General features: G+C 40.3%; 6 protein-coding genes across 13 annotated transcripts; all 6 read right to left on the reverse strand.

Moving 5' to 3' along the window:
- Positions 1-769: 769 nt before the first annotated feature.
- Positions 770-1,369, reverse strand: fgfbp1a (fibroblast growth factor binding protein 1a). The gene is given in 3 exon segments (XM_040120555.1): positions 770-1,008; positions 1,011-1,234; positions 1,236-1,369. Coding segments are annotated over 3 exon segments (597 nt in total).
- Positions 1,370-4,441: 3,072 nt separating this feature from the next.
- On the reverse strand, positions 4,442-5,638 carry fgfbp2a (fibroblast growth factor binding protein 2a). Its single transcript, XM_040120556.1, is given in 4 exon segments — positions 4,442-4,639; positions 4,641-4,961; positions 4,963-5,062; positions 5,571-5,638. Coding segments are annotated over 4 exon segments (687 nt in total).
- An 11,747-nt stretch (positions 5,639-17,385) lies between these two features.
- Positions 17,386-22,476, reverse strand: prom1a (prominin 1a). Its single transcript, XM_040120557.1, has 8 exons — positions 22,456-22,476; positions 21,522-21,593; positions 21,130-21,222; positions 18,918-18,971; positions 18,749-18,829; positions 18,598-18,666; positions 17,964-18,053; positions 17,386-17,505 (listed from the first exon to the last, which is right to left on the reverse strand). Exons 1-8 carry the CDS (start codon positions 22,474-22,476, stop codon positions 17,386-17,388), a joined length of 600 nt encoding a protein of 199 aa, XP_039976491.1.
- A 77,456-nt stretch (positions 22,477-99,932) lies between these two features.
- tapt1a (transmembrane anterior posterior transformation 1a) lies at positions 99,933-132,748 on the reverse strand. Its single transcript, XM_040119780.1, has 14 exons — positions 132,534-132,748; positions 129,262-129,392; positions 126,699-126,817; positions 122,325-122,487; positions 120,954-121,089; positions 120,105-120,202; positions 119,744-119,813; positions 117,480-117,560; positions 114,445-114,554; positions 114,240-114,299; positions 114,048-114,116; positions 113,836-113,912; positions 112,144-112,313; positions 99,933-101,936 (listed from the first exon to the last, which is right to left on the reverse strand). Exons 1-14 carry the CDS (start codon positions 132,721-132,723, stop codon positions 101,626-101,628), a joined length of 1,785 nt encoding a protein of 594 aa, XP_039975714.1. The 5' UTR covers positions 132,724-132,748; the 3' UTR covers positions 99,933-101,625.
- A 2,814-nt stretch (positions 132,749-135,562) lies between these two features.
- Positions 135,563-227,998, reverse strand: ldb2a (LIM domain binding 2a). 7 transcript variants are annotated; one of them, XM_040119984.1, is made up of 9 exons: positions 227,754-227,998; positions 204,187-204,289; positions 168,550-168,722; positions 159,459-159,581; positions 153,528-153,611; positions 148,265-148,388; positions 146,129-146,182; positions 145,171-145,301; positions 135,563-137,567 (listed from the first exon to the last, which is right to left on the reverse strand). In XM_040119984.1, the coding sequence occupies exons 1-9, from the start codon at positions 227,883-227,885 to the stop codon at positions 137,337-137,339; spliced, it is 1,155 nt and encodes a 384-aa protein (XP_039975918.1). In that variant the 5' UTR covers positions 227,886-227,998; the 3' UTR covers positions 135,563-137,336. The 7 variants fall into 7 exon arrangements, with proteins under 7 accessions (XP_039975918.1, XP_039975917.1, XP_039975916.1 ...); XM_040119983.1 differs by having other exon boundaries at positions 145,165-145,301; XM_040119982.1 differs by having other exon boundaries at positions 145,171-145,313.
- Positions 227,999-261,532: 33,534 nt separating this feature from the next.
- qdpra (quinoid dihydropteridine reductase a) lies at positions 261,533-276,212 on the reverse strand. Of its 2 annotated transcripts, XM_040119916.1 has the most exons (8): positions 276,024-276,212; positions 275,812-275,904; positions 274,239-274,335; positions 273,396-273,536; positions 269,883-269,991; positions 266,320-266,403; positions 262,590-262,717; positions 261,533-261,866 (listed from the first exon to the last, which is right to left on the reverse strand). In XM_040119916.1, the coding sequence occupies exons 1-7, from the start codon at positions 276,105-276,107 to the stop codon at positions 262,618-262,620; spliced, it is 708 nt and encodes a 235-aa protein (XP_039975850.1). In that variant the 5' UTR covers positions 276,108-276,212; the 3' UTR covers positions 261,533-261,866; positions 262,590-262,617. The 2 variants fall into 2 exon arrangements, with proteins under 2 accessions (XP_039975850.1, XP_039975849.1); XM_040119915.1 differs by having other exon boundaries at positions 261,533-262,717; positions 276,024-276,211.
- Positions 276,213-278,065: the final 1,853 nt, after the last annotated feature.

Consider the following 278,065-nt stretch of genomic DNA (forward strand, 5'->3'; position numbering starts at 1 on the left):
CTGACAGTGCTATAGTTTCACCAGTTACTGGGTACGGCTCTTTAACACTTATTTGCCGACTGAATGTGTCTGAATATGTCAATGTAAATGAATTTCATTCTTTTTTAAAACATAACCATAACGGAGCATTATGCCTCTGAAATCCCTGCTGCTGCTTTACTCGGATAGTGCAAATTGCACGTGTGAGGTTTTTACGCTTTCACACTGCGAATGTGGATTCAGAGGCTCGTCCTTGCCGAAGTATGCAGGCCGAAGCTTCTAAAGATCACACTCCCTCTGGTTAAACCACTGTGTCATTTACCCGCCGTGCTCACACGTCTAATCTTCCAGCAAATACCTTAGCGTTTTAGAACGAGCATGGGAGAGGTGGGATGGAAAACGAATGCCTTAAAATGAAATTACATGAGGAAACATAACAGAAAGGGGACGGGCTGCCTGTGCTTTAGTTGTGTGTGTGTCTGCTTGTAAGAGAAAACAATGAGTTTTATTCAAAGCTTATGACTCATTAATGTTTTGCGCTGGTGCTGTACTTTCTTAAAAAGCAAGTTATCACCCCACTGAATCTCAAATGGAAAAATCATAGAGCAACGTTAAAAAAAACATAGATAGGAGAAGTATTTATTGAGCAGTAGAAGCCCAGTTGACAATGGGGAGAATTTCTTCAAAAGTGTGCACTCTACGTAAAATAGAGCTTTTCTTCGGGAACACGTTAACTTTTTACTAAGGAACACGCATCTATGGAGTCTATACTAAGACGAATGTTGGTGTCTCAGCCCTCATAATCCTGCACCACAGTAAAAAAGAACACGCCAAAGCTCGACCAGGAGTCGTTACAGTGCTCCTCTGCCAGCCTCCTGTTGCCATCTAGACAGGATTTGACAGCTCTGGCTGCAGGGGGTGGAGTGGGGGACCGGGGCAGGGCGGTCTTCCTCCGTGCATTAGGGAGACTGAAATGAGCGTCACTGGCAGCTCTTTTGCACACAGAGGAATCCGTGCCACTCTCCTTGGTGCCCTGGCGATTTGCTTCCAGTAAAGTTTGACATTAGGGGCATACTGGGGACAGAGGGATGGCTTGGCAGCATATGGACAGCTAAAGCTCCTGTCCCCCTTCTTGCAAGTGACATTGAGGATGAAGAGATCCTCACCTGTCGTAGCCCAGGTACACTCAGACTTGTCTTCGGTGAGCACTTTTCCCTTAATGGGCCGCGCCGAGACAGATTTGGGTCGGCGGCCCCGACCTGTCCTTGCGTTGTCCTCTGTCCACCCCTCGTCCCCTTCGTCCATGACCCTTCTGACAGCTGCCCATCATCAGCTGATGGGAGATACAAGCCAGAACCAGAGGGATGGTGATATTAGTGAAGAAAGCCATGAAACCAGCAGAAAAGAAGCTGCAAGAGGATCAATTAGGATTTAGGTATCTGACCTCTAATCCCCTTCATTTCCCTTCTAAGGAAGAATCATTATAATCCCCCATTAAACCAATGTTTTTAGACGGAAACAACCGGTTTTCTTACGGAAAAATTATTGAGAAACGGTAGGCTTAAGATACCGACTGTGGAACAAAAAGGCACGGCAAGTTTTTTTGTATTTTTTTAGTCTCAAGGCAATTAAGAGTCTTTCACATAAGAAAAGATATAAATAATATTTGGATTTCAGAAGAATGAATTAGAATAGAAGATAAATATAAGCTAGAAAGTAATAAATCAGAAGGAACTGAGGAATAAAAGTTACAGTGCAACAAGACGTGTGAATAAATAGGCCCAAAGTTTTAATCCCTGATTTGAGAGAGAGCCCAGGACAGAATAATCAGAGTAAAGGGTGACGTGAATATGATGATAGAAAGTAAAAAATTACATTCCTACTATACAACTACAGTAAGTACAGACACACATCCTATAGTAACAAAACAGGGATATAACAGGAAAACCGTGAGAAAAATTTAATTAGAAAAGTACCATATATGGGTAGTGGAAGAACTATTCAGATCCTTCACGTAAGTAAAAGTTGAAATACAGTAGTTAGATAACAATCCATTACAAGTAAACGTCCCGCATTCATAATGTTACCTAAGTAAAAGTACAAAAGTATTATCAGCAAAATATACTCAAAGTATCAAAGGTTTTCATTATGCAGAAACACCCCTTTCAGAGTCCCATATTGGTTAAGCTGTAATGGATTGTATTGTTGGATATACCCTTTAATGTTGTAACCTGTCAACGTGTGGTCAATTTGATGTACTTTATACTCAACTGGTTAGTTTAACAGAAAAGCGCTGTATCCTTTTTTTTATAAATTCCTCATATGGTTTTGCATGTAAAATCTTAATCTGAAAGGCAATTCGAAATGAAAGCTGTCAAAAAAATTTAAGTTCAATATTCAACATTTCTCTAGTGGAGTAGAAGTATAAAGTAGCATAAAATAAAAAGTACTCAAGGAAAGTACAAGTACCTCGAAGGGGGCACTCAAGTGTACGAGTACCTGAGCGAATGTGTTTGTTACTCTCTTCCATTACCACACAGGACAAATTACTGTAGGATTATTACTGAAACATTAAGGTGACGTATTATAAAGAAGGCAGTGAAGTAAGTGAAGCAGCCACTACACACACACACACACACACACACACACACACGCACACACACACACACACACACACACATACTACAAGCCCTAATACTACGCTAACACCAAAGTTGGTAGTAATCAGGTGACATTACAGAGTGACTTACCTGAACCTTTCAGAGTAAACTTCACTTTGAAGTCCTAACACCCGAGTCTCCTTTTCCTGCAGCTAGTGCAGAATCAGCTCTCCCCTTCTCACACACACACACACACACACACACACACACACACACACACACACACAAAATGCATGACTGAAGGGCTTAAAATGTTTGTTGAGTTCAGATTAGTGCACCAATGACTGGGTAGCCTTTTAGGGGACGTTTGAGTGAGATAACTGACTGTGAAATAATTCTTTAAAATTCTAATTAAGTTTGAAAAGACAGAAGCTTGTAACACGTGAAATCTTAATCTGCGTAACAAACAGCACAGTGAAATAATTTCACTTAAAAAACGAAAACAGGAAAACTCTTCCTCACCGTTTCAAGCACTTTGACAACCTATTTCTCTCCTACTCAGCTCTTAGTCAAACATGATTTCAATTTAGGTAAAGGGCTTCATACTTAAAACATGTGTTTCTGTATAACGTTTTGAATGCTTAGCAGATTTGTGTTGAAATATCAGGACTGAAAGTAAACTATTGTGGCAGATTGCGCTGCCTGCTGCGGTAAGTCCCATCTGCTTTAGGATAAGTTTTGAGGCATTTATTTTACAGAAATGCAAATAAGTCTGGGTCTTTTTAAATGTCTTCGCTGGACCATCTGGTAGTACAGCGTGTCAAAAGTAAAATGACTTGAAATATCTTGAAAGAAGCCAGATGTCTCTGCAGGAGAAAATCACCGACTGACTGAACTTGGAAGTTTCCGAAACTAAAGCAACAGGGACACCTAAAGGTCAAATACAGTAAACCAGGTGATTTATGAATAATATACATAGAAATCATTTTCAAACTTGCTGCCATTTTGCAATCAAATTTTCACCAGATTTAATAATTATAAATGTTTATGACTATTGCAGTTATTTCTCATTGGGAGAGATCAATAAATGGAAACTGATCAGCAGACAAAAATTTAGAATAATGTTCATTTATTTAATAAAAACATTTTCACATTCATTATATCTGCTTGTCAAATACAGAAATCAGTACAGAAATCATTGCTGTTTTAGACCAAAATTAAAACCCCGATCTTTCCCAACAATGTCTTTCTCGGGGTAATATTAAGGGACGCAAGTGAATTATTAGACAAGTAAACAAACATAAATACAAATAGGTGACACCAATGGATTGTATGTCCGGCCTGGTCCCTGTATTTGTGAAAATGCTCCGTCTGCAGAAGTGAAATTAGTACTTGTGCCATTTCATATATGTGGTTCCTGCAAAATGTTCGTTCTTACATAATCAAGTCAGGTAGGGAGGTTCTTCCAGCTGGGATCTGTCAAAAGGATGTTTGACCGAGTATTTCGGAGCAGCCCGGCTCTCAGTGGATGATGGTGCACGCCAGTCTCAGTGAGGAAGGTTTGTTAGAAAGTCGCTGCAGTACCATCCCTTCCCCTGAAGAGTGTGCTACAGTTCCACTGCGGTTTCCCTCCAAGGGGCCGCCGCAGTCCCACATCAGAGGGTTACCCTGTTCAGAATTGTAAATCTGTGGCTGTAGCACAAAGTCTCGAGTAAAGAAAAGAATAAAAAGTTTTTTGCAAATGAATGCCGGAGGCAAACTTGATTCAAATAACCCTCATTCCACCACAGTACTCTTGGATTTGTCATAAAACAACATAATGAATGCTGCGTATTATTAAAGAGGGCGAGTATCTTTCTTGTTTAATTTCGAAACAACCCAATGACATAGGAGCAGATGCCTTGAAGTGACCTCCAACAGTGCTGCCGAGCCGTCCTCTTGGCCTTGCTCTCCCCGGGTGCTGTCAGTGGTTGTGGACTGGCTTTCTGTGTGGCCTTTACGCTCGGTGGGACTCGAATGGATTTCCCGGAAGCCTGCCCCACAGAATCCGGCCTGGCTGGGTGCGGGTCGAGGTTGAGGTCTCGCAGGCCTCGCTGCTGGCCTCGCTGCTGTCCTAGAGGAAGCCTCTGGCCATGACCGGGAGAAGGAAGCAGACGAAAAGACCATCTGAGAGTCGTCAGCTGCCCTCCTGCACGTGGGAGGTTTGAGCTGCCTTGGTGCCTGGCAGGCATTCTTGAGCTTTCTGAGGCCCCACGTTATCTGAACACAGTAGTGTCGAGGGTTTTTGTTGTAGGAGCGGCAGGTGTAAGGCTTCCCCACGTACTCACACCGGTAGGAGCGCTTGCCGCTCTGGCATGAAAGCCTCGGCCTGGTGTATTCCCCCGCGACCGGTGATGATCATGGTGCACAACTCATCAGCCTTGGTGTTGAATTCAATGGGATCGTCCCAGATGCTTTGGAGGAGAGTGGAACTGCGCCCCCTGCTATTTATTGGCCAACAGGGAATTCAGGATGCCAAAAAAACAAAAAAAAAACAGTCAGGCTAAAAGAAACTTGCTGTTCAGGGGGAGGAGAACCGCGACATCAGTTCGAGCTCTCTGAAGAAAGCGATGTCAAACCAGCTGAGATGTTGACAGTGATGCTCATGTTAACCAAGGTGTTATGTAAAAAGTGAACATACTGTCACAGAAGAAGAAGCTCCCAAAGAAGTCAATTATGTCAATTGCACCTCACAGAGCATTTTCTAGTTTGACGCACTTTTGTTGCCAGCGGGTGTATGTAATCATGCAAAGCGTACCTCTCGGTAATTATCCTATGTTTTCCCAGTGTATCTGAATTAAAAAGAAATGCGGCTGAAAAGGGCGTGAGAATATACTTAGGTAAGCGAGCCCCCTGAAGCCCTCATGTCCCCGCTAGTTTTAAAAGGCAGTCGGAGCTCACAACAGTGCAGTGTAACCTGCCATTTCCCTCCAAACATAAACACGATCAGACCGCTCGGCCACAAAGAAACGTGAGTAGAAGGCACTCCCACATGACGGACCAAGTTCAGCGTGGTGCATGGTAATTATTTGCTGAGGAAATTAAGAAATAACAAGATATGCCTATATTAGACCTGGCTGTGAGCATGGCTGTCGGGCCTGAGCGGGCCAGGCAGTGTGGGGTGGGGTCGGATATGCCTTTATGTCTTTAGTGGCTTTATTTCCGGGCCCATGAAAAATGTCCCATTGTGAGTGATGCGGGGCCAAGAGTCAACACATCCAAAAGAGATTAGCTTTACTAAGTGGAGTGAGAAGACATGGTAGGATCTTTGAAATTATTATTATTATTATTATTATTATTATTAGTAGTAGTAGTAGTATTAGTATTATTAGTATTATTATTATTTTATTTTACAAAACACTGTTTTCTATGGGCATTCGATAGCCACTACATTTAGAGATATTCAATCATGAGTTTTATGTTCATCCAGTCACAGTTTTCGGATGAAGAGGGAACGGAAGCTCTTCAGTTGCAGTCCCATCCTTTGCTAAACACCAAATTAGCACTGCTTCATATTAAAATCTTCACTCCCCTGCCCCCCTGAGTGTTTACGTTCCCCTGAGATTGCAGCACATTCACCGGCACACTTTGTGCGATGTAAGTATCTCCTCGCACAAATGAAAGTCCGTATGCTGCCCACTGCTGTGCATGAAATTAAATCCAGTACGGCTTTATCTTCCCTATGCAGTAATTATGTGCAGCTGCATGCAACATAGCATAGCCCAGGAAATAACAAAAAGATCAAAAGATCAAGTTAAATTAAAAATAAAGGACAACACACATCTAAAAGCTAATAACTGTGTGTATGTTAAGCTCCAATAAGAAACAGATTAATATCTGTCATGAGGGAAATTCACCCGCTGAGAGCCAGAAAACAGCTTTATGCAATTTAATTTGTACTACTGGTTTTTTCCTAAAGCCCCTTCAAAGACCTCTATAGCACTGGAGTTCCTGCCACTTTTGTTATCGTTTGGCTCTGCCCATCAAGCTAAAGATGGATTGTCCATTCTGCAATGTACAACTTGTGCAGAACTCGGTGGACAAAGTTGTGAAAATCTCCGAAACACCCGATTCAACGCAGTGTTTGAGGTGTAAGTGAACGCAGTAGAAAAGACATCTTCTCCGAATCACTGTTTCTGTTTTTGACTAGATGTGGTCTCATCTGAGTCTCATACAAGCCCGTTCGGGAGTAGCAATGAGTCGGCACGTGGTCTTGCTGGCGGTGTTTATTCACATACTGTTTGGTGCCTGGGAAAACCTCAGGACGGAGCCTATGGAAGAAAGATAATCACATCCTATTGAAAATAGCGGAGCAGTAACACAACCCGGTGGGCTCTGGCCAGAAGTGGCCGCATCACATACGAATGTGTAGACTTGTGTTGAAGTCTTAAGATACGCTATGAGTAAGACGTCTCATGTCATGTGTCAATTCGTTTGAAATAACCTCACAAACAACAAAGTACCTTCGCTTTCAGTAGCATAGCAGATACAAGTTCTCTGGCTCTCTCTGCATAAAAGCACACATTTTAATTGTTATAATTTCCCTTTCATGCTAGCTGTTACTGCGTGCTCGCTGCTTTTTTTTTTTTTTTTTTTTTGCCTTACCGCAAATGATAAAACCCTTTAATTTCTTCTCCTTTGGATTTAACAAAAAAAGCATGTTACCCAAAAATGCACTGCCTGTCCTAAACGCTACCATTTTCATAATGACAGAAACATATTAGGCATTCCTAGAAAGGCACTAAAAATGTAAACAACACTGAAAGGGAATACAGTGAAATGACAACAAGCTGAAGTCCAAAGTTTATTCACAATTTATACACTCTTTCTTTTTCACCACCACATAAAAAGTTCTCCTTCAGCGACTCCGTCGGTGCCCAACTATGGGGCGCCCCAGTTCAAACCAGTTACCACTGTATCTGTCCTGCCAGCGTCCATCCAGGGTTTTGATACACGACGTCTAGCTTAAGCACGGAGCAAAATCCAACCCCCTTTTCTCTCCAGATGCTAGCAGACAAGAAAACCAATGATAGTCCTGTCAAAGTGTGCGCACAGCTGCTTCAGAAATATCCATCTTAACAGGAAACTGGGAACTGCAATGAAACTGTTTCATCCAGAAGGTGAAGTATTTCTTTATACTGCATATGTGTACTACTACTATGAAATACTATATACAGTATACTGCATGTAGTAATGTGAATTACTTTAAGCGGATAAAAAAAAAAAAGTGAGCAGTAAGCTAACATCTGGGTATGACAAACATTTTATGAGTTGCGTGGTGAAAAATCGTCTTCTTATAGCCAATGGGCAGGTATATATAATATGTTTAATTATGTGTGTATTAAATACGAAACCCATGGGCCATGTCTTTTCACCAGATTAGTTCTAGTTTGTAATGTCCATGTGATGTAAGTTAAAATGGTCATGGGGTTCAGTGCTAATCAGGGTTAGCGTTGGGGTTCAGTGCTAATCGGCTGATTTTTACGCTAGCGGATCAAATAACAAGAATCAGATTCGTCTCAAAAGCCTGTTAGCACCTTCTTAAAAATCATCGAACGAAGAGAGGAGTTATCTCACGTGGCTAACAGTTTTTCACAGGCTTCAACCTAGAATCAGGTATTTATCACGGTAAATTCTTACATTTGGGTAGTTAGGTTAGTTAGGCTTTTATCCTGCTGTCGCACTGTTGGCGTATTCACTGGTGAGACACCTAAAATCCAAACTTTCAGTGTTAAGATGGATATCATTTTTTCACACTGTGCATCAACACCATCGGCCGTGTAGACCATAAAGCATTCTTCTGTGTTTCTACCGTTTGATTGACAGCGCTTCCCTGTCCCATGAATGGATTGTCTAATTTTTCACCATCATCACTACGCTGAGAGCAGCTGCGAGACTAACCTGTTAAACATGGAGGCGAGGTGGATGGGATAACTGGGTCGGCTTGCCCGATGTGTAGTTCTGGATTTCAGCACATTTCTCAGCCGACAGCCATATCAAGCAATACAAAAACAAAAACAAAAAAAATTAAAAGAAAAAAAAATAGCTCTTGAATACATTCATTTGTTCCATAGTTTTAAATGTATCCATAGCTACTGTGGGGTTTTAAGAAGCAGAAAAAAAATAAGCATATAACTGATAGACCACTGAAGACCTGAGACCTACAGTAAAAAAAAAAAAAAAAAGAAAGAGAAAAAAAAGAGGATTTGGCTTGAGAAAGTAATTCTCCACTTTAAAAGCATTACCACTACGAAAGCAAGAAAGATCTCAGTAAAAATGTCATGTTAGTGAACTCAACCTGATAACTTGTTTTGTTAGTCAATCCATCACATAGGGAACAATCTAAAAGACTGACACTGTTGTCATAGTACGTGATATATATATATATATATATAAGCAGTTATGCTCTGAGTTTATTGTGCGATTTAAAGGGAAAATCCACCCGAAACACTTAACACTGTTGCAAAAACACTATTTGGTGATGTAGCTTAGCTTGTAGCTTTCAATCATTTTTTTTTGTTTGGTGGTGTAGGCTATTATTGGAGAATGATTAATGGCCAAACTTTAATGACTGGATGTTGAGGGTCAGATATTTCTGCAACAGATAATACAATCTTTTTTTTTTTTTTTTTTAAGAAGTCAATAAAATAAAGAGCAGCTTTCATGGTAGTGTTTGGCCCACTCAGAGGGTCACAGAATATATCTAAGTGATCCCAAGTTGATTAACCGGACAGGAAAGAAAAAGTAAAAACATATCTCTGTTGCACAGAGTAAAATATGAATAATATATTGTTGTCTGAGTTCCCTAGTCTTTGTGATTTTTCTTACACTGGATGTATTTTTTTTTTAAGTTTTCAGGTGTCAAAAACTATTCAAACAAATCCATCTGTGCAGGGCAAATCACTCTTTGGTTAAACTTTATCTCTGCTCATTAACATATCAAGTTCAACGCGTGAGGAGGGGCCGCAACTATAAATTGCTTCATTTTAAGGGGGAACTAGACAAAAAAAACTTGGGAATCACTGATTTGGTGTCAACATTTTGATCAATATTCTAAAGATTAGCAATTGCTAAAAAGAAACAGACATACTGACATTAGCCTTGGTGGCCAGAATCTATTGCCGCAACAAACCAATCCCTGGGCTGTTTAGAGGCATTCTGGGAAATGTAGGAAATCAACACCTGGCACAAAAGTAGATGACACAGTTTATGGGAAGATTGGTATAAACGTAAAAGTAAAGGGTACATTTTAAACATTACCCCAGAAAATAATTGCATCACAGATTGGTGATTTTTAACAGTGTAAGGGCATCTGATGGTGGATTTTCCCTTTGGTAAAGGAGCATTTATGTCAAAATGCCAGGGTGAAACATACTTCTGAAAGGCAACCAGTCATTTGCAATGCGCTCCAAACCAGCAGAGATGTCAAACTCTGGATGTTTTGTAATATTGTAAACATTTTTAAAAGTCATGCTAAATTTCCTCCATAATAATCCTTAAAATCCACCCGGGATCCACCCGTTTTTTGTATCTTTACCACTTTGTCATTGAGATACCAGACACCCACCAACTCAAACAGGCTGCATTTAAAAAGGATGTGCCACTTTCAACAAAACAGTGCTTTTAAACAAATTCTGCTTCATGTTAATCTGCACCTTTCCTCCTCCCTTTAACAGCTGTTCCTGCTGAATGTCGGTACATCCATTCTAAGTGCAGGAGGGAAACAAAACGTTTCCTATAGCAGCTTGCCACGACCTTCAGGTGACCTTCCAGCCACTGTTTTCTTAAGCACAAACAAGTATATTAAAGTGAACAGGCATCACATTTACTGTCAAGTCCTCTTGCTGAATGTATTTTCAGCCTGGTTTTGTGTCCGAACAACTGTAAACGCAGACACAGTAGTCCTTTTGAAAAATACAGAAAAAGCCTGGCTCAGGTCGAAGCTGAGGGAGAGGTGTTTGATGTCCTGCAGGCAGAGTTTTTTTGGAGGGGGGCAGGGGAAGTTGGAGAGCAGGTAACTGTACTTCAGGCCGGGATGGGCCTGGCTGAGCTGATCGCTGTAGATAAACCTGCAGGGCCTTGTGTGTTTTTCTTCTGTTGAAAAGGAAACCAGCTTTCGTCGACCTTGGTCTGGTCCGAGGGATTGTGAAACATACGGCTTAAAAACAAAACAAAAAAGAACCATTGTTTAGTGAAACCAGAATAAACCCGATGTATTAATGCACTAATCAATCCCCACGTTGAGTCTTGAATTTAAATTTTTTTTTAAAAACAAGGATTTTCATTATCTTGTCAATAAGAATCTGGCCGTTTTCTTCAGTATTGTAATTTACTGCCATGGAAATGCAGAAATGCTACACAAACTAATTTTGCAAACACCTTCCACTTGTGTTAGGGAAAATCTGATTTGTTGACTCATTAGGAGAATAAATAACTTGTTAAAATGGACACCGTAACAACAAGGGCTCTGGACCATTGTATTCATGACTATTGATCCGGGAATCGAAACTCATTCTGCTGTTGGCTTCATTGCAGCAGATTCAAATAAATGGCTACAATCTAATATGTAAACATGTGAGAGGGCAAACTTACTATTTTAGTTCCAGTTTTCGAGGTCACTGGGAAGACAAATATTAGAGAAAAACGAATTAGATGTTTTTAACCATTAAGTAAATCATGCAAGACATAGTGTGTCTCTCTTTTTTTTCTTTTTTTTTTTTTTTCTTTTGAATGACCCAGGAGACTAATGCAGCTCTGGCAAGGTTGTGAAGTAAAAGACATAAGATTGCAGTCAGGGATGCTTTCATGACGGTCCACGGAGGACTTTTCAGAGGCTGCAATGTACTTTTTCCCTCTAAAAAATGCAGTGTTCTTACAATAGTCCCATAAAACCTGCTTTCCTCTGGGAATAATGCATTTCCCTCCAGATATGAAGAGTTAAATTTCAAAATGCTATAAATCATTTTGGAGAAACTGTGACATTATGTAATGTGACTTTCAACATATCAACTGCACAGGATGATGTAACCTACAGTTCTACTTTTTTAAAAAGTAATTTCATTAAGTATGATTTCACCTGTGGATATTAGCATAGTAGTAATGTGTTTGTTTGTTTTTTTGGAACAAAACAAAGGCTCTAGACAACAATAGGCCTTTTTCACACCAGACATTTTTATGGAAAAGCACGGACGGTACTTTTAACAATGGCTCCGCTCTGTTCAGTGTGACAGACAGTGAGCACGAACAATACCAGGGCCCATAAAGTGAAGGAGCTAGAATGGAATTCAGGTATTTTTGACAGTTTTATTATTTGCACCTATGCTTTTTCTACTGCGACATGTCAAAATGTCTTCTATGAAAAAAAAGGCATTTACGCCACGCAGCGTGCAGTTGGGCCAGAGGAGGACCACCTCCAAACAAACTATAAATACCATTAAACAGGGAGTGCACTGAATCGGTGGCCTCTTCTCTTTCACATTTAACACGTATCATTTTCTGTATAGACTTCATTCTGGTTAAAGCATTCAATTTGCACTTTCACGAACTGCAGACCCAACAAAAAGCTATTGCTATAAAAACGCAATTGAGGAAAAGTACCAAGTACGGTGTTTTGCAAAATTATAATTTTAAGGATTCACACTCACTGAGAAGAACTGTTTTAGTACAGGCATGAGATGGTAAGACAGGTTACTGACTGTGTTCCTAATGAGGCCGTTTTTAGAACTAAATTATGTTATTCTCAATTAGCATCAAACAAAGTAGAAAAAAAAAAAAAGGAGTGAGGGGGAACGAGCACATGCAGCCTTTCTCCACCGCAACACGCTGACTAAGTAGTCACAAGTCGTCAGACATAAACCCCATGAAGACATTTATGGCTCGTTAGTGATTCCAAAATTAGCAGTTCTCACCATGATGGTTTTCCTGCAAAGTCACTGTGAGCAGGAAAGCACTAAAACAAGCTGTAAAGAGGTGTTAGAGAGTTAGGTTAGAGGGGTACATAAGAAATACAAAGAGGATTAAAAACGGAGGAGAGATGGCTTGATGACAGCAGACAACAAGATGACGGCTGTGTGAATGAAAGGTGCGAGACTGAAGGGAAGGGGTTAAATAAAACGGCGTTAGAGAGGAACAGGGGTCTGATGCGTGGCTTTTCCAGTACCTTTCGGGAGCCAGAACAAGAACCAGCTCTCTGTCACCAGTCAATGTGCCTCGGAGGAGCCGAGGCCCGCGGGAACCTGTTCATAGTTTCATAGGTAGGGATGCTACCGGCACAGGAACACACACACACACACACACACACACACACACACAGGGCACAACATTAACAGCACAGACAGAGAATTCAACCATCACCTTTTTTGTTAAACCGCTACTTTGCTTCTCTCTTGGCAAAGAGCAGCAGGACGAGCGGATCACAAGGCAGAGAGCAGAACAGCTTCATCAGCATCCTCTAAGGGACTGAGATGGATAAACTGTGTGGTCAGTTATAGGGGCAATAAGCACGTTTCTGAAAGCACCGGAGTTTTAATAGACACACTGCATTTCCACCTGCTGGATTGTTTTAGAGCCAGAAATCCTAAAATACTTGCCTCTGTGATACACGTGTTACCTCATTACGTGTATCCAGCCAACACAGTTTAAAGCAAATGAGAGGAGTTAAGTGTCAGTGTTTCAATAGCTACTGATTGCTGAAAAACATCAATAGAGACCATATAATAGATTACTTAGTGCCCCTTTAAAGTCCTAATTTTTGGACAGTGATCTGTAGGTTCCATTCAAAAACCGTGTATCAATTTCAAGAAAAAAATTAGAAATGCGTTGCACAATTTTTTTTTTTTTTTAGAAAATGACAAATCCATCTTTGAAAATGTTCTGTTTCCAGGTAAAGACGTCAGAATGGCAAACAAATGACTTCTTTTTCCTTTTCAGTCAAAATGTAGATAGTTTCTCTTGGAATAAAATTCCACTCATGCAAAGGACAAGTTCAATAGGTTTAAAAGATGATGTGGAGGATAATTGTGGGAGATCAACTAGTCTTGTCTATAATTTGGCTGTTTTGCTCTCTGCCTATAGCCTCTGTTACAGTAAGTCGGTTGGCCAAATGCAACCCCGCCCAAATGCAACTTAAAAATACATAACATGCAGTTAGATGTTTTGTTTAATTAAGGAGAAAATCAAAGGAGCAGCATTCTCGGCGTCACACCAAAAGTTGACATGCTTGCCTCTCTCTGAACAAAATGATCAGGTGTACATTCAACGGACTTTGGCCGACTCTAAACGAGAGGAAACAGGAAGATTTTTCATTTCACACGACCATCCCCGGTGCGCGCACAGAGCATGCAGTGGGTTAGTTGAATGGCAGATTCCCCAAAAAAACACACGGAAGAAAGGTTGGCAGCAGCACAGACAGAGGTAATGGTAGCAAAAATATCAAGATGGGACGGACTGAGCAAACGATTTACAGCAGTCAACCCCTTGCTCAGTCCTTATGACAGTTTGTTGTCTTGTATCATGCTGTTATGAATATTTATGCCATATGTTGTTGTTTTTTCTTTTTTCAGGAATAGTTCGAAGTTTTGGGAAATACACTTATTAACTTTCCATCTGAGATTGACATGAGAAGATTGACGCCAATCAAATTTTTGTACGTTCAGTACAGAGCTGGAGTCATCTTAATAGGAGGAAGCAGTGGTTTTACCCCTCTAAAGCTCACTAAATAACATGTTTCGTGTTGTATCTTTAATCTGTTCACAAACAGAAATTTAGACTGAGATTCTACAGCCGTTGCTAGTGGCCTCTGCGAGGCCGCACTTAGGCACAGCTGTGCTTTGAGCTAAATGCTAACATCAGCATGCTAACACGCTCACAGTGTGTTAGCATGCTGATATTCAGCAGGTACGTTGTATACCATGTTCATCATATTAGTTTAGTGGGTTATCATGCTAACATTTGCTAATTAGCAGCGAATTCAAAGTGCAGGTGAAGCTGACGGGAATGTCATTAGTTTTGCATGTCTTTTAGTCATGCATCAAAGTATTGGACCAATTAAAAGTTTGGGTGACAGTTTATTTTACAGGTCCACTATTTCCTAATAATTTCTCGAACGTTTCCTGGAAAGAACCGTGTAGTTTGGTACTAATTACAGGAAAAATTAAGACAAAGTTCTGAGACTGTTATTTTAGTTAGTGTAATTAGTTCTGTTGAGTTTATTATTGACTTCCAGATGAAATTTCCCCTTTCTAAACCCCGGAACATTTATTACTCATGAATTTACTACTGGAAACTTTATTCTTTATTTGTGCTGACTTTAGTCTTTGTTTGTAGACACATTTCACATTTTGCATGTTAAACTCACCTGCTATCCTCTGAATTAAAGGCTCAAGGTTGTACTAGCTTAGCGTTTAGAAATAAATGGAGGTGTACCAACTGTTGACTCTCTGTTCCACCTCTAATTGGTACCAAATTATATGGTTCTTTTCAGGAAACTTCTTAGATTATTTTGAAAGAAAAAATGGAATTTCTAGAGCCAGAAAATAATGCTTTATCAAATTTTGTCTTGATGCTGGTAATAGATTAAAAATGAAGGGATCACTGAAGTCATTACAGGTCGTCCTGAGGGAAAATTTCACTAAAAACCCCAAATGTGAACCTCATGATGGAGCTAAAGGAAAAGTCAGAGGATGACCAAAGGCTGTAGGGCTCAACGTCTGGGGATCATGAAAAGAAGATGACAATTTGCGGTTTTAGGGGGAATATTTTTGAGAAACAACAAGAAACCACAGGCATTATACCTAGTTGCTTGCAAAATACAGTACAACTGTTTAATTAGTGATCTTTTAGAGGTGTTGGTGGGCAGATTTTTTTTATCTTGAGACAGAGCCATGATCCGTCCAGCTGTTATCCCCTGCCTTCAGTCTTTATGCTAAACTAAGCTAATCCCCTCCCGGCACGAGCTCCATACTTAATGCACAAATTGGTACCAATCTTCTCATCTTACTCTTGGAATGAAAATAAAAATTCCCAAAAATGTATTCCTTGAAAGCACTTTATGACAAATTCTTTAAAAAAATGATTAAAAGTACCCTTTTGATTTGGCTTTTTCGATACAAGCATTGCAAAAAACATAGTGGATGTTTTGTAACAAAAGCTACCATACCGTGTCAGCTTTTACATTACTATTCAATTTGCTGACCTCCAGATATGTGTACGTTTGTGTGTGTGTGTGTATGTGTTTTTGTGTGTGTGTGTGTGTGTGTGTGTGTGTCTGTCTGTGTGTGCGTGTGTGTTTGTGTGTGCGCGTGCAGTATATCAAATTCCTCAAAGCCATGCAATTGTGTCTGGCTACGTCATTATGCCAGTGAAAAACCCAATTCCCCCAGGCATGCCTTCACTCCCCATCACATGCAGTCAACAGGATTCATATAACGTTTACCTTGTCATCATAGGATTTGGGATACCTTGTGAACGCTCACTATGATAACCATTATTACCAATTTCCATACTGAAAACAAAATATCGTATACAAAAAAAGGGATGAAAATGTGATGCGAGAGACATGGCATGCTGATCAAACTTTTAGAGTAAAAATGCTTTCTTTTTGAGTAGCTAAAACCTTGCAAGAATGTTATGAGATAAACATTTTTTTAATATATAAACCATAGTGTTTTATTTTACACTATAACTTACAAAAAACATGTGGTGTGTAAGATAATGATTGCAAGAGCCCTTAATGAAAGGTAAGGGGCACTTTTCAAAGGTAACACACGACAAGAAGCCACACCATCCACCCATAAGAGCAACTCCAAGCTTAAAAACATAAACCAGCACCAAGAATTTAGTAAACAATTCTATGTACAAGATTAAGAGAAAAGCACAGAGTGATAGAAGTTGAAAAGGAGAGGAGGGTGGTGGGTAAAATGTCTTACGTTTTCATGGGAATTGTCTCAATGCTATAAAGATACACAAAAAAAATGACAAAATATAAATGTTATTGAAGTGTCCAGCAATACAAATTCACCAGAAAGTTGCCTGTAATCCAGCAATGATCACATGGCGAGAGACGCCACTGATGGATTTGAGACACAATGTGGCGACTGCTGTATTTGTGTTAAGCCATGACCAAATGAGTCCAACAAAAGGGAAGAAGAGATATGAACTGGCAAATGCATCAATGTTTCTTTGTAAAGTGCCAAGTGCTTGACAGAGAGAAAATGAGAGCAAAAAATAAAGGATGTGGGAGATGGAAATAGTAGAAATGGTTATCACAAAGTAAAATGCCAAGTCCCAGAAACAGAGGAACTACAAGGAAGAGAAAAGGGGAGAAAAAAAATGAATCCACAATAAACCAGCAGAGCCACTGTGTCAAAAAAGAACCCCTGAAAAGATTATTCATCTTGTACTGAATCTAGAAAAATTTTAAGAAAACTCAAGATCGTCAAATAATATTAAAATCCTTTAAGTGACCGAATTGACAAACTACAAACTAATAGAGGAAATTCTGTCTTATGATTTGCAGGTAAGCTGGCCATCATTTGCAGTGTGCAGGGAAGAGTAGGAAGCTGAGGAAAAATGAAGGTTGTCCTTTTAACCATGTACATCATTAAACTCTCTATTGGAATAACTACAGTACATACAATCCTGAGGAATTACTGGGAAGTGAGTGGGTAGTTATCCAACCAGGGCGCCAGATCATATTCCAAAAACCATAAAAATAAATGCGCTTTATACGTAGTTGAAAAAGAAGCAGCAGAATAACAACAATAACTACTCACTCATCGTAAACATCCTCTGTTTCCATCCTGCGGTAGTACTTGGCCAGTTTCACTGCCAGGATGATGCTGGGGAGCAGGAAGAGAGTGCTGCAGCCCAGGCCCATCCAGAAAGTGTTCTGTTGAAAAAGACAAACTATTAGGCCTGAAATGATTACTCCATTAATCAAGTGATTGAATATAAATCTGCAACTATTTTGATGATCTATTAATCATTCAATCATTTTCGTGCAAAAATGCCAAACAGTCTCTAGTTCTGGCTTAAATTTAATTTAAATTTTAAGGTTTTGCTGCTTTTATTTATCTTTTGTGATAGAAAATTGAACATCTTTGTGTTTGGAGTTTAATGTGGATAAAACAAGCAATTTGAAAGATGTCCATTTGGGTTTTCAGAGATTCCAATGGGTATTTTTCACTGTTGCCTGACATTTTATAGACCAAACGATGAACTTGAACTCACAGTAAATCTGTTGTGATACAGCATCGACCCCCGTCAGCTACGTCCGCCAGCCTTACAAAACACATTCCTACCCATGTTTATATGGAGCATGTTTCCCTATAGCTTCAAAATCATTACCATAGAGTCGACCAAGAAACTGCAAGCTATGATTTCCGCCGTGTCCACCATGTTGCTGAAGGGCTTGCATGGTGCAACCTCCATAGCCAGCTGTAGGAAAGAAGACATAAACAGTGCAGGTCAGCACGCAACAGATTCAGGAACACGAACTGTATGTCAGCAGTGACACCGTCCCTTTACTCTGTATGTCAAAATCTGTTTCTGCTCGCTAACACAAGCCCTGTTATGTTACCATGCTAATTACACTGCATAGATCCCTGTACTGTAACTTCAGGTGTTTGCGGAAAACAACCACAACATTCTGATTGAAATAAAAATGGTGTACTGACAGCTTTATGATCGACAAAACAGCTTCAGGCTACAAACATCTTGTTTTGTTTTGTTTTTTTTCAAATTTTTAATTTGTTTTGAATTCCTTAGGTTAACTACAGCAGAAACCAATGGGCCACGCAGCAAATTCCTCACATTTATAGAGGTTGTAACTGTTATATTTGTCTTCTCTATATTTTACTCCCAAACTTTTATGTAACATGCAAAAAAAAAAAGGTATACTTTGTCAACACTTGGCAACTGAAGTGAAAGTGGGAAACACATGAGCGTCAACAAGTTAACAAATTAATACACAAACACTTACAGATGTTTTGACCCATTCTATGTATTGATGGAAGTAGCCAACTATGGTCGCAGTGTATTTTCCTGTTTCCTGAGGAGGATTAGGACATAGTGTGAGTTACAAGTCAATTAGAAACTACGAATATAAACAAAAAAAGTAATTCCCCAGTTACCCGATTGATTAAATGTGTAGCATTCTGGGAGATGAGATACTGGGCAGCTTCAATGGCATCGAGAACCGCCAAGACTTTGTTCTGCAGAAAAGAAACAATGATTTTGTTGCGGTTTAGTCTAAACCCAACTCTAAATTTCAGATTTCAACTGGAGGACTGGTTTACTTACTGGCAGATCTGAGGCTGTTCTCTCCAGGAACCTCATACTCTGGTTCAATGCACTCTTCAGAAGTAAAAATTAAGAACAGAAATTAACGCCAGCAGTGGTAAAGATTATGGGTCATTTAAACACCGGAAAAAACATACGTCAGTGAGACACAACGGGAGACCAGGAAAGACCAAAACCAACCAACACTTGATGAACAACATTATGCTTTCATTGCAGGCATGCTGAAGAATTTTGTTCCAAAATTAAATATCCACATTGCAAAGAAGAGAAATTATTCACTTACTTTCATGATAAAATTGCTTACAAACTATGCTGTACACAACTGAACACAGTTTTCCCTTGATTTTCCCACCAATGATAGAACAGACAGAGTTGTTACCAAATAAATGACTGAATTATATCAACATTTCTTTTCTTAAATAGGATATTTTGTAGTATTTTGGTACAAAACCCTTCATGTTCAACACCATATATGATCTTTACGTAAATGTAAATACATGAACACACACACAATATCCTACAACGCCATCCAAAATGAGATAGATTTTTTTCAAATTACAATTTGTCAGCATCTCTATAAATGTTCAAAATAATGGATGGGGACACTAAATACACAGGATGGACACATTTCTGCTTACCCTCGCTCTAACATATTTCTTGAAGTTGAAAGAGAAAAAAAACAAAGAAAACATAAAAAGCTGTTGTAAAAGCTTTGTTGGAGCACATCACGTTCTTGTCTGAATTGCTAGTAGCAGTAAAACCTTGGTGTTGTTCAAAAGAATGGCATTGGCTTTGACAGAGAAAGTAAAACTGAATATTTAATTTGTTTTGCACAGACATGACGTGTTTGATGACACATGCCGGAGGATCAAAAGGACTCTGCTTTTGATGATATTAAATGAAACGCTGAAATATATTTTCTCCGTCAACGACAACACCTTTACCTTCAGTTGACATTTGAACAGGGGTAACACATCAGTTACTCCTACCCAGTAGGTTTGGCTTCATCCAATTCCTAACACACTTATATTTGAGAACAACCGTTGACCTGAAGGACCTTTCCTCTGACCATAGATTATCCTGAAGTAAATTAGAGAGCAGACTTTCTTTAAACCAGGTTTAATTGATTTTTTGGCCACTTGAGGGGAGACCCATTATTTGTAAACACAACACTGATATATGATCACCTTTATAAAAGTTGTTAGCATACAGTTGCTTTATTTACTCATCCAGCACATAAAGCAACATTAGCATTAATTTGAAGTCGTGTTTCTGGCCACCTGACGAATATAAGTCCAATATTCACTCTCTTTGAAGCTCTGTTTTGGTCTCCACCAACTCCTGAGGAAAATATCTGGCTCTTTAGGTGGTAAGTGCTCCAGGCATGCCAGGTTTCGAGCAGCCATTTGCTAACTTTATCTGTCCGCAATTTGGTGGTGGGTCAGGCAGAGTATCATATAGTTGGTTTATCAGAGCTTGTTTGCTGAAAACAGTTGCCTGCTGTGGCCAGAAAGTCATTCTGCTGAGAGAACCGTGCAATTCTTGACAGTACTGAGAGTTAACCAAAACAGGCAAGTTGCAGGCCACAACACCAAAAAACAATGAGATGAAAGATGCAAAAATGCTCCATAGAGTTGAGTTGAACTGCAGAGTTGGGGCATAATTCTCTGACTGACCCCCAAGTCAATCATGAGTAAGGGCGAGTATGTCCTGCATTTATTTGCGCTGCAAAAGTAGAACGGGAGCTGGAATATCTCACAACAACAAAAAGCATCCCTCAGCCAAGACACAACATGCCCTTTGGCTGAATTGAATTCTGGTCTTTTGAAGCCAATGCGGTTGAGGAATGTGGCCTACACCTCTTCTGTGCTGACGTTCGGTATGCCTGCCAAAATCTGCTGCAGAATATTAAGTCAGGAAACCTGAAAACTCTTCTTAATGCACAATTCAAGCTGTATTGTGAATGTCACCATGCCAATGTCATGTCATTTCTTCTTTGGCCAGTTGTGCATTGAAAGAAGCACAGTCATGACAACAGAATTAACCAAATGAATGCAAAACACATCAGCCATTGTTTACACATAGTTGTTTAAGTGGTTTAGGGAGGATGTTTTAGGGGATTAAGGGACAAAACCGTTTCAACCAAAAACCAAGAGTCCAGTCAGGCATGAATATGTGGGCTGTAAACAGAGACAGCACAGCGGGGCATTACCATGGCCTGCTCCATGGGGGTGATCTGTTGACTGTGGATCTGTCGCAGAGTGCCGATGTGGCCTTTCAGAGCGGTCTGCAGAGAGCCTCGGGGCTGAAGCAAACAGACAAACACAGCTTTGGTGAAATATCATTCATCGCTGCACTGGAAGAAATTCTGGCTCATACATTACAGTAAACACCAGTGATTTGGTGTCATTCTCTGCTATTGCTTACGTCCATTAAATGGTCATTTTTTTTCATTTTCCTCTGAATTCCAAAAAATATGATTTTCTACTTTCTTATCACGTAAGAATTTCTTTTGGCATTGTAAATGAATACGCAAACCAAATGAAGGTCCCGTGTGGAGTGGATGTTTGTATATCAGCCAGTACGGCACCAAGGTGTCCTTACCATCAGGTCTGTCTGGGCCTCCAGCTCTCTGGCGAATGAGAGCAGGTCCACTGCAGTCACTCCTTTATTCACCTAAAGATAATGACGTATAAAGAGAAAAAATAATGTAAACATTCTGGTGTGAGTAGCAATGTTAGGAGGCAATCAGTTACATTTCTTTTGGTAGTTTTTTAAACTGTTTTTTTTTTTTTTCACACCGTATTCCGTGGTTATTTACCCAAAAAAAAGTTTTTAAAAAGTTGCTGCTTTTATCTTTTGTTAATTGTGTTGCTTCACGTGAGTAAAAAGCAATAGCATCTTGGACCAACCAAAGAATAAAATAATAAAGAAACTTGATATGAAGAAGACTGAGCAGCAGAATTGTATCTATTAAAACCACATCAATTGATATCCCTCCGGCATTTTTTTCAAAAGGAAAAGCTTAAGTACTCCAACAGCACATTTTAATGAGGAGTAAACATTTACGTTTTAAATGGCAAAGTAATAAATGCGTTTTCAACTTACCAAAAAAACCACAGAGTAGAATGAAGTCATTTAAATGATGCCCAAGAACAGATAAGCCTTTTTAGCAGAACAGATCTCAACTGAATCAAGTAAATTAATAGGCTAGTCAGTTATGTTAGTTATATTTTTATTTCTGTGTCGTGCCAAACATCTGGCCCCTCCCGCATGGGATTATAAAAAAAACGCTATTTAACAAAGTATGCATCTGAAACAAGAGCCAAAAAAAACGTTTTAATATAGGAAGTACTTCTGTATTCTTTCAAATAACATATTTAAATAATCCCAAATGAACTGTTCACAGAAAAGCACTGCCACGGATCTACAGTACAGGGCTTTTTCTCTTCTCCCAGGCTTTCTCCAACTAACCGGCTAATTTAAAAGTGACATATGTGAACAGCCAAGTCAGTCTCTGTGCATCATCCATATTTACAAACTCAATACCTGTTTCCATCTCACTTAACAAAGTATTACGCAGTTCCCAGTAAAAAAGGACAATTGATTTCATTTCCTATACGATCCCGACAGTGCATTGAACAATTCCACTTTTCTTCTTGACGTACTGTCCAGGTTTAACAACAATTGGTGAAATACAGGATCTGTGCTTGGCACATAAAGATCTTTTCTTTTTAGATAAATCACACACAACGTCATTCTCGTACCATATTGATTTTTTTTATCATCCTAAATGTACGCGGGTTTGGTTTAGTCTACATATCATCAGTCCTCTGCCCGTTACTTTGAGCAAACACAGATTCTCTGAACTATATAGCTTTATATGTTTCTCTAACTTATGTTATTACCGGGATATATGTGATATTTATTCATCCGTGACATTACTATATTTTCTTGCAAAGAAGTTCGGTGCAACAAACGTTCGTCGGATATAAAAATCTTTATTTCTGACTTGTGGAGACCAGAGAGTGAGCGAGTTGTGTATCAGGACAGGTGATACACTTGAATGGAGCGCTTAAAGCTTTTTTTTTTTTTTTTTTTTTGCAGGAATGAACTCTAAGTGAAGCTGACAGTTAGTGTCGGAAAAGGCAGGTAATGCCAAGTCCCGGCTTGTTCCTACACACTCTTTGCCTTGGCAGGAGTACTTGTGGATAATCGAGCTTCAGCGGTCTTCAGCAGTGCCCGGTGTACTGTGTCATGTCACGGCTGTGTGTTAACTGACAGCGAATGAAGAGGCTGTTTGAGCTGAGCCTTGGGGCACCGAGCTATTCCTGGTAACGTACCATTAAAGTACAACTGTAACACAGTAATATTGGTACATGTATAGAACAATCTATTGTTAATATTTACACCGATCTTTCATAACCAGATGGGTATTTATGGAGCTAACACTAGTAAACTGACGTCATATAGCCACCTAGCTCACACTCTAAGTGGTGCAGTTCACAGTAAAATATCACAAAGGTAAACTGACCATTGTTCTGTGATTTTCACTCAGATCATGTGTGGGTACTGTGTGTAAGTATCTGTATCTGTATGTCCTCGTGTGCTACGTGTTTTTAACACAAAAGGACACATTATCAGACATCCTCCTGTTTGTCCCTTCATGTTTCTGCTCCAGTGTGGTTGTGTGTCCCTGCTTGTCCCTTCGTGTTTGTGTGTTTTCCTGTTCATTCGTGCACATTTTGAGAGTGTCCCCTTCATACTTATGGGTCTGCTCAGTCAGATGTGTCGGTGTACATCTGTTTGTTTGTGTGTGTGTGTGTGTGTTTGTGTGTGTGTGTGTGTGTGTGTTTGACCTCTTCTAGATAGTCGGCATAGTTGATTTCTGACAGCCCTGCCTCAGAGAAATCCAGGAGGTTCTGCTTCCCGTCTGCTTCAAACAGGATTATTCCTCTCAGGTCGATCTTAGCACTCTCCAGCTGACCCACCACATCCTTAGTAAACTGCAAACAAAGAAAGGCACAGCAAAAGGTTTGACTGGAGACCTGGGTTTTTTTTTTTAACACGACTTTATTCTTTCATCTACATATTAAAGCTTGTTTTACTGTTGCTAGGGGCCCTGGATGAACGTTACTTTGTTGTATGTTCCTTTTTTTTTCTTTTTTTTGAAACTAACATCGGAAACATTTGGTACTATGGCTATATAAGCCTCCAACTTCTATTTATGCTATTTAGAAATGCTTGGTTATTATTCACAGTGTAAGTCTGTGTCCAGTAGAGACAGGGAATTACTATAAGTGTACATGAACGTCGTTAACATAATCAAAGGCTTACAGAAATGCAGAAGAAATGTTGGCACTTGGGTGACTAAAAATCTTAAAATGCGGTTTGGATGGAAGTCTACATATCCCACTAGAATGCTTTTTCTTGTTTTGTTTTTTCCAGTTTTTCCTTGTTTCTAATCGTAAATTACAGTCCCCGTTAATGCATTTGTGCACATAATCCTTCCCTTTAATAGGAAGAAAAATAAAGAAAGCGGGATTTCAGTGACAATTAGCCAACGTCTAACTTGAAATAGCCAAAGAGAGAGCAAGAAAATTCTTATTAGGGAAGAATGCAAAACACTGCGGCAGTAAAAAGAATAATTTCTATAAAAGCTACAAGGAGTCAATAACTATGCAGAACTTTGTAAAAATAATGAATTAGTTCTTCATTTTTTGACTGTTCTGACCATAGAGAGACATAGGTTGGCAAATATGATTTCCACGAAGGATGTCTTTAATAGAAACATGTGCTATCACAACCAAAACAGTACCCTGAATTTCTTTTTTTTTTTTTTGTGGCGCTACGAAGAGAACACAACAAAGAAGTTGTCTATAAAGTTGTTCGTTCCTCAGATTACACGTTACTGACACTGTATGTTCGGATGGCTTGGATTTCACATTAAAGTAATAGATGTCCATCATACTAAGTTATTGTCAGAGGCATGAACTCAATCAACTCCAGATAACAGCTGAGCTCCCAAAACTGTATCTTGAATCCAGTGACAGTGTTTTTCAAGCCAAATGCTTTATTGCTAACCCAATGAAAGCTTCTTTTTTTTTTTTTTTGTCAGAAATGATTTTATATCAAAATAAGTTATAAAATTGAATGAATCTGGAGACCGGGGTTGATTTTGTGTAAGTAAAAAAAACCCCAAAAACCTCATTTTCTCAACAGTGAAAATTGGCACCATTTACAGAAAGCCATAAAAGAGTATGTTACTGTAATGTGCAACCAGGGTGTGTGTGTGGGGGGGTGATTATGATTATCAAAGTCATTAGTGGTACATATTTGAATGATTACAATGTACTGCAGTAGATATGCAGGGCGGGACATTGAATTGATGCGTTGTAGGTCTTGAGAAACATCAAGACACGCAGAATCAAACATCCCGCATGAAGACCGCGATAACACAGATGGTAACATGGGCACGTCGTCGCGTCAATTAGTACCAAACAAGGCCTTGGCGCCTAAACTCCAGGACGGAATCCGATTGGTTCGGCGGGAACAGCCAATCCAATCCATTTTAAGGCGCTGGGCGGTCGTCCAGTGACAGTGACGCGGACAGTGACGCACAGCTCACGGAGGCTCTTAAGGTAAGGTACGTTAAAAAAGCCCTCGCGTCCTATTCCGTGCCAAGCACCCAAGTAAACCAAAGTCACTCGGTGGAACCTAATCACGGACACGGTAGGCTTATCGGCACATTCCTGGCGACTCACACTTTCCCAGGATATAATTATCTCCGATTTCCATCGCACACAAAATCGTCCAAAACAAGAAAATGAACTCCCCTTATAACCCCAGAACTTGCCTGAGAATTGACCGGTTTTTAAGTTTTCTTAAGTATCACGAGTAATTTATAGACAGTTGTCCGTACATCCAACGGTAAATAGCACACAGGAACTGCTAATAGTGAATTCGGCGTATTTAGTTTTCCAAAAATGTTTACAAATGTAGGCTAAAGAAAGGGGGGGCTCCAGTTGTAGCCCACGGCATTACAGCAACAGGTTGATGTTACGGCTAGCTAACTGCTACCTGAAAGTGGTGGTGTTGCAGGTATCTGCGTTGTTGTGGGGATAACACGCTGATGTAAAGGGTGACTGTGAGCCAGTAAAGCTGGATTTTGATGTTAACAGGAGTCGGCAACAATGCACAAGTATAATTAGAATTTGTAAACGTTATACACCTACTGGCCACTTCATCGGCTACAACTGTAAAATACAATGCAATCCAGTTCAGCCATAAATTCTGCCTATTATGGAGGCTGTGGTTTACAGGGATGTTGAAATGGACTACGTGATACTGAGGGATGTTTATAATTTTTTCCCCCCACCCCATTTACAAACATAAGGATGGAAGAATATTAGAAAAGACTTTTTAATATAACGCAGTCCAGTATAACACCAGTGCTAACACCTTTTGGAAGGTTCTAACAAAGACATGATAAGCTTTGTAAAGGAGGAGCTGTTGTACTGGATTGCCAGAACAGTGTATATCTGGTATGCAGTTCACCAAAATCAAAAGTTTGCCCTGAAAGTTTGGCCGAGGGAATATGTTGCTGAAATGGTTGGATTCAAATCTTATGATAACATGTTGGCAAAAGAGACACGACAGCACCATCAAGATGAGGCACCTGTTCTGAATGCTAATGACCATCTCAGGAAGAGTAATGTAGGAATTTGAGAATTAGGCCAATATCTTTATTTCACCGTGACCCGATAGAAAATCACATTTTACTATGGGAATAAAATTCATGTCGTTAAAAAGATATGGAATAGACAAGTATTAACAGTGTGAAAAGATTCTGGCAGCAAAGATCCAATGAAACAGTGCTTTTTCCATAATGTTTATAAATTGTTAATTATTGCTTACATACAGATGATAAAATAACGGACCCATAGTTGGTTTTACTGAAATTCTGTCAGGTAGAGTGTCAGACTTTTGGAAACTTGAAACACTTGCAGGCATTAAATGAGGACAAATAACCAATGTGCAGAAACAGACACAGCATGGGACATACTGTATCAGCTGCTGGCTAAAACGAGCCAAGACAGTCTTGCCAGTTGGCAGGGAAGTACTGAATGTCTTAGGCAGGCAGAAGTGGCTGGCTTAGGGTAAAAAAAAAAAAACTTACATCAGTGTAATGTCTCAGGCATTCGCTGAGGTAATTGAAAGCTATCGGCCGTCAGCACACACTTTGGTTTGGCAAGCAAGGAAATCATTAGGTAATGTAAATGAAATTCTGCAGCCAAGGATGGAGATCTCTGGGCACTCCATCACTGTTAACTTATAGAGCGACAAAAACTTGCAAACAGTCGTATTCCATCCTCGGTGTGAGCATGTACTACAGTGCATTGATTTGCTGTATATTAGCTCTCCAGAATAGTATTTTATGAAGATTACTACATAGTATAATTTATAGTGTGAAATTGGAATACTTTCCTAGAAAACAGAGCTAACGTACCAGTACCTCAGTGCTTATTCTCATCATATAATTGCACCAACAGAACAGAAAAATACCTGTAAGTGCATTGTATATGTACTGTATTTGGCTCTGTTGAATTTGTTTGTAACTTATTCTGTATCTTTGATTAGTTAAAGGATAGAACCCCGTCCTAGCTTAATATCCCGTATCCTGTATAGGTTTTAAGCATACGGACGATTAACTATGCGATTTTTTTTTTTTTTTCGCCACACAGATTTAGAGTGTTTTGTAGTGAAACTTACATTTCAGATTTGGTTATTTTTAAAATGTGATATGTCAGCCATATTGGTCAGGTTCCACTGTTCAGTAAAGGAATAAATCAATACAAAGGCGCTCTGAAAGTGTCTACGGCATTTGACAGAATGCTACCAATGGTGTGTCTTGTGTTCACTTACCACTGTAGTGTTCAGGAAAGAGGAGATGTTGAAGATTTTGTCCAGACGCATTGCCAAGTAGATGCCTTTGTTCTCTTTGCAAGTACTAAGAAAGACAAAGACAAACACACAAAAACAAGAAATATGAAAGAAGGAAAAAGGGAAAAGTAAACTTACAAACTTCAGTTATAGTGAAAATATTTGCTGCCACCAAGTGAAATTGACTGGAAGTACATGACACACTGACAAGTTCCCTGATAGAAAACAGCGTAATGTTGCTCAAAAGCCGGGAATATTTGCTAATATCTCCAAGATAAATGTTCCGTGATAATACCATATAGACTTACATAATGTACACAGTATTAGCACTGCTTGCTTTTTAATATATGCAACACTGCTCTATTTGGAAACATAACGAATGCAGGTTTGCCATCCCAGTTACCAAGGACATGCAGCTTCTCACTGGAGGGAAATGATGAAAGCTGATGTAATCACGGAGAAAGAGGCTGAAGAAAAACAGCACAGATAGTGTAGAAAAATTATGCTAATTGGCTACTCAAGGTTAATAGCGACTCTCCCTCTCATTTGCATCCTCAATCAGTGGAAATAAAACATTCATTTACATTCTTGATGCTTGATCAAAGCCTGCACCAAAACAGAAATTTAAGAGGAATGTGGAAAATTGGCATCATCAGGTATTTCTGTAGACTGTAATTGAATAAATGGCTCGTCTTGTCTGCTGCGACGTCCGCTTAGTTTTGTAGCCAAATGTGAACATGAAATATAGAGAGGACAGATGGAGAATAGGCTGTAAGGAGAATAATCCTCACCACAGCGTTGCTTCTGAAAGGTGGCAGACATAACACTGTCACCTGAATACATAAAAATGAGTTTTTCTTTGCCTGTACAAGCTCTCTGCCGTCAGCTCTAGGTCGGAGTCGTTGTACATGTAGCCTGGGATGAAGTTCTTCCACTCTGGGTTGACCAGATATGGGGTGTCCACAACCTGGAGATCCAGAAGAAGGATGTGTGATCAGTCATTCTCATGTGAGGCAAATTTGATCATTCAGGAAATTAAAGAAGACTGAATATAAGACCGGGGTCATTCAAGACCAACCCAGAGACCCCAACGAATCAGCATCCGTGCCACAAATACTCAGAAATAGCTGTGTAAGAGTGAACTGTGGTGTAGCTAAAAGAAGTATGCATGCTCACTACAATATTCCATGAATTACTGCAGTAATGGCTGAAGTAATCCTAACTAATGTTATACATAGTCCCCTTAATACTCTGTTGCTCTTTTTATAGAAGAGAGGCCATTTTGCTCTGCTTATCAGTTTTCTCGTACTGAAATAATGAGAAAGCTAAAAGAGACACATAGTGAGGCTCAGGAGAAAATGCTGCAACAATATCAATTTTAATTGTTCAGTAGTAAAATCGTAATGTTTGATTCTCTCTCATTTCCGATGACTGATATCCCCATAAGCTGAGTGAAATGGCAGAATTTTTCACTTGTTTAAAAACATATATGTTATATAATTTTCTAGTTGTTGTGTTTCCTTTATAAGCTTTATAAACTAGAGGAAAACTTATATTACGGATGGTCCAACTGCAGCCGAATCCAAGCTTCATACAAACAACAGTATGCCACCCACACATGGCAGCAACAGCTATTCTCACAAGCCCACTCAAGGGACACTGACTTGTAAGCAGTAAATAATATAGAGGAGGGACAGTGTCTTAACTTTAACTGTCTGACAGAAGTGCTCATTTAGGGGCTTAGGTATATGGAAACATTTGAGTGAAGTCCATACAGTCCAAGGCACTTTGTATGTATCATACAGAACATAACAAATATGTTCTTTATATCAAATTACTGCCTGAGATATAAATTTAGTTTCTGGAGTTTCTACTTGTAATTTTGGGAGGACTTAACCACTGTATCACTTCTATTCAGGCTCAATGCCTCTTGCCTTGAAGAGCTCTTTGGTGTGGAAGGCCTCACAAACAAGTTTCTCAGTGTTTCCTCCAGTCAGGAATATGATGGTCACCACTCCCATCAGCACCCAGGAGAAGATGAAGCTAAATCCGACGCCGCTGTGGAGAAGAGCAGACAGATCCCCTCAGGTAGAGCCGAGGTACAGAACAACAAGAGATGGAGGTGTAGCAGTAGTGGGATGGGTGGGTCGGAGGTGGCCAAAAGTTTCTGTCGCAGTAAGTCGTGTCAGAGTAATGTAAAATTTAAGGAAGAGGGGGATTAAAAGGAGCAGGAGTAATTACGGGATGACCTTACTTTGGTGGACACACACACACACACACACACAAAAAAAGGAACAGGTTCTTCATGTTGTGCCGATAAGATTTGTATCAATTTGTTCAGGTATTATATTGCATTTGCTTTGTTTGCATAAACTCTTTAACGGAGGCACCTGTAGATCCACTTCACTCTTTCATACTCTGCAGTGTTCTTCATATGTTTCATATGATTACGACTACATGCTGTGGTCTTCTTTACCTTTTTGGAAATACCGTAGTAGTAATACAGTAGTGGCAGTTACAGTTGAAGAAGCAGCTGTTGTTGTAATAGGAGTACAACCTCTTGTTGTGGAAACGCTTTCTTTGTTTTAGATCTTGAAGCTCACTGAGCCTGTCATGTGCATTGTTGACTTACGCCATGAGCATCGTTCCTCCCGTATTGGAGATGCAGCCTCGCGTCGTAGGCGAGGCGTGCTTGTCGTACCCCAGGGTGCCACACAGCAGGCCCAGGTAGTTGAAGGCCAGGACCAGGACTACCATACAGCAAAGAGCGATACAGCCAATCCACCTGTAAGCAGCAGGCAAAGCTAAACGGTTAGAGCTTTCACTGAAGGGCTTAAAATAACACAAATAGGACAAAATGATCCTACACCACAGTTAAAGTGTCCTTGAGCAAGACAGTGGAGTTCCACCTGCTTACTCATTATAAGACAGCACATAAACTAAATGGGGAAAAATATAATATGCAAGGCTTTTAAAACAACTGATATATCATCTAGGGTTTCTCTCCACTGAACTGTTTTAAACTGAATTAATGTAGAAGTGATGTGAATATTTCATAGATGCAAAAAAATATTGGTTCAGGGTTATATGGTATGCATTAATTTTACAGTAGCTTGTGAAAAGAGTCTGGTCAAATCACTATGACACCATGAAGCATTAGACTGTGCCCACATTATAGTATTTACAATGTTTACACTATCTAGTTTCAACATTGTTTCTGGATTTAAAATTTTTTTAACAAACCTTTACAAGTTTTGATTTATACGAGGAAACCTTTTGTAAATATATAGCTTGGATGTTAGGAGGTCAGCATACCTGTAGAAGTCCATTTTGTCAATTTCAGGGTAGTAGTCCTCAATCTTAGCATGGGCGTGGCTGACGAAGATGGTGAAGTTGGACAGAGAACTCTGCACTGGGAATGCCTTGGAAAAGCTGCTGATGTTGTTGCCAATGCTGTCGACCAAATTCTTTACATCTGAGGGAGAGATCAGTCGATTAATCTATTTTTTTTTTCTATACTTTCAATAAATGGTCTGTGTAAAGACCAAGAAGGAAAGAATAAGTAAAGCCAGCAGCTGCACCAGGTAGAACTTCAAATTCAGAAATACGCTCATGTTTAATAGTTTGTCTTGTCTGGCTTTCGATTTTTGGATTAATAGGATACCACAATACATGGAGGAAAGATGTTCAGTGTTATACATTATAAGTTGGTTAGGATTCAAACTTAAAATTGCCCAAATTTTTTTTTGCAAACTCACAGGCAAAAGAAGTAGAAAAGAGACGTGGAGAATGCAAGGAGAGTAAAAAATCCCGGTGATTCATATAAGCAGTTAGTATAATAAAAGACACAGAAGGGATTATTAAATAAACATAGTGGAATTATTTGTGTTTGCTTTCAGAAAAAAAGGGTTTAGAAGTGTTAAATGTCACTTACTCTCCACAACACTTCTGGTCTGTTCAGTCACCATATGTGGTGTGTTGTTCAAAGAGGAATAGCCCTGTGAGAGGAAAAGGGCCGACTGTTAAAACATGGAGTTTCCTGGTTTCTTGGTAGAAAAGGCGACTTAACGAAAGCTGGTAGCAGAAGTTGGGTGATAAACTGCATAACACAACTCCTGCAAATGCCTTGACCTCACAAGCAGACAATGCCAGCAGTGAAAGAGTATCCGTAGGTAAATGGTCCAGGCTCACCCTCTTGACGATAGCGCTGAGGTCCGTTCTCAAAACATCGTTCACCCTTTCTAGCTGAGCGTTCACGCTGGGTAGCTAAAATATAAATAGACAGTGAGACGCCGATAAATACATTTGTGTCCACAGCCTGTAATCTGTATATCAGAATGTGCAGTATTCAGTTTTGTACCCGTGTGAAGTTGGCGCTGATATGCAGCTGGGACAGTGACTGGAGGATGTTGCGACACAGCTGTGCAGTGGTGGCGTCTGACTCCTCGTCATGACAGCCGGGGTCGTTGAGGGTGTGGTTGATACTGGTCCGGACCAGGCTCAGGTTGAAGTTGAGCTTCCCTGTTCCCTCCTGGAGGACCTCCAGAGACACGCTGACGTTCTCCAGGGCCTCCTTGGTTTCTCGCATGGCTGCGTTGAAAGAGAAGAAAAAGAAGACGACTTAGGAATATTTTTATGAAGACCCTTTAGCTCTGTCCTTGCTGACAATATCTGCATACACAGCAAACGGACAGTCCATATAATGTTGCACAAAACGATAGACTCATACAGGGCACACTACTTATTGTAAGGACTAGGCCTGAGCCGAGTATAACATACTGAGTTTCAGGTACAAGCCTCGTTACTTGTGATCGAGGTCTTGACATTTGAAGTGTGTCTATGGTGTGTTCATTTGCTGCTGTGACTCTGTAGCATCAAAAAGGAGACTTTTGACTGCAAACCATCATTGCTTTTGGCAAACATTAACCAAAAAGGAATGCTATGTGCAATGTGAATTTGTGAGCCTCTCCTGTTAAAAATGTTGCTGTTCAGTAACTGACTCTTTCCCCGGCAACTGACTGCATCACAAGTTAACAGCCAGTGTTGTTTAACAGTCACAGAGTAGCCTGCAGCAGACTTTTAAAATTAAACAGGAAAAACAATGCAAAAAACCCTGGCATCCTTGAACATTGGTATAAAAGATGCAAGAGTGTAGCAGAGGAAACAGGGAATTTACTATGACAGAGCTAAATGCTCAGCAGCACAAGAGGGAGTAAAATCACAGATGGAAGCTATGTGCTAAATGCATGAATACCGTATTCACCTCTACTCATCCCCCAGTGGAAAACACAGTGTATTTCTGAAACTACAAATCTTGGTGTTTACCATTCATGCAGTTTTTCTATCCAGTGAAACACTTAATATCTGCAACAGATACTAAGAATCTTTGACGACTCGGCTCAGCCCCAGTGGTAACACAATAGTACACAAACTTTAGGAACACAAACTGTAACCACAGCTGTGTCTGTGGTCAGGCATTTTTCCACCCGAAATATCGACATGCTCTCTGAGAGTTACTTTATTTCTGTTGTGCTACAAGCCTGTATATTCCATGTAGTCTAACATTCACAGCTACAGCTGCACTGTAGTTTCTGGTAAAAACAAACAAACAAAAAAATCAAATAAAGTAACGAGTGGTTACACAAAAGCATAACTATTTATGCTCACTTCACACTGGGGGAACACAATTGGAGTAAAAAGGAAGATATCCAGGTGCGGGTTGATGTTGTGTTGGGGTTTTTGGCAAGATCTGGTGATGCCATTAACTTAAAACTGCACTAGGCAAGATTTTAATATGGAAAAGGAAATCAGTTTAAATGTGAAAATGGAAAAACTCAGATTCATTGTGATTGGCCCACTAAAAAAATCTGGTGGCAGCACTAGCAGAAAACTACTGGGCTTGCTACAGGCCGGAGGTGGTGAATTTGACCTTATGGCAAAATCCCATAAGTCACAAGAAATCGCACTTAACTGATATCACCTCACATCGTTTCTGGATTCATCAGAGACAACCTTCTTCCATTTGTTGTAATCAGGGTGAGAATTTGCGTAGTGCAGTTTTAATACATTAATTGGTTATAACTCAGGGCTCTGATGGCTGTAGGTGCTCAAGGAAGATCACAAGGGAACAAATCACAGGAGCAACACCAGCCTCAAAGTTCACAGGGTCAGGGGGCAAGGGATTGTGGGTCATTGTTACGTTACTGAGTTATTGTTACCTTTGATGGCTCTCTCGATTTTCACTTTACAAAAAGGCATAAACAGAAGATTGGGGGGGAAAAACTGAATGATTACTACAAAGTTTTTATGACATTTAATCACAATTTACAGCTCATATTGTCTCGCTGAACCTGGAGAAAAAAGTAAGCTAGGATTCAATATGCCCCTTAATGGTTTGTGATGCATAATACTTTGCAGTGCAGCCATAGCCTGCATCCAGTAGCTTACAGCCTACAGTGACCACATTATGTCGTAACTGAAAGAGGAAATTAAAAGTACCTCCAGCCATATTGAGCACTCTGTCCAAGCCAGGATGGACCTCCTTATCCAACTGATCATGTATCCTTCCACCCAACAATGGACCTATATCTGTAGAGAAGACGGCATGAGATCAACAGGAAAAAAAGTAAAATAGTGCAAGTCACTCTTTTTATTATGTAACCGCTGCCCTGTTTGCCTCTTCCCAGGTTTTGCTCTTTATCTGTCCATCTGAACTCGAGATCTAATGGATGGCTCTATAATATTATTGTTTATTAGTAGTAGTACAGCTTTCGCAGGTCTTAACTTTCAGGAGAGAAGTGCCTGCAGTGCTAACACGGGAGAAAAGTAGGATGAATACTCAAGTGATCCTCCATAACAGTCACCGCTGCAGCTATCGAGACCTAGTTGTGTCACAAATCTGTCGTGAAAACAACTCATGGAAAGTAGACACAGTAGGTTCAGACAATGAGCATGACAACCAATAGCAAGAACACAGTGGATTGCTTCTGTCTGCTTAATTCACTATCAGAGACAAACAGGAGGTCTACTTACGATTTAGGTCATAGATTACTTTTTTCTTGGCTGTGGCGTATTGGGATATTAGGTAATCGATTTGCTGCAAACAGGAAACACAACAGAGCAGAGCAGTTTTACAAATGGTCGCACACAGAAAATGAGGTTATTAGTCTAATCAAAGACACCAACGGCAGTCTGTAACACACAATTTCAGTGTTATCATGTTTGTCATAATGAAATGGGGAAAATGACAAAATATATGGCAGGACTTTATTAACATATAATGTCTAATAAACTGAGAATTTGAATTAATTGAAATTTTAACTAATACTGTACCTTCATTCATGCTATATCCAAGTTATTTCACTAGCCTAAATTGAACTAGTAGCTATCCTTTTCACATGATTTTAAATCCGGTGCCCATCTTGTTACATAATTTAATTCCTAGGACTCTTACAGAATATTTTCTGATTACATTTGTTTTGACAACACATCCCCTCACTTTGGGCATTCATTAATGCTGTGTTCAAAATAAGGCACACAAAGCAGAGTGGTCGCGCTCTACACAAATGTGCCACAACTCTCTGTCTTACCATTGGAGTATCATTAGCGAAGGTGTGCAAGTCCCTCATGTTGCTGTTGACCAGTCTGCGTATGTTCTTCACCTGAGAGCTCAAGTTCTGGTTGGCGGCGTACGCACACAGCACTCCGATCCTATAATAAAAATACAAACACTGTGACATTTCCGTTACTGAGTGATCTTTCTGCTCCCCCATCAGTCAAGACGGTAGCCCAGGGGTGTGTCTCACAGTGCCAAGTCATAACATGTCATCAACACTAGGGGTCAGTGTGCACCCCCGCATTTACTTTGGCATCTTCTTTGCATCCTCCACAGTTGCCCCTGCAGAGTGAGCAGCAGAGAAAGAAGTACTCACATTTTTTTTTACTTATGTAAAAGTACCACTACAACAGTGTAGAAATACACTGTTAAAAGTAAGAGTCCTGCATTCAAAATGTAAGTATTAGCATCAAAATATACATAAAGTACCAAACCTAAAATTACTCATTATGCAGAATGGCCCACTTCAGCATAATGTATATTATATTATTAGATTATAAAAACATTGATGTATTCATTATACAACTATAATAATACATCATAATTTACTTGTTGATTATATTTTGCATTTTTAATCTGAATCTGCACTAGCTGCAGTATTGTCTGCTACTACTGCCATCAGATGTAGCGGAGTAAAAAGTACAATATTTACCTCTGAAATAAAGTAGCAGTAGAAGTAAAGCACAAGTACCTCAAAATTATACTTGCGTAAATGCATTTAGTAACTTTCCACCACTGAGAATGAGCTTAATTTCCTAGACAACCTGCATTACACAAAACTGTTAATGTAATCACAGTTAGATGTGATCATCAAAACAAAAATGCTTATCCTTTGTCCCTTTTTAAATAAGTGTACATATACAGTTAGGTTGATAAGTATTTGGACAGTGTCTCGATTTTTGTAATTTTGCCTCTGTACACCACCACGCTGGATTTTAAACGAAGTCATCCAGACTAAATGTGAAGTGTAGACTTTCAGCTTTAATTCAAGGGGTTTAATTTTTGCTTTTACCATTTAGGAATTGCAGCCATTTCTTTACATAGTCCCTCATTTTCAGAGGCTGAAAAGTAATTGGACAAACCAACATAATTATAAATATAAGGATTTTTAATACTTTGAAGTCAATTACTGCCTGAAGTCTGGAACCCATGGACATCACCAAATGCCGAGTTTGCTTTACCAGGCCTTTACTGCGGCTGCTTTTAGTTGCTGCATGGCTGGGGGTCTTTCTGCCCTCAGTTTTGTCTTCAGGAAGTGAAAAACATGCTCAATTGGGTTGAAGTCAGGTGACTGACTTGGCCATTGAAGAATATTCCATTTCTTTGCCTCGAGAAGCTCTTGGGTTGCTTTCGCAGCATATTATCCATCTGTACTGCGAAGCACCGTCCTATCAGTTGTGCAGCATTTGGCTGAATCTGACCAGATAGTACAGACCTATACACTTCATCTGAATTCATCCTGCTACTTCAATCAGCAGTCACATCATCAATAAACAGCAGTGACCCAGTTCCTTTGGCAGCCGTACATGTCGATGCCGCAACACTGCCTCCATCATGTTGGACAGATGATGTGGTTTGCTTTGGATCATGAGCCGTTCCTTTCCTTCTCCATACTCTTCTCTTCCCATCATTCCGGTACAGGTTCATCTTGGTTTCATTCGACCAAAGAATCTTGTTCCAGAACTGGGCAGGCTTTTATAGACGTTTTCTGGCAAAGTCTAATCTGGGCTTTCTGTTGTTGAGTGTTACCAGTGGTTTCCACCTTTTGGTAAACCCTCTGTATTTACATCCATGAAGACGTCTCTTGATTGTAGACTTTGACAGAGATAAGCCTCCTCAAGTGTTCTTGACCTGGCTAGATGTTGTTAAGGGGCTTTTCTTAACCATGGAAATAATTCTGCAATCATCCACTTTAGTGGTCTTCGGTGGTCTTCCAGGCCATTTTGTGTTTTTGAGCTCATCCGTGCATTCCTTCTTTTTTAAGAATGTACCACACTATTGATTTGGCCGCTCCTGAAGTTTCTGCCATCCATCTGATTAGGTTTATTGTGGGGGTTTTTTTCAGCCTAACGATGGCCCCCTTCATTTGCATCGACACCCCTTTGGACCGCGGCTACATATGATACATATGTGTGTGTGTGTTCGTGTGTGTGTGTGTGTGTGTGTGTGTGTGTGTGTGTGTGTGTGTGTGTGTGTGTGTGTGTGTGTGTATATACAGTATGCATGGTGTTTCTGAGATAATAAGAGATGAGCTTTAAATCTTTATTATACTTTATTTCCAAGGCAATTTGGAAATGAACTCCTAGAAGGAAATGCAGGTGTATCTAGATTAAGCTCTGAGGCCCTATCTGTATAATCTAAGGTCCCTGGGTTGTAAACATATTCAAATTAAATGCGAAAACACAGAATTGCATAGAGCAGAACATTAAAGTGAGTCTCTTGCATACTTCAAACAGACCTGAGTAGCTCGGTACAAGGCTTTAATTAGCTTGAGCAACATCAAGGGAAAGACGGCCCATAATATTAAGCTCTTTCCATGACTCACTCTCATCCCAGCTGAATTTTATGGTTAGCACCTCACGGCTTGCAACGTGTGTATTAAGTGTGTGAATATATGTTTTTATTGCTGCATGGATCTGTGCAAGTGAGCATAGCTGGGATTGACTGGGTGATTAACTTAAGAATGCTTGGTCCAAAAACCCTCTGTACGATGAATTGTGAGGTATCACAAAAAACTCTGACAGTACAGTTGTGTAACGCCACGAATCTCATTTATGGAAATGCTTCAGTAGAATAAGCAGCTTTATGAATGATGTAAGATGACTCGCAGAAAGGAATAACAAAAGGACTGACTCAGAAGCCACGGGGAAGGTTTAGATCAATGGAGATGAATCAGGGTGTTGTGGCTCACTGTACAATAAGGCAGGGGTCTCTGTATGTGGGCCTGCGTTTCTGTTTAGGTACGCGCAACAACTTGTGGGTGTGTATGTGACTGCAGTGCATGTGCAAAGTGAGGTTACGCTCCATTCATCTTCTTATTGTTAATGCATGAAGAAGGTCGTGTATGTGTGTCTGTGTGAGCGTAGTTCATCTCAGCAGTCCTGTGAGCTGCAGTCGCTGCTGGATTCACAGTCTCATTTAGTGGTTATAATCCTCTTAATCTAGTCTAATCTAACCTGCTTTATCCAACGGACATTTTGTCACATTAGGAATTTCACACCGTTTTTATTACCTGAAAGTACAATATGTTAGACACTTTCTCTTATTTACAATAACAGTACACTTAATAGGTGAATCGGATAAACCCCCACCTCAATAATGTTTACAGTGTAGTTCGCCAATATTGAGTAGAGCCAAGTAGAGCTATTGATTAATCCCTCATTTATTTTTGTCTCGTAATCAATAAAATGGCAAACAGTCCAAACTCCACAGGCATGACAATTCCAATTACATAAAAGTGAGGAAAGCAGCAAATTCTTAAATTTGGCTTGAGGCTGTAACCACTTGAGGCTGTTGGAATTTGGCTTGATAAATTACTTAATCAGTTATCAACATTTCTGTTAATTGATTTTCTTTCAGTTATCAGATGAATTGATTAACCATTTTAGTACTAGTAGAAAAAAAATGTACTGCATACAAAACTGAAATGCTGTATCTCCCAAGGTCTTTTAATTCATGCCAGTATAGCATGAAAATCAATGAGTGGAAACTTACTTCAGATGGCTAACGAGACACCATCAATCTCAGAGCAGCGAGAAGGCTCCGTCATCCTGTTACTGTGCCTTGCTTGGTAATTCATTTGTGAGTTGAGAGTGTTTTTGGAACAACGCTCCAGTGTCCAAGTTTTGAGAGGTGGCTGCTGAAAAGCAGTGGATTGGCAAGTCATGTCTGGAAAGTAATCCCAGAGCACAAAAACAAAATGCGATAATATGGAATTGGTGAAGCAGATTCAAACCCTAGATGCTGGAGCATCTTTGAATGTACACAGGCGGAGTTGGGTCCCTGCTAGAGAATGGTTGGCACATATTTTAAGTGAATGCCATATGCACTTAATAACATAAAACATGCACAATCCGTGGTATGGTCCTAAAAGAACATGTATTTTATAGGGTCACTTGCTGCCTTCAAGAGAAAAATGGTTTTCATCTGTGTGGCATCAAGCTGCGCCGTGTCTCGAGGATTTGTGACGATGTTTGCCATAAATAGTGAGTGGGCTGACAGAGTAAATGCTGTCATCGTATAAGTGGAGCCTTAATGAGAAACTAGACCAAACAACTAGAAGTGGAGCCATCCAGAACCAGGGGAAGATTCAAAATGGACACTTTCACAACAAAAGCCTTTTGTCCAACACTTTCCCCTTTCTCTCTCTCTGTCTCTCTCTCTCTCTCTTACACTGAGCTGTCTGTTTCTCTTTTGCATCCACAAATCTTCGATCACACACCTCACACACCATACCTTCCCTGTCTCTGGTCGTGTGTCTTTATCACCAAAGTCCATATTTTCTTCTGTCTCTCCAGCCCTCTCTCATTTGTCTTCCTGCTCTGACTTGTCTGTTTCATCTGTCTCTTCCACTACACCTCAATTTCTCTGCCTTGCACAGACTTTTCCATTGTTTCCCCCTCTCACTATGCTATCTCTCAAGCTCATGCTTTATTCTCATTTTCCTACAGCACCCTCTCTTCTTTTTTTTTTTCTCTTCTCCTGGCTCCTCTTTTGCCCTCAGTTGCCTCTCTCTTTTCCACCTCCCTCTCTTTTTCTTTGTCCCTCGCTCACTCCCTCTCCCCGCTGGTGTCCAGCAAGGTCACTGGAATCTGAATGCAAACAAAGACTCTTTGAGAAAAACGCCAAGCGGTTTCCATCGAGCTTTATAGTACATAGCTGTCCACCAAAATCATGCTTTTTTTAGTTTGAGTGGTCTTGTTCAGCCGTAGTTTAGATTTGATGTCTGAGAAGTAATTAAACTATATCAGGACATGAAAAAAAAGCAAAGAAGAGAAGAAATACATATTTGTGTTGGAATGCAAAATTATCAAACAAACTCGTGATGACAGGCAAGGCACGCCAGAGCTGGAAAGAAAATACATGAGCGCTGTTTTGCAGGGAATTTATGTGAGTGAGCGTTTGAATCCAGATAACAGGAAACATGCAAAGATGGACTCCCCCTGTGGGCCGATCCCTACCAAAATGTCACCTTCATCCTACCTGAAATTTAATGGTGTCTCAAAAATCTGATACTGTAGAGAAATATGCCAGTCAATTCAGCTGAATAGATTGTTTTGTTTTTTTTTGTTTTTTTTTATAAGCACTTTCCTAAGACTACCTCAAGTATTGTGTGTAAAAAGGACTAATGAATTTTTCATGATGGCAGCGAAGACAACATTTAAGTTAGGAGAATGTGAAGTTCCGACATGAAATACATCAAATATAACTTTTCACAAGCTTACACATACAGACAAATTGAGGGGTTTTCTTTAAAATTCTGTCTCAAAAGTAGAGCTATGACTGTGATAAACTCCCATTGTGCCTCGGGCAGTAACTAAGCATTATTTTCATTACTGATTAATCTGCTGATTATTTTCTTGATTAATTGATTATTCATTTAGTCTTAGTATTAAGTGACATCCTTAAATTGCTTAATTTTTCTAGCCGAAAAACCAAAAATATTTCATTTACTGACATATACGACAAAGAAAAGCCACAAATCCCCACATCTGAGAAGCTAAAACCAGCAGATGTTTGGTATTTTTGCTTTAAATACTTCATTTAATTAACAATCCTTGTTTCCAAATTATTTGATAGTAATTTTCAGGTATCATTTGCTCTTTAAAATGACCACTATCCTTTTCAAAAATGTCACTTATCAATTCAACCGTACGCTTTGTGAAAAAGAGCCACTGGTATGTTGCGCTGTTTTATCACATTTGGTTTTTTATCTCCAACACCTAAACTGACCTACTAACTCAAACTTTTCCAATGGCTGGATGGCCATATGGCTGCTTGTTGATAGTGTGCCTCTTATGGACCACAGGGCACATTTCAAACGCAGCAGGAGGAAGATTTACCTCGAGCAACTTTGAAAAAGGGCTGTAATTCCTGTTTGAGCGAAAGCCAAATGATACATGAAACTCTCCCCCAGGGTGGAAACCCCACAACAGATGAGCAGATGAAGAAGAGCATCGAACTAGTGCAGTGCCCCAGAATCTAGGCCACTAACGGGGGCTGAGTTTTGAATGTTATATGGTCTGGTGGCTCCATAGCTTTTACAAACTCCAACAATGGGCTGCATTCAGCGTGATTGTAGTTGTAGGGCTGGGACAGTCGCCGTTCAGCCCCTCCCTGCTTTCACACTGCTGGAACTGGACCGCTATTATTCTGTCTCTCGATAAACAAAGATAACTGTAGTCACTGTATTAACCCTAAAACAAACAATATTGCTAACGGTTAGCAATATTGCAAACAAAATTAGACCTGTAATGTAGATGGAGTCAAACCAAGCATGTAAAGAGTAAAAGGGAACATTTGTATGTAATACTGAATAACAAAGTCTGGACCACGGTTTTATTCAGAACCTTACATTCACATCTTTGAAACACTGAAATTTCGTTGTATTTTCAGTCATTTTTGTGCCAGTTTGACCTCAGTAACCTGTATAAGTTCGGGAGAACAGACATATTACAACATAGCAGCTTGTTTTGTATGTACTTAGGACAATAAATCAGCTGACTACAGGATCTACTGTACACGCATGAAAAGTGTAGCACCAAACCAGTGTACCCTGACACTTACTGTACTGTATTTCCTACGCACAGCATTTCCTATGTATTTAGAAATAATCGTGTTTCTCAGCAGCCAGTGGCATTACCAGTGGCAATCGCATACATAAGATAAAGTTAAGAGGGTAAAGTGATAGCCAGTAGCCACAATTTTATCCCATTTTAGCCACTTTTTTATTTCATAAAGTCCTAGCAGCTGCTATATTCAATTGAGCCCCTGTTAAATTCAATTTAGCCATCATTTTATTCACTGAAGCTGCTGGTTAGCCTGATTTCAGTCCATTAAACAGCTTTTCCTCTCAAGTAGCTATTGTTATATTCTTTTTATCCACTGTTTTATTTGTCTTCTCAGAGCTTGCCAGGTCACAGTCTGAGCCCGGCTTGGCAGTGCAGCATTGTGTCCTATAAAGAATTTAACCAGACAATGAATACTTAAGCTTTCTGACTCCAGGGCCTTTGCTGTGGGCATGACCACCCAGCAAAGACAGTGCCATTTTGCCCTGTTGTTTTCCCCTCCTCATAAGGACGATGTGTGTTGCTGTTGCTGTTCATTCCATCTGAGGACTGGCTGCAGTAGTTTGGTGGGAGACAACAGACCTTTGCATCCATAGTAAACAGTCCAGAAATGATGTGAATACTAAACGCTGAGCCAAACAGCCTTTAGGGTTCAGGGCTGGCACAGAAGGTCACTGAAATTCAGTAGTATTTTAAAAAGACCAAAAGGTAAAAACCGCCCTCTCAAGTACATGTAATATTGTGATTAATCTGCTCTATCCAGGCCAATGAAGCAGCGTAGAAATAGATTATACTGTGTGTTTTTTTATTTTTTTTGGCATAATCATCAGCTTTACTGATCTCTGGCCGTTTCGCAGCCCTATAAAATGCGATTGTCTGCGACTGACTGACTGAGTGATAAAGTTACACCTTTGGTCAGCCAAATGCCACGTGACTAAGTGCTGAAGTTAAACCATTGGCCGTTGCTCTTTCGAAATGCATTGGCACAAACAGATTCTATTACGTCATCAGGGGGACGTTTACAGGCAGTATTGCCGACTTAGCCCTTTGTTGCTAGATTTACCGACTTGCCATCCCTTATATCGACTTTTTCTTTACAAAAGCACCCAGCAATAAATTTAGTGAATTTTTGGACAAACCTCAGCTACTTTCCGTAGAAGGGTGTCGCCAGTGTTGCCCTTGCGAGTGCGACCTCGAGCTTTCCCTCCACAGGCACAACTCTCTATGCGTCCGATTCAACTGACCGCACGGCAGCTGACACAGACGTGAATGAGCTTCTTACTTTCTCTCTGAGTGATCATTTTACCAGTAAATAGAGCCAAAATAAAAGCACAGCCAGTGTCTATAACTCATGTGTTTGGTGTTTCTGTCAGATGACGTTGCAGTTATAAAATCAGGATTTTAGCAGTGCAGAGCAGCAGCTTGGAAATGGCTTGCAAGTGTCTGCTGGTTAACATGTGGTCTTATGGGCCACGTTTCAGTCTCTATTTAAAACTTGTTCCGCTGTCTCACAATAGAAACAGAAAAACATATAAATGAGAACAGCTTTATTGGGAATTCGGCTGGATTAAATGACTGTATATATGAGCACAGAGAGTAGGAGAGAAGCAAACAGATAAAGGGCGGTCCACCATTATACCAGGTTTTGAAATGTCTTGTTTTTATGATAGTTGCGCAAAGTTTCAGATTTTGGCCTGGAAGATCACTGTTGTCGACCCCTGAAAAGTGTAAATGTTACAGTACCAGCCTCTGTAATTTTTGAAGGAGAGAGTCAGACACAACTTTTTCTTTAAGGACATAAAAATAAACAAACAAATAAAAAGATGTTGATGCTGTAACACATTTGTTCTGATCAGTAAACCATCCCTGGATAGATAAAGGTTATACTAATAATTAACATTTCAAGCAAATATTAACTGTGATTTGAGAGTAAATGTCAGCTGTCCAAAAGAAAACAACTCGTGTTCAGGAATGGATGATGAAAAAATTCAAAGTGCAGGTAATTTACTTTGTAAACAGTAACTTCATAACAACTTCCTGCACTCTATTAAGCCTTGACCAATCAAATTAATCATTTTTAATTTAATCAACTATGATTTGCCTTTAATCACTCAGCTCTCAACTACAAGGACCCTGGAGAAGGACTTTCAGTGCTGATACCAAAGAAAGTTTTAAACCTTAGTCAATTTTTCAGGGGCCCTGGGGCTCTGTTAAGTTAGAGACCAGCTGAATCACAGTGATTGGTTTTAATAATATGGTCCTTTGGCATTGAGTGGCATCAACGTCTGGGCTTTAATGTGCACTGAATTTACAGCACCTGTGCTCAGAATGACTGAACTCAATGTGATCCAAGGAGTTTGTATAAAAGTAATTCCACGGTATACAATTTGCTTATCAAATCATCAATGTGGAGTTTGCGTGGTCCTTTTTACGGGAATCTACGCAGACATGCAAATGAATCAACAGACACCTGAATGGCAACACACATGTATACATGTGATGCAGATCAGTTCATTTGGGCAGACAAGAACAATGCCATTCAGTGGCTTCTCATTCTGTCTTTGTTCTCTTCCAAGTGAACTGTGGTTTGTTAGGGAGAAACAATATATTTTAAACCTCATAGCATGCAGTTTTATGGGGGTAATGGGGTTAACATCTAACATGCGATGTAAATTACCGAGATAGGGCAGAAAAGTCCATCATGCACTTTCTCAGCGGACAAGGTATGTGATTATGTGACTTTAATTTTCAGATCCGGGTTTGTAAATGTCACGCCAATGTGTGCGTTTCAACCAACCCAGTACAAATATGCAACAAGGCCTGTCCTTTCCTATTACAGTTTGGCTGGACTCTCATCAACTGTAAAGATTGCATCCTGTGCAACTGACCTTCTGCCGCCCGCCCATTTTTTCTTTCGCTGCATTTCTGCTTTTGTCTCTTATCTTCCGGTAGCTATCGCTGGCTATATGAAGCAGATAGTAAACTAAAAGTTGCAGGTTCACGTACTGTACCTTACATCGAATTTCTTTAGATTAAAAACATCGGCCCACATTTATGACGAGGCTGAATATTCTGACGCTACCGCATCCACTGCGGATATCGGATTAAGAAGACGATCTCTGGCGCACGGTATGTATGACTTTACATTCAGCTTGCTTGACTTTACATAGCATCGGTTGTTTCTATCGTGAAAGATTACAAGCGCACCAGTGCTTAACTTACCAGTGTGATGATGCACGGTCTTTAGTTTTTTAACATTATTGGCGTTCTTCACGACAGATCACTAAACTAGCAGATTTTTATTTTTCATTGATAAAATAATTTGGAATATACAGTCATTGTCATTGAAAACTGGACTGATCTTGTGCTACGGTGTAGTGTAACTATCTCAAAAACCAAATGAGTCTCCACTGTGCAACTCAGTGTTTTGGATGAAGAAACACTGTATTACCACACGTTTTAAATGCTCCCACTCTGACCAGTTCAGTCATGATATACTCATTTTAAAAACACACATACCAACATATTCTGACCATTCACCAGGTCTGTTAATGCTAATAACATGACGTGCTGATCAAGCCACTGTGTGGGATATGTGATATAATATGCGGATATAACAGCAGAGCACTTCCTTGGAGCTGAGAAGCGGAGGTCTTCAGGGGTCCGAAATTTTTGGAGCCGAATCGAAACGGTCCCTTTGAAAACCTACATGAACCTACCTGACATGCGTAAATTAATTTTCAAAAAAGGGGGAGACCGGTTCAAGGGGGACCCGAGCACAGCCAGACAAGACTCGAGTAGAGCTGAGGATAGTTAGACCTGATCCAAAATGTGGTGGAGCCAAACAGACCCTCACAGAGAGAGAACACCAACACCGACAGCAGCATAATGATGAACAAGCAGCTGTGGTGGAAAAGAGCAGCAACATAATAATAATAATTTCCTAAGAATGACTGTAAACTCATAGAAACTAAGATAATTCATTTATATGCTTCATAGACAAAAAATAAAAAAAATATAAAAAATGTTTCTACCTCCTGTATCAACAATAAAACATTTAGTAGTCAACTGTGTGATGGATAGACAAAAGACAATGTTCTAACCTATTTAATATCTGTCAGTCAAATTTCTAAAAACTGTCATTTAGAGGCTACTGATTTAGCTAAAATAAGCTCCGCTTAATTTCCCCAATCATAACAAATCTGCCGGATTCATTGCATCCATGTCTGATTTGGTTTATTTCCATTTCAAAGACACCATTTGTCGTAATGGGATAAGAAGCGCTAATTTTTGTTCGACTTTTATTTATAGCCTGTTGAACATCCGTCTGACACTTCAGTAGACTCTGCTCAAATCCAAACACGTTTGCTTTCTGAAAAAAAAACAACCCATATTAAAGTATAAAATAAAACTAGAATGAAAACTAACAAATGAACTGTGAAGCTGCCCATTTCTCACTCTCCCTCTCGCCTCAAATAGTTTTCTCCGCAGTGATTGTGACGTACATGAGCAGAGCTGATGGGTCCAGTTTGGTCCAGTTGGGTATTGGACATGTTGACACACAGACTTTGAGACCTGCAGCAGTAAAACAAGACCTTACCGGACTGAGTCAACCCGTTGAGACCGCTACTGAGAAGCGCAAGGTTCATTGTGTATGTGTGGGTATGTACAAGAACATTCCCAATATAGGAAGACACTGTAATTCCCAGAGATTCTACAGAGCAGTGAACAGAAGTACCAGTGGAGAGGTCAGGGTAGCTGTGCAAGACTATCTGACCGTCAGGGCCAGAAAAGTATAAGTCTTATTTTTAAATCACAAGGCTGTTATACACTGGCTGATTTCTGGTAATCGTGGCTGTTAAGGCAGAAAATCTTACTAGCCAGAGTCAAAATTTCCAATCGTTTGGCTGGTGGCAGGATATTCATTCCTGACCCTGCTGACCATAACGTTAAAACATGGTGACAGAAAGAAATGAAAGACAGCTCTATCTGCATTGGAAATTGTGCTATTTTTGGGTTGTAAATCCTCCCAGCCAACCTTCCCTGAGATAGAGAGCACCTCTTAGCTGCAAACCACATCACCGAGCCCTGCAGCTTTGCCTTCTGATATCTTTTCCCTCCCTGGTGCAACAGTGTGCCACACCATCTCTATTCTAACACAGCTGTGTCCAGTAAATTCAAAAGAAAGCCTGACCAAGCTGTGAAAATCAATTAGTATCACTGCGTAGAGCTATGTAGAAGAGTATTTTGTGTTTTGATTTATATTTCGCTCACTACAGGAAGCGGCAGACTACCCAGGATGAGTAAAAGAAATGCAATTAGCGAAAAAATAAAGTGGATTTCGGCTATAAACCAGAAACGAGGGAGAATTACAATGATTAGTAAAAGTGAGGTCTCTCCAGGAGATGTCATAAATTATGGGATGTACATCAAATTTCTCACAACAAACCGCTCCAGTTAATTAGCTTGGCAGTGGTTGGTGTAAAGCTGCCATTGTGTGGTGTCTACGTCCTAGACGGCGAGCATGCATATACTTGAACACTGTGATTTGTGGACAGGGACGGACAGTGAGTGGAGATGAGCTCGGTTCAGTTCGTTAATGGAAACTCGCATATAGAAAAATATAATAAACACAATGACAAAACAAATAACGTGTGTGTGTGTGTGTGTATGTGTATATATCAAAATATATATATGGAAATATAAAACTAAGGCTTCAGGCATAATAGATATGGAAAAGGGGAACAAAGAGATGTTTTTGCAAATTATGAAATAGGAAAAAAAAGTTATTTTACTCCCTTATAAAAAGAAAGCACAGTGTAGTGTATTGGAATGAGAGGCTTCGGTTACATAGCTGCTTCTGTATCTTGTGTACTTGCCTTGCCTATGCCTGGTTCTCGTGCTCACTGAGGTTTCGCGTGGTGTGTGCTTGCCGTGTCGGCTTTGCTCTCATGTTACCTCCTCCTGTACCCGAGCCAGTGACAGAAAAAAAAATGGTCGCAAAAACGTAGGCCGACAGACAGAAATAAATGGAAAGAGGCAAAGGGAAAAAAGTAGAGTAAGAAGAAAAAAGGGGGATAGAGTGAAAGGGTTATGGGCCATTTATGAGTATAAGTTCACTCTAAAAATATCAAGGTTTTTACAGTTAGTTTATGGCTCGGTTACATCTGTACTGACAGAAAACAACGCCAATGGGACTGTTATGTTACAAACTGGTTATGGATCTGCAGTGAAAACAAAATGGCGATTCAGCCTGATGGTCACTTAAGCATATGCACCTATGATTATTGCAGCTTCTCCACGTCTCCAGGAAAATACATTAAAAAACTCTTGAAATTGATAAAACTCAAAAAAAAAAATTGTTCTAACAGAAGCTGAAATTAAAAAAAAAAATAAATAAAAATCTCTTCATGAACTTAATCTTGAAGAAACAACTCATGGAAATACAAAATATGACAGGACAACAAAAAGCAACTACAGAAATTTAAGGATGAGATGAATAAAACCAAAAATGGGACTAGACAGAGCTGAAGAACGCATAACAAGCACAGAGGAGCAGCCACCGTCAGTGTGTCGGTCGGATTACAAAAACCTTGTATCTCCAAAATATGAATAATTCAGGAGCTGAGAGAGCCATGTTTTGAACTGAGTTTCACAGTCAGGACTCAAATCTCAGTGCACAGAAAATTCCTCTGTTGATGTTAAAGTCATTCTAAATCAGTCTCGTAATTTCTGTAGAAATACAGAAAACATTTCAAATGTATCTATTCATATAAAAATGATCTCTCTGTAATTTCTTCACCAAATGTTACAGACTACCAAACTTAATGAAGTTGCCCATAACTGGCCGTTAATGTTTCGTATTTTTAGATTTTATTGGCATAATCAGGTCGTATTTTTTGCGAGTGATTTCCTTTCTCCCGCTGAATCACGTTACTTTCGCTGCTGCTACCCACTCTCCCCAAGGGGCACTGGAGTAAAGTTCCGGTTTCACCTTTTGCTGACCGTAAATGCTCCAAGTCTTGGCTCTGGCACTGGGAAAATGAATCCTCGGCCAGGACCCACCAGTAGCCTGAAACCTAGTGGGCAGGGGACTTCTTCACAGTCATTGTGGCTTCCGTTATGACGGAGTGCCGTTAATGCTCATCACACTATTAATGAATCCCCTAAAAATAGCCCTGCGTGTGATGACTCCCGATGGAGGCTGTCAGCCCCGGAGTGACGTGTGGGTTACAGGAGGCAGAGGATGCGTGAGAGTGTGTTTTTGCTGCGTGTGTGTGTGTCTCTAAGTGGCTAATTGTTCGCTTGTTTTTGTGTGTATATCTGAGAGATTGTGGTCATGTAATTGTGTGAGCATTAACTAAGTGACTGTGAGGTGCTTTGCCACAATTAGTTTTTTCCTCAGAGCTGCAATCAAAAACATAGTTTAGCAAAGTATTAAATGTCAGTTGGGGATTATTTTAAATTATTGAGCGCTATCTGAACTATAACATTGTAGATAGGAAGAATTAAAAGACTCCAAAGTTTCGGAAATGTGCGACGGGTTTATGTAGAAACACGAAAATTGAATGAAGGTCTGGAACTCAATTGAACAACCGCATCGCTGCCTGCTTTACTTAAAGTATACCCAGGTATAATCCCTATCTCGAGAGGCACATTGTGTCTCATGACAGACCATGTATGTGCACGTGAAGAAGTGCATGCGCAGGCAGATGGCATGCCCACATTTATTTGTGTGCAGTACTGTATGCAAGTGTCTGCCTTCAGGCTGCAGCTGCTGAGCTCCTTTCTACGCATATATTTGGGTCACTTTGTTAATGATTCAGCAGAATTCAGCGCTTATATCTCCTGTCACAAAAATAAGAGTGAGAGTACTGCAAGCCTTGCATCATACGAGAGGCTATTTTTCCAAATACCCTTTCTATTAACTGAACTCAAACATACGAACCAACTAATGAAAACAGCGGTAAATACTTTTCGTGGCCCCGGTTGGAAGTCGTAGCTAATTAGGGGGGGTTTTGTTATTTCTTTTGTCATTGTGTATTTACAGATACACTCCTTAATTTGGTGCCAGAGGTTATGTAGAGATGTCACACGATACCACGTCTCAATAGGCAGAGCTGCAATACTGGGTAGATGACAAGAAGTATCTTGGGGGGGTAAGGGCCCGTCAAAATTGATGCATATGACATAATGGACAGTCGGTGGTCCGCGGACCATGAAATGTGGTTGGAGTTTTTTAACATGCATATTTGCTTAGATGTAGTTTAACAAGGTGGGGATAGTATTACATTTGGCACAGCCTGAAAACATATAAACGCCAGGTTCCATTTCAAGGCAGAATTTGTTAGCCTGATCTAAATCACGGGGACTTCTGGTTGTCTGCGGACAGGTGTGAAAAAACATTTAGATTTTACAACGTGTTTCTTTTCTTCTTCTTCTTTCTGAAAAGTTGCGTGTGAAATCTCAAAACGCTGAATTTGTTTACGCCGTCGATTGCACAGCTGCTCTTCACCATTCTAGCAGTGTTTTGATGACGCCCGGACAATGGCCTGCTGACTGTGGGGTCGTTGTGTGCTGGTAACTCAGCAGAGGAGTGACTGTGGCGATTTCCACACACAGTAAAATGCCCTAGGGTTACCCTCTAGTATTCCCATGTTCTATGAGCTAGGACATTTTGGAATTTGGCGACGCTACGACATATTTTGGGAACAGGTACCACAGTTCAGTAGTAAAGTGTTTTGTATTTTTTTAATAAACCATAGTTATATTTTACTTTTGTTTGCACTTTAAAAAAAAAAAAAAAAGATTATTTTCATGGAACTTTTACCTTTATTAGACTGATAGTGAAGTAGTGAAGAATGACAAGAAGATTTGAGAGTGAGATATACAGTTTTGTTTTTTTTCACCAGCCACAGTTGATCCAGGGGTGTTGTGGTTTTAAAGTATGCATCTTAGACCACTTAGCACACCCTCTTGTAGATATCCCAGTTGGCAGATTTGAGTCAGTTTAGCTTTGAGGAGTTTGCCCTCAAATCTGAACTCACTGACTTCATTATCATTAATTGGACCCCATATGATTAGCATGAATTACTAAGCCTGTAGTGTTGGGACCTTTTAGTGTTAATAGTGTTGGACACCCGGTGACTGAAATAGACTGCTGAAGTGCATGTTGAGTAACAGCATGAGGCAGGGGTCTTCCACTTGGCCCGAACAGAGGGAAGGATCTACTGTCTGTCATTTCATCATTACAAATCCATGTGGTGGTTGTGTGGAATCAGAGCTGATTAGTGGAGACTGAAATAGCTCCTGCCGTCCTTTTTATAATGTGCAGTGTGGCTGTACAATAACTGTCAGGCTTAATTTCAGTTTTACTATACAGTTCATGCTCGTATGCATGAGCTAAGCAAAGATATGTTAATGAAAAACAAACACAGTGTAGTGTTGAGAAGCTGTTGTGCCGCAAAACTACCACATCACTGGTGATCACATTCACAAGAAGATTAACAACAGCAACAACAGCAGCAGCAGCAGCAACAGCAGCAACAGCAGCATTAGCAGCAGCAGCAACAACATACAGAAGTTAAATGGATAGTCTTATCCAATCTGTGGATGTGCATCTGATCCCGCATCACTCATATAACCAGGGTTGGGTGATAAAACAATCTCGATAATTATTAAGAAACAAAATTCCCACAGTAACAATGATAAGCCGATGAGTAATTTATGATGAATGTGTCTGTTGTGCATTTGGGTCGACGTAAAAAGGCACAACAGACACACACAACAGATATACACACATTGTTGGAAACACAAGCGCATTGTTGTAAATGTAAAAATAATCGACCGTGAGACTGTAAGTTCCAAACGTCCACACAGATGTGGAAATTTCTGCAAAGAGAGGTCGAACAACATCGGTGATTTGGAAATGGTTCGGATTTCAAAATCTGGATAAACAGCAGAGTGCAGGCGCACTGTGCCGACGAAGACAGGAAACACAACAAACCATCTTGCACCATTTTAGAACGTAACATTACCATCACACCGACTATAAGCCAAAGTCTGCAGCCCCAGACTGCTAGCACTTGCAGCCAAGCTCTCAAACAAGCCTCTTGCGGTAACGTTGGTTCAGACCACAGCAGCAGTCGCTCCTCTCTGCCTTTTCAGTCCTTAATGAGTCTTTTCTGTGGTAGGAACCAGACCAGTAGCTGTTCATGCTTCATCAGTCACATATTTCTACTTTATATAGTTTAATTTTTTATTATGATGTGGCACATACAAGTAAATACAACTGCCAGTACCAGTGTACGATACCAATATGTGTAACATAACATGTTGATGTTTTGGCGTGATCTTTATCTAAAAGCATTGTTACTGTTGAGTCGTACATGTTACACCATGTTAGTTTAAAGTTATTGATTCAAAAATACATGTAAATGACAGTTTCGAACATAACAAACCTTCATTTGATTTATTTAGGTTCAATCCTAAACTGAATATACCCTGTTGAACTCCAAATGAAAAGGTTCCCTGTGCAGTTTTCTTGTAACCAAACAAGTTCTGTCTGGTCACTCTTACACATTGTGTGTATCCTTGAGGTCTAACAAATTAGCTGAATGTGTTTCCTTTCTCATTAACGGTATTAAATCTAAATATTGATCATTATCAGTATCGATCAATATGAACAAGAAAAATACCGTGATTGTGATTTTTGGCCATATTGCCCAGCCCCGCATACAACAACATATCTCTTTATTTTTAGGTCGGATATATCCCCACATCAGCTGATTAGACGAGGGGTGTCTGAACCACTGAACTTGTTTAAAAGGGCATGACTAAATAGAAAACAAACAATAAACACGCAATGTTTGGGTAACTTGCGTTACTGAGGTTCAGTAAAGCCAGAAGAGATGAACTGGCTTCATCTTACAAAGCATAACCACAACAAAGCTGTTAACGCACATTCATTATTAATGCATCATTAGAAAGATTCCAGCTCATCTGTGCCTCTAATTGGCTGCTGCCTGAGCAGGATGCTGGTACACTTCACTGTGATTTTCCACTACTGCCAACATGTTTGTGTTTGTGCAAAGAAACACTTTTGTTTCTTTTCACTAACCCCTTTTCCTGGCATGTGCCCAGATTCATAGCTCTGTAAGAAATCAGTCTAATGTATGTCAGGGGTAATATGAGGATGGAAAATGAATGAAGGCCTGTTAATCAGTTTATACTTATTTAGATTTCCATCTTCATTCACCTAATTTAACCTGGTGAGTGTGTTAATAAAACAGCTGCACTAAACAGAGTGTTACCTTAATCCGGATCTGATTGAATTATTAGTGTTTATGTAGATGCACTGATCCTCACTGCACGTTTTATTGCCGCAAAGCTGAGCCAGATTTTCTGCCCTTTGATACACAGCAATCAAACGGCAGACAGCGGTGACACAGCGAATGAACTCCGCACTGAACTTTACATCTGCTGTGTGTTCAGTAGATTTGATCGCACGTCGACAGCGAGCCGGACCGTGTCACTTATGCAGCACATTTGTAGCCAGAGCAGGGGTGCATGCATTTTCAGCACGACAGGCATCCGTGTGAATCCCTACAGCACTGCTCTAACCCAGTGAACATTACTCATTCACGTTTACAACCACAGCTCCCCTGGGATTCGACCCTGCCACCTTCACAGTAGACGGTGATGCAAGAGTGTAGTTTTCTCATAGTCTTTCTTGCTACAGATGTATTACTTCCCATTTCCACCCAGTCGGCTGTTTGTTATTCTTTCTTTCTTTTTTTTTTTTTTTTTGCTGTCCTGCTCTGATTCTCTCACATAAATACCGTGTAAATTACACGGTAATTACACCGATTCTACCCAGACACCTTGGTAGAGCTTAGTGAGCTACCGATCTGACTCCAGCATGTGAAAGGAGCCTCATGTTTCGGTTAAGTCACTTTATAAACATCATAACCCCGTGCTGCGCAGCTATGACGTGTGAAACAGCTGTCAGACACTGGGCTGGATGATTCGCTGACTCGTAGTGAATCTAGAGATCTCACCTACGAGAGGGACGGTCTGAAAAAAGACCCTGAATACTGATCTTGGTTCTCTTTGTGTTTGTTGAAGAGATGTTATCTCTGGCTGTGAGGTGTGAGGCCGTGGAAGTCGACTGAACAGTGCGTGGATTCTACTTTTTTTAGCACGTGCCTGCCGGATACCTAACGCTACCTAATGTAGCATTTATTTTTAAAAATATGCATAATAATGGCCTCCTTGCAGGTGGTGCGGGCTTTTCTATTTTTGCTCAACTGGTTTGCACGAGCAGGCCCAAAAATTTTTTACATGTGTTATGTTTTAGTTGTTTTGCATTTGCCAAGGAAAATAAGTCCTTGTTCAACAGTTTTATAACTGGGAAACGTGTTTACAATTTAGCCTATAATGTGCTCTTTTCAGAAATGCAGAATGCAGAAAAAATGTATGTTAACCAGATAAATTCTCAGAAGCGCTCTACCTAACATCGGTATTGATCTGATGTGACTGAATGATCAAGAATCGAATCAAATTGATCCTGGACTTTGTGAACCGAGACTGAATTGAACTGGGAGATCGGTGCCCATATCCAGCCCTAGTCTGATTAAAAAAATATTAATTCTCCCAACTCTTGTCCCCTCCTGGTGCTTATTTATTCATTCTGTCCCGATCTCCGTGCCAAAACCACAAACCGGCCTCAGTACCAGAGCATTAACCCACTTTTCTAGCCTCTGGGTTACCAATGCAATGCTGCACGGGCCTGCCGCTTCACCAGCTAGTTGTGAACACTGAGGTCACAGTAAATAAGGGGTTTATCCCCTTTCTTAATCACCACTGTTGGAGCTAATACCAGCCAACTGTTGTCAGTAGTGGTCATGCACTGAGGAAATTCAGATAAAAGTGCTCTCGAGCGAGCAATATAAGGTCAGGAGGCAGAACGTGACATTAATCCTGTGCATTTAAATTTGCAGTCTCTCTCTTTGCCATCCAGTTTTGACAGGTGCATTTAAGTAAATTTAATTAAGAAGGGGAGGGGAAAGCGACCCTATGGGCATTTCATGAATTTTGCTGTTATATTTTCATTTGAGATAAGTGTTATTTGGAGGTAGCTATGAATGTGTCCTACTCTCTGTCACCGGGAAGAGATCGTATATACTGCCACTATTTCCGTAGGGCAGGGTATGCAGACTCAGAAAAAAGTTAAACACTTTCACACGACAGTTACAGGCTGATGTGACATTTCTGGCAGAACAGATAAGTTCATACTGCAGATTGAACCGCGGCCGTGCAGTGCAGTGGGTCGAAAAATAACATTTAAAGCGCCGTTTTGAAGAAAACTGACAGTCTGTGAAAAGGACTTCAACTTGGAAGCTCAGCCGAACTTCTGGAGCTTTAATCAACGCAAAACCCGAGGGAAAAGTATCACAGTCTGTCCCACGGTGCTTAGTTGACGAGGGATCTCTGCTGTTACTCTGCCGGCACCTAATTAAAGGTCCACGCTTTGTAACTTTGGTGTATACACTCTCTTCTATCTCATCTTATTGTCCTCGCCCTTACCTGGGTGTCTTTTACCACTCTCAATCCAATTTGAACACTTTTGGTAAAATACATATCGCCCCTGTCACTCCTCCGTGCCTGGCTGTCAGCTCTGCAGTGGTGATAAAAAGCGGTCTGCGCCTGGGTGTGGTACTCATCCCTCTCCTGCCTGTAATTGCTTCATTAGAGCCTCTGCAGCATCGCTGCCTGGTAGCTCGGGAGATTTAATAAGAGCTCCGAGGACGCTCTCATACTCCTGCGCCTGGGCTGCTAGGATATTGCTGTGTGGAATTTTCTAATATCCGGGCCTCGTTCCAACGAAGACAGAAAGTCAAAGAACATCAAACTAAGTACGTTCCTGGATCCCCTCAGTCGAGCACAAGAAGAAAACGCAGCTCTCCCAAGCCTTTTGTACTGTGGCTACATCCCCAGCGGCTACTGCCTCTTTTACCGCTGAGGCTGTAAAACAGAGAGCGGATTGAGTTTCCCGCGGTCCATTTTCTGAGAGATGAGCCTCAGCGAGATGTGGGACAGCCAGATGATGTAATGGGCTCATACACAGTGCACTGAAAGCTTCACTCCCAACCGTTTTCGGCCTACTCCCATCTACTTTTCCCATCATTTTCCATTATCCTGTGCCGAATCTCATCACATGCGTCACTACTGTTTCTCCCTTCCCAGGATGGTAGCGCTGCAGCATTAAGAAAATGTACCCCAAAAGCACTCCATAGGATAGATGTCCCCCTTTTGATTAAATACCGGGAAGACATTTTTCACTGGCTTTCTTTTATCTTTGACAGGCAGGCACAGGTATACTACCAACTAATTCTTTTTTGGCAGTGTTGCTACCCTATCATAGGATTCCCTGTGATAGAACTGGCTCTTGTGAAAGGTTCAGCAATATTTGGGGACTCGTTTAAGTGGTCTGGATAAATATATGAATCCAAAGCCCAATAAGGACCTCCTCTTACACTTATTACGTTGTTTGGTGCTATAATCTTAATTATTTTTAAGATGCCTGCTTACATGTATAAAAAGTTTTTTTTTTTTTTTGTATCTTTTTTTGTAAACACTGTTTAGCAAGTCTGAAATTGATTGGAACTGAAGCCAGGGATGATTTGAGTTTCTATCAACTGGTATAATTGAAAATAATGGGAAAAAAAATGACCAGTTGGAAATAGCTGGAGGTACTATCTAATAAATTCCTCCATTGCAACAATCAAATAATCAATCAAATGTCGGCAATCTAAGAAATCCGCCTGCTCCAAACAAATTTTTCCATCATTTTTCATCATCTTCCGTCATTTCAGCCACAACCTTCTGAACGTCTCTGCTTCTGTTTTTTTCCCCTTGCCAGGTTGGGGGATTTTCAATTTGAAGAAATTATACCCTGAAAGCAGCCTGTAGGTTATATGTCAGTTGAAAACAACTATCTAAATATAAAGCCTCAATCCTCCCGCTGGGCTGCGGTTGCTGCCGTCTATTTTCTGAGTATCTGCTGTGAAGGAGAGCCAGTGTCAGAAAAAGTGTCCCCGATCACAGTTTGGGTCCATTGATATGATTGTAAATGAGAAGAAACATGAAATAACAACAGGTACAATTTTTACAGTTCCTCGATTAACAGTTAATTACAATTAGTACAGCTTCAACAATTAGCAATCAGGGAACCAATTCTCCTGCTACACTCACTGCATTTCCCGTTGGATAAAAATCATCAGCCACGTGTTCACAATGTGCTTTTAAAATGGGGAAATGACAGCAAGGAGCAGCAACATACTAAACCCTGAGGGCAGATGCAGTCGGTATTATATAAAACGCCAAGGAGAATAGTAAGGTGAACATGCAATCGTGTCACTCAAGGGAACTTTGGAGAGAAGATGCCAACCGTTTGAAACACATGATACTTACTAGTCATGTAAAATCCTTGTACTTGGATAATAAGGCATATTGTGGATATTGTGAGCCACCGGTTATCTTAGATTCATTAGTGTTTTCGGATGTTTGTGGGTAATGATGATAATTAGCATTGCCGCAATAAATGAAAGCTTTAGTGTGAATTCCCTGCAGATTATAAAAGACCAGCGCGGATGATGTGTGTGTGTGTGTGTGTGTGTGTGTCTGTGTGTGAGTGTGTCAGTGAGAAGGACACATAAGATGACCAAAGGAGTATGTATGTGCAGTGTGTGTTTTGATGACCAATGTGCGTGCGTGTGTGTGTGTGTGTGTATGTGTGTGTCTGTGTGTGTAATGACTTCCTTCACCACATGTGTGCTTGCAAGCTGTGTGTGTGTGTAACTGTGTGTGCATGTGTGTGTGTGTCATACTGATGACCAGTGTGGAGAGCTGATTTCCATACTTAACTTGCAGTCTGCGTATGTGTCATTGATGACCACAGCAGGCAGTGGTGCATCTCGCCGCCGCAGTTTTCACAGCAGCGACACATGCAGAAGAAGAGACCAACTACCGGCATCAGGACGGCGAACAGCAGGCCCACCGCCGCGCACACAAGGAAGCCGACCTCGTAGTAAATGGCCTGAGGTCAGCGGGGGGAGGAACGAAAGGACAAAATAAGATGACGAATGAGCATGGAAATGGGATGAAGAGAGCGAGGGGGGCATTAGAGGTGGAAAAAGAAAAAATATGAAATGAAACGAGTAGAAAAAGAGGTGAGGGTTGTTCAGAGAAAACGGGATTGGTATCAGGAGAAGAGAGCAGATGAGTTGGGGGGTGAGGGAGAGAAGAAAGGACAGATTAATAACGAAGTAAAGGAGAAGAAGGGAGGACACACACAAGGAGACAGAGGATCAAATGAGCAAGGAATCTAAAAATATCTGGTAGGATCCCACTGCTGGAAATTCTCTCTCTACTCTTTGTCCAAAAGGGATTTGTTGATAAATAATATACAGTTAGCATAACACTACTCACTGCTAGAAAAATCCTGTCTTTCCAGTTCTTACATGCCACAAGCAAATCAGCTCTTTAACCTTCATTACCGCTTAAGATAAATGCAAGACAATACTGTTCTCACACAGTACACTGCGAGCTGGTTGAAACTCACAGCAAGCAATTCTCGAGCACTGGGAGGATAGCAACACATGAACGACGATGGGGAGAATACTCCCACGGAGTCGGAGCCATCCATGTAGCCCCGCGGTGCAGTCCTTCCCACTCTCACGGAGAGGAAACACTGCGTTTCTGATGGAAAAAACCCGCTTCAGTAGGAATGGACTCCGAGGCGGTTAGCGCGCTGCAGCAGAATTCCATCCGGAGATGCACTTTAAACTAATTACACCTGTGTCAGTGAAGTTCGCTCTTTTTAGTGATTTCATTGCAGGAAAGTGTCTGTCATTTTCACAAAAATGAGGGGGCCTCCTCGGCTGAAAACAAATTGGAAAAAAGGTCGAGGGATGCAAGAGGAATTTAAGAAACCATGAAATAGGTAAAATTATCTCTTGCGGTGGCAGGTTTCTGTCACCTGGTTCGACAAAGTTTTTTAGTGATGTGTTACGGTGTGAAAACCTTACAACTCCAGCTTTACGGCTGAAATTGACGAATTGCAGGGTCCTCCTATAAAGTAACAAATATACCGCTAGCACACCCAGCTAAAACTGATGCAATCTCATATAACAGCCCTTACATCCTATCTTCATGGAGGGTACAACAATGTGTCCATCCCATTTATATCAGTGAGTGTGGACCAAATATTAGGAACACGTCTCAGTATTACACAATACAATTACAGCCTCCAAAAGAGTTGAACCAGCACCTCTCTAAAACCCCTTCAAACTAAAAGTGACCTTTATACCTTCTTCAAGAGAGAATTTATTGCATGGATGTTGGATTACACTGCATTAGTTTTGATTAGATGTAGCTAGTAAGCTGGAAAATTAGTGTAAACAAATAAAACGAAACGAAACCTGACTAGAAAATGCCTCCCAGTCAAGCTTTATTCTTCATTTTCTTTGTTTTTTTCTTTTAATTTCACCCGTAAAACAATATCTGACAGGTTCACATGCACTTACACAGAGGGCAGTTGTGAGGGTTAAACAGTTAGTGTGTGAAGAGAGGTCAGAGAGCTAATCAACCGTGGTGAGGGCCAGTAAGATTAAAACGCATGGACTATGTCAGGAAACTCGGGGGTGAGCGGAGGAATGCTGACAGCCCGGTTGCATTGTTTGAGTTAGGATTTCTTCTTGTCTCTGAGTAGTCGACTATGAAATCTGCACCCCCCCCCCCCATCTCAAAGTCCTGACAATCCTTTACTTTGATTGAGTATACGAAGTATACAAGGTGACTCAACACGATCTCTTACAAATTCCCCCTGATATATTGACATAGTTAAGTTGCCGCGGTTGGCAGGTTCAGCGCTTCCTCCTCCTCCTGTCATGTACCGCAGCGCTGCTGCTTAATCTGCCCCTATCTGAACTGCACTCAGTACAGGCTTTGGAAATTGGCAAAATTGAATAGGGGGTTGGTAATCCCCACACCGTATGTAACTTGTCACAATGAAGTTCAATAGCATCTCATTATAAAAGGATCAAAGCGGTGCTTCTGTCAGTGCTCCTGAATGGACGAACTGGTCTCCCAGCTGATTCACACTAATCTTAATCGCCCCTCATATGTCAACGGCCCTGCCTTCTCCAGGGGACCTGCGGCTTTTGATTTTTAACATGCGGAGAAAGAAGAAACGGCTTCTGAACATGTTGCAGCGAAGCATTCTTCCCCGGTTCATTTGAAAATCTTTGTGCAAACTTTGGGAATCTCCATCTGTGAGTATAATCCAAACTCCAAAAGCTAGTGTCTGGATGAGTGAAGATTCTGGCCGTGTCAGGAACATGATTTAAAAGATTTATGAAAAAAAAAAAAGACCGTCAATCAAACCCTTTCTGACCTTAAAGAATGTCAGGGCCAGTGGGAACAGAGAGGAAAAAAGCAGCGCTGTGAAGATGCAGAACGGCAAAGGAGAGGAGACACTGGACATGTGGAAGTGTATGTGCGTCCCATGTCAGCTAAAAGCACCAATGTCAGCCAAGTTGTTGAGGACACTGTGCAAATCTGAACGCTTGCATTGTCATTCTGCTTCTGGGCTCTGCTTGTTATTGGGTAAATCTTCACAAAAAAGGTCAAAAAATGCTTTATTTTTTCCACCGCCACTCTTCAAGGGCCTGCAGCCCCGACTATTTTTGGACTATAGCTTTATCTTGGCAAGTGCCCAAAAGAAGAGGGTGACTTTCAAAACCGGAACGGACTGAATGACGAGGTGGCAGCATGTCTGAGTGGCCAAGACAGGCATTTCTTTAAACCGAGTCAGATTTGATCAAAGCAGCAGCCGCAGGGCTGCCGAGGTGTCCTCAGGCAAGATGCCGTTACCCCGAACTGCTCATTCACTGTAGGCGAAATGCCTGAGATATATCGGAGCCGCTGTGAATGAATTAATGTTGTGATTCTTTGTGGGTTTTTTTTTTGCTTCCTGCTCTGATTCATCATCCCGGCTCAGATCCTGTTGCTTGAAAGAAACGTGGATTGGGAGTGGCCGCGTATCACCCTCGAGCTGGGAGAGTGACATGATATTCTCGGCGATATTTTTATGATTTTCAGACTAGAAAAAGGATGACTGCAGGCATGCAACGTCACAAACATCTTATCGCACAGTTTGCTCTTTTCTGCACATATTAACTTGTACAGTTAGTACACATCTATATTAAAAGCTCTATATAGCTGTTTTTTTAAGTTTCTTAACCTGTGTATTCTGCGATACCGTTATTTTATTTCTCCTTATGAATTTCTTTGTATTCTTTTAATTATTGTTTTTATATAACAGAAATGCAGCGAGTTGGCAAATCAAGAATGCCATGGCATAGTTTAACCTGTTGATCTGTGTGCACGACAATTAAGTCTTTGACTCTTTGAATGAGCAAGCCTTTGACCACAGCTAGCCTTCAAGCCAGAACGGTCAACAATCAGCAACATTATCGACTGATCTCTCGGTTGAAATAGTCCTTTAAGGTGTGGATTTATTAGGCGGTAACATACAGGGGGGCCGTCAAGGTCAATGCCGAATCCAAAAGCCCACAACCCTTCCACTTTGATATGGGGACTGGGCAGCTGAATTGAAATCAGAAAAAAATGTGGTGGTTTGTTTTTACAAAACGTTGCCGGTAGCAGCTCAGTTAGGCACAGTTAAACGTCGTGCGGGGACAGCGTCCGTCCTTTTTTGTTCTCTAAAGAAAAGTTTGGTGCCACTACTGGGAATTACTTCCTTTGATAAACCAGCCGCAGTCATAAATCTAATCCATTTTAAAAGCTCCACTGCGGAACCCAGAGAACACTGTAGTAATAGTTTATTGACCTGTAAGTTTGCCCGACCCAAAAATAGAACTGATTTCCCTTTTTTTTCAAACCAAATCAAATCGCGGACTTTGTAAGTGTTGGTCGGCTGAATGGAACTTTAGGTATTGTGACTGTAAAATCGCGTATTTATGGAGGAACTGGGAAGCCGACTCTCCCACTTAGTACTAATGAGGAGGCAGCAGGATATACATAGAGAGGTTTGGTTTTGACACATTCCTGAATGATATGTTTGGAGCTTTTTTGGAGGAGAGGTGTTTCTATGAAGCTCTCCGAAGCTTTGCCGGTGCTGCATACTGTGCGTCATTGGTCCGGGTCAGTGTGTGAAGATTTACAGTCGTTGAAGGATTTCTGCCCACATCAGCCCACAAAGATCAAGTTTGTGTGTGTGTGTGTGTGTGTTTTTTCATGTGTGGCTTATACTTGCTTTGATGGCGCACCAGTAATTTTAGAGCAATTCAGTATGAGCACTGGACAGTGTTTATACACGGCTTTACTTTTAAACAGCATCACTGCTAGTCATTACAATCATGAAAATGCAAGGAGCACATAATAGTTTTGAGTATTGATTTCACAAGTTCTGCAGTAGAGGGACAGACTAATGTATACCTCGCCAAACCCATGCTGGTATTTCTTCCATCATGTTTGGTTTGATGTAGCGCTGAGGGTAAAGTGCCGGTTTGTGTTACATGCCCTTCTCCTACCAGGACCACAAGTCCTCAGCAGCCAAGTAGGGAAACGGGGTATTATTTCACTATATGTAAAGTTTCCGCCACACTCAGAAGAGCTAGTGCATTATCCTGATTATAGTAACTAATGATGGCAGAGGAAGATCACTCTCAATGACAAAAAAAAAATCACTTTATTTACGAAAGACAAAGCGTTTTCAGCCTTCATCAGTCTCCTGACACTGATGAAGGTGGGATGTTTTGAATCCCCTGTCGGCTCTCTGTCTAACACGTTGAATTTCATCTCAAAGTACTAACCATGCCTTGGTGATGCAGTCAGCACCGTTCGCTCCGCCACGAAGCTGAAAAGCTCTATGTGAGCTCTCTATATATTTGACCAAGCCAAAGGGTGTATTCCGAGGTGGCTGTTAGGTGGGTGGGGTGGCTGGGTGAAAGTCGTAGGGCTGCACAACTACTCATGCATGCTCCAATAATCAAAATGTGACCAAAAATGTAGCTATGTGTCAGTGTGTAAAGAAATACACGCAGAATTTTAACTGCAGTTGTGCAACCCCACTGACTTGGGACAGGTGGGAGCAGGATGACACAGGGGAAGGGTTTGACTGTAAATCTCAGTGTGCAGACTTTACCTGAAGGGTCAGCACAATGTTCTCTGGCTGAGGGAGGCCAGATCAGAGGAAGAGGGCATGCAGAAGACAAAGGCGACTCGGTGTCAAAGATAGAGCAAAGCCACAAAAACAGAATCATGTGGATGAAATAGAACCAAAAAAAAAAAAAGAGAGAGAAATTAAAGTGTTCAAAACTGGCATGCATATCCACATAGTTGCATACTGGAATACTGCACACAGCACAGACAGACGGTAGACTTCCCCCATAATTGAGAAAAGGTGCATAGTGAACTCAAAATGTATTTTTAGGTCTCAGGGAGAGTCAAAGTGCTTAAAAAAGGCTTTGGATGTCAACGTTGTTCTTTATAAAAACTCACATGATATATCTTTCTCTAAATTCACCGGTTGTGCCAGAAGCAATTACCTTTTTTTTTTTCTGGGGTGCTAATAAAAAGGTGGCCCTGCTTTGGCTTGCAAAAGCTATTAACACCTCGCTCCAGAAAAAAAGTCACGGACTACAGAGTATCTCTAAGGTACGCTTCTTCTGCAATTTATATCATAACTCGCTACATCCAATTACAAAAACAATGTTCTAAGGCAGATGAATAGGCACAGCTAAACAATCATTTTTAACTCACACACACACACACAGAAACACATACACTTACCTTTTGATATTCAATCTGAATGGCTCCAAACTTGTCCTTTGCCAGTTTGACAATGAGATCTGCAACAGCACAGAGGAAACAAACACATGAAGAGATGAGTTGCTGTTGTTTTTTTGTTTTGTTTTGTTTTTCTGCAATGAAAATAACAAGCTTGGTGAATTCCTTTATCCGATAGTTATCTTGTAGCATGATTGTATGCATTTCGAGCACAGCGGGCACCATTTGAAAACAGATCTGCTTCAAAAGTCGGTGTTTTTGTTACGCTCTACCCTTTCATACACGCAGAGTACGCCAACTCTACCCGGTAACATGTAAAGTAGGGTATATTACAGCCTAGTGCCTACGTTGAGATCTTATCACCAAAATAATGGCAGCCCAACCACTAGGTTGTCAACCAAAAATCAAGGAAAGGTAAGACTTTCCAGGGTATTAGTTTGAAAGCGGAAAAGAAACGTTGGTGTTGCTGTGGTTAATGCCAGCAAATCTTATTTTTATGACTTTATTTTACAACTCATTTTATAATAATTGTGGACTTTTATATATTGAGTTTGGTACGAAACTTTCCAAAGCCAACAGCTGCAAACTGCAGGGTATAGTTACTGAGAGACGTCATTTCTGTCAAGCTGAAGCAGCAAGTTGACATTTTGACAAGACGGTGTCAGGAAAATCCAGAGCTACACTGTGACACTGCAGTGTCCCTGGGTTTAGACTGGGGCACGTCTGACAGTGTGAGGATTTATCAGTGGAATGACATCGCATCAGGATCCTGTTGGGGTTGTTGATATCCGGGTTCCTTTTGCATCCCAGAGGGACCTAATAAAGTACCTCAAAACAATGGGGTTGCCTAGGGCTGAAACTAATGATTATTTTTCTTATCATTAGGTCTATAAAATGCCAACCAAAAAAACCAAATGTATTGCTTTGTCGAACTAAAACAGTTCAAAACCCACAGATATCAGTTCCAGGATTGTAAAGATGCTGGAATCAGTGAGTTGTTTGGTATTTTTTGCTTAAAGCCTTTGAAATGATAAAGCTCGGATGTGCAGTCCAAATTTTGGGTGGACTCTCTTGGATATTAGCAGATTGACAGAGGTCACGTCCCTTGGACCCTTGTGGCCTCTCAGATGTGGAAAGTATGAATGGGGGGTGAATCCTATCCCAGCAGGGATTTGGCATGAGGTGAGGAAAACCCCGTGCAGCTTGTTAGCAAGCCATAAGGCTGTGACAATAAAATGAGATGAGAACAATGAGACTCTAGTTTTCATTCTGTGAAAAATATTGAATCCAATCCATGTGCACCTTCATGTGTTTGGACTGACCTCCTGACAACTACAATAAACACAAGCTGTATCTCATAGCCAAGACATGCACGAAATGAGGACAAATAATGGTTGTTCGTAAAGGATAGTTACTGAAATTATAACCCCTCTGTTGGCTAAACAATCATTTTTAACTCACACACACACACAGAAACACATACACTTACCTTTTGATATTCAATCTGAATGGCTCCAAACTTGTCCTTTGCCAGTTTGACAATGAGATCTGCAACAGCACAGAGGAAACAAACACATGAAGAGATGAGTTGCTGTTGTTTTTTTGTTTTGTTTTGTTTTTCTGCAATGAAAATAACAAGCTTGGTGAATTCCTTTATCCGATAGTTATCTTGTAGCATGATTGTATGCATTTCGAGCACAGCGGGCACCATTTGAAAACAGATCTGCTTCAAAAGTCGGTGTTTTTGTTACGCTCTACCCTTTCATACACGCAGAGTACGCCAACTCTACCCGGTAACATGTAAAGTAGGGTATATTACAGCCTAGTGCCTACGTTGAGATCTTAACACCAAAATAATGGCAGCCCAACCACTAGGTTGTCAACCAAAAATCAAGGAAAGGTAAGACTTTCCAGGGTATTAGTTTGAAAGCGGAAAAGAAACGTTGGTGTTGCTGTGGTTAATGCCAGCAAATCTTATTTTTATGACTTTATTTTACAACTCATTTTATAATAATTGTGGACTTTTATATATTGAGTTTGGTACGGAAACTTTCCAAAGCCAACAGCTGCAAACTGCAGGGTATAGTTACTGAGAGACGTCATTTCTGTCAAGCTGAAGCAGCAAGTTGACATTTTTGACAAGACGGTGTCAGGAAAATCCAGAGCTACACTGTGACACTGCAGTGTCCCTGGGTTTAGACTGGGGCACGTCTGACAGTGTGAGGATTTATCAGTGGAATGACATCGCATCAGGATCCTGTTGGGGTTGTTGATATCCGGGTTCCTTTTGCATCCCAGAGGGACCTAATAAAGTACCTCAAAACAATGGGGTTGCCTAGGGCTGAAACTAATGATTATTTTTCTTATCATTAGGTCTATAAAATGCCAACCCAAAAAACCAAATGTATTGCTTTGTCGAACCAAAACAGTTCAAAACCCACAGATATCAATTCCAGGATTGTAAAAGATGCTGGAATCAGTGAGTTGTTTGGTATTTTTTGCTTAAAGCCTTTGAAATGATAAAGCTCGGATGCAGTCCAAATTTTGGGTGGACTCTCTTGGATATTAGCAGATTGACAGAGGTCACGTCCCTTGGACCCTTGTGGCCTCTCAGATGTGGAAAGTATGAATGGGGGGTGAATCCTATCCCAGCAGGGATTTGGCATGAGGTGAGGAAAACCCCGTGCAGCTTGTTAGCAAGCCATAAGGCTGTGACAATAAAATGAGATGAGAACAATGAGACTCTAGTTTTCATTCTGTGAAAAATATTAAATTCAATCCATGTGCACCTTCATGTGTTTGGACTGGCCTCCTGACAATTACTGAACTACAATAAACACAAGCTGTATCTCATAGCCAAGACATGCACGAAATAAGGACAAATAATGGTTGTTCGTAAAGGATAGTTACTGAAATTATAACCCCTCTGTTGGCTTAACAATCATTTTTAACAGTTCGATTCCATTCAATCAAAAAGTCAATTTTTAAATAAAGGAGTCAAGTAGACGTCACGAAACGACCCAACTTCTATCAAATACAGCATGCCGCCTTTCTGTCTCATGTCCACACCTGGAGCGGTGCTGGGTGTAACTCATCGTGCAATGACGACAGAGACGGCAAGTCTTCCCACAGGCAATAGCTTTCCAGAAATGAGATGCAAAAGACACAGGGGCTTTTCCTTGCCCTGCAATGCACTGTTTCTTTTTCGGAAGAAAGAATATATCCCACAGAAGAATTGTTTGATTTATCCCGACTGATCACCCTTGCGTATTACCCAAAGCATGAGATTTGTATTAATGGGAGGGTGCTCCAGGCTTATACTAGTTATTGTGGCTGTTTAGGAAGACAGGAGCTCATCATTCAGGGTGATCATTTCTAATTGCCTTTATTTAAACATTTGTCAATGAAGGATTATTCGACTGCAAGCGCGTTTTATTTCTCAGTCGGTCCTCCCCACGCTTGTGTAGTTCCACACTTTTCCACACCTGATCTGCCGGGTATAACCGCAGGCTAGTACCGGTAGCAGAACCGGAACAGGTGCGGCTCACTGCACGCGCCTTGCTTAACACAAGTCTGGTTGTTACTGTTAGCAAACGGCTGAGGTTTGTGCTGCACTTTTACCGCCAGAATAAAGTCTACTTTATAGGTCAGCCTGCCAACGTATGTATGTCTCCAGCTTCTAGGTCAGTTCTTCCTCCCTAGGATGGCTGACGGCAGTCACTATTGTGTGTTTCGGGTTGAGCTGTAAAGCGATCCAGCCTTTCGGAGAGAAAAAATGAAAGTACAGTGAGCCGAACCCGGCTATCATATTTTCTTGTTGTAGTAGTCCTTTGTGTGTGTCTCAAAGAAGCCCCGACCTTGTGGTGAAAGGTGTGTTGAAGGTCCTTCTGTCCCCACGGGGCGCAGACTGTGGCCAAGGTAAACAAGATCTCCTCATGTGCACGACGAGCCCTCAACAGTGAAGTGCTATGTCAAAATATGAGAAATGATGGTTCAATTCTGTGCAGAGCTCACTGAGAGGCAGAGGCCTGGGTTGGAGGAGATTTGAGCTGCAAGGATTAGTTGATTAATTGATTAGTCAATCGACAGAAAATTCATTGGCAACTATTTTGATAATCGAATAATTGTTTTGGTCATTTTTTAAGTAAAAAAAAGTCAAATATTTGCTGTTTCTAGCTTATAAAATATGATGATTTCATACTTTCTTTAGGACGAGTATTTTCCACTATTGTTGCATTAATCTGATTAATCAAAAATAAACGCTAGATGGACTGCACTTGGCGCTTCTCCGGTCTTAACGACCACTCAAAGAGCTTTACACCACGTGCCACGTTCAGCCACTCACACATTTGGGGCAATTTGACGTTCAGTATCTTGCCCAAGGACACTTCGACACGCGGACTGGAGGAGCTCGGTATCGAACCACCGGCCCCGCTCTACCTCCTGAGCCACAGCCGCCACAAATAAGAGAGATTAACCGATAATGAAAATAATCATTAGTGTCAGCCCTGGAGAGGGTTTCAGCTCCAAAATAAAAGAATTAAAGCACAGAGAGACAGATCAATTTGTATCCCAGTCTTTATAAACGGTGGAAAAAGCATTCTCTCAAAAGACCGAGTCAGCCTGGTCGCTGTCTCCTCTGAATTAAATGCAGCTTAAGGCTGCCACTGCCAACAATTTTCTTGATTCACTGATCGATCCTTTGGTCTATCTATGCTCCCAATTTTGGAGAGCCCAGATCGATGTCTTGAAATTGCTTGTTGTGTCTGAAAAATTGCCCAGAACCCAAAAATGTATTGAGTTTCTTATCGTAGAAGACAAAGAAAAGTCACAAATCCTCACATTGGAGAAGGTGGAGTTAATACATTTAACACTTTTTTGCTTGAAAGATAACGATTAATCATTTGAATAAGTCATCAAAATTGTTGCTTATTAATTTTCTGAGAGTCGATTAATCAATAAATCATCTCTAAATCAAATCTAACTCAAATTAGGCTAGATTTTTTTTCCGGCGTCACAGTTTTGTTCTGGTGCAGGAACCAGTGAGGTGTCGACGTACCACAGTGAAAAGTTGTGGGGAGCAGGTTGGAGTGAATGTCTGGGCGTACAGAACGCAGGACTTCGCCACTGGACTCTGAGGTTTGCCTGTCATCTCGTGCCTCAGTCAGCTGTGAATCTTCAATATGTAATCGAGACCTAACCTTTCTCCAAATTCAACTGAGGGCTATTTGCCAGATGTAAGTGTAACCCCAGTGGCAGTACGATTTCTTCTGAAACATGTTAGTCAGTGCAAATTAGTTTTACTTTAGCCACATGGCCTGCAGCCGTAGAAGGCACCGTTGAAAGCCCAGAACCACTCGCGTTGACCACCTTAAAGTGAAAGCAAAGAGGAGGCTGCCCCTGAAGCCGATCAGAGTGTATGTGTGTGATGAACAGAGAATGAATGAATGAAAAGTAGATTGTGCTCCAACGTCACTTTACCACAGAAACTGAGAAAAAAAAAAAAAAAAAACCTACAAGTTTAACTCAACTGAAGATTTTTCCACCTCTGAGGAATCTGTGTACAGCCAAAACTCGATCCGTGGAAAAATGAACGAATGAAATGATCATGGGGATCCTCAGCCAAGAGGAAAGCGTCAGGAATAAAAAAGGCATTGGGTGGATGGAGGAATGTAAGCGAGAGGAAGGTGAAGGAAAGGACAGAGGAAGATCAAAAACAGAAGGATGAGTGAGGAGAAAAACAAGAGAGGTGAAAGAGAAAAGCACCAAGGAGAAAGGGCTGGACTGAATCCACCCTCCATTTCCAATGTGAGGCGTTTAATCCCTCTCCATGAACGAAAAGCTCACTTGATTCCAGTTTCAACCCGCATAAACTCTTTCCCCTCCACCCTCTTTGCTGGTACTTGTCATTATGAAGGCGCATGGATGTATGTGTCAAGATGCCGTAGCCCCTTGACCTTCACACTGAACTGTACACTGATTTTCCATGGATTATAAACTGCTTTCTCAACGAAATGCGTGTACAATATTGAAAAATGTGAGCGTAACGTAAATGTAAATGCAAAGCAGGAGCCGGCTTCGGTAGCCTCTCAGCTCTGAAACCAAATCGAGGTGGAGCCTTAACAGCAGATTCAGTAGAGCTTTGCAGGGAGCTCAAGATAAAGCTGAACCTGGCGAGGTGGGTTTTTCTAAAGTTTCACTAGAGGGAGGAATCCGGCAGCACTCTATCTCGGTTCAGCTGCTCGGCATCGGATTAGCAGAGGAGGGAGCTGTTTGGACGGCCACGAACAGCGGGGTTTCTCAGGGTGCTGAAGACTTTCCTGGGCCAGAACTATATTCTCGACAGGCTGTTACAATTAATTTTGCTATTGCAGTAGCACATTTGGCTTTGCAAAGTTGGTTTGGTTAATCCTTCTACTGCCCGGTTGTGTACCAGGGCTTGGAGACGGAACATGGACCCAGCTGGCGTGTTGACCAGTCCTGTGTGACTCAGTGTGATTTTGACACCAGGGAGTCTTGTAGACACACTGAGCTGCTTTCGTTTAATCCCAAAGTTTGTACTTGAGAGTAAAAACAGAAACCTTCCTAATTTCTTGCTGAGGGGTTGGAGTGTAAGTCAGGTTCTGGTCGCCTTGAATTCATTTTGGTTATAAATGATTTAAATGGGGACAAGTTGTCTTGGTGGAAAAAATTAATCAAAATGTGTATAGAAAATTCACATTTTAAACCAGAAGTGGATGAATACTGTTCTTCAGTCTCAGTCCTCGCACACAAATTCAAGTTTGACTACAGCTGCCGTTCAACTCCGTAGACATCGCAACGAACTTTACACATACGCCTTTCAAGTTACTATCACTGTACGCTGAAAGTCATGCCATCATTTCTCATATTTACAACCATAACTTTTTAAAAAGAAACACAAACATTAGGAGATGAAACCATTAGCAGGTTAACTAACTGGTCAAATGACAGGCATTAAATGGGCAAGTCTCTAGTTCAAGTCACAAATGGGAGGATTTTGTAAACTGAAAAGATTTTTTTTGTAAACTGAATATGTTTTGATTTTGGACTGTTGCTTGGATAAAAGAAGAAAACTGAAATGAGAAATAGCAACAGGAATTTTTGACATTTTTTTTGACAATTTATAGATCAAACAATTAACTAATTAATCCAGAAAATAAAAAGCAGATTAATCAGTGATGAAAATATTTGTTACTTGCTGCGCTATAAAAATTTTTTTAAAAACACAACTGAAATTGGAGTTGATGGAAGAAATATACAGTGGCAATGTGCTGTATTTGCATACGATGCAACATCCGTAGTCATTTAATACTGTACCATAAGACCTTGTATTTCATTTGTTAATTAAAGAATCACAGGAGGAAAACCATCCCAGCAAACAAACTGCGATATGTGACTGGTAATCCTCCCAGCAGCCCCTCTGGGTGTCCATGGGGAAAGAGGCGATTAGTGCCATGGATTAAATGATTTTACAGAAGTGTTCAAGCCTACGCCTTTAGTGACTGAGCACAATAAACACCAAGTTCATCTGTGCGTTGATTGTCTATAAGGATTTGAGGTTGAAAGGCTCCCGTGTTGGCGAAAAACACACATACGCGGTGATATTAAGCCACACTGCCGTCCCCAGCACATGCTGTGAGCCAGTGCTTATGAAACAAACTACAAAATACAGCTATACGTGATCTTGATTACAGAAACAGCTGAGACCATCTGGAAAAGGGATCGAATTATTTCTCAATGCGGAAACTTTTTCAAGTGCGTCGAGAGCTATCAGATAAACTACACCACAGCAGACTAGTGCGTGGGGAGACACTTTATACGGCAGCTGTGTGTTCTTTGGCACTGTCCTCTAGAGCGACCAGCCTTTAAACGATGGCTTTATGTTTGTTTTGCTTATCTTTGTTCAGCTTGTTATATATGTTTAACTTTACGTTTAACTGTATTGGCGATTTGCTCTCTGCACTCTGTAAGTAAATTGAGAGATACTGCAAATGTCTGCATGTGTAAACGTACTTGGAGGATTAAGTTGATTTAGATTCAGACGGGTGGGATTCAGTGTTCCAGGACATTTAAATAATTAGGTCATATGATTGTTACTGGACACACTCTGACTCTTGCAGTTTTGGGCGTCAGACTTTTTTTTCCCTAGTAAACAAATCATTAGCCAGGGTTGTACACGCATGCAAATCTACCTTCATCAATATTTTCTTGTTTTACACGTCTAAATACCTAATAATTTCACCTTTTGTATAGTATGTAGAGGGTTGGGTACGGGTCTTGGAATGAATTTCAAAACAATACCATTTTTAATACTTTAGGAAATATACATATGCTTTACTATAAACCCCTTTTTTGATCCAACAAATGAAGCCAAAGATCCTAAATATTAAATGTGGTCTAAAAACAAGCCCTCAAAAAATATACAGTCCTGGATGAAATTATTGGCATCCCTGAATTTTAAGTACAGAATTTAAAATATATATTCAGAAACAAATGCAAATTAACCAATTATATATGATCAGAAATATTTTAATAAAATGTCGAAAGCTACTGAACAACAGCAACAACTTAAAAAATGCTTTCATATAGTGAAATAACAAAATACGGACATAAAATATAAGCTCAGCACAATTATTGGCCCCCTTCTGATGAGTTTAAATTAGTTCCTCAAACAAAACAAAAAACAAATAAGACTCACTTGTCCTTAATTTTCAGTGTTCAAATGACCTGAATTAACCAATGTATGATGGTTTTGCTGTCATTAAACGGGGCTGATTGTTTCCACTTTCTTTTTCACAACGGCGAAGACGAGCGCATCAGAAATGTTATTATCAAAAAAACTCAACAATTCCAAAGGCTACAAGGCAATCGCCTAAGATCTTGAAACCCCTGTTTCAACAGTTTGTAATGTTATCAAGAAGTTTCCCAGCCATCGAACCGTTAAGACGCTTCCAGGATGCGGTGCTAAGAAGAAAACTCAGTGAGAGAAATCTGCAGAGGTCGATGCGGATTGTGGAAAAAACCACCACACAAGACATCAAAAGAGCTTCAGGCTGACATGGAGCAATCTGCAGTGGTGGTTTCAGCCTGTACCATATGCCCCACACTAAACCAAAGTAGGGCTCCATGGGCCAAGGCCAACGAGGACACTACTATTGAAAGAAAGGCACGGAAAGGCAAATAATAATGTTTGCAAAAACTTTCATAGATAAGCCACAGTCTTTCTGGGATAGTGTTCTATGGACAGATGAAACCAAAGTAGAGCTCTTTGGGACTGCAGTGCATCAGTTTGTTTATAGGCAATGAAATGAAGCCCCTAAGGAAGAGAACACACCTACCTACAGTAAAACATGGTGGACATTCTATTATCCAGCTGTGGGGCCGCTTTGCCGCCTCTGGTACTGGAGGCACTGACTGTATCAAAGGAACGACGAAATCCGAAGATTACCAAGGCCTTTTAGAGCCAAGTGTGTTACCCAGTCTCAGAAAACTAGGTTTGAGGATAAAGTCTCGGGTCTTTCAGCAGGAAAAACAACCCAAAGCGCACATCCAGCAGGACAAAAGAATGGTTGAAAAAGGAAAAGATGGACTGGCCAGCAATGAGTCCTGACCTAAATCTCATTGTAAACCTTTGGAGAGAGTTGAAACCTGCCATTGGCAAAAAGTACTCATGAAAGTCTTCTTCTTTCTTTTCTTTTCCTTCGGACATTTTGTTAAAATAGTCTGATTATACAAAATTGGTTAATTTGCATTTATTTCTGAAGATATTCCAAATTCTGTACTTAAAATTCAAGGCTGCCAATAATTTAAACCATGACTGTAGTAATCTAAAACTGGCAGAATTTTGACGTAAATAAGGAACTATTCAATCACAGAGTTAGCAAACAATATCACAACTGTGCAGACATTTGATAACAGCTCTCAGTAACACAGACAGTATAAGAAAGTTTTGAGGTCCCAGCCCCATATTTGCTCTCATAATGATTTCTATAAGCAAATACTGTTTTCCAGAGATGAGTGTATCGTATTGAAATGAATATGAATTTAGCACTTTTATAATTTCAGTAGACATTGCATGCATAATAGGTATTGATATGTCTGATTTCAGATTTAATGAAGGTATATGGATTATTACAAAAAAAAAAAAAAAAAGAAGACAGACAGAGAACCTGGGTAGTAGATTCTGGTGTTCCTGCTCTTGTTCAGTGATATTTGTGTTTTTCTAATCTCTCCATTGTTTGGTGGAATTCTTTTACAACTCAGCAGTCAGGCTTTTTCCCCCTTGACAATAGTTTAAACAGTGTGCGATGGGAACAGCGATCCCTCTGTTGTGAGAAGGTCTGCGTAACCCAGAGGACATCCTGTGGTTGTTACTGAAGCAGAGCTGTTGAGATGACTGACCTTTGTAAACGCTGTGCTGAGGCTCAAACAGCATCAACTATAAGGGAATATCAAGTAACATACAGTCTATGAAAAGCCAGTAATCGTGTCCCTTTGGGAGATTCAGGCCTTTTTTCCCCTCAAATTGATGTTGCAAAAAACAGGTCCAGTTGACAGAGAAGCTGCCTGGTGGGGTGAGACAAGTGGTGGAGGGGTAGAGGGCGTAAAGCACTTTCCCACAATAAGACTGAGAAGAAAATACATTTGTACCGAACCTATGATTTATCCTTTTACATCTCTGCCAGTCATCAGAAGGACAAGCAAATGCTCTCGTCTGCCTTTTATTGACAGTATTTTGACTGTGACACTCTCACTGTTCATGTCTGAAACGTTGACACTGTTGCTGTGCTCCAAGTCCCCTCTAGATAAACGCCCCCCGCAGAATTGCAAAAATGTACATGCAAACTGTAAATTTTCACAGGCTGCGCGTTACGCTCCTTCAGATGGTATCTCCATCTTGATTAACCGCTAATGCTGCTGCACTTGAAGACAGCACAACATAATTCATACGTACTACATTATTCTTCCTCGTCAGACCTGGCGCCTGCGTCACCGACAATGCAACCCCAACCACTGACAGTTCGGTTGGGGATTTAAGTGCTTTATGCCGGGAGTGGCTAATGCAGCCCGGAGCCCCCAGCCTCCAGCAGAGATACAGGCGTCTGGTAAGCTCACTGCCCCACACCACTACATTTTTTTTTTCTTCAGAGTATGTGCCGCTCCCTCCGGAGCCACAAAAGGCTTTATACAACTATACAATACTTCGCATGTAGTACTCCCCTATAACTTTGAACAGGCGATGATGATAGATGTACAAATAGATTGATAGATGATAGTTGATGGTTGGATAGTTGGGTGTAAAGAGATAAAGCTGATGTCGTGGAAAACGCGGTCTTCGTGGTGTCAGGACTGGCTGTGCTGCATTTACTGATGGCAGCATGGCTGGCAGAACCTATATGAGCTGCGCAGGGAAAAAAAAAAAAAAACAAGTGGGGAAAAAATAACAATGAACTTGCACCGAAAAGCCACCAGCCGAATCAACAAAACTCAGATATTCCCCCCACTAAGCCCCGGCAGTCGCCTGTGACAATACCCGTTGCTAACGGGCTTATTAAGAAATAAATAAATAAATAGGCATGGCCATGAGATACACTTCCACACCACAAAACTTCATTCAGCGCCGCTCTGCTTGTAAGGCGTATGGTGCAACAAAGAAGATAGCCAGTTGGGTATTTTTACTCGACAGAGGGACGCTGTTGCCAACACTGTGGATTCTCCCTCGCAGAGTTATCTGAGGACACACGCGAACGCGAGGGAGCTTTGTGTTAAGGATTCAATTCAGCAGGAGATGTAACACTAATGCAGACGGGAAACTCTCCTTGGCATTTCAGTCGCTGAAGCGACATAAACGGGATGTTTGCTGCTTCCCCTCAAAGCTGCCATAATCAACTCTTATTATACTAACACTGGATCAAACGACTACGTGTATGTGAAAGCAGTCGCTTGTAGTTACTACCCAGCTCTGCAGGTTCCCCTCAGCTCTAAGGACAGGGTTTTTGCAGGTCTTGAAAAGCACTGAATTCAGGTGCCTCAAAAACGCCTCAAAAAGACCCAACACCAGGTATTAAAAAGTTTTAAATTTCATTTACAAAAGTTTTGAGTATTTTTTTGCTAGCCTGCTGTCGACAGTAAGATTTGTCGACGACTTCATTGGCTGAAACTGTACTGTATCTACTGGATGGGAATATAGGCAACTGTTTGCTAACAAGTTAGCTACGTCAACTTAAATGGTGTGTTTGCAGCTTGTTTCCACTGCCCCCAAGTGGTCAAAAAAATCAGGTACTGCAGGTTTAAAATCGTTCTAGTTCGCTGACCGATACCAACACCGCAGTGAGTGTGCCTAAAGCAAATTTTATGCATTATGTCGTCATGCTAACATCTGTGACTCTGACTCTGTCGGCCAAAATAAATTTTCAAATTTTAATTTTGAGTGACAATTCTGCCGTTTTGATACTTTCATATTGTTTCGCTGATAGGACGTCATGATGCTGTCGAGATGTGATCTGCTACGTTACAAGGGCATTATGAAAGTTTCTTTTGCATAAAAATATAACTAAGTGTAACTCTAATGCTGTGGTTTTACGCATTGGTTCGGCAGGAGAATCGCATAGAAAAAAATATTGTGAATCTTAAAAGAATCATAATGCAACAGGTGCAGCAACCTCTCACAAAAATTATATGGAAAATGATCAGTCTATCACCGAATTCTTGAATTCCAGAATTATTGGAATGAAATTGAAATATCGGCAGTATTTCCAATATTTCCCGTTATTGTTTTTAATTATCTGAATGCAAAAAGAAAAATAATCTTTAAAAATAAGTTTTCACTGGCTAAAGGGCTGCACAAAGGTCACTCAGCCTTTTTACAAAACATAAAGAGGCAACAATGGTTTGTTTGGAATAAACAGAATCATAAACACCCAGAACCAAGAGTAAAAGAAAAGTGCACCACCGAAGGGAAGTCAAACAAGCAGAAATAAACAGAAAAATTAAGCAAAGAACCACCTACACTGTTTGGCAGGTAGAACAGAGTGCAGTGCAAAATCACTGCAGCAGTCAGAGCTCAGCGTCCAGGATGATGGTGACATTAAATACATGAAGAGCTCCCCTCTAATAACAGCATATGTCCTGCCAGTATGTTTTACAGTTGAGGTGTGTTGGTGCACAGGACATCTTCTCACACCTTAGGGAGGTGTCACTGGGCCTCGGCTCTGGGATCTAACACCGTGAATGTCTCGTAACAGAGGGAGCGGAAAGCATTCGAGGACCGTATTCCTCGTTCTTGTTGCCATGCAACAGAAAAGTTTTCGGTATTTTCAGGTAACGTCTTTGGTTGCTTTTGGTTACTGGATCCGTGTTGTGTAGAAAGTTGAAAGTGAAGGCAGACCCCTGTTTTACACCTACGGGGTGCCTCAGCAATACAAACCGAGCTACGGGGCATGTCTCGAGGGGGCTCCATTACAGGAGACTAAAAGTCAGGATTTCTTAGCCTCCACTGAATCGACTTTGACCCCCTTTCACTGACCTTCTGAAGCAGATCAGATAATGACCCTGATCTGACCATATCTAGTTTTTTGTCAGACGTCATGACAAAACTCTGCGTTTCAGCTAGTTAGTTACGGGTTTCATCGTGAACTTTCGTTCGGTCACGGCGGTCTGCCGGCTCTGGTTTTACTGCCACAGCATTTTCTGGCCGCGTGTTACCTTACAAAATAATAAATCCAATCACAGTGAGGTATGGGAACTTGAAATTGGAGAACAGGAAGCACTGGTATTGGATCGGCAGAAGGCAGAAGTGGTCAGATACCCAGGGTTATTGGAATTTTTTTTTTACTTATGAAATACTGGAATGTTTTACTTCTTTATGCCTCTAAAAACTATAACGTTAAGCAGTCTGAGAAGGAAAATCACCCTTCGGTTGATCTAGACCCGACTCACAGACACAAGAAAACGTATGACAGGAGCTCCCAACAGTTTGGAAGCGCAGGTGTCAGTGACTGTAACGAGGCAGATTTTATGGCTCGTCCTTAGAGACGGTGGAAAAATTACACGTGGGCAAACTTCGACCCACAGCTGGTGATCAATATGACGCAAACAACCTGAAATATTAAAATCAGTTGCTACTAAAATTGCTACCACTGCTTAATAACAACGAACAAATGTCGTAGTACCCTAGACTTTCATATAACATCACACTGATTGCTCTTATGGTCATGTGTGTACTATGGAGGTGTTTCTGATAAAGGAGAACAAGTGTGTGTGGGTGTGTTTTTTCTCGGGGGCTGACTGTTCGTATCAGAGCTGACTTCCCATGAGCCTGTTGCAAAAACATCTCCGCTCAAGGTAAACACTCTGTTACCATAGACTCTGTTACTATGGAGGGAGAATTGGCTTTAACTTTGCCCAACCAAACAAGAGGAGGAGAGGACACACACACACACACACACACACACACACACACACACACACACACACACACACACACACACACACACACACACACACACACACACACACACACACACACACACACACACTTAAAAAAACTATAGGGTGGAAAGGAATTTAATTTAAAGCTGTTAATCTCTCGTACCTTGATTTCTTAGTAACAGTGCTCCCACCAATGACATTTACAGAGTTGGTGGGAGAATTAGAGAGTGTGTGCACCTCCCTCTTCGGCATCCACGATGGTGTAACTAATAAAAAAGGTATTAGTTGGTCTAGAGACAACTTAACCCGCCATGACTAAGTTGTCCCTCGCATTTCAGCTAAAAAGAAATTTCCCCGCGGTTTCATTCTCAGTGTCTTTTGTTAGATATTTATGTTAATGCTTCAGACAAGAGGGAGGTTGTGTGAATTTTTCCAACTGTGTACATACAGTAAATGTAAGTGTGTGGGTGTGTGGAGAGCACTTTACTGTGCCCTTGCATGTAAACAGCTGAGTCTCTCCCTTGGCCGCATATACAGCTGGAGTCCCACTGTTCACTTAAATCTGTTTTCGCATAGTGGCCAGATGAGCCCATGAGTAAGACATGCTCCTAGAAAAGAAACATCCACATGTCTCTATCTGCTCAGACGAGCTCACATGCACCGCTACACGCATGTGGAAATGTAGTTTTCTGCGATACACTTGTACTGAAAATACAGGCCGTTGTGCACATTTTCCGTTTTTAATGAACTTGACAGCCTCCCCTCCAGTGGAAATCACATTGATGGGTGGAAATGCATGACAGGCGAGATGCACAAACACGCAGATAAAAATAAATCTGGGTGACATGGCAACAGACGGTAATAAAGCCTGTTATATTGCACAGGGACTCGCTGCAATCTCCTCCACTGATTTAGATAAATGGCAATATGAATCCTGTGTACCGGGGCTCTGAATAATAAACACACACTAGTGTGACATGCCTACAGAGATATGTACAATAATCCGCTGTCTGTCAGTAGCACATTGAATCCTCCTCTATACGCAATTGTCTGTTGTACGTGTATTATACTTGAATAGCAGTGATTAGTATTCTGCAGATGGTTTGTACATAACAGCCCCGGAAAGAACTTAAGCTGTGCAATTTAAAAAAAGTAAAATTACAAAGTTACGCTCTGATCTCTTACATACTGATTTACATTGGCGTTTTTATAGTTTGTGTCAGGCTTCAGTGTGCTGCAGTGCTGAGAGATTTTAAGAAGTGCACCAACTTTTCTGGGGGTGAGCCCGTTAAATCTTGAAAGAATCTGAGATCAACCGGTTTTCACGGGGAAATTATTCAAATGCAATGCTTTCACACTCCTCTATGCTGTGCACCTAACACACCATAGTAAATCTTTATCTCTCAGAGCTTGAGCACCATGCTCAAGTTATTCCATGGACTACATTTAAATTACCTAATGGGCATTTTAGTTGTGGCACTGCTGCTCCTAATATGTTCTTCATACTCCACACAGTTAGGACATTGAAATGAAAGCTGGGCTGCATCCAACAATTACTGTAACTGTGTGAGACAAGACAATCTGAAACTCACACTCACTTTTTGCTAGCTGTGTGGTGGTGAGAAGGTTAAAGGGATTTGAACTTCTCTCCTAAGCTCCCTGTTTTTCATCCCTCACACAGCCACTCCCATCTCTTTTCGTGCGTAAAACCGAGTGAAACACCATGAATGCCTTCGAGGAGGGAATGTTCAGCACTTTGCGCCCTTATCCCCATTTGTGTGATTGGTTTTGATGAGACTGCAAAGAGACTCAGGAGATAAAGCTCTTGGGGAGAGGTCGGGGAAGCAGTCTGATGAAGCGTAGAGGAGGTTTTGATGGTGCGCTCGTCGCCCCGCCTTCGAGTGCGGCCTTTAAGGCCAGGTATAAACGCTGCCTTTAGATTAGGCTGTCCGAGCTAGTTTGTTTCTAGTGTACTGAAGCTTTTATTTTCTTACAACACCCCAGTAAAAGCCAGTTTGACTGGACAGAGGGAAAGGATTTATTTAATTACATGTCAAAGTGAACAATTACAGAAAACCCGCTTCAACCAATTACCTCCACCAAGGAGGTTATTTGATCATCCATGTTTGTTTGGTTGGCTGGTTGGTCGGTGGGTCGGTTGGTTGTTTGTTTGTCAGCCGGATTACACAAAAAGTACTGGACCGATTTGCACCGAACTTGGGGGAGGGATGGTGCATGGCCCAGGGAAGAACCCATAAAATTTAGGGGCACATCCGGATCATTTACTTGAAATTTTAATTTTTTCCTCTGAAGTCTGGTGTATATTGTTTTGCATTGGCCTTGGCGGAGGTATGTGCTCTACGGAGCCCATTTTCTAGTTCATTGTGTGTCGATGTTGTACTACCTGTATGAAAATTATAAGACGCTTACAGAACTGAAGATGAGAGGTACTCTACAACTTCAATCAACCACTGTATATCAAGTGGTCAGAAGGATTGAGAAAGCTGTTTACTAAAATCAAGGGTTCGTTCTACTCTATTGCTCTGTCAACTAAAATTGTGATCTTTTGGCCAAAAGCCTGCTATATTAAACTTTGTGCTAAGTAGGTAAGTGAGAGTTCAGGGACGAAAGGACAAGCAGTCTGCAGTGGAATATAATTGGCATGTTGACCACTGGACAGCCAAGAGGATTGTCTCTGCAGTCTGGCCCAGGTAAACAATATCCCAGATTACCATCAGCTAATCAAGGCTGAAGCTGTGCTGCAAAGGTGACAATGGCGGACAGAAACGGTGACCTACAGAGTCTGGAGACTGACCAGTCAGAGGAAACAATCGAACATCCACCTGCAGACAGTTAACATGCTATTAAAATGTCTGGAGCAGAACTTTCTCAGCAAGACTGCACACTAATGCTGATACACCAGGACTGCCCCCCCCCCCCGGACAATATCCAGAGTTTATAACTTCAGAAAGTAGCCCGGCCAGTTTAAACAAACTCTTTACTTTAATGTGTGAATGTATAAAAATGGCTTGAATTCCTAAACTGTTAATGCAATATTTTTGTTAAACCCCTTGAATTAAAGTCTGCACTTCAATCACATCTTGATGGATTCCTGTCAAATCCATTTTGGTGGTGGACAGATGCAAAATTACGACAATTGTGTCATTGTCTAAACCACGTGGGGTCAATGCTTCTTTCCTTGACTGCAAATATTCAACACACAGCTTGTCACCGAGAGCTTAACTATACACCCTAAAAAGTCCCCTCTGAGTTGTGACACAGCCACGTTCCCATGACACATCCCTTTCACGGGAACTGTCTCTGCGCCGCTGAGTGAAGGCTACAGGGATCTTGTGAAGTGGTGTGACGAGCGGCAGCGAGGCTAAACACCACGCCGGAGAGGAGGGTCGTTTAGCGTAGTCATCCCTGGCGTTGGCAGGTTGACCCCTCAGTGCCAGACATCTGCAATTACAACTCACCATTCCCCCAGAGTCGACTCGTAGCGGGCACCACTGCACCCACCACTGAAGCGGAACAAAGAGACAGAGAATGCATGAATGCATGACCCATTCAGCAGGACTGAGCCGCTCGCCTCGCCTCGCCCTCTCCTCTTCCTGCTTGGCTACCCAGGCCTGACCCAAATATGACGTCCCCGAATGAGACACGGCTTCAGCAGCACCCGGGGAAGTGGCAGCTCTTTCTCCAACACGCTCCCTCTATTTATTTCCCTTTCCTTTTTTTTCTTCTTTCTTGCTTCTTTAAATACGCTGATATATTCTCAGCCTTTCTCGCTCGTGATCTTTTGATTTTCGTCTCTACCTTTTGCGTTCTCTCTGTCTGGCTTTGCCACACTTCTCACCTGCTCCCTGTCAGGTAGCTGGGAGCTTAAGATGATGGTGGCATTATAATATTACCTTGAAATGTCTCAAACGCTCAACTTATCTTAATGCCTTAGCTCTATCTGCCCTTACTTAGTCTGCTAATATGCCAGACTCTAGTGAAGCAAGCTCTCTAAATGAGATGCATCTCTTTCTCCTCTCAGAATCCAGGAGCTGTCTGTTCAGTCTATTGATCTACTTCTTCCCCTTTATACTGTAAAAACACACTCCAGCACTGAGACTCGATGCTTCAGTGGATGGCTTTTCACTTCAGATGTGGAGAGGGTGTCGGGCAGCTCATCGCGTTGGAGTCGTGCTGCGTGTCTTTGATTCAGCAATTTGTATTGTCTTAATAAAAAAATCACCAAAGGTGTATCAATGAAAGACCCAGCTCTAATTATATTATTTTCACATTATCTTTTGGGAACCCCTGACCATGAACTGGTCATAACGTCAGTCCCCCAGGAGCTTCTCCCCACCTCCTTTCCTGTCAGCCCTCTACTGCTGTCTGTCTAATAAAGGCAAAATCCCCAAGAATACTTTTTTAAAAATGTTACTGTTTAATTTGCAAAAACAATTGGCTTATTAGTGAATTGTTGTGTATAAAAATTATTGAGGTTACTCGTAATGCAAATCCAGGCAGATTCATGGGCGGTTAAACACTGAATATCTGGGTGGCAGAGAGCTGAGAGCAAGTGACCTGTCAAACTTTAGCCAATGGACACTTAAACTGTTTTAACAGAGATCTGACCTCCGACCTTTTGATTGTCTCATTACTGAACCTATGTGTAGCGCCGTGTCGCTCATAAACAAAGGTTCAGTGATCCCGTAAACGATAAATGTCTCATAAGCGGTACTGCAGCACATGTACATGGAGACATTAAGCTCAATGGACTCTAATAGCTCAATAAAACTACAATAAATTTAACAAAGTCATTATTTAGGATGAGTTCTCAGTTTGCTGCTGATTTAAATGTCACATAAACTCTCCTCTTAGAAAAGTGAGCCGAAGGGTTTTGAATTTTGGCCACAAAACTAAATGATAAATGCACTTTGCTTAGCTAAAGGTGAGTTAAACTTATATATGCAGAGCTGTTGGTTGTGGGAGCTGAAGGGAATGTTAAACTCGTCCACCACCTTGACTTTCACATCTTTACTTTCCAATCAGGTTCCTTGAGCTTAAGCTCCTGCCTGTCGCCAGCTGTGTCTCCTTCATTATATCAGTTTCTCTTAGCAGGGACACCTGCTCCTCTCTCTTTACCTGAATATGCTCTTATCACGTTGTGTCCATGATACTGTCATCTCCCTGTCAACCAGGTGGTTTTGCAGTTGTCCCTGTTTTATAGTTTGTTCAATTTACAGCATTCTCTTTGTTGCATTTGTCACATTTCTGAATGGTAGAATAATTATTCTAGATTGAAGTGGTTAATTTACAACCGGCCACCTTGTCTGTCTGTCTGAGCCGTCAGAAAGACTAATCCCAGATTTGTGGATCCATTTCAAGAGTAGCAACATGTAGCTGAAGGCTATTTTGAAATCTGTTCACAGGACTTGAGCTGCAGGCAAGGAATTAAATTGCTGTACAATATTGCTTTTTGTATTCTTATTATGCAGCGTGATCTTTTCTCACAAAGCTGGGGCAGCCGCAGCTTAAATGTAAATGAAGCCAGTGTGTGACGAAAGCATTACCAGTTTGAATCTTCGTTTCTATCCAAACAATCATCTGTCGATTCAGTGCCTACACTATAAAATGTCAGAAAACAGTGGAGAACAGGCCATCGCTAATTTCCAGAACCTAACTTTATGTCTTCATATGGCATATTTTGTCAAACCTGCAGTCAAAAACACAGAAGGATTTTCAGTTTACAGCAATATGAAAGAAAAATATGAAATCTCTACGTTTGAGAATCTGGAATCAGAGAATCTTTGGCACCCTTTGGTTCCAGGAGGAAATAAAACAACAAAAAAAAACACCTTTTGCTAGAAATTAAAACTTCCTCACAGGAACTGAATCCAGAGGGCTATAATTAGAGATAAACACCCATCTACCGCCTCATCCTCCATACCGTTTAAGTGAATCAATTTTATACGCAGCAGGGTTGCATATAAAGTCAAAGGAAAGGTTCCTTTTGGATGTAAATCTGCATTAGGCAGCACAAACCGAGGCAACACAGTTGCGTCTGTGTGATTTGAAAATGATTCAACTCGAGCAAAAACCCCACGCATATCCTGAGGATCTGTGCATGTACTTCATAGACACACAAAGACAAGAGGTAAATGAAAGCAGCTAGAGGAAAATAACAGAAAGAACAGGAGTTCTTGATGAGTTGGGGAGTTCTGTGATCAGTCAGTGTGTACGTCGCCAACCACCTACAACAAATGTCTGTACTGCTGTTACAACAGGCTATTGGAGGGGAATAAACATGGACTACGAAAGCCTCTCGCAGAGGTGTAGAAATCTCTGTAACCTTTAGTGCACAGTGCGCTTTTATTCCGAATGCATAGGCCAGTCATTCTTGAATCTCGAATCTGAATCAGCAGCATCGGTTCTAGTAGTCGCTCCACCAACTCTGAATATGTGTAGCTGATGAAAACCTCAACACGGCTGCAGCGACACACTGCCTCTGGCAATCAGCTGGCGATGCGTTGTAGGCGACGTAAGGCCGAGCCCGTTTGTGTCCTGAAGCGTCCCGCTGCCAAGGGCTGCCACCGTCAGTGCGATGACATGACTGCGTGTGACAGCACAACAACACTGCACGGGAACCATAGAAATCACTTTCTGTCATGCAGATGCTACTTCTGTATGACTGGGCCAGGGAACCTTGCAGAGATGCAAAAAAATTACTGAGCGTTTTTTTTTTTTTTATAGCAGGCTGGTTTTCTCAGATTTTATAAATGCAACATATAATATGAATTGACATTATTTGTTTAACCAAAACATTTCAGATTTGTCAAACAGAGAGATCATTATAATGTCTGTTTGGTTCAATGGTTATATAATTAGATTAATATAGTAACTGTCCAGTCTTGCTTTGATGAATCCTCACGCAATCACCTATATTCTTGTTTATAACACATCGAAGCTGTGAAAAGTTTGAAATCTTGAGGACATGAATGCGTCTCTCACATCCTGACATGTTTGTGCTGTGGGCCTCGGGGCAGCTACCTAATCCCACAGGAAAAAAAATGGAAAAGCCGCAACATGATCCCATTTTCTCTGTGAGTGTCAGAATTTGTGGACATCAAGCAGGAAACAAAAAAAATGTTTACTTCCGTTTCCACCAAATTGCTTTTTAGCGAATGTTCGAAACGTTTTAATGTGATGAAGCACAGCTGCTACTTTATTCATTGAGCCTATCGGGGGGGTTTCCAAACCAGGGGGAGTGGTTTAGATTGGTGAAAACTGTGGAGCAGTAATTAGACTACCCAAACACTAGTCCATAGACAGCCCAAGCAGTATTTGTCCTCTGTGATACTTAGAAAAGCACTGTGTCAAACAGTGAAGCTTCCTCTTCCACTTCAACAAGACAACTGTGCTGTTAAAGCAGGTGTGAAGCTGCACCGGGCTCCAGAAAATCACAGGGTCATTCACCGGAAACGTCGATCCTGGTTCAGCGTTTGCCACAGTGCTGTCACAGCAAAAATCATCTGGCAACAGGCTGCGTTGGCCGTTCAAACATGTGCAAATGTCAGGAGAGTGACTCGTAGCGTGGAGCTTGTAGCGGTGCATCAGCTAATTTTACAGTTTACCTGGCAGCTATCAGGAGGGAGGATAGAGAGCGAAGTGAAACCAGAACTTCTGGGTTTTGTTGCCAAAGTAAGAAAACGAGTGTTGGCAGATATTTTGGACAAAACCTAGTGATGATGGTATGATGCATTGCAGTTTCAACGTTTAATAGCAAGTGCTGAAGTGCTGGAGTAAATGCTTAGTTACGGACAATGAGCCCCCGGGACCTCTTTCATTTCTTTGAAAAAGATTGGTGAAAGAAATGCTCAGTGAGAGATAGTATTGTGTTACACAGACTAGTGGGACAGGGTCTAGTGTGGAAGTCGGGTCAGGATTTGGGCTCGCTGTTGCCACCGTGATAACTTTTCAGAGTTGTAAAATACAACCTGACACAAACAGCTATGTAGTCTCTTTTTGTCCCTTGTGTTTTTTGTTTTGTTTCCCCCAGACGGCCGTTGTCGGTCTGAATGCGCTGCTGAAGTGCCGATGCCAGATGTAACAAGCTTCCCACGGACCGACCTCTACCCGGCGAAACGTCAGTGGGTCTAGTGGGTCGCAGCGGGGGTCGGTGTGATCTTTTGACCCTGATGCACCCCGCGCATCTGAACTCCCACTGCGCGGCAGGGATATCCCACTCGGCAAGGCACGCGCGCGCACGCGTCGGTGCTAGGATTTACCGTGAGTTGTTGAAACCTTAATCAGTGATGTTTTGAGAGTGATACAGCTGATGTTTCCTGCCGGTCTTCACACTTCAACGTGTTGTGCTAAATTGACAAGGATCTAGTGGTCACAGTCAGATCAAAACACCTCTGCAGTAAGTTGATCTGTGCAGTGATATATCCCCATTTTTATGCGTGAATACTGAAAAATTAGGCCCTTGGTAATGACAAAAATAGCAAAATAAGACAGCAGCCCCCCATTTATGTAGGTTATTGGTGTATAGACTTGTTTTTGATATTATAAATGGAGAAATAATTCCGATCTTCCAAATGTTATGATTGCAAATTTAAGCCCTTTTGGGGGATCATCACAGCATGTAATGGGAATCTCCACAGATGTGCCCACTGCTGAAGAAATCTAATTAGGAAAACGGATGGAAAAATGCTGAAAAAAAAAAAAAAAAAAAGACTCGTGACTTAGTTTCCTGCCTTCCTTCTAACACTCCCACCTAAAATATTTGTGTTGGAGATGTTAATGCGCAGGGTCATCAACAGACTGGCGCTCACGCACTCAGCATGTTGCTCAAGGACACTTCAGCCGAGCAGATGCTCGCTGTCAGGGGGCTCGGGCCGTGACCTTCCGGTTGAAGAAGCGCTCGTTTAAATCGCTTCACGGCAAAACCGCAGCCTGACAGCGCCCGCGCAACCAACCACTAACCCCAGCGTGCTATTACTGACCCGTGGACGCACTCTGGGTGAAGCGATTCACTTTTTAGCTCCCAAGTTTTTGTCCTGGCTTTCTTGGTTGCAGTCAAATTGAACCTTGGGGAGTCGACTGGTCTTAGCCGTGTTCAGGGTGAAGTCGCCAAAACCAAACTAAAGTGAAATCCTGACAACCCTTTCCCTCATCTGTATGAAAGTGCCCTTTTATTTGGATACGAAGCATCCTCCAGAATGACCGTTTAACTAAGGCTGCAATGCTGGTAAAATGAGCGTTTGTTCGCGCTGATCATCGCGCCGTGGCTGCTACAGCTGACGCTGAAAACATATTCCTTTGGATGCATCCGCTGTCACAGTCGGTGTTTTCATCAGCAAAGGCTCGTGTGAATACTCGCACATCTGTTTCATTGAACAAAACGCGAGACTTGACAAACGCTGAGGCTGAAGACACAGCATCTCATCATTTGTTGACATTCCCACTTTAGCTGTAAAATGCTAAAAGGCTCAGTGTGCAGCATAATCCACTGACAGCGATTTGCCATGCTTGTAATTTGGTTCTTGTTTAGTTTAATAGGCTATAATGAGGTTAATAGGCTTTTTGAATAAATACTAGGCAAAAATTATGATACCATGTTCTAATTTGGAGAACTATGTGAGTGTGAACAATAATAAATGTGATTGTTTTGGATTATTTAATATACCTGAGTTCTGAGTGGAGTTTATTCAGAGGCCGTGTTAAGTTGATTTTACTGGTCACCTGAAAACGGACACCTGATCCTGGCAGAAATCCTGTCCTCCGTTACAAACTGGGGGGGGGGGGCGTTTTGTCACCGTGTCTAGCGGGGAAATCACGCTACCAGGCTAAAAACTGTAGCGTCGCTCTCATACACTGTTTGAACTTTGTTAATCGATCGGAGCCTGATCAGTATTTAGGTATTACCTGCATCGGAGACATGACATCCTGTCCTGTGTTGGGGCTCTGTGCGGGACAGTTTCATCGAACGACGTTGAGAAAAAAACAAAACAAAACACTGTTCATTTGCATTATGGGAAATGTAGGATCCATTCTATTTGAACCTTCTTTTATTTTTGTCTGTTTGTGTTTTTTTACTAAGAGACGACCCTCTCTTTTGCGGGAACACAGTGATCACGCGCGTACACGCATTCGCACCTGGAAGCCACCCAGTGCAACCCCGGTCTGGTGCACCGGCCTCCGAGCAGGTCCCCCCTTGGAATCTACTGGTGGGGCTGTTTCATCCTCCCCACCTCACAAGCCTGCCTCCCTTACCTTCAGGCCAGCACCGCCCTTTGGCGCTTGGCCCAAACCCGGGCTGAGGGATCCATTTTAAGCTCCTTTTATCAAAGTGTCTGTTGCAAGCCTCCCGACTTTGTGACAGTGCACTGCTGACATGTATTTATATTCGACCTTAAATATTTTCTAGCGCTGTTCTGTGTGTAGATTTAGCAGGTGGAGGTTTTTGCCGCTCTGGGAAATGTCAAGTCTCAGCGAACCCTAGGCTGGTACACAGGCCTCCGGGAGACAGGGGGGAAACCAAAGTCAGGAACATGAGAACAAAGACCACCTTTAAGCTAAGCAGCACCCCGATTTCACCTTGATTCTCAAGTATAGTTGAGATTTATCGGCATTTACACCTTAAACAGGTTCACGCTTTGTAAATATTTCCTCCTCAGAAGATGAAAGACATTTAAAAAAAAAACAACAAAAACACAAAATGTCTGCTACTTCATAATTCCACTAAATCTGTGGTGTGCTTCAAGGGGGGCTTCGATCCCTGCTTTGTCCTTGGTTAGAAACCTTTTGAAGTGTTCCTCTTCGGTTTCTTTCATGTCTACGCGTCCTTCGCTGAACACCAAAGCCCCTTCGTGCCTCTCAGCTGGAGAGGAGGGGGGGATCACCCGAGACTCCCTTTTGATGACTGTTAAAACAACAAACATGGGTTGGGATCGTATGACCAGGGCTCTACGACTCCACCTCGCTCCGTGGTATTTCACCTGCGACCACACGGGCACGGTGAGACACACGTGAGCCGGCGAGTGGAACCAGAACGCCGCCATGGCTGCCGGTTCGTTCCCCTGGCAACTGTTACTTTCCTTGAACTGAAGGCAGGTTTCCACCAGGTCTCTCTCGTCTGAATTGGTTTCGTGAGCTGGGGGGGGGTTACAGACGCTAATGAGAAAACGCTCTCCAACGGGGATCTGCTGCACGACCGTGGCTGGCATCGTCTCCGCCGGCCGCCCTGCTCACCCCCGCAGGCGTGAGACGACACCGTTCAAACGGCGGAAGGAGCGTAATGCACCTCGGTTTTCATGAGACAGCATGACAGAAGGAACCAGAGAGGCCTTGAACCGCATCAATATGTTCAGTTTATTGTTTTAAAAAAAAATTAATTTCGTTTGGGCAGAGTAGTGGACGAAAATAAAACCCTTGTAGCTGAAGGTCACCGGCCTCTGGTGCGTATCCACCCACCCCGCAGTCGTGTTTTCCCCCGAACTGTCCTTGAGCAAAACAAACGGCGGAACTTCTTACTCACTCCCGTTTGAGTGGAGCTCAAACGGGGGCGACGTGGAAAATGGCTCAAAACCCAAACTCGCCGCTCCGGAACGAAATACCGGAGTGTGTTACTTGCAGCCCCGCCCGGACACGCGACTCTTTTGCGTAACATGCCAAAAGATTTCCCTCGGCGGTTGTTGAGAGGTCTCGTCAGTGACACAGGTTGCAGCAACCCCCCCGCCCCCCCCAGCGGTGATACCGCTTCCTCTCTCAGACCAGGTATGGAAACCGTGCAGTCACCTGTGTGTGAGCGACAGAAAGCCATCGCTTCCTAAACCCAGCGACGGTACTGCAGCCTGTGCATTGGCATGTAGCATGTGGGTAGGTGTGAGTGTGTGTGTGTGTGTGTGTGTGTGTGTGGGGGGATTCCTGCAGGCTTCCACACTGCAGCAAAGAGCCGTTAAAAAAACAAAAATGCTCGAGGGAATATGTCACTGTTGGCGCGCTTTGCGTGGGTGTCGGTTAGAGACGTTTGTTGCTTCTCTGTCGACAACAACCTACCACGTGCTCGGAGCCCGCGCAGCGCTCGGGCGGCCCCGGGTGCACGGAGAACGAACGTGTGTGGGTTCGACAGCATCGAGAACCCAACGAGACCACAGAGGCGCTTCACGACGCGAAGTGTCACGCGGCGATGGCAGAGGGCACGCGGGCGGGGCCTCCCTGCCATTGATCCAGCGGCGTGATGTTCATCTAGCGGCCGTTCCTCGGATTAGACGCGCGGGTTTTGGCCGTCGGTTGAATTCCGGGTGTGTGGGGACGTTTCACTGAGCGCGTGAGCCCTTCCTCCGCGTGTTTCCGGTGTGATCCCGTGTGCAGCTGATACCGAACTCTGTGCTCGGTGGAATTTAGCGTTTGTGGTGCTTAAACCAACAAAACTCTACTTCAGAACCAGCACAGTCTACATATAGTGTTATTCTGGGTCTTTTTTGTCTTTTTTTCTTATTTTATTTCTTCCCCATTTTCCAAGAGACGCACTGAGGGGAACACTTTACAGTTAAGTCCTGACAAAACCCATTTGTCGTCGGTCTCTGGTGATGCTAAAGCAAAAGGGGGCATATTCGAACGTCTCCTCTGGTTTGTCCAGAAGTCCAAAAAACCGCCAAATACTCAGTCTACAGTGATATAAGACAAGTCTCCTCATTTCAGGGGCTTCAATCTCCAAATACCCCCGACGAATCCATTCGCAAAATGGTCGATTATTTTTTTGCGTGGATTGACTAATTGATCAATCGACTAATCGCGAGACGACGGGAGCAACCCAGGTACACAGCCACGCTCTGATCGGGGATGTTGCGGCTCCCACAGTTGACACCTGAACCCCCTGTCCGGTCCGGTCCTCATCTTGGAAACAGTAGTTTGAGCAAAGAATCCCAGCTCGAGGTCCAATTACCAGCATTTTTTTTTGTTTTTTAATCTTTTGGATGTTTAAGTAATGGTTCATTCAAATAGCCGATTAATCTCCCAGGTCAGTTGTCAGGCAAAAATGCCCAAACTTACGCTGGTTCTAGCCTCTCAAACGCGACTATTCGCTGTGGATTCAGTGTCTGCGGGAATGACTGACTCTGGGTTGAAGAAAGGAAGCCGGCTGAAGACGGCGACCTTTTGCGTCTCGGAGGCCCCGGACGGGCGCCTTCGCTGTTTGTCTGACGTGTCGTAGGCGAAACGGTCGCGGTCGCTTGAAAACCGTCGACCGTGAAAAATGGCAAGTGGCATCAGGGCAGCACCGGACGTCGTGGGGGACCCGGCTGTCAACCGGCTGCCTCTGACCAGAGGAGAGGAAGTTCTCGCAGTGGGACCCGCGCTTTTCATTCCCCTACGCCACGAGGGAGACGCTGCCGCTGTGTCCGCATGGCGTTCGCACCGTGTCTCTGGGCGAACTGGCCTCCCTTCGGAGACTGACGATGAGACTTTTAGAGGGTTTGGCTCCGGGATTCGGTGCTCCGCTCTCGGAGTGTCAGCCGGATGAAGGCCAACGCTGCGTCTCACCGCGGGCTAAACATCCGCCGAATCTCGACGGAGCTCCGCTCTGACATCTGCGCCCCCTCCAGCCACAAACCACCGGAGTGGAAACAACCGCGCAGACCCCCCCCCCCCGCTCGTCTTGGATAGGTTTTTTTCTTTTTTTTAAATGTAACTCCGGGTCCCGTTTTCCGACGAGCCGCCACAGTGCGGAGGGAATTCCTGTAGCATGATGTTACGGACATGACAGGCTCAGCGAAACCCCCAGTGCAACCCCCGCTGCAAACGCGGCCCGGACGCATCAGACCCGAGCCGACGGGATCGCCGGGGATGTGTCGTGCAAAAACACCCACGCGCGCACCGCTGCCGTTATTAGGCAAGACGGCCTTTGCTGATGACATCTAGACCCCCATGAACCCGAAACCTAACGATGACCCCCCCCCCCCCCGGGGCTTTCTCTAGTCAAAGGGAACAGGATGGAAGCTACAAGCCGTTCCAAAGTGTGTGCGAGGCGACAGTTTCCACTCGACTGCCACTCTTAGTCGTGCACCGTTTGGTCGAGGCGCCCGCGCGAGTGAGCGAACGGGAAACTGAAGGGCCGGCAACATATGGCGCAGGGGTTTATGGGATTACCCAATTAACAGGGTGACTCAGAGAGTTGTTAATCTGCAAAATGTTCCGCTGGAGTACGGACGCGGGACTGTGACGCGCGGAGGGGGGGGTCGCGTCTTTTGAGCAACCGCGACCCTATTAAGCGCGCACACCTCGCGTGCGTTAGGTGAAGACAGTCAGGTCTCACTGCGTTAAATGTAGAAGCCACGCGCGCTGAAGCTCTCTGGGTGTCGGACAAAAAACAAAAAAAACAAAAACATACACAAAAAAACTGTGTGTGTGTGTGTGCTTGTGTGTGTGTGAGTGTGTGTGTGTAAGTAAACCGGCCACCGAGCACGTGATGCTGTCGACAAGAGCTTCATTAATTGTAATTATCCTGACGCACAGTGCGCCGCGGGCAGAGACACCGGCTCCGAGGTCGCCGTGAGCTCTGCGCGCAAATCAAAACGCGCGCTGCACCGGGGGGGGGGGCTTGACGCGCGAGCTGGCCGCACATCCGCGACCGGACGTTTTTCGTCAGAAGCGCTAAAGAAAAAACAAAACAAATTACAGATATTTGTGTGCAGGCGCGTTGGGGAAAAAACAAAAAAAGGGGGGGTCAGCTGGGTTTTGAGGGGTCCACGAATACAGTTGATCTGGCTCGTATATTACTCCCGGAACCAACCGGTCTCACAACCACCGACCGAGCAGGATCCACTCTCTTAACATCTGGCAATCACCTACAATACACTCGACAATGTGACGGCGGAGGCATTCCCCCGAAACGCCCGCCGGTCCCCGGGATCCTCGGGGATTTCACGTATCTGTTACGCGGCGGCGTTGGATGGGATTTCTTACCTTGTGGGAAAGCGTTGGGCTGCACCACATACAGAAAAGTGTGCACCATGTGGAACAGAATCCCTATCGGTCCCGGCTCGTAGTGGGCCAGCGTCTCGTAAACTCCCGCAGGCACATAACCGAAATCCAACTTTCCCGGGGGTGGGAGTCTCCGCGGCTCCGTCTCTTGCTGGAGTTCGCCGGACGCCGAGAGCACCGCCAGCAGCAGCAGCAGCAGGAGGATCCCGGTCTTCCTCATCGCGTCCAAACGAGACCCCGACTGCTCGTCAAGACCGGGGTTGGATGGAGATGGAAGTGAGCCGGAGGACGCCTGCTCGGATTCTTATCTTCCTTATCAAAGGGGGAAGGGGCGAGAGGAAATTCACACAAAAAAAAAAAAAAAAAAAAAAAGAGAGGAAGTGTCCAGGTGGAAGGACCGCAGCTTTTTAAGTCCTGCTGCCCGCGGAGAGACTCGCTATGAGCATCGTTCCCCACGGTCTGAGGCTCCCTGACGGACGCAAACCGGGTGATCTTCTTCTCCCCCCCTCCCCTCCCCTCCCCAAGTCTCCGGTCTTCAGTCCCAGCGAGATGAGCGCGCCTGTCGCTGCCGCTCCAGCGTCTGTGCGTCACGGGAGCGGGGCGGGGGGTGCGCGCCGCCGCCGCCGCCCCCGCCGCCGCGCCCGCACAAGGGAGGACTGGAGCAGAGGGAAGCGCTCCTCCTGCCGGGAGAGGAGGATTGGAGTTCAGAGCACAGGGACAGCTTGTATTTCAAAAGTCTGTGCGGTCCGCCAAGAGAGGCACTTATCGCGGTCATCGCCCCCGCTCGGCTGAACCACGTCCAGCCCTGACAAGGGCGCAAAAGAGGTGACAGGTTTACCTGCGCATCAGTGGATTGAACGGGGGTAAAATGACCTCGAACCTCGAGCGGCTCAGAACGGTCCCACACACCGACACATCAGTCAGATATCAACTGCGTAATATATGAAATCAAATCCCACACTATGAGCACTTCTGCTCCTGATACTCTATTATCTTAGCGGGCAGTATGTCTGTAGTCCCGGGGAACCAAACTCAGAACCTTCCGCTGGCCCGCCCACAACGCTCAGTCGAATTTAACGGACTAGTCCTTATAGACAGAGACGCTAACCGGCCCTCGGCCATCCGTCGTCCGCATCCCGGTGCGAAGACGTCGCCGCGGGCTCCGGGGAACTGGGACGGGGACATTTTGTTATTCACTCCCTTTTCTGACCTTTTACAGACAAAACCATCAGTCGTAAAAATAATAACCGGTGGGTTATCCAATCATAAACATAGCGTACGCGCCAGACTTCAGGGGACGGGGATTTATAAGGGAAAACCAATTAGGGCAAGTGTTTTTAAAGACTTTCGTCTGAGTTTCCATCAGGTGGATTTGAATAAGTCTGATGAACTAAAGGGGGACGTCTGCAAGCCAGTTACAGGTGTGGTTACGTTCCAGGAACGATGTTCTGTAGTGAACAAAACACCGCCCCTTCCCGTCTCTCCGTCTAACAGGTGCTCTCTGTGTCCGCAACCTTTGACCCCCCCATCTCCGCCCGGGGGCCGGACAGAGGACGCCTGAGGTGCAGGCCCAGGGGTGCGCTGTGATTGGTGGAGCAGCGATCAGGTAGTTTTTTTTTGTTTTTTTTAAACTTCTGTCTCTCTGCACAATAACGTCCTTGTCCTCTCTCCGGAGTACGTGGGGGCCCCGGATCCTGCAGACAAGGGGGGCTCCTGTTTGGAAACCTTTTGATGGCTGATTCTGAGCGCCTTTCTTCACTGATCACACACACTCTTTAGACCTGCGGGGGGGGGGGACACTCCAGACGTCGACCGAGCGCGGCCCCGGACAGCGTAAAGTCCCCCGGAAAACCATTGTGAAGTGCTGTGCCGGTGACCGGTACGTCCCAGTGAGGTTGGGAAAGGGCCCCTTGTGCCCCCCCCACTTTTTTTAAACATCCAGCCGACAGCAACAGGGGTCAGGGGGGGTGGAGAAGCGAAGCTCGGCTCAGCTGTTTGAACCGGGCGTGTTTTCCTTTCAAACCCCTAAAATAACATTTAAAAAAAATAATAGAAACAAGGTGTCTGTGAGATTTAATGCAGTTTCAAAGTTGAAATATTCACCACAATTTAAATTTCCAAAGCAAAAAGCTGGAAGAAAAAAAAAAAGTCACACGACCGAGATGCTTTCTGAGGTTCTGGTCTCACATCTGGCGAGTCAGGACCCGTCGTTTGTCCAGTACACGTTTTGTTGTCGCCGTGTCCCCACTGGGATCCAGACGTCAGCGCTCCTTAACCACGTGGCTGTTAAAAGAGCATTTTCTGCATCAGAGCTCACACAGCTTGATTTATTTTCTCTGCTTGTTCATTAGTCTTTTGTGTGTGGCCGATATTTTCGCCCCCCCTCCGTGGTTTCTACCCTGACCCTTTTTTGGCTCTCACGCCGGTTTTCTCACACTCGTATCAGAAGTACCGTCTTATCGTCTTAAAACTGTTGAGGCGCTGGACGCGGTCCAGGTACTACTACTACTACTGCTGCTGCTGCCGCCGCCGCCGCCCCTCCTCGACGCGACCTCCCGATGGATGCCGCATGCAGTAGCCGAAGCTCGTCTCGGGCCCTCGGCGGTGTAAGGAGATCAGCCCTCTAAGAACGTCTGCGGCAGATTTACTCCACCTGACCTCACCTCCGCCACAGGCTCTGCCTCGGGGCAGGTGAGGTCACCGGTGGTGTAAACCTCGGCTTACTGGTCGTGGTGGAAGAAAAAAGAAAAAAGAAAGACCTTTCACTGCTGTCTTATCGTTGTAAAGAGCTGTAATCCTGTATTTGACACAGCAGAACATGGAAAGGTTCAGATAGTTTGACAGAACAATCCAACAACTCAAGCTTTTTTCTGGAGCTTTCAGCCGTACCACGTGGTTTTCATCAGCAGATGGATTTTGTGCTGTTGACCTTTAAGCGCAGTAGCTGTGCTGATTTCATTCATGGGACCTTTAGGACGTCTTGTCCACGTTGGCTTAAGAGATCAGCGTGAAAGCCCGTTGCTGACCTTAGAGGAAAATCCCAAACTCAAGGTCCACTTGCTAGGTTTTTGCCTGAGTTTTTAGCTCCAGCACACAGAGCATCTGATACAGCTTAGGATTCACATACTGTACATGATCTACTTTAACCGTTACCAAAAAGCATGTGAATTTATTACATGTCCATATAAAGTTAAATCAGCACCTCTGTAAAACAGCTTCAACGCAAACGGAACATTATAAACGTCACGAAGGGAGGATTTACTGCAGGACGGTTGCATTAGACTGCATTAGTTTTAGCTAGGTGTACCTAATAAACTGACAACTGCGTGCGTTTCACATGTGCTCTTCTGGACTGACGTCAGCACGAAGTCTGAGGCTCCAAATGAACCAGTTTCCAAATAAATCCAGCTTCTAAAAAAAGAGGAGCGACTATAACAGCACGGACACACAAATATGTGGGATATCTTCAAAGGGAAAATGAAAACATGTAGTTCTGCATCATTATTCTTCTGCACATTGTTAATTAAAAACAACACACTTAAGAAACCAACGTTTTATTAATCCAAAAGAGGGCATTTTCATACATTCTCAAGGTAGGAATTAAATGAGGAACCAAACTGATGACACAACAAATCAGGCAGTGTACTGGACCATCGCAGCTCGCATAAGAACACTTTTGCCTCATCGCCACTACCCCAGTTGAGCTCAGCTGGGTCCAGGTGTGGTTCAGCCAGGTACAGACTGGGACCGGTAAGGTTCAGCCAGCCGACAGCGGAGACTTTGAACCCAACCGACCGCAACACGGCCGAGCTCCGGCCAGTGGAGACGGGACATTTGAAAAAAAAACCACACGAAGGACAGAGGATTTCATGTGCAAAAAATATCATATCACAACTGGCAGCTCCAAAAATAGAACTATCTTCCTTATTACAATGGTGATGAACATTATAAAGAGCTTTTTTTTTTTTTTCCTTCAAAACAAATAAATCAATTCTGATATGTGTAAACACAATATACATTTTCCTTCTACTCAAAGTAAACTATGAGGCTCCACTTTACACTGTGGCAACTTTAAATATAATACTGTCATATGGTCGACTTATTAACAGGAGAGAAAAGTACCCTTTGGATTCCCAAAGAAATTGAGAGCGATAGGAAGAGTGCACCAGAAAGAGGGACTGGAACTCAAAGAGAATTGATTGCTAGATAGTTTAAAAATTCACCAGTATACAGTTTGAAACGGTTGCAGTAATTTTCAACCCTAATATTTCTGTCTTGTACAAGTCGAATGTACCTGTTGATATAATTCTGTTAAAAACACTCAGCTTGACGCAAAAAGCTGCTGCTGTGGAAAAACTCAGAAGAAATGCAAAGTGTAACGTAACGGCAGGAACCATAAAGCACCACGTAACACACCATCAACAACTGATCTTAACGAGTTCAGATGAGATTCTCTGACACAGCTGAAATATTCGGCAGGGCTGCAGGAACTTTGTGGCCCGACTTTTTATTTTAGCGACGTGATATATAATGTTAGGAATAACATATATTTTGTATACACTCAATTACAAACATGGGTGACGAATGAAAGGCTGATGATATATAACTGACCTGTCATACAGTATATTGTCTTTCTAGATTTTTCATTGAAGTAAAAGAAAAGTTGAAATCATAACAAATAACTTAACACGATCAAAATGTAAAACACACATGCAAAAAAGGCATTCTGTTGTGGAAATATTGCTTCCATTTTTCTAAGATGTAAACATTCGAACATTACTTGAGAGTTTAATGAGAAACATGACCTGTCGTATTTAAGACAATACGGTCCATCAGTGCAAACGTTCTCCAGACCAAAAGTAATGAAAAATTAAATACGATTTCTCTAAAAAAAAAAATATATCACTCGTTATATCTTAATACCCCCACGACGGATTTTAAACAAGTCATTAAGATCTGACTGAAGTGTAGACTTTCAGCTTTAATTCAAGGCGTTTGACAAAAATACTGCATTAACCGTTTAGAAATTAGAGGCATTTTTTTACATAGTCCCTCATTTTCAGAGGCTGAAAAGTAATTGGACAAACCAACATAATTATAAATATAAGGGTTATTTTCACTACTCGGATGAAAGTCCTGAAGTCTGGAACCCACGGACATCAACAAATGTTGAGTTTCTTTCCTTGAGATGCTTTACCAGGCCTTTACTGCGGCTGCTTTTAGTTGCTGCATGGCTGTGGGTCTTTCTGCGCTCAGTTTTGTCTTCAGGATGTGAAAAACATGCTCAAATGGGTTGAAGTCAGGTGACTGACTTGGCCATTGAAGAATATTCCATTTCTTTGCCTCGAGAAGCTCTTGGGTTGCTTTCGCAGTATCTTATCCATCTGTACTGCGAAGCACCGTCCTATCAGTTGTGCAGAATTTGGCTGAATCTGACCAGATAGTACAGACCTATACACTTCATCTGAATTCATCCTGCTACTTCAATCAGCAGTCACATCATCAATAAACAGCAGTGACCCAGTTCCTTTGGCAGCCGTACATGTCGATGCCGCAACACTGCCTCCATCATGTTGGACAGATGATGTGGTTTGCTTTGGATCATGAGCCGTTCCTTTCCTTCTCCATACTCTTCTCTTCCCATCATTCTGGTACAGGTTCATCTTGGTTTCATTCGTCCAAAGAATCTTGTTCCAGAACTGGGCAGGCTTTTATAGACGTTTTCTGGCAAAGTCTAATCTGGGCTTTCTGTTGTTGAGTGTTACCAGTGGTTTCCACCTTTTGGTAAACCCTCTGTATTTACATCCATGAAGACGTCTCTTGATTGTAGACTTTGACAGAGATAAGCCTCCTCAAGTGTTCTTGACCTGGCTAGATGTTGTCAAGGGGTTTTTCTTAACCATAGAAATAATTCTGCGATCATCCACTTTAGTGGTCTTCGGTGGTCTTCCAGGCCATTTTGTGTTGCAGAGCTTGTCGGTGCATTCCTTCTTTTTTAAGAATGGACCAGACCGTTGATTTGGCCGCTCCTGAAGTTTCTGCCATCCATCTGATTAGGTTTATTGTGGGGTTTTTTTTCAGCCTAACGATGGCCCCCTTCATTTGCATCAACACCTCTTTGGACCGTATGTTGAGAGTTCCCATAAACAGCTACCAAATGCAAAGTCAATACTTGGAATCAACTCCACACCTTTTATCTGCTTCATTTGCCATGATATAACAAGGGAACAGGCCACATCTGGCCATGAAACTGTTTGTCAGTCAATTGTCCAATTACTTTTGAACCTCCTGAGGGACTATGTATACAAATTCCTGTAATTCCTAAACGGTTAATTTGATATTTTGTGAAACCCTTTGAATTAAAACGGAAAGTCTACACTTCAATCAAGTCTTGATGACTTCGTTTCAGATCCATTGTGGTGGTGTCCATGGCAAAATTACGAAAATTGTATAACTGTCCAAATGCTTAAGGACCTAGCTGCATATACATACCTAAGCAAGAAGGAAAATAAGATTATCTTCCGCATCTATCAGTGTTTTTCAGTAGTTTACGGCCCAATTTGCTTCTTTTTTTCTTACTTTTAAAGTGTGAAAGAAATCTTTCTGTAAGCGGCTGGTAGAAGCAGCAGATTTGGTGTCAGCAGTCAGAATTTACCAACATTTGACTGGCAGCTTCTGTAAGTGTTGTACGCTGACTGGTCCTTTGATGAAAGGTCTCTTAGTTGCTGAAGGCGCCCTGTGGGCAGCAAATGACTTTTTATTTGCTGGCTGTGTAAATGAAAAGCTCCACTTTAAAAGTCAGTTTTTAGTCATGTTTGTAACACCATCAGATGATGTTGGAAAGTAAAAAGATGCTTCATTTTAAAATGCACACTAGTCCCACTGAGGTATACACTTCAATCTTCATCTGAACTGAGCTGTTAATTGAACAACCAGCAATGCATAGGCTCTAATTCTTATAGTGTGTGACTGCTTATTTCAGGGTTTCCCAACCTTTTTGGTTTGTGACCCTTTAACACAAACTTGTGTCTGTTTTCACCCCCCATCAGCAGATGTTTACGCACCGATTGTGAACAATTCAGCCTTAAAAGTGAGTTTTTTTGTTTTGTTTTTTTTTTACCGGTTTTTCTGGCTCAGTTAAATAATTTTTAATGAACAAAAAGGTAAAATTATCCAGTGAGTCACAAGAAAACTGGTAAACAATACAGGAAAGTGTAAATAAACATGATTCTGTGTAGCACAAATATGTTTTTCCTGCTTTCACGTCTTGTTGATCACATCGTGACTTGTCAAATTCCTGACCCCTTGTGGGGGACGTGGGGAACCACAGACCTGAAGTCCCTTGTTGAGGGAACCTCTTAGAAGCCTTTCCGCATTATAACTACTTCCAGATCAAAATTTCTAAATTTCTTGGTTGAATTGTTTAATAATCTCATCAAGTCTGATTAGAAGAGTGTTGCTCCAAAAAGAAACCAAAAGTTCGTCTTGTAAATTGGGTTTGGGTTGATGTTAGATGGACAACCAATATTTAAGATAAAGAACCCAAAAACTTGCTTGATCAAGTTTTATGTAGGATAAAGGAAACACTTTGCCATTAAAACGACTCAGGTGTTGGCTTTTATGTAAGAGTTTGGAAGTTTTACTGTTTTCTGGCTGCTGAGCGAACTGAGAAACTTCTCTCCTCGCGCTCATATGGGAAGTGCTTGTGTGCTCACACGTACGCTGGATCACACACTCTCACTCTATATACTGAACCAATCTAACACCTCCACACCCACTGACACATGCCAGTTCATCCTGACAACTGGGCCGCCAAACTCACACTGTCTCTCTCCTGCTGAAGTTTTCTTTGTCAAACTTCTCGACTGCAGGCTTCAACAACAGCAGGATCGTCTCACACTGTGTTCATGTTCACAATAACTTACTGTATTGCCACTGACTTTAATAAATACTCAGCTTTCTGCTGCTGTTGGCCAGGAGAGCGGGGCTGAGAGGCCTTTGCGCTCTCCGTCTTTCCTGAGGGGTTAATCGCTACATCCGCGGCTGCTGCTGGTCAGTCGATGCGGTTACCACAGATTGTGAAACGGTCGATCTCCAGCAGGTCTTTTTTGGGAGTCCTGTGCTTCAGTTCAGAGGCTGCCTCTGCCTCCCCCTCCTCATTTTTGGAGACCGAGGCTGCAGGTTGTTCAGGTTCAGGTGGTGGACTTGGAGGACGGCTTAATGGTGCAGCAGTAGAGGCATCTGTGGGCGGGGGAGGAAACAAGTCAGTCCTGGGAGCAGGCTGGGCTGTCACAGAGGAGGAGGAGGAGGAGGCGGATGATGATGGGCTGCAGGGTGTGGCAGGGATCTCCACTTTGGATTCACCTGTAAAGAGCAGTGGGCAAAAATTAAATGAACAACATATGGATGAGTGAATTTTTGGTTGCTCAACTTATTCACTGGACAGTGTGGTTAATGGGGTCTTAACCCAATGAGTGTGTTTACATGAACACGAGTATCCCAGTTGTGAGGCTTATCCCAGTTTTGATTATATTGAGAATGTACCATTCACCTGGAACACAGAGAAATGTGGTTGTGCATACCCCCGTGTACATGACAAATACTACTATCCCTGTTACTGATTACTACATGCTATTTGCATAGGCACCTCTGATGTTTACAAACACAAACTGGCAGTTTTGAAATTGTTAATCTGACATACCTGTCAAGTGTTAATTTGACTGTGATTATTGGAAATGAAGCAGTTTTGGCTTATAGCAGCCTTAACGCTATATATAGTATAGTGTTTACTGTATTATTTGTATATTAGTATTTTCAACCATGACTTGACTTGTTCCTCTATGTGTTGGTAAACCGGTGTCCTGTAACCTGTCTACTACAGACTTCAGTTGGTCAGCACTTCCATGTTTTCTCCCATCTAAATTACCAAGTATATTTAAGGTTTCCTTACTGAAAGACAAAATTCAGTTTACTCATCGCTCCAAAAGTGAGACCCTTTTGCTGCCGCCATTGTTCGTCTTTCTATTACATCACTTGCCTGAAGATGCGCCTGTGCAGGTAGTTGGCAGCATTCAGAAACCTGGATAAGATGTAGCCTATGCATGCAACAGTGACCTGGTTTCTTTCAGAGTACTCGTAAGGATTAGGACTTATCCGGGTTTCTGAAATCGGAATATGATGTTTACATGTGCAAATACAAAAACAGGATACTTCAAAAACCCGATCATAACCGGGATACTTCCTTCCATGTAAACACACTCAATGTCTACACAGCCCGCTTAGCGAAAGCAGAAAAGTAGCAGAGCGGCAGCAGCTTCGGTCCTCCGTCATCAGCCTCTTTTAAACAGAGATCCCGCTATATTGCCATTAAGAAGACCCCTCATTATTCAAACAGGGATATGACGTGTAACACAACAGTGTCGGCGTCTGCCCCCCCTGTGACTACCTCCGCTGCCGGCTCATTGTCTACACAACAATGCCCCCCCATTCTGTGTTTGTGCCTTTTATAAAGCACGGCGCTGCAGAATAAAGGCGCAACATTCCCACCATGGAACAGGATGTCTACATAGGAAGAGTTCAAGCCCTGTACTGAATGTAGGTCTTAGTAGTAGGAAATAGTTACAGTACCTAGCTCCACCCAACACCACAACCTGTCTTTTTTGCAATTCTTTTCATGTACAGATTACACAAACAAGATGCATCGTGTTAATTAGGGAACTTTCGAGGTGCTGGTAGTTGGCTTTTTGAACTCTTAAGTAAGGAAGGCTAGCTGTTGCCCCGTTTCCACTCTTTATGCTAAACTCGGCTAATGAAGTTTTTGTGTGAGCTCCATACTTAAGATATGAGGCGGTATCAATCTTAGGCCTTACAGCAAATAAACCTATTCAAAAATATGTACTTCTAACTGATGCTCTTTTTAAATGTAATTTATAATACATGAAACTCTAGAAACCCAGTATTAAATTGGATCGGGGCTTTAAACAATGATACTTTGCATTATCTATTAATCTTCTATTAGTTTTTTGATTAATTATTTGTTCTATACAATGTCAAACAACCACAACAACAAAAAGTGTGCTCAGAGCTTGTTGTTCAACCAACAGTCCAAAATCCTGTTCTCTCTCAATTTACAGTGATAGAAAACAGGAGAAAAGCAGCAAATCCTCACATTTGAGCAGCTGGAACCAGCAAATGCTATACGATTTGTTATCAAATAATTTTTATGTCTTATTTTTTGCAGGAATTTTTAAGCCTTTATTACCGTGTAGAGAGTAGAGCGATGACAGAAAATGAATGGAAAAAAGAGAGATGGGGAATGCCAGTGCAACAAAGGTCTCCAGACGAACCTGAACCAGGGACAAGGTTTCAATTTTCAGTTGACTTGTTTCAGCGCTAAACTGGATGTAATCTGCTATTACAACGTAAGAATGAAAAGATAAACGACTCCGCTCCACACATCCGCTTTTATACACTTTGTGGGTTTCATTTTCCTGTCTGCCTCATGGGTCATAAGGACCATCTAATTCCAAAGTGGAGATAAAAGTACTCTTCCACTGCCTGTCTTAGATCTATATTTAGCGGACCACAATCTGACGGTGACTCCTGAATCATCATCTAACATATAGAAGTGTTAGGAAAACAAAAGGAGAAGCGAGAGTGCATGAAAGAAGAATGTATTTTTTATATAATTTAAAACAGGAAGAGAAAGAAGATAGAGCATAGAAGAGGGTGAGGTACTGTCTTCAAACAGCAATATTTAGCCTGTAGCAGGAGTGAAGTTGTTCTGGGTTGAGTGATAGGGAGTGATTCAACCTGCCGGGTCCACTAGTCAGACAACCTTCACCCACCTGACTCCTCACTTTCAAGCACCGCAGAGAGAAAAGACAAGACAAGAGAGAAAACAAAACCTAGTATATAGCCTTTATCTGTTTGCTTCTCTCCTACTTTCTGTGCTCACAGATACGGTATTTTAATACCTCCAAATTCCCAATAAAGCTGTTCTCATTTACATATTTTTCTGTTTCTGTTGTCGGACAACGGAACTAGCAAAGTAGTGACTGAAATGTGGCTAAATAAGACCATATGTTAACCAGCAGTCACTTCCAAGCTGCTGCTCTGCACTGCTAAAATCCTGATTTTAGAAATGCAACGTCGTCTTGCAAAATCACCATACACATAAGTTATAGACAACGGCTGTGCTGTGATTTTGGTTAGATTTACTTGTAAAATAATCATTCAGAGAGAAAGTTAAAAGCCTGGCCTTACAATCGCGGGGCAATACTGGCGACTCTCTTCTACAGAAAGTAGCTAAGGTTTTTCTGCAAAAAGTCGCTAGATTTGTTGCTACATGTTTTTGTGAATCAAAGCTGCAAAAGGGGTGTTAAAAGTCTGTAAATCTAGCAACAAAGGTGCTAAGTTGGCAGCACTGCCTGTAAATGCCCCCTCATTGATGCAAGACAAAACTGTTTGCACCAATTCATTTTGAAAGAGCAACGGCCAATGGGGAAACTCCAACACTTGGTCAGCCGACCAATTGTGCAACTTCAAAACTCAGTTGCACGCATTCGTCTGACCAATGGTGTAACCTATCACTCACTCACACACTCACTCACTCACTTTCATAGGACTGGCCCAACTGTCGTGGTCCAGCCAACAATAAAATGTAGCCAGAAAAGGAAGCTGACACTGAACATACAGCAGCCCAGTTGGTTTCTATCACAATCCACTGCATTATTTTAAGAGAAAACACTGCAAAGCCTTTTTACTTTGAGCACACAAGAGTATATTGCATTAGGAAAATCAACCAAACAGAATAATTCATCATATCAGAGAGAACTGAGCGAAGCAGCGTTGGATATTAACAAGTCTGTCCACAGAGACAACCGCCCAGCCCCGGGCTATCTAGCTGCAACAAACTTCCAGTTCTTACTATAGACATAGCTGAACCGACACTCAACAGTACAGACCCACTGCAACACACCGAGCATATGGAGAGTGTATACAGTACATATGTTTGAGTAAGGCCTTAAAAAGGATTTCAAACATGATAGTGGCCATGAAAACAGATTTCGCAGGCCAACGGAACATTAGAAAATGTGAGGTTTTGATGTGATACAATATTAACTTCGATTCTGCCTAAATAATTCAGTGTTGAATCAACCAAGAATTTATAATACGGTATATGTGTTGATGGAGCGCACACAAATGTCTCACCTTCTCTGTGATTTATTTGTTTGTTTTTTTGCATCGGGTTTATTTGATGATCTTCTTATCCTGGGATCAGACTACATGTTATTTTTTTTCTTTTGAGCTGGTCACCATCACAGATAAATTGTACCGTAGGTCCAGTCCTGAATTGTTGCAATGACTTGTGTGTGGGGCCATGACAAACTACACAACAGACTCTGACCAATCATATCTCACTGATATACAAAGGCAAAGAAGGTGCCAAGGGCCAAGTTCACTGTTCTGCCTAACAACACCAATAAAACCAAACTCAAAAACCAAATTCACAGTGTATAAGGCCAACAGGCCACGGCTTGTACTCCGGCAAGGGTCATTCCTAAAATTCTTCATCTCTTCATGAATGCAAAATTTAGGAAACTAACAAGGGGTGAAAAATCTGAGAAGTAATGTGTGGGAGCATTTTGGATTCTATACCAATGATAGTGAAAGTAAAAAGTGAGGCTGTTTGCTGGCTTTTAAAAATGCACTTGCCTGTTAGTTTGTTATTCAATGCAGCAGAGACATTGAAAATGAATGGAATGATGTCAGCAACATATTTTATGATTGGAATACATGGGTCACTTCTGAATTAATGCAAGAAACTTTCATGTTATTTCTTATTTGTAAGACAGTAATTTTTTGAATGACAATCCTAGCTCACATTGGCAAATTCTAGCAAAGTCTGACATGCTGACATCTTTTTTTTTTGGGATGTCATGAAGCGTCCCAGATGCCATGTTGATTATTTTCCACTATGAAAAACTACACAGGATGAAATGGGAGGCTGTCGTGCCTGATGTTTATTTTTTGTTGTAAACACATCAAATTAAGGAGTTAAAAAAATATCTCTAAGATCAGATAGATTCTATCTGTTGAATGTGCTGAAAAACTAATTCATGCTTTTGTGTCCTCATGCCTTGATTACTGTAATTCTTAATAAGTTTGCCTTAGGAGCGGTAGCTCGTCTTCTAACTAAGACAAAGCGCAGGGAGCACAGTACTCTAGTACTGGTCTCTTTCCATTGGTTACCACTGGTATTTAGAATCAAATATAATATCATAGTTATTACCTCTCAGGCTCTACATTGTAAAGCCCATGAGTCCATCTCTGAATCGTTGTGCCCATATAGAAACCTTTTTTACAAATGCCAACTCAATTGGCATTTGTAACAAATCTCCTCAAGACCCATTTATATTCCCTTGCTTTTTCTTAACTTGCAACTTTTGCATTTTGCATTATTTTATTTGTTTATGTTGTAATATAATTGAATTGCTTTTATTATGTCTGTTTGATGCTTTTTGTTTGTCAAGCAGTTTGTGCCATTTGTTTTGAAAGGTGCTTTGGTGCTGGGGCATTGTAAGGCTGAAAGAAAGTTCTGATTTCCACATTATACTGCCGGTGAAACTGCTCAAATGAATATTTTTATATCAACAATGGATTAAATTACTATTCATAATGTGAAAGTGGTCGCCGGTAGCAGCAAACTCATACAGAATTATCACCCAACTGCAGTTCCTCTCAGCACTACGGAGTGTTACAGCATCTCTCAGCTCATTGTTTTGGTTTTATTCTGTGCAACTACTGTTCTGGTTTAGTTTCAGCGCTCTTGTGAACCTCCTTTCCAGCTGCAGCAGGCAGCCATTTTCAGTGAAAAAAGCTCCGATAAATGATGACCCTATGCTATCTGCCCAGCACCCAACAGCAGACAGAAAGTTAGTGACTAGCTGGTGACCACAAGGGAGCATCTAGCATCTAAAAAACCCCCAGATATTTAAAGCAGAGCTAAAAGGAGAGTAAGTATTGAACTCCAAATAAATTCTAAAGATTCTCCGGTCTGTTGGAGGCAGTAGGCAACTGTTCACTGACACCATATCAATTCTATAAGGTGAAAATATGCCAATGTTGTGTTTTTTGCTTGTTCTGCTGTACCCCAAGCAGTCAAACGAAAACAATTAATTCAAGTTTAATCCTCTTATATAGCAGTGCATTCATCATCAGAAGATCGTTTTCATTCTGAAGTTTAGATTCTTTTTAACAATATGTTTTTTGTTTGGTCACATAATTCTCTATTTATCTGGGTTTTACCATGTACATTTGTAAGAAAACTCCCGTATAGAGTCCTCAAGTATTTACAATACATAAGGCTTAAAAAAAACTTAAAAGTCTCTCACACACACACACACACACACACACACACACACACACACACACACACACACACACACACACACACACACACACACACACACACACACAAATGAGTTCTCCACTTCCTCCCTGGAAGATATGTAAGTTTTAATAAAAGTTAACCACCATATGGCCTGAAATAACTCATTCAAAACCAATCATAACCCATTTCTGCCCTCTGGGCAAAAACATGCAGTATAGACAGATGGCATATCTTAGTATTATGTGAATCCAGACAATTGTAAAGACAAAGACATGCAGATGAACATAATTGTGCAGTCAGTCCACTGGAGCAGCAGGTGATGCTCGAAGCACAGACCAAAGTAGTTTAATGTTAGAAAAGTGAGCATGGTATCTGAGGTCGCTGGTTCAAATCCCAGCAGCTAAATGTGTGGGAGTCAGAAGAGGAACCTCATATCGATTTCCCTCCACCTCAAAGTAGTTATTATTATATATGTTGAAGCATGGTGCCTTAAGCTTGCTGAGAAACCAGATTCATTTGAAACACAAGTGGTGGCAGGAGCTTTGATGTTTGATATGACATGATGCACCATCAGGATCTTTGTCATATTAAAGCTCCTGGCTCAGATCAGCAGGCGGGTCTGTGACACACACGGGAGGAACAGATCTGCAGGGATTTGGCTGTGGATGACAGGGAGATACTGCCACCTCCAAATCTGTGTGTCTGATTGTGTGTGTCCATGACTTTAGGTACAAGGCCTATTTAACAGTTTGCCAAGATTATTTTCATGAATCTTAATAAGGAAATTAATATGTAAATATCTGAATGTAGGAAAGAGGGTTTTATTTTTTGTTGTTTTTTTTGTTTCTATCACCGAAGCGCTCAAACTTCCACAACATCAAGTGTAGGGCTGCAACTAACAACTGTCTTCTTATCAGTTAATCTGCTGATCATTTTCAAGATTAATTTATTAATTGCTTGGTTTACAAATGATAAATGGCTGCTCCAGTAGCATACTGGTTAAGGTGCAAACCACAGAACCACAACGTCCACTATTCAATTCAATTCCATGGACCTTTGTTCCGTGTCATAGCTCTCTATCTCTCTCTCCCTATAGGAAAAAACGCCAAACAATAATCTTAAACAAAACAACAACAAAAAAAACCTGTTGAAAGATGACTTAAATGATTAATTGCATATCAAAATAGTTTCCAATTAAGTTTCTTTCCATTGACTTATTGATTAATCATCAGCATTAATAAATTTAGCAGCAGTGTCTACAAAACAAAGCCGAAGCACCACAACTTTATAGACTAACAATAACAATCACAAGTGCCGCTGGTACAATTTTGGAGGGACAATACATTTTAAACTCCATTTTAGAGTCCAGACAAGTTAAACTCCTTGGCCTGATGGAAGTGCTACAATCCAAGGTCCAAACTATGAAATGTAAAATTCCGTATCTGCCACGTCACCGTAATTTAATGTCACATTCCAGATCAAATGCACACAAGTAATGCCAAAATGATTAGTAGATTAATTGATTACTTGCGTGACAGAAAAGTAATTGCCAACTATGACAACTACAAAATGATTAATCCAGAAAATATTTGGCATATTATCAATTATCAATAATGAAAATAATCATTCGTTGCAACCCTACCCACAAGACTGCATGACACTATACTGTGTTTCAAGCATTATGCGAAGACTGAGCTTTAGGTTAACCATTTTATAGACTCTTTAAAAATTTGCTTTGGTGAGTAGTCACTAAGTACATAAGACAATGTCCAACAAAATGATGTCGGGAACATAGATTTGTGTTCAACTATAGTTGTTTTGGTGGAATCAAACTCAACATCTGACAAGATTTAACCTGATATTTAGAGAGACTTGTCTACTACCAAAAGGTCACAGGTTTGATTTCTGCTCCACCAGACAGGATGTTTCCATCAGTTGCCTGGCGCTGGACACTGAGCTTCTAGCTGCTGACAAATCTGTCTGGGTACAAGTATCAGCTAAACGCCTAAAATGTAAATTAAAGTGTCAGCTAAATGCCTAAAAAGGTTAATATTAACATGATTCGTCTCTTAACCAGGGCAAGTTGTTAAGCCTAGCGTTGCCTTACAAACTACAGGGCATGCAATGGACAAACACAGCATTTGGAAACCAGCATTCAAATAGTGTTAATTATTATTGTTTGATATAAACACCAGCAGTGCTTTGTTTACTTAGTGCATTTCTTTTTGAAGATCACTGTAAGGCATTACTTTTCTATTTAAAACAATATGTTAAAGTGCAAAGAGATAAGAAAAATCAGAAAGGGAGTAGAAGGAAGAGAGCACCATGCAAGATTATTTTTGACCAAGATTAAATCCCAGGACATCTCATTTACTCAATATCTACTCCTGAGAAGCAGAAGGAGGCTTTTTTAGGTTTTTGAGCACTTTTCATGTCACCAAAATAAGATACAACCCAAATGTTACAAATGTGAAATATTTTAAGCCAATGATTTGTGATTAAAAAACTTGTTTGCACTTAAAAATGAAGACATTTGATTGCAAAAATTTTAATAAAACTGCAATATATCTATGCAGCATTTTATTTATTTAGATCCCAAATCAAACTGTTGTGTTCACACTGCATGAGGGTTCCTACAATCTCCCTATCTCCCTACAATATTTCAGGATTAATATAGTAATGAACAGTACAATTTTGTCTAATGTTTCGACAGTTATTGCTGGATGTTTTGGGTGTTAAAAATTGTATTTATTCAAAATAGCTGTTTGGGCGGGTCTATTTGTAGCAGCAAGACATCCCAAGTTTATTAGATTTTAAAAATAAACTAGACATAAAAGCCATGCTTATCATTAGACCACTGACTAGAATAAAGAAGAGGGTATTAACAGAATCCCATGACAAATGCAAATACATTAATATAGAGGCCTGATATTTTGACTTCAATTTTCCATCACTTACTCTGTTTTTGCTTGAATGTAGGAAACCTGATAGTTCCACAAAGTGCCATTAGTGAGAGGGACAGAGAGTTATCAAGCTGAGACGTTTGAATAATTATGTAAAGTGATTGGGAACACTTCCCCCTATAACTGGGTCAAACTGTGTGCACTCCTGTTTCCAAAAAACCTGACTGGATGATAATTTGCTCTCATTTTTGCAATGGACAGATTTTAAATATGATGCCATATTGTAGGCTACATGTCCATGTTTTTTTCACCACTTGGGGGCAGTGATAACGAGCTGTAAACACAACACTGACATATGATCACCTTTAAGTTGACACGGTGTACTACCCGCAAACAACAGCTTATTTACACATCCAGTGGTTAAGGACATTATTCATTTCGAGTCGTTTTTCTGTTCACATGAAAAATGTTAGTCCAATGCGCACTGCTTTTTAGCTCTGTTTTTGGTCATCACCAACTCCTGAAAGGAAATCTTTAGCTGCTAAAAGCTCCACTATTTTCACCAGCTAGTCCCTAACTCAGTTTGCCTTTGGTGCTGAGCAGATAGCGCACAGTGAGTTTTTACAGTTTTTACTCTGAAAGCAACTGCCTGCTGTGGCCGAAAACGGCAATATGAGAGCGGTGGGAGTGAACCAAAACAGTAAAGTTGCGATCAGACAGCTAAACAATAAGCTGAAACCCTCTACACAGCTACGTTAAGCTGAGGGGGGCTGCAGATTCGGATAATAATTCTCCATAGGTTCATCACTACCAGCGACCCCTTTCACACTGTCGATTATAGCCGCTTTATGTATTATTTAATTTGACGGTAAGGACATGAGTGTGTGAGTAAAAGCTATGATTTCAATTCCATTAGAGTTTTTAAAAAGCTATATTTTTATTTCAGCATCAAAGCCAGCCAAGGTGTGACCAAAACATGAAAAATATATAAATGAACTACTGTTTGAAATTAAAATAAAATGCTGCGCTCTATAAATACACTTTGAGGTACTTTAATCTTTGACTTGGACATGGATGTCTACATGTACCCCACCAGTATCTCAGAGTACGTAATCCAGATTTGTAGAATATGAATCCGTGTAAAGACACAGGCTTTAAAACATACATAAATGGCATGTATAAGAATTTTAGTTCTTTAAAAACTCTAGTTTCATTCCATTACTCAGATGAGGCACTGCACAAAGAAGTGATACTAAAGGCGTCAGTGGTTTACCTGAAGGCGTTGGACATCTGGCCTGTTCAGCTTTGCTGGGGGTCTTTGCAGAGGAGGATGGAGTGGTCGTGGGCCTCTCGAACAGTTTGTCCTCCATGTTGGCTCTCTTGACGTAAACACACGACTTCCCCAGGAGCACAATACTGTTCAACACTTTAAGTGTAACCAGCCTACGGAGGAAGAGGGCTGCAGTTAGAGAGTTGCATTTCTGACCAGAAGAATCAAAAACTCTTTCCCCTCCTTCATCTACTCTGGAGTTGCTGCGGTAAACAGCTGAAACTCATTTTCTGGAAAAAAAAAATAATAATAATAGCAAAACTTTGACAAAGAATTACCAGCTCTGATCTACGGCTGCACAGCTAATCGATAATCAGAAAACTGGCAACCTGACAATGTTCTGACAACATGCTTTGATTAAATATAATGATAAAATTAATATATTTTATTTATAGCGCACTCAAAGACAATTAATATTGCGAGGATATACTCAAAATAATGCAGCTGCTTTTTGCAGTTAATGCATTAAAATAAAATTCTCAATTTCCATCCTGCGTTTTGCACATTTTCAGTAATTTGGTTGATTGCTTCAGCACCAAGATATAAAGTTTGGTACATTTGGATCGAAACATATAGTGAATATATATACGTAAAATAATGAGGATTATCATTTTGTCATAACTGAAGAGCTGTTATTCACTGCTGAGATGTGAGTGCTGTCTAGAGCTGGGTTACAGCTATAATGAATCTCCTCTACCATCTGGTTTCAGTCGCCCCGTTCACGTCCCACCGACACCAGGATGTTGATGTGTGCCATCCTTCTGTATTTCTGAACTTTGCTATGAGGCCCAGACTCTGACCCCGTGATGAGAGAGAGACGGACACATTTGGGTCTGTGCACCACCGCTCGCTGTGACAGGGTGTTTCAGACTGAGAGGGTTTCAGCGCGGCTGAATCTTTGTCAAGGCACAGCGTTTTGGTCAAGCCAGAGCTATTTTTAAAATCAGCAGTTGGGGAAGGCCAGAGATGGCACAGAGATGACAACATTGTATTCTTCATCCTGAGGGAAACTCTTCAAGGGTACGAGCCCGATGGGAACCGGCAAATGAGAACGAGCGAGGCTATCGGCAGCTCAGCACAGGGAAAATGTGAGGCCACAGTGTTAATGCTTATGTAACTGTGTAAGTCTTTGATTCTGAATGTGTGTTTATGACAGCGCCTGCATGTGTTAGTGTGCATTCAAAAGACTCTGCAAGCAAGTCAGAGAGAACATGAGTGTCTGTGTTTGTGCGAGATTCTCCGTGCATATTTGACACACTAAAATGAAACAAAAAATTTAAACATTTATATAGTCATTTATCTATGACTAAATGAATACAATGTTGAGATTAAAACATATAAAAATATAGACTTTGATCTGCATTTCAATGGTTTAAGCCTGTGGTTCAATAAGGAAAAGGAGTGAATGACAGCATATTTTATCACCATACAACCAAAATCAGTTTTAGCCTTTAAATCTCCTCAAGCTTCTTTTTTAGTCTGATTAAAATATTTGCAGCATATATTAAGTAAAAATGTCAGTACAACAAGCAAAGTAATATGAAGCTTAAAAGTTCCCTCAATTCTGGATGCTGGGAAGGGCAAATTACGATAAAATCCTGCTGTAACATTGGTAAGACCAAACTTAAGACTTACCCGAGATAAAAGAGGAACACACAAGTGTATGACAGTGCTCCCTGCACCTTCACTGAACTCATCACCACTCGGATAAGCTGTTAAAACATTAAAAAGGAGAATAAATTGAAATTCTGACACTGAAAATGTGATGGAAAAATGTAATTTGAATGATAGTGAGAACTCCTCTGGTATTTAGTTCCTGAATAGCAACAGACTGCATCTCTGCTTACCAGAACAGCCAAAGGCAGAGGGATGAAACCCATCCTCCGGGCCACTGAGTCACTGTAGTCAGTACAAGCCTACACAGTGACAGTCCAGCACAGATTACAGCACTCAACAAAACTGCATTGATTAGGTGTGAAGGCTCAGTGCTATTTATTCAAGTATAATGATTGTGATATGAAAAATAGACAGTTGCTTACATTTTTCTGTCGACTGCTGACGAGATCGAAGGCCAAACTCGCTCTGTATTCACTGTACACCTGGACGGGAGGCAGGACAAATAATGGAGTATGAGAAAAGAAAAAAGCAACAGACCACATACGGTATTATACATGTACTGTGTTTGACAAGTTGCTAAAGGATGAGAGTATTTTAGGAATAATGAACATCAGGTTTGGTCCTTACATCTGCAGTGATGTCGTTGAACTTTGTGATGAAAGCGTGTTTAATAATGTCAACAGCAACTTCAGAGGTGACGACCATAAAGACATCAGGGAACAACACCCACAGGTGGTCTGAAGAAAGAAAGCGCACAAAAAACTCATGGTGTTAACACGAAAATAATTTTTAATTCTGATTTATGCGGAGAGAGTGCACATACTCGGCAAGCCGTCCCTTGATACTGTCTACATTCTGCCCGCAACATATAAGGTTCCAGATACAACCAGTTTACTTCCGTAGGCCCCTGAGGTAAAAGCTACACTAGAGCAGCAGCTGGAGTTAAACAATCTTGGAACCTCAGTTGTAGTTATTTCAGTGTTCACTGCCACATATGTCCCAATCTTCAAGTTTTGCTAATATTAGCAAGTTAAAGAAAGAAGAGTCACAAAATATTTAAAGCTATATTAATATCCACCTGGGGGAAGTGGAAAAAGCTGAAAAAACACTGACTGACTATTACCACTTTAAAGTTGTAACCTGTTAGCAAGCAGTTGCTTATTTATACATCCAACACACAATGCAATGTAAGCATACACGGGGAGTTGTGTTTCTGTCCACCTAACAAATCTAGCTCCAATATTCACTCTCTTTTTAGCCCTCTTTTTCTCTCCACCAACTCCTGAGGGAAATACCTTTGTTGCAGGCTGAAAAAAGCAAAACAATGAGCTGAAAGATGTGTCAAAAAGAAGAACTGTTGAAACTGGTGATGACTCTTCCCAGTTCATCACTTTGAGCAACCGCCGTCGGGCAAGTCCTGTGATCCATTGTTAATACAAACATCTTCCTTAGTGCAGCGTTAAAGCAGCGTCACATGACAAACTGAAAACTGTGTGATGAACATACAGAGAATTATCACCTGAATCTGCAGTTCCCTTCGGCTTTATGCTTTACTGAGCTTTATAGTGAGTTTCAGATCCTTGTTTATCTGTCCACTCCTCAACTTTACTGTGCTGGTTCCTTCTCATTGCTCTCATTGTGTCGTTTTCGGCCGCAGCAGGCAGCTATTTGCTCTAAAGACCCATTGTACACTACCTGCTCAGCAACAAAACAGCCGACAGACGCAGCTGGCGACTAGCCGGTGAACAGAGTAGAACATTTAGACCCAGATATTTTCCTCAGGAGTTGGTAGAGAATAAAAACAGAGATAAAAGAATAGTGAATATTAGATTACATGTGCCAGGTGGCCAGAAAAAAAAGTCCATATGAGTGATAATGTTGCTCCATATCTGCTGGATGTGTAAATAAGCAACTTTTGCTAACAAATTTGCTATGTCAACTTAAAAGTTTGCAAATGAAGCAAACAGGATACACTTGACCACAATTTGGAGTGCCACAGCAAAGGGTATGAATACTTTTGTAAATTAGAGATTTCAGTTTTTTGATTTTTATTAAATTTGCAAAACATTCTAAAAACATGTTGTCACTTTAAGGGTTATTGAATGTAGATTGATGGGCAGAAATGGCGATTTTATCCTTTTAAACTGAAATATACACCAAATCAACACAGTGGTACCAACACAGTGTCTCTACAAAATGCATAATATATACCTATAATTTATAGCATTTTAAATGAAAAAACAAACAAACCCCTGAGATAATATCTAATATTTTACTACAGGCTGCCATACTTGTATACATTTCTTGAATTCTTAATGAGCAAAACAGCTTTGGCTCTCATTTAATCCATTTTAACTATCAAGAAGTGTTTAGTAAGTAATTAGCTGAGAGCAGGTGCTTTGTTTCTGCTGTATACTGTAAACAAAGACGCAGCAGGCAGCTATTTGCTCTAAAGACCCATTGTACACTACCTGCTCAGCAACAAAACAGCCGACAGACGCAGCTGGCGACTAGGCCGGTGAACAGAGTAGAACATTTAGACCCAGATATTTTCCTCAGGAGTTGGTAGAGAATAAAAACAGAGATAAAAGAATAGTGAATATTAGATTACATGTGCCAGGTGGCCAGAAAAAAAAGTCCATATGAGTGATAATGTTGCTCCATATCTGCTGGATGTGTAAATAAGCAACTTTTGCTAACAAATTTGCTATGTCAACTTAAAAGTTTGCAAATAAAGCAAACAGGATACACTTGACCACAATTTGGAGTGCCACAGCAAAGGGTATGAATACTTTTGTAAATTAGAGATTTCAGTTTTTTGATTTTTATTAAATTTGCAAAACATTCTAAAAACATGTCACTTTGTGATTAAGGGTTATTGAATGTAGATTGATGGGCAGAAATGGCGATTTTATCCTTTTAAACTGAAATATACACCAAATCAACACAGTGGTACCAACACAGTGTCTCTACAAAATGCATAATATATACCTATAATTTATAGCATTTTAAATGGAAAAAAAAAAACCCCTGAGATAATATCTAATATTTTACTACAGGCTGCCATACTTGTATACATTTCTTGAATTCTTAATGAGCAAAACAGCTTTGGCTCTCATTTAATCCATTTTAACTATCAAGAAGTGTTTAGTAAGTAATTAGCTGAGAGCAGGTGCTTTGTTTCTGCTGTATACTGTAAACAAAGACGTGCAGGCAGCACGGATGAGGCATTGAAGATAAGTGAGTTACTGGGGACTTGTGATTTGTCTACCTCTTTGGAAACGGAAGGCTGTAGCTCTGCTAGTATTAGAACATCGGTGTTATGATATCAGTTGACAGGCCACGTCAGAAGGAGCTGACTGCTTTCAGAGAGCTGTCACAGAGAAACGCCCAGCTCTCGTCCCTCAGTCTGTTCTGTCTCATTCACTGATGGTTTTTGTAGGACGTAAAAGCTCCCCAAGGTGTTGCAGTGGGTCATCCTAAACAGCAGCAGAGGAGCTGCTCAGCGTACTTGTCTTAATTTTTACACATGACAAGCACCGACCCTTGTGTTAGAATTTAAAATTGTGGCGAACACCTTGGGTAGCCTGATATCTGACATCTGTTTACTGTAATTTTAAAAAATCTATGCCGCTGTAGTTTGATGGAGAACGGATAATTACCTGGGTTCCATGAGAACTGCTCCATATTCCTGAGACAGACGATGAGCAGGAGAACATAGCTGGTGAACCGCTCTTTGATATCTGCAGGATAAAATAATCAAATTAGCAAATTACAGTCTCTCACTCCTGGAACAACCTGGCCAAGAAAATGTGATTAGTAAATAATACATCTGCATTCAGGACACAACTGCACCAGAACTACATTTACCCGCACTTCGTATCCTAATCAGGGTTTCTGCAAAGTTTGTCAAGTTAACTTTAAGACTTTTAAAGATGTTTTTAATGCCACACAGACTGCGATTCAGTGCCTTTGTTACAGTCAAACTGGCCAAAGTATGAAAAGTATGATGGAAAATGATGTAGCGAGGTGTTGATCCACTTCACTACATATTTATCTGTGACAGAGATTGAAACTTCATTCTTGACCTTGGAGACAACAGATGACAAAAACAGCCACCACAAACTCCACTACGCAGCTGTTCTGAAACATTTTATCGTATCACAAGATCTTTGCTCAGCAGATGGAGTTTGAAGAGTTGACACAGAAATGAAGAGATTAAAACTTTCCTTATTGTCAATGTCATCTTGAATTATTTCAATTACAGAGTTAATTTAAAAAAAGATTTCAATGAACTGGGCAATTTAGTCATTCCAATATTTGATTTTAGTCACTTTGAGGATTTGCTGCACGTCTTTGTCTTATGTGACAACAAACTGAATGTCTTTGTGGTTTCAACATTTGGCCAGAAAAAAAATAATTTTTCATTTTCAGATAGATTATACATTGAGAATTGTCCAGCCATATGGCTTTCCCACTTTAATAGTCACTTAAATCTTAACTTAACCACAACGTTAACCATATTATTTTATTCAATATTATTTGATTTCAGTTTATTTCAATTCATCCTTGTCCCACCAATTTGTCTCCAGAGGAAGTTTACTTTTGCAGCGCTAGGACCAAGGGGACAACAGGTCACAGACACACTTATCAGTCAGGAGAGGGGAGGTTTCACTACGGCCTGAACTTGAACAAAGTCCCTGTCAACGATATTGCCATCTGTAGCCATAAACATTGTAGGAATAAAACCACGCTGTGATTTTAAAAGAAAATCCTCAGTTGAACGGGACATCAGTTGTTGCGTGTATGTTTTTCTTCAGAAGAGAGAAAAAAAATTGTGGCGCAATGGGGCCCTTTGGTAGTCGAAGGGCCCTACGCACATTCGTAGTCTATAGCGTGTATAGCAAGACATTGCCCTAGTATGTATTGCATAAAATAAATGTCCATCTAGTGTAATATGAAGACACAGCAGTAAATGGTTAGCATACTATTATCTCCATAGATAATACCATGCTAGTTATGACTAAGCTAAGCTCCACAGACAGCTTTATTAGAAGATGTGACTGAACAGCGAGAGGGAAATGCCAGCTGATTAAGGCTTATTGTGTTCTTCTGTCATTAGAATACAATTAAAGTGACCTCAGTTAAAAACATGCTGCCACTGGGGATATAAGAGGAAATGCACCATATATTTAATCCTATAGCAATGTTGTACTCCTCTTTCAAATCCAAATGAATAGATTAATAAAAAGTTCTGATAAAGGATGACGAATTAAGCCTTACATAGTTCCCTGTTTTGAAGGTTTTCTATTAAAGTTTGGTGCCAAGCATTTTATCGAGAATCAAGTACTGTCAGTCGCACATCTTTCAGACAGAACCTGACAAAAGAAGCTTAGGTTTCGTCATGATGATGAGCTTAAGAGGAGCTTTAAAGGAAGAAAAATTGTTACTTATTAACTTTTCGGTGTGGACATTGTGCCTTGCACTCATTGGATGCTTGGAATGTTACCCATCTATGAAATAGTCATTATTCTAAGATGCTTCTAATAAGTGCATCAGTTAAGCGCTGAAGTATAAAATATAATCTATTATACATCTATAACTAATGTTTTATATATAAAAAAACATTTCAACAGGTAAGTCATAGTTTAGATCTCTATTTGTCTGTGAGACAGCTGCTGACAGATCTGAAGAAGAAGAGATGTACTGTACAAAATGCCCTTGTTTGCAGGACATATTCTTTAGATGAACTGTTCCCTTTTGTATCCTGTCGACAGTGAGACAATCAGTCTCTGTGAATGTTTTTATAGATATTCAATTTTGTAAGTGTAAATTTTATGCAGACTGAGAACATCACAAAAGCGGGAAAAAAACAGAAGAAATGTTTTTCAATTGAAGTAGAAGAATATGACACTGACTAACTTACCACTGTTGGACATTTGGAATAAGTTGTTCCTCTCAAATTTCTTGAACACACTTCCTTTGATCTCTACAAACTGTGTTTGAGAGAGAACAGAAGCAAACAAGAAAGAAATGCAGTTAGCAGGAGTTATAATACAGAAAATACAAACTATAATGTTGCAGCTGCATCTCATCATCAACATGTTAAGTTTAATATTTCTGGGACACATGAAAACAAATAATCTAAGTAAAATTTGGTTTGAGAGTATGCGCATATATTTTATCTGTGCATGACTGAAGCTGCTTAAACTCTCACATCAAGCAGCTTGTTGTGTACTATATCTGCATATACACTGTCAGTGTGTACATTGTGTATGTGTACTGACGTTGTTGGACATCATGATGGTGAGCAAGGACTTGTTGTGGGAGTTGAATGCGACATTGAGGGTGGAGGCTTGGACCATGATGAGGATGGCATGGAGGACTGAGAGACCGCCACTCAGGAAAGCAGCCAACTTTAAAAAGCAAGTTACCACTGAATACCGCTCCAATAAAACCCATTACAAGAAATGTAACTTAACACTTAAACATACAACCTCGTAACCAGAACCAAAAGCTCCTGCGACCATCAACGGTTTTTTTCTTTTGAAATATTCTCGAACAAGACCCTCTGCCCTGCTCATTCACTGAATGTGACTCAGCTAAATGTTTAAAAGGTACAGTATGTAAAGTATAGTAAAGTAATGCTAATACAAAAATCTCTATTCACAAAAAAATCTTTTCTTAATCCTGATTGTAGGAGTGAGACACACAAGTTTAAGAAAACTACGGTGCACTGAACTGACTCTGTTTACACCTGCAGCTCATCATCCTTGCACCACGCCTGAGCAAAAATGAATCAAATTTTGCTTTTTGGTTCCCCTGTTTCTGTGTAGCCAGAAGAACATCAGAACAAAGCTAATAACGGTGTCTTTCAGCCAAGGTATGCTGCACTTAAAAGGCATTATTTATCTACTCCAGTTGTCGAATAAGAGTTCACAAAGCTCAAAAAAGAAACAGTTAGATATGAGCATTGCTCGAGGTTGTAACCGTAGAATCATCTGTCAAAAGTAAAATCCGGAAGTTAGAAACAGGAGGAGATGAACCTCCTTCACTAAAAACCTCCAAACCTTGCTAACTAAGACTCAGACCCCCTATTATTTCGCTATCGAAACGCTATTGAACCAGAAGGATACAGACATAAAAAACGGCCATGAAGAAGTGAGGTATGACTCCTATACTGTCTCTTTTCCGTTCCTTGGGTTCTGTGGCCGTCCAATAGAGAGCATCAAGGATGTCTTGACCAAAGGAGGAGAAGAGACGGTCCGCCACCTGTCAGAGGAAGCCCAGATCATAGATCATAGTAAGTTAATAATACTATGTACTTACATCAAGAGTTTGGTTCATTTCCTCTTTTATCTTACCTATATCCTCTTATTATCATGTTCTCTGCTAGTTGTTCTTTGTCATGACTTTGCTTCCAAAATCTGTATTTATTTGCCATCCTGTTTGCTCTCTTGTGAGATGAGATTTCCCCTTTCATTTACAATTCAGGCATTTAGCTGTTATCTCATCACCTGCCAATTGCACCTACCGCCGATCAATTAAATGTAACATGAAACATTACTGATGTGTTTGACATGTGTTGCACCTCAAATTTTTTTTACATCAAGAATTTACTAAACATGGCCAATATCGGGCTACAACTAACGAATATTTTTATTATGAATGAATCTGCAGATTGTTTTCCCAGTTAGTCAATTAATCATTTGGTGTATAAAATATCAGAAAATAGTGTATAAGAAAAAATGCTAGTACATTTCCCAGACCTTAAGATGGCGTCTTAAAATTGCTTGTCTTGTCTGAGCAACAGTCCAAAATCCAAAGATGTTAAATTTACTATCAGGAATTTGAGAAAATAGCAGCAAATATTCCCATTTGACAGGTTGGAATCACTGAATATCTTTACACTTAAAATGACTACTCGACTAATCGCTTCAGCTACAGCCCAGTTCACAGGTTGATTTACACTTTGCAGCCTTAACAATGAGGCAGCCCCATAGGTGAGCATTATGAAAGTGAACACCAGTGATTCAACCAAGCTAAATTTTGGTCAAAGAACCATGGAACCAGGCACCCAACCACCTGCTTGCTCACCATACATACGTTACCACACCAGCAGAGACAAGTTCACAATGATGTATTTTTGTATTTGGACCATTTAGGTTATATAAAGGTCAGGTGACAAAACCATCAACCAGGTGTCAGATTTATGTTGCTACATAGGTTAAAATCCAAAAATGCGTACTCAGACTGACTGCACAAAACTAGCAACATGCATAAACAGAATCCTAAAAACCCTGTTTACTGTAAACTCAGTCTTAACATCCTCTCACAGTGCAAGGGTTAGCCGCTGTATTATTACACACATCTATTAAGCACAACTGCCATTTTATATTTGATAGATAACAGAATACTTCCTGAAAATGCATCGATATGTTTATTTTATACTGTGTAAAAGTGACACTGTATAAATGTCAGATATTAGTGTGTAAATTGTGAGGTACCTCCAACATGTTGTAGATGATGTAGAGTTTGATGACAGACTGTCCTCTGATCAGGTGGTACATCATGGAGTAATCGACGTAATGCATCATGCAGAAGCACAGCACTAGGATCAGGCCCTTCAGCACGTCACACACCTGCGCTGGCTGCAGCAGCCGCGACCCACTGACCACGAACACACAAAAACATCAACTTATGACATCTATACTGATACTTAAAAGATATTTAAAGCAGAGATTTAAGGTACATTTTTGCATATTTGAATGCAGACTTGCATGCTGACATACACAGTGCAATATATCCATAAGTAACATGCACACAAAATGGTCTGTCATTATATTGTCTTAGTGAACGGTTTTTACAACAAGATGTGACAAATGTACGTAAATGCTGACAGACACACGCATCTTTAAAAAGTAAAAGTATCACCATGATTGCATGAACACATACACATATTTACAACATTAACACCCCAATTTGTCTCAGACTTGGCATCATTAACTTTTCTGGTACACAGTGGGGCCAAAGAAGCCAAGTAAAGAGGGAGTGGACTACCAGACACCCATAGACTACCAGTAAACTAGTACCACTGTTTACTGCCTGTTATAAAGGCTTTGAATGATCTCTGCTATTCATCCAATGCATGAAAACAGTAGGGCAACACATAGAGGGGTAAATGATTCATTTCTGTTCAAAATGAGATAACCGGCATAAAAGGAAAGGCAAGAAGTAGCGATAACACAAAAAACACAATATAAAATATTAAAGGTAGTATCTGTTTTATTCTCAAAGTCATCTCATTTATAAACTTTATCTCCCTTTAATATGTTTCTGCTCTGTTTAAGGCTTCTGCTCTCATAAGATTAAATCTTTGTTCTTATCAACCAAACAGACTGCATAACAAAATTTCATATCTGTTTGAGGGGCTTTCTTCAAAGAAACAGATCTTTTTTTTTTTTTTACCAAAATGAGTACAGCATTTTGGACAGAAATGTTTCAAATGCTGTTGGATGGACAAATAAATGGAAGAAAACACAGGCTACATCGTCTTTTAATGGGTAATAACTTGTTTCAAACATGTGCAGCTTTCACAATTAATGGCAAAGGCAGCTTGGGAGCATGTTAAGAGGAGGCCTGACAAATCCATAGGGCTGGTTATTTAGTATTTACTATGACAGGGATAACTAAGAAGAGCCAGAGCTTATTTTCCATGTCAGCTGTATATGTCTACAACCACCCTGAAGTAGAGCAGTAAAAATATGTTTCATCATCTCACCGCACAGGCTGATTACTCACCAAAATCACTACTTGCTTACCGGCTGATATGACTGTTAAAAAGTGATACAGCCAAATTCCACTGTGTTTTTCTGCTGTTTATTTTACCACACTGCAAAAAACACTTTAATTGCTGTCAGTAACAGCATTTCTCTTAATATTGCCAAAGTTGAACACAACTTTACGAGTACAACTTAACAATTTTCTACTACATCACCATAAACCACATAAACTAGTACCTGACCAACTTACTATTGCACAAGACATGGCAGGACAACAATGAACTAATCTAACATTCATCATTACCTTCATTAATTTTAGCTGCTGTTGATTAATCTTGCATCACAACAACGGAGCTACTCCTCACCCTTTACATTTTTAAAAATATGAGAGAGGTAAAGAAATCATGTTTCACATGAAAGGGGTGGAGGGTGTGGTAGGTGTAGATATCTGAACTTTTTTAGGAGCCGACACCAAGCTGAGAGAAAAAAAAAGGGCCTGAGTTCAGAAAAATGTGTAAATTAACTTAATTAGGTGTCTCACTGTCTTCTGAATCGGTGTGGAGCCAAGCACAGACATGTGAAGAGAGCAGGATGAGATGAACATGTGCGCCATTTTGTCCAAAGCATAAAAGACAAGATTGCCTTCATAACCAAATAATGTTACTGTGAATACAGAGTTACACACTGAAAATGCACTACAATTCATTAAGGACTTATTTCATCCATGTAATGCGCTGATGAGGCAAACCTTGATAAACACATTTAACCCTCATTGTTTTATCTCATACTGTAGCTGTACTTATGACAAAGGAAATGATAAAAATAGAAAAAAATAGGCCATAGGCCAATATGAGGAAGATGCTCCTGTGATATTTAAGATTTCTCCTAGTTTGTTTTCCTAAGGTTATGGCTCCATCCAGTGGTCAGGTCTGAAGTCATTCATGTAGAAGAGCTGGTCAAAAAGCGTCAGTCCTACACATCATCTACTTTTAAATTGTGTTTAAATAAATAAATAAACTTGTGCTATCTGAGGTCAAAGAAGGTAACAGAGTATAGAGAAGTGAATTGGAAGAGGGAACATGACACAGAGTTTAAAAAAACACAGTATAAGATGGGACTGCTGCTGAAATAACGTGAAAAATTATTTTAAAAAACAATAGGACAACAATAGGACATAACAATTACTTTCATTAATCTATTATTTTTTCAATTAACCTATTAATCATTTAGTTTACAAAGTGACAGAAAGTTGTAAAAAATAAAATAAAATAAAATAAAAAGTGCCCATGACAAGCCCGGGTGATGTCTTAAAATGTCTGTTTTGTTTGACTATGAAATTCTAAATATCTTCAAATTTGAGACGTTCGAACTGGAGAATGTTTGACATTTTTGTTTGCTAAATGACTCAACGATCAGTAATCAAAACTGCTGGAGACGGATTTCTGTTGATCGACCAATCGAATAACGGATTCATAGTTTCAGTTCTAATCAAACATATTAACCTTCTTAAAAAAAACGTGTGTCGGTAAATGGTAGCTTTGGTATTCAGATGGTTGAGGTGCTAAAAGAGAGAAACCATACTCCAACAGTATCTTATCCTGAACACATGGCTCTCTGAATGAAGAGCAGCCGCAGCCAGCTGGTGCTCCACAAAGCAGCCCTCACTATCTCTATTCTATAAGCGTTATCTCCATAACACACATGAACATTGTGGTTAAGTGCAGCCAGCTATGTGCTGCATTCCAAGTAGCCATCACTATGTGCCTTTCATACTGTATTAGCCTAATACACAGGATTAAAACTCAGGGCCAGAAAAAAGAAGGGAAAGCTTCATTTCAGATACAAAACCTTGTTAGAGAAGCTGACTGGTGAGCATAAAATAGCCAATTTGCTTCTGTAGAGCAGCTGGGGATTTAAGTTTACCACTTCGTTAGCAATGACTGCAAAGAGATGCCCTTAAACAAGACTGTTCCAGAAAAGCTGCTCAGTGACCAGTATGCGGAGGATCTGATTTAGTAGGCAGCTGTATCGCTCACAAGCAACACAGTGATGAGAATGAGCATGCACTCTCAGCAAACCTTCCCTGGATGAGTTTGAAAAAGAAAAACAAACGCAAAACCAGGACTTATGAGGAACCAACATGGCTGCTTTGCCTTGGAGAATGGCACATGGTGTGGAGTGAGAAGCTGTATATTAACAGACAGAATGGAGATGAAGAGAGACCGGTGAATAAATGTGGAGGCCGGTTCAGGACAGTGATAACATTTATGAAGCCCCGGCAGGCTGGTGGGAGCGTACCTGCTTCTTCTGCAGTAGGGGCATGTGCGTGCCCTGCAGGGGGGAGGAAGGCAAGGGGAGAATCAGACAGATTCAGAGAGGGTGAGGCGGGCAGGAGGAGAGGCAGTGCCCATCAGAAGGGTTTGAGTACAAATGCCTTGTAGCTGCACTGCACCGCTTTTTAGTTCAATATTACATACTTCTTAAAAAATTATTTGTGTGTATTTATACATGTATTTGTGTGTGTGCATCTACAGTATAAATATCTTTATCTTCATTCATATGATGCATATACATTATGTGTCAACTCTGTCTTTGCTTTTATGTAACTGGAAATTCTGGTACGACCGCAACTTTACCATTGTCTACATGCCAAACACAGATGCAGCTGCGACTGAGAGCATTTTAGCAAACACGGGCAAACTGCAGGAGGAATGTGACTGCGTTTAAAACAAGATTATTAGGCATAGTTAGGCACAGATTTATTAGGCATAGTTCAAATGGAATAAAACTCTTTCGTTTGAAAACAAAGATGATAAACTATTTGGATATTCATAACGAGCAGATCAGTTGTTGTAATTGTGCAGCCAACAGGTTTGTACAGATGTCTTTTTATACCTGTAGCTTATGTGCAGCCATGGGATTGTATCCCACATATTTGGAGGTTTATGTTAAGTCTGTAAGTACAGATGTAGACAGATTTTGTGCACATATAATTTATCGTCTTCTTTTATGTGTCTGAGTATGGGTAGGAGTGTGTGTTTGTCTGTGTGTGTGTGTGTGTGTGTGTGTGTGTGCTTGTGTGTGTGCTTTGGCTCTGACCTGAAGCCACAGCATGGTAGGGTGAGGAGGCGGAGCAGGGCCAGCAGCACCCTGAGGGGCAGCAGGGTAAAGACATACAGGAAGGCGTCCACACACAGGAAGAAGCCAAAGATCATCAGCTGGAAAAGTCAAACAGCAACACCTCTAAGTCAAACAATGATTGTCAGTGTGAACGATATGTGGTACACAAAACCCCAGAGTTGAAACGATGATCATCAGTGGGTATAGCCTGTAGACACATTTACTCCTCAACTTGAGAGAGAACAAGTATTTCTCTGTGTCAAGCCAGGGCAAGACCTTGAAATAAAACAAGATAATGAAAAGAATGCAAGAGCATTAGATGGAGAGATAGACTACAGTTTCTTCACATCCAAATACAATTTCTACCTGAAAAAAGCAACTTTTATATTCTTCATGCATATTCTATCTCCTTTCCATCAAAGGAAAAAACAGGTGAAAGCTACTAATCACCACGTGACACTAAAAACTAAAGAGTAGACCTAAACCCAATTAGGTAGCAGACATACCTTCACAGTCTCCCATAAACGGAGAGTCATTGCCTTGTCATTTTAAAAAGTAATATTTCACAAGAAATAAATGTAATCCATCTGTCTTCTTACTCTCACTTCTAACTGGAAAAACATGAAGGCACTGAGGTGAGTAATGGTGGAAGCTGGTGGGAGGGTTTGTCTCTCATTGGTGGATTCTGTGTGACTTTTCTTGGGGCCTTGACAGATACCCATGTAGGTGGTTAGAGTCTGCTTAACATAGTCAAGTCACTGAGGTCTTTTATGTTTACACACATTCCTCCCTTGCCCCCAAGGAGAATCCAAACAGGTAGGAGCTGTGTTGGTATGGGCTTTCCTCTGACAGAGGGTCAACTCAACTCTGAAAACAATCTACCAGGACCAAAAGCCTCATTGTACCGTTTTAATGCATACATTTATTTTAACAACTTAATTCAATAACTCTTCTTAATTGGTTACACGTAAACCTGTTTTTTTAAGACAATGACACACTTAGTTGTCAGTTCATTAGGTACACCTAACTACCTGTGCTGCTGTATAAATTACAGGTCTAGAGCTGCAATAGTTAGTCTATTTATCAATTGGTTGACAGACAATTAATTAGCAACTATTTTGATATTTAAATAATCGATTTAGTCTTTTTCTAAGCAAAAATGCTAAACATTGAGTGTTTCCAGCTTCTCAAATAGGAGGATTTTCTGTGTTGTAAATAATAGTAAACAAAATGTAACATGATTTTTGATTATCAGTTGGACCAAACAAGACATTTGAAGACATCACCTTGGGCTGTTGGGAACTAAAATGAGCATTTTTTGCTATTTTCTGATGGTTTATAGACAAACCAAATAATCAATTAATAGAAAAATTAACTGGCAGATTAAGCAATAGTAAAATTATTCAATAGTCGCAGCCCTAAACAGGTGTTTCTATTATTTTGTCCAACCCATGTCTATCAATGAGGGTAGGTTAAAGAATAGAAACTGCTCTAACCATAGCACAATACAGTTCAACAGCACCACAAAACAGCCTCCAAAATGGCCGTAGAGTTGAATCAACACCTCTCTAAACCTGTTTTGATCAAAAGTTGAACATTGCAACCTTCGTGAAGGGAGGAATTATTGCAAGACTGTTTTATGTGGATGCATTGGTTTTAGTTAGGGGTATCGAAGAAAGTGACAGCTAAAAGTATATCTGCTACTGACAGGTATCACTGTGACGTGAAAAATTTCTTAGAAAGAGAACAGTTCAGATGAATCCACATCTTATGAGTCAACACTGCCACCTGTTGACTCTTGAGAAGAACAACAAAAATACACTGGCGTCAGTCAGTCATGGCAAAATAAAATGTTGTTTTTATATATTATTGTTTGACATAACTCAGTTATTAATACGCTGAGATGTAGTTGAGATTGCAACTAATGATTATTTTAAACTACAGATTAGTCTTTCCATTATTTAAAAAAAAAAAAAAAAAAAAAAAATCCCTTGGCTGATACAGTATAAGGACAAAATAAGGTCAAATACATTGTTTAAAATTTGCATTATATTCTGTTTTAATTTAAAACCCTAACCAGGGACAGGGGCTGTAAATTAGCAGCAGCTACTGTAAATGCTCTGTATATATTACATCTGACGCATGGCTCTTCTGTATTTAACAATGTTTATCTGTACAGTCCCTATTAAATAAACAGTCAATAAATAAGAGATAAATAAATTAAGAAAATAAGCAACTCTTCACTTGTAAAACTTCAACCTGCAAAATCTTTGGTATTTTTACATGTTAAAGGGCAAAGAATGAATTACTTAGAAAAATACTGTAGAGCCGATAAGTTTACTAATCAGGTCATCAGTTCAGTGCAGTGCAGAACATGCAGGGAGACTCTTAAGCTTTCAACTGACTCATTCTGAAGCAGTTATGTGCTGATTTTCGTGGTCTGTAAACACATTCTGTGTGCTGCTGGGAACGACAGCAGACAGATGGAGATAGCTGAAGAGAAAAGGGGTCAGCTGAGATCGGGACTTGTATTATACACTACCTTCTCCAGTTCCTTGGGAATACGCATGCATGTGTAAACTCTCTCTCTGCGCTCGGTGTACTTTGCCTCATTGTGTTCCAGGAAGTATCCTCTGGTGAGCTCTGCGCAAATGAAACGCGTCAAAGACGGATCTGGAACAACACGAGAGAAACAGTGTTACCATAAGGCCATTGTCTGCAACAATTACAACCACGGCTATCAACACAATGAGAGCGCCAACCTTTGGAGAGTAGCACTACAAAATGAAAGAGGAGGAAGCTTCTCTGAATGATAAAAACTGGGGGGTTTGAACGGTATTTTTAGTTCTCTGTTTGATTCAGTGCAACATTAATACATTTTGTAAAAGCTGACCATGTTAAATGAGGTTCTTTGTGAAAATTAAATTATTCAATTGTTTTCACAATAAATTTAAATTCTAGTAAATTGAATATATTTGGGTTTTGCACTGTTGGTTGGACATAATAAGCTTTTTGAAGACGTCACCTCGGATCCTGTTTTTGGAAATTTTACAAACAAAACAACTAAACAATTGACTGAGGAAATAATCAGCAGAATAATCTGTAGTGAAAATACAGTAATCATTATTCGCAGTCCTAAACGGAAAAAATATAGAGGGAAACGTGAATTTTGTTTATGGACCAGTTGCTGGCTTTGTTCAATTGGCTCAGTCTGAGTTTAGCCTTTAGGCCCTCACACTGTCATTAAATTCTTTCCGCTTGACTTCAACCTATGAGAACTACTCAAACATGTCATGCTTCATAAATTGAAGACAAAAATGAGCTCACTGTACATTAAACATCACTTGACATAACAGTGTAATGTTGACTCAACTTGCAACAGTTTTGCTGTTAAAGGTCCAAGTCACACACAGATCTGAAATACGCCGGGGTTTGATGGGGTCGAAAAATATCCCACAGATTCAAGAAAATTCAGCGCAGACAAGCATCTCAGTCAGTTAACCGTCACATAAAGCATGGGCCAATGTGGAGTAATGTATTTCCAGTTCCATTGTACATTTTCCCTCTTGTGCAAATTTGCATCTTATCTTTGCAAGAGTATTTATTATGTCTACTTTATACTGACCAATAATCATTTAGTAGTGTTTGCCTAACATGAGATGTACCCTTTCCTTGTACTTGATTAGCTAAATTCACAATGTGCAAGGGTCAAATAAATTACAGTAACAGGTGACCAAGTTAGAAATTTCATCAATATTTCCACTGCAAACCTTTTTAATCTTATTATATCACACTCTTTATTTTTGATAGTTGTTAGCACACATGGTCTTTGGAATATGGTGATAAAGTTTGACAGCTGAGATTTCCGTGTAATGTAATCTGCGACCAATGAGATTCTATGATGTTATAGGATAAACTACATGTCAAAGGCCAAAGGGTCGACTAGATATTGACAGGTGAGTTATCAATACAGTAGGAGTGCAACTAATTATTATTTTCATTTTTGAATAATCTGCCAATTAATTTTTCCTTGATTTATCGTTTTATCCATGAAATGTCATAAAATAGTGAGAAATGCCTGTTATAACATCCCAGAGCTCAAGGTGGCACATTTCTATGTCTTATTTTAACCCAACTAACAGTCCAAAACTTAACAAAATTCAGTTTATCATCTTATATGACAAAGAGAAACTTAAAATCCTCGCACTGGAGAAGCTGGAACGTTTGGCACAGGCTTGGCCTTTCTGCTTAAACAATACGTTGCAGATTCATTTTTTGCAGATTGACCAATGCAGGGTTTCTGCAGAGTTCCTCAAGTTAATTATAAGACTTTTGAAGAGTTTTTTAGTACCACACAGACTTAAATTTAATAGCTGTCTCACGGTCATACCAAAGTATGAAAAATGTCCTTATTGGTTTTCATTGTTTTTTTTTATTTATTTGTCAGTACAGTACAGATGGATTAATCAATTAAGAAATAACTAATTTATTGAAGGTCCACATATTAATTTTACATAAAATTAGAGAACTGAAACAATAGTAGCTTTATGGCCAAAGGCAGGCTGGAAAAAAAGGGCTTTTGTAAATGAAATGTAAAACCTTTTTAATACCATCAACTGCCTTTTTTGAGGAAAGTGAAATCAGTGTTTAAAAAATGTTTTCAAAAGATCTACAGACACCCTGATATAGATTAATCGACTAATTCTTTCTGCCTTACTATACAGTTTCTCCTAACACTACCTCTTACCCTCTCTATACCTGTTGGGTCAGGTTTTTTTTTTCCCCTTTATGACTCTCAAAACCTGTAACCTTGTCTAGATACTATGGAGGCACCAATTTTGGCGATATCTGGTTACTTAGTGACCGTTTCACGCTCATACAAATGTCCAGCCCACATGCGCTAAAGTCACAACAACTCTTGCAGTGGTGACACATTTGTCAGGCATGAACATGAACATGAACATGAACATAACTTTTTTTTTTTTTTTTTACATTACACTGCAAACAAAGAGCTTTATCTTCGGTCCCAAACTCTAATCAGCCAAACAAAAAGGTTCCCCTCCTGAAACAAGGCTCATGTTTCTTATAAATCATTCACCCAGAAGAACTCGTCAGACATTGGGGACATTTTACTACAGACTATAGCCGTTAAATCATAACATCACCAACAATAAAACATTAAAGATACTTCTCTTCAGTCTCACCTAAGTTGCAGAACAAACACAGTGCTGTCTGTTTCTTTAGCCTACGGTGACGTACCCGGAACGGGGATTAAAGTATGATTAAAAAAAAAAAAAAAAAAACGTCTGCAGTTGCAATACAGTTTGGCTGAAACCCCCAACGGGGCTGAAAATCTTTGATGTAATGATCGATTGTTTCGATGGGAAAAGTTGAATTTTAGGCACCCGTGCAAACTCGCCTCAGTCATTACTAGGGCAGCTAGACAGTGAGGGAGAAGAGCCAGAGCTAGTTTTAAGGACGGACTCTTTAGTGTCAGCCACTTATTCGCTTTTACCGGCAGGGTTTAGTGAGCAACAGACGGATCGTTATTAGTTAGTTGACCAACCTGGGACTGACAGTAAACAACGGGCGTTGACAGTTTTTCCGACTCTTTACGATAAACTATGACGGTTCTGTAACTTATTTAGCCCAAACATGACTGTTGTCCGTAAAGCGCCGTGTTTATGAGGTCGCTGCAGGATTGACGGTGAAGTGCGCCGTGAGAAAAACTAAAGTAAGACGTTAAAGACGCCTGTCGCTTATCAGCTGTAACGGCGGAAACGTCAGTGGCGGCGGCGGGGCCGCGACGGTTACCTGCCGAGAGCTCCCGTTGCTCCCTCCTGACAGCGCTTATGTCGTAAACTCCCAACGTTTCTGGCAGTTCCGGAGTTATACCGATTTTGCCCGACTTGTGCAAGTCCTCCCACGGTCGTTTCTGCCGTTTCTTGAGCCCAATTTCTGCCTCTTTCTCTTCTGACAGCTCGCTCCCCGACAAGTCCGCCATCTTTACTTTGGCCGCCGCGTCGCTTTGTGCGACGTCATCGCATCGTAGGTAAAAAAATAAACAACGTCATAACGATGACCGTTAGCAGGAAGATTCAACGGTTGATTAAAAATATATAAATAAAGATTCAACAGTTTATTAAAATAAATAAATACATAATTAAAGATTTAAAGGTTTATTAAAAATAAATAAATAAAGATTCAACAGTTTACTATAAATAAATAAATGATTAAATACATACATTTTAAAAGTCAGTCAAAAAATTAGCATAAAAAGTCTAAATTTTGAAATTAAAAAGTCAAAATGTTTACATAAAAGGTCACAATTATGTGATACACAGTCAAAATGATGACTTCGAAGTCAAATTATGGGATCAAAAGTCAAAAAGATGAGATAAAAGGCCTAAATTTTGATTTACCAAGTCAAAATTATAAATACGACTATGACTAATTTTTCTTGGGCTACCATATTCTACTCGGCTAAGATATATATTTTAAAGCTGTGAGCGTTAATTCTGCCTTTCGCAGCAGACGCCCTGAGAATGTTCATTTATTTTGGTACCGTTGCTCAAAAACTTCATAAAGCCAAATTTAGTTAGGTAAAACGCCTCATTTCATGGTATTTTCCATAAACAGTAGACTTACGTTTGTTATATTAATTTCTCCATGAATCCAAAAAAAAAAAAAAAAAAAAAGAAATATTTGTAGGTAATTACTTATTTGGTTTAAAATCTTTTTATGAAATGTAATTACCCTGCCCTAAAACTGTGAACTTTTCCTCTGCAAACCTTATACTTTGTCTACAATTGCAACATGGCACAAGGATGAGAGAAAAAATGTACAGTTTCACTAACTCTAGGGTAACAATGACTAAATATGTAATAATAATAGCAACATAGAAAGAGAAAATTCCACATGCATATATAGGTAGAACTGACTAACTCAAAGCCCTAACTAATTTTTGACAAGAGTTGATTGATTATTGCACAAATGGTAAATTAGAAACACATAATATACATGTGAATGTACAGTATACATGTTTATAATATACTGTACCCATATGTACATCATAGTTTTTGTGGTACATATGTTTTACTATTTTCTTTGATTAAAATTTTTTTTAAAACAGCAAAAATAGTAATAACAACAACAGAAACAACAACAATAACAATAGTAATTATAATAACAATGATAATAACTAATACAGTTGTTTGCAGAACATGTATTGAATTTGGCTTTGCAGTGAAACTGAATTGGCCATAACCTTTTAAACCTTTTTTTACAGTATTTCATCATCTTATTTAAATCTGTGTGCTTCCTTGTAGCGTGATGTCCTAGAGATAGAGAAAAGAAAAACACAAGAATCGTAGGAATCACAGAATAATCGAAGGCTTTTGCGCTGCCACGTCTTCCACCTGGTGTCGCCAAAGTTCCATCAAATCGCCCTGGATTGAAAGTCTACCCAACAACAGCGCTGGGGCCCACGTCCACTGAGTTATCTGGAGAACTTTGGGTCCATGCATATGTTCACGTTCCAGGTTTTACTACTTACTCATCTTACTTGCTGGTTGAATCAGGCCCCTACATGTCCAGGGATGAATACAGAGAAGATATATCAAATCCTGGCTAGATCTAACAGATATTTATTATGTCCAGCCTCGACATTTAATGTTCGGAATCCAAAAAATTTTAATTTTAGGCATTGTTATCTGAGATACTCCTGCACCATCAGATATCAGAATAAGATCGACACAATCCTAAAGATATATTGAGATTTTTAACATATCCGTCATGTAGTGATTTCCTACATCTCCCAGAATGCTTTTTAATAGCTTACAAGTTGCAGAGGAGGAGCGTGAACACGTGGCTTGGTTTTTTTTTTTGTTTTGTTTTTTTTAATCAAAAGCCAATGTGAGCAGATATAAATGAACCCAGCGACTGAAACAGTATTTGTTTACTCAGCACATGGCATGACTGTGGCCTTATACTGACACACACAATCTGTCTTGTGGGCGCATTGCATTCTGGTCTATCTAAGTTTCTCTGGGTGTAAAAACCTCTATCTTATTTCCGCCTCTTGTGCAATGGATGATCATTAAATGTCAGCAGAAAAGGGCACCTCTGGAAAAGAAGCCTTTATTATTTTGAGCGACTGACGCCAAAAATATGAAGTTTAGGTTGGGTTTTGCTGAATCATCAGATGCAGGGGGATATTTGGACGTAATCTCCATTAACTTTTTTTTCCACCAGATATCAGTAGGAACAAGAAAAATAGAGTACAAAACAACAATTTCATTTGGGAATGAAACTGTACCTTTCTGGAGATCCACCAACCGCATCTGCTCAAAGATCCCACAGAGAACGGGTAAATTGACCATTTTAGCAAAACTACATTTTCCAATTGACAAAAAAACACCACCACAAGTCTACTTTCTAGCTGTTCTGGAGCTTTCAGCCGTATCGCAAGATCTTCCTCGGAAGTTGTAGACACCCAGTTGTCGTGGAAATGTAGTTTTTTTCGGAACACTTCCATGTACTTTTCGCCCCTGTTGACGAGACAAAATGACAATTTTCATGACAACGGGGCGACTCCATCTGTTGAGGAAAGTGTGGCCGTGTGATATGATCAAAAGCTCTGGAACAGCTACTAAGTAGACCTTATGGCGAGATGTTTTTTGTCAACTTCTGTTTCCAGGGTTAAGAATGAGCTTTCCACTGACTTATCACAGTATTCAGAGTGAATAGTTGATAGTAACTGTTAAAAACAAACAGAAAAAGAGCCGGCCACATGCACACGTGATGCATGTAACCAAACCAAATGTAACTCCTTTGTAAGCACGGTTTATTGGCACACATAATGGTAAAGCATACATACCAGACATCAGATATGACACTGAACACCTCTGCTATATAATGTACAAATGGTGTCTAATAATACTAGGCTCAAACATATTTAGAAATGTGTTAGCTTCCTTACAAATGCACAAATAAATACCCATAAGATCCAATTGTATAAAGACATCCGTCATTGTCTTCTTGATCATTTTCAAACAAAAGTTCAACAAAAGAGATCAGGGATATAGTAACAATTCAATTAAAGATTAAAGAACAATTGTGAACACAAATACAGGGATCTCAAACCATTTCTGTAGGGTGGATGGGATTTTATCTGTGTGTTGTTCTTAAAATGTAAATTTGGTCTCTTCTTATGTCACAGAATATACAAGAAATATGATTGTGTGACTGTGTGTTTGTTTATTAAATTTGTGGCTTTGGTTCTGCACTAGCTAAAGAGGACGGGGAACATTTAGAGTTTGGTTTTGACAGAGGCAAACCAGCATCCATCCAAACCACCCTACAGAAATCTGAACCTCCTGTACAAACCAAAACAGCTGCCATATCCAAACTGGTTTCAGTGGCTGATTTACAGTGGACAAAATAGATTCCACCACTATTTACAGAGCTACAAACCTTGTAACAGTGTTCCCAAACTGATGAACCCAAAAGGAAAATCAAGACTGATGGGTTTTAAAAAGTACATATATCAAACAAAATAAAAATCCTATAAAATCATGCAGGAAAAAGCTTTAGTATCAGTTTGGGAGTAGGTCGTTAAAGGGAAAGAAGTCCAATTTTCCAGGAGGGAAAAACGAAAAGAAAAAAAAAATAAAATAAAATCAACATTAATGCATCAATGTGTCTGCAAAGTTCACATACTGATCGGCAAAATTACAATGTGATTGAAAAGGATTCTGAGAGAAGCAAAAATACCAATAGACTACGAACACAATCAAACTGGTTTGCATGAGATCACAATCTGTGACAACCGCAATAATGTGGAAAAAACAATCTTAGGACATGATTTTCCGTCATTTGAAAGGAGATCATAGTGGTAGAGAACGTTTATTTCCTCTTAATTGGAAATGGAAATAAACAGCAATAGCAGAAACAAACCAACAGACGACTGAATTCTCAATGAAATGCAACTGCCTCAAACAATGTTTCATTTGTTTCCAATGTGGTTAGATGCTCCCATCGGCTCTGTTAGCGGTTTAAAAAAAGACCTTGCCTTCTTCACATTGAGCTTACTTTTTTTTTTTGTTTGTTTTTTAGACATTTTGTTTGTTGTTTTTATTCATCTTCTTTTCTTCCCACTGTCTATTGCCAGTGTGATGACTTGCGACCTGCAGGTCAACCAATCACGGCTGTGGTATTCCACTAGACGAGAGGTGTGTAACTGAGGGTCCGAGGAGGAGAATTTGATCTGGAATTTTCCATTGCGTTCTTGAAAAAAAAAAAAAAAAAAGTCCACGCCTTTCTATTTTTACATTACAGTTGCATACGACTTGTATGCATTTCCTGTCTGTGGATACTGCTCTGCAATGCTGCCAGTTCTCAGTGTTCTCCAAGATGTTACAGTGATTCATAGAAGAAGAAAATATCCAGGACGGACGTATTTTGGCTGGACATGCCAGCGATGAGTTTGCAGACGGGGGGTTCTGATTCAGTACAATGTTATCAGGCGTAGAAGCACGGCCCTCAGGGAAGGGGAGAGGATAAAGTCCAGTCCACACGGATTCAAGAATCTGTTGCTTTCTTCTTCTTCTTTTGTTTTTACTGTGAGGGCTGGGGCGCTGTGCTCTCCGGCTTGCTGTCCTGGGCGGTGGGGGGTTTGCTGCTCCAGGGGGTGTTGTTTCCCAGAGCCGGGGAGCTGTTGAAGTCGTCCTCGTCGTCCAGGCCGTTGGTGGCATCGTACTGCGTGTTCTCCAGACGAGTGATCAGGCGCTCGTCCTCATCCCCGAACTCGCCGCCCATCAGGGTCGGCTCGCCCACCACCATCACGTCCTGGAGGGAGGCAGAGACACGGTGAAAGAAATTTACAAACTGAAAAATAAATAAATAAATAAATAAAAAATACAAGTGTTCTTGTTTGTGGGTACACACGTTTTAAAAGGTCACAACATGTTCAAGCTGTGTCTTTTTTTGTTACACTCACAGTCGTGCTACTGAAAAGCTCACATTTCTGTTCACATACAACATTCTTATGCTACTTGAATGTTGCCTTTAACATACATTAAAGTCACTGCCGTGTATCAGCTTTTCAGGGACAGAAGCAGCATTGCTTTTAGCTAGACCACCTTCAATTTGTAGTTTATCCAGTGGGATTTTGAAGGGGTTTCTCACACTTTAAAGTGTCTTCTTTGTAAGAGTATGCACAAGTAAAATCATTAATATCAGTATAGAAACCTCACTCAGTTCCATTCGCTGACCAAGGCTGTGGGATCCAGTCTAAAGCTCCAGGAACAGATAAGTAGATGGACCTTGCTTTTAGAATATTTACCAGACACTCAAAAGCAAAAATTTCCATGGTCAACCATTTTTGCTTAAATATTAGTACATATTAGCATTTAGCCCTAAAATCAAGTTTTTATGAATATATATAAAATATTTTAAAGTATCTATTTTTGTCCCAGTAATAACCAAGCCACATTTACAGTTTACATATTCATATAAAGATACATATACACTGCACGTAATAAAGAAATAAAATACTTAGTCACTAGTAAGTAAAGTGATTCTTGAAAACCGGCTTTTATGCATATTTCCCCCTATTTTTCTTCCTATCTGTCTGCTTCAGTCTTTACTAAACCCACTTTTCGTTTGTCAACCAGTTTTTTATTTTTTAAAACAGTTCGTTTTAAAAGTGGTGTGTGTGTATATATATATATATATATATATATATATATATATATATATATATATATATATATATATATATATGTATAAATCTATTTTAACACAGGCAACTGTGACATGTTTTTAGTTTTGTGCTGGACCGTCCATACTTAGCCCAGGGATGATACAAAATTTAAATGCTCAAAAGAGTGAGAAATCACCAGAGAAGAATTTAATCCATACTGAATCTGTTTCATCTAATTCTCAGACCAAAGTACCGTCAGCGTATCAAATTAACACAATCCACCCAGAAAGATTTAATAACATTTGCATTACCTCAAATAAATGAATATACATTGTGTCTAATTTTCATCCTTGGAAGAAAAATGAGAATTTATTCTGCCAGTTTTTAAAATGGAGGCTAAAACACTACAAGGTCATAACCACATTTACAAATTCTTGACCTTTGACTTGATGCCTTTACAGATGCAGATCTATTTGTGTGTGTGTTTACCATATTTTGTTTCCCAGCTGCATGAGGAGTGCCCAAAACCCCCATGATGGCGGGTGTGTATTTTCCTGCATCAACACAGACTCCCTGCTTGTGATGAAATGACAGTAGCAGTGTGTGTGTGTATGCTTCAGCGTCTTTGTGTGTGTGTTTAGGACAGATGTTGGTGTATCCAGTGAACCCATCTGTATCGTCGACCCCTCTCGAAACACTCTGTGTAAATGAAACCTTCCCGTACACAGAGCGGATTCCCCGACGCTCTGTACCCACCCCAATCAATACTCATCATGTAAGACATATTTCACGGAGATGGTCCTCTCACAGCGGGTCAGGGAAGCGAAGGACAGAGATTTATCCATTATCCACCGCTATCTGTGACTCTTGTGACGAGAAGGAATCCTGATAATTCTCTAGAGGGGGATGCACCCGTATGAGCTTGTGTAATTTCAAGTTAGCAAGACAAATTCATGCACGAAGTGATTCTGCTGACAAATAATCACTGGAGTGTAATTTGTGAATTCACACATCGATCACTGAGATCTGAATCATAGCTGTATTTCTTTGTGTGTACTGAGTCTTTGAATCTCATCTTCCTTTGACTGAGTAAGCAACTCCCTGCTGGCGAGCCCCAGCGCCACCCACCGTAACCTGGGAAGAGGCTGTACAGTTAAATGGAGCGCACGCTTCACTGGTCATGTGTGTCAACGCTGCCCGACTTGGGAGATCTTGCTCGCCTCAGCCATCTCCTCTGCAACATGCGCGCACGCACACACACACACGCACACACACACAAAAAGCGTAGACAAACATGCACATGCATTGGCACACAAACCCAGATAAGCTTACTGTACAATCAAACCTTAGCACACAATCAGACACCTGAACACAAACACAGACAAAAGCACTTGAATGCATACTCAGATTAACGCTATGTATTGTGTACAACAAAAACACACACACACAGACCCAAGCCAAAACACTCATTCAGAAGCACACATGCAAACCCAGATTTGTACACAAAAATCCCACAGAACAAACGCACATGATCACATCCTGCAAGCACTGATGTAAACATACAAACAAAACTTACCCCCCCCCACCCACCAAAAACTCAAAACACACACTTTGATGAAGAGCACCAGTGGGGAGAGGCAGTTTATTTATTCAAGCCATCCCCAAAACCCCCTAGCGACCACTTCTACACCCCACTATGCCTTAATCAGGCTAATTAATTTAGGTGAGCTTTTCAACTAAATGACAATATCCACACTGATTTGTCAATTTGCATAGCTAATTAAGTCATTAGCTAAAAACGTGCTGATTGCCAACAAGTCTTGCATTCACCATCTGTTCCTGTGAGGAGGCCTGTCAACCTACCTCTGGCCAATTTTGAGTCCGAAAAAAAAAAAAAAAAAAAATCCGTCCCACAATCACAGCTGGTGGCTAGTCTGAGACTGGGGAGTGCTAATTGCGATCTAATTAATACTGTCTACTTGTCTACTCATCTCGTTAAGCGTTAGCCTTCGCGCTAGCTAAGCGGCGAGGATTTGAATGGGCCAACGCAGCGATGAATGCCTCCTTGTTCCCTTTATTCAATGAGAAGTGTCATTAGCATATTTTTACAGAGATTAGCAGTGTGGTGTAGCTTGGAGGACATATTTACTCCTCGGGCGTCAAAGGCAACAAGTGGGAATTTAAAGACAACGTGGCGGGATTGTGCTGACGACAAAGGGGACGATGCAACGCTTTCCGACTTCCCCAACCTATGTGGCTCTCAGCTCCAAGCACATTTGTCCCTACTGAAGACTTAAATTATTATTAGAAATAATAACAAGAAGAAGTTAAAATATTCTACAAATAACTGGACACTGGATCTTAGCAAATATTACTCAAACAGAGTAAATAGTGCATTTGCTGAGGACAGTTTTCAGTGTGACTACGTACAGCAGAGGGACGGTGTATGTGGGGTTGAGTCAAAATAAACTACAGTGTGTGTGTGTTCGTGGTAATGCAGGAACATGTCACCCAGTGCAACGGTGTGGCTCACTGATTAGTTTTTTTGGGCAACAATGGAGCTTTGAGGCACAGAGAAATAAGATATATCAGGCTTTGGATACACAGACAATACTCGTTAGTGGAATCGATTCATTGTAACGTTTAGTCTTTTTATGGTATTTGTTGACAATAACAAACATACAGAATATCATCAGCTTAATCCTCGAAGGCTGATATTCAATACATAAAAACTTCAACAAGTCCAAGCAACCATCACCACAGAAATAAAATCACTAAAAACAAAAAAACCATCGCCAAGATCCAAAATTTACAGGCAAGTATAATAAAACACAAATAAGACGTATGTCATTGGTTACCAGTAGTAAATTAAGAGACTCTGATTTATGTAAGAACTTTACACCAATTTCATGAGCTCTCTATGGTAGACCACATGAAAACAGGCGTTTTGAGGTGGTGTTTGAATCCATCCTTCAACGTGGAACGATGTAAATATAATCCTCAAATTTTATTTGTTGTAAGGTCTACTGTTCCATGGTGAAAGGTAACTGAGTACATTTACCTTTAAGTACTGTATTTAAGTACAATTTTAAAGTAATTGTACTTATGTGTTTACATTTTCTGCTACTTTATACTTCTACTCAATTCAGAGGCTAATCTTGTAATTTTTAATCAACTATATTTATTTGATAACTATGGTAACTCTGCATTTTCCGATTAGTAATACAAAAATATAATAACAAATAAATTATGATATACTGTGGAGTCCAAAAGTCTTAGACCACTTTCCCATTTGGTCCCAGACCTTCGGACCCCCCCTGTATTATTATAGGTTAGGGTAAGATTTTATTTTCACCTTTACCAGCTACAACATTAAAGGGATGTACACATTAATGTATCAATACTTTTATTTCAGTAATATAACATACATTATTTCTAAATGAACCATTATGCATTATGAGTACTTTTACTCTAGTACTTTAAATGCGTTTTGATGCGAATACTTTTGTATTTTTACTTAAGTAGAATTTTGAATGCAAGATTTTTACTTGTAATGGAGTACTTTTACATTGTGGTATTGCTACTTTACTTTGGTACACAATCTGAGTACCTCTTCCGCCACTGCTACTGTCTGTACACAGTGGATGGACAGTTAATTAAGGGTTTAGTCCACAATATGTCTTGTACTTGCTTCCTACAAATATGCTGACTTACAGCATTGAAATGAGAAATAATTGCTGCTATGGGCCCGCTAGGTAAAAAAAAACAAAAAACAAGACATGTTCAACACTTAAATCGGACCACTAGAGGTCAGTGTTGCTCATTCTATGAATGCCCCCACCCCCAACCTTCTTCCTTCCCCCATACCTCCTCTCCTCCAGCCGCTGGTAACCCCCACTCCCCCCTTCCCTTGCGAGGGTCCACTCCTTATTGTCATTGGGCTCACGTAGGCTTGTGCTCAGCCACAAACGAACAACTTCTCAGACAAAGACAGCAGGCGTGCAACATATGTAACCAGCATGTTACCAGCCACGCTGCCAGTCTTTAAGAGGCATGTGAATGCAAGGCATGAGTGGTACGACTGGTGTGTGTGTGTGTCTGTCTGTGTGTGTGTGTGGGTGGGAAGATGGTGGTGGGGAGGAGGGGGCAGTGATGGAGTGGAGTGTGTGCATGTGAAGGAGGGCTGGGGGTGGTGGGTGTATACAGATATCGGTGATAATGAGAGCTGGAACAGAGCCAAACTGCCTTCTGGAGAGAAAACAATTGCGCGCGCTGTGTGTACGTATGTATGTTTGTGATCTACATTATGTATGTGTGAGACGGAGAGAAGGAGGTAAAAGAAGAGAGAGAAGGCAACAAATCTCCAAAGATGACGAGACAGCTAACCATGGGACAGAATATAGAGGGACAGTACAGTATGTGTGAGTGTGTTTTTGTGTGTGTGGTTGAAGAAAGAGTGTTACTTATTCAGAGAGACTGCCAAAAATGCTGGGAAAATTATGTTTTCTAGCCATAAGAGCCAAGCAGATGAACGACCCCTACCTGGTTGGAGACTGGAGAAACAAGTCCATCCAGTAATGAAATTACACATCCAAATGCTACTTCTGTATTACAAATTTGCAACAAGACATATGTTCAGAAAGAAACAAAGTCCCGCCCAGATTACATTTTCAATCAACATACTGTGGAGAAAATGTTGTCAATCGACTTCTTTGCCAGGTCGCAAAAGATGTACACTAACAGTGTATTTTCTTTGTTTTTCCGCTCTAACAATATTATACCCGCTTGTAGCAACTAAAGCAAGACAAAACCTTAACTAACAAGTATTTGGCTAAGGTTAAATACTGGAAAAGTCAAAACACGCTAGTTAGATGTTTTGTTTTTTTTGTTGTTTTTTTTTTTTTTTACTTTTTAAAACCATCATAAAATACAACTTTAAATATTAAGACTGGTGATACTCCACACACACACACACACACACACACACACACACACACACACACACACACACACACACACACACACACACACACACACACACACACACACACACACACACACACACACACACACACACACACACACACAAACGACATGCTTACTTATTATCATTTAACCAAAATCAAAATCTTTCCTTAATCTTAAAGTCCTTTTATCAGACTAGCCCAGACCTAACAACACGCGGGACTCAGGTCTCCAGTGTTGTGGTTACCCTTCCTTATGTTTGTTGTACAAAATGTAATAGGGAAGACAAATTAGCTTTATATACATGTAATTTCTGGGAGGCAGGGTTGCTATACTACACAAACTGGGTATAGAAAATATCCAATTTAGCAGAATTAGTCCTGTGTGCAAGACGAACAATCATTCAACGTCGCCAAGTCCCAGTTATGTTTGGTATCAGCACACTTATAACTGTACTGGAATGACGTGTTCAAAACACCAGAGTGCTGCACTGGCAGGGGTGCAGAATAGTAAATTGGATGCAGTAGTGTAAATGTAATACAGTATGTGTATAATGAGCAGTGCATGGAATAAAACTAGACTCTCTGCAGACACTGAATCCTCGAGGGGAGTGCCAGGCATGTGTTGTAATACTCAGCTGTTTAACCTCTAACTGTGTCAAGAGGCCTGTTATGGAGACATGTAGCAAAATCAAGATATTCATACCCTGAAACGCTATACGCCGAGTTATGAAACCAGATTTTTTTAAAAATGCATCCTTATGTAGATTACTTTTTCTGAACAATAGGAAAATAACTAGACAGAATACAGCTGATCAATATTAGCTTGTTATTATTATTGGTTTGTTAAATCATAGATATTGGCTATTAACAGTTTGCTGGTGATGTAAGGCAGTTAAATTATTCACTTAAGTCATTTGTGGAAGATTTCCTCGCTAATACTAAAAGGGTACAGGACATGATTAGCTGCTGATTGTATATGAACTACATACAGTATGAAGCTTAGTCATTCAAGTTTTTACTTGATTTTTGTATATTTCCATTGAGATGCTCTTTCACAGCAGCACCCTGCTTTCCATTCATACAGTTCTCGATGTGCAGAGCTGCAAAGCACAAGCTACCAGTGCTCTGGGCAGCTGCGAGTTCAGTGCCTTGCTCAAGGGCATTTAGAGTTTGGTGGCTGAGTGAGGGCAGAGTGTCACTTCCCCCACCCACATTTTCCCATTTGGACCTGAGATTCAAACCTTTTTTTTTTTAAACCCCTAGGCTACTGCCACTTGGTTGAGCAACAGGGTCAGCTGGGTCTTTCTCAACATACATATTCTGAGAAAAACTGGTAGAAAATTAAGAGGTAGCTACATATCACCAGTTAGTGATTTGACACTACCAGCAGCAAAGCAGCAAAATATACACTTTTATTCACCTTCTTCACTTGTTATTTATAAATTTAGCTTTTCTTGTACCTATTTTCTGTTTTGCTGATTTTTAGTGTCGTTCGTGTCACTCTTTATGATATTTGATGTGTTCTCTCTTTGTCTTTTGGGTCGAGATGTTTTCATACAAGTCCCTTGGGGTTTCTTTGTCTCACTGCACAGGTTTCAATTTCTTTTCTACTTTCCTCGTCTGGTGTTTTTCTCTCATTCATGCAAATAAACTAAACCTAATAGCTGCAATACCATTAGGAATTTCTTGTGCCTTTGTGTAACCCTGCAAACATGCATGTGGAGATATAGAAAAAAGTAAAAGAGTAGGCAAACCAAGCGGAGCTGATGCTTACAGGTACCTGACTGGAGAGGCTGAAGTTGGTGGCGGGGCTGCGTTTCTTGCTGGCAGTGGTGCCCACGCTGCTGTTGGCGCTGCTGGCTGAGTTCTTCCGTTTCCTCCTCTTCGTGGTCGTCTGTCGGGCGGGCTCAGCTTTGGCGCGACCAGCAAAGAGAAACAGAGGCCATGCCAAGAACATAATGCATACAGACGGAGACAAAGTGTAGGGCCATGTGCAGTGTGGAGTGTGTGTGTGTGTGTGTGTATGTTTGAGGTCATATAGTAGAGGCTCGGACAGGCAACATCGTATGTAGAGAGGCGTAGGCGTGCAGACAAACTTACATGAAATGCCCATACGAGAGAGCACACACACATGAACACAAAAAGACACGTAACACAAACAAGAGCAACTCGTCTACAAGGATCAATGCTTTGTTTTCTTCAGAGGTGAAACCGCATGAGCGTTAACATCTCCCAAGACATGCACTAGTAAGAAAGAACCCGTTTCATTTGCATAAATGCTCAACAATGGACCCTGATGCTCAATGTAATGTAAATTTGTTAATGATTTCAGCGCTGCGCCAATTGCCATGTTCCTTAATAGCATGAGCCAGATTAAAACTGCTCTGTTGAGACAGAAAGCACATCATGTTTGTATTACTGAATATGCTTTTATAGTGCGTCCATTCTTGCACATTTGTTGCATTTCTATGAATGTGACTTGCTGAGCATGACCATGTTATTCTTTTAATCAATTTGTCTTAGCCGGTGCTGGAGAAATTTGTCTGTACATGCATTAAACTGGCGTACGTAACCTGTATTTGTTAATTATTACAGGTACTAGTACTATTTTTCAACATGCAGTTGAGCATCCATGATAAACCTGCACACAAAAATGTATTTCATGGCATTCCAATTAGCACTACAATGCCGCTGTCGTATAAGACTACAGACAATTAACAACGTAAGAGAGAAGATACCTTTTTTGTGATTTGTGGGAAATATTTCCGTTTTGAAGTTCTGTGGGTGTCCAGCTGAAACCGGAGCCAAAATCAGTTTAATTTTATTCAGGTTGTTGAATAATTTCGTAAAACAATTTAAGACAGAACAAGACCAGAGATGACAACAGAGAGAGGGGAGAGAAATAATTGAACATTCAGTGCCATGCAGATGCTATTTAACACCACTGGGAAACTTGTGCTTTGATGAAAGATGTTTTTCCAATTATGAACTATACATAATTCCTAAAGGTGCAATTAAACCACAAGTGAAATCATTATTATTAAAAAGATATAAAGTGATGACACAGGTTAATAGAGATCTTGGCGTTTCTAGTATTTATAAAGGAATTTATGTTGTGCATAATTTATGAATACATGATTTTGCAAATTCTGCCAATATTATAAAACATTATTCCTTTTAATCTCAAGAGAGACAAGAAAACACTGCTGTGATCTTCAAACAGATGTCTGAAAATGAAATACATTTTTCGAGGTTCTTACCAGTGACACCAAGGGAGATGCTTTCATATTCAGTTAGAACAACCAGCGAGTCACGATACAAACAAAACTGAAACTATACATAAGAGCCAAAACGATAAGGGGATTTTTTTTATCGGCATCTTTCCTCTTTTGATTCCTGACTTTGACAGACATGTGTGCAAAAAAAGCGGGGCTATTGTCAAAGACAATCATTTCTGTTATCCAACTGGTTTCCTCCGATGCTGAACTGGTGACGCACTAAAATCACTTCCATTTCCACCAAAAGGACTTATCAGAGCATAAATGCGCCTGTGGCTTCCTTCCTGGCCGAATCCCAACCAGTTTCTGAGCTGGAGAAGAATTGCAGGAAAAGGGGAATAACACGCTACCAATGAGGAAAACCGCAATTCCAGCTAAACTGCAAAGATCAGGCAAACTGCATGTCAAAATATAGACAGATGAAATAAAATGACCCTGAAAAACACTCCTCTTAAACCGTAGAACAAAATGAGCTTAATATAAAACAAAAATACCATAAAGCAACTGAGTATAACTTTACAACAAATACCACAATAAAGCTGCATGTTTTATCAGACTATATCATCCTTAAAGCTGTATATGATACAAAACTGCATTGCCCATAAAGGATTTCATATTAAGCTGTGTTCTCTTTCCATGTGCAAAATTTACTATCAATACAAGAGTCTTCTTTTTTTTCCCTCAGACTTTATATTCATAAAATGCTTTCCATGTTTTTTTTTTTTCTCAGTTTTTTCTTTTCTTTGAAGAACGTCGTTGACGCTGGGGAGCCGCTGGCCAGGGAGCTGGATCTACTAGTTTGATTACACCCGGTACTGTTAATTAAAGTTACACAGGTCTGAGTCAAAGGCTTTTTGACTGGTGTTGGTTTTTAGAGACATCTCGTCACGCCTCGCTAAGCATCGCGGTAATTTGCAGCCACTCCGATGTGTCCAAAAAAACTCAGCTTACTCTCTCTCTCCAGTTTAAGACCACACAGCCAATTTAAGCCTGGTACTTTTCAGAAGCCGCACTTAAAACATCAATCATAGAAAGCTGAGAGTCCCGCTAAGATTGGCAAGGTTGAGATTCGTGAGGCAACCCTGAATTCTTATTAATTTCACAGTCCTGACAGGCAAAACATATTTAAGGAATTAAGACATATGATGGCAAATTTGGAAACATAAATGATGCAATAAAAACATAGTCTGAGAAAACGGTTCCTAATGCTACACAGTGAGTGATGCCACAGAAGTAAAAGCTGTTTCTTAAAGGAAAGGAAGCAAATCTTAGTAGGGAACACGATTAACACTTTATGGATCCGCAACGTTTCAGAAAATGTATGTGAGTATTTCTGTTGTCACTTATTCAAACAGTATTCAATGCTATTTGGACATCAACGCTTTTTTAAAATGTATTTTTTATTGTCTCTGGACTGTTCAGAGAACCAGGTTGGAAACCAGAAAAGCTCTTTTCACAATCATCCATGATCCATATTAGTATTCCAGACTAGTTTTAGGTTTTACTGAAAAGTGTTACCCAGATCTGGTTCTTTGAACAGGCCCTTTTCTTAGACAGTAAAGATGTGAGTTTCAGCAGTAGGTAGTGGGTAGTTACCTGGTGGGGCTACCATTCTCTGCCATTTTTGAAATAGGCATGTCTTGAGACAGTCCCGGGGGCTGAGGTTGTAGGTCTTGTGCCTTGACATGAGCTCCTGCATGGGCTCCAGAATGACACACAACTGCAGACACAACAGGAGAAACCACACATTCAGTTAAAGCCAATTTATTTAATATTTGATGAGAGAACAGAAACAACAGCCATAAAAACACTGAGTTTGTTCCTTAAGAAATCACCATAGACTGACTGAGTCAATCTAGTTTTTATACATATTATTAATAAAGTACATTTAAAAAAAGGTTTATTGTCAAGTGCTTTGGAAAGAAGGACAAGAAGACAGATAGAGAGAGACAGATGGGCAGGACCATACATTTTAATATGAGCAGCCTTTGTTAAGCTGTTTACAACTCACAGCAAAATGTGAATGACACATATTCATGCACACATACTTGAATGCAAACATTTGTCTGGCTATTCTCTCTTTAAACACAACAAACACAGAACGGACCCTGATTCCCACACTGCGCTCCAACATTCTCCAGTTAAAAGAACATAAGTACAATATTCAGTCTGGAGAAAACTGTAAATCTCTGGTGATCTGCAGTGAGAGGAACCAGGGGTCAGCCTGTCATCTTTAATACATCAGGCTTAGCTTATCCAGATAACATCTGGATAACATTACAAGCCGGTTAGCCTGCCTTCGTCAACATCAGCAACCATCCAGATGCTTTTCGGTGCATTCAGAGGACAGTGATTGGACAGTCACCGGCCCATCTAAACTGGTGGACCAATAACAAGAGAAGACTGGGCTCAAACTCCAGGCAACCTGCCCTGTTCATATCCTCCAACTGGATAAAGTTCTGTTGCTCTTCCCGAACGTTCCTCTATCCTGAGAAAAACTTGACCGTTACACTCTTTTCAGCAATGTCCTCTTTTGTGACAAAGAATGTATCAACTATGAATGTTTTTTTAAGCAAATTCAAAAACTGTAAAGAATGTGAATCCCGATGGCCTAGTTATGCATGCCGTACACTGTGAATGCACCATTCCCAGTTGGATTCAACTGTGGACCCTTGTGCATGCCATTGCCCCTCCCATTCCTCCCCCATTTTGTGTCACCTCTCTACTGTTACTTTCTTCTACCAACAGTCGGCTTCATTTAATGATGACAACAATCTTGTCTAACCTTAACCATAACCACAAGCTTTCAAGTAGTGTAGTGTATCTGTTTCCTACTAAGTGAGGCACCAGATGAGTAAAACGGTCATATGTGCATTTCTGGCATGCACTGAGAAAAAAAAACCTGTTTTGTTGTTTAGGTATGAGGGCTTATTGAGGACTTGAACTCTTGACAGTCATAAATGCATATCAGGTGTGCTGTGGGACTGACTTGTTGTTACTTCTACAGAGCGCATTCTTTGTAAGAAGTACTGTCATACAGGGAGAGACAGATGTTCCTTTGACAAATCGTACAGGCTAGAACTTAGATCAGATTTCATCAAGGGTCATTTCGAACTTGAATCAATTTCTGGACTGAAAAATTTTCCCAGGAGAACAAATTCAGATCAACTCAGTCCTATTGTTTCGAGCAAATAGCTTTACAAATTAATATACACTGTTTAATAATACACTGTTTGTCTTCTAGGATGACACATACGCTATAGGTGTTTTTTTTATTTTTATCTTATCTCTATCTGCAGGACAATAATATCTTCCTGTGTCTTCCAAAAGCGTTACAAATAACCATTTAAGATCATTTAAAAGTATTTTCTGATCTGACATCACTATGGTGAAGCTTTGGGCACAAAAATGACTTGGTTAAGGGAATGGAAACATTGTGGTCATGGTTAAAAGAAACCAGGGTTGACTGTTTGCAGCAAAACAGGAAATGAACAGTGGTCCCCTGTGTCAAAGAACAGATGTTTTGTCAACCGTCCATCAACCGCTCTACAGAACAACAACGTCACAGTACAGCTATAACGATTAGTCAATCAAGGGATTAGTCGATCCAGCAATAATTGTTTTGATAATCGAACATAAAAATCAAAGTAATATTTTAAGCAGAAATTCCAAATATGCTCTTTCTAGATTTCTCAAATGTGAGGACTGTTGCTTTTCTTTGTCATACTTGATAGTAAACTGAATATATTTGGATTTTGGACTGTTGGTCGGACATAGGAAAGACATTTAGAGACGTCTCTTGGAAATTATAACGAGCATTTTTCACTATATTCTCCCATTTTATAGAATAAACAAAATACAGATTGGCAGATGAATCGATAATGAAAATAATTGTTAGTTGCAGCCCTACGTCACAATATTTCCACCTTTGCTCCTATCAAACAAAAGTCACGATCCCTACAGTACATCCTCCAGAGGGCTTTGTTACTTGAAGGTAAACGTTTCCTTATTGGGAATTTGCTGAACCAGCTGATGCTGTTGTTTTTCTTTGGTGGACAAATCAAGAATTGTTGAAGTGATTTTCCCACCCAAAAGAACATCTTAGAAACACATACAGTAAATGTTATTCACCACAGAATCGAGGTCTTGGCCAATGTAGCAACTGTAGTATGGTTAAATAGGCAAGTAGTCATTTGTAGTTACTGTTTGTGTTGAGTTTGAGTCTGCTGTAAGGTCAAAACTGTAACTTGCTCAAGGGCACTTTAACAGTCATTACTGGGAGAAAGGAGACTGTTAATCATTCCCTGCATTCTCAAATGATCTCATCTGACCTTCAGCATCCCACCACCTCTACATCTGTAATGTCAGGTCTAATCAGCATGCTCATCACCTCATAGAACCTAGAATCCCTGCAAAAATGTTTTAGCGTGATGGATATTCAAACCAGGGATGTTCACCAGTCAGGGCTTTTAAACTAGTCATCCTAACAACCATAGACTCAGCTGCCTACACCAAATTACCCTACATAAACATAGTAATAGTCTGCTGCTATTCCCTGTGTTAGGACGGCAGTGTTTTGATGCCATGCAGCTCGAGGTAAAGTGAACATCCCTGTAACAAACTAATCCTGTGTTCTCCTCTGATAGCTCCCTCCTGACACAGTAATATCACTCCCCGGCTCAGCCAACAAGCCCTGGCTCTCAGCCTGAAAACAAGGGCTATTTTCAGGCTGAATAGTAGGAAGCCGGCAGCTCCAATACAGGGAAAGGCTTAAATACTCTAAATGAAAAAAAAGAGAGAAAAAGAAAAATAGAGTGTGTGTGTTTGTGAGAGTGAGAGAAAGGCCGGTTGTAACCCCTTAGCCAGGAAACTGTCATTCTCTTCTGGAAGGACTGATAAATGCTGGGAAAGGCCTTTTCCAGGGACATATTACTGCTAGTTTAATGTGAGGAAAGGGTGTATTTTACCTTGTCATCCTATGATAACAGTAGGGGAAAATATAATTTGCAAATTGTGTGGCATGTTGAATAACAGTGACTACACAGCAGTGGTTCCTAAACTGGGGACTGGGATCAAAAGAAGAAAAATCTAAATTCTTCTACAAAAAATATATATGATTTCAGACTTTCTTGTAATCTTTGCTTTATTCTTGTGAAATAGTACAGTTTTATCGCTTTGTGCCTCAAAATAGTTTCTAAATGATGCTGCTAAAAGGAAAATCACACTTGTTAATTGAAATGTGAGCAGTTTAATCAAATACTTTGCTTCAAATTAATGATCAAAAGCAAAAAAGGCTGGGAACCACTGCTTTATAGGACACAATAAAATCTCTATGAAACACTGTGTATTTAACTGAGACTTCAATTTCCTCTTATTCCATAAACATGCTAATCTGGCAAAACTCATGGTTAAAAATCCAAATTCAATAAAACTAAATAACACTACCACTAGTTTATGATGTTTTCATTATTACTGAAATGAAAGGAAACCTCAGAACAAGGTTAAATCCCTCGTTAAGAGAATATTTTCTGTTGCATTTAAAATAAAACCACATTGTGCTCTGGGAAAGTCGGCCAATTCCTAATTTACCAGACCCACAAGGATTTATGTGAAATATTTCAGGTTTACACCACTGAGGCAGAGCGAGCAATTTCCAAAAACTCTTCAAAGGCAAAGCTGGGACTGTTCAGACACAAACAACTTAACCTCTTCCATGAAATGCATGCTGTCAGCAAACAGAAAACAAGGCATGATCCCTCTTTCATTGTTTCATTCGCTGAGTACTGACCATCTGAATCACTAAAATAAAGAATGAACACAAGCTAAATCTTGAGTGTGTAATTACAGATACTTGAATTGTTTTTTCTCTTTCAGCGGCATTACAGTTGCTTTCTGCATAGAAAATCATTTTTATAGGAAAACAAAAACAGCCACCCTGCTCCCTCTCTTCCTCTCCCTCTCCCACTCTCTGTGTGTCTTTCTTCACTCAGTTATTATAAGCAGCAGAGGTGCCGTTCCCCGATTCGCGCGCCATTTCACAATTATGAGTCTCAACAGGGAGCGTTCATTAATGTTATGCTAATTTTCTGTATCCAATTAATTCTTCTCTCTCCCTGTCTCTCTCCCGCTCGCTCTTGTTCTCCCATTTGGAAAGCGTAGCTGTCAGTCAACTGTGGCGTCGAGAAACACAAATAAAACCCTGTGAAATAATCACTAATGTATTCAGCCGGCTTATACACTTCCTATTTCCGTAAATTATATTGCTGCGGTCAGGTAGAAGAACATGTATATACAGAGCGTAAAGAAGAAATGAATGCTTATTTTCTGTTTTGATGCCAGGCACTTTTGAAATTATACACTCAGGTTTCAAACGCCCGAGAGTCTGTAAGACATAGAAAGAGAGTTACATTTACAATCACAATATGACCTTAAATAAACCAAAGAGTGAGTATGAGTAAGTAGAAAAATGTATCTGAAAATGAAACTCAAATAAAACTTGAATATTCAAACACTGAATACCTGTAAATTTAACATTTTGAATAAAACATTACAGACCAAAAAAAGGGAATATTCTACATAATAAAAACGACTCTATGCTGTCTAGACTCATACGTAAAGAGATTCAGTGAGAAAACATGAGTAACATGAATTACTATGTTTAAAAATGGACAAGAATTGTTCCTCCGTGAGCATTAAGTGTGAGGAGATGAGAACAAAAACAAAAGCAGAATGACAGTCATAGACATTGCACGCCCACACACACACACACACACACACACACACACACACACACACACACACACACACACACACACACACACACACACAATACAGACACAAATACACACAGAGTCTTTACCCTGAGGTAGTTGAGGGTGAAGTTGGTCAAACCCATGCGAGTGATGTTTTTGGACAGTTGTTCCAGCACCTGAGGGTCTTGTGCCTAAAGTCAGCAGCAGAGAAATGAACATGAAGAAAAAGTTATATACACGCACACACACACATTTATATTACATATCCATATCTATATCTATATATATATATATATATACATATATATATATATATACACATATATATATAGACAGAGAGAGAGAGAGAGAAAGATAGAGAAAGAGACTATATATAGATATATGGACTCATATATAAGATATCTATATTTTGTTATGTTTGCATTCAAATACGACGACTAAACAAATTATCTACGGGCAATTAGGGTAATTTGCGTTCATTGGATATGCACAATTGACATAGTCACACCCTCAAGTCATAAATGCAACTACTTAACATTGTTATTGCAGTTACTATTAATCTGAATGGGAGTATTTCTGGCCTTCATTTCACGCTATTGTAAAACTGTAGGGTAATTAATCAATATTACTCTGTCATCCCACTTAAAATTCCACACATTTTCAATTTCTTATCTTGACTGAATTTAATGATGTTGGTGAGTGCATGTATACTTGGTCTGGGCTGCAGGAAAAAATAATTAAAAAATGTTAAATAAGTAAAAAAGCCAAAAATCTGCAGATCTAACCCACCCGTCCATTTTATGCATTGTGCTTTATGTTTATGTGAAACATAAATAGGGACAGGGTGATGTGATCCAGTTGACAGTTGCACTCTTCACACAATAAACATAAGAACTGACCACCATCTTGAAATTAATTCAAAAACAAAAAAAAACACTGAATCAATTAATTGATTGTAAAACAGAAAATGCATGTAAACCCTGTGATTACACAGTATGTGTAGGAGTAAAGAATAAATCCTAAATAAGAACAAAGAAAATAAAAAGCCAAGATAGCAATTATAGGACACCATCTCATTGCGAAAAAAAAATCTAATGAAGACACATGATTGTTCACTAAGGTTTTTTGCCACTCCAAGAATGAGCAGTCAAATTATAAAAAGCTGTAGGTACTGACAGAGCAAAACATAGCCCAGACTGAGCAGAGGCAGCGAGCACACTTGCATTCACTGCCTCATGAAAAATGCATAATTCTATCTCCAGTCGCATCTCTGTGTGGAGAAAGTCAAGAGAAAAACGAGGGAGTCCTTGTGTACCATCAGCAGACCAACATGAGTAACGGGAGAATTGAACTCCATTTGGATTATTGGCAGCCGGCAGATCAGAATCGGAATTACTTTACTCGTCAAGTAGAATTAGGCTAAACGTACTGTACAGAAATTTGTCTTGGCAGCACTGGCGAAGAGACGTATCAACAATTTGTAGAAACACGAGTGAATACTGGCACATATGGCGCAGGGACAACAGAGACACTCGGTTCAAGAGGCCAAAGACAGACAAACATTGCAAACTACAGAAAAACACATTCAGAATTCAAGATGCATGGCAGTGGTCCAAATAAGAAGTTTAAACAGTGAAGACAGTGTCAGTGGGCATCTGCAGTGTATGTGTCAGTCCTAATGTGAGAGAAGTCAGGATGCTGCTCAGCACTGCTGCAACATAATCTGCAGAAGTAGTGTACTTAAGTGCAATTTAGAGGTAACTTTATACCGTAAGAGGTACCCATTTCTAAGGGAAACGCTGGACTTTTTATTGTACTACATTTATCTGACAGCAACAATTTTTTAGTTTACCTGAAGATCTTACCCAAAAAACAACTAATGAGCTTACAAAATATCACACTTTGTTATAGATTATATTACCTTGCTGGGTACATTTCTCTTACTTTAGTAAAAGATCTGAACTCTACTTCCAGACTTATTATTTAGTAGATATACTGCATAACGATAATGCAGTGCACTATACTCTTTCTGTGTAGATTGTATTACTGCAACTATTAATGTGTTCACTGCAACAGTTGTTGCATCTGCACCATGCTGCATTATTTGTAACTGTTTTTCTCATGTTTCATTGTAATAAATTTGAATGTGCATTTACATCACTGTGCTACACAAATGCTCTGCCTTATGCTTGTGAACAAGGGACGTGTATGTACGTGTGTGTAGGTGGTTGGAAATGGATGTAGCAGATGTTAGGGAGGGAGACACATAGGACATATCACTTGAAATGATGAGCAGCTTCTGTAGGGTATTTATGCTTTCTTTTTGGTGTTCTATTTTTGTGTATTTTACATTGTCCTTGTGTATTTTTTGCACTCCCGACCAATGAGTTTCCCTTTTAGTATATTTAATCAAATACTGTACTGAAGTAGAATTTTGAGGTACGAGCACTTCCACTACTTCCATTTTATGCAACTTTGTACTTCCACTCTACATTTCAGAGGGAAAATTTGTACTTTTTACTGCACTAAAATTATTTTACAGCAATAATTACTTTGCAGATTAAGATTTTATGCGAAAACGCACGATAAGCATATACCATACATATCAAAATATGATTATAAAAACATGAAACATTGATAGATATATAGACTTGTTTTTATTTTTTCACTATTTTTAAACATCCCAACAACAGTACATAAAACAGCTCAAGCTGAGCTTCACCTTGACCAGCTACCACATTAAAATGCTGGTTTTATCAGTGACTATAATACCATTATTAATAATTTAATTATATTTTCCTGCTATTGCTTCCTTACTTTCACCTAAGATTTTGCAGGACTTTAATTGAGTATTTTTTACACTGTTGAATTGTTACTTTTACTGGAATACAATCTCTGACATTACCAATAGGTTTCTGAAGGGAAGTAATGATGATAAAGTTTCATCGGCGGCTGCCATCATGGAGCAATAAAACCCGAATGTGATAAGTTGAGGCCCCTGTCAATCAAGCAATCATACCCTAAAACATTCCTCTGTTTAGGCCTTTCTCAGTAGCTCAGTGGAAAAAAATATTAACTTATAATCAATGACTTCAATGCAGATACATTTCTGGAGTCAGCATCTAGTGGGAATTACAGGAACTGCAGAACTTTTGCTCTGGCTTCAACAGTCAGCTGTGATGGTTTTGCACATTTTTATGTAAGAACAGAATTGACATTTTGAATTACTCCTGTTATGAAGCTTAAAATTTGTCAACTTAATTAGCATAGCATCACTGAACTGTAGATGCATACCATACACATAGGGACAACATAGGGATATGGGACACAGCTGTTGTTTGAGTCCTGGCCATTATTTGAGCCTCTTATTTGAGAAATGATGGTAAACTACTTAATTTCAGGAGTGCTTTTATAAACCTAAACATTGATTAAATGTAAAGCTGCCAGTGAAGGAGAAATTTAAATTTATTTAATTTTTTCATAGCGCATAATTATGGTAACACTTCATCTAAGGCCCCTATTTAGCATTTGTAAGGAGTATATAAACATTCAATGAATGTTAATAGCACACTATAATGTAGTTATAGTTGTTAAATGTTTATTAAAGTATTTGATAAAGACTATAACTTCTCCTGTGGGCACCCAAAAGTGGGGGCTGGTGTATAAACTGATAATGAAATGACGTCAAAAATGTGTCAATTGTGTCAAGTAAAATGTCTATATAGAAGTTAACACTTAAAATTGCCCTTATGTTTCCTCACATACTAAATTATAGTGCGCAAAAAATCCTATTCATCCCAGACTTTTTTCTATGTCATTTTTTTTCCTAAAAACACCTACTCTGTCGTCTTGTCCGCAGCAGGTCCTGCAAATTTTTAGGTTTCTGAGTAAATTTCACTTTTGATACATTTGACATTGAGTTGAAACTCAATTTTCCTTAAGATGAGAACGTTTTTACACCATGTTGTTGCTGAAGTTGTTCTTAAAGATATTTTTGATACTTTTCCTATCCCAGAACACAAACCTTATGCCATGCGTCAGTTAATAACGGCTAACCTCACTTACAGACTCCTTCTTTATAAACTTCTAAACACTAACATAAGACCAAACTTTATGTCTTTTCCAAACAGTTCCTCATGAGCAGTAGTTCAGCTCACATCAGAAAGTGGGTCCTCCATAGTGACTACATCTGTACTGATATCTGCAGCTCCAACTTTCCTATTCAGACTCCCATGTGTCTGTATCTGCTTTCATTAGTCCAGCCGGCGATCAAAAGCGTGAACTCACACTCGCACACAAATCACTGAAGATCTGGCTAGGACCCACAATATCCCACTCTCTAGGAATTAGTGTGAATGCCCACAGGGGCCAATTTATTGGTGAGTGAAATTCATATGAAGATTTGGCCCAAAAGTAAGCTGGCTCTTACACACACCTTTAGCTCCATGGGGATAAATAGAAAATGTTGAACGAAAAAATTTAATTTTATTTATTGAGCAAATGGAACGAGATGCATGCATAGCAACTGTACTGCAGATCCGTGATGAGAAGAAGAACGCATGTAAGAGCACTTTTATTATTGTTGTGTTTTTGTCATTTTCCTACCAAAACCTTTCTCAGACATGGAATACATAGCATTGCTGATTTTGTTTATATGTTAAAGTTATGGCTTTTGTTATCAAGACAATTCTTTTCCCCATAAAGATTCATTATGGCTTTTTTCAAATGTGTCAGCACATTTACGCAATATTTGGTACCTTGGGTGCAAGAGGAACTGCTGCAAAAAAGCAGTGAGTTGACAAATTTAATGAAAATAAGGAAGAAAAATGTTTTCTGGTCTCTCACGGGTTGCATCATTGATGGCTTTTGTCAATGAAACTTCAATTAATGACCATCGTGAGGGCAATGGACGTTTGCTTCCACTTCTCTTCTAGTTAATCTCCTAATACATTTTCTCATGAATTTCATCATGGGTTAGTACATCATAGTCGAGTGCACTAGTGTGGAGTGACAAGACGTTAAGTTGGGAAATTTCTATTTGCTCACAAACTGTATGTAAAGCGTTTTACTTTGCATGCTTTTAGGTTTAAAGTTAAGAATGTGAGGATGGAGACAGTTGGTCTAACTATTGTGGTTGTACAAGATTTTCTTGCTATGTCGCATTCACACTGCAAGGGAAGAAAATACACACAGTATTTAGACTTCTGTGACATGAGAAGAATCTCCCTAACAGTGTAAAGTCGACTTATATAAAGTGGTTCATAGTTGATTGAACTGATTTTATTTTCTTTGAGCATAGGAAATGAAATTTAGGAAAATGATATAAGTGATTTTAATCAAGCGAAAAAGACGCACATTTAATTCGTCATCACATTCAGATGAGACTTGTGAGGTGTGAAGTGTTAGGAAAATATTTGTAGGTCCGACCTAGTGAGATCAACATTGTGACTTTTACGTAAAAGCGAGTTGGGCGCTTGTTCAAATACGAGACCAACTCGTAAAACTACCGTCACATTTACGTTAAAAAAAGGGTTTAGGAGAGTTTTAACACATATAAAAGCAAACTGAATAGTGCTTAGGCCACTGTGAGTATATGCATAACCTGGCTTCCTTTATGTATGAAAAAATGTTTTTTTCCCCTAACAGCAGTGTTATATTGTACAGTTTTAGTTCAAAATCATTGGAAAACAGAAAACCTTCTGATAGCTCTAGCTACACTCCACAGCTCCACTGACTAAATGTGTGTTACACTTAGTGGAATTAAGGAGATTATTCATTCGACCTTGTTTTTTTTTCCTCTCTCCTTTTTCAGACAAAGGGCCTTTTTTATCCTCACTGGCCTTTGATGTCTGCAAATAAATTGGTTTGCAAAAATCCCTCCAAACTGCTTTGTTGGCGTTTAAATTTCATATGCTCATGAATAGCCTCAGAAAAGTGTCTTGGCAGAGTGCGGAGACCCTCGTTAGGATCCAAAAAGCGACACCAAAACTGGGCAGATCTGGGTGTTTTTTGTCGCGTGTTAATGATGTCACACTCACGTGCATGGCCAGGATGCTGCGGGGGATGAGCTCTCGGTACTGCCGGATGGTGAAGTGCCACGTCTTGATCCTCATCAGATCATCAAAGGCAAACTCCAGTATCAAACGACCCTCTGTACATACCTGGACAAAGATCACATAGTTGGTGATATTTTACATTTCTCCTCAGCCTGATATCTCTTTCAGTGTTCTTTAACTGGCTGGCAGGCAACTGTCAGCTGATTTGGACGCAGACACAAAAAAAAAAATCAGTGTTTATTGGCCAGGCGTGATTTTGATAAAAAAGGCTGGAAGGGTTACGTCTCCGTTTTGGAATTTGTTCAAGGACTACGCAGCATGGAGCGAGCTATTATGCTCCCAATATTTACTCTACTTGCTTCCCTCATTCAGAGCATCTGTCCTTGGGCCTCTCAACTATCCAGCTATTTCTAAAATGTGAAAATAAATGTAATCTGGAGAGGGGTGTGTTTACGCCAGAGACAAAAGAACTTCGGGTCAGAGAGAGTTGCCAATTAGGAGGAAAGAGAGAGAGAGAGAGAGAGAAAGAGAGAGAGCGAGAAACAGTAAGGGGAAAAAAAACATTTTTTCGCCCCTTTAGCTGAATTCAGCGCTTGCCGGGGACCTTGCGCTTCTCCCGAATTTCGTTGCTGTGACAACCAGGGAGAGAGAGAGAAATGGAGAGACAGACAGAGAGAGGGGGAAAAAAAAAAAATCAGCTGATTAGTTGGCATGGCAACGGCAAAGATGTAATCCCACCAGACACACTCTAATCAATGCCCCCAGCGCAGATGGTCTCCTGAGGATCAACAAGAAAGAGGCTAGCGGCCATACTGCCCCCCCCCCTTTCATAGTATTGTATTACCACTCTGTAGGGTGTGTACGTTATGCATACTACACATATACACAATACTACATACTTTAAAACATTAATCATTCATCAACATTATTAGCTAAAACTAATGCAGTCTAATATATCGGTCCTACAATAATCCTTCCCTTCGTGAAGGTTATAATGTTCAATTTTTGTGGCTACTGTGTTGAAGAGGTGCTGATCCAACTGTATGATCATTTTGGAGGATGTAGTTTGTGGTGCTGTTGAATTGTATTGTGTTATAATGACAGGTGTTTCTATAATTTTGTCCACCCAATTTATATCACTGAGTGATATCTATTTATTATTGATACTTATACCTATACTTATATATATTACACACATCATGGCTGCAAGAGTTGCAGTACTACATCTTTCCCTCAAAAATCTGCACAATTCACTTATTCGGTATAAAGTATTGTAATGTATTTATTATTTATAGCTTCTTAATGTCATCTCTATCATTTATCTATTTTATCTAAATAATTCTTTATCTGTTTTCTTACCTCTTCAACTGTCTCTGTACTATTGTTAATTTTCCCTCAAGGTCAGTAAAGTTTTTCCTTTTAAATACTGAATGAGAGACTTCTGGTTGTAGTTTTACTTCTTGCGAAAATACATACATAGCGTTCTGGAAATGACCACTTCCATTCAATGACTGACACAACTCAACGCTGATACAGTGGTTTTGCGTGCAAACACATCTGGGATCTGCCTGGTGGTCTGATATTGGGCTTGTCTGAGCTTGGTAAGTGTGGATTAAACTAAAGCAATATTTGGAAATAATCCTTGGTATTTAATTGAAAGTGAAAAAGGTCTTTATTTCATTTGTATTTACTGTAATTCCAACAGCATTTTGTCCAACAGCTGACCTCAGAGTTCAGACTGAAAATGACAAGATGCATCATAACTCGTAACACCCTAAAATCAAAACAATGTCTTCCAAAGAATTCAAACTCTGCACGTAAACCACCGCTGTCCAATGGAAACTACGTATCTCCAGATTTGGTGATCTTTAATTTTTCAGATAAATAGAAGGATTAAGTGCTCCTTTCTGTGTTGATAAAATTGTCATACTTCTTAAGATGAATAAACCATTTGAAACCGACTGGTTTATCTTTTAAAAAAACATTGTCACAAAGCTAATAACAGCACTGTTTTTATTAGTTCATGAAAACTTGACATTTTGAAGACACATGGTTCTCACAGGACAGCGGCATGATTTTTATGAGTTTTAGAGTTTATTAAAAGAAGCGGTGAAACCACATATATTCATTATTTTTCAAAAGAGGGGTACACTTAAGACTAAAAACATGAAACCACATTTGCATGTAGGAACATTTTACACATATTCCCTATATCGTGACTCTAAAATAATCATCACTGACCCCAAGGTTTTCAGCCCATGCTGAATTGTAAGTGGGAATGTTGTAATTAATCCACTTGTACTCAAATTGCTGTTGAATGGTAAAAAAAAATAACCTTAGAAATGCAACTTTTTCTTTTCCTCCATGAAATGAAATGCATCATGGTCATTACGTAGTGGATGAGTTTTATGCCCCTTGGGCAACTAAAACCTATTAAAAGACAAAATACTTGTAAGTATGAGGAAATAAGTTATTCTTTACATCATTCCTGAGAGGGTGCATTTTGTAGATTTATGGTATTTACCCATCAGCAGTGAAATAACTTGAATTGTGTTTACTAGTGAGCCAGTGTCTTCTGATGCTTTCCAGGTGCTGTAGCCTACAGTGAAACAACACTGCACTATTGATTTCTTTTTTCCATAGTGCCAACTGTGTCTTTAGCATTGCCTCCAATATTGCTCTTATTTCTCTCTGCAAGCTTTCTGCTTCTCTGTAAACAATAAATACATTGGCAAACAGCCTAAATAAGAACCAGAATAAAATTCACTTTAATTGCCAAGTGCAATACATGTGCAGGAATTTGTCCTAGTGGCACTGGTGCAGAGATATAATAACCACAAACACAACCAAGGCAGTGTTTTCCACAAACTCTAGTGTAAATTAAATCATACAAAGCTATTTATTTCTCCATAGTGAAAGCCAAATGGTTAAAATATAATATTTCTCACAATGGTTGCCACCATTTATTTTTTTTTAGCTAAATAGTGTTCCCTTATGAAAACTAAAAGGAGGAAAATCCCCTTGAATTAAAAAAAGGTCCATTAAATGGTACAGCCCCTCACAGAGAGTCGTCATTGATTTAAGAGCAGGGTCATAAATCTTCCACACAACGGGGCTGAGATCAGGGGATCTCTGGTTCAAAAGAGCAAGAAAGAATAACAGTGTCCTGCTGCTGAGACACTATTCAATACTGTACCCTAACATGACAATCAATTAACTGCAGAGGAGCTGAAGGTCATTAAATCGATTATTATGAGCATTCATAACTGCCTCTGGTGAATATGAAGAGTTTCAAAGTTGACTAAATATCCTCAATTATAGCAACAAGGTGCTGACATGCCTTATAATATTGTAATTCAACAAAACCCTAGAGGAGAATGGCATTAATATTAAGATCACAGCTTGTATCTATTTACTTTTATTTATGGCTCTTGTACATATAAATAAGTGAAGTGTGCCACTGTAAATATGTTTAGTTACAGCAGATGTTTACTTTACTTTACAACTTAGACCTGAACTAACAAACCAGCCAGGCTTATATATCACCACTATTTTTTTATTGCAGATATGCTGTATCAGTATTGTGTATATGTCAGCCGAAAATTAACACGAAATTTCAGTATATCATATTCATAGTATGATATACTCAGACATATCTTAGCCAAAATTCTTCAATAACCAAAGTTAAACAACGTTTATCAAAACTATTTATTTATGTAAATGTGTAAAAGAGAACATTGGCTCCTATATCGTTATCAGATCTCTTATAAATCTCTCACGAATCAAAAGCCTCAAAAATCCGAAAACACAGAAATCAGTCAGACTATACTGATAACTCACAGCTGAGGACCTCATTTAATAATTTACCTGAAATAGTGCATTATATATTTCTACTGTCAGCACAAAACGGTATTAAAAGGATCAGCTACATTTTAGTCCCTGGTTAGACCTTGGTGAGGCAATAAAAAAACACTACAACAACCTACTACAACCACAGGCTGCCCCAACCAATCAAACAACCAAACAAATGGGGTTAAATAAGAGGAACACCTGAGACAAATACATATGCAGTAACTAATCTAATTCATGTTATAAATACATAAATGAATAGACCAATCACAAATCTCATGATAAATCTAATGCAATCTAAACCCTGATATGATGAAATATAGGGACTAGGGGACACAAAATACACAGAAAAGCCCAGAAAAACAAACACTGTTGATAACACGTCCACGAGTCAATTTCTCCAAAAAAGATCCATTCAGGGAATTAAATTCACTACAGCTGTGATCACTGTGTCACGAACTCGCCTTTTGCTCCCTGCCCCCTCCCAGCATGCACAAACCCCCAACTGGGCACCAGTAACAAGGGCCGTGCCCCCCAAACTAATACACACCGGTCAGGGAAAGCGAGAACTGCTGGGTAGTGAACAGAAGTTACCAGGGGTGGGTGTGAGGTTGGGGGCTTTTGGTCAAATTGGCACCCTGTGTCACCTTGTCAACACCTCACTGCCCTGTGAACCCGCACACATTGTCCACCAGCACCTGGAGAACACCGCCCACACTTAGCAACCTGCTAACCCCGCCCCTTCGTTAGTCTGTAGCACCCCAGCTTGAGCAATGAAACGAAGATGGAGAGAGTGCATGGACACAACACATGGCGCTGTGTTGAGCTTCATTACAATCTACCCCCTTTTGTATTCCTTCAATTGTTTTCATCATTACTATTTCATTCAATTTTTTGAACTATATCTCCGCTTATCATACATATAGTATTCTTTCACTTTTTTTTTTTTCACTGATTCGTTCTTCTTTCCGTGTCACTGTAGAATGCTATGCAGTAATCTGCTAGTCATTTGTTGTCTTTGTTTTGGAAACCTTGTATAATCTGCTTTGACAATGCTATACTTCACAAATAATTTCAATTTATTACAACTTGAGCCTTATTTTTGTAGTTTTGGCCATAGTTTCTCTCAGTTATGATGACGTTGCAGTCACCAAGTTTATCTGGGTAATATGTAATTTTTTGATGTTTGACTGTTTTTATAGTATGACGTCGCACTTTCACCTACACTGCATATTTGCTATGTTTAAATCAAGGATCACAATGGCAGTAGCTTTGGACTTTATTGTTTTACCCTTGACCTTAATATTGTTGCTTGTGGTTTTGTGTCCCCCTTCTAATGTCAAATAAACTAAACTAAGATCGTCTGAGTGCCAGTGTTTCTCACCCTGTAATGACGTGTGTTTATTGTCCCAGGATCAGCAAATAACTTGGTGACTATAGTGTTATTATTACTGACAGCAATAATGGCTAAAATACTGTACAAAAATAAGTTGTAATAAATTAGAATTATTCTTTAAATGTGTTAATGCAAATATAGAAAATCTGATTTAGAAATTTTGAAAAAGAAGGAATAGATAGAGGGAGCGAGACAAGCAAAGAAAGAGACAGATACAGGCTGAGAGAGAGAGAGAGAGTGAGAAAGCAAGAGAGCGAGTTGGGAGCTGGGGATGATTTCTCTAGGGATGAGGAATGCGAGTGTGTGTGTGTGTGTGTGTGTGTGTGGGGGGTGATGGTGTGGGGGGGTTGAGAAGAAGAAGAGGGGAGGATGAGAGAGCGGTGGAGTAGAGAGCGAGGGGAGAAAGAGCGAGTCAGGCAGGGGAATGAGACAGAGAGGGAGGGAGGGGTGGAGGGTGGAGGGGAATGGGGTGGTGGTGGTGGTGGTGGTGGTGGTGGTGGGGTTGAGGAAAGCGAGGCGAAGCAGAGCTGATTGAGATTCGGGCCTCCAGAGCTGCAGGCTCGCTGCTGCTGGGAGCTCAGGGAGAACACGCTCAGTTATTGGAATTCTTTTTTTTTTCTAATGAATTAATTCTTCTCATCCAATTTAGGTGAAGATGAAAAGAGAGCAGCGCTGCGAGCATCAAATTTAGCTTTTTGTTGACCGGACCTGGACCATTCTGTTTCGGTTTCTGTTCAGTTAATATCGGACACTCGTAATATATTATGGTTTTTTTTCTTCTTTTGGGGGAACCTTGTTTAGAAAAACCAAACAATAGCAACATCAGACGACGTTTCCTGTGTGCGTTATTTTGGATGATTCATACTCGTTTACTAATAGGATGACAGAAAGAGCCACCACCACCTGACCTACACCCATTTACACACATACACATGCCCAACCCCCGCCCAACCACCAACCACTACATGAATACAAAATCAACCCCCCTCAAAATGTTCAGAAACATTGACATGACCTCGGGATCTTCCTCGATGCTAACTCACATGTAGGCAGCCATGCATGTAAACATGCACTAACATGTAAACACACACAGACACCTGCCACATCTGAAATGATGGTAAGATTTGACTTTGCTCAATAAAGGTCCTGCACTACACTACCCAAAAACGTTTTTCATATGTAGATCATCACGACATTTCCTCGAGAATTCACATTAAATTGGTAAGTATCACAAATTTTTCTTGATTGTTTGGAGGTCAGGGTTCAAAACCAGCAGAGTTATACAGGTACGGTGTGAAAATGTGAAATGTGAGCACATACATTTTTTTTATTTATAGAAAAGGCCTCTAAAATCTTTGTGCAGACCCTGTTCATTCAGACAAATATCAAGCAAAACTCATATTTTTGTTCAAGTGTTTTAATATCAAAATCCTTCAAAATCCCCCTCGTTTCTCCTTACAATAAAACCTGAATTTTTGATGACTCATCTTGAAGTCAGGGGCGTGTACATAATTTATCTAACAAGACTCGAATTTGGACTGACTAGCTAACCCTGCTGATCATATAAAACTGCACTTGACCGTTAACTCATAGAGAGTTATTTAATGGGCCAGAGGTCCGCGTCTGGATGTCAGTCAGAAAAACACTTGGCCGACATTTCCAAAGAATTTGTTTCACGTATAATGTATTAAAGGACCAGTGTGTAGGATTTTGGGGGATCTATTGGCAGAAATGGCATATAACATTTATAATTATGTTTTCATTAGTGTATAATCACCTGAAACTAAGAATCGTGTTTTCGTTAGCTCAGAATGGGCCCTTCATATTTCCATAGGGAGCGGGTCCTCTTCAACGGAGCCCTCCATGTTGCACCGACAGGTTTTTACGGTAGCCCAGAACGGACAAACCAAACACTGGCTCTAGAGAGGGCCTTTTGCGATTTTATATTACCTTAAGGCTGCTGTAGGTTCTCCTACACGTTTGGAAAGGGAGGGGTATTCAGTTGGTTGCAATATGCAACATCACCGCTAGATGCCACTAAATCCTACACACTGGTCCTTTAATTTCTCCCTAAACATGGGCGAGGAATGTGTGGGTGGAGGCCAGAAGTTCTCCACAGCTCCACGTTGTACTGTATTTGGTAGTCCAATCAAATCTAAAGGATTGAATTTAAAACCTTTTAGTGATTATACCCTATCCACATATTCCCTTTCACTTGGAAATACATCACATTTGGTTGATAGAGATGTCCTAACTTCCATGTCACTATGGCTTTAACATGTATTTTTTTTTTTTTTTTTGTTAATGTCAATGTGCAAGAAAACACTGTGGACTAGAAGTAGAACCGAACGGGTGCAGTATATTTATTGATATTATCCTATTGTGGCTCATCTGTTTACAGTATCAGTATCAGTATCAGTGTACATGTCAGCCGATAAGAAGAAATGTCTTGAAATTTCAATTTGTTTTTCAACTTGAAAAATGTCCCACTCAGTGAATATCTTGGTCATGATTCTTTAATGACCAAATTGAAGGGATACTTATCAAAAACGTTTCTGTAGGTTTTGGGTTTAGATAAAGAAAGGAATTGGCCAGTATAACGCGATTAGTTTATTCAACACTTAAAAGTTTTTATTTATATCTGTCTAAAAATACCTTTAAAATATTTCTAGTAATGTTGTAGCTCTAGTGTGGACCACTCAGTACTAACACATCTGTGTCAATTCATTTGTTCTCAGATTTAGTCTTTAGTCACTTAGTCATTTTTACGACTGAATCGAGAGAAAAAAAATCTTCAAAATGAGTAAAATACATTTTTTGCTGGTCCTTGTTTTCCCTTTCATGAATAGATTTAATAAAGCAAGACAGAAAAGGCCAATCACTGCCCCATTGTTAAGAAAAATGACACCTGATACCAAGAAATTTTTGAATTAAGTCAATTTGTAAGATGTAAGATAATCTCAACCTCATGGCACATTCTGTTCATTTCTTTTCAGAAAATAAGATTTTAGATCTCAATCACAGACAAAATTACTTGCTAAAATTGATTTTTTTTTTTCGCCGCAATGATGTTTTTTAAATTCCCTTTTTTTTATTCTCACAGCCCTTGGCAGGTCAGCCAAAAAGTTAATTTCAGACTCTGTACACTACACGCACACTTGCACACACACCAAGAGTGAGTCCATATATTGTTGAGTCCCGAAAACAAGAGGGTGTATAGCTGTTTAATGTCAGAACAATCCGGTCCGGTGCTGTAGCTCAGGGTTCATGGTACAGGGAACATGGAATCCCTTTAGCTCGGCTGCTCGGCGCTGACAAGGTATCTGGCTTCTGATTCATTTAGAGAGTCAGCAGAAGAACGCTAAGAGTCAGCTAGCCATCTGGATCAGACTGTGGTCAAGCAGATATTCACTCCAGCTCACAGGGGGATTCTCTCCCCAAAGACAAAAGCAGATGAGCTCAGCTTTAGTGTTTTCAGAAGACCTCGATGTCAGGTTTGGATTATCTCACCTGCAAAATTTTTCTATTTTCTTGCTTCTGTCTGTGACTGTACATTTAACTTACCAACTCAAAAAAGTAGATTTAGTTTTAGTTTACTTTTTAAAAGGTAACGAAATTGTGGCAAATAAATGGAGAACTTCTCATATCTGACTGTAAAGACACCATGTATAACTTGAAAACAGGGAAAAATTGATAGAGGGGAGATAAAAAAGAATCAAAGGTTGTAAATGGATTTGATCTTTAACCAGTTAAACACCATGACTGGCCGGTTATCATAGCTTGTGATCAATTATTCATGGCGGGAGAAGCTCATGGGTCAGGTGTTACCTTTGTAAACATTGGCTTCCCATGCTGGGTGACCATGGTGCACTGATCACAGTCCAGGGTGATGCAGGAGTTGTGGAAGGACTCCTTGGAGTGTTTGAGGATGTAGTGGAGCTCGGTGACCCCTCCCTCGAACACCGTGCTGAAATAACGTGGGATCAACGTCCGGCCAATCGCTGCAGGGAGACAGAAGAGAGGGCAGAGCTGCTAAATACAGAAAACACCAAACGTGAAGTGGTTTGGAAAGAAAATACTCTGCTGTTTTCTTGCCAAAAGTAAGATGAGCAGATTGATGGCGCGCTCGTGTCTGCGTGTTAAGTATTGAGATGGAGCGGGGAGGCAATAAGCTTAGCTTATAATTAATTGTGGAAACGGGGAAACTGCTAGCCTGGCACTGTCCAACGTTCTCTAGCTCTTAAACCACACATTATGCAAGTGTTTTAAATCACTACTGCTTAGTGCTTTTACATTTCTGTTTGTATACAGATTAAGCAAATGAGATACAATGTGTTAATTAAGGAGCTTCAGAGGTGCTGGTAGGTGTATTTTCGATGTTTGGAGAGAGCCAGACTAGCTGTTTCCCACTGCTTTGAGTCTTTCTGCTAACCTAAACCTAGTCACCTCTCGACTCTAGCGCTGGACTTAACTCATAGAAATTAGAGTGGTATTGATATTCTCTTCCTACTCTCGGCAAGAAAGCGAATAACGTATTTCCCAGAAAAACGATAATTTCCGTTTATTTTAAGCAAAATAAACATTAATTTCTACAAGACCTTTTTTTTTAAAATTCAATAAATGAAGTCAAACGTCTCAAATGATAAATGCTATCTAAACACAAGAGGTGTACTAGAACTTTCGTTTAATCAAATTGGCAAAACCGCGATTTAAATCCAAAACTGCTAAATTGAAGAAAAAGTACGAAAGAGTATGAATCTGAGAAGCGCCAGATTTTGGTCCCTAACAGTTTTCAATACTCGCTATGGACACATTTTGGACAGTGCCAAAAAAGGGTTTGATATTGAATACTGAGTTTTGATACCCAGGCCAACTATGATTACACCTTCCATTACCACTAGAAGTATTACTAATAATAATAATAATGGTCATTTTAATTATTTTAGCATTTAATTCAGCTCTACAAAAGCTATGTTATTGTATTTATTAAATGATAATTATGCCCCAGATAGCAAATTTAAGTTAAGTTCAAATTAATAGAAAGACAGATTAAATAGAACAAGATCCAAAACAAAAAACGTGATAGTCTGCTTGCTAAGAAAAGCATAATACCAAAGAGACTGCTTGACCAGGACATCTGCTTCAGATTCATTAGTCAAGATAAACATTTTATTGGCTGTCAAAAGCTCTTGGGAGGATTTAGAAACTGATCAGATGTTCAAAATAATGAAATTAATTAAATATATGGGAGCAAAGATGTTCTGTTTTTCCTATCTACCCCCTTTTCTATTATACAAAATCATTCTAGGAGCTCAGGAAAGATGGTTAAGTCTGCTGTCTATTGGTTTGACTTTAACCTCTGCACTCATTACACCTGGTTCCATGTAACACTTCCAATGAAGGAGTCCCAGCTTTTTATGCATTTGAACTCTGTAAGTTTCTCTGGATGAGAACATCTGCTAAATCCTTAAAACATGCAGTTAAAATGTCCAAATTTAGAATACAGAGCATGCATTCATTCATATTCTTCCCTTATCCAGTCTCATTAAAAGCAACGAAAATCATTTACAGTATTTTTAGTTGTGCTGTAGTAATCACGAGAAATCCGAATGAACTCACTGCTAAATATTTGCTACCAAGCAGCAGTCGTCCTGCTGATTGTGGTCAGTTTATGAATCAAGATTCTCAGTGCAACGGGCACATTACAGATTTTGTGAAAGTACTGGATTGTCCTGAAACCTATTGATTCACTGAGTACCAAACACTGGGCTCCCCTCAGGAAAGCTATTCACCCTCCAAGAAATACCCAAATGCTTAATTCTTAGATTGAGTCGGATTTTTCCTTCAAACCAGTGTCAAATAAATCTTCCAGTGCAGAGAGGTAAATTCAGCTCTTTCAAACAGATCTGAAAAATAAAGATCTTCTTGAAACAACTGACAATATCATGAATTCCGGCTTCTCAATCCACTTCTTCCAAGATATGACACTTTATATAACACACTCACTTTTGAATATTCCTCAAATGAGTGAGACTGCACAGGAAAAAGGAGGGCATTTTCACATATTTTTCAGAATAATATGATTTTATGACTGAGTTTAGTATTAAACTGAATTATTGAGATGGACAGTTTCTGCAGTGCAAACTTTCTGGAGAAGCCTAAAGAGACAATGAACAGGCTGCATGATGAAAACCGTAGGAGGAGTCAGGGAGGGAGAAATTGTCTTCAGTGTTTTATAGCCCTCAGGCTTCGTCTGGTTTCCATCTCCTCTGCGTTAGCTGGATTCAAGGAGAAGAATGGATGATACACAGAGAGAGGCCAACATTTCCCATTACATTATGGATGCACTGTGATGGCATGCAAGATACAGATTCCTGAAAACTTGGATGTATTTTATGGTATGAGACAAAATGTACGAAAACTGCCCTTCTTTCTCAGCTTTTAACTTTTGATTATGAAAATATTAAAAGAATATTTTGTCAATAGCCTACTGTTAAAAAAAAGACATTTCCCACAGGAGCTTTCTCATCAAGGGTTTTGAAACCATCTTTGACAAAAAAAAAAACCCAATGTATTTAACAGCAGCACCATCGCGCCAAAACTTCTGCTCTTCACTTTACCGGTTCTTTTGTCTTAAAGCTTTTTTTCACCTCTGCAACATCAGTGAAAATCCCACTCTATACCACCCCACCAAGAACCTGAAATCCTGTCACAGGTCTTCTATCCACCTTACTAGAGTGCTGGAAGTCCAATTCTTTATATACTGGAGCTCCTGCTATCACAGTTGTATGATACAGACAAAAATCTACTTACTGGGGGGCTGTTCTATTAACTACAGTGTATTCTATGAAAAATTCGAAAATCTCCCTTTTTAAAACCCAAGAGGATAATGTCACTTTATTTTACAAAATGATTCTTGTGTCACTTGTTTTAAGAGATTTAGGACTGAAAATAAATAAATTATCGATCAATTGTGTGGCCCGTGAAATGTCAAAAAAAGTGAGAAATGACCATCATAACTTCTCATAGCCCACGGTGAAATCTCCCAACCCCAAGGGAATTAGTTAATATAACAGAGGATTAAGAAAACCAGCAAAAATTTACATTTGAGAAGGTGTGAACAATCGAACTTTGTGGCATTTCTGCTGAACATGTGGACTATGTGAAGTATTAAATGATTATCAAAATTGTTTTTGAACGAATGTTGTATAATTAACTAATTGTTTCAGCTCTAAAGAAAAGTATGACTAGTCAATACTTCATTACATGACTTAAGATTGACAATTTGCAATGTGTGGGCATAGCTTTATTTCAGTGCTTGGAAAAAATAATGAGAGTCAAAAGTGAAAAATATGATGTAAATGCATGGGATTTACGCAGAGTATAAAGCAAGACTGTCTTCAATGCACAACTTAATATGTAGATCAGGGATTCTACACAGCATCAACAGAGAACAGCTGCGTCAAAGAGCTCTCATTTGGGACAAAAAATTCCAGCCTCTCCTGGTAACTGCAGAGCTCAATATTGCAGTTTCTATTACTCGTTGAGCAGCTGTGGAGACCCAATCTGCAAAATGGCCCATAACACATCTTAGCAGGACATTCTTCCTTAAAGAGCCTGTTTTGTAAAGCCTTTATTTCTTCATCTATAGGATTTCTGCCGAACACATACTCCTTTTCAGCACCACCCTACATCACACTTGTGAAGACATACACACCTGAGAGCTGCAGTGCAACCACAGGCTTCATCCAAACATCACTTGGCAGTTCCACTTGAGCGACTTGACTTGCTCAAGGGCAGGGCCAGAAGTTACTGGAGGGGAAAGTGCTACTCATTCACTCAAATGAACAGGTGATCTGAACCAGCACCCGTCTGGTCTTTAACTGGCATTTGTACTGCTGGCTGAAAACTTTTAATGTCCCTTTTTCTAAACATTCAGATCCCATCTTAGTTTTCTTTTGAATCTTACGGAATATTTAATTTTACCATCTTCTGGCCTGATTAGACCTTAGCAAAACACTGATAAAGTTTGCAGTACACCACTGTCCCTTGTGTCTAAAGACAGCTGTGAGCTACAGAGATCATACAGTATTTTAGTGGGAATTCAAAAAACAGCCCTGCTTTAAAACATGGATGGTTGGGGACATGCTGCTTCAGGTACCAGTGCAATCCAGGGGGTCCATGAGTTTGCAGGACTGTCAGATGCCAAAACACTGCCCAGTGGTTTGTAATACTATGAGACAGGGCTTGACAACTTTGGATGCCACTGTTTTATTTTCTGTCGCAATGATCATGTGGTAAAGAGTAGAAATACAACATTCATGTTACAAAGTACTCTACCAGGAATGTGCTGCCAATGCAGTGCCTTGCTGGATGCTGTCACATTTCATTCTGGTAAATTAGAGCCAGGTACAACTTTTTTTTGGATGAACCTGTGTTGTGTTTTTTTTTTTTTTTTTTTGCTGGAGCCTTCTGCATTGGCATCCAACTGCATCATCAGAATGGCATCATTAAAATAAATGATGGGGCTGCATTGTTTTATGCAGGGCTGAAAGTCAGCCTGAATGCTTCCTAAATCAGTGATTCCCAGCCAAAGGTACTTCTAACCATGCGAGCACTTTAGCACTTACCAGGGAGTACATAGAAAGATTGTGGAGTAGCTTTGCTATTTTGAACAAATGACTATGATTTCATTTAAAAAAATATATAAAGATATATATATTAAAAATATATATGAACCTACTGAAAAAAAGAAGAGACCAAGCCCAAATAGCAACAACTCCAGGACATCTTGTATGGAAAAAAAAAATTGTAACATTATCCATTTTTATGTAATTAAAACTGTTTCAGTAACATCCAATTTAAAACCAGTTCAAATTTGGATTATGAGGTGCCGATGACAGGGTACTTGAGCTCATCTGATAGGGCTGTGGGATATGTCATATAAAAAAGGATGTGAATCACTGTTAGCAACCTGTAAAATACCATGAGTAAATACTTTTTTCCTTTGTTTTGTTTTGTTTTAGCATCAATAGTTCAGCTGGGAATCAAACGTCTAATCCTGCCAAGTGTTAGTGACCTGGTCTACCCATTGAGCTACGCTGGACTGTTAAATAACAGCAAAAACTAAACAACCACAAATCCTGACTTTGGGATTATGAAGGCAAGCATGTTGAGATTTCCTTTAGCCTCTCGTTCCTCGCCTACTGGAACAAGTCTCTCTGTTCCTCTGCATTTTCCTGCCCGTCAAATCTCCATCATTAGAACACTTCTGGAAAAAAAAAAAAAAAAAATCGGGACAGCCACATTATCCAGCAGCACATGGCCTCTGATTTCAAGCAGAAATAATCCATCTTAGAGTCAACACTCTGTTGGCTAGAATTATGCTCTTTCTCCCCTTCCCCCAGGGTGGGTGGGTGGTCAGGAGGAGGTGTGTGTGCGTGGAGGAGGAGGAGGAGGAGGGGTTGGGTGAAGCCTGGGTATAAAACTTCATTTAGAAGTGAAATGTCCCCAAAGACAGTGGCTCGAGAGGCTCTTGAGGTCAGACTTGGATGGTAGAGTCGCAATCGGGAGAAGAGAGACAGACAGGGAGATGAGGATGATGTTGGCGGTGGGGTATGGGGGATGCGGAGGGGGGAGGAGAGAGGGGAGGGTGTACCCGTGACTGGCATGTTTTTCAAATTCGATAAAGTCAGGCATGACTAAATAACACATAAAATGTTTGGCATCGTGAGCAGTGGCTGAGGAGAGAGGAGGAGGAGGGAGGGTGAGCTGCAGGGTCCGCTTGCTGTGGATGACTGTGTAAATGATGCTTGCTCGCTCTCTCTTTCTCTCTCTCTCTCCCTCCCTCCCTCTATTACTTGCACTGCACTCTCTCTCCTCTTTCTCTCTCTTTCTCTGTATCTTGCTGCCTCCCTCGCTTGGTCTCCACCACGGTTGAAAAACAAAGTACGTCTAGGAGTGGAGCTGACTGCTAATGCGGAGAAGCTCTGAGGAGACGAGGGGGAGGGTAGAGAGGGAGGAAGTGTGGGGTAGAGGGATTGGGACAGAAAAAATGAGCGAGGGATGAAAGAGAAGAGAGAAAGAGAAAACTAGGAGGGAAAAGGAAAAAATAAGCTTGTCAATGAGGGAAAGAGGACTCACTGAGGGGTAATAGGAGCGAGAGACAGCAAGAAAGGGTGAGACAGCAGGAGAGAGAGACAGATGGAGTCAGGGGGAAGGAGGGGGGATGCTCAGGTGATACGCCGATCTGCTTCTTGCCCACCTCACCAAGCCATGCAGGAGTTTTGGTTGCGTCTTCTCAACCAAAACTGCCCTAATAAAACCCGGTGTGCATAGCCCGGGGTGACAGAGTGATAGATAAGCATGTAATGGTAGCCATGCTAGCAAGTCTTGGATCATTTGAAGCACAGTAGTCTTGTGTTTCTCTTTGGATAGTTTCTAGGCTGAGGTTCAAATATTTTCTAGGCTCCCCTTCTCCATATTTATACTGTAAGCAAACACTTTAGCACACTAGCTGTAAGTCAGCAGGCCTCAATGTCTTGCTCAAGGGCACTTTTAAGGACATTGGCTGTTGCACTGATCAAACCAGGGGTGACATACATCCAATATTTTATTAACAGTTAGCCTCATCTCAAAAATTATGCATATATATACTTCTGTAGTGTTCACTGCACTTCTACCAGGATCACAGTAAAAGCATCTCTCAATTCTGTTGTCTTAAATCATGGGTCAAAAAATACAGACCCAGGAATCAAGAGTGGGTGTGTCAATTTATGCCTTTCACACCGGTCACTAACCTATCAAATATCCATATACAGTATGAATGTAAATACTGTTCTGTGTGCATCAAGGTAGGTACTTTGCAAAAGGATTTTGCATAGGTGATATATTTGATATATATTTTGATTCTTTTTTTTTTAATCTAGTAATTGTTTAGTCTGTAAAATGTAAGAAAATGTTGAAAGATACTCATCATATAGCTAACAAATACCCGCTATACAGTAACTTACCAGAGTCTACAGCTGAAATAATTAATAGATTAGTCTACTGACATAAGCTAATATGGAATAATTTGATTGACTGAGCTTTGACTCGATCTTTTTGGCTGGACCTCAACAGCGGGGCCAGCCCTATAAATGCAAATGTCCATGACTGACTGACTGACTGATAAAGTTACACCATTGGTCAGCCGAATGTTGCATGAGGAGTGCTGACGTTACACCATTAGTTGTTGCTCTTCCAAAATGAACAGGCACAAACAGTTTCTATTGTGTCATCAGGTGGCCGTTTTCAGGCATTGTTGCCAACTTGGCACCTTTTTCGGTAGATTTACCGACTTTTCAGACCCATTTAGCAACTTTTCTTCACAAAAGTAACCAGCAACAATTCTAGCGACTTGTTGGACAAACATTAGCTATTTTCTGTAGAAGAAAGTTGCCAGTATTGCCGCGTGAGCCTGAGGTGAGTTTTCCCTCCACAAGCACGTCTCTCGATGCTTCTCATTCAATTGAATACATAGCAGCTGACACAGATGCGAATGAGCTTCTAACTTTCCCTCCGAGTTATCAATTTACAAGTAAAGTTCGAATTAAAGCACAGCCGTTGTCTTTAACTTATGCGTACAGTGATTTTGTCAGACGATGTCGAGGTTATAAAATCAGGATTTTAGCAGTGCAGAGCAGCAGCTTCGAAATGGCTTTGAAGTGACTGCTGGTTAACATGTGGTCTTTAAGGGCCATGTTTCAGTTACTATTTCATACTTGTTCCGTTGTCTGACAACAGAAACAGAAAAACATATAAATGAGAACAGCTTTATTGGGAATTCAGCTGCATTCAATTACTGTATATATGAGCACAGAGAGCAGGAGCAGATAAAGGGCGGTCCAGCCATATACTTGGTTTAGACCTAGTGTTGTTAGTTGTACAATCAAGCAAAAATGCAAATAATCTCATTTCCAGCTTCTCAAATGTGAAGATTTCTGTTTACTGCTTTTCATCATTGTAAACTGTAAAATTGTAATTATCTTTTGGTTTTTGACTTTTGATTTGATGTCAACTTGAGCTTTCAGATCTATTGATGGGCATGACTTGATTAATGGAATGATTAATCAAGTAATCAAAGCAATTATCGCCAGGTTGAGCTATAATCAAAATAATTGCTAGTTGCAGCCCTACAACAGTCCACCATATATCTGCAGATTGTTCACTTTATCCAGCTAACAGTCCAAAACCCAAAGATCTTCAGTCTGAGAGAAGCATGAAGCCTGAACCAGTGAACGTTTGGATTTTTGCTTTAATGATTAAGTGACGCTGATTCATTTTCTGTTGATGAACTAATTGATTAATCAGCTAACTGTTTCAGTGCACAATGGGCAAGGAAACAGGTGCACATTTTCATCAAAAAACAACAAAGTACGGTCTATAGTAGGTGAAGCTGTTGCTACCACTCAGCCAGTGGGAGAAGACAATGCCAACTCCACACAAAAGCACCACATTAACACAAAATAAACGAAAACGTGGTTATAAAAAAAATAAATCAACATGGAAGATGTATGAAGTGTGGACAGGGAAGGCTCCACAGTTAGAAAATTACAAACACGATCATTTACTTCAGTGCTAAAAAAGGAGCCTCAGCAGCCCCATGTTGTAGGCCCATGCTGAAAACGCTATTATTTGTCTGTTAATGGGCAGATTTCACACTCACCAACAGAGCACAAGCCAAACAAAACTTCACACAAATAATTGAAGAAGGACAAAAAAAAAAAAAAACTGCATGGAGCCCAGATGAGATGAAATATTTGTTGGGGATCTTATTTATTTTTCTTTCCTCTTCACCTCACCCCACTTCTCTCCCCCTCTGTCTTTCTTGCTCTTCTTCTTTTTAATGTGTTCTCCTTTTCCTGCACTGTGCTGATTGGCCCGTCTTCAGTCGCGGGGCACTCGAAGAGATACAGATTAGCTGGCACTTGTTTGGGCGAACACGACAAGGAGCATATGCCTCTCAAGTAATGTCTACCCAAACATGCAATTTACAAATAATTAACGCGGTATTAATTAGTCACATTAATTCATGCCACTTTGTTGGGATTGTTTCCCCCTGTTGGTCCCCAGGATTCCTGCCAGCAATGTCAGCCAGCGAGACGGTGAGAGCGATTTTTCGGCTCCAAAGCGAGAGCGGGGCATCAGAAGAAAGAAGGGCCGCTGGCTGGTGCACATACACACCGGCACACATGCACTCACACATAGCCTTCATACAGGCACCTACACATATGCAAGCAAAGATTCAAGAGTAACGTTCATCTATCCCCTTATAAACACAGAGCACATGTAAACATTGAACCAACAATTACAAAACTGTATGTGCAGATGTATGTGTTAATGTTTGAGATAAAGCAAATCTTTTAAATGAGGAGGCAATCGCTATTCTCTATTTTCTTATTGTTAAGAAATCCCATCAGAGGCTAAAACCAACAATGCACTGGTACGTCTCTTAATATTTTCCAACTTCACTACCCTGTCTTTGGCACTCAGGCCCAAGCGCCTTCATTCCACTGAAGACGTAAATTTTTAAAAACAGGTAAAAAATACTATGCTTTCATATTTTCAGCTGTGGATTAATACACATTCGGTGCTCTGGTAAGTATTTCTAGAAGCAGGATGGTGTATGTGGGATTGAGTCAAAATAAGTGCCCATTTTCATTGTAATGAGGGAACAGGTCACCCAGTGCAACGATGTGGTTCACTGATGTGTTTTTAATAGTATCTGGACAACAAAGGAGCTCTAACACACAGAGGAAAAAGATATGTCAGGCTTTGGATACTTACTTGTTATGGGATAATTTCCTTTTTGGTTTTGGTCTTTTTGTGGAATTTGTTGGTAGGGAAAATATAGAATATCACCAGACTTATTCTTTAAAATATTTCTAAAATGTTAGGACTGGGTCTTTTCAATTTTTCAGTGCTACTGTCATTATGATACCTATGATAGTTTTGGTACCAATACCACAAGAACGGTTACTTTGACACCTTGCTGTGAGGAATACAAAAGGAACACATCAATAATTGACAGTCTCACAAGATTAAAATTATTTTATCAAAGAAAATGTTTGACTATGCTTACTTTTTGGTACTTTTCAATATTTAGTGCCATGGATGCTTTTCAGCACCAAAACATTACTCAAGTTTGATACCCAGCCCTGGTGTTTGTATGTGTGTAAATACTTGATAAACATGGAATCAATAGGTTATGTCAGAAAATAGTTTTAGTTGCTGTATATAATGTATTGTATATGCTTTATATCAGGTGCATGTATGACGTGTGAATGGGTTTATTCTCACCACACTGTATGTATGCGTGGAGTGCTTTATACGTGTATGTCTAAGTGATTCTGCCTGTGCTGTAGAGCGATACATTGTCTGTGCTGTCCACTACCACAGTCCCAAGCACATATTAATACACACATAAAACGTATACATGTACAGTAATGATGCACCTAGGGAGTACTGAGGCAGCTAAGTAAACAATATGCACAACCACGTGCATGAACAAAAATAAATAAATGTAAACATACAGAGATGTGCCAGGAAACATAAGTGAAGTATAGCTTCAACTCTTCCGTCCCTTCTGAGTAAGTAGACCGTCCATTTTTATAGATTTTGTGTCACATTTCAGTAAAAGCAAATTAATATTAATATAGTGCATCTTACATAGAATATTTTATTTTTTGTGTATTAGATCGTATATGTATAATTATACAATTGTTGTTAACGTCATGTGGCTGCTCCTGGTAGGGGTCGCCACAGCGGCTCACCACCTGCATGTTTGATGTGGCATAGGTTTTTACACCAGAGGCCGTCCCTGATTCAATCTTGGTTTGGGGGACCCAGGCAGCCAGCCTCCTCTATATTACATATGAAATAGTAACACTAAAAATTAAATGCTTTCTCACTAAAGAAGGAGAAAGAAATAGAAGTAAAAAAAAAAATAAATAAATAAAAAATTAACAAATTGTTAGGCCATCCGTCGTGATACTGTCTGTCTATTTACAGATGCGACTTGTCCAAAAGCCCATAAGCAAGGCACATATAATCTACCAGCTCACCTGCATTAGCTTCATCTTAAATGCCTCAAATATTTAATCAAGTATGCTTTAAACCACCAGTTAAAGGTCAAATACTTTAGTTCTCCGCACGAAGCAGCCCCAAAACTTCATACTGAACCAATCAGCAAGTATCAATCCCATTTTTCATGAAGTTGATAGGAAAAGGCTGGAAACAAAATAATAGCTATAACAGAGAGCATGGCAGGCTGTCACTAAACACGCTCCATGTGGCAGCAAACACAAAAGGAGTTCTACTCCAAAAGAAAGTCATTACCTGGGAGTCATTACTCAGAGTTCATCCTTCAATATCTGTAAAATATGTACTGTGTTGAAGGGTAATTATTTTATGAGCAACCGATTAAAGCAACTTCTGTCCTGTGAAAAGTACCACCATTTGTTTCTAATTTTTGCACGAGAAGATGGTGTCGTTTTTTTTTTTTCTTTTTTCTGAATGGCATTATCTCAATTCGGAATGAGACAAGTCAAACTCAGACCACTCGGACTTGTCAGCGCTGTTCGTCCAACCCGTCCAGCTAGTCGATGATTAAACCGCATACTGGTGGAGTACAGCTCGCAGAATGAAGCCAAATTAAAAAGCGAGGGGGGGGAAAAAAGGCGAGAAAGTCGGGAGATTCTCAGTGGGCGATTATGCAGCAAATGCGGTTCTCTGCAGTGCAGAAGAGAAAAGGGTGAAAATGAGAAGGGGGAGAGCAAGGAGAAATTGTGGATGATCCATAATGTCTGCATCCTGCAAATATTCATGAGACAGTTGCTACCTTGTTTCAATGGCCAGGTGGAGTTCAATAGGTAGAGCAAGGCACTTACAAGGTTAGGGGTTCAATAATTCCCTGTGTGGCTCAGTGGAAAAGAAGAGGACACTAACATTTACAATGTGAGACATTCAATTCCCTGTGTGGCTTCATGAAAAAAAATCGGGACCATAGTTCCTCGTGTTATACTATTAAATATGGTTTCTTCTGTCATTCAACTTGCAGATTTACTAAGAATGGATGATACAGATAAAATATATACACAGTCATTTGTGTATCAACATAGAAGCTGTCATGACATAGCAAGATTTCTGGAAATTTAATTGAGAATCTATTCGATAAGCATATGCAAATGTCTGTTTTTTGGCTAATCCAATGAATTAAACACAAATCAAGCTATTTCATCACATTAGAGCAAAGATCCTATAAATCCAGCATTGCCATAAACTAAGCCCAGACTATTTGTTTGCAGTGTTTCCAAAAACGGGGTAAAACAAACCATTAAAAAGAGATATTAAAGATACTTCAGTATAATCAGGTATCTCTGACAAAATTCTATCACCTGATGGCACACTTCATCACACCACCCAACCCTATCTTCTACAATCTAAAATTTATTATATTTTAATTTATTTATATTTATTTTATGTACTTGATATAGTATGTTGCCTTAGTCTGTAAATTAGGCACATATTAAATATAACGGATCTCTCCGTGTTTTTCTTCTTGAGGTTTCTCCCAGTTTTCTTTGGTTAAAGTTTTTGTGTTCTTATGTTAAGTTTTTCCTCATCTGGACAAATAGTATAGTGTATATGTTTATATACTGATAAGCCACAACGACATTAAAACTGGTTACCGGTTTTAATGCTGTGGCTAATCGGTGTATAAATATGTATGCATGTATGTATGTATGTATGCATTAAAAAAAAAAAATGTACATGTATATATACACAAAATTGATTACATTATGTTGTCATCTTAGTCAAGTGATAAACCAAAAAAGTACAACATTAAATATAAAAGAGTAAGAATTCTGAACATCAAACTATGATAAGGGGAGTCTTACAAGGATGACAAGCCACATCGCATTACTGGACAATATTTTACTGTAACAAATCAAATCAAAATCTTCAAGATTAATGATTAAGATTCAATACTTTATTGTCATTTCAACACAGTTGAGAGGAATTTGGATTGTTGAGCTCACACAAAACAAAAGCAAACAAAACAAAAAAACTCGGATCATATACAGTAATCACCATGGGACATAATATAATTGAATAGTTAAAACAAGAGTTCCCGTAGGGATGCTATCTGGGCTTTTTTTTAATATAATACCCCCCTCTTTCTGTACTGTTATGTTATGGTATGGCGTAATGATGTGTTGTATGTATGTGTTATGCTGTAAAATCACATTATGTCATGCAGACATTTGGGATCACAGGCAGAAGTTAATTTGAACGCTGTACTGTATTGTTTTAAGCATACACTATGTTTTTCCCAGTGGACTATCTTGATTCTTAAAACTTCTGCTCTGCATTTTTACATTTTAAGACATTCAGCTCTCTCCCAAGTGATTCCAGTCCCAAGTGTTTAAAATGGCTAAGCGGAGATTTAGTGACTCTCTTGAGGATAATCTCTGATTTTTCAGTTACTGAATGTTCTCTGTAAACTCAGCCAGCTGGACACCAGCTCATAGCCTATACATAAGGTTAGGCTAAAGCAAACAGATTATGGGACCTGCAAAAAGGAGTAGATCAACAGACTCAGATAGATAATATTGATTTTTTTTTTCCATCCTGTGACGTGTGCACAATCCAGCTCTTTCTTGGACCTACAGTATTCGCTGTAATCAATAAGCTAAGCTAAAAATACTATTAAAATCGATTATTTCCCCTTGGTGCAAGCCACTGTTGATGATCAGTGAGATGAGAGATGCATTGATGAAAACCCAGCTGACATATTGATCTGTGAGCTTGATCAATGGTTGACGACAGCCTGCGCTACTTGGCAAACAAATGTCTGTCTTCATCACTCATATCTCTATCTAAATACCCATCATGAGCTACGATTACTGGGTCAACAGGGAGGGGTATTAGATCATTGGCAAACTAATTAAGTCAACTCAAGTTAACTGTTTGTCAGGCCTGTGACAAACAGCATTGTCACAAAGTGCCTCACAGAAGACATGAGTAGATATGCATGCAAGAGAAAAAGTCAGCACATTTAAGGTTTTTATGTTTTTTAAACTCTACCTTAACACAATTCTCAAATGCCCATATGTTCTGATAGAAAGAGGCTATTCATTATCCATGTTAATACTGGTGTTTTTTATTCCACTGTAAAATAAATAAATAAATAAATAATCCAGATTTGGCTGCTTGTGTTTTCTCCTATAAGCTTCTGATGCCTCTGGAGATTGTTGATAGTGGAGAATATATTCAGTAAGTAGTTCAGTTGTGACATATGATGTAGCTGGTAGAAACAGTTGTCTATGTATTTTTCCAAGGCTTCCAGGATTTAGATCCAAGAGAATGCTGATCAGTAGTTCTTGTTTTGCATTGTTGCATATTATTATGAATAATATTCCAGATGAGTCCCACTTAGTTTTGTTTTTAAAAGTTGTGTTTCAAAAGTTTATTTCGTCTCAAAACTCTTTTTTCTTTTTGGCTCTTATTGTAGCTGCTGGGCGCCAACATGATTGATCACAGCCCTTGGACCCAGCTATGCACATGATGTCTGAATCTCCTTACTATCATTAAGTAAACTAAGAAAAGGCTCAGTAAGCATCTAATTTTCATTAAACACAAATCCAACAAAGCAAAAAAATCTTCAAAGCAAACCTTCTGCTCGCCACAATCGACAAACTCAATCACAGTGAATGAGAAAACGTAAAGACAGGGAATGCGTGGCAGTAGTCTCCAGTAAGACGAGGTAAAATTTACCATTGTAGCTCTGTATCAGTAGACTCAAACCGGAGTTCAGGACCCACAAGGTGTTGTTAGATAAATCTGAGGGGTCACAAGATGATTAACAGAGAAGGAAAGCTGAGAAATCATATGTATCTGCAACGCATATTAGTTCCCTTTAAGAGTTTTTACAAAAATGTTGCTTTTTTGAGAAATATTGTATAATGTTACCTATTTGGGCTTAAAGAAAAAACCTAGTTGACCACATACAACGTGTGATGAAGGGTCTCAAGTAAACATGGCTTTGTTTGAAGCAGTTTCAAAAGCTTAGAGGCCACTGCTCAATATCACAAAGTGAATGGATGTGTAAACAAATTGTAAACAAATTATTTCAGAAAATACAATTGCTCAACAATATGGCCTGATTATGGAGTTGCAACCTACAATTTCTTTCATTATTGATTAATCTGCTGATAATTGTCTCAATTTATTGACTAATCATTTGGTCTATAAAATGTCTGTCCAAAAGCTTATGGTGACATCTTTGAAATGTTTTGTTTTGTCCGGTCAACAGTCTAACATCCAAAAAGAATTAGTTTACTGTAATTAAAGACATAGGAAACGAGATAATTGAGTATTCAATTATTCTAACTGTTGCAGCTCTACCTGATTATCTACAATACATCCTTCTAGTGCTGCGTGTTACTAGCAAATGGTGCAATCCAAGTCTGAGCTATAAATCCATAACATACGCTGTAGGTATCTATGGTGGGACTACTGTCAGCACTTATGTTAATTATAAACCAGCTTTATAGAAATGAGTAGTACGAGATTCCCTCTTTGTTTTTTACCAGAAAGTATCTATTTGCTGAGATACGTCTTGTTAGGTGCATGTAGTTTCGTTGCCGGGAAAACAACCCACAATAAAACCTATACATGGCTAGCAGAATGATGACACCCACTTCATTTGTTTCACTCAAGAGTGCTGAAGCGTCATTCTTGCCTTGGATGAATTTAAGAGGTACTGTGGATTTTCTCCCCAATCTTTTAAGGTGTATCCACAGTATGGACAGTATGGACAGTAAGGAGAAGAGAAAAGAGTAGAGGAACCAAAAACTCTTTCAGCATACTTTATATATGGCATGTGGTTATTGTATTAAGTCTGAAATCAGAGCCAATCCTTTATGATATAAGACCAAAACCAGTGTGAGTTTACATTGGGGCAACAAGACAAAATACTTTGCAGTAGATCTAGCATCCTAATACAGTAGAAAAAGGGTTAAAAACACCCAGCGTATATTCCAGAGGAACACACACATACACATACTGGGGCCTGTGCATATAAGTGTACACAAACACACACACACACTTGCGCAAACACACACCAGAATGTGGGAATCACTGCCCAGAACATGAAATATTCATCAGTCATAAAACTTTAATTCAATCTCTCTCTCTCTCTCTCTCTCTCTCTCTCTCTCTTTACTGTCATTTTGGGGGCTGCTGTTTTCTATTTAGGCGAGGTAAACACTTCCCCCACTGCCCCTGCAACGAAAAACAATAATAGATTTCATTAAAACCCCTTCTGCACAATTGTGCAAACGCACAAGCCAAAGCACATCATTAAGACGCTGCAAAATTTCAGATGGAGGAAACCACTGTTCACATAGTTCAAAATTATAATTCAAAAAGGAGAGCTGCTGGGTGGCATAGCAAGGAGCGGTCCTCGTTTAATACAGTGGCACTGAGTTTTAGAGGTCCCCTGTCATCATAGGTATTGTCACTCAAATCATGGTATTCCAACACATACAAGAAAAGTATAATCATACCAATGACTCAATATAGTTTATGAAACGAATAGAAAATCAGTAGCATGTTTATGCAGTATTATCAGACTCCAGGAATAGCTATATGAATATAGGTTCAATTTCAAGACCATCAACATTTTAACAACCAAAAGCCAGCTTGACCAACTACAGGCGATAACTACTAACTTGTATATGATGGAGAAATGATTTTGGAAATCAAAAAATAAACCCTTCATTCATTTTTTTATATTTCTCACTCAAATGACAACTTTTTTAGCATGTTTCAGTGGCCAATTTGTCAGTCACACACACTTCCATAATGCCTGTCTCTCTATATTATTGTTTATGTTCCATTTTGCTCAAACACCAAGCGTTAGAATCAGTGCAATCTTGAAAGTCAGTCAAGGACAACAAATTGAGACTGAAATTAGCCTAAATCATGTGAACGTCACAGAGTTTATTTGGATAGTTGTGCGATTTGTTCAGAGATATGTTAAGTGTGTGTTTTAGAAAAAATGGCTAGTCTTGATTTCGACCTTTACAACATCTTTTTTTTTTTAGAAGCGTGATTTTATTTTTAGTATCATCATCATCATCATCATCATCATCATCATTATCATCGTCATCATCATCATTATCATTACTATTATTTGCAGCACTTTGGTTAAGGCTGGAAAAAGAGGTGGTTTGGGTAATTATTGAAAGAGTAAGCACGTCCTCGCTTGTGCTTCAAGTCAGTGTTAGCTTTTTAAATCTTTAACCTTGACCGTGAACTGTCCTTAACATTAACCAAATGCTTTGAGTGCCAAACAGGACCACAAGAAGGTAATCTGATTGAGTTGTGCACATTGCAGGGAAAATAACCGAAAAACATCATTGGTTAAGGCTTTGCAACTTTGTAGAAATGTTTCTTAAAAATGTTTCTTTATCATGTTGATGAGAAACCTAATAATGGCAGCGTTTCTTTAAATGTTATTTTCTATTGCTCTAGTTTGTAGTATGTAATGGGCGGCTGTGGCTCAGGTGGTAGAGCGGGTTGTACACAGATCCCCACTGACAGGGTTGGCGGTTTGATCACCAGTTCCTCCTGTCCGTGTGCCGGCGTGTCCTTGGGCGAGACACTGAACTCTAAGTTGCCTCACTCGTAAGTTGATTTGGATAAAAGCGTCTGCCAAATGAGTAAAAAAAAAAAAAAAATGTATGTAAACAAAATTTTTAGGAGACAGAGTTGTTTAGCATTTTTATTCAAAGATCCTAAAAGATACCAGGATGCAAAGAGTAAGAAACAGCAGGTTTGTGTTACTAAGGAATACACCTGGCAACTGTCTCAGTACTTGGAGATAGTCATGTGGTGAGTGGACATACCTCCTTTATTATGGATTTACTGGCAAAAACACAGTAAAATCATGTGACTTTTGCACTAAGAAATGCAATTCAGCTGGAACAAGGTGGATCAGCCTTTTCTACCTGGTCTTATAGCAACTAACAAGCAAAGGGCTGAGTGCAACATTGGAAAATTTCAACAGTAAACAGTCTTCTGTGCACCCAACAATGCTGCAAAATGTCACATAGATTTTTATGTGACTTCAACACTACAGTCACCACTTTCAAGATGGAACTTACATCTTTCAAACCTCTTCAAACCTGGTTGTGTGGTTGTTTAGTTAAGTTTAATTTATGTGATAAAACATAGATTAAGATGACCAAAAAAAAAATCTATAAAAATTATGATACAAGCAAAAAATAGAAATTAATATTATTATTTTGATCTTTCGATGTTAAAAATAACCAAAAATCTAATTTTATATTATATATACACACACACACACACACACACACACACACACACACACACACACACACACACACACACACACACACACACACACACACTCTTACATATATTGTGTGTTAATCAAACCTTACATTTTCGAAGGTTTTGAGGGGAAGAAAGAGTCAAACAACAACCACGAGAAGCAGTTTTACCACCAGCCGATTGCTGGTAATTCACAGGGGAAGACGACCAAGATACTGTATGTCTTTGTCTTGTTTTCTCAACATCCGCAGACCAGTTTCACCTGAATGGACCTCTATCATTTTGACTTTACCCGCTGAAATCTGGGAGGGAGAAGAAAAAGGAGATAGGTACAAAGTGTAACGAGAGAGAAAGAAAAACTGCCAAGCAGAAAGTCAGAGAGAGAGAGAGAGAGAGAGAGAGAGAGAGAGAGACACATCTCCAGTCATCCTCATCCAACCTCACGCCACGCGTGGATGGTGACTGTTTGGGCAGAGAGGGAAGCGAGGGGGGGGGTGTATGTCCCTTCGAGGCCAGCCCTCATCCCCTTTTCACCTCCATCCATAATTCAGTAGTTGTGCCCCCCCTCCGCCACCGCAACGACCCCCGGGGCACAGTTCCGCAGGGAGGACACAACACGCAGAGGAGGAGGACACAAAGACACCCCACCACTACGACCACCAACACCACCACCCAAACCACCACGCACAGCCCAAATAGAAAAAATGCCAGAACTCAGTGGTGAGATGCATCATTTCCCCTCTAAGTTAAGTCAAACTCCAGTCGCACATATTAAAGGACAAAACTGAAATATCGTCTCACACTGCATGATGTTGAGTGCTCAACTGGATGCCGAGCACTTGATCAAGGCATCCTCACAAGGAATTAACAGCTAACTCAAACAAACACACAGGTACAGACACAGCTGTTGTGTGACTCAAACTCCCATTGAGCCTGAATTAATAGTAATGAGCATCGCTTTGCACCCTTTGGCCTCTGATAATCGAGCTCTGATCTAAAAGAGACAGTGATACCTGCTAGCAGCTTACCTAGGGGGAGGGGTTAGGGTTGGGGGTTGTGGGACTGCTAGAAGTCAAGGAAGCAAAATGAACTCAGGATGAATTTGTGCATTACTGTACAGTGTGCGGGCAGTGTGCCCCCGAGTGTGTTTTATTATTAAAATTTACCCTGTGATATAATAATTCTGTGCATAATTTATTCTTACAATTTTTGACATACAGCCAGGTGACACTGGAAATGGTAGTAGGATGCAAAGAAAAGAGATAATATTTCCATGTCTTTAAGGTTGGATCAAAGCAAATGCATTTAAAAGAACTGGATGCTATTCAAGAGCAGCTGGTGAAGCAATCCCCAGGGAAATATTTACATAAAATAATTGTGACCCCATCTTAAAATTATCTTAAAGTGCCATTTTTTTTAAATGATTCATTTTAAAATGAATCAATTCTACCAACTGGGATGCGACCATAGGGTCTTGAAATAGGGTACCACATTGAAACAACGATCACTTTCCAAACAACCAGAAGAGTGTTTTCATATTCTGACAATTTTTCAACAGCAAACTTGTATGTAATGTTTCACAGATAACATCATTTAATCAACATTTCAACAAAACATTCATTTTCAAAACATTCATCTCCAACTTAAGCTTGATTAAGATCTATTTTAGGTAACTAAAAACACCCAATCTTCTTTAGGTTAAGGAGAGATCATAGTCTCAGTTGAATACAGAAAAAGTCAAAATTCACATGCAGCATGTAACAGGACAAGAAACTCAATCACTGGTGTAAAATTCAGTCCTTTGTTTGTCCGTCCATCCATCCTCACCACTACCCTGTGCAGCTACTAACCTAGCCAGTAGGTCCCAACATGGGGGTCAGGACCAATAGAAGGAGTCCAATTTTAAAATCTGAGAAATCTAACAGGAATCCTTAAAAAAAAGAAAGGTGCCCCCACCAAACTGTGGGGGTTTTTTTTCCGTTTTTATCATCAAATTACCTTTTCAGAGCCTTTAAAATTTCTTCAAATGAAACAATCTGAGAAGCAAAAATGACTTTCCCTACTTGTTATGAGGGATTATAAGTAGATATTGCCTCATTTTAAGGGGTCACAAGTCATAAGACTGCACTTAACTATAAGAAGGTAACACACCTCCCGTATTGGCACTAAATATTGCCAGTGTAGGTAAGCTGGTAATTAGTTATGGACTGCACTTCCACAGCTTTTTTATTCAAAGCTATTTACAGTTAGTCTCTTATTCACCCAATAACACACACTCACTGCAGCAAGCTAGCATGCAAGGCACTGGCCTTCAAGAGTTCAGCATCTCTCTTAAGGACGCTTCAGCGTGTTGACAGGAGGACCTTGGGATCGAACCCCCAACCCTTCAATTAGTGAACTCACTGTACCTGCTGAGCCGCAGCCACCCTGTTAGTTGCACAAGAATGGAGTTCATTGCTACAGTATTTTTAGCTACAATATAGCATGAGGTACTCGGTAAAATACACTCCTATTGCAAAAATATGAGACATGAGCAAAAATCTTGTAATTTTTGTATCATTTCTTCTCAAAAAGAATCATACAAATGATGAGGCAACAAGACGAAAAAAATCATGTTTCATATCACATTTTGACTTTGTGAATTTCTCACCTGATTTTCGGAAGCTGTTATAGCCATTGTGAGCGTGTGTGTGTTTGAGTGTGTGTGTGTGTGTGTGTGTGTGTGTGTGTGTGTGTGTGTGTGTGTGTGTGTGTGTGTGTGTGTGTGTGTGTGTGTGTGTGTGTGGAAAGAAGGGTTACTGAGGGATGAAAAAGCGCCACATAAACATTTAATACCTTAAGTAAAGCGGTGCAGGCCCTTTCATAGACTATGGAGACTGATGGGCCTCCACCACACTGTATTATATATAAATATGGATTTCTCCATGTGTCAATAACTCTGCATTATGAACGTGCACAACTGTGTGTGTGCTTCGTACTTATGCCAACACTTTTTCTACTACTGCTTGTATTTTAGACCAGGTGTCCCCTCTCTTTGTGACTGTTTATGTGAGTGCGTGTTTGTTCATACATGTTTGCACATGAATGTGTGTGTGTGTGCACGCATTGCACTTACAAGCCCTCTTTCACTGCCTCACTGTGTTCGTGAGTTGTGCAGCAGTGTGAGTTTACTGTCATTTCCACTGTGCGTATGCATATGAGTGTGTGCACATACAATATGCCAGTGTTTCCCAGGTGGAATTCTTCTTCTGCTCTCCAGTGTGTGGATGAGAATTCTATTCATTATTGATAAAACTTTCTCTCTCTCTCTCTCAGAGCCATCTTGTTGACCTTTCTGGAATGTTCTACTGTTAAAAGCTCATGTTTCACTTCACTCTTCATTTTTCATGAACTGCATGCTTGCCATCAAGACTTGTAGCAAACATTCACAAATTCCATTTCAGTGAAACAAATCGCAGATGTGTACGGTAAGAGACCTCATGGGAAGGCTTTCCCAGGACACTTTAAATGTAATTTCATGTTTATTTCATGAGTTACAAAATGTAGGTGTACAGTGATTTGTAAATTTAATCCATGTAGTGATAGTGAACTATGCAATTTCAAAATTCAGAAAATTCTGCAGTATTTGTTTCTCTTTAAAGGGAACGGAAATTAATTTTGACACACACACGCGCAACATTTTTTTAACCTATCTAAATTGACTAAACAAGACAACCGGTATATGTTTGTTGCACATTTCCACAAGGCAAGTCATGCTGTATTATACACGTACAGTAACACACAAAATATACAGTTTATTAATGCACAATAAGTGTTCATGCTCAAACTTGGACCAGTAAAAAAAAAACAAAAAAAAACAGCAAAAACACAGAACGAGCGAGTAAATAAAGAGGTTTGGGAACAGGAATGGGGAAGAGGAAGAGGATGGTAAAGAGATGATGAAGGAAGAAAATGTGGAAGAAGAAGCAAGGAGGGAGAGGGAAAGAAGCAGAAGGAGAAGATGAAAATGTTAAGTGGTTGGAGAGCAAGAGGGAATAGAGAGAGGACTGGGAAGATGATAAGAGGCAAGGATGCAGTACAGAAACAGAGAGAGGAAAAGATGGAGAAAACACAAGAAAGATGGAATAGAGGGAGAGAGGATGATAGAACCAGAGGAAGGCTGTTTGCGACATCTATTGTTTCTCAAACTTGAATGGGAAGCAGGTTTTGTTTTGCTCCGGGGCACACAGAGTGTTGAGAAACAGGAAGCCAGGGGACCTGCCCATCCTCACGGACAGCTGGTGCCCTCCGATAGCTGTTCCCCCCTTCCTGTTAGCTACATACAATGGTTCCCACCCTGATCCAGGCCACCTGGAAACCAACCCAACTCACCACTCTCTACCTAGTCTTCATACAGGCTTTGAAACAAAATCATACAGACGATATCATAGTGTAGGAGCCATGGGCTTGTGTTGTTAGGGTTTTCCCTGCCTGCTTACAGGCCAGTTCCCTATATCTAAGACAAAATAACAATGATTTATCAGTGTATAAAATGGTTCCAAGTGAAAACCTGCTACTATTTTCACCTTCTCTGTTTTGCATCCTTCGTGTAGCAGGTCTAACAAGGACCACACTTCCCGGGACTGTCTTTAACCCAATAAATGCAAGTCACCAGCATAACTTCCACGCAACTGTAAAGAAAGGAAGAACTCACACGGTTTCTGCTGCATACAGTAATTGCACTCTGTGCTTGTGTAATACCATGAACAGATTCAGTGAATGACCCACACTAGCCGGCATGGTCTCAACAGTACACTCTGGCGTTGCAAACTAAACAGCAGTCCTGCTACACACCTGCCCCAACAAACAACTCTTGTAATTAACAGATTTATGCTGAAAATAAATAAAACTTTAGCTCCAAAATTTGAAAATACCAAATTAAGAAAATGCATACCTTCCCAGGTACAGTCCAGAACAAAAGAGCAAGTAAAAATGGCAGCAGTGCAGAACATACAGTTTGTAAATTTAAAATAATCAATATACTTCCTGAAAAACAAAGCAATCATTTTTATAAAAAAGTGTACAAATTCTAACTTTCATCATATTGTAGTTACTCACATTGGCAACAAACTAGGAAGCACAGGAAAAATGGGAAGTACAGCACCAGAAGTATTAACACGTAGTATTTGCATAATCCACATGGTATTTTACAGAAGTGTATAAAATCATGATTATAATTCACTGCAGCAAAATCCCACCATTGCAATCAAACAGCCAAGTTATATGTTTTACAGATGCAATCAACTGTACTGTACTGTCACTTGTCACCTGCTACGTCACTTAAAGGCTGGCTTTAGACATCCAGTGTCAGTTTTGAGTCGGACACATTAGGACAGGTCTGATGATGAGCTTGTAAAAAAGCATTTCTAGTTGTATTTTTTTTTTTTTTTTTTTGGGTTGCCATGCTTAGTAGTGTGGTGGTAATGTTTTTGTACGTCTGAATTATGCACTTTCTGTGAAGAAAAGTTTTAGCCATTGTTTATTGTTATTAAAAAAAAAAAAAAAAACAAGTCCAGAACACTTTTTTATGGCAAATTATGGGCCCTACTGCCAGTGGCTAAACATCATAGCTCACTGCCTCACTGTCATGCCCATAATCCCAATAAGGAAAGGTCCTCTCAGATATTATTGCTATAGAAACTAGGTCAGGTTCACGTCCCTGACGGATAAACGTAGAAGTGAGGAAACTTAATATACTGTTTTCCAAAATTAATCTTAGTATTCTTCTTATTCCAACATTTAATTCTACAAACATGCAAATAAACTCTGGTTCTATTGCTTAAAAACATTGAATTTTGTTCTTTTTAATTTTTATTTGTTCCTCACGTCCTTTGCTGTCTATAGTTTGTTGAAAGCACTCAATATAAAAAATTGACTTGGTGCAAGTGAAGTAATGGTGCAAAAGAAATAAGTAATGGCAGACAATAATATTTTTAAGCAGAGTCGCTTGCGTTGTTTTGTTGAAAATTAATTGGGTGTATCTCCTAATGTGCTTTACTTTCATGCCTGCAGGCTTTTTGTGCAAGAGTAAGCGTCAGTTATTATAGATACTGGATACTGTTTTAGAACCAAAAGGCTATGATTCCTGGCACCCTCAGAGGCACCACATTACATCTATAAAAGGCCTATCTCTTTCTTCTCTGGTCAAACAGTGCAACAAAACCACTGCTCACGTCTTCTGCTGTCTCAGATAAAATGCACACTGTGCAAACACCCACGGATTCACACATACTGCATGAAAAAATTATCATGAGAATAACAGAAATCAAGCTGGATTCACATCAATTTGAGCATCTGTTATTGGCTGGCATCACTGAGAAGGGCTGATCAAGAGAATTGTACATTTAGAGTTTCACTCCTGCATCATCCTGTATTTGTCTCATGGTCCCTCTGAGTTCACTTTGATGGTGATTCCTACTTCATTTTAACTGCCTCCGTTTTTCTGTTACACTGCTAATTTAAGGCTAGAACAGCCACATTATATCAGGGTGCAATATTAAAAATTGTTTTCCACTTAGCACAGAATCAGAGCTGTATTTGCAGCTGGCATGTTTTCATAAAAGCATGCATGAAGGGAAGTGACTAATTTAAAATATTTATTATCATAACATGTTTAATGTACTGTACAGGAAATTAAACAAATAAATAAACTATTGATGATGGATGGACTTGAAATATATGATGAGGCAAGTATGTTGCCATAGTATTTAAGGTTAAGCCCTCATAACTACTATCTATTTTAACAGTTTTTCTAATGTAACAAGCAGTAACAAGGAAAATGAGAAAAACAAACAGAAACTAAATGGGAAAGTATATGACAGGAACATGTCTTTTTCCTTTTTATCTTACCAATACATTAATGGGACCTGATAGGAGGTTGTCAGCTACATACAGACAAGGTGCTGCTGCCTCTTGTTATGGGAATCGAGTGACTGTTTCTAATAATTGTTGGTGCCTTTAAGATGAGCCGCCTCGATCTGCCTCGCTCAGAAATTGCTAAGACACTGTACGAGATTGATTAATCATTTTCAGCCCAAGGAAACTTGCTTCCATGCTAAAATAAACATCTCTTTTTTTACTTTTCGCTTGATAATGTGAAGAAGCCGTTACCATGTTCACCTGACTCAACTCTAACTCAGACTGGTGTCATTCTATCTGATTGGTTGCAATAACAACACACAGAGAGAGAAGAAGCGGCCAGTTGCAGGGGCAACGATAAACAGCTCATCACCAGGTGAAAAATAGACAGAAATAGTAAATAGTCTCTTTCTGTTCTGGCACTGATTAAACAATCAACCGGCCAAAGTCAATGTCTTAATTGCCATCAGGCAGACGTTGCAGTTAGAAAGTGTATAAAATAACAAAAACACAACCTGCAACTGAAACCGATTACTTTAACAATTATTTGATGACATTAAATCTGTGATTTTTATATAAGTTTTAATAACCAATTCAGGCAAAGTTCCACGTCACAAGAACGGCAAACAAACGGCAAACAAACTTAGTTAAGATGAACCATCGTCACAAGTCTGACTAGAGGGCTGCAATGGGAGTGGGAATCCTGCAGATTCCACTGCAGCCAACACACATGTTGCAAATGCAGGTTGTTTATGATGCTATTATGATTATTACTATTATGCAGGTGGAGCTTGTTGTCTGCATCATCATTGTGGGATGAGTGCGTGAAGATACATGAGGATGGGAGATGGGAGGCTAGTTTTTTGGTCTTGAAAGTTCCCAGTTTTTCAAGTCTGTCTTACAACAATAGTCATGTGCCCATAGGAGCATTGAAACAGTTTTTTCTTGCTGTAATCATTCATTCTGTTCATACTAGACATTGAAAAATCCCACCCTAGTGTGCTTCCATTATAAGTGATGGGAGAAAAAATCCACAATACTTGTGTATTCTAGTGTTAGTCTAAAGCTAATATGAAGCTTCAGCAGATTGAGTGAGTCAAATCCAGTGAATATTCTAACTTAGTGCTTAGTATAAAATTCCCTCTACATGTTTCCACTGAGACTTTCTGCGCTTCAGTGAAGGGATAGTAACAAAAAGAGGGAATTTTGTACTATGCACTGTCTTCCAGTAAACCAAGTAAAAATAGGGACGGTTGTTTAATTTTCATGTCTTTAGACTGGTTAACTCTGTCTCAAAACCTTGAAAAAGAAAGCAAGATCAACTATTTAACTAGAAGGGCACCCAGAGAGCCAGTGTCAAAACATACACCCGACTTCAGAGAAAAAAATTCAAATTCACAGTAAATGATTTGCATCTGCCCCAAAATGTAATGGACATGATCCATAACTTATATTTCTTAATTCCTGAAATTAAAGCTGTTTTTTTTTGTTTTGTTTCTTGTTTTTCTTCTTTTTAACATTTATAGGCATTGATTGAGGCTTTCAGTTCAGGCTTCTGAGAGTGGCTAATTAAATAGTCGAATAACTGTAATAGCATTTCTTTAGATTAAAAAAAAAAATTTATAAGGGCTATGTGCGTCTTATTTTCCCCACGGGATAGGGCAGACAGGATTTCAGAAGAAAGTGTTGCTGCAAGCAGGAGTGTTCAAAATCTCTGCAGGAGCAGGCAGGAGTGGGATCGTGGAGCTGCAGGAGCAGGCGGTAATGGTCGGAAATCCTACCAAGCGGACATGCAGTGGTTTGAAAAAAATAGTCCTGTGTGGACCTCTAGGTCAAAATTTATCGACAGAGACAGACAAAGAGTTTTGTGTCTTACCACAGAATTAAATGATCGGCTCAAACTATCATACAGCCTTATCAAAATCCGTGTCATGTGAGTTTCATATAGCTGGTGTTTACAACTGGGGCATCATTCAGAAACCACCTTCCAAGGCCAGGGTGAAAGTTGCATAACACTGGGCAAGACATGTAAAACTTAGATCACCAAGCAATGGGAAACAGTAATTTATTTAAAAGCAGCTACATGAACACCAAGATCAAGCTGAAATTCCAAACATTCATTGGTTCTTGCCTCTCAAATTCGAGGATTTGCCAATTTCTCAGTTTTATATCACTGTAAATTAAATATTTTGGGATTTTATCTGACAAAACAGGAAATCTGAAGTAATCACGTTTGGCTCTGGGAACTTGTGCTGGCCATTTTTCACAATTTCTTCGTATCTAAAAAAAAAAATCAATCAATCGAAAAATTATCAAAAATAAAGCATTAGTTGCTGCCTTAGGCTAAAGCTATCATGAAGGAAAAAAGTGTTTGTTATCCAGATATTGCAGGGCACTTCATTATGTTACTCGCGCATATACAATACATACTGTAGATTTCTACATCCTCCCAGTGCTTTCGTTATGAATCATTGCTTGTCTCTCCAAAAGGTAAGCTGTTATTCAGTCTTTCCAACTCTTGCATTTTTCCCTTCATCTCTCTCTTTGCCCAATTCAGTTAAACAGATAGAAGCTTGATTAGCACATTGTCAACTGTGAGAAATATCATAAAAATGCCACCAGCATAGTTTACAACAGATGGCAGTGTCGAACCATCCAGGAAGAGAGCACACAGAAAAATGTTAAGGCTACATATTTTGGTTTAAATCTATAATTTCTCTCTCTCCTCTCTCTTTCTCCCTCTTCCTCTCTTTGTGGCCGATCCAGCGCTGTGGTTCCCAGCCTCGGCTCGACTGTCAATCAGCAGCAGCCTACATCTCAGCGCTGCAGCTGAGCCAGGGCCACATCATCCCGCCTGCCAATCACCGCTCTACACCTTCAAACCATCCTATCCATCTCTCTGTAAAGCAGCTTCGCACCACCCCCCCAGCCTCCCTCTCCCCTCCTCCTTTCAAAACAACCCCCTCCACAGAAGCACTGAGATACCCCTTTAACTCTCAGCCCAACACACGCACACAGTCACGAAGACATGCACATTCACACAAACACTGCTTGAACAGAGAAAACACTAACAATGAGATACAGATATGGAGGCATAGATACACGCACACGAACACACAAATGCACAGGCAGGCCAACAATGCACCACTCCCATACCTTCATTTGGGACTCCATCTCTCCCTCTCTTCATCCCCACCACCCAATTCAATAATACAGCCCCCCTCCAACAAGCCCTTCCCAAGCCCTCCGTTGTCAATCTTATATTCAACAGAAAGGGAGGCAGATCACAGCACAAGACTTATCTTTCCATCTCAGACCTCCATTCAGGTTGTTTCACACATATACTGTATGAACTCTGTAAACATGATTCTGATTATGTATGCCGCCATGGCATAATGTGTTTAACACTGGGGTGAGACTGGACCGGCTGCAAGCATCATAAATATATGTGGAGGTCTTGACTCAGACTGGCCATTAACATCATTATAAAATGATATACGAAGGACACACTGGATATCAATAGCATAATGATGACTGTAGGAATGGGCTAAAGCTGGAAATAAACTTTATTACATGGCTTTGCTGAAGACATGTTTATGATTGGCCAGTGAAGGGGTGTATCATATTTCTGAACTGGGGACATTATCAAATTAATCAAACCTGCATTAATATTTTCTTTTTCAAATCTGTATAACGCCAAATTACTACATGTGATGAGAAAGGGGTGATTTGTACTGATGAGCCTAGAGAGAATTATCACACAACTCAGTAGCTCTGTGCAGCGTTTTAGCCCTTTTTTTTTTTAGCACATTGTTTTCATTTTACAGCACATTTACTGTAAGGTTCAATCTAAGTCTCTCACCAACCTTTTTCCAGTAGCAGTAAGCAGCTGTTTTCAGTAAGCAAGCTCTGATAAACCCCCTGTATGTGACCTACCCAGCAGAGCCAGAGCAAAAAGCTGTATTTTTTTTTCCGTCAGGGCCTGGTGGAGACCAAAAAATAGCTAAAAGGAGACTGAACATTAAACTTAACTTGCCTCAGGTGGCCGGAAATATGGCTCTGGAGGGATAATAATGTTGCTCTATGTTTGCTGGATGTATAAGTAGACAAAACCTTAAAAATAAGTAATACGACTGGAATGTTTGTTTGTTAGCTTATCTCCATTTCTGCCCCCTTGTGGCCAAAAATTTTGAAAAACTTTTTGGCTTGCAGTTACCTAACTGAGGGAAAAGATGAAAAATTTTCCAGTACTCAATCACTTTAAATTTGAATAAAGAACATAACATTTTTGACAGTCTGTTGGAGGCTTAACAGCAACCTTACCGGGTTTCTTTTGGGCTTGCTAAAGTACAGTCAGATGCTAAATACATGCCTGTGGTTACAGTCATACAGACATATGTATGCAGCTTGCAAATTCCTTTTGTTTGGGATAAAACCATTGGAATCAATATGCTGAGTAAAGTTGCTTAATAAATGGGACTATGTATACAGGGCTGTTCATTACTGCAGAGTAAACCACTGATATGAAACAACACAGTAATACTTTAGTGTTTTATGTGTATCATTGGACTAAAACCTGCTAAAGAAATTATGTTGTACTGCATGTATAAGCTATTTTCAGCCAATTCAATAAGATTAATCTATGACTTACTAGAACTGCTCAATTTGACTGGTGTAGGAAAGATATAATCATCACGATGTTTTCAACTGGACATAATGTGTTTATTGATTAAAAATTCCCATTTTTAATTCACTACACCAAGCAAGTTCCTTGTTAAGCTTACTTCAGGGTAGACGCAGTTCAGTTCATTCCTTCACACGTATTAAAGCGGTTTCCCCTGTTTTCTTCCTCCTCATTATGTCCTCATGCTTGCTTAAAGATTATTAGCTGTGGTCATTTTATCGCTGCAATTATTGCGTGCTGCAATTATTGCGTGCTGCAATGCAAGAATAACTAGATGAATTGTAAATCGTTTTCACAGTTTGCCCTGAACCAGCCCACTAAACATGCAGAGTTTTCCTTCTCTTGTTTGAACTACTTCTAAAATGAGCCTTGCTCTTTGATTGCATCATGGAGTGCAGCTTTCATCAGATGCCTCATAGATTGCAGAACCAGACAAGGTACTGGGGCGAATGTTAAGGCCACAGCAATTGGGAGTATAATTAGACAGTTTCTGAATATTCTGTGTAGAAAACAATAATTGGCCTGCACCGATGGAGAATCGTTTTACACACATAAAGGGGTTCACAAATATGCACCAAAACACTCGTGCTCCAAAGATGAAACATGATGCCAACAAGTACACATTAAAACTATTGAGTTTTTTCAAAGCAATGCAGTGCAAGACTTTAATAAGTTTTATTTCAAAAGACACTATAAAATATTATGACATATTTGAGACTACAAATTCTCACTGCTCACATTTTCATAAATGGCAAGGCAAGAAATAATGCAATCTGTCTGGATAAGCTGCTCATGTCATCTTCTGACATGGTTATTGTTACTGATACATGTAGATTACAATTAGGCACAACAGACGATCTGGTGAAGTTTGCTTTTCATTAGCAACACAGGGTGGGAAATTATTCAGACAGCAGCCACATGCTCGGGCTCTTGAGACTGTCAAATCTCTGCCATTTCACCAGGAAACAAGCTGTCATTTGAAGGTTTTCTATCTCAGTGTCTAGTTGACTGGTAGAAAAGTAAGATTCCTTGGTAAATTCAGAGCCACTGCACCCACTGAAAAATGCCCTGCATTTGAGATTAAGGTAGCATCTTATTATCATTTTGATTATCAATTAATCTGTATAAATAATTGTTGATCAATCAAATAATTGTTCAGAAAAATGTCAGTCGTTGTTTTCTGAAAACAGTTATTCAGCTCAAAACGAAACAAAACAGAAAAAGCAGCAAATCCTCACATTTAAAAAGCTGGAACAATTTACGCACTAAATGAGTCACAAGGAATGCACTGTTATGGCACAGAAATCTATCTGATTTATATTAGCAGGCAAAGTAATGCAAGTGCCCTGCAATCTTTGAATATCAAACACCTAACACAGATTGAAGATACTTTCTCCCTTAATGGTAGCTTAAGCCTATGGTTTATTTTTCATTGTTGATTTACTTGTTGATCAGATTTTCAATCATTTAGTCTCTAACATAGTAAAAAAAAAAGAAAAACAGTGAAAATGCCCATCACACGTTCCCACAGAGAAAGGTGATGACTTTATTCTCTTTAAAATAATGTTAAACAGATTAAAAAAACTGATTGTTTTTTACTTTCGATTAATCTGTTGATTATTTTAACCATTAATCGACTCGTTGTTTTGTTTAAGAAATACCTGTGAAAAATAGTGACAAATGCCCATTATAATTCCCCTGAGCATGAGGTAAAGTCTTCAAATAACTTGTATTGTCCTACCAGCATCCAAAACCCAAAAGACATTCAATTTACAAAGGCATAAAACAGAAAAGCAGCAAGTCGTCAACTTTTGAGAAGCTTGAAAGACCAAATTTTTTACATTTTGATTTGATAAATGACTTGAACAATTAATCGAACTGATTTCAGAATAAAGACACACAGAGACAGACGAAAACAGGGCTCATAGAGGACACATATGCATTAGCATTCATCATTCATCAGTTAATACACAGGCATTTCCAATGTGATCTATTTCCCCTGAGAAGCCACAATGAACACCAGTGTTTTTGTAACACCAAGTTACAAAACACCTAAACACAGGTCCTTGCAATAAAAAAAAATTAAAAATTAAAAAAAAAAAAAGATTAGGTAAATTGGCTTTTCTAATTTTTTTTTCCGCTGAACATTATGAAATTAAAGCACCTCAGAGTGGAGGGAAATGATTGTTTCTTTGTAATTATCCTATTAGCTACTGAATGACTCAAAAAATATAATTCAGTTTCAACAAGGATTTGGTGTTGAGTTCTTAAACTTATACCCCCATACATTATACAGAAAGTGCCTCTGTTGAATAATGCATATATTTCTACTGTTTTAATTCAATATTAAATAAACATTTTGCCAGAAATAAACTCAAATGTAACCATGGGTGTTTACTTGCACTAGCTGCATAAGAAAACACAAATAGAAAGACTTGCCCTTTTCATTTGCTTTGTATGTCTGATCCTTAAAGATACAAATATTCTCTCTTCAGTTTATAAATGCCGTGACAAATGTGTGATACTGTGGAGCTAAAATAAGCTCCGTAATAATAATCACAAATCACCACTTTAGCCTTAGGACATGCAAAATCCATACTGCTCAGAACCTGATTTAAAAACATTTCGTTCTATACAGTATAACCGTCTGAAGAGACTGTGTTCCACTGCAAAACGCTACTGCCTTTGTTTCGTTGTAACTCTTTCGACACACATGCATGGTCCTTTCAACCACTGGTAACCACTCTCCACCTATCACACCCTCACATCTCCAATGGTCAATGCTGTTCTGACCTAAGCAACAATAACTACATACATATCTGTGCTTTTCACAGGGCCAGAGGCAAAGATTATTTCAGAGGAAGGCCACTGCCGGTCACATTTACATTTTATATGTTAGGCAGTTAGGTGATGCTCTTGTACAGTGACTAACAATGATCGCAACAGCAGAGTAAGCTTAAATTTCTGGACTGCCAACAGTAAAATAAAAAAACAAAGGATGCAAGAGTCCAAAGCCCCCTGATAACAGACAGGACAGAAATTCCTGTGCCACAAGAATGATTCCGTATAATAGAAAAGGTGAAGAAATAAGCTGCAGGGAGAAAAGGTAGAGATTCCTGTAGTTTTTTCCCCCTAAAAAAACACTTTCACATATTCAAACACTATCTGACACTCTAAAGATACTTGCCATATATTAGTGTATTTACATTAACATACATTATTCTTTATTACAGGTTCACATTCTATAGTAACAGTAAAAGCTGTCCCTAGCAGCTTATATCTGTGCATAATCCTTATATCATTTTAGGGTATGTTTGCCCAGTCTCCTGAACAGACACACAGTCTTTACGATGTATAATCCAGTTTAGATTTACTTCCAATTTTAGCTTCAAAGCTGCTATAAAGTGGAGTTTTCCTATTTTTTTCACATTTAAAAAAATGTATATTTTCATCTGTTGTCCTTATTAACTAAAGAGCCTTGAGGCAGTAGGTTGTTTTTTAGTAAATAATATCTAAAACTTAAATCATGAAAAACATGAAACGTGGATAAGGTTAAACCATTTCCCTGATATGCAGTCATGAAATTTGGGATTTTATTTTGACACACTAACAGTATGCAATATTCTGGTCATTGCAATTAAAAGTAGCATAGTGTGTTGCCAGGACATATAATACAGTATATTTCAAGATGAAGCAAGTTGCTAAGCTATGCTGAATGTTAGCATGTAGCACGAGACCCTATTATCTGCAGTGAACTCGTGGGTGATTTTGGTGTTTAGTTATTGACTAAGTTATCCAACAGGAAGTTCTCCCCAAAAACTTTTAAGTAGCCTTAAGTCCTCCTACTTGCTGAATTACTGTAACTTGATCACTAGCTGCAGCTGAAATTAACAACAGTACTGAGCAGTGGCTGTCTGGAAAATATATCATTCAGAATTTCAATACAATACATTGTACTGTTGTTTTCTATATATAATGCGGCCAATGCGAAGCCTAGACAGACAACAACACATTCAGAAGGTGTCATTCTTAGTTTTTCTTTCGAGTCAAATCTGTTGCTGGGTATATATGACAGTGGTGGATTTTTCCTGGATGATGTGTTTGTGTTTTTGTGTGTGTTTGTGTGTGTGTTTGTGTTTGTGTTTGTATGTGTGTGTGTGTGTGTGCGTGTGTATGTGCGTGTGTGTGTGTGTGTGCGCGCGTGCATATGTGTAACTTTGAGCACGTGAATGTGAATTGAGGAAAGCTTGTGACTGACGGTGAGTCATCATCGCCATGGTGTTAAGCCTCCCGCTCCAGGGGGAACGGGGTTACCGTCTCTACACCACTGGGGATTTTTATTTTTACATTTGAAAAGCAAACCAGGGCCCAGCTCACAACAGCTCTCAACACTCCCTCTTCCTCCACCATGATTGAGCTGAATCAGACACACTAACACACACATACAGCAGACACTACACACATCTGCTCATTTCAGAGCACCACATCCTTATCTTTGTCTGTGTGATATTCAATATGTTTCAGATATCAAAACATGAACCTATGCAGATGAGATGAGGGGGACAATATCACAAACTCAATAACAGCCACTGCTCTGTCATGTGCTGCTGTTTGGGTGTTGAGTTCAAAGTGCACGTGCAAGTTAAAATCTCTAACTTCAACTTGCTGTTAGTATTGGACGAGACTGAATCAAAAGCTTGGTGACTGGATGTTTTGTTACAGAAATGCTTATTGGGATTTCCAGTTGACTTCTTTTCTGACATTTTAACATAAACAGTGTTATACATTTGACTTTCTAACCTAAGAGCCAGATATATTGTAACACACCTGCTCATCTTTTTTTTTCTGATCATACAACAAGGAGAGACTCATGTCCATCCAAGCTTTGAAGTTCTCAAACTGGCAGTCACCTACACTAACACTAGGCAGAATGCAGAAAATGCAGAAAATGAACAGCTTTTACATTTGAAAGTCTGGAAGCTTGACATGACTCCTTCAACTTCACAACTCTACTGGAAATTAAAACATGTGCAATACAGGTATGGCATCAGGGAGTTCTGCATTCTGATGCCATTCCACGTCCATTTTGATCTTTCACAAACGCAGTGTTTTGTGAAGTGTCTCAATGCAGACATACCCAATAATTTGCCTATTTTCAAGACTGTGGTTTACATTTACATCTCTATTTAGAAAGCAAAGGCCACAGTAGAGGCCTGTGATGAAATTTTCAGAGAGAGGTTACCAGCAGTTATGTGTAATGCTGCACCAATGTTCAGACACAACATAAAACTATTGTTAGAAGAGGGAGAGAACAATTTTCTCACTGACAGAGACTTGGTAGAGTAGAATGCAGAAATGTTTGACTCAATGGACACATTTTTACTGGAGAAGTCTCACGTTCTTATTCAACAAGTTCACACATTTGATTCCGAGAGGTGCCCCATCTGTTCTTTGCTGAAATATTAGAGGAGTCTTACTGTATCTCTTTGGTCCATCTTCGAGGCAGAAGGAGAGCGTGAGAGTGGCGTCCTCCTCAAAAAACTCTGTAGCGAAGGCGTCCCACCACAAACTGTCACTTTCCTGTTAGAGGACAAATAGAATCAAAGGTCATTAAGACAGGTACACAGAAGCAGAACTTCCTCTTTATTACTACTATTTATCTATTTTGGCAAGAATGACTGGCTTCAGTTCATCAGCATCTCTAAAATATGCACTGTGTGAAAGCATGTCCCTTCCATCACCCTCCAGGCCTCTGAGAGGACCAAGGGTTTTTTCATTTTGATATGAAACTCTTCATTTTCTTCTAATATTTAATAATCCAGTGAATTTCCTTTATCCAGGTTGTTGCTCCTCTGCTGTTGGTTTTTTTTTTTTTTTTTTTTTTTACATAAATTCAATATTGATCCATTGTGATAAGAAAAAGATATTGTGGCCATGCAGGCTTTTGTATGAGATGAGATAAAAAAAAACATTGTTTGAAGTCAGCAGTGCAGGGCAAGTATTCCCTTTATGTAGATTGGTTTGTTTGTTCCTTTTCATTAAAATTAATTTCAAGAGCTTCATTTAAATCACATTGTTTAAATTGTAGTTTACAAAGAGCTTCAACAATCAAGTATGAAAAGTGAAATAGTCAAATGCATTATATTTTTAAAACAAATTGTGACAGGGCCATAAAAAAACATCACAGAGTGGAAGGATAAGAACAAAAGGCTAACGGCTACAAAATAAATAACCAGCATATGAAAATTAATCTATAAATCAGGTTTAAAAAAGTTAGCTCGAACAGGATGCTGGCTACTGGCCTAAAAGCTTCCAATACAGGTCGATGTAAAGCCAAAGCCTGGTAACACCCTTTACTTTTCTTAAGCTTGGTCTTTGGGAGAGGCCTGCCTGAGGCTCTTACAAGTCTGAAATACAAGCTGAGGTCCACCAGCTTTATAATTCACTGCTGCTTCTACATTTTACAGCAGGTGAGGATACCTTGAGTTGTACCTTTAAACGTGTTATTATCCATGGCATTATTATTATTATTATCATTACTATTATTGTATTAGTATTACTATTAGTATGACTTTTATATGCTTTATAGTTATTTTCCTTCAAGTATCAATAAACAAATGTAAGTCATTCACTTAAACTGTGGTAGAGGTAGTAGCAACAGTAGTAGTAGCCTAATAGTATCAGTATCATTAGAAGTAGCTGTAGTAATAGCTACAGGAATAATAGTTGTAGTAACAGTTAAAGTATTTTAAGCAGTAATACCAACAATACCAATGCTTAGCATACCTGTTGTTGTACTAGTTGTATTAGCAGTAAAAGTAACAGCGTCATGGCTAGCTTTGGCTGTATTAATGTAGTAGGATCATTATTAGTAATAATATTAGTAATAGTAGTAGTAGAAGTTTTGGTTGTAGCACTACTAGCAATAGTGCCCTACTCTTTGCCCTGAAATTAGTCGTTCACCCTCTTTCCCCACCTCACTAAAACCCTTGATAATGTCGGCGGGATGACCCCCACTCCCCCTGCCCTCCCCCTGCCCTCCCCCATCCACCCAGCAATGTTCAACTGATGCTAATTTCCTCTGACACATTATGACAGATCACCACGTTTCATTCTGCGCTGGGTTGAGAGATGGCAAGTGCTTCCCAGATGTTGACAATTAGCGTTGTCACCATCGAGCAGTGTCAAGCCCAATAAGCAGCGACTGGGGCGCCCCGCAGGTCAACTAGTCTCAGACACAATGAGTCTGACACGAGGGGGAAAAGATGCGGTGAGGAGGACGTGAACCTGGACCTTCATCCAGCTGGTCAATCAATAGGTGATCATAACTTAGTTAGAGAGGTCTTTTGGCTGGCCACCAATCAGATGAACAGCGGACTACAGACTGAACTGAGACTTTTTTTTTTTTACTTTTTACTTTTAAAAGGCATTTTAGAAGACTGAGGTTTGTTGCTTGTGCAAAATTAATGGAAGTGAAGCTTACATACAAATTTTTCCATTGTCATTCAAACCAAATATTTTTATTCCAAAACTCTACCAAGAAGATTCAGATTTTATGCTAAAAATGCTATCATCTGTATCGGAAAACGATGTCTACATAATTTCAATCATTCAGTATTTTTCTCAAAAGTAGGAGCATCCATTTTTTTTCACATAAACATTAACCCCCCCAAAGATGATACTGTAAACTGTAATAAGAAACATCCTCCTGCTAAGACAGGCTACAGCTAGTAATTATTTTCATAATCAAATAATCTCTCAATTACAGCTGCAGTGATTATTGGATTAACTGATTCCCAGATTATCAAAATAGTTTCTGAAAAATATTTTTGATGGGTAAAGTCATTTTTCAAAAGAAAAAAAAAAAAAAAATCTCTGTCTTCAGCCTCTCAAATATGAAGATCTCCTGATTTTCTCGGTTGTTTCATTATTATTAATTGAACGTTTTTGGGATTTGGACTGTCGGTCAGACAAAACAAGATGTCTGAAGAGGTGACCTTGGAGTTTGAGAAACTGGGAAGGACTTAATCACTATTTTCTTACATATTATATACCAAATGATTAATCGATTTACTGAGAAAATAATTAGCAGATTAATTGATTATGAAAAAACTGTTACTTGCAGCCTTATGCTTGATAACTTTTTGGATTAATCATTTAATTATTTAGTCCATTAAATGTCAAATCGCTTGTTTTGACCAACCAACAGTCCAAATGTCAAATGTCAAACAGAGAGAAGCAGCAAATCCTCACATTTGAGAAGCTGGAGGCAGCGAATGTTTGGCCTTTTTTGCTTAACTAACTGTCAAAATTGTTCTTTAAATTGATTAAATAAAACTGAAAAGCTAAATTTTAATCAAAGTTTTACAAAAACTGAAGCAGTGATACAGCAGCTAAGGCCTTTCATTGTTTGTAAATTTTAGCCTTCCTTTTTCTCTACAAAATTTTCAGCACTGAACACTAAGCCAATCCGGCCAATGCTGCATGTGTCATCAAAAACTGGACCAACATCATGAAATATCAGAAACATCATGACTGGAATAAAAATGCTGACTAATTAACGCACCCTTATAAAGGTCAATAAATGTAATTTGTATCTTTATATGCGAAATCAGTGCTAAAATACATCCTTCAGCCTCACTGTAACACAAACATGAATACATGCCAGGGTACTCTCTGTGTATGTGTTTATATCTGGGATATGTGGTCTTGTATGTCTGTGTGTTTTACATGGAGTTCATCCCAGACATGGTGAGGATGAGCTGCCAGCATAGGTGGTAGTATAGCGCTGAAAAAAAAAAAAAAAAAAAAATCTTTGCCTGGATATCTTTATTTGAAACGGAAATATGACAGTCAAATACACACTACTGACCAGCTGTCTACTGGGAATTAACTGCATGAGCTGCCGTGTCATGTGAGTCTGTGTGTGTGTGTGTGTGTGTGTGTGTGGCACTGCCTGTGTCCTACTGCTAGAGTCAGCAGGTGTGAACAGCCAGCATGTGTGTGTTGTCTGTTTCATGTGAATACATCTATTTCAGAAAGATGGAGAAGAGTGACACACCAGGACAAAACAGAGAGAGAAAGAGAGAGAGACAGAGAGAGATTGACTTTGGTGCTGCTCAGCATTCAGATTGAGTTCAACCCATAATCCAGTACCATTCAGGGGCGGGGTCTCTGGGGATTGACAGTCAAGTGAAGGGTGAACAAGACACTCTATACACACACACACACACACACACACACACACACACACACACACACACACAGACACACACATCAACACACACACACATCCACAGCAACTCTCAACATTCTCACTGTGTAACCTGCTCTACACAGTCAATTTCTATACAAGAACTTTTTTTTAATGTAACATAAAAATAATGATATAACTCAGAGATCAAAACAGTTCTTGCGACAAATAGAGCTGGGATAAATATAAAATAATGTCAAGTAATTTGATAATCGATTAATTGTTTTAGTCGTTTTTTAAGCAAAAATGCCAAAGATTTACAGGATCTAGCTTCTCAAATGTGACAATTTGATGCTTTTCTTCCTCACATATGGTTTTTAACTGAACCTCTTTGGGTTTTGGACTGTTGGTCAAATAAAACTGGGTTAGTTAACCACCCCCCCACCAAAAAAAAAAAAAATTCTGATGTAAACAGAGTTTCACTGACACTGACTTCACTTCTGCTTTGCATTATGGTACATCTCCTTGGGCTGCGGTAAATAAAAGTATTTTTCCCTATTTTCTAACATTTTAAACACCAAACAATTAATCAGGAGAGTAACTGGCAGATTAACTGAAAAGAAAAATTAAAATAAAAATAAAAAATCGTTAGTTGCAGCCCTCGTGACAAATACACACTTCAGTGTCTGCATTTAGCTTTAAAGGATAACGCCGCATTCACATTACATGGGATAAAATGAGACATTTTCCCATGTTTACGACTCGGAGGTCTTCATGTCCTCCAGAGCAAGTAAAGATGGATTTTTAAAAATCTATACACTGATTAATTAAATTCAGATCTATACGCATTAAATCTGCATTTAATCACCATGTTTACTAGTCATAAACTTGTAATTACGATAACTTTGATATGACATGAACACTGCTGGAGCTGGCAATTTTGACAGCAGACCATGCATTGGAGAAGCAGATGATTGGTGTTTTTGCTTTTACAATGACTTGAATGATAGAGCAGTTATTAAAATAGTTACTGATTAATTTTCTGTCAGTTAGCTTATCGATTAATCAAGTCATCTCATCTGTATGGCTGCTAATACTGCAGTCATCAATTACCACTTTTTAACTCAACATTAATGACAAGGACGGCGTATTTAACTCAAAATGAAAACGGTACAACGGGCGATATTTTAGCTACATTCAACAGAAAACAACAACAGAAAAAAAAAAAGCTACTACAACCCACACAATTTATATTCTGCGACTACTGCGATAAAAGTGTGTACTGTGCACTTTCATAGTAGCAGCACTGAATCACTAGCAAAGCCGGTTTAACCGACCGTTAAACGCACAAAAATCGCGGTGCATTGAGCCAATATGGCCGCCTTGCCGGCTTACAATCCCTCACTTAAAACCTATTAAAACTACGTAAAACGTTATAATGTCACTAAATATCAAACGCGGTGTACGAGGAAACATCGACAAACCTTGCGCCCCCCTCAGCCAGGTGCCAAACAAACTCAAAACACAACATTTTCAAACACAGAAAACGATATTTTTCTCCACAGCCTCGCAAGCGTTTACCTGCGCGTGTGTACGTTTTTCCGTCACGACACCTTCAAAATAAAAGCTCCAACAATCTCACCCTTACTACAAGGACAAATGATAACATGAGCTTAGGAAAAATACCTATGAAATAAATAAACGTGGAAACAACTAATTCCTTAAGTATGCCAGACAAAAACAAAGGTTACTTATGCATGTGCTTTTAATGGTTTTTTACGTGTCCAGATAAAATATCTAGGGTGCCCTGGGTTAAAAATTTGTGTTGGGCCCCCACGACCCCCACTGTATTCTACTTCATTATTTCCCCAGACACCCAGAAAAAGATATGCACTGTAATTTACATTAACCATCTGTCAATGTCTATGATAGTAAACCCAGCATTTTGGAGTTTTTGACTCAACAAAAGCAATGTTATCTTGGGCTTCACTGAGCAATGATTAACATTTTTCCACTATTTTTGGATATTTTATACACTGAACAATCAACCGGCTATTAAAGAAGATTGCCCTGAGCAGTTGCCCATTTTGCAGCTGTGGCCAGTGGAGGAAAGCAAGTAGATTTATTCAGGTACTGTGCTTCAGTAGCCTACCATTTCGAGGTTCTTGTACTTTACTCAAGTATTTCGAAGTTATGTTACTTTACTTTACGTACTTTACTATTCTCTACTACGCTACATTTCAGAGGGAAGTATTATACTTTTTACTCCACCCATTTATCTGCCAGCTGTAGTTAATTTGCAGATTCATATTTTACAAACAAAACATATGATCAGCTTATAAAACTTAATGCACTGATACAGATTAAACTACACAACAGTACAGAGTAGTGAAAATTAGCTCAACCTCCAGTAGCTACAGCATTGAAATGTTGCTTACACAGCAGTGCATCAGTATTAATATTCCAAAATTATAATAATATTACACTCTGAAAGAGCCACTGCCTAATCAGTACTCTAGGATACTTTAAGTACATTTTGCTGGTAATACTTTTGTACATCTGCTTAAGTGGGTACTTGTATAGTTCAGTATTTCTACTTTAACTCTAGTAAAACTTCTTAGTGCTTCTTTCCCCACTGTCTGTGGCACAGAAGAATAAGATTTATCAGGCTGTGGCTGCACAGACAGTACTAGTTAGTTGTTGATTTTGGTTTCCTGGGATTCTTTGCCGATGACAAAACACAGAATTTCATCAGCCTTATCCTTTCATTTCAGCAACTTCATGTTTTGTGGTGCCCAACACAAAACAGTGTTTCACTTAAATGACTCCTTTGAACTTTCCCTGCTGCTAACACAGGTTGGAGGATTTCATGAATAACCGTGATCCCCATTTTGACATAAACTGCCTGGATTTAGTGCTGGAGATAAATTTTTCGAGTGCTGTCTTCCTGAGGGCTCCCATCACTCTGTTTTATAGACTCCGGTATTCATTAAGCTTCCTCTTACTGTTTTAATGAAAAGTGTTTTACTTAAGCTCCCACTTCTCTGTTTTACAGAACCCTGTCTTCTTTAAAATCCCCCTTATTCAGTTTTACAGAAGAGGGTTAGTTAACCTCCCCCTCATTCTGATTTAAACAGTATTTCACACTGATGTCACTTATGCTTTCCACTATGGTATCTTTGTTGGACTCACTTTTACTATTATTTTAAAATGATTCCTCTCTATGCTCCTCCTACCTTGTTTTAAAGCATTTTCCTTAAACTGAGTGATTTTACAAAATAATATTTCTACTCTAACTCAATATAGTTAATTTTGGCATTCTACCGATATTTTGCTCAGGCCCAAAACCGCCCAAAAAACAAAGAGCATGTATTTCACAAAGAGCAGAGCTGACAGTGGTGTGTCTATTGTCTTGTCTCCATTAGCTCTGTTCAGCGCAGCAGGGTTCAACCATAGACGATATGGTTTAGTTTGTGTCTCTATTGAAAAGCCTCCCACCCAGACAACAGAGGAATCTGAAAATAACAAGCACATTTCATGCGACATGAACAGAATTTTGTTTCAGCATTCACAACAATAAAACAAACGGCACTTGGCAGTCTCATCGCACTTCTCCAAATCACTTATTTTGTAAATTAAATAGCTAGCTAATAAAGCTAAATGTTGCCCAAAACTTTTCCATTATATCCATGGAAAGTTCCATTTATAATCAGTAACCATTAATCTTCCAAACTGGAGCTTTTGGGCAGCTTTTGGGCAGCGCCTTGCTGAGTTGTGAAACAAGGCTGGTTGAGCCATGGACAGGCCAGGTTTGGCCCAGATCTAAAGACAAAGACGAAGCTGGATCGGAGCCAGACGGGCTGCAGAACAGCTAAAGCCTGGCCAGTGGATACAAGCCATACGAATCCGCTGGCTGGAGCTGAACCGACCACACTGACGGCTCATGGTGCTGTGGATGTTGTCTTCAATTCCAGTCCCTCGACTACAGCAGGAAGTGTTAGGAACTTTACTTTTATTCTGCCATTGGTGGCAGGTCATAAATTTATAAATGACACATTTTTACTATGAAAAAAGAAGCCTGCACTGTTCCGTCTTCCAATATCCCATCCGCCTTTCTTTGTTTTTATCTCTGCCTGTCTCTCTTGTATTCACCTCCCTCTCTCTCTCTGTCTGTCTCCCATCCTCTCTGCTGCTGCTCACTGACAGACAACGTCCTGCCTTCAATTATGCCCGCGGTCTCTCTGACGAATCACGTGGCGTGACGATGTTTGTTGTCAAATGCTACAAATCAGGCCAACTCTGAGGGACCCGAGGTGAACCGACATGGTCACAGCCGTGACGGCCGTCAGCCGATAAGGCTCTATTGATTCAAACGGATCGCACCCCATCTGAGGGGGATTTATCAATGTGTCAATTGCCCACTAGCCAACCACAAATCACCAGTGCTGGCCAGGCCCCAGGGATTTACAGGAAATCCAGAGGATTGGAGGGACAGCATAGGGAGGATCCTCAGTAAATAGCAACCGAGCTGAGGGGTTAAGTCCTTGCATATAGAAATGTCCATGCAGGATGGATAGACAGATGACAAAGTTCTACTCTGTATAAAACTGCACAACAACACTGCTGTGCACTGCATGTACACACAATTATACTCAAATACTCATGCTTTATGTAGAGTGCAACCATCTTCATTTACTGCTTAGAAATAGTGTGCATTCACGCACAACACAGCCACATAAAAGAAGACCACAGTTTTCTCTCCCCAGCCCTGTCCTTCTAACAGTCCACAAACCGCTAATGTCTCTGAGTTTAACATGAACCATTTTCCCGGCAAGCTTTTGTTAGTCTGGATTTTTTTCGCTGTTGCTTCTAGCCTCATGTGGCAGAAAAGCCTCAAAGAGTGTAGGCGTGTCTGAGGCCTGACCTTGGAGAATTACCAATGTCTGAAGCCCCATTCAGCTCCTCAGCAGCATGTAGCCAGCTGACTGGTGGGCCAAGGAAGTTTTAGTGTTGTCAAAGATTCAAAAAGCTTCAGGTTATTGGGGAGCATAACAACTTCACAGAAGTTGTTTTCACATTGACAAATCAAATAACTTCAATTAGAAGTTTAATGAAATAAAAATACTTTTTTTCTCAGAAGACACGCTTCATATGCACCATCGAGATTATCTTGAGTTTTGTGGCAGCACCGTGACTGGAGGACACGCTCTCCAACAAATGTATTTTATGTCTTAAATGTCCATGATATGAGGCATTCCCGTTTTTTAGAGTAAATCTAAATTGCTGTTTCAAATTTTAATACAAATTAAAGAATATTAAAAATGGTTTGGTATTTAATTAATTAGATTAGTGCTGAAACAATTAGTTGATTCATCAATAAGTGGATCAACAGATCATTAAACAGACAACAATTTTGATAATCGATCATATAAGTTATTTAACAAGGAAAAAATGTCAATTGCTGGATTCAGCTTTTCAAATTTGCTACTTTTGCTACTGTAAATTGAATATCCTTGGTCTTTGGTTCTTGGCTCTTGATTGAACAAAACAAGCAATTTTACAACATCAGCTTGGGAGTTTGGAGGGCCTTTTTTCAAAATGTTTTCACATTGACAAATCAAATAAACAATCAATTCCTTAAAAAAAACTAGATAAAGCAATAATGAAAGTAATTGTTACAGCCCTACATTTAATGTTGATCCTATAAAAGACCAGAATGTAAGACTGACTTGGCTGGCTTTCATCACTGTAGAATGAATTCTGAGGAAAATAAATACCCAGACAAGGTGGTCCCTGAGACAAAACGTTACCAAACATGTAGTGTATCTATAAAGGGGGTCGTTAGGATGAAAAAGTACAGGAACCACTCCTTTTTAATCTAGATAGACAACACCACTTTAATCATGTCAGAGTCGATGCACACTGATGTTTGATACCAGCGCAGGAATATCCTCCTGGGTCTTGGTCTTATGTGTTTTCACATAATGCAAACTTAACATGTTGCCGTATTTGGCCTCCATACAGCCACTAGCCTAACATCATGCAAATGAAGAGAAATGAACGCAGCAGGTGAAAAAAACAGTCATTGCTATTCAACAGCCGTGGCACTTTCGCCAGGAATGAACTTTCTCCTTATGAATGAAGTCAGTGAAGAACTTCCCACGTTAGATTGCATGTCTGAAAATTTACTTAGGCGCCGTTCCCATTTTCTCTCTCTTTTATTTAATGTCAGAAGCTACAAGCAGCAGACAGACACCACTGTTTGTGTTACATTATAGGTTTAGGGTCAAGGTTAATACGCAGAAGTCGTTTGTCGCCTGTTTTTAATGCAAGAAACATGCATGAAGAGAAGCTGTGGCAATGACTGCCGAGTGCATTCAAAACTGCTGGATTTCACACAGATGGTTGCAGGATTGATCCCCACAACAGTAATAACATCACTGTCCCGCTGAAGTGCCCCTTGATCAAGATACCCACTCACTGACTGACAAGTGAGACTCAAATAACTAAACATAATAATTAACAGAAAATTAATCGACAACAATTTTGATAACTTGTGATAAGTTAAGTAATTCATCAAGTAAAAAAGCCAAACAGTCTCTGGTTCAAGGTTCCAAGTTTAGAGTGGTGGTTCCCAACCCCAAGATGTGAGTACTTTAAGAAGGCAAGAGTGATTTCTTTTACCTTTTTAGAAGTAAGTTTTAGAATATTTTTAGGGGCCTGAAGAGGTAAAACTACCCAGCATTTTACAAGATAGCCCACATAGATTTCCCTAAAAAATAGTTTATCATCTTGTGACCAATCCGATTTAGCAATGATCCTGAGCCTTAACATTACAGGATTTGCTGCTTTTCCCTTTATGTAAGAAAAAACGGAATATCTTTGGGTTTAGGACCATTGGTCAGCAAAAACAGGCTATTTGAAGATTGGCTCAGACCTTTTTTACATTAAATGATTAAACAAATGATCAAATAAAAAATATTGCACAATCATTTTTTGCAGCCCCACACCTGGAGTTTAGTTTTTTATATCCATAAATAAAAGGAAAAACAACTGAAATGTGTACAGGTTCAGTACCGCAGCTGCTTAAAAAGTGCCTCAGCTCAACAGAAACAAACAGAAACAAGTCAATATCACCATCAAAGACACAAGAATAGGGCACCATGTTAAGTGACAGCGAATATCAATAAGGTGGAAAATACTAAAACAACAAAAAAATGCATGAATGACAGAGCAGGGAAATACAATTATTTAGTCCACCCATGAGAAAATACAATCAAAAGGAAACACAAGATTTGGTTTCTGACTTGGACACACTAACACTATTCTACCAATGTGGCCTGTATTCCCCACTGCTGAGTTAATTAGACCAATAAACAAGAAGCACATGGCACACTTCCTCCCACAGCTTAACGAGAAGCTCAGTCAATACTGGATTTCATCAAATCCACTGATATAGTTCACTTTAACCGACTGTGGTCTGTTGTAATGTTGCTGTGTTAGCTCTCGCTTTAAACGCATCCTCACCGGTTGCTCATTAGGCTGAAGGACTTGACCACACTGACTGAGGGTAGCGCACATGAAGGAGAGCATTTAAGAACATAGTCGTGGTTAATAAGAAATCCAACTGCTGCGTTTAATATTCGAAATAAACGGCTTTCTCACCGCTTCACAGTAGTTTCAAAATATCAAAATTTGATTTGTTTTGCTGAAGTCATATTTTTGACTGATCTGATAACCTTTCGCAATCTTTTGATGGTTTGTTTCGGAGTTCTACAGCCACAGCGTTTTTAATTGTTAAATCATTTGCAGAGCTTAGGAAAATCTAAAAAATTGTGGACAAAAATGACATATTAATAACTACTTGTCTTTGTTAACCATGAGTGACTTTAAAACTAAAATATTGAAATCATGAATTACTATAGTGCTGCCTTACTGTACATCGTGGTCCTTAATTTGGTGTTTAATGGCTAAAGAGCAAAACCTATGCGTCAGGCTGAGCTCATGGCATCTATCAAGCAAGGGTGAGAGTGAATGTGAAGCCACTGAATTAGCAGCTAGTCTGATGATCTGTGAATGAGAGCATGATCTGTAATAAACCCACATTTTCTCTGTGCCAGTATAAGAATGATGGAGCCCAGAGGTCCGGGTCAGCCATTATGCAGTGCTCACAGAGCTGGTATGCATGCGGTGTCTTGCTCAATGACACTTCAGTAGGGCAGGTGCTTGGCTACACGTAGGATGTTTTTGCAAAGAGCTTGTGACTAACTAAAGACTCATGCCTGGAGGATATGCTGACACATATGCTAAAGAAAGAAAGTGTTTCCTGATTAAATTTACATTAAAAATAAACAAGTAGATGAAAACAGTCTGGGCTACTGATATTCTGTGCTCCACTCTCTCCTAATTTAATAGTTCAGTTAAGTTCATCTCGCAGGACAAACAGTAAACTACATCATAGTCAAACAGCTGATCAGTAAAATGATGAAACATCCAGAAACCAGCACAGAGCAGAGGCTTGCTCCTGGAGTAACTAACCTGAAGTACAGTTTGCCACCCCCGTGTTCACTGTATCTAGTGCTGAACTTTTTTTTTCTGCTCAACGATGAAATATTATAGGCTTGAATATGTTTCTGCTGGGTGTACAGCAAGAGCTACACTGCTTTCTACAAGCTACAGTGTATGTGGCACTAAAAAACCCAATATTTAATTTAATCTAATAGATTGATTTATTTATTTGGCTCAAAACATGGTCGACAAAATGGATACATTAGTGGTTTTTAGCCAGTTTTTAGCCTCAGTGGATGTTAATGTCGGTCTGTTGGTTGGTCCACCAGTTTGGTCCACAATGAAATATCTCATATACTGTTGAATGGATTGCCATGAAATTTGGTATAGACATCCATGTCCCCCTTCAAGATGAATTCCATTAAATTTGTTGATCCCTGAACTTTTCATCTAGTGCCATTATCTGATCAGAACTTTAGTGTATTCAATGCTTTGGTTTATGACCAGATCCCTTTAAAACTGATGACATTCCCCCCACATTCAGCCTCAGCCGTGCTTTTTGTTTAGTAATTATTAGCAACTGTTAGCATGCCTACGGGTAATAAACTAAGGTAGCGAACATGATAAACATTATACCAACTAAACATAAGCCTGTTAGCATTAATATGGCGAGCATGTAAGCATGCTGATGTTAGCATTTAGCTCAAAGCACTGCTCTCTCCAAGTAGCCTACAGCCTCACAGAGCCGCTACCATGGTTGCAGGCTCTTAGACTCGTTTGTGGTCTGATCCAAAAACAGAATATAAACATTGGAAAATTATAGCCTACGAAAGGCATGTCCAGAAAAATATAAACATTTGCTGACAATAGCTAAACAGATTTATCATTGCCTAAATGTGCCTGAGAGCAGACAATCCGTCAAAAAAGTCTTGGAAATGGGAGTGAAAAAGAACAATAAAGTGCTCTGCCATAGAAGTCAGCAGTAAAATTAAAAAATCTAGTGTCTGTTTAATATATGAGGACACATAACTAGTTTTAAATGGTGCAAACACTTCTCAAGGCAGGTTAAGCGTCCCTCTAAAAGATCCTAACCAAGTTCTAGGGATGCAAGGATCCAACCTGTGACCTCACTGTTTCAGGACAGACTCTTGTTACCACATCAGGGAGAGAGAACAACAGGACATAGACGGACTGCAGGCCTGACCGTCTTCTCTGTTATCTGAGCGACAGTGCAGCCTGGAAGGAACCTCGGGAAAGGGCCAGGAAAAAGGTGGGTCTATTGTGCAAGCATCCTGCTGGATGTGACTGACGCTCATTGTCTGACCAGAGGTCTGAGGTCTATTTATTCATTTTTTTCATATTATTTTCTGGGAACATCCTCTCAAAGCATCCCATGTACAATATGACATTACTGGACAAACACGGTGAAAATGAGACTATTGTGTAATATAAAATATAAACATTGAAAGAGATCATATCCAAACCCGTGTAGTTAACTTTTTATTGTCTCTTCAGTATAGTAGAGGTTTGTAACAAGGACATTAGATTGAAACAAACATTTAATTTCCGAAGGCTGATTCTATGATAGGCTTGACTCATGGATTCACCAGAAAAAGTTTGTGCTTTGTGCTTTTGACATAGTCTGTAAGATTTGTTTCATATGTATTGTTTTTACAATAATTAAGTGGGCTAATTTTCAGCTTTATCACTTATGGTCAGCCTTTAATTTATTATTGGATCGATTGTATGAGTCAGTCTTTTTTAGCTCTGTTTTTGGTCCCTACCAGCTCCTGACGGAAATATCTGGAATGTTGGCGGGTAAATACACCGCCATATTCACCAGACAGTCGTTAACTGTGTGCGTCTGCCGTTTGGTGTCTGCCGCTTAACCGCTGCCTACTGCAGCTGGAAACAACACCATGAAAGCGGTGAGAGCGAACCAAAACAGTAAAGTTGTGGGTCAGATATTGAGTTGAAAATCGCTATAAAGCCCGGTATAGCCGAGGCTAGCTGCAGATTCAGATGATAATTCTCTGTAGGTTCATCACTGCGAGGGACCCCGTTCACAATGTTAGGTTGTATGATGGTTTTACTGCGGTTGTGGTGGCAGCTGTGACCTATGTTGTCTCCTGTGACCTGAATGACTTCAGTCACTAAGCATGGAAGAACAAACTACTTCCCCCCCTCTGGGGATTAATAAAGTTATCTAAATATCTATCACTGTTCATCTATTACTGCTCATCCTTTGCGGAATTTTCAGTTTTCATAAACTGAATTTACCTCAATACAAGAAAACTGCATTTCATGTCTGATCTTGTCCTTTCTGTCTCCATTCAATTATATTGCACCAAAGGGCAGCTTTCTAAGGAATAAAATGATAAACAGGTAAAAGATATTCAGCTATGACCACAGTTTTCTGGGGATAAGGTTACTTTTTCTTTTTCTTTTCTAAACTATCGGCCCGTCTGCTCACCTTTTAGCAGTATTATTATTTAATTTAGCGTGAGGGATGCTGGCAGGGAGTTAACTAAGGGAAGCAGAAGCTAATGTGGTTCAGTCCTTTCACTGACTGGCAGCATTATGAAAATATAAAATGATTTTGTTTTTAATGTAAGAGCTCTGAGCAATGTTTTATGAGTCCACAAAAAACAATGTCTGTTCATTGTCAATAAGGCTGTGAATCATAATGACAACACTAGAGAACTAAATACTAAGGCTCTTTAGCCACTGAGCCAAGTAAATAACAAATGCTATAGACTTATTTAAAACCTATTCTCCATTGTTTTGTTGTTTAATGTGTGGGAGGGAGCATACATGTAGACTAATGTAACCAGACTGAAATTGATCTTTAATTTCAAATTTATTTGATAATTTATTGATAGGTGTTAAAATCAACACTGTCCGATCAACTACTACTTTCTTATTAACTAATTAATCAGTTGCTGTAGGTGTGAAAATTTCCAGCATCGCAGAGGCTGGTTTTAACTGCAAAAAAAGCATCTAAACACAGAGAATAGAGAAGAGACACTGCCCTTTGACCACACCTATGATATGCTCTATTTCCAATAATTGATTTGAAAGCCTGTCGTTCAGTTTCAAAAAAGTGATTAAACCTCAGTTGTGACACATTCAAAGCCTTTTCTGTGATACCTACATTGGCCCGTTCTCCCAGATGGTAGATAAATCCAGCAGTAATGGTTCAGATAAGGGCACTGCAATGTTCAACACCTTTCTGGTAATTACTCTCAGCCAGCATAACACACGCACACTGCAAAAAAAGTCCCTGCTATGAAGTACTTACACACATGAAACGTTTCTCAGTCCAGTAGACGTTTTGGTTTATGTATTTTAGGAAAGTTGTAAACCGTCAGAAATCATGAGATGCTGTCAGATTGCGGCGTTTTTGAGATGATAAACTGCACATATCTCCTAACACAGCTGGACTGTGATACTTCGTACTAAAGGCACGCTATAGTAAATGCAAAATATCTGCACCTCTGCTTACCTTTGTTCAGGGGGTTATTTTGATTAGGGCTGCAACTGATTTTTTGATTATCAGTTAATTTGTCAATTATTTTCTTGATTAATGGATTACTTGTTTGGTCTATGTAAGGCCAGAAAATACTGAAAAAGGCCCATCACAGTTTTCTAAAGCCCAAAATGATCCCAGCAAAATGCTTGTTTTATCCGACCAACACTTTAAAATCCAAAGATATTCAGTTTACTATCACAGAAGGCAAAGAAAAGCAGCAACTCCTCACAATTGACAAACTGGTGCTTGGGAAAGTTTGGTTTTTTTGTTCAAAAAATGTCTTAAACAAATTAATAGGTGTGGTCCGACCCATGAGTACTGGGTACCCATGTAACTATGTAGTAATAACTACTGAGTACTCATGGGTCTGAACGTCAACATTTTATCGGGCGTTGCGACACAAGATGGTCAAAATGGAAGGCATGGGATGCTCTCCTCTGTTGCATCTTGCACAGTTTGTGATTTAAGCTGACAAACAGGTGCATTCTTATATGAAATCTCGGCTTTCGTAATTTCAAACACAGAATACGGCTTGAAAGTTCTTGCTCAGATGGATGTCTCGTAGAGCTCAAACAATCAGTTGATTAATCAAATGTAAGGTTTGAGGCTTTTTCTTCATCTTAATTGGTTGACTTAGATGGTTGGCCAAAAAAAAAAAAATTGTGGACATATATCACAACTCACTGACAATTTATAAACCAAACAATTGACTGAGAAATAATCTTCAGATTAACCGATGATGAGCGCAATCGTTATTTTCCATTTTTGCCTGTGAAGTTAAATGCGGATCCTGACTAAAAGAAATTTCCGGAGTGTTCTTGGTGGCTCATCTTTAATCCTTCTCTGTGAACCTAACAGCTCAGTGCCAACTTGACCTCTACATCATAAGCCTATTCATGTCAATCTGACATGTAGTGCTGATGGGAACAGATCCACTTTGCCCCTGACAGGAACAAGGAATTTTGCCATAATGAACACTCCAGTTCCTCCAGTTCCACGGTCGAGCCAATGAGTCAGGTCTGTGGGCCCATTTGAATAATGAGAATGATACTTAACTACATGCAATAGACACAAGAATCCAATGAATGGCCTGCCAATCACTGTTACTGATTGCATGTCTATCTGCTGAGGAAGAGTGTGACCATTAAACCCACTGTCAGCAGCAGAGGAGGGGTTTCTGACTGCAACCCTGTGGGTATTATTATGGTGCCGCCATTAAAATGCTTTTGTTTTCCTTCTGTTTCAACCCTCCGTGTTGTAGTTTTACTTACAGTGTTATTCTGTGTCCCCACTCTCTGCCGCTGAATATTAATGTCTTCTATGCTAATGGCCTTACACCGTCTGAGGTCGACCAAGCTCCTCCTCTGAATGTTAATCCGCCGCCTCATTTGCATACGCTTAAGTGTCAAATTCCCCCACAAATCATCGCAGCTGCCTCCGTAAGGCGAGGCCAGTGGCCCCCGAGCGACAGCACGGAAACAATGTGGTCACACCGTATGCATAGCATCAAATCCACATCAAAGCCTGTTTAGATTGCCAGGTCACAGCGGGTTCACATTGTGTAAAATGAAGGTAATGGGATAGCAGTCAGCCTGGTGCAGAAATACAGCCAGGCAGGTAATAAGTATGAATGGAGCAGGTAATAAGGTTGGGATAGAAAGAGACCCCGAGTCATCACAGGAGCAGGACTGTTTAAACTGCAGCACAGTTATCAGTTCAAAGGTGAGCGCCGATCCCAGACTAACACACAGGACTTGTTGTGTCATTAGGTTTTATTCTTCCCTATTTCCATGTGCGCTGCTGAGTGCATGGCAGGTGAGAGGGCTGCTACTGAGAGCAAAACAAAAAACAGTTCCTCAGCATGCTTCAAAGAAAGAGTCTCACCTAAAAACAAGAGTATTTCTTTTGCCATCGGACCTGACGTAGACAACATGAGATCTTACTCAGGTCTGCCAATCTACAATGGTATCCGAAGGCAGAAATCATGGAAAAAATCCTCACTATTAATGTTTCAAACCAGATGTCACCTTTACTCAAAGGCTGACATTGTCATCTTCCCATGTATCATCGTCACTCTAGTTAAACTGTAACAGTTAGTTGAGTAAGTGAGTAGTGGATTGACAGAAAACTATTCGGTCAACTACTTTGATAATCGATCAATCGAAGTTTTCAAGCAAAAATACCAAACATTTGAGGATTTCCAGCTCCTCAATTGTGAGAATTTGCTGCTTTTTCTTCATTTTATGTGATTGTAAACTGAATTTCTTTGGGTTTTCGAATGTTGGTCAAAGCGATTTAAAGACGGAAACTCCAGTACAGCTCATGGGTTATTCGAGAAACTAATCTGCAGATTACTCATGAATGAAAATAATCATCAGTTGCAGCACCAAAATCACCATTACCATAGTAGATCTGAAACAGTTCGCCGAATTATCAGTTGGTAAAACTATTTTGATAATCTAAGTCATTTTCCCGCTTCCCAGTGGTGAGGATTTGCTACTTTTCTTCATCTCATGTGATCGTAAATTGAATGTCTTTGAGTTTCGGACTTATTGTTTATAAACATCACCTCGGGCTTTAGAAAATTGTGATTGTGAATCTTTTGACATTGTACAGATTAAATGATTCATGGAGAAAATAATCTGCAGATGAATCTTTAACGAAAATTATTATTTAGCTGCAGTCGTAATATCATCATCAGCGCTGTAGTAGAGCTGAAACGTTTGGTGGATTAATCGATTAGTCAGTCTTCAGAGAATTATTTGTCTTCTACCTTAATAATCAATAATCTTTTATGTCATTTTTAAGCAAAAACTCCAACCCTTCTCTAGTTGCAGCTTCTCCATTGTGAATTTATATGTTCATATGAGTGTACATTGATTAACCTTGGGTTTTGGGTTGTTGCTCAGACAAAACAAGACATTTGAAGACAAGACTTTGGATGCAAGGAAACTGGGGTGGACGTTTTTCACTGTTTTCTGAGACTTTATAGATAGAAATGATTAACTGATTCATCAAGAAAGTAATCAGCAGGTCCACCGATAATAAAAATAATCATTAGTTGCAGCTTTATACTACACTATAGCTCTAGATGCACACCTCCTAGCCTTCACGTTTTTTTTCTCATCTTGTGGGGTCCTGGAAGCAGATGTATAGATGAGAGAAGGTCTACACCCTAAAGTAGACTACAAAACAGTAATGGCACAAAAGCATCTGATGGTGTATTTTTTTTTTTTTAATGGTTCAAGACATAACAGATGCTGCAAACATTGTCCACACAAAGTTCCAGTCCAGGCAGCCATCGTGTACATAAGATGTTAAACCAAAAGAATAAAAACAGAACATGTCTCTGTCTAATTCTAACAACTTGTTATTTCACTCCCAGGAGGATTAGCTGCATCAAGCTTGTGCTGTACAGTGGATGTCACTTATACTCATACAGACTATAATTTCCACTGAGGGTAAGTAAGTCCCCTCCAAGTGTCAAGTCCTTGAGTCCTGCGCCTGCCAGTGCGAGCGGCAGTTGCACCACCAGCCAAGCAAATTCAAAAGCCCAATCACTGATAAGACAAATGGAGGAATTTCTAACAGAGGGGTGACTTCAGTTTCTAAAAAGCAAGCACGATGTTAAGTACGCTTTCAGCTACTCTTATCCTTAACAACGGCAGCGCTTTCACGATATTAAGCATCTTTACTCGGGTGATAATTCTGACAAGACTCCTGTTTGCAAGCTTGAAAGCACTTTGAATGGATCAACAAAATATAGCAACAAACCCCGGTCAAATAATGGCTTTAAAACATCTCTTCACACTAAAATCCAACAGACGCAGTCACCATTATATGTTTTTTGGATTTGTTTAACACACTTTCTGTCTTCGTCTGTATGTTTAAATAACATAAGGACATAAGGACAAGTCAAACAATTTCCATTCTGGAAATCCCCGGCCATCTTTACCAGCTAAAAAAAAAACAGGTTGTTTTATCATCTCGATACTTGATGCCCCAATTTGATGAGAATTTCTTATTAGCACGATTATGAACTGATGACATGTTGCAGAAGTTTGATGGAGAAAATGACACATTACTTCTATGTGGGATCTCGGAGGCCTTAGCTGTTAATACACTGGATGTTCATGTGATCTATATCTGACAGTAATGTTAAGGCAGCACTATCCCTCCTAAATCCCAGATAAGTCTGCTATTTGTTAATAAGTGGTCTAACAGACAGTTAAACCTCTCTGGAGTCTAACTGACCCCAAACATAAGTAACATCACTACGTAGGATAACATACTGTTAGATTTTATTTGGTCTCTGAATGAATTTTTGACAAACATAACAATAATAATTTTTCATGCATAGCCCATTTTGGATATAAGACATTAAATATTTCCTTGTTTGGTGTAATAACAATGCTTTATGTTCATTTCTGTATTTTACCATGTTCATCAAATGTAAAAGCCCAGTTTGTGGCAAAGAGAAGAGTTACCGCTGCGGTGCTTCTCTACGTATCAGGTTTTAAGGAGGTCAGAAAAATTACATTTAAAAAAGCCAAAAATTTGAAGAATTTCATATATGTTGGAATCATTTTCATACATACAGCGTTAGGATCTGTGGGCTCCAGAACAACAAGGAAGTAAAGGCAATGTCGACAAAACATAAGGGTTATTTCTTGTCATATGTTTTCAAAACTGACTTCGTGAAACTGATACTTCCATGTAACATCACTGCCTGCAATTAAGCTAACAAACGCAAAAGGACACGGATCCGCAACCACAGCTAGCAGCAAGAAGTGCAAGCCCGAACTTCCTGTTTTGCATCAACATCATCCCGACCTCGCACTGACACTGGAACCGCCCTGTTTTTAAATGAGAGCTGACTTTTGAAGTCATCTTACAGGAGATGGACCTCAGCGGCGGCTCAGTGACGAAAGAAGCGGCAGAATGAACCGTCCGCACACGCAGACACACACTCACACACTCAACCACACACACACACACACACACACATCATCATCATCATTAAGGGGCCAACAGCTAACCTCACTTTACAGGAAGTAAACAGCTTCAGTAAGTCTGTCTCATGAGGAATGTGCAATGTTTTTGCAAACCCCCCCCCACTCTCTCTCCCTTCAGGTAAAAGAGACATATATGAAGGTCTGTAAAGGGAGATTTCTATGACAATCGTTTTCCTTTGCCTCACAATATTTGTTTACATGCAGCAGATTTGTGTAAATTTATGGCTACAGTTTTGCATTCATGAGGATAATTACTATATAATTTTGTGAAAAGCCTGAACTGAGTTGTATGGCGCATCTGGATGCAGACAAATTGCAGAACTCGAAGCATTTATTCACCCTCCATAAGACACAACTTCTTCCTCACTATATTTCACCACCTGCATTTTAATCAAACAATAACCACATTGCTAAAGAGACGACACATTATCCACTCTTGTCGCTGAAGAAAGAAAGAAAAAGACAAGGAGGAGGATGAAGACGTGAACACCAACAGGAACAAAAAACTAATTATATTATTATGCAATTATACAATTTAGTCTGAGGAGATGAAGGTAATGGTTTAAACTGATGCGTGTTGATATAATGTGTGTTTGCGTGCTCATATCATGCAACTGATCCATGTAGGTTATCAACGGTACGTTTGTTTGTGCTGTACACACGTCCGGGTGAGTTACCACACGTGCATATGTCTTGTCATGTCCAAAGTGTGTGTGTGCGCAGGCGTGCGTGTGTGTGAGCGTGCGCGCGGGGATTGCTGGGTATGTGTGGTACGGGAGTTGAGGTCCACTGGGGCTTGGGCCACTCCGTATGAATAATGCATCGGGCCGGGCCGTTGCATCTCAGCAACGCTGCCTTGGTCTGCTTAAAGTTGCAGGTTCCTCTTTAGGAAAGTCAGCATCATTCTGCAAGCTGCTGCAGTAACTCAGTTGGCGTCCTGTCCCAAAATAAGATTTCCAAAATGACTCCAAAAATTGCTCATTAAATCCTTTAATGGACATATTCATCCAAAACTCCTCCATGTTTTATGTGGCAGCGGGAAACAAATCTCTAAAAGCCTCCAACAGCAACCAGATTTCAAAATGATTTCAAATATTATATATCTACTACAGATGAAACGGTTAGTTGATTGATAGAAAATTCATCAGCAACTATTTGGATAATTGGTCAACCTTTTAAGCATTTTTTTTAAGCAAAAAATGGCAAAATTTACTGGTTCCAGCTCCTCAAACAAGAATATGTTCTGGTTTTCTTTGTCTTCTGTGATAGCAAACTGAATAAATTTGGGTTTGGGACCGCGGGTCGGACAAATCAGGACATTTTTAAGAGGTCGCCATGAACTCTGGTAACCTGCGATTGGCTGTCTGTTGACATTCTACAGATCAAACGATTAACCCATTGATCGAGAATATGAGGGGCAGATTAATCGATAACGAAAACGATCCTAAGTTGCAGCCCTGACAGTTCTACAAAAAGTGCACAGTTAAGCCGCTAAAAGATGCTTGTTTCTGAATTTCGATGCCGCCTCTTCCCCCGAAGACGCCTCTTTATCTGCTGATTCACACGTTTGTGATCACAGAACAGATGCTGAAGACAGATGCTTGCTATACAAGTCACAGTGGGATCACCAGAGGTTCAGTCTGAGTGACACTGTACACCACGCTCGCATGGCGCCCAGGACATTGAAGCATGAGTAAAAACCGATACGAAGTTTATTCATCCCATGCGATCGTGTTCTGTCGTCATCTTAATATGCAACCAGGGTCACTTTCGCTGAGAAAACTTCATCCGGGGCCCAGGGCGATGAATCACGGGCCACAGGATCCATAATTTTGCCCTTACAGTTCAACCTGAAACTCTCCGGCCACAGTGGGCAAACTCTCCGCAATCTTGCTGGGGTTGTTTGGATTGAGCTGTTGCAGCTTTTAACCGACCAGACACGGTATGCAAATATGTAAAAACCAGGCGACATGTAAATGTATGCAAATGAATTAAATGCACGTGAAAAGGCTATATTGCCTCAGTCTCTACAGCCCGATTAGACTTGAATAGTCTTTTCTTGCAGCCTTTTTTAACTCTAACACCCGGGATATGGCGATATATATTTATATGTGTGTGTGTGTGTGTGTATGTGTATACATGTGTGTATATGTATGTCATATACACACATGTATACACACACACACACACACACACACATATATAAACATATATATATACACACATATAAAACTCGTGGTATTAAAATGTCACACTGAAAAACAAGTCTCAATCTTAATTTCTATGAAGTGACGAGTCCTAAAATCTAGATTAAAATCTTTAAACTGATTATTCTGTGTGTTTGCAGTCCAGTTCCAGTGGACTCAGGACTTTTCGAATAACAAGTGATGCCCACTTCAGGTGGCTCTCTCAACTCCTCTCAGAGTAGGTGACGCTTCTGTTGTGAATTTTAAAACAAGTTAATTGGCCACGTGAAAGCTTCCCTTCCATCTTTTTCTCCCACTTCAATTCTAGATTTTAGCTGAGACTCATCAGTACAGCAGATCACTTCAGAGGACGGTATTTCTTGCAGCGTAGTCTACAAACCGGAGCCTGTTTACTTTCACCTCTGGAATGTTTGGCACTTTGGCATCACATCCATATCTCCTGACTGACGGACCTCCACGCCGACCCGAGCCCCTCTCTCTGTCCAGGTCTTACATCCCTTCCCTCCTCCCCGCACCGGACCTCCACAGCCCGCTACCCCGCTACCGGTACCAGGACCTACACGGGACCGCGCGGCGGTTATCGCCTCACCTCTGTGCGCGCCTGCAGCCGCTTGTTCATCTCGTAGATCCGATACTCGGGCTGGACCATGTAGGGCGAGTGTCTCCTGTAGAAGGGTCCGAACGGAGACGAGTAGAACGGGTCGTGGGTTGGGTTGGACATGGTGGCTCCTGGCGAGGCGCACGGCGCGATTTCAACATCCAGCGGGCACAGCAGCGCACATGGGAGTGCGATGCTCTCCGAAGACCCCCAGTGGGAAGCAGCCGCTGTCGAGGCTGAGCTGCACTCTGCAAGTTGGCCTGCCTAGTTCGCTGCTATAGCGTGGTGCTGGAGGAGGAGGAGGAGGAGGAGGAGGAGGGAGGTGGAGGAAGCGAGAGGAGGGAGGGAGGGAGGGAGGGAGGAAGGGGGGTTAGAACTGAAGGGGGAGGAGGGAAGTCGTTTCCTGTTCCCTCAAGACCTACACTCAGTTTTGCATTCTTGCAAAGTTCAAGTAAGATCTCCGTGTGCATGTGCATGTGTAGCCTGTGTGTTGGGTCGAGTCTTTTCTAGTCTGAAGTGATGCCTTGTTTTAATTTACATGCGCTGATACTGTAGCCATGAAGAAAGTCTTTTGTTTTAACCTTCATCGCTCACGTTTTATGCTTTGTACTGTGTGAAAAAAACAAGATTCTAGAGAGGTTTATATTTTAAGTCTGGGAAGACTCTACATCACATTTTCAGCATATCAGAGGTTTTTTAATGAAATGAATACAAGAGGTGAGAGTCTATTGCAGCTGAGGGTCAAGTATCTTCAGTCTTAGCAGTATTAAGGGATGTAAGTATTATTGGAGCAAGCTGGCGCTTGCGTCGAAAACAGTAGGAGAAGGCCATCGGGTCATCTGTTGCAACAGATAACTTTAGCTGCTTCCATGATTTAACAAAGAAAAACAAAAACAAACAAACAACAACAACAACATTGTTTCTGAAGTTTGTCTTAAGGTGAAGTTACATTAAAATCTTTGAATGCACTAAAGTCTGAGGTAAAAAAATAAACCGACTGACCTCAGCTGAAATAAATAAATAAGTTGTCTTCCTCCTGAGCTGCACTGTATCTAACCTGAAGAGTTATCGGTTGCTCAGTCCGAACGTGTAAAGGGTCCATTCCATGTGTGGCGCATTTCCATAGCATCGTACTGATCGTGTTGCCGACGGTCAGCGGCGCAAACGACAAAATCGTAGTACCTGGCTGGTTGTGCACCGAGAGGCATAATTTGCGATTGAAGCAAGGAGGGATTGGTTGGGTTGGGTTGGGTTGGGTTGGGTTGGGGTTGGGGTGGGGGTAATACTTGCCGCTTTGCCCGCCGCAGTGGCAGGCCACAATCCACAGTGTTACAAGCCAAAAACCTGTATTTTAAACACGTCGGATTTTTCAGCGAATTCAGCGACCATGGGCAAAGTGGTTGGCTGAACCACCAAACTTAAAGCCGCCGCGTGTAGAGGCTGAGGATTTCTGATTGTAGCGCCGTTCAGTGGCAGTGGCGGGAAAGACACTGTGGCAGACGGCAACACACAGCAACAACATGCAAACCAAAATATGAGGAATAAACCTCAGCTTTTGCGTATATAAATATACACCGTATATGCACATTTATATAACTTGCTGACCGCTATTATATAATAGTGACTCATGAGTTTTCACACACAGAATGCTGGTTTTATCGCCACAGGCAGATTAACCCGTTATGGGGTCCCCGGGGCAAAACATTTGGCGCTGGGCCCCTCCGTCACCTCAAAGTTCCCATTAAACGTAGTGCAACTGGTCCTTATATGGTAGAATTACACGTAATTAGTGTTACTTTGTGGTAATTTGATTAAACACAACTTCAGGTCGAAATGAGATTTTGACACAGGGCCACAAACGTAGCTGAAAATGCTGGACCCACCTTAGTTGGTATTGTGCTTATGTGGTACAAATTTCCTAACAAATCTGAATTTCAGTCAGATCACCCGAGCCGAATGACATGCAGTGATTTTGGGTCTGTCGGTGCCCTGGGGCAGATTCCCGCTTTGCCCAGTGGGTGATCCAGCCTCGCTCAACATCCACTGCACAGTAAGTGAAGCGTTTTGCATTTCCACCTGCAGAGCAGTTTAATAATACATACTGGGTAGTTAGCAGGATCAAGATCAAGGTCACCATGGTTAATCATGCAAAGTAAAGAGCACCAACTACAGAAATTCAAAACTTTGTCAACAGACTCGGTCAACGGACAAGTACTTTCCACACCGTTTGACAGCGATCTCTGGGGAGGGCAACGAACACTGTGAAACATTTAAATAACGTAAATGAAAATACAGTTTTAACACTTCATATAATTTACACTGTGAATGAGTCATCCCCATTAAAAGATAATCCACTGCTATCATCAAACTTTGTCTGACAAGCCGTGCCCACTTTCTGCCTCTGCTTAATTTGTGACTTTCTACGTTTTCCCAGAAAAAACTTTGTCGCTCTTCGGAGAACATGCCTGATTTTGTTGTTTCCACCTGTCTGTTTTTAATGCGGGCGAAACTGTGTAATCCAGTAATGAGTAGATTATGCATAATCAAATCTCGCAATTGCCAGTGATTCATTAGAATATGATTTTCTTGCTTTTACACTTGTTATTTAATGAACATGAACACAGTTTGAATGCATTCATTAATCTAAACTCAGAAAATAAGTGTTTCTGAGCACACTTGCTCCTATTTAACAAACAAGTGCCTATAACTCAGATCACAAAAGGTTTGCGTAATATGACACATTGACATGCATGCGTGGTAACAACAGTGTACGCAAACAGCATACCACAGATTGGTTCTAATTCATTCAGACAATTTTACGGCATTTTCCATGCAACACATGTCAAAACATCATTTACTGTGACAGTGTGTGACACTAATATGTTGAATTTTTCAAACCAGACACACCGGAGTGCATCGAAAAGTCTTTTTTTGGCACACCGATTAAGATTTCCCCCCACGATCTCCTCCGTGACAGATTAGGCCCGGGCTGCGAAGTAGCCACAAGAATCTAAAAATAAACAGACACTCAGACTAGCTGTAACGTGGCAGCTGAATCTCACATTAACTGCCCACACTGGGAATTAATGAACAGCATTTATGAAGTCTGACTTTTAATCCAAAATGGCTGAATGGGGAGAGGCAGTCTGAATCGAGTGAGATAAAAGTTGTAATCCAAATGCCTCAGGCATCTGGTCGGGTAATTAAAAAAAAAAGTTTGAAAAATCTATTAATAAACCTTTAATTAAAAACTACATTTTTAATATCTCAAGACCTTTTCAATTGACATTTCTAACAGGATTTGGTTGCTCGCCTAAAGCGCTTACCACTCGAGTGTGGCTGCAATACAGTACATTGAAGTGAACAGCTCATTTAACAGATTTCAATATTAACTTGGTTGTATTGTACGGACGATCGTAAACAGGACCTACATGTGAGGCTGTGCTGCCCACTGATGGCGTGGTGTTGTCTCTCGGTGAACAGAGCGACCAAGATCGTTTTCTTTTGCAGCCCACGTCGGCGTGTCCTCAACACGTTCCACATTGTAGACGCACTTTAAACAACACAAAACAAACTACATTCAAAACTTGAATTGAAAACCATACCAATTTAGACTGGTTCACCAGGAAGGACCCATCGATCACTTAGCATATTCAATATTTTTCTTATTGTCAACGAATTTCACGAAATGGCAAAAAACCAACAATGAACTGATTTAAGTATTGGCTGTGTATCCAAATCCCACTATATCTAATTGCTCTGTGTCATAGAGCGCCATTGTTGGACAAAGCCATTAAAAACGTATCAGTGAGCCACACCACAACCCTGTCTCCTAAAAATGATCTCTCTATATCACTATCTTTGTTTTCCCAAATATATTTTGACGGGAACGTAAGTGCTGCCTGTTAACCGTCAACATTTTACCGGCCAAGGGAGCGTAATGTTTCCTCTCTTTGTCAATAAATTTGATGTTCAGGCGGTATTGCGTTTCCTTTCCTTTGCAAATTGGTATGTAAACACAATTTTTCTAGGAGACAGGGTTGCACACTGTTGCCCTGGACAACACGTTCCTTCACCATGATGAACATGGGCACAGTAGTTTATGTGGAGTCAATCCCACATACACCGCCCTGCTGCTGGAGATACGTATTTGTGTGTATTAATCCGCAGCTGAAAGTAGTCCCCAACAAAAGCACTATTTACTCCCGTTTAAATAATATGTGCTAAAAACTACAGTGCCCAGCCGTCTTAAGAAATGACTGAGTGGATTTTTATTTATTTATTTTTTTTTTAAATGACGCTATATGTTTGCGAGCAGTATTTAAAGATTTTAACCGGCATTAGGACGAGGTGCCACAGACGGGGTGGGGAAATTGGAACATATTTACGGATGAACTAACACATTTTTTGGTCTTTTAACTGGATTTGTTGACAACAAGAAAAATACAGAATGATGTCAACCTTATCTTTTAAATGGTTTTTTTTTATTTTTTTTATTTACAATGAACCACATAAAACAATCCTTGCTTTAGGAAGCAAAGTTACAAACAAAATACTGACTGGAATAGAAATTCCACCCACCACAGACACGTTTGAGTTTTCTGATAATAAGAAATTTTAGGTTAAAAATGCTCTGACGTTGATGGACTCCAAACTTCTAATCACTTTGAACCTGATCAATGATGTTCTAAACTTACCTGCAGCACACTGACGGATAAATTGAGTATTTGTTATATTTATAACAGCTGAACCAGTGCGTCATGTAAAATACTCCATCATCTTAAGGCCGCTGCGTAGCCTATTAATGCTGTTTCACAAGTTAATAACTGATGATCTCTCGCTGAACTGTCCAGAATGATCATCCTCACTCTAGCTCACTCTAGATAGAGTGTTTTCTGTTCTGACCTTCATCGCCACATTCGTGTTTTGTCCTTTCTGCAGAAAGTGTAGTTCACTAAGTAGCAAAAGTAACAATGTGAGAAACTTTTATTTTTCAGCTACTAATTAGCTTAACTGCAGTCTGTGTTCTCTTTGTGGAGTGTTTATTTCAGTGCAGCTCACTAGATTAAAAATGTTCTTACTTTATGACTTCAGTACTTTTTTTTAACATACTTTTCTACATTTATGTTTTATTCCTCTTGTTAGTGGGCTATTTTACCCTCAGGGACAACAAAGTTGAATGGAATGGAATTGGACTGAATCGAAATGAACTGAATGGGAAACCAAAGGTAGCTTGCGAGTGTGTAGCGCTGTATTCTGCGTGTTTTACAGAATCTTTCAAGCCTCAACCATTTGTTAAATGCAGCAAATACATCAAGGATGAAGAAGGAGAGGTGCTTTTAGTTGTGAAACAGCAAGGTGAGGGAGACAAAACACTTGTGGATGAGAATGGAAATGGGTCAGGACACATATAGACACTCTGCTTCTGCTGGGTTCCCTCTTGGTGTTACTATGGTAACGTACCCTATCTCCCTGCCTACCTACCTGCCTGCATTTAGCGCACAAACTACACACCCTAGCAGCCGTGCTACAGGTTTTGCACCTGAACGCACCGATGCCGCTCCTGTTCGGAAGAACCCGGAACATGTCTTATCCTGTTTCACAGCAGAGCGTGAAAATATAAAGTTGTAGCAGTGTTTGATGTGCCTGCTGCCGGTGTAAACAAACACACTCATTTGCCTTTTTTTTTTTTTTTTTTGTAAGTGGAACATGTGCCAACATGCAGAATGTTTGTGATATTTGAAGCTGGGGGGAAGAGTTTGATTGTGTTATTAATAAAAGCAGCTCACTGGTGATTGACAAGCAGATGATGAGACCGAAGAACAGCTAAAAATAGAGCAGAATTTCGTGGCGGAACACAATGTTTAGACTGCAAATATACCACGGTATTCTGCTAAGTAACACTAAGTAAGTAATGCCTTCTCCTATCTAAGCCGGACCAGATTCCAGCTTGCTCTGGACCCCGCTGAAAGTAAAAACTTGCTAACTCCACTGTGAACACTGGGAAATGTGTCCCCTATTTTGAGAACACAACTGTTTTCCAAATATGGATGAAATATACCCCGGATGCCTGAGCAGCAACTTCTATGGTGGAATCTCATTAGCATCGTAATAGCTTCCAGGCTCATTTGCATTTTGCCGTGAGTGATTTTTTTTTTTTCTCTCTTTCCTCTTTGCTGCTGGATGGAATAATATAAAAAAAAAAAAAAAAGAGAAGTAAAACTTTGAAGCACCATATTTTATTTCATTATTTAAGTTAAACAAATTGTAATTGAAAAGCACTTTTCAATTATGCTACTTCCTCATACTGGTGACAAATGAGTCTCACAGTCGTGTCAAGCAATTATGGGAAGACACACAAAACTACAAACTAATATTTGCACACAGGGATGACGAATTAGTGTAAATAGATTAATACAGGAAGTAGAGGCATTTAGTTCTATTTCAGAAGTAGCCTGTGTGTGTAAAAGGTGGAGTTTAAAATCATATTTGCACCAATATACTGAACTCTGGTGGTGAAGTGACACGACATGAAGCCATCATGGAACATATGGGCACCAAAAACGGAAGAGAATGATGGCGAATACAGCCATGGCTGGTCAAATTACATAGTCCCAAGTTCAGAAAATGCCCAATTACATATTTAACGTGATTAACCAGGCTTTTGTGTAACATGCAGCCCCTTTGCAACAAGGTGGTAACACGCCTGTGTTTGTAACACAAGGATACAAACACACGGTGCAGCTTGTTAGACATCCACGCTCCTCTTTCTTATGCTGAATTTTTGCAGTAAAGCAGTTCAGCGAGCAAAGAGTTAATATTTTCAACCAGTTCTGCCCCTGACACACACACACGCACGCACGCGCGCGCGCACACACACAAACACACACACTCACACACACACACACACACACACACACGCGCGTGCGCACAAGCACACACACGCACGCTCATATCCCCACAACCCATCACCCCTGATCACTCGCAGACTCGCGCACACTCCCACGCACACACACATGCACACACAAACCCATAATTCCCAACACCCTCCTCCCCCTCTCCCTCCTCACCCACCACCTCCTCCTTCTTCCCTGGGCTCCCCCCCCCTCCTCTCCACCTCCTCCTCCTCCATTCTCCATCTCTGCCCCCCCCCCCCCCCTCATCCCCCCTCCTCCAACACTGCCCCCCCTCAGGTCAGTTAATAAGCGAGCCTGAGCCTGTGCCTCAGCTTGGCTGTCTGGAGGACATGCAGAGCAGTGTCTCCTGGGAATTGGCTCATGCAGAATGCTGCTCCGCCGAGAGAATGGAATTTTACCCTCGCTAGGGCTCCCAGCCGCACAGCGCAGCAGGAAACCTGACAGACACACACAGACACACACACACACACACACACACACACACACACACACACACACACGAGTGCATAAGCATGCACGCCAACACGTGCTGCAAATCAGCACACAAACAGCCTCACACACACACAAATATAGTGGTCCCAAGAGTGTGTTTCCTGAGAAGTCACCCCATCCCTTTAAGAAAAGTGACCACTACCTAAGAAAAACACTTATTTTCCCCCTGAATCATCAAGAAGCCATCTTTAAGTTAATGGTGACACAGTCTTGAGGGACGCGCGCTGATAGACTGCATAGCACAAAAGCCTCTGTTTCACTCCTGCAAATGTAAACACTCACGGTTACGAACGTAGGGACATCAGTGGGTACAGTGCCGCTAATGAGTTGCCCTGTAGATTTGGAAACAGTGGCTTTTCCACACTTCTGTCTTAACTTCAAGTGTTGCGAGAGCCCCCCCCACCTTCTTTCATCCCTCCTCAAACCCACAGCTCCATCTATCGGTGTCCCTGTGTTACATGTTAAAGTCTGTAGGTGATGGAGAGTAAACACTGAACCGGTGGAAAGGATTCACTTGGACGCTGCAGCCATCATTCCAGCGAGCAGGGAACTATTTCACGTTTCATGCGAGCTGAAGAGAGAGGCTGTGAACGCGCTTCGCCGTAAACGAAGAGGGTGGCAGAAAACGCTTTCGTAGCATTGGAAGAATACGCAGACATAATGGCACAGGTGCAAGAAGAAATAAATGTTTTCTCTCGGTGACCTTTAACCCCTTGATTTGATTCTGCAAACTAAATGTTTTTTTGCCATTCAAAATGTCTGGGAACGTGACCTATATGGTTTCAGAGACTGTGTTTCAGGACAAAATGACAGAGGTCTGATGACTCATGTTGCCCAGCGATGCTAAGTATGATTCATTCCTCCAACAGGGTTGTATTTACTCGTTAAAAACAGTACTCGCCGCGTTGAGCGTGCACATGTACACAACATGCGGGGAGAGCGGAGAAATGTGTTTTCGCTGATGTGTTTTTCAAAGAATAAAATATATTATCACAATTATGGAAGGTAGAGATCGAGTTCAGTATCCGTGATTGTGACGTTTCTCTCTTCTTGATGAGATTTAGCTGCAGAGGAAGGGACAGGATCCAATCCCATTTTCCACGGTCACGGCATCCGCACGGAATCGGGACAGGATCTCCAGTGAGACAGATTCCACCACCTTCATGTATAGATTTACCTCCAATGTCCCAGCGGGATTAGCGGTCATGCAGATTGTAAACCGATGTCGCTGCAGGATTTGGATTGTTCACAGACAAGACCCCGTCCTGTGTCCTCGCTGTTAAACAAAAAATGTGGGAGAGCTTGGCTTGTTAGGCATCTTTGAATAACAGGCAATTATAAACTGTGTTCAGTGTGGTTTTGAGTTAATCATAAACATGACAATTCTCATTTTTTCTCTGCCCCTTCTTGCCTCAACAAGGAAATATAATCCACAAAAATCATATTCATAAAGGAGGTGATATGAGGTATAATATGGAGACACACGCCCTAATTGTAAATGAGATTTTTTTCAAACTAAATGTTATTCTCCATCCCCCCACCCCCCCCCAAATACACCATGACAGTGGTGGAATAAATTGTGGAAATGGTGGAGAAAATAATGTAATGTAGAGACATACACACACACACACACACACACACACACACACACACACACACACACGCACGCACACACACTTATACACACAACACAACCACAACCTTGAATGAGGGCCTCTCCATGAAATGCTAAAGCCAAGGCAGCATTTACACCAGGAAAATGGTTCAAATAATAACACTGACACTTTACATATAAAATATTCCTGTACTTATTCCATTGTAAATATTTTCCATTTGCAACATTTGTCAGTTATAGCACACAGAGTTTACCATTATAATTATTTTTTCTTCTCTCTCGTGGAGCACCTCCAGTGAAAAAGCCCAGCCCTTCTCAGCTCTGGCTGTTTGTAGTGCAGCAAGCCGAGGCATCGGCGCTCTCTTTGGGATTTAGCCTTTCAAAAGTCCTCGTCAGATTTGCAGCGCAGACGTACTTCTGCTGCTTGCCGCCCCCACATCCCTGCTCCCCCACCCCAACCCCACCACCACCACCACCACCAATACCACCGACACCAGCTCCACCACATCTCCCCATCCCTCTACCCCCCCCATCAACCTCCTTCCCCTCTCCTCTCTGCTCACTCAGCTGCAGATGTTTTGGACATGTTTTCTTAGTGAGGGAGCTGCACCAACTGCCAAGCGCCGACAAAATGCCCCTCGGTCGTCTGCTGCAGTCACTGGTGCGGCGGCAGTGGTGCCGGCCAACAGTTGGTGTGCGAGACGTTAGCGTGAATGGGGGCCAACATTCTAAAGACAGAGAGGGGTCGTGCAGAGGTTAGCCCCGATGGCTGCCAACGTGCAAATAGCAGGATCCTAATTACCCAACCTGCGAGCATTGGTGAGCTAAAGTCAGGAGAATCTTTATGAGTATACAGTGATTAGAAAAAAGCAGCAAAATGACCATAAATGGGCATATCACTGTGGTGATTTGCTGTGTTCGGACCCACAGGGATCCGGTGTTTCAGGTTCAGTTCGGCCAGCTCATTAGCTTCCCTCTGGGACAAGTCATCACGACAGCTCAGGTGCAAAACCTTTCTCAAATGAATAAAATTGTTGTGCTGCTCATAACAAGGGATACACCTCCAAGGGTTCCCCGTCCACACGGCAAATTTTCCAGTTTTCATAAGTGTTGATTGTTCAGTGACAATTATTTTGAGTGTTGATTATGCACTTGTGAAGCGGATATGGCTTGGAGACTGTTCAAAACTGTCTGAAAGTCTTAAATTAACTCTGATGGGGCTGGAATTACCGAAATACTGGTGCGGCAGCGAGTGTTAACACTGACAATGTTGCTGTTTTCATGCAATCATTTCAACAATGTGAGCAGCAGATGAGATCCCAGTCAGTTTGGGGTTTTTTTTTTTCCTCTTATTGGCATCAAAGTAGTGTTGACAGCTTTATTAGCTGTACTATTTCATCAGCGTTCATTTATTCAGTGACAATTCGTTAGTCAGACCCAACAACCATTTGGTCGCTGTACAACGAATCATGCAAAAGTAATGATTGTTTTCATGTATTCATTTGAGCGGTGCCACCAGTTGGTTAGAATCCAGTCAGAATTTACTGTAAAAAGAAAGTCACAAATTAAGAAGCATTGGCTCAACATAGAAAGCTGAATCCGAGCGTTGCATTTCCCAGCCTTAATTTTACAAATCAGGTTGTTTGAGATGACTTTCTTTGCAGCACTTCAACAGACGAAGAACATACATACAGGTACAGAGAGAGGGAGGAGAACTGTTTGCAATGTGGAGGAAGTGAACAGGCAACTAGTCCATCATCTTGGCTGACAACAACCTGCATTTCCAGTATCTTACTGCTTTTTAAGAATGAAACATCTGCGTCTTCCATATATGAGCTCATCAACACATTTGTCAATTAAAACCTGCACGTAGCATATTTTATTCAAGAAACATCTGCACCATTCATGTCTTAGTCAGCTAACATTCATATATGTATTAGTTAGTTTATAAACATCTGTATCTAGCATATATACCATCAGTAACATCTGTATCTATGCTTCTTGGCTCAGTATATCTACCATAATTTGGTTAATCAACATTTACTATATTTTCATGAATCAATAAACATCTGTATCATACTGAATAAATCAATAATCATGTGTCCAGTATCTTGGTTTATCAGGAGATGTCTGGACTACATCTTTAACCAACAACCATTTTCTGTGGAGGACGAGGCTGATGGGAGACCAAACTTGATGTTCAGGAGAGAAAGAAAGAAAAAATAGCTGGCTGTGCTGCTACCATCCCCCATCTCGTAGGCATGGCAGCAGCCTCGCACACATGCGCCTGCACACACACACACGCGCACACACACACACACACACACACACACACACACACAAGCTTGCTCATGGACCCACATACATACACACAAATACACATGCATACCGAGCACACATACACAAACACACACTTACGCACACACACACACACACACACACACACACACACACACACACACACACACACACACACACACACACACACACACACACACACACACAGCCCATCTCTCTCTGCTACCTGATGTGAGGCAGAGAGAATATTCCAGAAACCAAACACAATGAATCTTCCTCTCCTATTCATACAAAACAGAAAATCACACTGCAATGGTCCTAATTTAAATTAAATCCACGCATGTATTTAAAGCTGCTCAATTTAGTCTCAAGGATCAATTTTAAGCCGCTGGAGAATTTAAAAAAAAAAAAAAAAAAAAAAAAAAAGAGTGGAGGGGAAAAAAGTTTATGGTATAGTTTTAGTGCTGAATAAGTAAAGTGTTTCAAAGAGCCAGACTGGATGCAGGATATTTTACTTTTACTTGAAGGCAGACAGCAGCTGTGGTGATCTGTGGTGGTCCTGCCGCCCGCACTGCACCCTAATACTACGACACACGCGGCAGCTCACGGCTGATTCATTTTAGTTGCACAAGGTTATATCTCGGAAATTTGATGAGATTTTAAATTTCAAAGATGGTTTTAAGCATTTGAACAGTTAACCGTAGACATGTAGTTCTTTTCAACGGCATAGTGAGGCAGACTCAGTAAGGACTGTCAATGCTTTGTTTCACCAGTGTGTTTAGGTGTGGCCTGATCTGCTTCTGGAATACTGGACCATCTTTTGAGTGACTATAAACTGCATTTTAATCTCCCTTGAATGAATAATGATTATCCTATTTTTGCTTGTGTATATTGTTGCATGTTGTCACGATGCTTTCTTGGCTGGTGTCCCCTTGACCAAGAAATACTTAATCCTATGTAAAGGCACAATCCGGTATCTAAATGTTAACAAAAGGGTGGCTATGCCTCCAAGAGTTAAAATACATAATCACAGAAATTAATGTAATGAACGCACAAACTAGACCAAAAGTTCTCAGCGCCATGTTATGCTGCTGAATGTTCATGTACATTAGAAATGTCTGTATTGACAAGAGTAAAACAGCCATGTCGGCTGAATTATGATGAGCTGAGAAACCAAATAAATGCAAATTTTCAATTTATTATTCAAACTCAGCAGTTATGCAGACCGCACACGGTGCTATGCATTTATGTAGTCACCATATTACTGATTCGGCCTCTAAAAAAGATTTCTGCTACTGTTACAACTATTAGTTCTAGTGCTACGGCTTCTACAAATATTAGTAGCTGTACAACCTATAAATCCACCTTACCTAATGCTCTCGTTTCTTTTTATTGCTACTGCAATATAATTCCTCCAAAACTATTGTTCAGTCCAATTCAGTTCATGAATGTTCCAGACATTGGCAGAGGAAAAAAATATAACCATTATTTTACATAATTTTTACTGATACTATTTCCATACTTATTTATACAACCTTATGAATTATTTCTAGTACCACTTCCAGTGCTATCGCTACTAAAACAAACTATACTAACATTGTTATGATAATTACTGAGTCACCTTTACATTTGTTCTTGCAACTTCCATTGCTAAGAGCTAGGAACACAGGATAGTTTTATTAATATATCAGAAAGTGTAGAACTATGTGTTTTTCTGGTTCTGTATACAAGTCTGTCTTCTCTGTACAGTTTGTACTTTCTCCTACTGAGTCTGTGTGGGTTTTCCTCCAGGTGCTCTGGATTCCTCCCACAGCCCAAAAACATGCAGGTCAGGTGAACTGCAGTGTTTAAAAGTCTCAAAATTGGCCACAGGTTTGTGTATATTGATGCGGTACATATGCACGGTGCCATGCACTCAAATGTCGGGAACACTTTACTTTAGGTCTCCTTATTTAGCGTTTATAAGCAGTGTATTATGATTTAATAAATGGTTAATTACACATCATAATGTAGTTGTAAGCAGATATAAGTGTTTATCAACGTGGACAACAATAAGTGGAGGCTGGTGAATAAACAGATAATGAATGAAACAATATAGTAAAACGCGGTTGTAATGACATAAAAACAAAGTTATAATTGTACATTATACACTTAAACATGTCTTTATATCTACTGTATTATAGTGTGTTAAACACCGTTCATAAAGTGTTTGTATAGAGCTTATATATGGTAAATGTGGGACTTAAAGTAAAGAATTACCCCCATGTTGTAACTCACACCATTTCATATTTTGAAGTAGAGCAACAAACGCCTTTTTTTAAATTTCACTCCTCGAAGATATGATGGACTAAATATACAAAATATGTCTCATATGGGAATCTACGTGATCTACATGTAATTATGTTGTGAAGGCAGTGGTGGAAAGAAACTCAGCACGTTTACTCAAGTACTGTATGATCAGTCATATGCTACTTTATACTTTTGTACCATGAGCTCCAGTACATTTGAGGGGGAAACATTATACCTGTACTATGATCATATATGATCAGCTTGTAAAGTATGATTCAACCATTATAATGCTGCTCACAAGTTAATTAATATTAACAGCAATCCAAGAATATAGTTTATTTTACATAATATAACATGCTGTACAATACTTTTACTGTACTCATGTACCATATAAAATGCAGGATATTTTACTTGTCCTTTAGTATTTTTACATTGTTTTAATAATAAATAATACTTCTGAATACTTCCACCACTATATGGTCATACATAATGTAAAGTATATGAAGTCCTTCTATGTGTATTATATAATTTGGTGTATATGATACACTCTAATGGAAGAAAAAAACAGCAGGTTATTCCTGAGCACGTTGTGTCCTATCCCCTTTTGTAAAAACCGTAGCCGTCCTGAGTTTCATTGTCATTAATTTTGGGCCTTTATTTTGGGACCGTCTACAGCCAACTGGACACACATTATGGTTCACTGCTTAATTTATCCGTGCTGCTCACTTTGCCAGTTTCAGCCAGTGTCCTCGTATCATCTACAATACCCCAAAATGCTATTTTTTCAGGCTCTGTGTAATCGGCATCATCCCAAAGACGATCAATAGTGCTTCAAAATTACAGTGCTGGACTGGGTACTATCTCCAGGCCTGCTGATTATTGGACTTTGCATAGTGTTTGCTGGGCTCTGGTCTTACCAGCAGCCAGGTGTAACATGGGAATGGATATCTGTTTGAACAGAAGCCCAAAAGCTTCTGGCAACTTCATTCCAAATCAAAGATAAGACCTAGGCAACAGATAAATTGTTTCCCCTCAAAAAAAGGAACCGTTCTTTCTTATTTCTAAAGTTTTCATGACTTCGATCACCTCACATAGTTTTCCCCTAAAATAGAAATCAGCCAAAAAAAATAAAAAAATGAAAAAAAGGTGGAGAACTGGTATTTTTGTCTTTTTTTTTAAGACTGTGAGAGGTAAGGGTAGTAGGGGTCAAGTCAAGTCAATTTTATTTATATAGCGCCATATAACAGAAGTTATCTCAGGGCACTTTTCACGTAGAGCAGGTCCAGACTGTACTCCTTACAGTATTATTTAACAGAGACCCAACATTCCCCCCATGAGCAAGCACGTGGCGACAGCAGCAAGGAAAAACTCCCTTTTAACGGGGAGAAACTTCGAGCGGAACCGGGCTCTGGGTGGGCGGCCGTCCGCCTCGACTGGTCGGGTTGAGGGAGAACGAGAGAAGGGGAGAGGGAGAGAGAGAAAGAAAAAAGAGAGGGGGGAGCGCAGGAGGAAAGACGCATGGCACAATGCAAGTTCCACATAGAGGTATATACTAATAACAATAATAACAATAATGATAAAAATTGTAGCAGTGGGTGTTGATGAGGATCTGGAAGGGCAGTAGGTGGTTTGCAGTCACAGATCCAGACTCTGCAGCTCCAGAGGCAGAAACACCTGCAGAGAGCGCGACAGGAGGAGAGAGGAGAGAGACGAGAAAGCACAAAACTATGGGAGGGAAAGGAATCCGAGTTGGTAACGAGCATTGATGAGATATGAATGTGTACAGATGTGCAGGGAGAGGAGGAGAGAGGAGCGTGGTGCATCATGGGAAGTCCCCCGGCAGTCTAGGTCTATAGCAGCATAATTAGGGGATGGTTCAAGACAAGCCTGAGCCAGTCCTGACTATAAGCTTATCAATATGGAAAGTTTAAGGCCTACTCTTCAACGTGGAGAGGGTGACCGCCTCACGGACCCAAACTGGAAGATGGTTCCACAGCGGAGGAGCCTGATAGCTGGAGGCTCTGCCTCCCGCTCTACTCTTGGATACGCTAGGAACCACAAGCAAGCCTGCGTTCTGGGAGTGCAGTGTTCTAGTGGGGTAATAGGGAACTACGAGCTGTTTAAGATGTGATGGTGCCTGACCATTATGGCTTTGTAGGTGGGGAGAAAGATTTTAAGTTCTATTCTGCATTTTACAGGGAGCCAACGCAGGGAAGCTAACGCAGGAAAAATATGACCCCTTTTTCCAGTTCTTGTCAGTACACGTACAGCTGCAATCTGGATCAGCTGGAGAGTCTTTAGAGACTTGCTTCCTAGCCTGATTGATAGGGAGTTGCAATAATCCAGCCTAGAAGTGACACATGCATGGACTAGTTTTTCTGCATCGTCCTGAGCCCGGATGTGCCTGATTTTTGCAATGTTACATAAGTGAAAAAAGGCAGTCCTTGAAATTTGTTTTATGTGGGACGTATCCTGATCAAAGGTAACCCAGAGATTCCTAACAGTGGTGCTGGATGCCAGGGCAGTGCCATCTACAGTAACTATATCATTAGATAATGTGTTTCTGAGTTGTCTGGGGCCAAGTACAATAACTTCAGTTTTGTTTGAGTTTAACAGCAGAAAGCTGCTGGTCATCCAGGGCTTTATGTCCCTAAGCCATGCTTGAAGTTTAGCTAACTGATTGGTTGCATCTTGCTTCATTGATAAGTATAATTGGGTATCCTCTGCATAACAACGAAACTTTCCTAATAATATTGCCTAAGGGAAGCATATATATAAGGTGAATAGAATTGGACCAAGCACAGAACCTTGTGGCTAACTTTTGCGTTGTGGAGGATGGAGGATTTATCTGAAATCGATCTGATAAATAGAACTGAAACCATCTTAGAGCGGTTCCTTTAATGACAATTAAATGTTACAGTCTCTGTAATAGGATATGACAGTCAATGGTATCAAATGCAGCACTAAGATCTAACAAGACAAGTACGGCGACAAGTCCTTTGTCTGATGCAATTAGAAGGTCATTTGTAACTTTCACCAGTGCTGTCTCTGTGCTATGAGGCACTCTAAATCCTGACCGAAAATCCTCAAAGAAACTATTGTTATGTAGAAACTCACAACTGATTAGCAACTGATTGGTGTGAGGAGGGTGAGGAAGGGTGTTCTTTAATGAGCTTTATAGAGCAGGTAGAGCCACGTTAAAACGAGAGGAAACAGACCTCCCACCAAATATGAATACCAGAAAGATGCAAATGTATTCAACAGTGAATTTATTATTCTGAATCTGTTCAGAAACAAAAGGCTCTGGAAAACAGAGGGAGTGAAAGTGAACTGCTCCCCTCCACTTTCTCACTGCCTAAAAAAAAAGCAAAACAAAACAAAACAAACGGAGACGGGGAGAAGGAGAAGATTGGAGAGAGAGGAAGATGGAGAGGGAGGGGTATGAAAAAAGAGGCAGAGCGAGAGAGAGAGGAAAAATCCTGGGCCCTGCTTCTTCCTTTTTTTTTTTTTAAGCAATGGCATCCTGTGTTCTTGGATGTGTCGTTGCCATGGCAACTGTAACTTGGTGACCTCGTTATTTCTGCCTAATCCCGCACTGAAATTATGGTTGCTCCACCCTTTTGCCTGGCTGCCCTGATAACATAATCATTGCAAATGAGGCAGGGGAATGGAGAAGAAGAAGAGGAGGAAGAAGAAAAAAAAAAACACATTTGGCACAGTTTTTTTTTTTTTTTTAACCAGATCACCACAGGCTGCTGTAATATATCGCATACATTCACCAGGGTACATTCACTGCTGCTCTTAGTGTTTTGCAGGATTCTTACAACAGCTGATGACGGGGCAGAGCAATTAAAATAAGCACTTAGCAATAAATGGCAGTGAGTGGTTGATAAACTGTATTGATTTCAGATCAGTCATGTGTTTATTACAGTGGAATCGGTGCCAAGCCGACAGAAAGGGCTGCCGCTCACAAAGTTTGGAGACTGTATCCTGTGCGACCAGACAAAACTAAATCTACTGTACTAAACACATGCACACACAGATACATGCACACGGCAGCACATAAACACCTGAATTATTGATTTCAGTGTTTGATTAGATTTACTTATTGGCCGGGGCACGAGAAGGACTCTGAAAAATTGATGGATTTTTTTGGGATAAACATGCAAACTAATAAGAAATCCTCAGTCATGCCTATTCAATAATTCACTAAATTTACATATTATTATTGGCATATCTCATTACTCTGGACCAAGACACACTTATATATTCCAAAATTTTATTAGTTGGGTATTGTGTTGCATAAATTAACATGAATAATGAAGGACGAGAGCTCCTTTAAAGTCGGGATTCAAAGAAATCCCTCATTTAGGAGTGTAAGAGACAAATGCCTTTGTGTGGTCAAATAGGCCACAGAATCACTAACAACTAAACTGTTTACATGTATTTACTGTAGCTGTGGCTAAAAATATACTCAATGCACACAGTCTAACGTCTGTCATGGCTAGATATTGTTCAGCATAGTTTTTTAAAATGATATAAGTGAAGATGTTTTCTTTTATGTTACCAATCCACCAGACCTGATTCCCTCTGTAAAGGCCAGGTTTTTCTTTTTTATACAATGTTTCATCAAGATTAGAATTTTTTATTGTATTATTATCACACTCGTCCTTTGTTTTGAATAAGTAACGTACAACAAGCGTGTTCGTGAGCCTCCCACTTGCAACTTTACAGTACAGTACTAGGGGCTAGCAGCTTAAAAATCCTACTAGTTACAATGACACTTCAAGCTACAGTATCTTCAAATACATTTTTACATGTTAAAATAACACGTTAAGACAATAACTTCACAGACATCATCAAGCTATTGATAATGTATATACACACACACATTTATATATATATATATCATTTTTATACATTTTATACCTTTATATATGCCACACCATCGCACTGGGTAACGTGTTCCTTCATTATGAATGAACATTGGCACTGTAGTTTGTTTTGAATCCCACATACACCGTCCTGCTGCTCTAAATACTCAGCAGACGCTTTTTTTACTCCTGTCTGGGCAATTTTTGTTAAAAACTACAGCGCCCCGCTGTTTCAGGAAATTACTTTGCCTCATTTAATAATAAAACTATATTTTAGACTCACTTTTAAAAGGAGCAAGTCTGATTCAGGCTGAGTGTTACAGACAGGCTGGGGAAGCTATCTCCAAATACATCTTTACAAGTCAAATTATCTTTTTTAAACTACCGACATAGATTGCACACATACTATGTATCATTAAGCCATTTTACTAACAGACCGTAAGAGCTTCACTAGGGTCTAGGTTTAAATTAATTAATTTATGAGAAGTCAGAACAATAATCTCAGATACCTCTGTTAACATTTTGAGGAGTTAAAAACCCTAATTTAAGACAGACCTGTCTCCGATTACATTCTGAATAGTACAGCTCAGGTACAATAGTAGAATTCTGCTTTTATTATCTGTACCTTAAATTCAAGATACCTTTTCTAGATAAAGACCAACTGATTTGAGATATCTCCACTTACGTGTTTGCAGATCACAAATTCAATGCAAATGTAAATACTGTATCTTAAATGGGAGCAATGAGTGGCCAAAACTAAAGTGGAGATACTGTATCATATTTGCAACATCTATGGAAAAAAAATAAGAGTCATGTATATCTTTAGAAAGACTTTGGACTACACAAATCTTATGTTGGGGATATCTCCGACTCTCTCTCTCTCCGACCAATTGGAAAGCATTCATACAGTAAATACAGTAAGTTCAATTGTTAATCTACAGTTAACGATAACCAAAACATGTATGTAAAATATGTACGTAATATTCACATCATGTAGAGGCTTGCTGCTGTTTCCGTTTTTTTTGGGGGGGTTTTTCCAGACCAACCTGAAGCTGACTTGGTGGTCCTCATTGCAAACAAAGGCAGTAAAAACCATGTGGCATGGCCAGCAGCGACCGCCATGTCAGCTCAGCCGGAACCTGCAAAAATTAAGTTCCTCGTCTGTATCTGGAGATAATGAATGTGCAACTCTTGCAAGATGTTCTGAATAATTATCTGCGAGGTGCAGCTCTTTTTCAGGTGCAGGCATTTCCAGTATTTTCTTTACAGTCACCACCATAGTAGCAGTATAATCAACAACAGGCTTGACTTGCAGGACCAGAGTCTATTCCGGTGGCTCGCATCAGTGTCCGTTCATTCACCACTGATTCTTCTTTCAGTGTAGATGGGTCAGATATCTGAAAGTGATATTTTGCCAAGTCAGAACAGAATATCAGATAGTTTTAATTGAGTTTTAATATCGTAAATATCCAAATGAAGACTTTTCATACGTCGTTGTAGATGAAAGGTATTTCAACTGGAATTCATTAGCTGGTCACATTGTAATTTATTCAAAATGCATTTGCGTCTGTCAATCAATATTATTTATGGATATCCATAACTTGGATATCTATAATGCTGGTAATTTCGGTCTGTCAGTCGGTCGCATTTTGGTTCAGAAATATCTCAACGAGTACTGGATGGACCGCCGTGGAATTTGGAACGGACATTCATGGTTCCCCGAGGATTTATCCTAACGGCTTTGATGATTTTTACGCTTTTATCTACAGATGGGTGATGGGCCGCCGCAAGCCGCTAGAACAGCTTCAATGCTCATTGGCCACGGGAGGGTTGGACCACCGTTCTTCCTCAAAAAATCTTCCCTCATTTGGTGCTTTGAGGATGCTGGTGGAGAACACTGTCTAAAATGTCAGTCCACAATCTCCCATAGGTGTTCAATTGGGTTCTGTTGACAGCCAAAGGCCATAGAATATGATTCATATAATTTTCATGCTCATCAAACCATCCAGTGACCCCCTCATGCCCTGTGGATGGGGGGCATTGTCATCCTGTTTCTCAACTCGTTTTTTCAGGTTTTTCCATTAGCTGCCACCCGTCTGGAGCACCACCAGCAGATCAAAACGTTCACTTATCCAGTTAAATACCTCATTATCTACTCATTTTACCTCGTCCACTACTTTGGTTTATAAACAAACGCCGGCAAAATGAAGGACATCCGCATCAGACTCAGCTGTACTTTGTGTTTTGTGCTATTTAGCAAATGCTCGAATGCCAACGCTGTCCAATTGGTGAACATGGTAAAACCTGATACCTGCTAAACATCAGCAGTTTAGCATTGTCCCTGTGAGCATATTGCTATGCTGATGTTAGCGTTTAGCACTAAGATGCCAGCATGGCTGTAGACTCTTAAGACTTGTACATGGATAAAAGGCAATAAAAATCAAAAACTACGGTAAAAATTCTGAATTTGATTCATTAGTAAATATTGAAGTTCAAAAATATTTACTGTAGTTTTGACCATTCATACTGCAAATCTGAATCAAGATATCGTCAACAGCATTTTTAACATTAAAATCTTCAATTGCACGATTTAAAAAAAATTCTTTGATCTGAATTATGCCAAATTAGAACTAAAGTGGAGATCTCTTCAATTTGATTAACCTGAATTTGTTGGTCTGATGTTTATTATTCGATAATTACCTGAAAACATCAACATTCCAGACTGCGGATGTGTAATTATTTTGTCAACAAAGGTCTCACATTAGCTGTCATCTTTTAAACGCCACACTCACTTGCTGCAAATATCATGCTTTTAATCATTTACTAAGAGCAGGCACCCACGTCACATTTTGAAAACAAAGTCTTTATTTATAGTGAAAAATGAAAAACTACATGTGGAAGACTTAAGATGTTTGCCCCCCCCCCCGCCCCCAATCACCTTCCAACACCCACCCATTACCCCCACCCTCCCCCCCTCTTTTACTGAACTTAGACCCAGGATGTAAATGAGAAACAGATGTTTAGGAATGGGGGGGGGGGGCTATGTTTCCACAAAGACCTTAGGCTTAAAAGAACCAGAAAATTCCCAAACTTGGATCTTTTGGACCAGTTTGTCTGCATGAGGCGCCATCCTGGGAAGTCAGCAGGGGAAAACAGCAACAGAAACACAGACAGAGAAAGTGACAGATGGGCATATATACAGATGTGTGTACAGTCAGACTGAGGGAGAAGTGTGTGTGCGCTTGTGTGTACGTGTGCATAATCCGCCCTGAGAGAGAGGACCGCACGACTCCCAAGAGGCTTATCTTGGTCAGATCCTGTTGCTTGTATGGAAACTCTCAATTCGGTCACATCGTTTGTCCAGTATATAGTACAACCCTTCAATCCTTCCACCCTCCCACACAGGCACACACACACACACACGCACACACACACACACACACACACACGCACACACACACACACACACACACACACACACACACACACACTCCCACCCCCACCACCGCTGGCTGACCTGGATTTGACTGGCTGCTGCCTGCGGTATCCACCCACATCGATTTCGACAGGCCTACTGGCTGTTAGATGTTTTAGTTGAGAGGGAAATAACTCTTGTACTAATATACTTTAAAAAGTATTACTGAACAAAGATGAACACACGTATGGGCAGCAGAGTTTGTGAAATACAGGTAAAAGTAGAAGTCATAGGACGGTGCCGTAGCAACCACCTTCAGCTCAACATCGGGAAAAACCAAGGGGATGGTGGTCGTCTTCGGCCGCAGCTAGAGGCCCCGCCCACCCACGTCGCCGTACAGGGGGGGAAGGAGTGGAGATGATGGACACCTACAAGTTTCTAGGGGTGCAACCCAACAACAAACTGGACTGTTCCGACAACACCAAGAGCACCATCAGAGCAGGCTAACCTCTCTGAGGGGGCTCGGGTGTTTCAGTGTGCGCACCAGGCGGCTACAGATGTTCTACCAGTCTGCGGCAGCATCTGTAGTGTGTCAAATAAAGGTGCATCTTAACTAATCTTAAATAGAATAAGACGTAGTACCGGGGGTAGTATTATGATATCACATGAGAAGTAACAGCGGTGACAGTGGAAACAGTAATGAGGGTAGTAGTGGCAGCAGTGGTAATAGTGATATTAAAAGCTGAAGTATTAGCTGTAGTAGTTGTACTCGTGGGAACGGTGAGCCCAGTAAGAGCTGATTTTGTAAGTTGCAAAACGACCTGAAGTAGTAGTCATTGTTTTTTTGTTTTGTTCGTTTTTTAAAATTCAAAATAATCTCACCTCAACTGCCTGTTCCGGAGCTTTCAGCCATATCACACAGTCCTCATCAACAGACGGGGTTCGCTCCATTGTCCTGGACCTGTAGATGATTCTGAGTAGTACCAGTAGTACTTCTCATCCATGTTGACTTAAAGCTTGTGGAGTGAACTTCATTAAATGTTTCATAACTACTTCCCTAAATACTGTATATTTTTATTGCGGTTAAATGGATAGAAATAATTTGTTTTGTAGATATTTTGAAAACGTGTCATAAGTTAAATTGAGATATAAAGCAAAATTCGAATTAACTAAATTTGGTTTAAATGTAGGTGCGATACAACCGGTACATATTTCAATGACTGTATTTCTAGATGTGGTCAAAAACCTGTTTCACATTAAAACATAATTTACATGCAGCTGAAGTAATAGTTGTGTGTAACCTGTATGTCTAAAGAAGTTCTTAAATCTGTGGTAGTAGTAACGGTCCTGCTAAGTGTGGTGGTCTTGTGGTAGAAGTACGTGTTGACGGCAGACTGTAAGTAGCAGGGATAACGGTTGCAGTAGCAGAGTAAACGTAAAAATACCACAAGGTAGAAAAATACTCAATTACTAGTAAAAGTCCTGCATTCAAAATCTCACTCAAGTGAAGCTACAGAGGTACTAGCAGCTAAATTTAGCATCAGAAGCTAAAGCACTCATTATGCAGAATGCCACCATTCATATTGTTCTACTATTATGCAAATTATAGTATCGGTTTTTTTTTTTCTGACGATGCTTTAATGTGAAAGCAGCGTTTAAATGTTGCAGCTGGTCAGACTGGACCTAGTTTTAACGCCTTAACGTACTGTCGGGCAGTTTAATCCATAAAGATGCATCATGTTTTATGTGTGTTTCTGGTAACTATAGGTATCGTATAGATGCACCCGTCCATCCATCCATCTATCTTACCCGCAGTATGTAAATGTGTACCTGACAAACGCAGATTAACTTTTCATACCTTCATATCTAATACATGCATAATTTTGCATATAATGTATTCTGTTTTGAGATAAGAATTAATGATGAGGGTGAGTCATAAATGCCTTTTTGCGAGTTGGTATACGTGTATTTTTTTTGATTACTGATCGTAAGATGGAAAACATTCTGGGAGCCCAAAGGCCTCAAAATTCACTAACGGTGCATAAATGCCCCTTTAAACTGTCAAAAGTATGATGAACAGAAAACTCCCATGTAATACCGGTTGATGTTTTCACTCATAACAGTGCACTTTATTTCACTTCATTTGGGGTGTGTGCGTTTGTGTTTAATGATTGTGCGGAGGGGGGGGGGGGCATGTTGAGACCCGCGTCTCAGGAGAGATGCTGTAGACATCAAAAAGTCGTTTCCTTCTTCGACGCACATTGAGGATGTCGTTAAACATTACATTATCCCGTGTACCGTAAACCACCGGATCGCCTGCTTTAGTTTTACCTTTCCCTTTCTCTAGTGGTTTCCTCCCGTCATCGCAGACCCGTGTTGATTCATAATTTGAAAAACAAATGCTCGGCCTGTTCTGTCATTGGGTAAAAAAAAACAAAAAAAAACAGGAACAAGAACCTGTGAGATATTTCTGGTCCCAGAAGTGACAGATGTGATCAGGTGGGTCACACGCGATGCCGGCCCCCTCCACCCACTCCGGCCCCGTCCCACCCCAGCTACCAGCCTAATAACGAGGCTATTACCTTTAATTGCAGTCTGCCTTCATACCTTTTAACTCGGCGGCTGTGATCACTTTGAACAGTTTGGCCGGGGGCATTTACGTTGCATTTACGTTGCGGGTGTTTACCCAGGGATACTCAAAGTAAGAGCAACAGTACAAGGGACTTCCATTAGTAGATGACCACCATCACAAAACTACAGAGGGTGCAGTGATCAGAGCCAGACAGTGGTATCATCACACGCTTGAATGCTTTTCTTGTTCTTGCTGTGCTCGTTTTGTAATAAGAGATGAATCAGAGTTGGCTACTCTAGCCCGAGTCCAGGCCCCAGGGGGACTGCGGGTCCTCCTCCATCACCACCTCTCCCGTCAGGTCAGGATGAGGGTGGGGAGAGGACAGATGTACAAACAACTTTCCAAACAACATATTCATTTAGGGCTTAAACTAGCAATTTTGTTTGTCACTATCGTTAATCAGTCCACTGCTGTTTCCATAAATTGATTAATTGTTTGGGCAAGTTGTTCACTATCACAGGTACTTGTACCCCTGGTGGTACGTGTGCAGTTTATGTCATTTGCAAAAAAAAAAAAAAAAACAGAAATTTACGGGTTTGTTTGGTAGTAAAAGTATACACCCTTACCTGCTTTTGGAAGGAACACAAACTAACAAACAAGATCTCAAATTGTTGTGATGCTGATCTTTACTACATTTATTATCATGATAGACACACCTCCCACCAACCTGAACTCCACATGCTGAAACTCACAGATCTTGAAATTCACTACATCTTGTGTGAAAAAAAAATGTTACTGTAACAACATCCATTTATATATAATCAACGACATTACATAACGTACAATTTAAAAAGAGTTTAAATTAACACATTTGGAATATGACGGTTGGTGTTCATGAAAGGCAACTTAAGATCATCTAATAGTTTTGGAACCACTGGTTTTCGGCCATAAAATGTCAGAGTATAGTCAAAAAAATCCAATTTCAAGTTTCCAGATTGCAAAGAAACATCTTCGGTTTGCTTGTTTTGACAAAACCAACAACAAGCCGATCAATCGACATCATCGTTTCAGCCCCATATCCATCTTATTAAACATATTCAAGGTATAACCAGAGAGTTACTCTGAAATAAAGACACTTTAGATGATAAAACTGATATATTCTGATGCAGCTGTGGCGCACATGGTAGAAAGGGTTGGTCTTTAATTGCAGAGTTGGTGGTTTAAGTGCCAGCGACTGTTGTCCACTTGTCAAAGTGTCTGCAAGAAAAACAAATTGTCCCCAAGGCCAGCACCACAGCACACAGTTTGCCCCTGTCCCCACAGTGTGTGTTTTTAAGAACATATTTTTATACTTATATGCATACATACACACACACATATATATACACACAGATATACATATACACACATACACATATTTTTATATATACACACATACATACATACACATACATATATACATATATATATATATATATATATATATATATATATATATATATATATATATATATATATATATATATATATATACATATATATATATATATACATATACATATATATATATATACATATATACATACACATATATATACATATACATACATATATACATATACACACATATATACACACATACATACATACACACATATATACGTACGTATATATAAATAAAACACACCAAAACTTTGCCAATGTGTGCTAACTTGTAGCTTGTAGCTTGTAGCATGCACATTTAATATCTTCAGTCTGCACAGAGCAGCAGATTTTGCTTCTTGTGAAGACACTTTTCTCAAGTGGTAAAAATCCGCCCTAAAACACCAGCACATTGCTCTTATAAACAGTCTGTATCACACCATGTCCCTCTCAATGGACAGTAAATTATGTCCAAATCTGCCAGTGCGAATACTCTGCTTCATATACTCTGTGCTCAGAGAGAACACAGTAATATATATAGTCAAGGTTTGACAGAAACTATGTGTAAAAGGTATCCATTGCTGTCAGCCTGTCGTTACTGGGAAAGTGACGTTCCTGACAGGCCAGGAAAACCTGTTCCCACATAACTTCAGTGCAATCACAAATCAAAACACACCAAAGACACTGAAGCCTCTGTTTTTCTGTGTGTGTGTGTGTGTGTGATTACATTTTGTGATTTTTCAGCAACAGGATTTTTTTTTTCCAACTCCTCAATTTTTTTTGCATTTTATTCTTGCAGTCTTTTCTTTTCTGACGACTAATTTCAGAGATTTCATTCTTGTGAGCATCGGAAGAATATCTGGAGCGGGTCTTCATCGGCCCATCATTTATTCATTGACATGGATTTTTCAAGCAGTGGCTCACCTCTCACTGAGCAGATGTTGAGTACCATCTCGAGCTGCCTTGATCTTAAGAGACACTGGACCCGATGTTGCCTATTTGAAAAATAAATTCTCTACCCACGTCGACCCTGCGCTGTGAGTTACTGGCTTGAGGGGCATTTAATTAAATCAAAAACTTATCACTCAAATTTTAATTATGCTGCCATGTCTCCCAGGTTCACTTATGACTTAGTGCCATCTAGAGGCCAAGCCGGCTACAACTCGAAAAAACACTGATATTGCAAGAGAATGTAACATCAGTCTTCATTGTGCTCAGTACAGCTTGTTATGACTGTCTGAATACACTGGATGATTCTAAATTTCTTTATGCTTTGACAGGAGGAGACTGATGATCGAAAAGGCAAAAGCAGAATGATAATGGACACACAGACTTCATTTTTCATTTGAATTCTACCGTTGCTCTGTGTACTGTTCACTGTTTTAGCATTTTAACATATATTGCCAAGGTTTTACAGGCGTGGCCGCTGCAAGCGTCAGCATTTCTGCTTGTTTAACTATTTTAAAGCCCCCCCACAACCACCACCACCACCTTAAAAATGTGTTTTGCTTATTGTTACTTCATGTGATTGATTTCACCGCGCAGAGCGATGCATGTGCAGAGTTTGACATTGGAAGGCTCTTTCCACATTTATCCGCCATAAAATGGAAAGTTTCTCTGGGCTCACCCGAAAGCTCAGTTCAACACGTGTTCGTATCAGCATGATTCGGAGCCAATCACGGTCCAATAGGCAACATAAACAGGTGTGATGTGGCAACTTAAAACCTAAAGTGGACGGGAAGTAGGAGACATTTTGTGTCCCGCAATTACATTTTTGAAACAAAAAGTATTTGCATATTCGTAGATTCTGTAGTTTTCAATGAGGAGTAAATGTCATTTCATGTTCTTTTTGTTTCTTTTATGAGGTAATTGAGCTTTATGTTGGGAAAAACAATATCAGACACATATTACTATTGCGAGCACATTATTTTTATGTGTCTTATGTATGGAGGGGATCTTAAAGTAAAAGTATCAACACAACAGTGTAAAAATGCTCCATTACAAGTAAAAGCCCTGTATTCAAAACCAAACCATTAGCAGCAAAATATATTTAAGCTAACTTGTTTCCCTTTGTTTTGTAATTGCCTTTCCATCCCTCATTAGTTTAACCTATAGCTGGGAATCATATTTTCCAAGATGATCGTATGCTCTGTATATATGTCTAAAAAAAAAATCTTAACTTGCAAAGTTACCTGCAGTTCTCAGATAAATGTAGTGGAGTAAATGTTTCCCTTTGAAATGTAGCGCGATAGAAATATAAAGTGACATCAAATGGAATCAGTCTGATAAGGTACAAGTACCTAACAATTGTACTTACAGTACTTGACTAAATGTACTTAGTCACGTTCCACCACTAGCCTGTACTGTATAACGTTAAAGGTAGAAAATGTCTGTGGTAAGAAAGCATGACGAGGATATTCTTTAATGCTGACCATTGTCTAAAGTGCCAGTGCAGGTATTCTTTGTGTGTGAGTCAGACTCCTGATAAAATCTTCATAAGACCTCATGGTCCTGTCCCTGAACTGTTCCTGTCTGATCCCGTTTCTAGTTTTTGTTGCTTTAGATCCTCGGTTAAAAAAAAAAAAACAACAAAAAAATTAAAAAAAAAACAGCCCCGGCTATGAGAGCAGGCAGTCAGGAAGCCGAGAGGCGGTTCCCGGGTTTTGGGTGACTTACTCTCACGCAACACATGTGGCGGCTGGTCCCTGGGAGGCAGAGGGGTCCTCCCCTGCAGGTCAGGTTACCCAGAGCAGCCAAGGGCTAACCACTACCATCTGGCCTCACCTTCTATGTTCACTGCCGCTCCAGTTTTCAATGGCTTCCACATGGCGCCCCGCCATCTCAGACATAACCCCTGCAACACACAAACACGCAGAGATACACATTCATAAAACTGATGCACATACACACGTACACCCCCGCAAGATCATCCACATATTTCTGCAGATTTGAACGCGTAAAAACACAAGCGCAATACCCACGCTCGCAATCCACATAAACGCGGTACGTAAAAATGATCTGAACTTAATTTATAAAGCAAGATGCTTTACAGAAGGGAGAGAGGAGAGTGAAAAAAAGGAGAGATGAACAAACCAGTTAATAAAAAACATGTACAGATCACAAAAATACAAAAATTCAAGAAAGAGACAAAAAAATAAGCGAGTTCTAAGATTGTTTTTTTTAAAAATGTGAATCTGGCTTCATAAATGCATGAGGTACATAAAAATATAAGTACACACTCTACATATACATTCCACACAAGCAGGTATGCACCCACAACACATGCATATACATGCACACGCACACACATTGTAGTGCGCTCACACTGACACGTAAAGCAAAACTGCATATAAACCCACATTAATTCACAAAAGTAACTCTGCACAAAAGTGAAACCACATGCGTGTACATATACACACGCATGCCAGCGGATTCCCGCACGCACACACACACACACACACACACACGTCGGCTCACACAAATGCACAGATTTGAACGGGGGGTGGGGAGTGAGGGGCTTTAATCAGGAAATTCACCTCCAGGGGTTTCATGTAAGCAGGACTGGACGCTGCTCTTCTCCCTGCTTCGCACAATGAATCACGGAAGACAGCCTGAGCTAGAAAAGCCTCAATCTACTGTCAATAAAACCAACGCTATCCCAGGTTCTCCGTGTGCAGTGTAATCTATTGTACGGTTTCACACGCAGCGCGTGGAGAAGAGTCCTAAAACGGCGAAGTGAGTTGAATTACACTGAATCAACGTAAATAACAACACTAACGTATTTATTCCGAAGCTGCGTTTATTGAATCTAGATGTAAAGAAAAATACGCAGAGTGATGCTGGGGAGAGTGGTCAGGTGGGAGGGTGATGCACAAGAAGTCACCTGCTGGTTTGACCTCAAATTAGCAACTTGGTGGCTTACACACACCAGGACCCTGTTATAATGGTCAACTATAGAATAGAAGGCCACAGTGGGCCATGCCGCCCGCATGCATAGCAGGCAGTAACCTACAGGATTTATGTTTTCGATTTCTGCAGACGTCCCCTGTAGCCAATCACTCACCGGTTTTTACCGCACTTTTCCTAAGTCTGCACGGAAACGTGGTTCTGTTTGGACTTTCAGTTGACAGACCGGGATTTCTGTAGATGGTGCTCCTGCTAACTGTCACTGCTCATGGTAGGACTACCCAGGGCTTTTAGTAAAAGTCAAGGAAATTACTAATCAGAGGGGCAGTGCAACCGCTGTGCCGACCCCACCGGTTTTCCAGCCACTGAACAGAAGCACTTGTCCGTCCTTTATTTTAGTATAATAACAGGTTAAACAGTGAAATTCAAACATTAGCGACACTTGTGACAGGCTTGATTAAAAAAGGGGAAAAAAAGGGGAGACCAGGAGCCGATTTTTCTCAGTGTAACACAAGATACAATACGACACTGTCTGAAAGTACATTTCAGAAGAAGCACTGAAGGGAGGGATCATTCAACTCAGTACAACTGATTGCAATTTTTTTTTTAAATTTATTTAACCAGGATGGATGAATTCTTTTCTGGGACAATCACGACCCGAGAGGAATCAGAAATCATGAGGTACAGCGTATATGCAAGAGCAGTCGATCACCTTTGCACGGTTAAAAAATAATCATGAGCAAAAAGGTAACTTTAAATGCACTGTGAGCTATGGGTACAGTGTGTATCTGTTCCAAATACTGTTAATTCTGCGGCTGAACACAAAAAAAACGCACTGTTTTTCTCACGTAATTACCTATAAGTCAATTTACTGCTGTGTTGTAAACAGCGTGGCGGGAAAAGGAAGCAAGATGGAAACATAATTTGAGAAAACATTGCAGATTCTGACCTTAATGTATCGAATATGTGTAGGAGTGATGGATCTACTATAGCTTGAGGTTAAATAAATATGCAAACCATGAGAAATCTTGCTGTACTATTTATATTCAGGCAGCTTTCCCTTTAATATCTTGGGTTGTAGGGTACAGTATGTTCCGTTGCTGGAACATACTGCTACACGCTAATACTAGATGAACACAACTTTTTTTTTTTAAACTATTCTGGGGAATTTTAAGTCTTTATTGTTTAAGTGGAGACGTGAGAAGAAATGAGGAGGAAGAGAGAGAGAGAGAGAGATGGTGAACAATATACAACAGAGGTCATCGGGAGGATTAAAACCAGGGACACTGCGATTCACGATCAGCGCCCAAGCCCATAGACCGCCACGGCCACCAGGTTAACCACACAAAGTGATTATCGCGATAACATTTTCCCGGTTGATTGTCTGTAATATTTACCATATCAACACATATATCGATATCGTGATATAAAAATTCAAGTTAAAAAACAGTGACCGAAGATTTGATCCATATTGCCCGCTGCCCCGATACATGGCGTGGTCCTGTCGACCTGAAGTGACTCTCGTTGACCACAAGCGAACATCGGTCGTCAGATATTTTAAATTACAGGAGTGAGCAAACACTGTGTTTTCAAAACACTCGCCACCGCCGCAGGCTTCGAAGAAGAGCATCCCCGGGACAAATTCTCTTCAGCCCACCAGCGCACCTGTGACACGCAAATGACTGGCTTCTCATGGGTTCTACATTGCAGAAAACAATGGCATCTGTGGCGCCGGGTGACAACTTATCTACCCCAGCGGAAACGGGAACAGCGCGCTCTGTCTCGGCCGTAATCTCTGATCGGCTGAAACGCTCCCCGTGATAAACACTGACTCGATCCCCGCGGGCAATAACTCTATAGTGCTGGCATCACGGGAGGTAATGTATGCACGGACGTGTTGGATTTGCGTCGGGGCCCCCTCATACGCACGTGCATACACACGGTAAGATGAATTGCTGTGCCACCTAGAATAAATACATATCAGCTACAGTGAGCTGGGGCGCTTTGCTCTTTCCTATTAATCCTCAGCATGGTGATTTATTGCAGCGTGCTTGTCAACAGCCATATAGTCCCCCGGAACTGTGGCCAGCCGGGAGAAATAGTGGAGTTTAAGTATAAGGCCCAGCAGCCGGCGCGTTGTCTATTTATGTGCAGTCTGGTCCACGCTGAGGGTGAAAATATGGGTTAGTTGAACAACAACAACAACATTTTGTGCAGAGAGGAATGGGGCCGTGAAATAATCTAATCGTCATAATCCTACTTTTTGAACTGATGTCTTCCCAGATGTCGCTGCCGGAGAGATTTGCGTTTGCCAAGGTGAAAGGCCTGGATGCTCAGCAGCCAGTTCTGTGCGGGAGAGCGAATTCTAAAGGGCCCCCCCTCTTTAAGCTATTTTTACACAGCGTATGCACGGCCGTGTGGATTCAGCTCCGAGTGTTAACTCATCCATTTGATTAATGCTACTTCCACTGAAAAGCACAGGGGTGCAGTGCAGCAACGCAGGACTCCTGTTAAAGGGCGCCATCTAGTGGTTGTTATTATACTAGGGTCCTTTATCCTTAAAATGGGTAAGTTTGGTGATACACTACATTTTTCTTATTGTCACCAATTCCCATGCAGACCCCAAAACAAAACAATTGATCCTACTAACAGGTGCAGCTTAAGCGTGATATAGTTTATCCTTGTGACACCGACACGTTCCTACATCACAGTGAACAAGGGCACTGTAGTTTATTTTGAGCAAGTCTCACATACGCCGCCCGTCCGCTGTAAATACTCACTAAGACACCAAGTGTGTATTGATCCGCAACTGAAAATAGACCCCAACTAATGAAACCCTGTCTGTCTGTTGGAGCAACGCTTGGTAAGATCTACGCTATCGAGCTGTTCCGTTCATTTATTAAGACTTGTGCTTTTTAACGAATGAAAGCATAGACTTGTGACCCATTTTTAAAGACATAGGTCTTCAGTAGGAACACGTAAACCACGGGGGCACAGACAGTGTAAGGGAGGTTAGAACACTTTGCTGGTTTTGGTCTTTTCACAGGATCTGTTGACAATAAAATAAATATATTGCCAACTCTTTTTTTTTTTTTTTAACTTCCAGGAATATCTTATTTATGTTTTTACATACATAAAGTAATTCGATTATGTCAAGTGTCTTTGCAATTCCAAAAACAAACAAACAAACAAAAAAAAAACTAACTGATTCATATTGGATTGTGTGTATTGTGTCAACTTATTTTTAAAGTCAAGCATCCACTTTGAATTACAAAAGGCAACTGATCTTCATCAGTTCCAGAACGGCTCCTAAACAGACATGGAGGTGAGATTTGTTGTGTCAACTGCAGCTTCCAGCTTTGAACTTCACTTAAAGCCAACATGGACGGAAAAAAAAAACCCTTAGAGTGCTAAAAACAAAAAACAAACATAAATATATAAATAAAAATAGACATTTTAACATTTACCACTCAAAGACACCTAGGCAAACTGCTGAGGATCATGGCTGTGCTCGAAATAGTTCCCATGTTCATTCTTTTTGTTCCCAGTATGACGGACACTCCATAAGATAACTTTATAGTGAGCAGTAAGTCGGCGTTTGACTTTTACAGTATAGTTCATCATCATTTTGCATCATCGACTTGTGTAGTGTCATAAGACTAATTTTCAGAACGCCGTTAAATGTGACACATTGTCGTTGTATTATTATAAAGTAATGTACTGTACATCCCAGGGACGTTACCTTTTCCGTTCGATCGGTGGGAATTTTTGAGGGTGACTGTATCGTGCATACATTTTAAACTCAGAATTCAGACAATGATAAAATGGCAGACAGTAAATAAAGTGCACATGAAGGTAAACAGGCAGTTATAGATCAAAAGCTCTGGAACAGCGACTAAATGGCCGTGCCGAGAGACTCTCTTTTCCACTGCTGTTTCCAACATCAAGAACGAGCCTTAAACCTCAAATCGATCTTTCATTTTGACTCATTTTATTGAGAATTTTGACACAGTTACAATACACTACTTAGAAAACCCCACAGGAACAGAGAACCTTTTTCATACCGCTGACACCAAGGGCACTTTGACCTGATAGTCACAAACAGAAAATAAGGCCACTCCACTTTAAAGCGTATTGTACGTTTGAGAGAAGACAGCGGCTTTCTTCGACTTTTGGAGGCTCCGCAGTGGCAGAGGACCTTCAGGGACGCTAAACGCTGCAAACTAAAAAAGGTCGACAGATCTCACATGTCACGTAGGGCCGACACTGTAGGTGCTGAATTTCACGGGCGCTGCAGAAAATTACTGTTATTACCATTGAAATTCATTTGAGAGGGACAGGGGTCCGTATGAAAGAGAAGTACAGGGGAAAGAGAGAAAAAAGTTAATACAGGGCTCATTCGTTTTCTGCCAGTTCCCACATTATAATAACAACACTGTTATGACACAGAATTACAATGGCATGGTATCAGAAAATGTATATGCATCTTAAGTGGAGGCTGCTTCCACACTAGCCCGACCAAAAAGAAACGCACGGACATGTTAATATGACGCGATTCTCATTTAGGCCAGCCTCACTTCACTGATCTCTGAAATGATTCTGCGTACTTTGAATACATTTTTGTTAAAGACGGAAAAGTTCACCCTTGGGTGTGCGTCCCACGTTTGCCAGTGGTGTATTAACATGAAAGTTTTAACACAGTTGGATTGACCGCTACAGTGGGAAAATTGTCGAGACCTACAGCTAGATGGCGCTGTGAGGCTGCTTTTGCAAAGAAAGCGCCCCCACCCTCCTCTCCGCTCCAAAACAAAACCCATCTGGCCGTCTCCTCTCCCCCTCCCTATTTTATTTAGCTCCTCTCTGTCAGCATCTCTCCTCTTCACCTCTACACCTTCCAACCCTCTTCATCACTCCTCCTCTCTCTCTAACACTCCTTCCCCACATCCTCCTCCTCCTCTCCTGTCTCTATCTCTCTGCTTCCATCCATCTTAATCTCTCCATCCCTACAACCCCCCCCCCAAAATCACCATCTCCGCAGCTCCACTCTGTCCTCTACTAAGTGGCCACAGCCTTGGTTTCGCCCCCGGAGGTCAGCAGCTGCATCAGGCTTCCTGACGCCGGCCGGTTCAACCCCGTGGCCCAGTCGAAAAACATTCTGCGGACAAACAAAGAAAACGGAAGCGGTTTTAGGGATTTTATTGAAGCATCTGAAGACCAAACATGTCCATGGGTTTCTACACAGTCTATACTTCTCTCTAGCTCACAATACCTTACACCCCTTTGACATACAGTACCTGTGTCTATTCAGTGTGTCACAGTAAATTTCGTTATTTATCTATGAAAAAAAGCACCTTGCCATAAAAATACACTGCACTTTGTGCCATCTACCACTAGTACTTGTAGTACTGCATATAAATTCAGAATATAATTTTAATTTAGGGGGTGTCCTAGTGGCCTAGTGGCTAATATGCATGACCTACAACTGCATATAATCCCCACTTCGATTCTGGCCATGCCTATATTGGTGAGTGCTGAATATTTTCATCACTGATTAATCAATTAATAAAAAAGCCCACCACAATATAATAGAGCACTAGAGCACAAGGTGATGTTTTGTCCAAGCATCAGTTTACAACCCCAATCTATTCAGTTTACTACTAATGCAAGACCAAGAAAAGCAGTGACTGAGAACCTGGAGTCATCAAATGTTTGGAATTTTTGATTAAATAAACGACTTAAAACGGGGAACAATTATCAAACTGTTGATGATTCATTTTCTTTTAAAAAAAAAAAAAAAAAAAAAAAAAAAAAAATCGCCTAAATGATTAAAATTGCAGGTCTAGTTGAGTCTCTCACTCTCCGATGATACAGACAGTATCTCAACTGCTAAAGTGCCGAATGCCAAAAAGTTGAAAAAAAATGAATATAATAATTTTAATTTAGAATATGCCCTAGTTTTAATGAACTTTCTTTAGATGAGAATATTTTAGTCGTTTTAAAGTACAGAACAGTATACACACAGTTTCAGTGGCCTCTGTGGGCTTAAAAAAAAAAAATTAAAATTAACATTTCATTTTTTCAAAATTTCATTTTCCTTCTGTTAGATGAGTTGTTTAGGATTTTTTTTTCTTTTAAAAACTGCATGTATATCTATAAAAATGCTGTGTTTAAATAATCCTGCATTTTGGTCGGTTATACCCAAGCTAGTTTTCAACACTTGTGTCGCCTAGTAACCGTGAAACGGCTACTGTTGCTATGGTTACCCTGCGGCTGGTGGTTAAAAAAAAAAAGTTGACGGAAAAAAGTAGAGGAATGGGAAAACAGCAAAGCACTGAAAGAAAGTATCGTTTTGGTATTAGTGTCGACTCTGGAATCGTATCCGCAATTGTAGTGAAAATTTTCAAATCGTAACTCTTCGTAATTAACACTAGGATCTTATAAAAAAAAAAAAAAATTAAAAAAAAAGAAGATTTAACTTTTAAGGGGACAGAGGGTAACTAACTTTTTGGATGCTGAATAATGAATTTGACAACCTGTGTTTTCCAAAGTAATTATGATGTGTATTAGAAATAAACTCTTCCCCTAGCAACAGTCTACAGGTTTTATGAATGAAAGTTGTCTTCTTGAAGGCCAGAGAGGTTGGTAGTGGACAAGCAAAAGGATAAAAAAAGAACGGACTGCCACCTCCCTTCATTCCCCACCGCCCAGACTGTTTCTATTTCTGTCCTCAGACGCTCATCTGTTTTCCTCCAGGATTATCAAAAACTGGATCAAATCCCATCTAATCCCCCGCTGGCCTACGCAGGATGTGAACGCCGTGGAAAACAACACAAACTTCTGTCTCAGTGGAGCCAGCATGTGTTCAGATGAGTGCTTGTACCTTCAAAAGCACAGTCTGCTGGAAATGGCTAATGTAAGTGAATTAATTAAAATCTGAATTCTTAATTGAATGAATCCAGATACTGGAGAGTTTTTTTTTTCCCAGTTGTTTCAAAGCGCTCATTAGATACAGAAAAATTCCTGGATTTTTAAACCAAATCACCCCCCCACTGACATTTTAGAAGTTTTTAATCACTGAAAAGTTGGACAAATAAAAGAATGTTAATCACTTGCTGATCACATTTTTCTTGTTGTTTACACTAGATTCGGAAGAAACAAATACATCCTCATTAAAACGTAACAACATACTGTAGCTCAGTCACTGTAGCTCCCTAAAATATCAAAACAAACAGTTACATTAGATTATTTTGCATCGATTAAATCTATGATGTAGTGTTGTGCCGGCTGCATAGGAAAGTGTCATAAATCATTTACTAACGAGAGAAAAAAAGAAAGAAGAAGGACGAGCTACACAGATGAGCAAGCAAGAAAAAAAAAAAAAAAAAAAAAACCACACACGGGCCATCAATAATACTGAAGTGCCAGGCCAGTGTAGATCTATTTTTCCATCTTAAGGTGTCACAGTTCAATTCTACTCTCTCTCTTTCATGCATAAATAATTTGACATGCATGTCACCAAACATCAAGAACCAGCGACTACTGAAGCCTCAAAGGAGACAGTTTTTTTTTTTCAGAAAGGTCCGAACAACACTTACTTTAGATTTTTCTTGATAAAAAGATGATATAAATCAATATATTCTACATATTTCACACGTACTATGTAATACGTGACAGACAATCCATCCTATAATACAGCTATTGCCGATGAACTTTGTATTCTAGGCTGATTTGTTGTTGGTCATATTCTCAAATTCTTGGGCGCGACTGACTTACTATTATGTCGGGTATTTCCAGTAACTTTAACATGACTAGGCAGCTGAAAAATGTTTCTGTGATCTAAAGCGTCAAAGGTGAACCTGATGTTTGTGGTGTCGGTCCCTCGGAATCAAAGAGCTTTTTAACCCAACGCTGAACAATCAGAGAGAAGAAAAAAAATAAATAAATTTTAAAAAAAAATTCAGTTTCTCAGCCGACAGTAGCCTCTATAGGCCAGGATGTAAATCAGACACATGAAGGCACGTTTCATGTAGAATATGGAGTCGTACACCCCCTGAACAACACCTGTGCTTGTGTGATACTAGCAGAGGATCAAAGACGCACACAAGACGAAGACTAATTAGGTCCAAGTAAGATTTAGGCATATATCAACTGATCTAAGCTCATTATTTACAGGCACAGATGTGTGAGCCTTCAGTATGTTGCATACGAGCCTAGAAACGCTGGAACATATGGATTATTGTTTGGAGCCAATGTGTATATTTGATCATTTGATCACTAGGTTTGTTTTTGTTATATTTAAGGCAGTAAATTGACTAACTGACCAGAACCCACTGATGATTCGTTGCATTTTCAAGACAGTTACTGTATATTACCTTTGTTTGAAAAACAAGTCAGTGTTAAGGCCTTCTGGGAAATACGGGAGATAACTAGGAGTGTATGGTAACATATGGAAGGGTTAAGAGTGATGTGGTTATAACAAGGAAGTTAAGCTCTGAATGCAAAGATTTATGAAACCAACAACAAAACAGTGTGTACCTTAAAAGCAGTGACATAAACATAAAATGCAGATTAAAAAATGTAAGAATTCTTGGAAAAGAACAAAACCAAAAAACACACACAACCATTTTGTATTGCTATATTGATTAAACATCTTTGTCCAACCATGAAAAAAAAAAGCAATTTTCACAAGGCTCACGACAGCCATGAAATAAAGAAAGAAAAATTACACTATGAATCATTACTCGCTTCAGCACTCACTCTGCGATGTACTCCAGCGGCGTCCAGGAACTGAAGTCAGCGTCAGGCATGAACTTCCTGTTCATCGGCGTATCCAAGGTAACCCTGCCACATTAAGCCAGATAACAATCAGGGTCAGCATGAAGCAGAGTCTGGGGAGGTAGAGAGGAAGCTGGCGGACTGCAGCATCTCCACACACACACACGGCACTGTGTACAGCCTTTGTGTGGATGAGGACAAAAGGTTTAACGCATTAGCATCATTTTTCTGTTTTGTCATCATCATCATCATCATCATCATCATCATCATCTCAACATGACTTCAAATATCGCTTAGCAACTCCACACATCGCGTTTTTCACGTCACCTTCGGTAAAAGCAAGCCAGCATTAACATGTGCTGTCCCTGTGTCACAAGCTTTTAACAAACATACACAGCACCTGGGCCAACACTCACACATAGAACACACTGTTCTTTAAGTAGTGTGTGTATGTGTATGTGTATATATATTATAAGAGTGCAGAGATGGAAAACGGTGGCACACACCCAGTATATTCACTAATTTTCTTACCTGCTTTTCTGCAATTAAATTGGCGAGGCATCATTCAGTCACAGAGGTTTTCTAACGGTGAGGCGCGAGGCGTGAGTTAGTTACCGCAGTTTGGCCACCGATTTGGCCGCTTATCAACGGGGGTCAGCAGTTGGAGCCGCAGCAGGGGGTGGGGACACACTGCTCATGGAGCCAAATTAAGGAGCTATAAAAACCCTTGGCGCTCTACGGAGGCAATGCGTGTCAAAAATAGCACTTCTCCTCAGACACGACGGGTACGTATCTCGAGCTTCAGCGTCACTTACGCTCGCCCGCAGGTATCATCAGCGCTGATGCCAATTCAGCATACTTTGCCTACATGTAAACAAATAGAGGCTATGATTACCCCCAAAATAGTAGTAAGACAAAGAATGATAACAGGAGTCACACAACCACAAAGCCCACTGATGTGATGACATCCATTAAAATTAACTTTTTTTGTAATGCGCTACTTTGAAAACACGTTTGACTATTATCTGGCTTTTGCGGGAACACACCATACTGCTATACAGTGTTGGTATCTGATGATACAGCAGCACAAGGGGGGTTGGGGGTTGGGGGATGGAGGCTGGAGACAGAAACGCAAGTCATGGGGCTAATGCTGAACAGATGTGACAGCCTGCTGGAGGGGCAGGGCCGCCTCATTTTGTTTGGACATGCAACCAAAGAGAGAGTAGGAGCAAGAAACACCCCTTAATAAACAATTTCTAGCCTCTCACGGTGACACTGCAAAAAACACTGGTTCTAAATTCAATAAGCGCATCATTCATATGAAAGATTGTGTGCACAACTAGAGATACACTGGGTAAAATTGCGAGCCTTATCCATCTTTTAGTCCCGCAGCTTATCTTCACCTCGCACTTATCCATCGAGCACAACAAAAGGGGCGTGTGGCACAGCTAATTTTACAGCACAACAGCTTTCATCTGCACTCTGTTTACTGGCTGCGTGCACTGTTGGTGTTTTTAAAGCTGCAGCGTGTAAGATTTCTATGTTGAAAGCAAATATACAGCGCTTCTTTCTACCTAAAGCACAGGACGTGGCTGTAACAGAGCAGAAAATCCTGTCCGCACTAAGCGAGACTATATTTGCCCTGTTTTCTCTAATGAAGTTCCGATGATGGGTCTGTTCTCTGCCAACAAAAGGTAATATATGGTGCAAGAGAATAAAACACGATATCAAACACAGCGGTGAACAAACACTCCATCCGGGGCGAGAAAAACAAAAAAAACACCTGTCATCTCTTTGTAATGGTATCATGAACCTTCCAGGTTGATTAACAGGAATGTGTGTGTTGTTCAAAAGGCATCATGTGACAGGGCACGTCATGCAATAGTCTCCTTTTGTTTCAGGGGGACACCACAGATTTCACACCCGGTGAGTTTGCGCACGACAAAAAGTCCTGCTCAGCCTGTGAAAACAGTTGTATAACGTCCTTTGTTGGTCCTCTAGAGTGACAAAGGACGAAAAACAAAACAATAACCATTTTGGTTATATCATAGTGTTATCAGGGTTATCTCGGTCCAGGCTTGAGACTTCCATTTCCTAAAAGAAAGCCATCATTCAAGGTATCTGTCTGAGTTTTTCAAATTAAATTCCATGCGTTTTTATGACCCCAACAAAGAAAATTCAATATCCTTTCCAGGACAAACAAAAGCATGTTATGGCCTAGGCAATATGTTTTAAATCAATCACTATAAAGGTGGATATTTTTCCAATGTTGGGAGCAAAATCACATAAAATTAGCAGAATCTCGTGAGAATCAAAATGTTGTTCAGGTAGCCATACTGCTGTCAGACTGACGCACTCTACCAAACTGAAACACTTCTGAGTCTTTCCTGTAACCACATCACCACTTCTGACGAATCGCTGATCATCTCAACCAACCCAAAGCATACGCTTTATCCAAAATGAAGGCACGGTCCTGCCTGAGCTCGCACAAGTAAATTACACCCAGACAACCCGACTGCATCGTCTCCGCTCAGTCGACAGGTGCTGCACGTCGGCCGTCGCAGCTCCGCGCTGGAAACCGAGACGCTCTCCGTACCGACGAGACTCTCGCCAATGTTGCACCGAGATAAAAAGACCTCAGATGCAGGTGTCTTCAGGAAAGGACACCTGCGTCTGTCTTTAGCTTCGCATCATCAATATTATTTGTTCTCTGGTAAAAAAAATAAGCGCAGCTGGCAGGCTGTGGAGAACTGGGCCAAACACACAAAGAAAGAAGGCTACAAAACCATAGAGACAGAAGAACGACTGACTTCATATTTAAAATAAAATACAACTTCAAATCCTGTTGATTGATGCAATTTCTCATGAGTCTAGCCGTCACCTCAAATTTTAAAAGACCTTGCATAATTACTTTTAAAAACATTTAACCTTGTCATTACAAAGTGGAGGCGTGGGGTTGTTTTTTTAAAAACCCGCCTTTCTTGAGTCCCCCAACTTCCTGGAAGTGCAACATTAAGACCGGTGGAGTAATCCCTTAAACTTCCCCCTACTTTTTTTTTTTTTCTTCACTTGAAGTTTTTCTGCATGTCAGTGTCAGATTAAGGACCACATTTTTAAACTAAACTGCCAGGGCAAAAAACATTATTCTATGTTTTCCCTGCATGGTCTTTAGTAGCAGGGAGACTTTTAAAATGACTGCCACTTTGACACAAATCAGATTTGGAAAAAAAAAAAAAAAGCTGCTAGGCTGGTGAAGTTGACAATCTTACCAACAGCAGGCAAAATTATTAAGACTTTAATTTGTAGCTTATTTCCTTCTAAGGAACCTTAGTCCAAGTTGTTCTCCCCACTGAAAATCTCTCTCTTGAGTGTGAAATACTCACACACTCACCCTACCTGTGTCCCATCCGTCACACACCTTTACCCGTGCCCCTGGCAAAGGTTTCCCTGTGCCCCTGGAGCCCTTTACTCCATCCACCGACTTCACAGCTAAGCGGGCATCACGGCCGAGCGAGTACACAACGACATTTCACCGCGGTACTTACGGGAGTATGGCCACAGCAGCGGCTCCTGGTGGCATCCCACTGTTCTTTTCCGCCAGACTCTGACACAGCTGGTGGACGGCAGCTTTGGCCATGCCATAGCCCACCATGCCTGGGGAATCACAGACAGAACATTTCTTTCGGTGTGCTGGAGAAAAAAAAATTCAGTTTGCAAAGGCAGCACAAACCACATCAAATGCATCACACACTGTGCGAGGGAGTGAATGACATTGATTCAGTAGAGGAGATGTCAAGTAGAAAAACAAACAAACATCAGTAAATCTGTGGAAGGAGCACCTTGAGACTTTAAAAAAAAAAAAAAAACTGGAACAGCAATATGCAACCCAGGTCTTCAAACTGTGGTATAAACAATTCATGTAGTTTACTGACCACATACAAAACATGCCCAACTGCCTGTTCTCTTTTCTCTGCTTAGTCTGTTATTTTTACACTGAATTTGTAAGCGAGTCCAGCCTTTAGTAACTTGGGGGCATGTTTTACAGCTTCAGCATCTGGAAACAGTAAGTGCCTTTCTTAACCGAACATCTAAACGGGCTTTCCAAAGAATGCCGAGCATGTGTTCACCCCTCGAAAACCAGTCTCATGACAGGCTCGCAAAAAGAACTGACCAACGGGAACAGGGGGCGGTGACACGACTCTTCCTTTCGAGCTGTGGTTTCTCTCCGGGAGCACAATCAAGACTAATTCAAAAGGGAAAACAGGAGTTGGGGGTAACAGTCATGCGATAATCTGATGACACCAAAATCAACACTGCACTGATTTGCTGCATTACCACCGGGTTAACCTGCAGGTGTTTGACATCCAGTACCTGACGGGTCACAGGTTCAGAGCTAATGTGCGTCCATCAACAATAGAGCTCCTAATTATCTCTCACTGTCAGCCCCTTAGGAGAAAGTTTGGATAGCGGTGGCCGACGCTTGGAACTATTCCCGACTTATTTTGATGATTTTGATTTAAATAGATAAAAAGCTATACTTTTTGCGGGACATTAGTAAAGTGTGTGCGTGCCAAATCCTCCCTAAGTTCTTAGTAACGACTAGCTAGTTTTAAACCTGTGATTTCCTAAATCGCGTTGTACAGATAGAAATATCTTGGCATGTAAATCAGTTGCTAGGGAAACATCTGTGGCATCGTCCAATCAAAAAGCGACCAACTATGCGAAAGGAAGTCACTGCAGCATCACAAGCTGTAGCGTGACTTTCAAAAATAACCGTTTCATAACCGTGTCCGGGGGGTGAACTGACAATTCCTTTGCAAATGTAGGTTATGACTTCTACGTTTCTGTGTGTGTGCACAGACGTCAATGTGTGCGTTAGAGTTACAGTAGCTGCATTCATCCAGTTTAGAGTGAGGGGAAAGTAGCTGATGTCATGTGGTCACTTAGTCAAACATTAATAGCATTATGTTTTGTAATTTTTAAAAAGGAGGTAAAATGTGTTATTTTTGTTAAATGTGACTTAATAGCTTAGCACAGTTTACATCGTTATTCAACAGCGTTTTGATTAAACGTTGTGACGGGCGCCTTCACCTTATTCCACTGGCTCTTCAATGTCTTTATGTCTTCTAAAACGACTCTGATTTTCACTGGTTAACATTAGCTTTGTCGTTTGGTTCGGTTAGCTATGTAACAGTGGAGCCTGGAAGTCAGAAGGTGAAAAATAATCAGTCACAACTAATCTCATCATCAGAAATAGTTTGTTTGGTGCCGCCCATTTTAATTCCGTACATCTTGACTTCTTAAAGACATATAACTAGACGGAGTTTGAACTTTTGAGCAGCTGGTGCAGCGAGCTGCAGGGGAACACACGCAATGGTAGATCGGGGGAAACGACAATCTGTTTTCTTTTTTCACAAATGATACAGTAGAGTCCGACACCGACACTCTACCCACTGGATATGTCCCGTCATAGCTTGTTCTATTCTGATTAGACGCCTGCACTACGGACTTTTCAGACTAACCCCCCCGCCATCTACCGTGTGGGCTTCTGTATGGACTTTAACTGGCAAACAACTTGCCTGAATAGATTCAGGTTTGCATGCCGTCCTTTACATATCTTTGAGGATAATCACAGATTATGGAAAAAAAAAAAAAACCCAACACAAGTCACATGAAGAGGCATGGAGAACCCTCCTCCATTTGCTCTTTTTAGGGTTCAACTTGTGTTTGAAATCCTACCTCTGAGGTCAGGATTATTGAAAACTCATCCACGTGGTTTGACAACCCTCTCTTGGTCCACCACCTTTCAGATGATCTGGATTTGTCCGACACTTATTAACTTGTTACCCCCTTTCTCTGATCGAGGTATGTGGAGGAAAGGTACCTCGCAGTGCGGTTTGCTCCATTTCTTAACATTTGGCTCTTGTTGTTGACACACATTTAATGAAGACCTCACAGAAACGAGCTTTTGGAAAAATGAGACGGCAACCTCCACATTTTTTTTTTGTTTGAAATACAATCCCGAAAGAAGCTACTCATGCGGAACACAACCCAGACGCCGAGAGAGCAACATAAGGTGCTTCAGTCTGTGTCGGTGGAGTTAATGCGCTCTGTCCATGTGGATAATGTGTGTGCGCAGCCACAACTGCTGAGTCATTCCCCTGCTAAGTCAGTAGCCAACGGGTTTGCAGGCTCTGTGCCGACTGCTGAGCCAGGGTTTTGTATTGCTGTAGAGCTGGATCTCAGCCCATCACATGCTTGGCTCAGATACAAGGGCGGCAGGACAATCACATGGCACCACACCAAAGCCCCTCTGGCTGCCACAGAGCCTGATGAGCTCGGCTGGTGTCACATGGTCATAAAGCTGCAACTGAGGATTATCTTTATTATTATTATTATTATTATTATTATTGAAGAATCTAGCAATTTTTTTTTCTAGTGTAAAATGTTTCAGAAGTTTCCTGGAGCCAAAGGTGACGTCTTCAAATGTCTTGTTATTTCCAACCACCAGAGAATGTTTATTATTATTATTATTATTATTATTTAATTATTATTTAATTATCAAAATTTGTACTGATTAATTTTCTGTCAATCGATTATTCAACTAATGGATTCAGCTCTACATGGTAACAACAGAATCAAATCCACCTGTACATTTTTAATAATAAAACAGGCCGTTTTGGGGACTAAACTTTGGGTTTTTTGTTTATGAAACAGACTAACCACCGAGTCCCCCTGCTACTCATGACCTCATTAGTTATTGTGTTTTTTTCCCCCCCGCTTGTTTTGTGTCCGGGATCCATTTTATCGACACTTTTTCCCCTCACCGTTGCGAGCTGCGGGAGATTCCCCGCGCCTCTGATCAGTATGTCAATTCCCGGGTCAAAGCCCTGCAGCGCCTTTTATTTCCCACATTATTTGAATTGGCAGGTTGGACAACAAAGACGCGTGCACAATGTAGTCGCCAATGAGTCAAAGTCTGCCTGAGGCCCTGACGCGATGCACGGCCAGACCAGGTCATCATGACGAGAACAGTAAACACACAATGTGTGCCTCACCTCCGGTGCCGGAGAGGGCTGCTTTAGCTCCGGCCAAAGTCAACAGTCCGTCCGGTTTCAGGTGCAGAGCGGCGAGGCGGCTGGAGATAGTGGAGGTCCACACACTCTGTTTCAACATCAGATCTGTGTTTTTGTATAAATCTGACAGAGACATGGAAAATTATTATAAAGGAAAGCCTCATTTTTAATTCTGTGGTATATTTATCAAACATGCTTTATCCGTAGACGCATCACATTATTATGGGCTGGGCTGTAAAGGAATAGTCCGACATTTTGGTAATAAGCTTATTTGCTTTCTGTCAGAGAGTTACATGAGAAGATCAACAACGCTCTCATGTCTGTCTGTTAAATGTAAGGCTGCTGCTAGCAGCCGGTTAGCTTAGCTTAGCACGAAGACTGGAAACACAGGAAAACGGCTAACCTAACTCCAAAGTAAAGCTCACTAATTAACACGTTATATTGTGTCTATTGGATCCGTACGAAAAGTTGTACCGTAGAACATGGAACATTTTATGGACACAGAAAACTAGATATAAAAAGCCACTGAGCTAGAGGGCTTTAACTGAAATCGTCAAACACAAAATAGCAGTTAAATATGAGTTTAAGTGCCATAATTGATGTAACACGAAATACACTGCATAATTAAGGAAAAAGCTGCTAAATGGACCTTTGAGCTGAGATTATTTTGTCACACTTCTGTTCCTAATGTCTTGAATAAATTTACATCCTCAAATTACATAAGTACAATTTACTGAGCTTGTCTTCAAAATTAAGCATGAACAGCTGCAGGGACATACATGGCTGATGATTAATTTTACAACAAACAAAAGGCTGAACTCTGACCTTTGGAACTGCATTTTCCTCCCGCCCATCCTCCTGCCACACACAAGATGGCATCCACTTTTTGTTCCCCTAGCAACTGGGCCACGTCTGCAGTCACCTGCATAAAAATAAATAAATAAATAAATAAATAAAGAGAGAGAGAGAGAGAGAGAGAGACAGCTGCCAACATCTTTTCAAGAAGCCTCGGGGTTTGCATACAAGATGAAAGGAATTAAAACGTCAGCTCACACACCAGCATGTTCTGTGCTGCATTCAGGTCAACAAAAGCAGCCTCCATCTGATAAATACGGTGTTGTTCTTAAAATAACCTTTATTGCAAAAAAAAAAAAAGTGCAAGTGTGTTCGTATGATAGGATGACAAAAAAATAAATGCAAATACTGAGGGATCCTAAAGAATTGAAACAAAGTCATACAAATGAGCAAAAAATAAAGACAGCGGTAGTTCACGCAAGAGGATTAAAAGAAAAATCTATTACCCTGCATCGATTATGAATATAATAATAATAATTACATCAACTGATGGGTTTCACATGTTTGTCTCGGAGTGATCTGTCCACAGTTCACCCTGTCTCCTGTCCAGTGCAGCGGCACAGCAGTTTAGGACAGAGATGGATGACAGGAGGATCTGTGACAAGGTTGTGAACCTGCTGATTATTCCCGTAAAAAACAAACAAAAAAAAAAAAAAATGAATGACGACATTTTGTAGGCCCCGAAGTCTCCCACTCAATATGACAAACCGTGGACCTGTGACCACTTCGGCCTACAAAAGCAGCCAAACCAGGGATGTCGCGAGCAAAGGGAGTGAAATAGTAAGACTGAGAAATGAAGTCACTTGCACCGATTTTTCGTGGCGGGGCCGATTTACGGCGTTGCAGAGGTTGTTGATTTAATAATTAAACCATTAAAACATCAGAGTTATTTTGAAGGCTTCGAAATTTCCCCACTCGCGCGTTACAAAATGTGGACGCTTGTCTTTAAAATAAAATTTTTTTTAAAAAAAGGGCAACTGTCGCTTATCTAGACCTGAAATGATTAGTTGCGTTATCGTTCAGGCGATCAACAGAAAAATAATGGGCAACAATCAACTGACTGTTCAAATCATCTTTCGAGCAAAAGAAACGGAAACATTTTCCCACATTCTCAGGTTGCTGACCCGCCGCTGATCTTTTACATATATGATAATAAGCCGATTGTGGTTTTTGGGTTTGGGATTTTTGACATTTAAACCACAACAAGCGATTCATCTAAATAACAAACGTCTGCTGAAAGTAACCGTTGGCTGCAGCCTTTGCACCCATCAGGTCCGCCTGGTGTGTGCGCCCGACTTTGCCCCACTTCTTGTCCAATGCGACCTGAACGCACCATTTCAGCCCAAATATTTCTCAGTATTTTCGCAGAGCGGTGCTGAGCAAGCGGAGGGAAAACGAATACACGAGTGGACAAATGGCCCCGGAGTCACCGGTTTCAGACCAAAAGTTTAGACGTCGGCCGGCCGGTCGTAACAGCCGCGGCCCGTCAGCTCTTCGGTGTGACGCCGCTGAGACCCCGGTCCGTCCCCCGCGCCTGCCTCACCTGATCTGCCTGCTCGGTGAGAGACTCGCTCAGCTTCACTATCACGTTCTCATTAGCCTCGTCGTTTGCAGCCATGTCGATGCAAGCGACCCACTGTTTCGATTCATTCAGAGAGAGAGAGAGAGAGAGAGAGACAAAGTTAGCTTGTACAGTTAGCCTGTCACTTAGCATCGCAGAGGGCTAGCATCTCCCGCGGCTCTCTCGCCACTCACCCATCCCCTGGACCTGAAATGCTGGACACACTTGGAGCCCAGGGCGCCTCTCCCGCCGTACACGAGCACCCGGTTCGCAGCCATGTTCCTGCTCGGACCGGCAGCGGGCGGCGAGCGATAGGGCGAGCGAGCCGAGTGAGCGCAGCCGCGGCCGAGCCTCGGATAAATACGCGCTGAGGGGAGGAGGAGGAGGAGGAGGAGGAGGAGGAGGCGTTTCTCCGTTTCTCCGCTTCTTCTCTGGTTGTGCAACAGGTTGACGGAGCCGGTGCTGCGTTCAAAGACCTTCGGAGAAAAAAAAAAAGAGTCGGAAGTCGAAGTAGCGAATCTCAAAAATCAAACCTCTTTGACCTTTAAACAGGACACTCATCTTTACCTTTAGCTTGAAACTTGACCGTATTTTTGATAAAGCGTGTAAAATGTATTTTGAAACGAGAGTGGCTGAGGGTGTAGTTCCAATATTTACTCTCCCTTTAGTCTCCACTCATCTTCTGATGGGAAATATCTGACCAATTCGCTGCATCATGTTCACCAGCCAGTCGCTACCTTTTGTCTGTTCGCAGTCTGGGGCTGGGCAGGTAGTGTACAGAGCTTTTTTTTTTTGGTTTTGTTTTGTTTTGTTTCGTTTTCTGCTGAAAACAACTGCCCTGCTGCGGCCTGAGACAACGCGGATGAAAGCAGAGTTGCTAATGGGCCAAAACAACGAGCTCAAAGACACTAAAACGCTTCATAGTACTGAGGGGAACTCTAAAGTTGGGTAAAAATTCTCAGTAGCTTCATCGCTGCAAGTGACACCTTTCACAATACGCATAATTATCTTATCCATTTTTTTTTTTTTTAATTAAATATTGATTAGTTAAGTTTTAACCAAAGGTACCTCACAGTGATTCAAATTTCCATAAAACAGTCCTGAACCTGATGCACAGATATTAATAGGGATATTAAAAGGATACCTACCACACTATAATCAGTATGTGCAAAAGTGCTGGGAAACAAAAAGGAAGTTTGGGATAAATGGTGTCTACAATTTACTTTTTACTGTGTAATTAAAGAGTAAACAATGGCTACAACAGCCCACATAACCCTTCCCATTACTGTGTAATTAAAATAATTGGAACAGTCATAACTACGTTCCTCATTAAACATTGAAGATTAGCCATGTTTGATCCTCCTACGTCCATATGTTTTATTATTACATTACTTTGTTGTGTTACCATTCCTCCCCACTTAGATGACAACAGAAGCCCTCCATGTCGAGCTGTGCACCTGACAAAGTGTACGTTTTTCTTCTCCAGCGCACCTGTCGTGAGCTGCTGCGGTGCTGGATGAACGTGCCTGCTAGGAGCAAATTTTCAATAGTATGGACCCATTTCTCGCCCTGTCCTCGTTTCAAACAATACGATGACGCAGAGGACATGATGATAATTGGTTGTATAATTGAACCCCCCTCTTTTATGTTGTGCTTTCTCCTACACACCGCAGTAACATTTGTTAATGTCATGTAATGCAGCCCACAACTTCGTTTGTAGTCTTGTCGTATGAATCAGGTGCCAGTAAAACACTTACTGGTTCCTACTGGTAGGTACAGTGGGAGAAAACGTGACTGTGGGGAACAAGGTAGTAACAACTGGGCAACACTTTACAATAGCAGGTCTTGTCAGATGGACACCAGATTTCCCGTTGGGGCACCCTAACCAAAGGGGCAAAAGCATTCGCTTTTATCGTATTTCATCCGGTACTATAAGGAACAACACCAACACTGTAGTCAACACAAACGGTATCAGCTGGTACGCTAGTGTTTAACCTGATAAATCCCTTATAAGTACATCGCTGTAATCAATAAGTTGCCACATTTTTCCGTGATTTGTAACCTTTTTCCTCACCTTTCCAACCCCAAAGCCAAAATGTTCTACCCAGGCATTGGTGAGTAGCACTCTCGGCATATATTGTTTTATTTAGAAAAAGCACCTTCGCTACCTTACTGTGCCCTCACAGTTTCGGTCACATATCATAACAGTGAAATATGTTATTCTTCTGAACCTATA

The sequence above is a fragment of the Xiphias gladius genome, chromosome 23, assembly GCF_016859285.1.
Source record: "Xiphias gladius isolate SHS-SW01 ecotype Sanya breed wild chromosome 23, ASM1685928v1, whole genome shotgun sequence".
In the NCBI taxonomy this organism is placed as follows: Eukaryota; Metazoa; Chordata; class Actinopteri; order Istiophoriformes; family Xiphiidae; genus Xiphias; species Xiphias gladius.

Coding starts and splice junctions, on each gene's coding strand:
- prom1a (XM_040120557.1), bottom strand. CDS start 22,476: ATGGAAACAGGTATTGAGTTT. Junction 21,223..21,521: donor AGGCCCAGACAGACCTGATG/GTAAGGACACCT, acceptor TGTTTGCTTCAG/CCCCGAGGCTCTCTGCAGAC. Junction 17,506..17,963: donor GTTTCTTGGTCGACTCTATG/GTAATGATTTTG, acceptor CTTTTTCAACAG/AACACTTTCTGGATGGGCCT.
- tapt1a (XM_040119780.1), bottom strand. CDS start 132,723: ATGGCGGACTTGTCGGGGAGCGAGCTGTCAGAAGAGAAAGAGGCAGAA. Junction 129,393..132,533: donor GCAACGGGAGCTCTCGGCAG/GTAACCGTCGCG, acceptor GTGTTGTTCCAG/ATCCGTCTTTGACGCGTTTC. Junction 122,488..126,698: donor CTACCATGCTGTGGCTTCAG/GTCAGAGCCAAA, acceptor GTTCGTGGTCAG/TGGGTCGCGGCTGCTGCAGC.
- ldb2a (XM_040119981.1), bottom strand. CDS start 227,885: ATGTCCAACCCAACCCACGACCCGTTCTACTCGTCTCCGTTCGGACCC. Junction 204,290..227,753: donor GGCTGCAGGCGCGCACAGAG/GTGAGGCGATAA, acceptor GTCCTCTAACAG/GAAAGTGACAGTTTGTGGTG. Junction 137,568..145,164: donor GCCTCTCCAGTCAGGTACCT/GTAAGCATCAGC, acceptor GCCTCCCTCCAG/GACGTGATGGTGGTGGGCGA.
- qdpra (XM_040119916.1), bottom strand. CDS start 276,107: ATGGCTGCGAACCGGGTGCTCGTGTACGGCGGGAGAGGCGCCCTGGGC. Junction 266,404..269,882: donor GCTGCTGTGGCCATACTCCC/GTAAGTACCGCG, acceptor TTAATGTGGCAG/GGTTACCTTGGATACGCCGA. Junction 262,718..266,319: donor CCGCTGGAGTACATCGCAGA/GTGAGTGCTGAA, acceptor GTTTGTCCGCAG/AATGTTTTTCGACTGGGCCA.